The sequence below is a fragment of the Rhea pennata genome, chromosome 1, assembly GCF_028389875.1.
Source record: "Rhea pennata isolate bPtePen1 chromosome 1, bPtePen1.pri, whole genome shotgun sequence".
NCBI lineage: Eukaryota > Metazoa > Chordata > Aves > Rheiformes > Rheidae > Rhea > Rhea pennata.
Window position 1 is genome coordinate 147,739,219 of NC_084663.1, and position 248,397 is coordinate 147,987,615.

A 248,397-nucleotide genomic window follows, 5' to 3' on the forward strand; every position below is an offset into this window, starting at 1 on the left:
GAGAAGAAAGCAAGAAGGACTAAGGTTGGAATTAGCTCTGATAAACTGTAGAGAGCTAAGGCTTTCCAGAATTCAAGAGCAGAGGCGGATGGCAGAGTGAGAAGGATTACATTAAAAAGAAACAAGCAACGAAACCCTCTTTCGATCACATTTCAATTACTGAAATTATTTAGTATTGGACCTTAATTTATTTAATCTTCTTACACTGACAAGAAGTTACTGCACACCAAAAGCTTTACCTCATCTAGTGTTCCTCAGGCAATGACTGTGTGTTCATTGGAATATAACACAAGTAGCTTTCCATGCTCCCTTATCACCGGGAAATCCACTGGAAAAAAAAAAAAAATCAGGCCTAACCCTCCACAGCAGAAGTGAGATCACACTCTATATACACATTTTGAGGCTGTAGTTAATGAGCAGAATTAATTGCATTAGTCTTGTAAAGGCCTCATCTTTCCCAACCTTGAATTCACACTTTAATGATGTTTTATGATGTGAAGCCTTCTGATCTTGAATAGCACCGCCATTAAAAAATATCCTCCTATTATCACTCTAGCTGTCAAAGAATAACTAGATGCTCAAGACTGTTTCACTGGGGAGAAATTGGGGAAGTGATGTTAGAAATAAATTGTCTGCATGGGTGTCACTTTGTCTTCTCGATTAGGTCCTTCTAATAAAGATGTTGTGGATTCTGTGCTCATACAAATTCAGACAACCTGATGCCTCCTTAGGAAGCAGAGCCGAATATCAAGGGTCGGGATAAACTGTATGGGCTTAACACACAAGCCAGGTGAGGAGCATGTGAAACTGTGGCACAGTCCCCTGCAGGGAGGATTTTCCCTGTGGCAGCAGGCTGGGGCAGAGGCTGCCTTCGGACTTGGGAATCGCCCCTTCGTGTGAGCCTCTGCTTGGCCTCTTCCCTTGTCCTGCTTGCAAGCAGGCAACAAAAACACCATACTAGGCAAAAACAACTGGCAAGGCAGATCTGTAATGATTGCTTCCATATTTCTGCCTAAAAGAAAGATGTTTTCTATTATTTTACAAAAATCCAGTCTTTTCAAGTTCTAGTTCTTGGGGGGTGAAGTGCTCCCAGCTCAGACCCTTGTTTTGCAGCCACTTTTGCAGTTTACCCATCTAAGCAGCCCTATTGGACTGGGCTGGGTATTATGGAAGCTCAGTGCAGCATTTTTAAAGTTCTGCACATGTGAATGGTTTTATGTGCTTAACCAGGCACGGATGGGCTTTGCTAAATCCAAGTACCTTTGCACAGTTCTTGCATTCAAGGTGAGTCAAGTGCCGCAGCCCTAAAGGAAGCTCCAGAAGGCGAAAGCATTAGTGACGAGGATGCAAGTGCTTCCCGGGGCTTCCTACTTTCACTGGCAACCTTGCAGGGCTGATGCATCCTCTTTTTCCAAGATGTGTAGCCTTTTCCCTCAGCTGGCAGTTTATCTTCTAAATTCCCAGAGGAAGGCTGCATGTGGCAGCCCTTTGCCCTGTAACACAAGGAGGAGAAGAAGGTTCAGGGTACTCTGCTCCCGCACAGCCAGGAGACGGAAGAAGGTGGCTGCTGGGAGTGGGCTGCTACCACTGCCCCAATGTTATGCCATGTTGCCTGCAAGCCACCCAGGGCATGCCATGGGACAGGAGGCCCATGCAGGGTCCCAACCTCATTGCTATCTAGCACTGTGCACTGCTTAGCTGGTCTCATCCCTCTGCTTATAACCATTTCCTCTTGCTTATTAGCTTGTTATGTTATATATTAGCTATACTCAACCCATTTTGCTTATTAGCTGCTAATTTGCTCCTGTATAAGTATATTTTGGGTCTGGACTGTAGTCAAGACATAACTCAAATTGCTGGATGCTATGGTTTAAGATCAAGTCTAACCCTGAGCACAGATGAATATGTGACTCTCGGGAATGAAGTGAAAGGGGAGTGCTATCAGGGAGCAAAGAGGAAAGTCTTTGGGCACAAACTGAAACACAAGAAGTTCCACCTGAATATGAGGAAAAACTTCGTCAATGTGTGAGAGAGAGAGCACTGGAGCAGGTTGCCCAGAGAGGTCGTAGAGTCTCCTTCTCTGGAGATATTCAAGGCCCTGTGACCCTGCTGAGCAGGGAGGTTGGACTAGATGATCTCCAGAGGTCCCTTCCAACCTCAACCATTCTGTGATTCTGTGAAAGTCCAACCACAGCTTGGGCAGAAATGGAGAGGAAAAGCCCAGCAGGCTGCTGCTGCCTGCCAGCTCCCTTAATACTGCTGACCACCAGCACCAGGAGGGACATGTGGCCTCTGCAATGGAGGGGACTGTCCTGTCATAGAGGGGAACTCAGCATTGGACACCCTATTCAGGATGTGAGCAATAGGTCTCACTAACTGTGCGCCAAACTAGAAGTCGTTCCAGTTTGGAAGTGCTGGTGCACCTCCTGGCCACCATGCAAACGTTGCTTTCAGAGATATTTCTCAACCTCTCACAATATGAAAATACTTTTTTGTTGCTTTTGTTGCTTTTTATGGAAGACTGGAGCAGTTAAGAGCTTCCACTGAGCCGAAACTCTCTGGAAACAGAGGAAACAGCTAAAGAAAGTTCAAACTACATTTTCTTCTGTCTCTGCAAGCAAATGGTTCCAAGGAGAAAGAAGATGTGTGGAAAGATCATCTTACTATTGACAGTGGAAGCCTCTGAAGCATTTGATGTGTTGTATAGTTTTCAGATAAGTCAGGCAGGGGAAGTTAACAATAAAACTGTGGCACGAAAATGTTAAGAGTGCCAAACTGCACATAAAAATGAAAATGAGAGAAGTTAACACAGCAGGGCGTACACGTAGCTCACATAAGCTTGCTGTTACTGCTGTTATGCTTATTCTAACCAGACAAAGCAGGGACACAAATTTTCCTTGAAACTGTGACCTAGAAAAGGGAAGTTCATCCATAATTTAACTGCTTAAATAGTAACTTTTGCAACAATATCCAATGAGTGTGAAGCATATGTTATTAAAATAATTTAAGATACTGAATTTAAGGTGCTGATGACCGGTCTCCCCAGTTGCCAGCAGCCAGGCACATAAGCCCTCTCACCCACCATGCCCTCAGGTTGCTGGCACCCATCATGTGGACCCTTTCACCCATGGTCTAAAGCTGATTGCTGGCCGTCAGACCTCCACACACACATGCACACAGAATTGAGAGTCTCACACCCATGAAAACAGTTAGGAAGGAGTTTAATAAGAGAGGCAGACTGTGCTGATGAGGCGCAGAGTGCAGCCAAGCAAATGTACTGATTAGCCCTGTTTGTATACAGCCTGCCCCTTTTTATCCCCATGTCCCTTTATTTTTCCATGCTTCTTCCTCCCCAAATCACCTAGATCTCTCTCTGCCTTTGATTCCTCCCCTAAACACCCCATAAGTCTTACACAGTCACACACTTACAATGCATCCCACACTGCCAGGCAGTGACGCCCTCAGTCCCAGAGGTGGTGGGAATTGCAGCTCTCATCAGCTCACCGTGAAGGGTTTCCCACCCAGACCATGGGGCTGATGCTCTCCTGGGAAGGTAATTTGGATTCCCCACCTACCTTTGTGTCTCTGGTTGATGGGCTGATGGCTCTGCTGTGATGGGCCTGGGAGTAGAGTCCTTCTCCTGGGAGTAGAAGGGCTGGGTATTTCTCAGGTCCCCCCCACCTGCAATTGACCCTCTGTGCTCCTTTGTGCTTGTGGAGACAAGCTTTTTATCACATAATATAACAATTTCAGCTCAGCCTGTAAAATTTCTCATAAAATGGCAGTGGAGGCAGCGAATGATGAATCCCCAGGTTCCTAGGAAAAGGAAATCTTTGGTCTTCACAAACATCTACCTGTGTCTATTGACCTGATAGAGTACATGGGTATTTTGGAAGGATGAGTTGAATTCTACCCTAAAAGACAGCACCTGCAGATTAGGAAGGAGCAAGACACAAGGTGTCAATGGCATTCCTCTCCCTCCAGGTGAAAGCTCTTGCTTCTCGATGGAACTCCACTGAGAGACACCAGGATGCTAATCTCTGAGGTACCACAGGAAATTACATTTTAAAAAAAATGCTAGGAGCTAATTTAGAGTATTAAAAAATCTAAGAAAAGGACCTTGTGAATAGTAACACTTATGAAAGCAACTATTCCTTGGAAAAAAGGAAGGCATAGATTATTATTTCTTAACTGTCTGGGAAACTTGCATACTTATTCTAAGCGACTTTATTCACTCCCTTGAGATAATTTAACTTGTGGATATCACAGTCCAAAATTCATCTGTACATGTCAAGTTCACTTTCAGTCGACAGGGCTGATATATTGTTGTTTAACTATGGGTTACAATTTAATGGCATGAGTTCAAGTGGTTTGCAGTGAAGTAGAGGTTTGGACATGAAACCTACAGTCTATATCATATCAGCCCAGGGGGCTAGTGGAAATGGAGTGAAAACAAAGCACCTATTAAAGAAGGCAGAGTCAAGCACTACTCCATATTTTGTACGCTAGAATTATAGGATGTCACCAGAGAAACACATACTGCCACAAGTTGATGATTTATTTAAGAGAAAACTGAGAAACAGAATGCCTATAATGTTAGAAAATGATGTCAGAGATACTTGCAAGCATATAGGAAACAGCTAAGGCCAATTAAAAAAAATCATGATTTGAGGTCGAAGGAATGGGGACAGTAGTCCAGGTGCAACTGAAAATGGAAACCAGTGCTTGCAGAGGGAGATGTCAGATGTGTCTGTTGGAGGCTCTAAGAAATTATCCAGTGTGCTGGAGCATACAACAGAAAAAAGGATTTCTCCTGGAAGGGATGTCTTCAGCAGGCATTGAATCTGCCCTACTGCCTGATGGCTCAAACAGCAGCAGTTGTAGCAGGTTAAGGGCAAAGAAACCTTGTTGGGAAAACACTGCCAATATAAATGGATTTACTGACTTCTGGCCGTCACACCTGAAGAGAGACCTGACAGTTCAAACGACTATGTAAAGCCCCTTAAAGGTTAATCCAGCACTGCTAGAAAGTTTGGCAAGTAGCTTGTTTCTGAGTACTTGGCAGTAGATATGATATATCTATGTTATTATTATTTTTCTGGGAAAGGCAGATGTGGTATTGGAAAGCGCAACTTTAAGAAACACAAATTTGGAAACAAGATGATGAAGGGCATGGGACGTCTGGCGTGTGCAGACGTAGCCAGGTGGAGAGACTGACAAGCACCCTGGGCCTGGAGCAAACCAGACCATAGCACACTCCCGCACAAACCATGAGCCCCAAACGGGCTCTTACATGGATCGCATTATGTGATTTCATTTCTTGTTTCCACAAAACATGTTGCGATACATTGAGAGGATACAGTCTAGCCTTGTTGAAGCCAAGTTTATATTTACTCTTCATTTTTGGATAGTAACGGAAGGGTTGAAAAAGTCTGGAGAGGAATCCAAGGTCTCTGATCGCTCTTCTCCCTTGGACTGATATTATTAAAACTGTTGCAGTAGCACAAGTTAGAAGCCTGTGAATACCTTTAACTCTTAAAATTTTTTCAAGCTTATCCATTTCTTGCGGGTTTCCGCATAAGATAAAGCACCAAGGACAAACCAAACAGAAAAGTATGAGCTATTCTGTTTCCCCCTACTTTCTATTACTAAAAGAGCATGAGAAACACTCGAGGGCAGTTTGCTGAGTGCATCTACCATCAAATATGACAAGTAGGTTAATTGGAATGAAGGAAAATGTGACCCTTGACTACAACTGCCCCTTAAGGGTATTGAGTTTAGTAGTGTTGTTATTGTGTTCTGTAACACTGTGAGGAAAAACACAGTGATGGGCTCTTCCTAGCACAGGAGTTGCTCTTAACAAATGGAGCTGCAAGAAGTGCGCTGGATTAAATTTGACTAAATCTTGCCCCAAGAAATCTTTCCCGAGAAAATCCTGTAGCACTCACAGATACTCTAGGAGTGACAATGCCAGGTGTCCAGCTCAGTGGAAAAGCACAAGTGCTGTAAGGGAGCAATACAATATGCATCTTCTAGGCATGGGAATGTGCAGATCACCTGCCGTGTCTATCACTGGCTGTGCATGCAGAGGAATCAGTTCTGTGACTTTGCATGAATGCTGAGGGGGAAACAGAGGGATTTTTTTCAGAGAAAGAAGGCATTGAGAGAAAATGTGTGCAAATTAATGTTAAAGAACAGAGATTTTTAGTCTAATGTACTTGAAAATTTTGCTCTATTGAATGTAGACAGTCTCTATGGAAATTCAGATAGTAAGAGCTGGGGTTATGTGCATTCAAATTTGATCTGACCTCATTACAGCCCTGTGTTAAAAGCCATCGCTATCACGCCGAGAGCTTATTCCTGTAAATTGGCCCTTCGGTTTCCATGGGACTACTCTGTGCCATCAGATTTTGAAGACTGAAACATGTTGCACTCACAGGACTGTGGGTTTCCAGCATGTCTGCCTGGGAAGTACATGGAAATGTCAGTAAATGCAAGGCAAATTTTTGCAGGAAGAGGTAGGAATCCCACAGGTGCCCCCAGACCCCAGCAAGCCCCATGCAGAGGCATCACTCAGCCTGCTCTGGGTTGCACACTGGAGAGGACAGTTGAGAGCCCACCTCAGTTCTGGTGGAGGCTCTATCCTACTTACCAAGTGAAACTGGAAAGAAAAGCCTGCCCATCTCTGCCTAAAAGATAACAGGAGAAAAGGTGGAAGGGAATTCCCTTTGAAATGGACGTACTTGTGAGGACTTGAAAGCTGGGCTTCAAGAAGGAAACGTCCTTGTTCCTTCTCCTAGTCACAAAAAAAAAAAAGAGTTGACCCAAATCACCTGTTTTTATACATTCATACATGCATATTGGAAAGACGAGGTGGCCGAGTGGTTAAGGCGATGGACTGCTAATCCATTGTGCTCTGCACACGTGGGTTCGAATCCCACCCTCGTCGCAGCCTTTGGGGGTGATGGAGCAGGTTGCCCAGGGTGGTTGTGGAGTCTCCACCCCTGAAGATGTTTCAAACCCACCTGGATGTGATCCTATGCAATATGCTTTAAGTAACTCTGCTTGAGAAGGGGGGGTTGGACAAGATGATCTCCAGAGGTCCCTTACAACCTCAATCACTGGGGTTAGGTTTAGTTCAATTGGTTAGGGCATGGTGCTAAAAATACCAAGGTCACAGGTTTGATCGCTGTATGGGCCACTTGTTTGAGGGTTGGACTAGATGATCTCCAGAGGTCCCTTCCAACCTTACCAATTCTATAACTGGCTTCATTCACTCACTTTATATAGTATTGATTCCATAGGTTCAGTCATATAGCTGTCACGAGCCTCACCAGGCACAGAATGAGTTCCCTGCCTCAGACTGTCTGAACAAGGAGCAATAAAACCGTAAGCGGTGCTTAGTCCCAAATCTGTCCTCTAGCAGTAGAGAAAGGTTTCAGAACCTTTCAAGAGGCCAATTATTAAACGAGATGAAAGTATTTGTCAAACCGTGATAGAGGTTGACCTGTGCCCTGGTGCAAGGCGATTTGAATATTTTGAATTATCTGAACAGCTTTTATATCTTTCTTGGGTTTCTTTGGGATTCATAATCCATTTTGCTGAACAGTGGAATTGCAGGGGAATATTTAAAAAGCACTAAGGGTACTTAGGCGCTCACCAGCTGTCGAAATCTTAGCAGAGCTACATGCCTTACATCAGCATAGACCTTAAGAGAACAGACCAGTGACGGTTATTTTTGACACCGCTGTCAAGGATACTGAGCTTAAAGGTGCAATGTGACAAGCTGTTCCCATTGCTGGCACGGGCTGCCTCCCCTGTCCTGCTGTGACTGCCTGCTACCCTTTAGTGTCCCTGATGCTGGTCACCCTGCCCGCAGCTGTGCTGCCTGAGCTCTTTCCCAGCCCATCACGTAGAGCGATCTCTTTTGCCTCTGTCAGAAGCAAAGCAAAAAACCCCCTTTAACAGGAGGGGCTATTAAACCTGGGAGTTCATTAACTATGCTGCCAGAGGAACAGTAAAATCAGTAGAGCTAAATGAGCAGTAATGTTGGTGCTGACTAGAATAAAATGACTGAAGTCTGGTCACCAGTAGTCCAACCGGTTTGGCTGCCTGGGATCCTAGATATTGTGGTGGCTACTGCTGAACTAGTTCTTGAACCAGTTTCTGCATGTGTCTTAGCATCAGTTTGAGAATACGTTTCTGCAACCTTTTGTGCCTAACTGTTCCAAGAGGCAACTATTCGGTTTAGTATTTGCAGCATTGACTGGCAAAACAGAGCAAAATAAACTCACTTTTTGGTGGTACATGAAGAAAGCAGAAAGGAAAGAAATGTTATTGTTCTTAGATGGACCTGAAAGTAATAACATTGTACAGATATAGAAATCCTTGGAAAACACATTAGCAGTGTGATATTCCAGCTGGGACATGGAAATAACTTGTCGTGTTGGTGCTCATTTCAGACAACAGAAATGAAACCATGTCTCCAGGATGGAAAGGTCAGCCAACAAGATTTTGCTAAATTCATCAAGCTCCCCACTGAGCACATATCATTGGTGTGCACTGAAGTAATAGAGAGGCTGGTGGTCTGTTCACCCAAACAGCACAATGTGGCCAGAATAGAAGCTGAAAAAAAAATGCACTGATATTTTCATTTCCTGTGTACTAAGAAGCAGGATTCCCTAGATGAAACTCAGTATATATCTTTCTTTCCTCCCCCATCTTTTATCTGGCAAACAACACTTAATGACTTCAGAAGGAAACCACTGTTTCAGTCAGCATCACCTGGCAGCAACAAGATGCAAGAAAGTTCTCCAAGATTTCAGTTCAACATTTTTATTGAGCAATAAAATGCAAGTCCAACCTGTTCCTTCTTCTGAAATAGAGAGGAAAAAGATCATTCAGTAGGAAATCGTGTGAGGCTGTCTTTACACACTTTGAAACTGGTTCAAAGCTACTACTGTAATAGCCACAGCCTCCACAGATTAGATGACATTTACAACAGTTTTTAATTAAATTTACTTAATTTAGATATTTATCAGCCAGAATCTATTGGCACACTTTCTTCCAGCCTTTTTAAAAGGTTAAATGAGCAATATGTGTAATGAGGTCTTTAATGGAATACAAATTGTGTCAGTCTCAATCTAGCCCCCAAGCCAGCGGTGCGCGGTGCCGGAGGATGCGTGCCGCCCTGGCGGAGGGGACTCCTCCTCCTCCTCCTCCTCCTGCTAATCCTGCTAACGCTGCTGACACCAGAGTGCAGTGTCCGACTGGCTGCAGCCCTGGCTGCTCCTGCCCGGGTTGCAGCATGTGATGTGATCACAGCGCAGGGTTATTTGCCTCCAAGATAACAGCACGATCCTGGCTCCAGCCTCGCAGGAAGGCCACTCATACCGCTGCTCCCAGGGGCTTGAAGATACCACAAGGTGGTGGCTGGGGACACTTTCATTAAAGATCCCTTAGGAAGCACCAAGCTGGGACAGGGAGCTTGGAAGTGTGCAGCAGTGGCAGAGGAGTGTAAGCCCAGCTGGCTGAGGAGAGCTGCCACAGCTCAGGAGCAGCCGTAACGCTTTGCTGAAGCAGGGTTAGGGGGCAGGTGAGCAAGGAAAGGAGTGTGCTTTCTTCACCCCTAAGCTGAATACCAAGCCTCTTTTCCCTTTACATCATGAGTGTGCTCTGTGTATGTGCCTACTGGACTAGCTTGGCACTAATGCATCTTTTAAAAGAGTATGTGGTGAAGCGTGTCTAGAAAGGACATTATCACAAGCAAGCATAAAGCAAAACGAAGTGCACTACCCCAAAAAGGGCAATTGCAGTGAAACTACATATGAAAGTTGCAGATGGACACAATATGTAGTTGAATGACTAACAAGGAACTGCAGTAAATGGTCTCCAAACAGCTCATGGACCATATGGTACAGTAAAGTTGGGGGATTATTCTCATCAACATGGCAGCTTTAAAAGCACCAAGGTAAAAAACACGAAAGCTCTTCTGAAAATCCCACTGAACGTCTCATCACAAGCTGACAGAGTTCTTCAAAGCTAGACTTAGCAGTTCAGACATTACCGTGTTCAACGAGGTAAGAATAGAATAGAATAGAATAGAATAGAATAGAATAGAATAGAATAGAATAGAATAGACTTCTGTGAATGTCTATACTAGACTGGAGAATTCTGCTAAATTCAGCACCACTGAATTCACTGAATTCAGCATAAGCACTGATTAGAATTTAGCCAAATTATTTGCACATTAATTTTTTACTTCTTCACAAAATTTGCTGATAATAACTTGCATCTAATAACCAGGAATACTTAATTATCCTAAATGCAAGAAATAATCAACCTCGATTCTTTCTCTCCAACAATGCACTATAATTCGACATGAATGGCCTCCACTACAGATACGTTACGCCTGTCTAAATGTACTAGTCATTGAAAATAAATACTCAGATAATCTGTGTGATCAGATACTGGAGAAGATGGAACTGACCATGCGAGAACTAGTGGCAAAAAATGACTCGATAAAGCAGCCTCAGAAATAAACTTCCTTTTGCATTACCCATAAATGGAAAAATCAACATTAGAGTTGAATTATAGGGTTTGGGGGCTTTTAAAAAACCTGTAGGTATTATGGACAAAATACAGGTAACATACCTCTCTTTGGTCCCAACTGCAACCCGTTAAGTGGTGTTACTTCCAGTCTGTCTGCAGAAATTGCCTGGAACTAGAGAAAAATGCTCATTTATTTCTTACAATCGGTGTTGGTAGGGTATGATTAACAAACAACACGTGTGGAAAAACTGGTGGTTGACCTGGGTCCTCCAACACATGACACCTAAAAGGAGGCCTGGTTTCCAGTCTGATTTACATGCCTCAGCTCGGGCACGTAGGCTAATTACTTTTGCTCCTGAGCATATGTCTGCCACAGTCTTTGAGCATTACTGCCTGAGAGGAGAGTTCTCAGGTTGCATTGGTAGCTCCTTGTCAAGAGTTGTGGCTAGAAGATATAAAACGGATCCTTGTCGTGGGTTCAGCGGTGGTACCAGGCGTTCACGTCTTTGTGCAGTTTGTCACTCGCCTTTGACGGTGACAACACCACTGCTCCGAAGTCTGAGGTCCTGAGCTCACCCTGCCTGTCTTATCTGATCTCCATTATCTTAAACAGTCTGACAAGACACAAGGAAATGGAAACATGACATTTATTATTCTGCAGAATGAAGGATTTTATGTTCTAGCATATTTTTGGCAAAATGCAGTAAAAGAGTCACATTTAGGGAGGTAGCAGACAGTTTTTAAGCAATATGCTAACTTATTTCTTTCTGTCCAAACAGTAAGTTATATGACAGCTGCCTTTCTAATGAGAAAAAAAGCAGTAATCATTATTTCTGTGTAGTGGTTGGTGACAGTTGTTTGAATTTCTGGTGAGCATAACTCTCTGATCTGTTTTTCCTGTGGTAGTTTACATACAGTTTCTAAAGTTTGCATTGTTAGTCATACCTATATTTAGAACCTTCAGTAGTGGTGACTCAATACGAGCAGAAAAAACAATAATAAAAAAGATATGAATGCAAAACTCAGTAGTGGTGTTGAGCAAAAAATTGGCATCCTAAATTTCACTCTGAGGCAGTATGCATCGTGAATTCAATTTGAAATTAATTTAAGCAGTCAAAAATGTTTTTAGAATAATTGACAGTGCAGGGAAAGTCATTTATAAGCTGATTTTTATACACTGATTTTTGCTTTAATTACTGTAAGTGCTTTCTTTCTCTGATTAAAAAGAAGCTGGGTTAGCTTCAGGCAAATGTATTCAGATGTTTACTTTAAGAGTGCTGATTTCGTCTGCCAGGTGGAAGGGGGAAGTGGGAGATTGGTTCCACTTTACAGCAGAGAAGGGATGGGAAGCAGGGTCCGGTTTTGCCCCCCCCCCCTTTTTTTTTTTTTTTTTTTGAGAAAACACAGCACGGGTATAGCAAACCTTATCCTTCTCCACTTTTCCTCTGGGTGCTCCCGAGAGCGGCCTGTTGCTGTTGGCGCAGGAAGGCCAGGAGCCGGCCGGGGCTGCGCTGCTCGTGGTCCCGCAGCACGGCCGCGCGCGGTTTGCGTGAGCCAAGGCGCCCGGAGCTGCACGCGGGTGGCAGAGACGCTGCAGACGGCGCGGCCTGGCTGTTCCGCTTGGCCTGGGCCCCAGCTCCGGCGCTGAAATGGGTCTCCCCTTGCGAGAAAAGTGCCAGGGCTCCTTTTTGCCTTCCCTTGCTTTCCTAGAATGGCACCTTGGTCCTTCCTGAAGGTCTCCTGCAGTCAACGGGGTGTCCGGTTAAGAGCTATGACCCTGCCCAAATAAATAGAACGTGCATTATTTAAGAAATGGTTGCAAAGATCTATCCTACAGTCTCACGATAACAGCCTTTATCTAGCCACCCGGATCTTTGATCTTTGCAGTAGTTCGTAATAATCAATAAAGTGCACAGAGGTTTGGGGTTTTCTTCATAGAAACAAAGCAACCTTGAAAAGAAGAAATAAATTACTGTGAAAGAGGCAAGGAGAGGAAACGAAAGTACTGTGAAAAATACTGTGTTTTTTTCAGCTATATCTTAAGAGCACCGTGCATAAATTGTGGTTAGTATGTGTATTACTTAAGACGTTGGCCTAATTCTGCCCTCATCTTTATTCTAGTACAGCCCTATGACTTATTCCCTGAAGGAGGAAGTGTAAAGTTTCATCTAGTTTCCTAAAAAAGGAGTTCCCCAATCTCTGCACTGTTCTGAGGGTAAGAAACTGTCCAGAATTCAGTCAGTTGGATACAGCAAGGTCAGTCCTAGGCGTATTTTACAAGAAAAGATGAATTTATAGTTGGTCTAAATTAGTGCAGCTTCAGTGAAGTCAATTGAATTACTCTTGCTCAGTTCGGCTCTTGTAGCCAGATTGCCCGTGGAATGTGAGGTGTATCTCGCCTACTATCAGTAGAGAAGCTAATGTGATCTTTCTAGGTGATGAAGAGGAGCCAATCCTTAGTCAAGCTTTCTTTCAAAAGGTAAGAAAAAAAATGAACGTGGAGTTTGGAGACGCACTGTGGCATATTCAAATGCCAAGATTTGGCAGGAAATGTCATGTCATTGATATGAAGAAAAAGCGCATCTACTCAGGAAGCAGTGGATGCCCCAGGAGCAGATAGTGGGGCTGGAGGTGGCGACTAGCTAGAGGGCAGCAATCCCTGGGCCACTTTTGATGGTGAAGAGAGGCAACAGGAGCCACTGACTACCTCCTTCGGGACAGAGCGCTCCCGCCGAGCAGGAGGAGGGAGCTCAAGCAATCACGTAAACTTGTGCTAGTGCAGAAGAGCACAAGCACCTGGATGCCCTTTTTTGACCCAGGAAAGTATTTCTGAAGGACAGGTTCTCAGGCTTATCACTGATATGTTCATGCAGTTAGTTCTGTTTTCAGCCACTCATGTCATAGCTGAGGACACTGAGTAGGCTTGCAAAAACTCTGTTTTTTTCTTGTTACGGTTAAAAACAAATTCATTCTGGGGCACATAAATATCATCGCCTGGTCATATCACTGATCAGCTCCTTTTTCCTGAGCATTAAGCTTTAACAGTAACATAGAAGGAAAACATTTTTCTTTGCATTAAAAATAACAGTGTTGCCTTAAGTTTTTGAAATTATGACTTTTGAAATTCTTTTATGTTCATTTCCCTGAGATAGATGACCAAAAAATGAAATAGTGTCTCATTACAGTTTAGTATATAGCTCCAGAAAATTAAAAAAAAAAAAAAAAAAAAAAAAAGTTTGCCTGTATTTTCAAAAAGCTTTAAGAATGATCTACCATACTGTTATGTGATGATCTGACTAGCACAGTAAGCTACATTTACCAGGAAAGGGTACACAAAACAAAAAAGCAAATGAAAGAAGATGTTAGAAATTCTTCCAAAGTATCTAACCCATCTGCAGGAAAGACAGAATGGTTTGAGGTGATGCTCTGTAGTGGTGTGAGAAAAAATCATCCTACTTTGAATTAGATCCAAATGCCAGTGTTTTCACAAGATACTTTGCCTTTTAACAAAGGGATGAGTTTGGTGACATATTGCTCGAAAAAGAAATGATTCAGAACAGGAATTTAATGCAAATATCAAAGCCACTTCAGAGTGTTTAAGGTCAGAAAAGCATTTTTTTGTGGAGCCACTGTGGGCTGCTGCCAACGTTGAAGGCTCTCATATTTTGATTTCAACATCCAAGCACTGACTAATAAAACAGATAACAGTTGTACACATAAGTATGCAGACTACCATTAGCATTCATTTGTGTCTTCAAGGTGGAAGTATCTTCCCAATAAGTTTCAAAAGTCTCTTTCTAATATAGTTCTACAGAGGAGGAAAAAAAAATACTTTTAATGTGACATTCTAGGATTTCCGTCATCACAATGGCACCGAGCTCAAATTTTTTAGCTCTCTTTGCTGGTAAAAGAGCAAGGTTTCTAGCTGCCAGTCTGGACGAGGAGGAAGCTGGTGGCGATGTGAGATTACCTGGGTCATTCTGTGGGTAAGCTGCACATGTGACTGTTATAAAAGGTACTTTTGCCCCAGTGTGAAGGAGATAAAATTCTTTGTTCATTTTTTTTATCAGCTTCCCTGATTCCTGCTCTTGTATTTCTGGTTTATGCTGTTTCCATGCAACATAGAATTTAACAAGCCAGAATGATGTTGCTATCAAAATGCCTGCCCCTTTTTCAGCAAAGCCACTGGGTCAAGGTCTTTTGCTCAGCTGGTGGTTGTGTTTTTTCCCAGACATTAAGAGAGAGATCTTTCAAAAAAATAACACTGCTCCTTATTTAGTGATTTTAAAAGAACAAGTTTCTTCATCTTTATCTCTATTTCCAATTCACATTATCTGGTTTAAATACACTCCGTGTGCCAAAATGTCACTTTGCACTACTCTGATAAAGAAGACGGTGAAAAACTAAACCTGTCCTCTCTAGCCATGGAAAGAGTCCAAATGTATCCTTTTCAGTAACAGGGAGAAGACCCCCATCAGAGCAAATCTCATTAAAAACTCCTCCTGCTTGACTTACAGACTCAAGATAAACCCCAGCCATAGCCACAGTGAATTGAACAGATCACCTCTGAGTGGATAGCAATACATGCCAGGATACCAAAAATAGACTTAAAAGCCAGACAACTAACACATCCCTCAGAAAAAAAAAATGTGGCACAAAAATAGCCTAAATCTCCCAAGAGACAGAAAAACATATCACACCTCAGGAAATAATATATATCTCCGCAAGTTTAAAGAGGCTGTGCCAACCTGAGTGGGCTCCTGAGTGCACCCAGTGCTGCCTGCTCCTCTGGAGGAAAGGTCTAGCAGGGGAGCTGCTTTTTCTTGGGGGGGGAGGGGGAAGCAACTAAAATTTGACTTGGTGACAAATTTGGATGTGTGGGTGTAACCACAAACACATGTGCAATTGCATGGACCTTGGGGCCCAGAAAAGCAACAGTGGGCAAATATCCCCATCCGTGATACCCAGCTCCTGGTGGGGCACCCTCCCGGCGTGGGCTCCCCATGCACGGTGCTGCACCCCGCGGTGTAAGCCCGCGTGAGCCCTCACTCCCGTCCTCCCTTGAGGTTTCACACCTCAACCGGGGCGTGGGGAAGAGAGAGGGCTTCACTTTGTGGCGATGAAAGCATACACCAGTCTCAACCTCCTTTTCCCCAGCCGGATTCATCGCCCGTGAACGGGGAAGCTGCGGGCTGGGACACCCAAAAATAGCACTGCTGGGCACTATTAGAGCGGGGCAGCAGCTTCTTTCCATTGGCTGCCTCTGATACAAATTGGCAAGCAGGGTGCTGAGAAATTGGGACTTCATATTTCAGCCAGCTCCCACATGCAGTTGCCCTGTGTTGCAATTAGCCCTTTTTTTTTTCTCTCTTTAAAATCCTTCCAGGCGGTGTTGGGGCAGAAGGCGAGCCGCTGTGCTGCAGCCTGCAGCTGCTGGGGGGGCTGGCATACACCGTGGCCCACAGATGAGGTTTGTGAGAAACTCCCTTCAAATCACGTATTTCCTAACACAGCGGAGCCGCGATTCCTGGCTGCCCCGGTTCGAGCACGAAGGGGAGGCTCTGCTGTCATTGCTCACACTACTGTAACCCAGCTCGACACAGCCAGGACCGCGCTCTTCGCGTGCACGCCCGGACGCGGTGCCAGGCTTTCAGCACGTCACCTTTGCTCGGTGCCTGGTACGGTGCCGAATCAAACTGCAATCACATCTTACCACTGCGTCGCCACAGGTTGGTAGCTGCAGACCTTGATTTCTAATGCAATGGGGCATTACTAATTAGCCATTCCTTCTCTTTAGCTTAATAAAAATATGCAATTTCAGTTCCAAATGGAACTGAAAGAAGTACAATTCAGGATGAGAGGGGGTAATCCCCAAACCAGATTTTTGTACCACTTTCATTTTTGGGGAAAAAAACCCAGAAAAACAAAAGAAAACAAACCCCAGGTTATTAAAAATTGCAAATTAAAATATTTTGGTAGGTCTTTACCTCTTACAGACTTGGTTCAGTAAGCCAAGAAGATAATATCTTCCCTTTCTCCAAACTTCTACACATTTGGTGTATGTCACTGCATATCCAGGAGTGGGCTAATTAAAATTGTTTTGTTGCTAATGATAGCGCATCTTCTTTCACTGAGCAGTTCAAACTGCAGCCTTGCTCTTGATCTACTGTGAGATTTTTCAATCTCCAAATTAGACGAAAAGCACACACCCTTTTAATGCCTATAAGAATTTGGGCTTGCTAATACCAAAAAAAAAGTAGGATTTCTATTATAACTGTTCTTTAATTAAGGAACAGCATGTGCTAGAAGACTCATAACTGTGTCCTTAATTCTATTAGACATTTTAGTGGAGAATGCATGTAATAGAAAAGCAGCAATAGACTGTGGAAATTGTCCAGAGCCCTGCTCTCCTAGGGAAAAGATGCCAATGGTATTTTTGTACTGCTACTCCTCAGCAGCCTCTTTGCACTTTCCTCCAGGTTACATGCACAGCATGACTCACTGCCTGATGGTTTCATTGAAACAGAAAAATATAGACACAGTAATGATTGCATTCAATCATAAACTACAATCAATACAGCAGAGCTTAAATGTTTCTGTGCCCTAGCAAGCCACTACGTTTTTTTTTTCCACCCTGTCTTATTCCCTGAAGAAATGGTTTTCCATTTCTAAAGGATAACAGTTGTTCCAAGTGATCTAGCAGATGTAGTTGAGTCTCTCAGAATGAAATATGTAGGTCAGAGCAGGAGGCACTCATTGTTTTCTTTGATGTACCTTCATGTCAGTCCTTCTTTGGGTGGAAAAGCCACTTCACAATACTCCCTGCCAGCCGCCGGGGAGTCTCGCTGGAGTGATCTTACAGCAACCCCCCCAACAAGGTTCATCTGGGAGCACTGGGTGGGCAGGGATATTTGCCTTCAAACCAGAAGCTCTAAGGCCTTTTATTTACGGACACCAGGATATAAATCTCAACCTCGTTCTCAAGCAAACACAATTATCTCAACAAAATCTTTCTTTGTGTACATCACAACATTGTTGCAGAGACTGGCAAACACACGGTCTCTGATGATAAACTACTCTCAGGGGACCCTGGCGAGACTGGAAGTAGGATGGGGCGAGGGGAGGGAAGGGAGGAACACCACCAGGTCAGGATGCAGGGAACCTGTCCAGGAAAAGCAGTAAACACAACTTTTGGCCTTTAGAGACACCATGTGTCCCTGTGCCAATCATGATTCCCTGAGAGAAATAATCCTCTTTTCAATCTCAGTTAAAAAATGTGGTTTAGCATTAGGTATTACTTGTTCTCTCACATCAGCTTCAAAGGAGGAAAAGAGTCTAGAGGAATCATTTCTTCCCCACCACACTGCCACTCTGACACAACCCAGCCCTGCAGCATCCCCTTCCCATCGCAGGTCAGCAGATGCTCCCCCCAGCACCCTCATTCCCCCCTCCCAGCAAACCCCGATTTCAGCTTTCTTAATAACCATCCTGCTCTAGCAGCTAACAAAGAAAGGTTTTCCCTTTTCCTGTTAGCAGTGGCAACTGCCTGAAGATGAAAAACAACTCCCAGAAGCCCAGTTTAAAATGAAATCATGCCAACAAACCCTAAATAAAGGTTGCAGTTCCAACAAGTCTTCTATTACGCTTGCGATGTGCAGGAAGCGACAGCTGAATAAATCAAATCCCTGGAGTTCCAACAAAACGATCAGGTTAAAAGTGCTATTATCGCATTTTAGCTAAAAGTTCTGATTCATACTCTTTTTTTCCCCTCAAATCTGGGAGATCTTGGTTTCTATGCCATTATATTAGAGTGAGAAAAGGACTAGTATAACTTTTTAGAAAACTCCCTCCTCTTTCTTTTTCTTTTTTTCTTTTTCTTTTTTTTTTTTTTTTTTTTTTTTTTTTTGGTCGTAAATCAAGGTTTCATTCGGCTGCTCGTCTCCCTTTCTTCCTCTCCCCCTGTTTCCTCCTCCCACTCGTTAGTCTGTTCAGCACCTTCGGTGAGTCACACAGAGCAAGCTGACGAGTGAAGTCAAGTTCGACTTCGTACGAAGCTGCTGCCGAGCCCTCGTGCCGTGTGCTTTGCCGAGCGCCTCCGCCGCTCCAGCGCAGCCCGCTGGACCCGCGCTGAGGTGGGTCTGCGCTGCTGAGGATGCGCTTTTGGGACCACAAGTTCCCGGCCACATCTGCAAATCTGAGCTGTAGGCAGCTGAGCAAATCAAATAGCTCACAGGGAAGGCTGTAGGTGAAAAACTGTCTGTAACTTACACTCCCCCCCAAAAAAGACTGAGACCCTGAGCCTTGAATTATGGCACGTTTTAAGCCTGAGGGAACAAAGGAATCATCCTAGTACCGACTAACACTACCGCCTCTCCCCCCACCCCCCCGGATATATCACGCTTAAAACTTCTGAACAGGATTCTGCCTTATCACATGGAGTGTCAGTGCAAGCCACAATATTTAGGTCATGATAGCTTACTCTACGACAATTCCTGAAGTAAAGACTGAAAATGATATTCCTTGACACTATTTTGGCAAGGTCTATAAGCCTATGCCTAACCTTAGACGCACAGTGATCCTCGAGAAAACCCAAAAGGCTACACCAACCCATGTGCTAATAGCTATGAGGCTTATAGCTGTTTTGTTAGTTAAATAATACTTTCTTATACCAGCTTTTTAGTGCGTGATGCAGACTGTGTACTTTAAGAGTCTCACTTTTAAATTTTGCATCACATCAGCCATAGATGTCTGGCCCCAGGAGAGGCACCCAGGTGGTAAGCAGGCACCCTCTTCTGCCATTGAGGGGCAACCAGTGCAGAAGGGCACCCCAGAAATCCTGCCTGCTGAGGAGGGAGTTGCCTAAACATAGGCAATGGTCTAGAGATGTCTCCTCCGTTGCACAGGTGCCTAGTTCTGGGCTGCTTATCAGACCCCATGGTTCTTGCATGAGCCAGACCATGTGCTTGCCTCTTACGTGAAAGGCACCAAAGTGTCACATGCCTCTGAGCTTTGTAGTTATGAGTTTGTGCCTCATGAGAAATTTGAGGCTTTAAACCCTTTCCAGCCTGAGAAGCTGATGAGGTGAGTTGAACACATATATGAGGGCTAGTCTTTGTAGGTGCACCGACTTTCCTTCATGGTGCATTTTCTAGGAGCTGGGAAGGTCCTATCCTTTCACAGGGCTTAGGGTTCTCATCTGGAAGGCTCCTGCTTCTTGTACCTGTGAAGCTTTTGACATGAGACAGTTACTGGGTAAAATCAGAAACAATTTGGGAAGAAAGTTTGGGACCTGCCTTCTACCTCCTTTTAAGGCAGAAGCTCCTGCACTAGAATTAACCACTGCAGCAATTTCCTCTTATGTTTGCTCTGTTCCTTCTTCAGCTTGGGGGTTAGCCCATGCAGCTTGAGCTGGCACATTGAAATCTTTATTCTGGGGAAGGTTTAAGACCTAGGATTTTCCCTGTGCATTTGTGCTGGTGGTGTTCCCACTGCTGCAGCTCTTTGTGTTGAACTTAGTTCTGCTATGGGCTCGGGTGCTGGTGCCTGTCAGTTTAAGACCCTTAAGGATTTAAACCCCCCAGGATTCACCTCGCCACAACTCCCTGGGGCACCAGAGCTGTGACAAAGCTATAGGCATTAGGTGCTCCGGGAGCACCTAGGCCAACTAACGGGTGCCTGACGCAATTTTGGGGGCAGCAGACTGTGGGGTTTCAGATCAAGTGCCTGAATTGTACCTCAGTCCCAATCCAGATGGTATTTAAGTGTTCTGGATCTTACCATTAGGGCTCAAGCGTTAAACAAGTCTAACTACTATAGTAGAAATAGCTGTAGAACCTTGTTTAACAAGAAAGTAATTTTAGAGCTCCTATAGGGGCAGCTATTAACAAGACTTAGAAACTCTTAAATGCACTCCTTTCTCTAAAGCCTGGGAAAAGCCTGGTTTGTTACAGGGAAAAAAATCATTTAGGTCTGGAATTGATTACTGCTTGCTCGTTTACGTACGTTTAAGTATTAGGTCAGTTCTGAAAGATGCATAAATTACTGAAACCAAACTGTTGAGTTAATAAGAATGATATTTTCAAACTCTTATGGTTCCATTTTAAGTTCCCATGTTATTAATGCCAGCTGAATAAGTTACTGCAACTGAAATGCACCACATTCAGGGCTAAATTATGCTAAAATAGGTCAAGCAGCAGTGAACACAGTCATTTTGACTGAACCAGGGTTAACAAGATGCATGTAACAAATGCCTCAGGAGAACAATCACATGCGCTTACTGCACATGATACCGCAGCAGGATACCCATAGCTTCAGGTTCCAGCTAAATGGCAGCATGGTGTGCTCTTTCGGGCAAGAAAATAGTTTTACAATTGTTTGAATATGATCCCCTCAGTTTATGTGATGTAACCTGACAGATTAAAGGGTCCCATAAGTACGTTTTCATGGAAGCCTATGCGACTTCTACGTACTCAACTAGGCTGCTTTTAGTATAAAGCAGAGGGAGAGCAAAAAAGTAATTAATGAAAGAGCTGATATCTTCTGAGACTCCTGGCATGACAGCATGCCCAGCTGGCTTTCCACTTATTTCTGAATAAAGAAAGCAAAAGTCAGGATACAAAAATTAGCCTGAGGAATCAAAGTTGGACTCAAGTTGAATTACTGCATCTGAACATCCTTGGACTTTATAGTAGAAGAGAAGAAATATAAATCTAACCTGAATCATCTTGGTAATAAAAAAACATAGGGAGTTTTCCCTCAGTTTCTTGGATTTTTAGCAATCACTTCCAAAGATCATATATGTGACAAAATAACTTTATAAATATATGGCACATAGACATTTCACTTTGCCTTGCCTTGCCTTTCCTCATCTCTTCCCTCTTCCCTTCCCTTTCTCCCTCCATAATGAATAGCTGCACTTGTCTTTTGAATGTTTTCACTATATCTCCATGTTAGGGAACAAATACCTTAGAGTGGAAAAATGAAGGAGAGGAAAACACGTAGACATATTGATTGAGTCTGCTCTCATCAGGCACCTGGGCCCAACTACTTAAATGTATGCACTTTGTGCATAAACAAATTCTGCATCTAATATGCCAGATGCACATCCTTTTTCAGAAAGTTGACATGTATACGGAATATTAAGTTTAGGAACATTTGTGAATATGTATTGGATTTTGCTTATCCAAAAACATTGGTTATTTTTATGTAAAGCTATTTGATGATGCTAAATGCCAAAACGTTATAAACTTCCCAGTCCTTACAGCTGTGCACACTTTTATGAGGGATTTTGAATTTATTATTTATCCAATCAGAGAGACAAAGGAGACAGAGATGGAACAAACGCATATTCTAGTCATTTAAAGAAACTGATTATACAGAAATAAGCTTTCTACAGTAACTAAAACAACTGTTTCATCTGTTTTCTTCGCTGAAAATTTATGTAGCTTTTACACATTTGACTGGGCCTCTTTTAATACAAAGCATGGAGAGCGCAAGTCAGTCGTTGATGAACAATCACCCCACCTCCAGCTTCAGGTGGTAAAACACAACCTCTAAAATCTGGTGGAGATGCTGAGTCAACAAACTCAGAAATGTTCTTTAGTACTGTTTTCCTTTGTCAATCCTGTTTTGGGATGATAGTTAATTTTTTTTTAATAGTGTAAGAAGGTTTAATTTCCGTAGTGCCATTCTGACTTTTATTTTAGAATAGAATATGTTGAAAGCCTTGAATATTATTTGTAATATATCACGCTATGAGTCAAAATGACTCATTGTCAATTTTTTAATCTTGTCCTAACAAAAGATTTCGTCCAAGTGAATAGACTGCAAAATTTGTAAGAAAATATCCTGTATTACTGTCTACACAAAACCAGTAACAGATTCCAATTGTTCCTCCTAGCTCAGATGCAATTTTCAGCATTGCAAACTTCCCACAAAAGGGGAATTCCAGGTTTTGGACACTGCTAAGTTCAAGGGGGTTACTACCTGTCACAACTTTGTTTAATCTAATTGTTGAAATCGATTTGAATTGAAGGCTTTAATGTTGTTTTCTCATTTCGGTGATAGGGCTTAGCAAAAGATCTCTTTCTTTCTCTATAGAAGCTATTTTAGCTTGCCTTGGATAAACTAAACTGGATTTGCCTACCTTGAGACAAAATTTCCTTTGCCATAAATGAGACGTGCAAATTATCTGTAATAATTAGACTTGACCCAGTTACTGCATTTGGGAACATCCTTCCACCTTGCCTGGAGCTGAATATACCTACAAATTTCACTGCTAAGACAGTGTTAATCAGGGTTAAAAACCCTTCATCAGGGACACAAAAAAAGATGTAACTGAACAAGCACTGTTTCATTGCCTGACATTATCTGTTACTTTTTCTGCACAGTGAGTTAGTTGTTATTAATAATTTAGACTTAGCTAGCTTATCTACGCGATGACAACTCCTCTCCTTCCTGCCACATATACCCAGCACCACCACAAGAACATTTATGACAAATAGTGGTGTCACATCCCTGAAGTTATTTAATAAGTATCAGCTACTAATCAAATGGCTTAACTAATCCTTTCTCATCTATCTTACAACTTCAGTAACTTGTAGGGCATAAACGGCCAAGTATCACTGCCTTTGCTTACGGCTAAGCCCTATGTACACAGCACTGATGGGAAACACACGTCCACAGAAATCCCCGCAGCAAGATTGCATTGTACTAAGAAATTCCATTTGTTGGCTGGCTGCAGAAATGTTATTTATCCCTTCTGAGCTTCCAAGTTAAAATGTAGGGGTTTATCTGCTAGGTGTATAATCTTGTACCAAACCAGCAAGACATCTGGATTCTGTTGAACTCTTGGGGAGTTGCCACCACGTTCTTAGTACAGACTTTGGGATCAGCTGACATCTGCTCACTGAACTTGTATTTTTTTAGGTTTCTGGTCAATAGGAGAAGGAAGTAAAAATATTTCTGTGCACCAAAAATGGGTTTCTTGCTGAGAAAACACTGAATAAGGAATAAAATGCAGTTTCTTTCTCAGTACTGTATTCCCTATGAATTGCAAAATATACTGGGATTCTGTCCAAAGCTACAACAGTAATGGTCACTGGTATAAAGTGCCAGTTAAGGACATCTCTGTTATGAAACATAAGCATCAGTAAAAATCATAGTCAATTTACAGCTCCTACAGGTAAAAAGATGTTTTCACCAATAGAGTTAGAGCCAAATTCATGAGCAAAATAATCTGGATCCACAGAAGTACTTCTTCCAGGGAAAGCTAAGGCTACGGTGTGAGACGGTGTCAGGACACTGACACAACCACAGCAGCACCCCCTCTCTGGCATGGATGAGACCTGGCCCAAGAATAGACTAAAGCAAGTAGGTTTTTACACTCTCATGCACCTTTCTGATCAGAAAGAGAAAGGGAAATAAATAACTCATTCTAATTGGAAATGCAATGGTTAGCCTGAAGGAGGAGAAGCAGCAACATGTAGTAAAGAAGCTCTTGCAGGCTGGGGAGGAAGGAATGGGTACTGGGAAGCTGAGAGAGCCCATTTTGTTTAGCCATCTTTTACACCAGATGCTGGCGTTAATACACTCTCAAAAATACCATTTCAGGCTAAGATTTCATTCTGAGGCAGCTGAAGTAAGTAAGCCTTTCAAAATCTTCGCACTTATGATTTATGAGAACAGTTTAGTCCTAAAAAATTATAGGCTGAATAAGAGAATTTGGAAAGAGGATGGACCAATGAACTAAATTTATGATTAGGTGCCTAAAAGCTCCTAAGGCTTAATTCCATCTCTGTATTAACTTGTAACTTGATCTTGGGCAAGCTTTTTTACCTTATTAAAGTTTCTTAAAATTTGTAAGTCTAAATACACTAGAGAGTGAGGATACATTCATTTCTGAGTGTAAACGATTTTGAAAATCAAGAGCATGTCATATGTATCTCATAAATACTTCTATCCAGTTCTTTATATGCTATTTACAGAATCATGTATTTGTAGTGGCTAAATCAGTCACAGTACCATACTAAAATAAATTAAACCAAGACAGGAGCTTGGAACTCGTTTTCAGTTACCTGACGTCTTCACAATCAAATGAAAATGCCACAAACTGATTCATTTACCAGTTGAAAAAATTAATGTAGGAACAGTGATGTCTTTATGCATTACATCAGATTGGAGTTTGCCTGTAGGGTCTGAAAAATCTGTGGTCATTGCTTCCATTCCTGGTCTTAGGAAGCTGGAAAAGTCAAGATTACTCAACCACACTTTTCCTTCAAAAACATACCTCTGGACTGGTTCCTTTGAGGAGACATTCTTGGAAACTAACTAAATGGAGAAAGATTGCTGGAGATACGTGTTTTTTCCATGAGCAGCTAGACTGCAGGCTACTCCTGAGGCTGATTCTCCAACTAGCCCAGGCTCTTCTTTGGGACTCCTGTTGTTTCCTGATCTTCCAGAGCAGAAACCACCGTATAATGGAGACAACCTAAGCCACCTAGCCTATGATGAATGGTGCTAGGCTCAGCATTAGCTTGCTTCTAGCCAGATGCTTGAAACATTCGGGCTATTCCACTGAGCTGCCACTCGTAACCCAGAGGAATAAGCAATGGCCCAAGAGCCCTGGTCACTGCATGCTCTTCTGTTATGAATGCAGTCGCTTGGACTTTTCAGCTTCCAAGGTTTCCCTTTATTGAAATGGGGATAATAATCAGAGCACCTCAGTACTTTTAGTTCAGGTATTGCTTTGTATTTATTCACCCAGTGGTTTTGAATACCTTTAAGGAGGTATTTTCCTGGGACAGAGTGGGCACTTGGCTCCCATTAAGGAATACTCAGCAGAAACATTGCTTTGTGTCTCACTCTTGCTGCATCCATCCTCCAAGGCTTGGCTCACACCGTCACCCTCCCACTATCTCCCTCTCCCATTCACCCCAGCAATGGGCCCGTAGCACCTTACTCCTCCATCTCTGAGACGCTTTTAGTGAAGTCTCACCCCACCAACCCCCCAGGATGATAGACAAATGGGACATATTCAAAGTCAAAAGAACAGAAGTATTAAACAAAAAATCATTTGCGATTGTCATTCAACATGTGATTTTTTAAAAGCCTTGCAGAAAACACCCAACAATCAAACGCATCAAAATAGATGACCTTGAATCCTTTAAAAAACCCACAACCAACAAAATCCTCTTTGTCGTTAGACTCCTCTTAGGGGTAGGAGGAAGATGATAGGTTATATAATCTATAATTTACTATTTAACAGATATTAAACATAAGGGAGTTACTCCAAACAATACAAAACCTAATAATATGAGAAACAGTGATGAAGAGAAGAATTCTACCATTCTAGATAGATGCATTTTTAGCATCATGTTCTTCAGGAAGAGCATCAAATATTTCTCTGAGTGACCTAATTTTCTTTGTCTGATCAAATGTGCCAGATGCTTCCTTATTCAGAGTCGCCACTCTAAGTGAAAAACTGTTTTCTGGCAGCCACTTGAAATCTTTTCTTCATTTTTCTGTTACGGATTATTATACAATCACTGCCTGGGCAGACTGAAAGCATATGGCAGCTAGGCTGACATTATTTCTGCTGTTTCAAAGCTCCCTAAGGATGTGTGGGCATAGTTACAGTCTCAGGTATAAGCCAATCTCCCCAATGTGTCAAAATGCTGCCTAAACTTAGGGCCACCTAGAGCAAACTGCAAATGGAGAGCCGGGCACTCTGCTTCCCAACTCCCTCTCAGAGGTGTGAAGTTTTTTGCTTTTTGTAGGTATTTCCATCCCTTGACCAGGAAACATATTAAGGATGGCTCAGCGACTCTTAGTGTGCCATTCCTAGGTACCACTATACCCTTTGTAACCTAGCTGAAGCTTGAAAGACTGTATTTTGGTTATATCCAGTCATATCTCACAGATGGTATTTAATTCCTGCTGCACTGACTAATTTTCCTTGTCTTCAGGTTTGGTGGGAGACTGTGAAGATCATAATGATTGGTTTAGCGTTTCCTGGTATTCCTGTTACTGGTGACAAGGAACCAGTATTTGTAAAAATAAACGGCCAAAAAGGCTGTCAGTGAGCCACATGCATCTCACACCTTGCTTGCCCTTTCCCCACACCCAAGGTGTTGTACCCAGAGCATGGTGACCTCCAGTATCCCTCTCGTCTTCTGACACTTTTGGGACTCAGAGGAGGTGTCTGTACCCCTAAAGAAGAAAGGTAAGGATAGAGTTCAGGCACCGAACCACTCCCTGAGGGTCTCTACATTGATCTGTCTTGTATCATGCCAACCCACCGAGGCACCATGCAGTCAAGGAGCAGGCTCGGAGCGGGGTAGGGCAGAGCCAGACTGCATCACTTAGCTTAGAGGCCAGCCTCCAGGACTCTTATATTCTAGCATGCACACAGCCAAAAAGACGAGTGGTTTTTTCTTTATTTGTTAAAAATATAGAAGAAAAGGTCCTATTATAAAGAAATGCTTTTCCTACTAGGCAGTAAGCAATGAATATTGGATGGCTATTGACCAAAATGGGGGAATTAACTTCTCAGCCTAATTTTTAGGTGATCAGCAAATATCATCAGATAGTTGCTGACCGACTGGAAGTGTACATTAATACACAGAGCTAAATGAAATATTACATGCCTATGTACCATGAGGCTGCTGGAAATTTTAATTTTATTGTTACTGTCATCATTCATTTTGTGTTACCTTGTCCCAAGAGCCATGAAGGCCATGTCTCTACTTCTGAATATAAGAGGGCATACGGCACTGGTGGTAGAGCAGTAGCATGCAGGAGCCCCCAGAAGGGCTATGAGGGGTAGGGGAGAGAAAATCTGGTGCTTTTGTACTCAAAGCGATTTTGAGGAGCCATCCTTGGACTGGCATGTCCCACAGCCACAACAGGTTGGCAACAGGACCTGACAGCAAACTAAAAGTGAAGCAATGTGCATGCCTGGTGTCCCAGTGCCCATGCACTGGTCCTAACTCGTTTGTATTCATGCATGGGCACCAACCTGGACCCACCTCCCTGGACTCACAGGCAGTTGCTCAGCCAGCTCTGCAAATGTGCCAAATCCAAGCTCCATCAAAAGGCACTTAGCTACACACATCTTTGCACTGGTTTGGCTAAAGATGTAAATTTAAACCAGTTCAGGCAAATGAGTAGAAATGTGCACATTCAATAAAAACTTAAACATTTCAGCCTAGTTTATTTCTGTTTGGCTAAGATTATTAGAAATTGATTTAAGATAAAACAAAATAAGTCACTTTTAAATTGTAGCAAGAGTGTCTACATAGCCGATATATTCTGTAACAAAATCGGTAAAAGGCTGTGCATTGACAAAACAGTCATCGAAATGGAATTAGGTTTCCAAGCCACTTCAGTTTTAGTTTATTTAATTTATTCTAAAGTATCAACTATTAGTAGTATATACTTTCTTAAGAAAACTGACTACATGGATCAAAACCTGATCTCATTTTGCAAATTCTATGCACAAATATAACTCAACCTACATATTTTTTTTCCTTTCTGACTTAAATTAGCACCAATATACAGCTCTAGGAGCTTTACAGAATTTTAAACAGGCAATATTAAAATAAATAAGTCTGTGAGATAATGCATTCTCCAATATTCACAGCTGAGATTGTTAAGTTTCTTCTAGACACTCCATAATTTTATCATAACTTAGTCATGACCTAGACCGTAGTATAATTTCTTAACACATTGCTATAGGCGAATTGTCTTCTTTGCACCACAAACAAAAAGAAAAATCATACTAAAATACAAACAACCTGAAACAGATATGCTAGCTCAGTCAAAATAGCAATAGCTGGGGTCTGACAGGGCAAACAGAGAACTGAACAGGAAAAAATTGAAAAACCAAGGAGCACTGGTAGCACTGGCTTTAACAAACTTTATCCCAGGGCAGAAACCCTGTCAGTACAATAATTTTAATGCCCTAGAAATATGCTAAGAGACTCTTCCCAGCCTGTCAGTTATAGTAGGAAACCCTAAGAAATGCTTCCCAGCTGTGAATTCGCCATTCTGCTATCTCAGCTTCCTTACTGGTGGAGACAAATGGTTACCACTTTTCCCCTCAAAGCTGTTGTTTACCCTTGTCCTCCTGTGCCTGAGTCACCCTTCTTCAGAAACAAGCAAGCAAACAAAAAGAATTAAGCTATTCCCAAGTGTTCCAGTAAAAAAAAAAGAAAAAAAAATAGTTCCAGAACTTCACAAAGTTATTTTCTTCCAAATTATCAATCACTAAAACATGTCTGTCAAGGGTCATCCTGATTAGCCAGCTGTGCTATAGAAGAGCTGTGCTGCTCCAGTCCACTTTCAGCTGCCTGTTATCCAAGATAACATTATCTACATGGAAGTCTTAGCCAGATTTTCTGTAATTATTAGTGATTTGCTACTCTCCATCCAACATCTCGTCTATCAGAACAGAGGATGGCAGGGAGGTCTTAGAAGTTGTTTTTCCCCAGTAAGTCTTATCTGATCATTTATTTGTCCAATTTCAAAGCCCTAAGCAATAGCTTGGTGTGATTTTTCTTTTTTTAATCTTGGCCTGTGCAATATAATTTTAGAGAGAAAGCCAGGATTTAATCTTTATCGTTCAACCCACAAAGTTTCTTTCACATTTGTTAGACCCTCCTTATAAAACCAAATTTCTTCTATCCTCTTTTGCTATACGCCTTGCCCTGTATTTCATCCCCGCTACTTGCTCTTTCCCGCTCCCCTATCAGCTGCGAATCCTCTGTCATCAATAATCCACTACTTCAACTGGCTTAGAGTTTCCTTCTCTCTCTGTCTTGGTCAGATGCCAGATTAGAACCAGCAGAAGCCCAGTACTATCCTTGGTGTATGCGTTAATCTTCTTATGTGTATGGTTTGTTTTGTATTTAACCTCTCCTCTCTGCATACCAGGTGATACCGAGAGCTCTAGCAACGTTATTTTCCTGTGCGCATTAGTGAATCAAGCACCTGTTAGTAACACACAACTATAATTTTATATAATAGGTTTAACTGAAATTGCTCCAGCCACTAATTCCAGGCACACAGTTAAGGCTCCTGCTCAGTTTCTTCTTCTCCCAGGAGGCACTGGTGTTGTAGACATTTGAATTATTTGGTTGGTGTTGTGCACAATGAGTCAAAACCATGCGGTGAGTGCTCCTTTGAAATCAATGGGCATTGCTGCCTAAGCAAGGCAGTAAGATTTGACTCCCTGACTGTGCTACAGAGCTGTATACAGATATATTGAGAAGTGAGATAAATCTTCGATTTTGCATTTTGCTCCCCATGTGGATTACACTGCTTCTGGGGACAGATCCAGTGGTAAGAGAACAAGACCAGGAGCTGTGAGTCCTATGCTCTATTCCTGGCTCATCCCCAATTCACTGTGTGACTGTGGGCAGATCACTTAAGCTATCTCTGGGATAATAATCAACACAGCAATTCCAGTACGCTTATTTTTTAAAGTGTCAACTCGTATTTTCTCTGATGGGTCTCTGGAGAAGTCCCTTTCCCTCCACCGGGAGCAAGAGCAGGGCCTTAGTATTGACAGCAAGATTTGCAACCCCTGACCTCCTCTCCCCCAGTCTACTGTAACTATTCCATACAAAATGTTTTATAATAATGCCAGAAATGCTGTCCCGGGGCTCTGAAAGCCTCTTATCATCCCCAGTTCCTAAAGTACAGTGTACAGAATCCTGTGTAATGGTTTTCTTTTCACTACTTTCAGTATTAATTCTTCTTTCTTGTTATGCCAACAGATGCATAAATCTGCTGCTGATGCTTTTTGGCTATGGTTTCACTGATTACATGACTTAATTGTGGCCCCCAAAAATTGGATTTTATGTTTCCAGTGTGTTTTTGTGTGCTTGAAATCCTAAACTTTCACAGGTGACTAGTGATGGGCTATAGCTCTGTTGGGGGCAGGAGAAAAAATTTACACATTCTTGATGTTTTGGGAAGAGCCATATACTGCATGTCCATCTTTTGAAAAATGGTTCGCTGGCTCAGAGCAGAAGCACGGAAATGACTGAGGAATATTCAGCATGTGGAAGAGTCTTCTCTAATCTTTTCACAGGGTGTGTCAAATTCAGCCACAAGATATGTGGCAGACCATCTTCCCTCACATGGACCGTACCTTCTCCTGTTCAAAAAGACATTAGATTCCCATGGCAACCACTGTGCAGCAATTGTTTCCCCAGGTAAATAGCATTAGGAAAATATTTGGTGTGTTTCTTTTACTGCATTAGCAGTTGGAGGGAACGAAAGCATGTGCCAGCAGCTCTCTGGAGTTCAGCAGCAGCGACCCCGTGGAGTGCTGTTAGAAAGCTGCTCTTTTGAGCACCTAAAGCAGGACGGCCATCAGTGAAGTCACGGGAGAAGCAGTAGTTCAGACTCCATCAGGGTTTGAATCAGTTCCCTTGCTTCAACAAGGAGGACTTGTATTTGCTACGTCACAGTATGTTCCCTCAAAATATCTCCTACCACTTGCTTTCAAAGTGCCCTTTCCTGTGTGTATTGTCTTGTCACAGCTGACACCTTTTTTTTTGATTTTTCTGCACTAGAGTACTCTGTTGCTTATAGATCAAGCTGTTCTCAAGACTGGTCTGCTTCTGAATGTTTTGGAGGAAGAAAGTAAAGGAAAAAGCAAACTATTTTTCAGTGACGTTCCTGTCCTCACCCCTATCTTTTGACCAATTTTCTATCAGAGACCTTTTTTAGTAGTCATTATGAGGTCTTATAAAGTAAAAACTTCACAGCTAAAAACCCTGACTCAGAAAAGCATCCTTATTTAAGATAACATTTAGCACTTGCCAGGTCTATCAGGTCCCACCCAAAGTGAAGGACAGCTATAATAATTTATTGTCCAGTGAGCTAGCATGAATAGGAGGTCACTTAGCCCATTACCCTGCCCCAAGGCAGCCTTAATGCCATCTCTGTCACTCCTGCCAGAAACGTGTCCCTCCCTTTCTTAAAGACTCTAGGGTGCTCATCTGCCAGAGATATGCTTTCCCCTTTTGCTAATAGAGATATCCAAGGCGCTATCTGCAAAGACACTGATTTTCACTATAGGAAGAATTACAGTTGCAAGGATTGCAGAAAGGGAAGCAGGAAATACTGCAGGTTATCGGTGTGCTGAATAATTTAGGAACGTGTTCTTCTCTTGTTGCACAGAACTACTATTAGTCACAGTCAACACAACATGTGCACACTACAGAAGGAGAAGAGGCATACTAGGCCAAATCCTGCCCTTGGAGATATATGCACAACTTCCAGTGACATCAGTGGGAATTGTGCGTGTGGATTGAGGGCACAATCTGGCCCTTTATTTTCAGCTGCTGTATTATGATCATGACAAGCTAACTTCTAATTCCTTTAGCAAAAATAATGCAGGAAGGCTTAAATATTAATGTTGCCAAATGTCAGAAACACCTCTGCAACACAATCTTCATGAAAACAGATTTCAGGAACCATGGCCATGCTCATTACTGGAACCTGACATCCTCAATCAGTTAAAACTCTCCTTATCTTCACTGGGATTTTGCCAAGCTAAGAATGAATAAGGGCAATTGGATTTAGCTCAGTGGTAGCTGCTTTGGACTTTGGACCTCAGGACAGCAATGGTTACAACTTCCCAATTAGAGGGATGGATGCAAAAATGTAGATGTCTTCTTGGGTTTGCTGGATGATAAATGTTGAAGTAGAGCACCTATCTGCTTGAAAACCATAAACAAAAGTCAACCAACTGCAAACTGACAGCTAAGACAAAAAACACAGGTGGGGAGAGGAAAGAAAAAAGAGGGAGATCAGCCCTTCATTATCACCTGCATCCCTTTCCTTCCTTCTGTTCACTTTCCTAATGAGATAGAGGAGATACTAGAGTTAACTAAAAGGCAAGGTTAAAGCTTCTGCAGTTACAAACCTGCCAGGTGGTCCTGCTTTTGGCAAGTAACCTGACATGGGTCAGGGCTCCAACATCTGCATCCCATCCCCACCAGTGCAGGGAGGTCAAATCCTTCCAGAAAAGACATTCAGCCTTGTGCAGCTGCCTGAGCCGCTAGCAGCAGGGTTCATCACGCTAAATGAACTGCTTTTTCATGCCAGTTCCAGGTGGACACTCAGATCCAGGGGAGGGAAGGGGAGAGCAGTGATATGTCTGAACCTGACACATTTCTGCAAGGAATTATTCAGCTGGTACAAGCTCCCCATCAGATTACAGGACCTGAAGAAATACTGCTGAGAAGAAGCAGCTCTTGCTTCCTCGGGGAGCTGAGCCAGTACCAGCACACGCCAATGCCGTTTGCACGTCCCGCCCCCAGCGTTCCAGACTGGGCTGTGAATTATTGCCCGTTTAACCTTTCTCTAATGGGAAGGGGTCTCCACGGTTGTAGGCCCCCTTTGCTGCTCCAGGTTTGGTATCGCTACTTGAACACGTTGTCCTCCTGACTTCTACAGGCCCTCCGGTCAGGCTTTCAGGATCCAGAACTGCCTGGTAAGATGAAGTAGAATGACAACGAATAAATAATATAATGATGCTGACTGAATGTGCTGCTGTTAAAGCGCAAAACTGTGGAGTACGATGCAGCAAACTGGCTTAAAAACAGTATAAAGGGGCAATAAAACAAAAATGTAAGGGGAAACTGGCAAGGGATGAAAAACAGATAGCTGGAAAAAAATGGGGCAGCATATTCCTGCTTTTAGACTCAGCTTTGCCTCGCAAATCCTGCCTGTGACCTGGCCTTAACCGAGGGAACCGCCAAGGCGCAGGAGACACAGCCTGACCGGCTGTCAGCTGCGCGATATCCACGTCGCCGAGCACCAGCACGGGCTCAAGTTTGTCCTCGTTTTGTTCTTACTGTTTCGTTGCATAACGGCAGCGAGCTGCTCGCGGCGGTGAGTGTCTGGAGGCCCCGCTCCAGCGCTCGGGCGGCAGAAGGCCCTTCGCCTTCAGCGCTGTGCCCCCGAACGCACCCAGTGCCTGCCGGCGTCCTCCGGAAACGCGCAGCCTGTCACAACTCGTTGCTTAATGCTAAACCACTCGTTATAAATAAACATGGTCCTAATAATAGTTTCCCTGACCTGACTCACTGTAGGAGACAGCCGCAGAAATAAAGAGGATGACTTTCAAAGGCGAGAGTTATGATTTTACATAAATAAAAAATGAAAAGGGCAACGCAGGATAGGCAGGGGGAAACCGTATCACATGGCGTTGAAGGTGCAGTCTGAGGGTGTTAACGGGCTTGCTCAGTGGGTAAATCTGATGCTGTCTCCCCCTGTAAGTTCACTGGGCTTTGATGGATGGATGCGGAGAAGTATTACTTGAATTGTCAGATAACTGTTAGTCACCCAGATTAAAAACAAATTCCATTGACATTGTGTCATACCTTGGGAGCCCAAAACAGATATTGATGTTTTCATCTTGTTGCAGGGAGGAGGGAGATAGGAGTGGGTAAAGTAAGAAATCAAAATCACCCAGATAGAGCAGGTCCTTCCGCTTTGTTTGAAAAATGACACCACAGCACAGCGCACCAAGCTGAGGATGAGAGATAACGCAATCCGGCCTCTCTCGCTCCCTCTCAAATGAAGGGGAGACAAAGACGGCATTATCATAAAAAAACAAAAGTTTTAATGCCTGCGCAAGATTGTAAGCACAAGTGCAGAAACCAAATTCACTGGGTGGATCCTGCAAGTTCCAGCCCTCCATGCCTCCTGATGCGAACGGACCTGCCGGGGCTCAGCCCTCCGCTCCTGGGAGGGACAGGTTGCCTTCGCTAATCTTTGGGGGATGGCGCAGAGGGAGATGCCACATTTGTGCACCAGCATGTGGAGCAGCAAGGGGCAGGAGACAGCTGAGCTCGTTCAGCCTGGAGCAGAGGTGGCTTCAGGGGCACCTCACAGCAGCTTTCCAGTGCCTATGAGAGGTCATTGAGGAGATGGAGCCGGTCTTCTCACAGCAGCGCATGGTGGAAGGCTGAGAAAGGAGGCATAAGCTGAAAAAAGAGAGGCTTAGGCTGGATATAAAGAAAACCTGCTCCTCCATGAGGACAGTCAGATAGTGGAGCAGGTTTCCCCAACAGGTTGAGCCATCTCCATCCTTGGAGATTTTCGTGACCTGACTGAGCAACCCAGTCTGACCTCAGAGCTGACCTTGCATTCAGACCTCCCGAGGTGCCTTCCAGCCTGAATTATCTTATTATTCCTGCAATAAATTCACAAGCCATTCTTGCTTTGTGGACCTCAGTGACAGCTATGCTGGTCCTGAGTTTGTACATGTCACAGAAGCAGCAATGAAATGAGGGGGGGTTGTATGAATTAGTAGAAGGTATGAAAAGGTCCTGAAAGGCCTGCTTGTGGTATATTTCTACCAGTGACAAATCCATGAAATATACTGTATGCATCTTGAGGTGACAGAAATATTTCTGTTTGAAAGCATCTGATCTTCAGTCAGTATTAAATCTACCTACAGGGCTGGCTAAGTCTTACGCAAGCTATAAAGTTCAGGAAGAGCTTTCTTGATATGGAATTTGGCACCCCAAGTATATGTACATGTATGAGTGTGTGAATACACGATATATACTTACGTGTGTGTGTAAATACATTGTAGATGTAGACATAGATACACACACATGTAAATGCATACATACACAATTTATAAACTATATTATCATTACTGGGGTTGCAAAATCAAGTAGTCAAGAATTAATAATACATGGTCAAGCTCGGTATGTCTCCCTTAAAAGTGATGTGACACGGCTGTTTACTAAAAAGTCCTTTTAGACTACAGCAATTATGATAGTTATAAATGTTTGTATATCTTTTCTTTTTTTCCCCATAGATCATAAGGTTTCTCAGTAGACAGCATTTGCTGAATTAACAAGCTCTTATGAATTCTTTTTGTTTTCTTGTTCAGTAGGAAGCTCCCTTTCTTATTTAATGAAAAATTTTCAAACTCCACTTTGCAGTTTGGAACACTAATTTGTTCATGATATTCTGTGATGGTCATCATATATACATATGTATACATGTAAGTATACGTAGTGTTAATAAGTTAGTATTCCCACTGTCATATGGAAGTGATCTCAGGCATATCAGCAAACACACAGACAGGTTACAGTGGAAAGCAATTAATTTTATGGATCCCGGTTTCTTTAGCACAACCTCAAGACTTCAGTGGCATCTGAAGCTGTCAGCATTTCTGCAGAAAAGTCTCAAGTTAGAGACTCAGCGACCGGCCAGAGTTTGACTGCTTTAGCTTTCATCAGGCTTTCATCAGGAGGCAGGGACAGAATCCATTTCCCAGGCAGTATGTAGCTGTCTCAGTCATGACAGCCTTCCTCATCGTACACCTTCCAGTAAACGAGGTTGAGGTCGTTTCCTGCACAGCCCTGACTCATCACTGGAGTGGGTTAAACATATGTACTGAGCCAAGTAGGATTCTGAGAAAGCAAGCATAATTAAAAACTTTATTGCCACGCATGCTTATAAAGGATCTAAATTAAGTTTGCACAAGATACCCTAATTCTGGTACTAATTTTTGGTTTGACTCAGAACCTTACTAATACCCTTTTTGTACAGTGGTTGTAGTGTTGTTTAATTTCCTAAGTTTATAAAAAAGTCAAAAGCAGAAGACTGAAATTCCATCCTGGGACATCATATTGATTACAACATGAGTCATCGCCACAGTTTGAACCGACATACAGATAGACAGTCATCATTTGAGAAGGTAGGGTAAAAGATAGGAGTGATCCGTCACCCAGACCAGAGCCTGGTTCACAGATTCATGATGACCTTGAGTAAAGAATGACTTCTTGTTATCCGGTTACTTTAAATCACATTTAAGTCAGGTGAAGGTAAATTGCAAATACAGACATTTATTCATAACATCCAAAATAAGCAACACAGTTACAGATGTATAGAGAAGACGTAGTGGAAGAAATGAAAGAAGGTGGTACATACCTGTATTGCGAAGACCTCCCTACTGGGAGGTCTAAGCGAGCTCCAACCAGGCCTCTAGGCATTGCTCCTGACACCATCGAGGTACATCTGCTGGGAGGCCACTGAGGGAGCTCCCTCAGGGGACAGGGTTTCTCTGGGAGCCCCATCAGAGAGCAACTTCAGGAGCCACCCTTCACCTTCTTCACCTCAAACCACCTTCCCTCATGATCAAGTCACCTCTCTGTCATGATCACATTAGCTTGGGTATCCAGACATTGCTTTGAGATCTTCTAGGGGTCCAAGTAGGTTTAATCTTTTATTTTGTAGCTCATTATTTTACCAGAAGGCAGCCTGACCACTCTCTTAAGTAACAGTTTTATCATTCTTAGATACAGAAATGTCTCTCTGCTAGTCGAGAATCACCTCCTGCACTTAAGTGGCTAGACACAGCTCTGCTTCAGCAGTTCCTTTCTCCTGGATGGCTACGTGGAGTTTTTCTGGCCCTTTCATTCTACAGCAAGCTGCGTGTGATGCAAATGTCTGAACAGGCTGCCTGTATGCAGCTTGCTATGGGCTCCTGACTGAGACCAGACACAAACGGTAGTTAATTTTGTTGGGATACCAGCAAGCTTCTTGTTAGACTAGGATGGCTACTGACCAGTACAGAGTCTGATTCACTTGCAAGGCTCAGCCAGCACTGGGGAAGGGTGACAAGGGTGTATAAAGCCTCTTATACCAGGAGAGAGCACGACAGAGATTCTTCCCAAGGTATAATTCAGGTGGCTATCTCATACTACCAAACAGTCAAGAGCCACCTGAAAACAAAAAAGCTAGCAGACAATCTCAAAGCAGAAAAGTGCAGTAGGATTGAATAATGCTATTAAGTTAGCAGGAAATAATGTTGTAAGCATTTTTCTTTCCTGTTACTGGAGGCAATGATTTGGAATTCTGACAGGGCATAAGGCAAGTTATCAGTGAAAGCATCATAACATGCCACATACAACGTAAGATACCATGTGAATCCTGAAAAAATTAAAAAATGTTATGTGACTTAAAAGTATGTACTTGAAATGACTGCACACACCATGAAAATTGCTTTTTCAGGTTAACTCTCTGTCCCTTTTTGTCTTGATCTTTCACTGTAACTGAATTGCATAAAAAAAGGTAGGCAGTCTACCTTGCCGGATAGGCTTAACTAATTAACAAAGTGAACAGAGTAATTTTGCCTTGGTTTCTTCTCAAAACAGGTCTGCTGCATCACCATAATGGCTTTGCACTGCTGAAACTAATCAAACCTCAAGAAGTTTGGCATTCCTCAGTTTGTTTGAAGTCCCACAGAGACCCAAGCAAATATCAAACCGTAGATTTGGCAAGAGAAGTCACTTGTATACATCCGGTGCATGTCACACGTCTCATCCTTTCAATGCAAATCAATCTGAAATTCGTCATTTCACAAATGAACGTAAGCGTTCTGCCATCAACAGTATTATGGAGATACTTCTACGCAAGCACAGATTCATCACACTTACCTTCAGATGTCTGAAAGATCTAAGGCTGAGCTAGTCACTCTGGGTTTTTTGTTAGCTGTGGAAAGACACAGACACTCCCCCAGGGCAATCCATCTGACCTTATGATAGACACCAATCTGAGGATAAGATGAACTGCCCTCTGCAGGTGCCTGTTTCTATCCTTTGACTATAAAAGGAGTTTGGGGTGACGAAGTCAAACTTAGATGTTTAACTTTCAGATGCCGGAGTTACAACAGATGTATCCTGCCTAGACAGGGTATGATTGGAGTGAAACATATAAAATATGTTGGCAACTTAATAAAGTTTAATGCATTTCCAAATTTGGAACTTAAAATTCTGCAGTGGTATGTGTCTCCCTCCCCCACTAACAATTCGTCTTGAGGTAAGGCAACTCTTTCTTTTCCAAGTTTACGTATCTTTTCATTCTATATACAGAGCAGAATGTGTTGGGTTTCTTCCATAGTTAGAAGGATTTATGAAAAATAAGCATATTTTTCCTTGCAGCTGCAGTAAAATGGGGAAAAAATGCCTGGCTGCAGGCAAATTCAACTCCTGCTAAGGAATTTCTAGGATCCTGCTCTGTTTTAGATAAAGATTTCTGGTCAAAGAAGGAATAAAATGGTATATTTTTTTCTGTGCCACCAATATAAATATTAACTGTCATATCCTACATTCTAAATGCTGACTGCAATAATAAGTAAATATTGCCTGGGGGACATATAAAAGGCCTTGGGATATGATGAAATGTTCAAAGTAAAAAATTGAGGACAAATATTTCATAATCTCCAAATTACTATTATTTTTATACCTCCGGCAATATGTTATCCGGCTGTAGCTGAAGAAAACAGTCACTTCTTTTTATTAAACTGCACGATTTTTAAATATGAGTGTTGTAACTCTTATCTGAAGAGTTCTCCAGAAGAAGAATTTTGAGCTCCTCTGGGGCATTTTCAAACTATGTCATTTTTAAGCCAGACAATAACATGGTTTTATAACAGGTCACATGAGTGTGGCTCAGCCACTGGAGAAATGCAAGTGTGCAGCTGATGTGCAGTTGCTGACCAAGGGTAGCTTTGGGCAGGAGCGGGACTCAGTGTGTGCTGGTGTGGCAGGGTAAGGAGCGAGCCAGTGCCTGGGTGGAAGGAGTTGAAATTGTGCCGCTCACCTCCCTACGCCAGTGTCCTCTCTGCTGCAAAAGATGGCACCTTCTGGGGCTGGCTACACCTTCTGGCCTGCGAGGTCCTATTTGCCAATAGGTTATAACAGGTGCTTGTCTCTCTTCCATGCATTCTTGGGTTCATTAATAGACATCCCAGCAGCATTAACAAAGCGTACTCTTGTCACTCCCTAGAAGTAACAGTGAAGCTACAGGAAAGAAGAATTATGAGCATTTTCAGAGCTTTAAATCCAGGTTTACAGTCACTGCTTGATGGAACAAAAGTACTTTAACCATCAGCCAGAGAGGTAAGTGTTCCCTACCACTTGAAAATCATTAATTCAACCATGAGTAAAGATAGTCTAATCTTCCTTCATTATCCCTTGAATTAATTGTCACAGGTTAAAGCTTGGCATAAATCTAGGCACAGATTCCTGTTGTCAGACTTCAAACAGAACTCCTGAAATCTTCTGCCAGAATCAATAACCATCTCTATCTCCTTTTCTCGCACAGCATCTGTATCTTCCTTAACATTAATGAACATTACTTTTGCATGCTTCTGAGCAGACTAAAAAATACACTCTTGAATCGTATTTCCCATGTGAGGGGAAAAATGAACCCTTCTACATTTGTTATTCTCCTCTAACAAGGATTAAACCACAGTGTGGATACTAATGAGGGCTTGCAGTTGCCCACCTCTCACTTTAGTTCAGTCCTCAGGAATACTGAAGGTGAAATTTCTCAGCTGAAATCATAACACGCTCTACAGATTAAATGTTTCAGACCTGTTCTTATAACAAGTAATTAAGCTGTCAAGACTGCTTGCTATACAGAGTTGCAGACCTCTTGGGTCACTGTTGCCAAGGAGTAATTTTCTTTAAAGTACACTCGCTTGTCCATTTTATGAAAAAAGAAAACAGAAATAGTAGGTTTCAAGGAACTTGGTATGAATGATATATATTAATTTCATGTCAATTTGCCTCCTCTATGCTTTTTTCAATATGCACCTTAATTACTAATTGCAGAGAGAATTAGGCTCCAGAGCTGAATTAAGGTAGAAAACACCTAGCAGAACTTCTTGATGGAGCTACAGCTGATGATAACCTTGCTTCTCGAAGCACTTTTGTGCTCATGACTAAACAACAGTGAAAAGTCAATTACTACCATATTATCATTGTCAGACAGAGGACACAGAGATGATTTTCCTATGTTTATATTTGTATGCATACCAGTGTCAAGGAAGTACAACATAAATTAATATCTTGACCTTTTATTACCCTGTTGATATTCCCCTCAGTACTACAGCAAAACTCATGCACCTTTAGTTCTGTTTCATCCACTATAACCTTATTTATAGGATGAAACACTTAGTACAGTGGAAAATGCTCAAGGCTGGATGTAGGCAGAGGCTTCACTGTAAGAGATGTGGTTATTGGGACTGGACATTGTATACTACTTTTCAGATAAACATTTTACAAACCTATACCTGGCTAGTTAAACAACCTACTCATTCAATACAAATTAGCTAAGAGAACCATTCGTTACTGTTCACTCATTGCTAACAATTCTGCCCGCTAAATAGGAGGAGAAAATTATAAAATAGCATGGTTCCTGTGGTGCCAAGTTGTTTCAGGTTGGCTTCAAATACCTGACCCTCACTTCTTCAGCAACCAACATTAGGAAGAGTCTCCAGAACCTTTCTAAATTTTGCAGTAGGACAACTAGAGAAGCTACAGTGAAACTTGAGCAAATTAGCCATCATGCTCCCAGCACAACAGAGATTATTGGAATTCTTTAAGTTTGTACTTTCTGGGGAAAAAAATGATTCCATAGGAAGAAATCTGGAAACCATATGGTGGGCAGATCTGCTCTACGGAGCTCTGCAAGAGTACACTTGCGTGCAGGGTGTGAGTTTGGATGTGGTGGGGTAGGCACACCTGTCAGCTATCCAGGAATGTCAGTCCTGGGGTACTGGCATGCCATTTCCCCTCAGAGCTTGCTGAAACCTGGAAAGACCTCTGATACAAGACAAAGTTTCAGGAGCTGCTTTTTTTCTTGTTTTAAACCCTTTGATTCATCCCTGAATAAAGGACTTAGGATCAAACTATAATTTGGGTTTTGTTTGCTTTCTGCATATGAGTTATCTTCCTGTTGGTTTACAACTTCCTAAGAACTCTTTTGCAAGCAACAAAACACTGTCAAAGTTCAGCTGATGCAAGACTGTGTCATAAAGTTATAGAAGTGCTGCCAGGGAGACGAGGTCTGCTGGGGCAGAAGTATTTGGGTAGAGCTTTCCCTGTCAGAAGGGAGGCATCCTGGTCACGCAATTCACAGCTAGCTCATGGAGCCCAGTACCATGGACTATGGCAGGTGCTAGGAGCCTGGCAGGATATAAAAAAAGCAGAAAATACAAGCATGCCTATTTAAAAAGAAATTTAAAGCACATATAGACAATGTGAATGCCTGCAATAAAATAAGATGTGGTAAACTATTCAAGGAACAGAAACCCTCAAATTTTTCCATGCAAGATAAACATCCATGCCCTGGAGTTAAAGAAATGATTCCCCTTTGGCAGGTCATTCCATAGTTGTCCATTTTTTGGTGGCTTGTGCTTCCGCTTTGGGTTCAGTTTACCACTAGCCTGATCCTCTGTCATTTTTACATACGAGCTGACAATAATGTACAGATTCCACACACTTTCAACAGAAGCAGTCATAAAACATAGGGTCCATCTTCAGTTTCATTCTTCCTCAGGTGTTTGTGGTGCTGCAAGATAATTACCTATAGCAATAAATACATGAAAATAAATGTCAAACTCAATTATAGTACAAAGTAAATTAAAAATACTTACAGTCAGACAAAATATTTGCAGCTGTTTAAAAAGCTAGATAATGATCAGAAAAGAAACCAACAGATCTTGCCTGCGTCTCAGTTTCGGATGGCCACCTAACAAAATTTGACCTTGCCCTAAAATTTCTACAAGCAAATATAATCACTTCAATTTTAGCACCAAAACAGACATACACAGAGATGACAGGAAGTTTGAGTATTATTCAGTTAGATAAGGCAATCAGTCAAGGCCATGAGAAACTAGATATCAATAATTTACTAGAATTACTCATAGAACTCCTTTATAAAGAGTGGGAAGCACAAATAACTTACCCATAAGCAGCTGAACAGGATCTCTGCCCTCAGCCTTTAGCTCATAAAGTTTTCCTGTCTGATTTTGAATGCCTTAGCTCAAAATTATCATAATTAAGATCCTTGCTGGCAAGAAAAGCTGTATTTTTAAAATGACGAGAATAAAGAGAGAAGATTCTTTCAGCAAATATTAAATGGAAAACTCAGGGAAAGTTTTAGATGCTTTTATTTTTTCCCCAGAGCTTTGCATCTTCCACATTGCAGTCAGCTGAGGTCATGTGAGGCCAAGCAGTTGATTACCTTCAATTCGGTATTCAGCCCGACAGAAGAGTACATTGTAAGAGCTGCTTCATTCCTCGCTTGAGCACAGATTATTAGCTAAGACAATTTTCAAATATAAGTATGAGCATTATTTTTAGGACTAAGTTATGCTACAATTGCCAAAACAAAAGGCTGGCACAGGACTGAACCATTGCAAGGAGCATCTCAGGAAAGGAACTGTGGGAGCTGTTCTCTCTCCTCGGCTCCCTGGCTTTCCTTCCCAGCAGGCTACTGTGTAGTTTACCAGCCCATCTACAACTCAGACTGGCAGATGCATCTGTGGGATCATTCCCCACTCACTGTTATTGGGGTGCTGCTGCTTGATAACGCTAAAAATCTGTTACATTATGCAAGAGTGATAGGGAGGAAAGGGGGGGGGGATTTTAACCTAACCTGGTGCAATCACAGGGAATGATGAAGCCTTAAATATTAGCTGAAACAGTAAGAAAATGATGTGCTCCAATGCTGCTTAGTTATGAGCTTATTGGAAAGAGCAGAGGGCTTAGACCTTCATGATGCTGAAGGTCTCTGAGCAGCTGAGAGCCCTTGACTTCCCCGCTTGAGCACTCCCAGCCTGTCAACGGAGTAATCAGCATAGCACCTGGCAGAGCTCTGAGCGGTGTGTTGTGGGAGCTGCTCCCAGGAAAAGGTTTCTGCAGCTGCAGCCATCATGAGGCTGGAAGTATATTGCCAAGAGACAGAGCAGCTTTATCTCTGGGCGATCGGAAGTATTAGCATTGGACAGTAGACTTCACTGCCTGGGATCTCTACATGCAGTGGGTGCTATTCAGGGACAAGAGGTTGTGCTAACACCCAGAGTAAAGAGTCCACAGAATGGGCTAGTCCGGGATTTCCACTTCTCGTCTTGCAAATGCTCCCGAGGAAGAGGCTGGCACTTCCAGGGCCGGTGACTTAATGGACAGTTCCAGCAAACCTCAGTGAGGATGGAGCAGAGGGGAAGAGGTGTCTTTGGCTTGCTGTGCTGCGTGTTAACGTGACCTGACGGCAGGTAGCAGTTCTGCTAATTCTGCAGTGGCTGGCTGGAGCGCAAAACGCATAGTGCAGCATTTAACTGAAGTACCTGATTGCTGCTGGCGCTTCATCTTGTCAACGAGAGCATTTGCAGTTAGGATTCTAGTGACATGATTTCAGTTTCAGGATCTGATCCGACTTGCCCTTCACTAAATAATAAAATGTCCATTGACTTCAGTGGCTGCAATATCATACCTCAGATGATAGAATTATTACAGAAAAATGTTAGATCAGAGAGTAGGCAACTTCTCTTTCTGGAAAATTACTGAAGTTGGTAAAATGAAAAGCATTTCAATAAACTTTTCTCTTTGTGTTAGTTGTCGTCGTCTTTTCCTTTTCCTTTTCCTTTTCCTTTTCCTTTTCCTTTTCCTTTTCCTTTTCCTTTTCCTTTTCCTTTTCCTTTTCCTTTTCCTTTTCCTTTTCCTTTTCCTTTTCCTTTTCCTTTTCCTTTTCCTTTCATTTATTTTTTTTTTTTGCAAGCACAGATGGAATTCCCAGGTCATAATAATCACTGAGGAAATAACTTCCCTGAAAAGAGACGGTGCAGATTTACAGAATGAGTGTGGTTTGGCTTGTGGCATAGAGCGGTGCTTGCCAGACCTGCAACGAATGAGGCTGCAAACCCACCTTCAATGCATTTTCCAGTCCTTTAGGCAAACTTTGCAAACAGTTTTAGCTGTTAGCTCGATCTGAGCCTGAGCAAACCGGGGCTTCACAGCCCTCGGTGCTAGAATGAGTGATTCCTTCATTCTAAGGGCTGACTATTTCCTCTCTCCTGCCTGGTGCTGCCTACAGATTCGGGAACGATTGGAAGGCTGTGATGTGAGGGGACGCCTTTGCTGCTCAAACGTGATGCAGGGACAAGGAATTCATGTTGATCTTCTTTCCCACGTCATATCCTTGGAGAGGTTTGGGTTAGGAAATTCAGCACACTGGTTCTGAGTATTGTGCAGAGAGAGTAGCCACCAGCATCAGAGAGCCAGAGCGGCCTGCTTTGTCAGAAGAGGTGTTCCCAACCCAGGCAGAGGAGCAATTTCTGTTGCTGCCTGTCCCAGTGAGTTCACAGTGCTTCCTCAAATTTACTTTTCTGAGTAGAGTCCTGTGGGAAGAATTGTCAACTTCTACCGCCTCAGTCCAGCAGTTTTATTACAGCTAAGCCAAAATGCTGTAGTGCCAGTTCTCTTCCATTTTTGCTAATTGTTAAAGGAAATGTCTTAACTGTGTAGAAGAATGTACAAGTGTACCATATGACTTATTATCAGAACCCATTTTTTCTATGCACTGTAAAACTCCATCTGTCCTGTCATCTGGAGTTGGCTACTTCCCCTGTAACACACAAACACAGATCAAGAATAATAAGTTTGAAACATCCAGTATATTAACTAAAGCAGGGTCTGATCTTATTTAACTGAAAATATTAGAAAATCAGAGTTGCTGCTGTGCTGTGGGCATCAAACAGGATTTTGTGTAGGAGTTTCCATCACCGGCATCAAGTAATTTGATCCTCAGATTCCTTAAACTCTGTGGCCGATTCCCGCTGCTTGAGCAAGACGCGGTGTCCACAGAACCTTCGGAAAGGAAGAAACTTGTTTGCTCCCCGTGGCTGGTAATTAAGAGGTGTTAGCGCGTAAGGCGGCACCAGCACACGTCAGCGGGGGCCGCGTTTGGCGGCTCGGGGGCTCGGCGCTGACGAGCGCAGTGCCCGCGCGCCGCGCTGGAAGCGTGCTTTGCCAAGCGCCCGCCCGCCCGCTGCTCCCCGGAGGGGCACCTCAGCTTCGCACGGGCCCCGAGTCAGCGCTCCTTGCCTCGGGCAGCCGGCGCGTGGCTCTGCCCTGCTCGCAGCAAGAGCGTGCTGGCTGGATTGCTATTGGTAACTCCTGATGTTATATTTTTAGCGGTGTAAACCCATTTATTACCCGCAGATTTCGATCAGTCATTAAGGGCTAGCACGACTTAGATAAGCGAAGGCACAAAGTGTGTAATGGATAACCGAGGCCCCGACTCAGCAAAACCACGTGACTTTGTTCATCTCCGTCCGACATTAAGCCCTAAAGATGAGCATGTGCTTAAATGCTGCATTGTACAGCTATATCCCTAGTCACGCGCAGACGTGCTCTGCATGAGGCCTTTCTTAAGGAAAGGAAAGCAAATCTCATCGCTGAAAACTTGACCGCTCCTTTCTAGCAAACCTGTATTGCAGTGCTGAGTGTGAGATGCGGCCAGTAGCGTTTGCAGGAGACAAAAGGGCAGGATGACAACGGGCTTTTCACTTACTTAATGTCGTAATAAGTTCCACATCTCTAGATTAAGGCGTTTACGTTAAAAAGGAAAAAATACGTAATGTTCATTTCATGCTTAGACTTGACTGTTCCTCATAGCATTCGGTGATTTTTTTAAATAATATGATCAACTTTTTAAAATAATATAATCAGGTCATCGGTGTTACTTAAGTGAAAGACAGATAACTCTCCTAGCTAAAAAAAAGGGGGGGGAGGGGAGAAAAACGAAAAGAAGCATACACAAAAGATACCAGTATATCAAAGGAAAAGTTAGGTCCCTTAGAAGCCGATGAGAGTTTGGCCACTGACTTGCCCTTAATTTCCTGTTCCCCCATGGAGGATGCAGGTGACTGTGTGCAGCCGGCGAGGTCCAAGCAATGCCAAAACCTAGTGAGAGGAGCACAGGACACCCCTGAGGGACACTGCTCCTCCGAAGGGTAGGGGACTTCTGTGGGAGGAAGAGCAAAGCCCAGCTTCTGCGCAAAATCCTGGTGGCTAACAGTGTTCAATTCCCTTCTCCAGTTCCCTCCTCAGCATTAAGAGCTCAGACTGGAGTCTTCTACCAGAGGCAGCCCCAGACTTTCCAGCAGCCCGGGAAAAACCACAAATGATGGAACCTGAAGCCGTGGCCCAAGGAGGCAAGTGGGATCAGGAAGGAGGGCGAGCTAGTGAGGGAGGGCCTGGCAGCTGGGCTCAGATGCTCGCCTGGGGTGTGTGGCCCTGAGCCGGTATCTCCAAAAACAGCTTAATCGGTCCTGGAAGCCGGGATCAGCTTTCCAGACACCTTTCTAATGATGTGAGTGGAGACTTGGCTATTGTGGGAGAAGTGATGTAGATGGCATAAATATTTTTTCCTTGAAGATCAAATATAGAAAATATACATTCCAAAAATGGTAAAAAAAAAAATAGATTTGTTATTCCCCAAGAGAAGAAAAGATGTGTTGCGAACAAAGAATATAAATTCCCAGGTAGACCAAAGAGAAAAAATTGTGAGGGCCCAACTACCACGAGGAAATTCACTTCAGTGCACTTGTGCTGCTATTTGAGACACTCTCTCCATCAGCAGAAATCACTGATGTCTGGACAGGCTGGCTGTGCCAGGGACACCCCGACTCTCCTTCTATACCAGTTTGTAGCAAGAGGTGAAGCAAGAACTTTTGAAGGAAGGAGAAGAGGCAAGAACCATTGATTCCCAAACACAACAGCATTTGGCAGCCCAACAACTCCCTGCCCTCCTGAGCTGTAGGATTCCCCAGGACAGTCCTCACCAGCTTGTCAAATTTAAAAAGATATCAACTGAATGGTCAAATAGTCTCAAGTTTAACAGCAATGGTATTATTGCCATGCAACAACATGGCAAGGATTTGTAAGGCTAACAGAAAGGCAAGGGGAACTTGAGACGACCGTATAAATAACGCCTCGTGTCCAATGAAACCGTGAAAGCAGGCGTTTCCCAGAGCACTATTGGCTCTGCAGTCATGGCCACCTTGAGATTAAGAGCAGCTGGGATTTGTAATCCAGTATAACTCTCACAGTCTCTCCCTGTCGGGGTCAGATAAGGACTGCAGCTGCCGGGGAATCACAGGAGGGATCACTAGGGTAATTCCTCCTTCCTCCTCCGCTTGTTTGCTCTGGCTGGCAGCGAGCAGCGTGCAGGCATGTCTGCGTTCCCGCACAACTCCAGCTGAATTCTGGGCTCCCCGGCTGGGGAAATTAACCCAGGAATTGGAAGCACAAGCTGAATGCAACTGAGATTCAGGCTCCTGCAGAAGTTCCTGCCTATGTATGAAAACGGTGACCTGCCGCAACCCCTTCCTTCTCCCGCTGTGAGCTTACTAAGCGCAGACTGTTCCCTCAGCTGAACTGACACAGTTCTGTCAGATTTGGGGCTATCTGATCTGCAGACTAGTGTCCTTAGGAGGTGCCTACAGATTGTTTTCTTACTCGAGACTCAAAGGCTTTCAAGAGGAAAAAGTGCACTTTAGGCACTGTAATGCCTAACCTGTGGTATTAAGACTGGGGTATTTCTGATGGGGTTAAAAATTTGCTATGAACTTTTGCAGAAGCTGGGTTTGGCCAGTTGGTCCATGCTGCACACACAAATCGGTGGAGATGCCCAAATGCAATAGCATCACTGCAAACAGTAATACAAGCAACAAGGAATGACGCATAGCAAGGGTTAGCAATCACAGAAGAGAAACAAAATGCAGCTTCCTTACTTCAGGGCATGCTCTGTGCTAGCTCTGGCATAAGCTGCCTATAGCCTTTTGCTCTTACTGAAAATAACTGGAGCACTGTAGTGCCAAATCCCATCTTTCCACCTAGAGGAGCCGAGCAGCTCTTATATGACTACCACAATGGAGAGGGTAAATCTGCAGCTCAAAGTGTGGCTCTGCTAATTTGATTTGCTTTTACAGTTAGCTGTTTCTGCCAGTAACACTGTGCTGTGCTGTGCAGAATGAAAGAGCTAATTTAAAATGGCATTAAGCTGTGTACTGTTTGTGATGCCTGTAGGAATGCTTGCATAGGGGTGTTTTTGTGGAGGTAAGCCAAAACTAAGGCAAATTTTTTGTTGTAAAATTCTACATGGAATTATGCCTTTAGCTGCTACTTGCATGGCAAATCTTCTGGAATTGCACAGGTGAGGAAGACTGAGCTGCTTCTGATAACCTGGAATCAATTTTCAAGCATTATTTTCCCAATTTGCCTTTCTCCCTCCCAAAAGGAATCAACAAACAAAGTGCTGTAGCTTACCACAACCATACTCATCTGTCAGGACTGGTCTTCCTACAGGCTTGGGCCTGTGGGCAGTGCTTTCATTTTGAGAAAAACAGAAGTGTTTAGATTTTAGTGAGGCCTTGGCATTGGCAGTCCAGCTCCTCCCTTTGGGTGGGATGTCAAAGATGACCCTATTCTCCTTGGAAGGAGGAAGAGCACAGAAGCCTCATCAGTTTTGGGCCTGCCATGTGCATTCCAGTTTTGGCCCCCACAGCTGTCCCAGGTCTCATCTTGGGTAGGTTTTTTTTGCAAAAAGAAAAAAACATCAAGAATGACTGTCAAAACAAGGCAGAGTTTTGCCTGCAGGAAGATGAGTGATGTTGTTATGGTGTACCATCTGAATGCTCTGTGAAATATCAGTTGAAATAGAATTGTCTGCATAAAATAAAGCACAAAGTTTTGCTAATGCCTGATATTGTTTACAAATAAATATTCCCTAAACAATAAACTTGGAAACACATGATTTGTAAAATGACAAAAAAGTCAAATGATCGTACAAGCTTTTTTTTTTTTTTTTTTTACAGGGGATTTGGGCTTCTTTGCTGTCCTGAGTATTAAACAGCACCTCTGCATTTCCAAATGTTATCAACAACTACTGTTTCCTTGACAAAACCATAACAGAGAAATAAATCTCATAAAGAGATTGCTAGGCAGCTGTTCGCCAGTGGCTGGATGCTTGCAAGAGTTACACAGTATTAGCTGTGTTCTTGCAGCTCAGCACTTGACTAGGAACCAGGGGATCTGAGCTCAGCTTCTGCAGACCACCTGGCCATCTAGCAAATTTTGGTGTGTTTACCAGCCTTAGATCCCTTTCTAGATCAGTTATGTCCCCCCTAGCAGCACACAAAACCCAAACTCAAACCATTCTGTATCTATGCAGGAAAAAAAACAGGACCTTTAACTATTGATATACAAGTACCTTTCTGTCTAATAAATGAATAAATATTATTTGATAGGAGACTCTATGTGACTATCATGGGAAGCTGCTACAGTTTCTGCTGTCACTTAGCTGATCTCATTTCCTCCTGCCATCCAGCAAATACATCAAAATAAATCTAACAGGCAGAAGTTATCCTTTTTTTTTTTTTTTCTGGAAGCAGTTAGAAGAAATATCTGCAGAGCTTTGGTGGTGTCTGTGATCTATTGGACAGTTGAGCTATATGAATATTGCACCAGTGCAAACATAAATGCACCGATGGTGACTAGTTGCAGTACCATACAAATGCATGGACAGAGCAGGGTCCTCAGCTCACTTCTCATGGCTGTAAGCTAAGGTAGCGCTGCTAACGTCAGTGCTGCTACCAGGAGATCAGTCTCACTCCGTGATGTGGAGCATAACTGTGCCTGAAGGGGATGGCTAATCTTTGGGTAAGCTGGGCAGCCCAGCCAGCTGCAGCTGCAGTCCCAGCATCGCTTCATTCAGCATCTCTGCCAGCTCGCGTGGGTTGAAAGTGTTTGTCAAACTGCAGCTGGAGATACTCCATGACAGGTGACCACCTGAGACTCTGCTTCACCATCACTTTGAGCTGACCAAAGCCTGCTCTGCTGCTGCTGGCAGGGCCGGGCATGCCTGCCCCTTCCCCTGCACTGCCGGCTCAGGTGGCCAGCATGGAGCCCTGCTCAGAAGCACGTCCGACTCGCTGGGCAGCTGCGTGTCGCTGGTGAGGAGGTCCAAGGAGAGCGCGCGGCTGGTGAAAGCAGGATGGCTGCGTTCAGCAGCAGCAGCATGTCTGTGCGTGGTCATGAAATTGCTCCTGCAAAACAAGGGTAGCAGCCCTTGTCGTAAATCCAGTGATGTTTGCAAGGAGCCTGGATCTTACCATGGCAGAGAGGGATGGGGCTGATGTGAATCTCCATCTCCAGCAGTTTTTAATAACGGTCCATACAAACTGCCATTAAGAAGGACTAAGGTGGAGCTGACCATCTGCTGGAACAGGAAATGATACTGGATTTCCCTTCCAGCCATTTCTTCTGTGCTGGTGTCTGTCAGAATGCCTGTATGAACAGATAGGCCATAAAATCACTGTACAAATAGCTGGCATTACTGTTCCCTTAAAAGCATTGCTGTAAGAGCAGACTTAAGCAGAGCACATTTGGGTTAATCAAGTGAGGCTATGCCAGTCTCATGCTTGACATATGCATGCACTCAGGCGTGACTCACCCTTCAAACAATGATTCATCGTTAGTTTTTCTTGTGGGTTGGTAAGTCTTTTGTCCATCCTTGTTTCAATCTCTTGCCATCATCTCACCAGTGCAATGATGGTTAAAACGACATTAAAATTAGACCTTTAATTGGGGCCTTCTGGGTGGCACTTGTGGTGAAGGGCAGAAAGGTCGTGTGCCTGTTGTACTGATGAGAAATGGGGAAACTGGAAGCAGATGATTATTTTAAATGGAGGAACAGGAGCAGGAAAGAGGCTGGAGTGACTATAAAAGTGTTAATTCTAGAAGGACAATGTTGCCAAGCAATGCGATCGTACATTTGGTTATTGCATAAGGAGCTACAGCAGTTCGGGAGCTTGAGAGGAATAACACTGATTAAAAAACACATGACCTGCATAAAGGCATGCTACATTTTGCCCTACATTTTCTTTGCGCTAACATGAGTTTGAAGAGCTCAATTGTGCAGCTGACTGCCAGCCCCGTGGCAGTCATGGAGTTCGGTAGCAGTGACACAGGCTGTTTTCCCAGGACGTTGTTTCCACGTGGACCAGGCAGCTTGGACTGTGGCCTCGACTTCTCCTTTTGGGGTGGGCGACTTTCTCCTTCGCAGAAGCAAAGGCTCTGCAGTCCCTTCTCACCAGGATTATCACTGTCACCTGCACTTGCCCATTGCGTGGAAATGTTTATGTGTGTGTGTGTGTGTGTGTAAGTCATACCCTCTGCACCCACGGGTCCCAGGTATATGCCTGGTAAGTTAGCACTGAGTGGTTTGAAGAGCTTGGCTCATTCCTATCTCTGTACAGCACTGTGCAGCCTCCTGCACTGAGCAGGTAAGTAGAAATAAGGAGCCTTCCAGGAAGCTGGCTGGAGGCTGTGTTGACAGAGAAAAAATCTTTCAGTCCACCTTATCTCTCAAAAAAAAAGAAATTACCCTCTGCCAAACTGTTCAGTAATCCTCCCTGTGCCGTTCAGTGGTAGTTAACAGAACAGACTACCACACCTCCTAATACTGGAGAATGAATGAAACTATTTTCTTTCTAGATAAAACCTGCAACCCAGAGTTTCAGCCATTTGTCCTTTGGGAACCAAAATTTGGCCAGAAGAATGAGCATCTCCACTGGAAAAGAAAGCAAATAAAAGTCTCTTCTTATTTCAAGCACCCAGGTCTGTTTGTGTAAGCAGAGGGTAAGAGTTTACAGTGGATTACAGGTCATCATTTGTAATGGTATTTGCTCTTAAACGGTTACCAGCTTTATTATCTGCACCCATTAAAAGCGGATTTGAAGGAAGGGATATTAACAGCAATGCCAGACTGTACATATGTTTTGTTTCATACTGCGGAGTTCTGAAGAGAGGAATGAGCTCAGTTATTTCAGAGACCTTTTTTTCTAAAATCTAACTTCGACATTTAATAATATTTTAGAACTGTGTTACATGCCCTGTTTCCTTTTGTTCCGCCTGCTTCCTTTTCTATTTCGTTTTCTTTTGCTCTCTATTACAGTTTATGTCTATTCTTTTGTATGTCAAGCTTGTAGTGTATTTAACGTAGTTCTTCAGATTCCAGTATCTTTTTTTCCCTTCAGAATCAGCCTGCTCTCACCTCTCTTTCTCTGCGAGGAAGTCTCCCCTCTCTCGTCGCACCTTTCTTTAGCTCCTTGGTCCCCATTTCGTGCCTATTTAGTACATCGCTAAGCCGCCCCTTCTCTCCGCTTTGTTAAATGCCTCCCTGAAGGTACTGTTCCTCTTCCCTCCCACTGCTGCTCTCTCCCTCCTTCACCTGCTCTTTCAAATGCATCTTCTTCCCTTTGTTCTCCGCTTTCAGTCCCGTCCACTCCTCGCCTCTCCCTATTTGCTCCTCGGCAGACTCTCTCCGTTCCTCTTTTCGTTTTCCTCTCATCTCCTCGGCAATGCATACACTCTTCAGCCATTTCTCTACTTTTTTTCCCCCGCTCAAGGACGTGGTCAAAGCCTGAAAACTCCTTTTCTGACTCTCGAGGGATTGTTGGGGAATTTATCTCTCTTTCCAAAAGACCTAGAAATACCAGGAGAGCTGATGAGATCTTCATTGTGTTCCCTGCGATGCCAACCGGGGATGGAGGGAGATAAAAGCTTTTGTGACTTCCTGAGAAAGTTTCTTCTCTAGGTCTGCGATCTGCGAGCTTGAGCAAGGGAAAAGGCTTCTTTAGGAGCAACCCTGTTGCAGGAGCAAGTGTTTCTATTCCCACAGCCAGACCAGACTCTTGTGGCCCCTTCCTCTAGCCAGCTCCTTACATCTCCCAGCTGGCGGGGCCGGGCAACCAGGTGCTAGGGGCAGAGCCCGTTCTGCCACCTGCCCTCATGCAGCATTGGCATCGCCTCAGGTTTCCCTCGCATTTAGCGTACTTCAAATACTGAGAAAATGAAGCAAGAACCTGCACATACAGCTGCACCTGCTGTTTCCACCGCCCCTCTCTTCCCAAGCACGCTCCCACTGGTGAACTGGATGAAGCTGCCCAGGGGCCTTCATCTCTGCCACTCCAAACAGTTTTTCCAGGCCTTTGACAGGGCAGCACAGTGTCCCACCCCAGCCCTCACCCTCTGCACCACTTCCCCACAGGCCACAAACGTCCCCAGGCAGGGGTTTGGCTGGCTTTCGTCTTGCCTCTGTTTCCTTGCAGTGGGACAGCATTTGGCCATTGGCCATCCTCTTGGAGATGCTGGCTCCAAGAAACCCTTTCTAAGAATTGAGGAAATCCAAGCCTGGTGGCATGCCTGTCTCATTCCTGGAGGACAGAGGTATGGAAGAGGAGACCTTAGACAGTGCTAAGTTTCTGTAACCATTAAAAAAAAAAAAAAAAAAAAAAAAAAAAAGGCAAGTGTCAGAATTGTAAGGTCCCAGGACCTGCAGGTACTGGTTCTTCCTATTTGTATTGCAAAGTAGAATACACATCCTGGACGTAAACCTGCTCTGGAAATGCTTCTGTAGCAAGAATAGATGATAATAATAGTAATTTTAAAAGTAATTATTTACTGCTGCTGCACTGTTAATGAAATTAATCTTTAACGGGTTACATTGAAGATGTCAGAAGACACTGAAAAGTAGGCTGGGCTAGGAAAACATTTAAAGAGACACCTAAAATAAGGTAAGATACACAGGGCCACCAGCAGAAAGGTATTACATCCTGCATTCACCTCTAACTTCTTTCTTAGAAGAGCATTTCAGTTCAGCCAGCACATGTAAGTAAAGAGTGAACAATTACCGCAGGGCTGAGCCAAGTGTGCCGTGAAATTTAATTAAGGTTCAAGAGGCTCAGGTGTCTGGTGGAACCCGAAAAGGGTCCTTTTCGCTGTCTGTGCAAACTGGCCTTTCACTCTCGACGTCCCATCCAGAGTCACTGGAAATGCTCCTGTCCCCTCAGTGGTTTTCTGCCAGGCCTAGTGTGAATATTACAAATTAAGCAGAAACGTGCAACGAGATTCCCGGCAGATTCTTAATTAGCCTTCGCCTGGTGGCATTTCTTATCCGAGAAATCTGCTAATTGTGACAAAAGGGCAGGCGAGTGGGTACGCCTGGGCGCCCACCGTTCCTGCCTGCACGCGGCAGCTCTCACACCAGCTCTCTTGGGCATTTCAAAGGAGCAGGGTACGATCCGGCTCCACAAACATTACCGCAGAGAAGAACAAACAGCAAGATAATTCGGAAAGCTGAAGGAGAAAAGCCAGGTTCTCCTGAGCCTTTACCTTATAGGATCAATACTTATAAAATATTCATGTGGTCGGACTAAATATTTGTTATAAGATTAAATATTTTTGTGCTGCTCTAGTGACTTTACTGCTCTAGTGGCTTTACTAGCCCCCGGTGCCTGGGGCTGCTGGTAATGAGTCGGAGTCACATACCCTACTGAATTATTATTACTAACACGTTTAGATGCAGCCTCATACCTGATGAATGACACCTGCTGGGAAAAATGAGTGATGCTATTTTGGGAAGGTATTTATCTGGTATTTGGAGGGTAGCTTTAGAGGTATGCAATTCAAATACATTTCTTTAGGTAGGATAACGATCCTCACATTAGCATATTCAATGAAAGCATGTCTACAAGTACGTGTTCTGTATGTGCCGTATACGTGCGATATGTGTATCCTAGATACCTAATGGCAATGGCTGATCCTGGCTGTAAATAAACTGATAAGTCAAGTGTGTATTACTGGGCCTGGAACACTAAAATCAGCAGGAGCTTAGTCTGGAAAGGAGTGCAAGATTGGATCAACACTAGTAAAGAAAAACATTATTTCCTTTCCGGAGCTTTAAGCAATATTACAAATTTAAAATTGGATGACATTTCGCTCACCATTTGGAAAATCATATTACAGATTTGCCAAGACACTTACAGCTTAAAACTGCCTTATGAAGAAGTTCTTGATATTTCTTTTGAAAACTGCAGGTACTTTCCCCTTCTCCCTTCCCCCCTTCCTTCTGCTGTGCTTGCTCTTTCCAGTCATGCTCCACAAGAAAAATAAAATAAACTGAGAAATATTTAGGAACAATATTTACGTTGGCATTTTTTATTTATACTTTTTTGCATTTCCTGACTTGCAGGTGAAAACAAGAATTTATAGGGGGCACACAAGTGTGTTTGCACAGTTGTCTGCTTGATCTCTATTGATACAGACATTACCTGGACACCGTTTACAGCAGGTTTGAAGCGGATGATAAATGTGCCCTTTGTGATTTCCTTTTTCCAGTCTTGTTTCCCAGTAGTATCACTTGCACATTCAAAACAACAACAACAACACAAAACCCTTCCTCTCTTTCTTCCAAAGAAAACAACTGAAACTTCCCAACAGCTAAGTTTGGGCTGTCCCAAGGTTTTGTAATACACGCATGTATTGCTGTCATTGTGAAAAATGAATGTCACTGTGGTCAGCAGCGCTCAGCTCATGGATTATGTTTAGACCCAGGAATCAAATCAGCACTGCAGCATTCAATAGGTGCTATCAGGACCGCACGCTGGCAGGCCTGGGAATTAAGGCTAGAGCAGAAAACAGTGCTAGCCTGCTCTCCGAACTTCCCTTGCTGGGTTGTATTTACTGGTTTTTTGTTTGTTTGTTTGTTTTTCCCCTGTGCTGCTGTGGCTAGTAAGGAGCCTGTTTTCCCAGCCGGCCCCTGTGCCCAGGCTGTCTCCTGGCAGCAGTGGGGCCAGGGGCTCTGCTGTTCCCCTGCCACCCGGTGCACCGGGGCCACCCCGTGCCCCACCTGGGCTCCCAGGTGCCGGAGGAGAGCAGCTCCTGGCTTTTCAACCCGCCCCCCTCCAGAACCGGTACTTAACATATCCACGCTACTGTGGTGTCGTTCCCAGCACTTCACTTGGTACCATACTTCCGTCAGCTACGGTTGCTTAGAGCGCTGAGATTCATCAACATGCTCCTGAGATGCATGTAGCATTTAATTAAATTGATTTCATTTTTTTCCCCAATAAAGACAGCTAGACATTTATTATCATGTTTTTTTCCCCCATCTTTTTTATTTGGCATAGCTCAAGATAAAAACTGCCCTATTCTTAATTAGTGAATTACTTATCAGTAAAGTAAAAAATGCTTTTACCCAATTTCATTTCACAATTTCTTCTATGTAACTTCCAAACTACCTTGCTTTGCAAAACTCTTCTTCTACAACATTCTAATATGTGTTACTAAATCTCAGATTTCTCTAAACAGCCTGAAGTGTTTAATACATATCTTCTTTCATTAGTCTAATTTTATCCCTCACAGTGGGAAGGCAGGCATCATTCATAAAGTTTCTGTTTCCTCAAAAGAGCAGCACTGACTAATGCTCTGCAAAATTAAACATTTTAATTGGATATATGAAATGCTGGAGAACCAGGAGCTTTTTCCAGACCAGGTTGCATTTTGAAAAACTGTAAGAAAAGCAGGTGCTTCAGCAAGTTAATTTGTTTATAATGGTTCATTTCCCCATCGCACACAAAATTTGTTGGATTATACAGAGTATCTCAAAAGAAAAGATTAAGTGAAAAGCTGTGATTCACTGTTAAACTGAACATATGCACAGTGCTGGGAGTGGTAAGGAAAAATCAGGGCTTTCACATTAGCACCCAAAATTTGAGAGGCTAAGTTTCTCTTCAAGCATGATAAAAAATCTGTGTCTTAAAGGAAATTGAGTTCTCTGCAATTCATGCTATATTTACTGGCACTAATTTTTTATGCTCTTTTATCATTTTATCATTTATTGCATCCAATCTTTGTCTCTGTAATCTCGATCTAATTTTTCTGTCAGTATTTCTGTTGACTGTTGAAATTACCTCTGATAAGTACTGCTCAGCAAATTTATTAAATACTTTAGAAGTATTAAATGTAAAATTCATCTGAAACTTTTAGTTAATTTCCCCAGATTGTATTAAGCAGTATATGAATAATAAAACCGTAGAAATAGAGTAGCTTTCTCTTACTTTATCACTGAAAAGCACATTTATCTGCCAAAACAACATAAACTAGGTAGACCTTTCTCAATCTATTAAGAAAGAAATATATACCCTCTTTTTAGAATTGCAAGTTAATGGCCACTAGAGTTTTATATATTACTGCAGATGTATTAAAACTGTATTAAGCATGACATCCTGTGTTGACTGAATTACTTTAAGTTAATGTGAACTATATAGACACAAGCTTTATCTAAATTAGCGGTTTGCAATATCCATTTACAAATATTTCCAATTTCTTCATTCCTGATAAATGAAAGCTGAAGATACCATTAGTAATGCACTTGGCTTGAGGGGCTTTTGTGAATGGGTAATGACTTCACATGTTGGAAAACATGTGAGAATTAAAATAAATGGACAAAGAGACTTCGGTCATCCTGTGCCTTTTTGTTGTTTCATCAGAACCTACAACTCATGTATTAAGAATGTCTGAGCAAACAGAAGGGCTTTGTTGGGGAAAAATCCACTTTTAGATCTCTGAAGATAATTTCATTCCCAGATATTTTATACTCATTAGGGATGTCTTCCTACTGTGAGCTCTTGCTCAGATTCCTGGAGCTGATTCTCATTTACACTAATGTCTCTTCAAACATTTGCAATTCATTATAAACCACATTTTTTCCTGGCAGAGACAGAACATGATAGACAAAATCACAAAAGGCATGGAGAAGGTCACTGGGGAATGACTGTTTACTATTTTTTTTAACACTAGAACTATGAGGCACCTCCGAAGCATCCAAAGGAATGTCTGTTTCCCACAAAACATATAAATTGTGAAGCTTGCTGCCACAGCAGTAGGTACAAAATTTCTCTTCCTGAAGAAATGCATGTTGTAGGGGGTCAAAAGTGTGAACAGCTTCCAAAAGGGCTTGAACAACTTCAGGGAGGAGAGATGCAGTAAGGCCATGAAACAAAGTCATCCAAACACATTCTCCAGTTCATGAAGTGCCCAAGCTGCTGATTGCTGGAAGCTCAGAAGGGGAAGGATCACTCTCTCCTATTCAGACTATCTCCTAACTGTCCTTTTTGAAAAAAAAGACTGCGTGTTCCGATGGGCTTTGACCCACTTCAGACTTCTTAAGCCTCTATATAAATGTTGGTGGGAATCAGCCCCACTATTTAAAGAAGACAATTTCAGGATAACATTCTTTGGATGGTGCATTAAGGTATTCTTTAATACAGATTTAATTTGTTTTCTCAGGAGTTTTAAAGTTCAAATATATTTCATCTATATAAAGCATATTCTGGACCAATTTCTTCTCTCTTGAGGTCTGCCACTTCAATGTTCAGTCTTGAAGATATGAGAAGTTCTGCACTGAAGTGATGCATGCAGAACAGAAGGCCAGACACCTGTCCAGATGAGTTTGACCTAATAAGCCCTATAGAGGGAGGTATAGCTGTTGATACAGAAACCTAAATTTAGGTGACTGCAATACAGATATCTGTACGTGAGCTAGGCTAAGCTTCCATTAGAGTCAAGGGAAATTTAGTCAATACTTCATAACATTATAGAGTAAATGTCAACATTTGCTTAGCTGAACTACTGTGGTCTCCACTGACAGTATTAATTAGATCTCCAGTGACCGCAGTGGAAGCTTAGACCTCTAGCTGACACATAGACCCCTAAATTTGGATCAGATGACTCAGGAGCTGCACTCATCCGTAATTTCAGTTCACCTCTATAGCGTTACAAAGAATTAACCTATGCTGAGTGGATTTGGTATGTTCAATAGCCAGAGTTCTCCCCCCACACCAATCAATGGCTCTTGCTTCCCTGAAAGGAATGATTACTTCAGGAGACATTGCTGCATTAAGATGTATACAACTTATTGGATTTCTTTTGTAACATCAGCTATAAGCCTAGGTTAAATTAGCCCTTCTTACAATAGAAAGAGACTGTACCTTGGCATCTGGATGTCTGGACAGTAGTTGACAACCAAGTGAGTTCTTGAGGTTACATGGAAGTCTTTTTACTGTCTCTTAGATAATTTTTATAGTGGATACTTTCTTTCTGAAAGGAAATACACTACTACTATGTCTACGTGACAGCTTGTAATTTCCAAATGAATTGGGGTCCTTTCTGAAAATCACTAAAATTGCTTAAAACTTGAGTTTTAGCATTGACCTCTGGCTTCCAGGGGACATGGGTCCAGTGTGAAGGACTGGAGTGCTGATACTCTCTGTAGGGCCGTTTGAATGCAGAAAGTGGTCAGGACTCGAGGCTCACACTGGAGCGCTTCTTCACTGGGCTTCATTCACATGGCATTCAGCATTCAAAGCCAACCTTATGTAAACGTAGTCCACTGTTTTGGGATAAGGTGCATCAGCACATACATAAGAATTGAAAATAAACTCAAGTACCTCCATGAGGACACAGCCTACCTGATTTTGATTATTAAAACAAAAAAGATGCACTAAGCAGTATTGGTGGGGGTTGCTCCCTGAGCAGTAATTAAAGACGCATTCTTGTTTGGTGTGCTCTACTCCATCACACAGCGCAGGGGTTTCCCAACTTCCAGTCTGTCTTTAACAGCCAAAGACCAAATATTTGTCTACCTGCCCCAAGGACACACACAGAGCTGGGCTTGATGTAATTCAGTTGTCCTACATTTATCTCTACCTGACAACAATTTTGTTCTGCTAGCTAAATGCTACACATTATGTTCCTTGTCCTCACCAGCATTTTCTTCATATTTAGAAATGAAAATATAAAGACGTTAGGTCTTTTTGCTTAACATCCAGCTGAAGGGAGCTAAATTTCCTTAGAACTGCACACAATCATGTCGCCTTGTGTCTTAGACTCAGGCTCTGGGTCCTCATCTTTAAATCCCAGCACATTTCTTTCCTTTCCCATCTCTTGACAATTCATTGTTGATGATGATTTGACAGGCCATATTTGAAAGAGATGGAGTGAAAATCTGAGACATGGGTAGGTGAAGTGGCTTGCCAGAGGCAATAAAGCAGCTCACTGAAGTTCAGACTTCCACTCAAGTCTCCAGGGTCTCAGCAAAGTGCTCGCGTCTTGCACTGAATCCCTGCAAGCCTTAGTCCATACCTCCCACCAGACCTCTGCACATCTCTTCTCTGACTTTTTATCCTTTCTCTTTTTCCATGCCCCATTACACACACTCTTCCTTTCATCATCCAGTGGCACTTTCACTCTCAACTGCATGTCTTGCCAATATAGAGGCAATACCTATCTCTTTACCTGCCCTTCCCAAAGCTTCCTTCTCTACCAGACAGGAGGAAATAGCACCATGCCATCCTTCTGTGTCCATCTTGCATTGCTGCAACTGCACAACATGCTCAGATTTCTGTTTGAATAGAAAACTGCTACTCAGATTCCACGGTGAATAGTGGCTGCCTAGGGCAGCCGTGCTCACTGAAAAGATCTTTGCTTTCTATCTTTCTAAAAATAATCAAAGAAAAGAAAAAGCCGGCAGCTCATAGTGCCCCAAAGAAATGTCTTCATTGCCACAAAAATCTTTCAAATACCGAAACCAAGGCAGAGTGGCGGGAGTAGGAAATTTGCAGATCAAAGGTTTTGAAAACATGAAGTTCTATTTCTGTGATGTAAAAATGAAGGTGTTTACTCTTCTTGGAAGTAGTCAACAGGCCCTCACACTGTTGCCAATGCAGTGTTACCATCAACTTTTAAAGGGGGAATGCCGCTGCTGGCTGTTGCGAGTAGAGCTGGAGCAGAGATTACTTTAATGGAATTGAAGCTTTCAAGCTGTTTCACTCACTTCCATAAAGCAGCTGGGGGTAATTAGACATAACTTTAGAGAGACATTTTAAGATACAAGGTCAATATTTGACCCTGATACAGCAGCACGGGTCCCTTTGGATCAAATCCTCTTCAGTGTATATCCACAAATATTTTGCCAGCCATGGCTTCACCCACAGAAACTCTGAGCAATGCTCCTTCTCATATTATCAGATCTGCTCTGCTTGTATGGTATGCCACGCGTGGTGTCCACTTTTCCAGGAGAGCCAGACCTGATGGCAAATCATAGAATCATAGAATAGAATCAGTAAGGTTGGAAGGGACCTCTGGAGATCATCTACTCCAACCTCCCTGCTCAGCAGGTCACCTAGAGCATGGTAGACAGGGTTGCACCCAGGCGGGCCTTGAATATCTCCAGAGAAGGAGACTCCACAACCTCTCTGGGCAACCTGCGCCAGGGCTCCATCACTCTCACAGGGAAGAAATTCCCCCTCATGTTCAGGCGGAACTTCCTGTGCTTCAATTTCTGCCCATTGCCTCTTGTCCTGTCACACGGGACAGCTGAAAAGAGTTTGTCCCCGTCCCCTTGACACCCTCCCTTCAGGTACTTATACACATTGATAAGATCCCCCCATCAGGCTTCTCTTCCCCAGGCTGAAGAGGCCCAGCTCTTGCAGCCGTTCCTCATAGGGCAGGTGCTCCAGCCCTCTTATCATCTTCGTAGCCCTACGCTGGACTCTCTCTTGGACTGGGCAGCCCACAACTGGACACAGAACTCCAGATGAGGCCTCAGCAGGGCTGAGGAGAGGGGCAGGATCACCTCCCTCCACCTCCTGGCAACACTCTTCCCAATGCACCCCGGGAGACCATTGGCTTTCTTGGCCACAAGGCCACATTGCTGGCTCATGGTCAATCTACCATCCACCAGCACTCCCAGGTCCTTCTCCGCAGAGCTGCTCTCCACAAGGTCAGCCCCCACCTTGGACTGGTGCCTAGGGTTATTTCTCCCTAGGTGCAGGACTCTGCACTTGCCCTTGTTGAACCTCACGAGGTTCCTTTCCACCCAACCCTCCAGCCTGTCCAGGTCTCTCTGAGTGGCAGCACAGCCCTCTGGTGTATCTGCCACTCCTCCCAGCTTGGTATCATCAGCAAACTTGCAGAGGAGGCACTCTGTCCCCTCATCCAGGTCACTGATGAAGCAGTTGCACAGGATGGGACCCAGTACTGAGCCCTGGGGGACACCAGTAGCCACAGGCCTCCAACTAGACTCCACGCCACTGATGACGACCCTCTGAGCTCTGCCTTTCAGCCAGTTCTCAATCCACCTCACTCTCCACTCGTCTAACCCACACTTCCTGAGCTTCTCTAGGAGGATGTTATGGGAGACAGTGTCAAAAGCCTTGCTGAAGGTAACGTACACAACGTCCACTGCTCTCCCCTCATCTATCCAGCCAGTCACTCCATCACAGGCGACTATCAGATTGCTTAAGCAGGATTTCCCCTTGGTGAAGCCATGCTGGCTACTCCTGATCACCTTGTTTTCCTCCACATGTCTGCAGATGACATCCAGAATGAGATGTTCCATCACCTTTCCAGGGATGGAGGTGAGGCTGACTGGCCTAGGGTTGCCTGGGTCCTCCTTCTTGCCCTTTTTGAAGACTGCAGTGACATTGGCTTTCTTCTAGTCCTCAGGCACCTCTCCAGTTTTCCAGGACTTTTCAAAGATGATGGAGAGTGGCCTGGCAACAACATCTGCCAGCTCCCTCAGTACCCGTGGGTGCATCCCATCTGGGCCCATGGATTTGTGGATGTCTAGCCTGCCCAGAAGGTCTCTAATCCTATCCTCCTCAACCAAAGGAAAGTCTTCCCTTCTCCAGACTTTCTCCCTCACATCCAGGCTGCAGGATTCCTGGAGGCTGCCCTTAGCAGTGAAGACTGAAGCAAAGAAGGTATTCAGTAATTCTGCCTTCTCTGTACCCCTTGTCACCAGGGCCCCCGCCCCATTCAGTAGCTGGCCCACATTCTCCCTAGTCCTCCTCTTGCTGCTGATGTATTTGAAGAAGCCCTTCCTGTTGTCCTTAACACTGCTTGCAATGTACCAAGCGAACCATGCACAGGCCTGCTAGTGCATTTCTGGCACCGATGAGGCTTCTATTGGCACAGAGACAGGTCAGGCACCGCCTGAAGCATGACCACACTCCCAGCAGGGCATTGGCCTGATGGGTGCCCAATGACACATGTGTTGAAGGAGCTTTGAGGTGGCTGGGTAACCTTTGGGGTGCCAGTGGTGCACACAGATCTGCCACGGAAGCAGGACCAGTGGAAAAACAGAAGGCAGAACCTTGCTGGGAGTTTCGGTGGTTTTTCTGATGTTAGTAGACCCAAGCGAGACATACATATCACTTGCCTTGAGAGGAGGAGCTGTCAGACTAAGACAGCTTAGATCATAACTGCTGGTTTTCCATAGCTTTATATCAGTTTTCTTTAATAGCACCAGCACAGATTAGAAAAAAATCATAAGACATAATATAATATACCTAGCAATGACTGTGAATAACATAATGGGTAATTATGTTATTTACAACACCTTTCATGTAATACAAATATCTGACTACATCTTTAAGGGCAAGGAGGATATTTTTAAATAAACATACTTCCCTTCTGCAAGTAATAGATTGCAATAGCAACTGGCATTAGAATTCATCTGGTGTAATTTTAGTTGTTTTCATGGTTTTTAGCTCTAACAAAAATATTTAAAAGAAGGTAGTACATTCTTTATAGAACCTATTGCAGGGAAATTGTCAAACGATTTTTTTTCTAGCATACAATTATTTTATAAAGAACATTTTGAAACATTCTTTTTGCTTTTCAGATTTTCTATGATTGATTCTCCCTCCCTCCCCCTTTATTTTTTGGTATGCATAACTTAAATATAGTCCCTCCAGAAGGGACTAACATCTTGGAAGTTACAGTGAATAAGAATACACTTTCTCCTCAGCTATATTCCATCCATTCTTTTCCTTCTGTAAGACTAAATTTGTGGATAAGTTGAGACAAATTCCTATTATTTTGGCTTGTACTCAACAGATCGATTGAAAAAAAGTAAATGGAAAAAATCACTCCTGAGCTCATGTAACTGAAATATACTATGAATCTGTGAACATCTTATAGACACAAGAGCAGCTGCACCAAGTTAGCAATGATTAGGGAAGGAACAGAGGGAGTAGAACACAGAACACCACTGTGTTCCTACGAAAATCCAGCGTGTGCCCACTTGGGTTGCTCATTGAAGGTTAAGTGCATTCCTGGCCCTGGTCTCAAAGGACATATACCTTGAGCCTGGATAACATTCAGAGAAGAGCAGCAAAGACGATCAAAAACACGGCATAGTTTTCATGCAAGGAACAAAGAAGCAGCCTAGAGCTCTTCAGCTTGGAAAAGGGATGATTGGGAGGGAATAAGATACAGCTCTGTAAAAACTTAAGTTATACTAAGAGGGTGAAAAGGGATTGATGGTTCACTTTCTCTTTCAACACATGAATGAAAAGATGTCAAATAAAGCTAGGAGGTTCAAAATAAACAAAGCCAGAGGCATTTTCATTAAGGATATAGTTAAGCCGTGGAGTTCCCTGCTGGAAGATGTTGACCATAGTGGTTACATGGGCATATGGGGAGCTCCCCAAGCATAAACTGCTGAAGGCTGAGAAAGCGCTCCAGGGAAGAGCGCATGTATAAGCATATACAGTTCCTCAGATACCTCTTTTTGGCCACTGTTAGAGGCAGAGTACTTTACTCTGACCCTGCATAGCTGCTCTCATTTTCCTAATTCCTTCCTAATAACACTACAGTCCCTATTTTTGCCCTCACCCACATGCACAAATTCAGGCAGGTATAGGGCTGTTATTACAGATATGTCTGTTTGTGAAGAGGTGTTAATGCCAATGATTTACTGAAACATTGAAAACCTAATCAGCAAACTGCTTTGGCATTAAAAGCAGAAAAAGATTATGAGAGTACCAGAACAAGGGGAAAAAATCAATTATTTTAAGGTCTTGCAACAACTGGCATTGCAATAATGCAGTCTTCGAAACTCTTGCTTTTGAAAGAGAAGTCTTTTTCCACATGAAGTTGGAGTCATTGCAATCCAGATGATGGACTGCTGTCCTCTTTAATTCATCCTGGCAGAAATATGTTCTTGACCAATATTAGCATTAAGAAGAGTGAGACTCGCACCTCATCCAAATCACAAAGATACAGACTTCCCCTCAGACACATGCTTTCTATGCAGAGCCTATAAATAGCTCTTTGGAAAATATTTTGCTGTATTTAGCATTTTATTAGGAGCATTGTGTAAAATGAATTCTCCATTACTCTGTGCATTTCATCTGCATGTAATACCAATGGTAATTGATTTTCGGATAGTGCATGAACTGCTAATGTAAAACCTCTGCTGAAGACTTAAAGGTGAAATCTATTTTCCCTGCAGAAAGCCTATGTAATCTGTTTTTCTACAGGGGAAGGGAATTAAGAAATTGGAGGCGACTGAAGTTCCCACACTCCAATTACTGCTCCAACCAGTCAGGGAGAGTTAAATACCAGTCTGGTCTTCCCATGGTCTTTACAAACGATAAAGTAACAACTTTACCAAACTCTGGCAAAAAAACCCACCTGCGGCCTCATCCCTTTGCTGAGCAGAAGAGGTGCACAACTGGCTGCTCTGCCAATGCTGGGCAATGCCTTACCCTGGGGCATCGCCCTGTATCCACGTTTAGGGCTTACCCCTGGCAGCACCCTGGAGCACAGAGGAGCCACAGGACTATTTTTGCTGTAAGTGAGCAACCGCTTTGAAGCGAACCTCTTTCAAACGTTTACATTTTCTCAGGATTAAATTACTAACACAGTTTCTCACAAGCAGCTCCATTAAATGCATATTCTCCCACTTAGGCAAGGGAAACAAAAGGCACTGTATGTTTGTGTCCATACACACAGCTGTGTTTTTGTCTCTGTGCCTACCGCTTCCACTCACTGGAAACATCCAGGCCTGACTCTGATCCCGCTTTCAGTTGCACAAATAAGAAGAGCATCGTTTGGGACTGTGGACTCACATCTGCGCACAAGTAGCGTAAAAAACATCAGAATCAAGCCCTGCATGCTGAAACTACTTGTCTTTCCCTCTATAAATGCAGCTGAGGGCAAATATTGCCTACAGTATCTGCTGATGCTGGAACACTGCAATTACTTCTGAAATCTAACCTAATTACAGTTGCTGAAGAATTTTCTCCATCCTCTCTGGCTCATTTAAAGTTCTCCCCCATTCTCCTTTTTGTCTCCTTTCTTTAAGTCAATATTTACCTTTTTAACACTTTCTTTTCCTCAGCTTTCTTCCTTCTTGTAATGCTCTATGCAAGCAAAACAGCACAGCCTATTCTACCAGCTCCGTCTGCACATAGCCTGCATTAACTGCTAAGATGAGGTAGACATTCCCAATTTTACAGTCAAAGCTTTCATTTTGCAAAAAACAGCAGAATATCTCACCAGATTTCATATTAATGAAATTTTTTTCGAGGGTTCTGTTTGTATTTCAATGCTATCCCAGAGCGCTTACAATGAAATCATGAATATCAGCGACAGAAAGGGCATTTCATGAAGCAGCCCATTCTAATTGGCCATATGAAAAGTAAATAATCTAGCTTAAGAAAAGAAAGGAGATATGTAGATGTCTTTTTTTTTTATTATTCATTACTATGCCCAGACTAATAGTTTAATGGTAAGGTAATTTGTTTTTAAAAGCGTGATTTAATTCAAAGGGGGAGGGAGGGTTATTGTTACCAGGAATTTAGTGTCAGTTTGGACAGAGGTGAATATATTGTCATAGAACATTTCTGATGCCTCATTAATATCTAGTGCTTACTACTTTCTGCAGTTCAAGCAACACCAGTCAAAAAAATGAAAGAGATTATGAAGAAATTATCCTGATTTGTATTTTTTAAGTCAAGATCAATGCCTTTTTAAAGCACGCTTTAGTTCGACTGTAAGTCACTTGACAAGATACACTGAGGGAATGCTTTGTTCTGGATTTGTTCAGGATCTCAAAATTAGTGGTCATAATAGTCCTTTCTCACATGCAGGGGATGTATCAGACAAAACAAGAAGAAAGAACTAAGCCTGTATGCTACGAGCATCCTGGAACAAAATTTTCGGCGATGATATTTGAAAGTTAAGCACATACATTCAGGCTTACATGTTCTCTTGCTAGTGATAATTGCTTGGTGCTTTGAGAAATCATAGGATGCTTAGATGGCAGAGTTGTATGTGTGATGGCAGAACCATATGCCCGAAGTTTGAAGATTTTTATTATTAGGTCTGTTACTTATTTAACTTTCATATTTAAATTTTCCATATTTTTTTACTAACATGTGACTTAAATATTTTGAGTTTAAAATAGTCATGAGAGCTGCATCAGAGTCAAAGAAAATTAAGAAGAATTCGAAAAACAGTACAGAGTCCTGAAAGCAAGGATGAGTGACAGGCCTAATCTATCTCCTACTGAAGTCAGTGGTGAGGGGGATCAGGCTGCCGGCTGTAAGGAGAGAGGCAATGGTTTGCTGCACCTTCCCACTGCTAATCCAGAGCTTCTGAGATGGGCAAGAGGTTGCTGTCAAACCTACCAGCAATTGAAATATTTGCATGGGTCCACAGGGATTGTGGCATGCCAAAAAATACTGCCTGAGCGCAACATTAATGCAGTTGTTTTTCTTAGTCAAGGTGAGGCTGTAGATGTTACGTCTGTGTTTGGATTTCTCCCAGCCCGTCTTAATTCAAAGACTGTGGCATTATAACGCTGTATTACCTTCTGTTTCATTGTGATTTCCAGAGAAAAATAGCAGATCCTTTTCTCTAGGGTTTGAATCTGAGCTTCATTTTCTTGAACAGCTGTCAAAGCTAAACAAGCTCAATCAGCCTGATTTTGGATCCGACTGTTTCTCATAGGTACTGCCAGGCCGTTATTCCTTATTAACTGGTGCGGTCCCGCTGAAACGGGACTTCAACGCGAGACGCATTCCTGTCCCATGGATGTGAGGGAAACGTCTCGTACGGGCCAAGAAGTCCACAGGAGCAAAGGGCATTGGCAACCCGAGACTGCGAGGATCATCTCATCTTTCACACACGAGGAACAAATAATTTCCGCCGCCTTGAGCTTTGGCTCTCCGGGCTGCCACACACATGTGGTACGCTCCGTGGCAATTGAACGCATACGCACAGCTCAGGCTCTCAAAGAGCTTCGCTTCACAGGGAGGCTGTAAATGCTCAGCCACCAGACCGCAGGGCAAAGGTAGGCTTTAAGGCTTTCTTCACCCCCAGCAACAATTTCAGACGTTCCAGACGTGAAGTGTATTCAACATTTAGTCATTGATTTTTTCAGCCCACACCTTCTTCTTTTTCCCCCTTCTTGCATTAATCACTTAAAGAAAACCTACAAATCCTTAGTTTTCTAAGATGGAGAAATCAAACCTTCAGGTAGCTTGTATATGAGACTATATTCTTCTGTGAAAACCTTGGAAACGGATACAGTTTTGCTTCAAAAAGGGGTCAGACTAAAGAAAGGTCAAATCAACAAACAGTCTCTGTGCAGAAACTGTGCAGAAAAGCAAGCAGTTTGGCTTTCTAGCTGAACAGAGCCTGAAGACCCATCAGAAAGCCTACTCTAACTCTTGAGGCAGCACCTCTAAGATGCAGTTGAAGTCCATTCCTCTCCAGCATCTCTGCCTTTCCCTGATTCAGAGGCTGTGCTGCTGGTTGGTATGTACTATCTCTCCCCCCCTCAGGAAGTTGTAAACCGCAGATTGAAAAATAGTGCTGGTCCTCAAAAAAGTGTTCCTCTCTGCAGAAATTTCTGCCAAAATTGGTTACAGAAAGAAGCAGCTCCTCACATCTGTCCACCCACTCCCATGCTCACCTCCCCCCAGCCAGCCAGGCTAGAAAGCAGCACATTTCCTAGTAGGAACTGCTAGTGTGCCTACTTCAACTAAAAGAAACCCCTAGATTTATTTGACATATATTTACCCTTGTTGCTGCCTTTTTGGACATGGAAGGTAAGGAAGCAAGCAGCTTGAAGTCTGTCCTATCTTTTAATTAATACAGGGGTAATATTAAACCAGTTAATCCTTGTCAATCTCCTTCCTTAAGTGAAAACTTAATAGAATATCTTTGTATTCAGTGTAAGCTAGTCTTCTTTTTGAGGATCTTTTATTTTTTTTGATAATCCCCTTCTCTTCCACAATGCCATGACTTTTGTACCATTTTACCGCTTATGTTACAGGACTATTATTTTGAGAGCCCCTTTTACATATGTGCAAATGCAAATCCAAATATAGCCTTTATTGATTGCAAATTGCATTTTTACTTCTCAGTAACACATACCTGGGTCCATTAAATGTGAATAGTGTTCATATTGCATAGGTAATATCTTTGCCTGACTTGCAGGTTGTCAGCCAGGAGAGGTTCACAGTAGTTCCAGGGTTACCAGAGGGTTACAGCATGTGGCAGCAGTGGCACTGCACAGTTCACATCCCTGGCAGCAAGGGAAAGCAAGCTAGCAGACTTAAAGACAGTATGTCCAGGCTGAAATCTCACCCTATTTCAATCCTTCATACGCGTTCTCCACAATGGAGCAGCAAGGTCCCCAGGGGGCTGCTGTCATCTCCTGCTCTTCCCCTTGGCCTCCACCCTGGGTGGCACCTATCTTGCGGTTCCCGGCCCGTTGCAACCACTGGTGTGTCTTTGCTGGCCAGGAAAGTTGGCCAGCCTCTTCTAGTCAAAACAAAAGGGATTGCTACTTTGGATCACAGACTCCTGATGTCGGAAGAGTAATTTACTAATGTTTTGTGATTGGAAAAAGTTTTAAAGTTCTAAAATTAAACGCTGGGCTCTTTCCCTTAATTTCTTATATGTGGCATCTAGACCTTTGGGTAATTTCCAAACTAAACACAGCACTGATGGCATTTTGTTTTTTCCCATGGGTAACTGGTCTAACAGAGAGTGTGTGCATTCTGAATGGAGAGTGTTTCACAACGAAACGCAGGTACGTGCTGGGAAAACCCTGCCGCTCTCCCAGCCAAAGGGCCGACCGCTGCCCTCATCAAAGTTTACACAGGTAACCTAGGGAATGAATTAACAAACAGACCTTAACCAATTTCACTTTTTCACTTGTGCAATGAAGTCATTATGAATTTACAGGGAAAATGTTAAAGTAAGGTGTGGGTATAATTTTGTATCTATGCTCCTATGTCTTGCAGATTGCTTTTCTCAGTATGCTACTTTCTTTATGGTACGTTTTTTTTACAGTTTTTGAAAGTGGATGTCTGTTTTGGGGCAAGGTTTTGTTTTCAGAAGGACTGAAATATCATATCAGGTGGTATATAATCATGGAAAGTTCCTCTTCTCTAACCTTACAAGGCTTGAAGATTTTATGCTATACTTCATTGTGTAACACAAGAAAAATACCTCAGAAAGAGAAATGTCTTTTATTCCACTCCCCATGTATCTGATGGTTTATTCCCTCAGGCACTACTTGTTTGCCAAAGGATTGTTTAACCACTGTTTGACAATTTCCAAATGGGAAAAAATGCTGGGTTTCATCCAAAGGAAGGGAGGAGCTTTTCAAAGTTTTGTATTTAATCTTGGTTAAAAGTAAACAACGTTACCCTTTCAACATTAGTCATGCCTGTTGTATAAAGTAGGATGGTGTAAGAGCACTCAGCTAGAAGAATGCAATATTTTCCCATACTTTACAATTATTAACATTTGCATTCAGGAATAAATCAAATCATATAACTAGTGAGATATGCCATCAGAGAGGGAGGAAGCCGGGCATCACCGCAGGATAACTGGGGTAGCTGCATAGGCCATATAGCCGTGGGAAGCAGTAAGGCTCCTTTCTGGAGCCAGGTGGCTGGAGCAACCTTCAACCCACACACTGCACCCACACATGCAGGCTTAATTAGGGCAGAGAGGTCTCTGCTGGCTATTATTTTACAAGGTTTAGTGCATCTTTAATAAGGAGGCAGAACAGATTGGAGAATACGGGGAAACAGCCCCTACTGCACCAACTTTGCTGGCACAGGTATGGCAGGACCTTCTGGTGAAGATGCAGCTGGCACCAGCTAAAGGGGCTTTTCTGCAGCAAATCACTGCTCTCAACAACAGATACAACCAGCCTAGAAAGCATATATACCCCATGCTAGCAGGAGAACCCTTCTGCAGGTGCAAGCTGTGCCTGCTCCAGGCGTTTTTCCGGCAGAGCAATGGGCTCTTTTTGGCCAAGTGGACACACAGCACAGCTGGGAGCCCCGTTGTATGAGGGAGCTCAGGGCCGAGCAGAGGGGCAAAGCTGGTGAAGCTGGCATTCGGTGGGCGCCAGGGAAATGAGTGGGCCCGCAGCCAAGCCATGGCCCAGCACCACTGTCCTCGTGCCGGGGTGCAGCCCCCGGCCTCGCTCGCTGCCCCAGGCAGAAGGCAGCAGGACTGACTGCCCAGCGCGGCAAAAGCAAGCCCCAGAATAACCGGCCCCTCCCAGGCTCCAGCGCATTTCCTTATCTCTCACTGGCTACTTTTCAGGAGGAGTATTAGGCAAAAAAATAATGCAAAGTGGGGAATAAAAAGAATGACCTACTTTACAAAAAGAAAAAGAAAAAAAAAAAAAAAAGAGAGAGAGAAAAGGAAAACTCTCTGTCAAGGTTTTGCTCTAATTGCCGGTGTGGCGTTGCATAACCAAACCGGGAGTCACTGCCCGTGCCCGGCGAGGCCGAGAGCCTGCCCCGGGGCAGCGCGGTGCTGCCGCCCGGCCCGGCTGCCGGCTGCGGGGCAGCGCGCACGGGCCGCCCTCGGGTCACCCCCTCTCGCGGCGGCCGGGGCTGCCCGCGCCTGCCACTGCCCCTGCCCCTGCCCCTGCCGGGGGCGAGCGCGGCGGCGACGCCCGCAGTGCGCAGGCGAAGGCGTGCCGGGCCGTGCCGTGCCGGGCCGCCCCGCCGCCGGGCTCCTGGGCGCAGCCCTGCCCGGCGGGGCCGGCGGCACCGCGGCTCGCGTCGCGGCGGCTCCCGGGGTCGGGCTATAGGGGCGGCCGGTGGGGAGCGCGGAGGTATGGCTATAGGCGTACGGAAACGCGGGCACGCCGGGGTTTGCTCGAGGCGTTGCGAAACCATCCTTGATTTCGGGCTGGGTTTTTTGATTGAGTTTTTTTTTTTTTTTTCCCTGCTTCCCCTTTCCAGCTTCTCCTTTTCTTGGATCCTCGCCTGTCTCCTCCCACAGAATGAGAGAGAGAGAGAGAGAGAGAGAGAAAAAAAAAAGGTCACGTATGTTTGGAAAAATATGTAGGTCAGTGGAACATTCCCTGCACTTGTGCAAACGGAGACGGGGAGGGAGAGCTCCTCTGCAGCCCTTTCGCTACCCACCTCCCCGGTCCGGCCCTCCCCAAAGCCCGCCGATCTCCAAAGAGGGGAGGGGGAACGCAGGCAGCGGGTTCCCTTTTCCCCCCTCCCTGACCCATTTTGCACACAAGCTTCGGGTTTGGGCTCCCGGGGGGGGAGCCCTTTCCTTCCCTGGGAGAGGAAGCCGGCGCGGGCGAGCACGGTCCTTGCGCGCCGCCGCCGCCAGCCCCGGGGGCCGCGTCTCCCCACGGGCGCGGGGCGCCCCACCCCCCCCCCCCCCCCCCCCCCCCGCGCCTCCGGCGAGGAGGAGAAGGAGGACGGCGATGAAGGACCCGCGGAGAGGATGCCCCCGCCTCGCCCGCGGGGCTCCAACTTTGCGGAGAACTATCGGCCCCGCAGCCCCCGCGCCCGCCCTGCCCCTCCCGGCCGCGCATTTAACTTAATGCACCAGCGGGAGCCCGAGCCAGCAGCCCCCCCAGCCCCCGGCCTCCTCCCCGCCCCGCAGCAGCCCGGGCTCCCGGCGGCCTCCCGCTGCCGCCGGAGCCCCTGGCCCCGGCGCGCGTGGGTCCCGCGGCGCCCGGGGAGGCGGCAGCGCGGCATGCGGCGGCCCCGCGCACCATGAGACACGGCAGCGTCCCCGGCACCGGCACCAGCACCGGCACCGGCGGGCAGGCGGCGGCGGGCAGCGTCCGCGGCTCGGCGGCTGCGGGGAAGAGTTTGCCGGCTCCCGAGGCCGCACTCCTGCGCGGCTGGAGCAGCGGCGGCCGCTGCCGCAGCGGCACCGGCAGGCACCGGAAAAGCGGCGGCATCCGGCCCGGCGCCGGCCCCGGCCCCGGCCCCGGCGGCTCCCGCGCCCAGGTGGCCACCGCGGACAGCAGCAGCAGCGGCGGCGGCGGCGGCGGCTGGGGCTTCCCCGCCGCGCTCCCGCAGCACCGGCAGCCCAGGTAACGCGCGGCCCTGCCGCCGGCCCCCCGCCCGCGGCGCCCCCTCGCCGCGTCCACCCGCGGCGCCCACGCGGGACGCCCACGCGCCGCGCTCGTCCCCTTCCCACCCCGGGCTCCTCGCGTGGGGGGCGGCCCCGCGGCGCCCCGCTCCGCGGCGGGGCTGGGTTGGGGTGAGGGGGGCGGCGTGTCCGGCGGCGTCGCCTCCACCGCGGGAAAGTTTCTGCGTGGCCCACGCTGCGGGAAGCGCGGCTCGCGGAGACGGGCCCACGCGTCCCGGCCTGGCCTCCAGGGAGACCTCGTTCAATGCGGCTGGCCCATCAGTCGGGAAAAAAACAAAATGCAGGCCCCCCCCACCCCGCACCCCCCGCCTCATTTTGGCGTAGTCTGCAATTTGCTGCCGCTGTGGGCTCGTTTCGGCTAGACCGGCACAGGGGCTGTGAGGCGACCTGGCCGGCTTCAGTCGAGGAAAACTTCCAGTAAGAGCGATGGGATTTTTGAATGGGTGAAGGTTCCTGGCGGGGACCAGAGGCTGTGTCGTTTGCTGCAGGAGCTCTGCTGCTGAAACCATGTGTCAGGCTCCTGCTTGTTTTCCAGTTCGTGTGCAGACCCGGGGCGGCCGTGGCGGGGGGGGGTATGATAAATACACTGCTGAGCGGCGACCCGGCACGTCTTGCGTGAGGAGCTGTGTGGTGGGGTTTCCCTGTATGGTCACCAGTGCGATCTGGCAATTAGCAAGCATGCTCACCCGTAAACTTCGCTGGGTACTCCTTAACTGTCTCCAGGATAGCAGTTTACTTTCACTCAAATGACTCAGAAATAATTAGCAGTTATAAGCATTACAGCCAGCAGAGGAACTTTAATCTTTGCATGGTGCTAAATCTCCAGAAGGACTGCGGGAATCCCCTGGACGGGCATGGCTAACGTGAGCTCTCTGTGCGCGCTCAACAAGTGGCTGGATGCTGAAGTGGAAAATTCTCTCTTACCCCTGCGCGAAACGTTAATTTGTATCCCACCGCGGTTGGAGTTTGTCTGGTGATACTAAATAATTAGTGTTCACAGTTTCTAGACGGAGCTAGCTCATCCGCTGATCCGTGTCTGATTCTGAAAGCTGTCGGCTGGCTAAGGGCCCAATCCTGCATACATTTCTGTAAATGAATATTGACACAGAGTTGCTCTGCAGGGATGGCCTGGAAACAGGAACCTTCAGAGAATGTAATTGCCAAGCTATACACTGTCTCCATTCAGCATGTGTAAATTAAATTTTTTCAAAACCAGGTATCTGACACCAGGGTGATTCCCCAAGCCAGCAGCATTTCTATGCCCTACTCCAAACCATGCAGACACTAGACTTGCCTATAAGTACTTTCCCTTGTGAATAAAGGTGCTGCTCCGCATGTGTGTGGGGTTGAACCCACACACCCTACTTGACAGATTTATAACTAGTGCCCCATTTTCTAGCCCAGGCCATGCAAGAACACTTGACTTCATTTCACTTTGAGTAAAAAATTGTTGTTTTATCATAGGCAGAAATATTGTCTACAGTTAATCTTATCCAGCACTTCTTCAATATAATGCTCTGCTTTCAGGTGCTTCTACGTCTGCTAAGCTTAAAACGAGGCTGACATTTTCTAGTTTGAGTATTTGCTGAAGACAGAGTCTCTTTGGGAAGTTTCAGATAAAATGGTTCAGCTATTTCTGAGACTGTGGTTAGAGGAAAATGCGTTCTTTGGCCACATAACTGTTAAAGATGGCTTAAGTGTACATCATCCTACATTAGGAGACCTTGATCTTTATTTTTCTGTTAATTTGCATTTTTGGGCGATGTTGAAAAACACTTTCATTGAGGCTGTTGAATTCTTGTGGCTTTGTATCACGGAGCAGGAAAAAGATACTTGGCTTGGGATCAGCCATATGACAGCAGTGTGCCTCCTGTTGAGCCTATGAAAATTGGTCATGGTTTTTGTCTTATTACAAAGCTCAGGTTGCACGTTCTTGCTGCAGGGATGTTAATGGCTTGGCCACTACGGTCACTGAGGACACTGTCAGTGCGGAGTGCGCTGAACACCCCAGTGGTGTTATGTGCCGAGTGACTTTTCATCCTCCTGGAAAGAATGAGATGCTCCAGTCTGTGGCTGAAGGGCTGAGTGGACTTTCTCCACCACTTATTCTTCCCAGATGCTCTTGGTGTGGTGAGCACCACAAGAAGGGAGTGTGAAGGCTTTATTGGTAGGGTATGCCTGCTGTCACTTAGGCAGGGTGAAGAAGGAGGAGGGAACAGCTTGATTCAAATGCACTGGGGCAAGAACCGGAAGGGAGGAGGAATGGCTTTGGTGATGGGGACGGTGAAGAGCAGGGACCTTAGATTAAGTCAGAAGACTTGATGGGGCCAGAAGATGATGAAGTTTGAGAACAAAGTGCATGGGAAGGGTTGGAACTGGAAACAGAGGTGAAAACCCAGATCAAGAAAAGAAATGGTGATGCAGGTAGAAAAAGGCAATGAAAGACTTGTGGTGGACAATGAGAGACTTGTAGTGGACAGGGACAGATCTGAGCCCACAAGAGCAGTGGTTTCTACTCTTTCTGTAATCAGGTCTTAGTGCTACTGCTTTTTCATCTTTCCCGTCCTCCTCCTCACACTGTCTGCCATGTTCTCCAGCCCCTGCTTTCACTTCTTCCTCCGTCCCTGCTCCCCCTCACTGAAAGTGTTGCCATCTCCTTGCCGCGAGGAGCAGCTCCAGTCATGGCGCAGGACATTGGCCCTGGAAAGGACCAAGGCACAACTCAGGCTGCTGTTCTTCCTGTGCCTGGAGCCCTTGCTGCTGCTGCAGTACGACAGTGATGCCCGGATTCAGGAGTCGCACTGAGCCCGTTAGTTTGTTCTCCTCCTTATTCTGTACCCCACCTCCAAGACCATCGGGCAGTGCCCTAGGGCTCAGGCCTTCATCGTGGTGTGTGCCCACCTTTTTCTAGTGCTACGTTTGTCACAAAGAGGATAATAAAACAACTTAGTATTAAGTTTCGTAGTAGGTTTTTATGCTGAGGATCTAAAGGGCTCAACCCAGTCAATGATTCCTACAGTAGACTACTGTGGGGTTTTCCCACTTTTTAAACTAGAAAAGGAATTTTACATCACACTATATAAAAATAAATCAAAACAGTAAAGTTCTTTGGAAAAAAAAAGTAGTGTATAACCTGGTAACTGATATTGCATCATGACGCATTTATTTAAGGTAGGTGAATTAAGATTGCATTTCCCAATAGCTAATTGTTTCAATGTGTAGTTTTAGTATTCTCTAAGGGTAGGACATTTTGCATAACAAACATAATGATTTATATAGGTATTGCCTGTTTTCAATCCTAAGTTTTGGGCAATCAGATTACTCATATTACTGTACAATTGATGAATTAATATACTATGAATTGATAAATACCCAAAAAAATAAAATGACAGTGAAAAGTGCATTTTACTGCATGCATTGTTGCTTTTTCACTCTTTCAGAGCTGTACAATATAGAGTCTAAGCAACTTTGTTTCATTTGTGTTTAGAGTTTTGCTTTCCTGCAACTTGAGTTGCAGATTTTGTAGGGGAATCATCATCTGTATAAAAAAATCAGTGATTTTCATAGATTTGGCTTAGCTTTCTGTTGATCCTTGATCTTATTAAAACTTGTGTGTGAAAAACGAGGCTGAGACCATGCAAATATTTATTATATCTTAGCTAACTTTATTCAGGCTGGAAGATTAGAAGAGGAGAGCATTGGCTGACTTTTGAAAGATTCCTTGTAAGGCAGATTATTGAAGTTTGGAAAGGAAACACTGTGTAATACAATTCAAGAAGAATGTAGAGATGGTGGATTTGTTCCTGTAATGGTACTTTTGGTATTTCATAGCTTTATTTGTAGGGACTAAGGTCAATACCAGTTGTTGTGATCTGCTCTGAGCTATATAGGATAAAAGGTGTTTTGCCAGTTGAAGCCGGAAATGCCAGAGTTGCAGGGTAGGGGGAAAAAGCAGGTGAGAAGATGAGAAGCTAGTGCTCTGAGTAGCCTGCTAAGAAATTTCAGATGTGGCTCACTCTCTGCTGCTTGCATTTATCTTGTGGTAGCTTGGGCATCTCTGCAAATTAGGCAGAGGGGTTTGGGGGACCATAGCTTTCTTGCGCTTGTACGCATAATTTCTGTTTACATTTGAGGGAGGGAGAAGTGCCACTTTTATGTTTCTTTTCTTGTGTCTCTTTCCCCTTCATGAAGCACAACTCAACCCAACCAAAATGTTGGGATTAATATTGCTTTGGTAAAGACCCTTCTGTTCCTTCTTTCAAGGACCACGGCAGAGAGCAATGCTTCTCACATGCTGCCTGCCACATCTGGGAGGAATATCCTTATGTATCTCCAGAGCTAGTCCTAGTCTTGCATCAATCTGAAAATCCACCCGTGGCTTCAGAAAAATAAAACCCTCATAACAAGTTAGGCCAGCCTTGAACTTGGACTTCTGTCACTAGTAACTAGTATACTAGTCTTGCCATGTGCTTTTCCCTGTACCCTGTCAGTACCTGCCTGTTGTTTCTTGTCCTGTGTTTAGATTGCAAGCTCTCTGAGGTAGTGCCATCTTCTTTTCCCCTCACCCCACTGCACCTTAATGGCAGGTAGGATGCCCAGCTCCATGCTGGGAGCTCCAAGATGCCAAACTGAGAATGATCAAGTAAATGGTGGGGACAAGGAGGTTATCTCATCTTCCTCTGCTTGGGCATAAGTCCACATAAAGCAGGTGGTATTTTGCTCACCTGATTATAACAGAACATATTTTTGATCAATTTTACCACTATTTTTAGGGGCATCTCTGTGCATAAAATAGAAATTTTATAATCAAGTGATATGGAAAAATGTCTAAAGGTGTGTTTGATTGGAATGGAAGTTTGGAAGTCCAAGCATGAAACCTGAACCTGTTTTAAAAAACACATAACAGAGCATCATCTACTGGCATGTTTCAACCACTCTTTCCCTTTGAGTGTCTTCATGTCAGAGGAATGTAATATGAATGTCAAGCTGAAAGTTAATAGAAGAAAATATATGTTACCTGAAGCAAAATCATGGAGATTCGTTGTCACAAGTCACTGAAGCTGCGGAAAGTTAGATGTAATCTTCCACAGACAACTCTGTGAAAAAATCAGTGCAATGCTCAGATGTGACTGGGGGGGGGGGGAACAGGTAGAACATTAGGGGTTTTAGGGAAAGAATGGAATGGAAAATAAAAAAAGAATCTCCTGATTTCATTGTATAAACTAGAGTATGCCTACTTCTTGAATATTGTATGTAGTTAATCGCCCCAGCTCAGAAAAGGTATAATGGCGAGGGAAGAGATTCAGAGAGAGGCAACATCGGTGATTAGAGGAGCAGAACAGCTTCTGCACGAGTAGTGATAAAGCTGATAAAGAGATGACTAAGGGCGATACAGCAGAAATCTGTGCAGTCATGCACAGCGTGGAGAAGGCAAACCGGGAATGACTGTTCACTGCTTCTTCCAGTGCCAGCAGTGGAGGGCATCACATGAAGCTGGCAGCTGTCTAGGTTAAAACCAAAGGAAGTGGCACTTCACGTAGCAAAGTCAGGCTGTTGAGCTCCTCACCACAGGATGTGGATGCTAAAAGGTTACATCAGCTGATGAGCTGTCTGGGTGAGTTCATAGAAGAGAAATCCATCAAGGGCTATTAAATAAAAAACCACTGCCTCTGGCTTAGGAAGTTTTGGGCTGCAAATTCTTGGAAGCTCAGTGAATATCCTGAGATAGGAGTCTCTTCTTCTTACCCTTGTTCCTAGGCATCCGTGTCCAGCCCTAGCTGAGGTGGGATGCCAAGCTAGGTGGACGTAGCTCCAGAAACTGCTAACTGAAATATTTCTTCTAAAGGAAGTGAACCAGGGTCTGGATCTCTTTTGGCTCCCAAAGCCAGGTGGCTATAAATGGCTTGAACCTTCCCTAAATCAGGCCAGCCCCCTTTATGGCACATTTGTCGCAGAAAGAGTTAGTTTGAGGGAACTAGCTGAAACGCTCTTGAGGAGAGCCAGGGTGTGAGCTCTCACTTATACAGCGCTGGAAAAAGCAGGGTGCAGTGCTCAAGCTCGCTGCCTGGTGTCCCATTATTCAGCCGTGCAGACGTGCCAAGGGTAGACACTCTTATCCTCTTGGGTTCAAGCAGGTTACGTTCACAGCAGCAATTCCACCAAAGGAGGCTGAATACCAAGATACAGCGCCTGGCTGAAGAAGTCTCCACTGGGAGTCTGCTACCAGCCTGCCCTGTTTGCAGGGTCTTCCCAAGCATTTCCTACTGCCCGGTGTTGGAGAGGATTGGGGGCAAGATGATCATTTTGCCTGACCTGGTGTCACTGTTGTTGCAGCTTTATCTATCTATATGAAGCGAGGCTTTCGACACTCTGAACAGAGTATGTGAGGCTGTGTTGGAAATTAATTTTCTTCACCTCTCCACTTGACTGCTCATTAGAACAATAATATTGCTGCTCAATAATTTGAAAGGCAGATTTTAAAGCCCTACATCATGATTGCTTTGGCTTTTCTAAACCAAAGACTGTGCATACTATTCACTTAAGCAATGGTCCAAGTGTGATATATTCAACTGTAATTCATGCTGATAATACTTGCTAGCTTCTAGATGAGGTCTATTTATATTAAAACAACAACAATCCAAACCCCAGCAATGCGTAAGTACTTATGACCATTTGCTAACATTGCGATATGCTTCCTGGTAAAAGCTCAGATATGCCACCTAATTGAACTAACAAGTGCCTACATATATTTTAGGAGTACCTTATGTAATAAAATGGCAGGCCCTTACTCCGTGTGTTAGAGCGATGTTGCATAAGCAGCCTGGGGAAAAACAGGAGCTCCAAGAGCTTTCCTGAGTTTGTCGTTCTTGTTTGATCTCATTTAGCATTATTTAATAAACAGTATTAACCTCTCTCCTCAAGAGTTGTCGGGGAGCAGTGATACTGATTTCAATTCACAAACAAATCTCACTCTTTTAAAAACATCATTGGTGCTTCCAGGCAGTAGGGCGGTCTAATGTCCTGATAGCCTTGAATGTTTTGTAATCAGCACTCAATCAAGTTAAAAATATAAACACTTTAAAAACAAATCCTTGAGCTAGAAAATACTTATTTTACTTATTTTTCATTCTGGGTTCTAATTTGGTAACCATTCTTAAAGTTCCATCACTACAATTTGTTCTGTCTTGGGAAAACACAATTTGTTATTCAAGCAGTTTATTTCTTTTTCTTTTAAAATTAACAAGAAATTTCAATCGTTGGGAAGAGAACCAGAACAAGAAAATCACAATTAACTTCAACAGGTTTACAAATTGCAATGAATTTATTTTCCATAAGAATTTCAGTTCTTTAAAAAATAATAGTTAGGTTTGAATATTTTTTGTCATTTTGTCATTGATGAGTTGACCAGATTATTTTTTTCTCGATTCACTCTCTCAGGCTACTGTGACATTTTTTAGCTAAGGAACTCTTTAAGAAGGAAGCTCCCACCTGTGCTCTCTAAATCAACAGGTGGATGCCACTGTGAGAAACCTGAAACTGATTATCTGATTCAGTCAACAGCCGAATGAATCCAGCTTTGATTGTGCCCTGGGCTTATTGGTTTGGGTAGAAATACTCTCATTAATATGTCATGGAGAATTGACACAATATTTCATATATTATGCATAAGAATGATGTTCTTGCAAAATCTCATAGATAATATTTATTATTACTTTATGCAATGTGATCACCTGGAGACAGGATATTTTTCTGCTATTCATGCTTCTCATACCAAATATCTGCCTGGGTTTCTTTAGTGATAATTCTACAGATTTTACTTGCGATATTTTGTCTGTTTCTGGTTTTGACAGCTAAAGCAGTAAAAGGTTTTAAACTGAAGCCTTTGCATTTGACATACCTGCCTTCCAATTATACTTCCAGTGACAGTTCCTTTAATTTGTGATTTAAAAAGGGGAAAAGTGTTATATGGTTTTCTATGTGGACCATTAAGGGCACTATTTAGCTAGGCAGAGTCCTCATCCTATTCATCCGATGAGCATTTTAATTTTGCTTTATCTTTGGTTACCAAGGTGAGAAGAGCATGCTTTTCTCCGATCTAGTTATCTTATGTTTCATTTTCAATACATTAATACCATCTTTGTAAGAGATGTCTTCTCAGTGTTCGTGCCTTCTGTGAACCATATAGGCGCATTTCCAACAATTTTAGCAAGAGCAATACGGATACAGATAAATAGGTCACTCAAATTCATTGTTGTATTTGTAATTTTTTTTTTAGAAGATGGACTGTAAAATCTTGTTTGCTTTCTGGGATGTCACTGGAGTCAATGGAAACTTTGCTTGAATAGTCCTGGACCTTTAATTTGATTATTTGCAGAGTGTCAGGAGTCAGTTTTTTCATCTCTTCTCTTTCTTTCCAGCACAAAGGGCCTTATTGCCAGCTAATGCATAGTGGTGTAACTCAGCCATTGTAGCTATTACATTTATGCTGCCTGGCCACTAATATCCATATCTCTTCAAAAATGCACAGTCTTTTTCAACAACAGAGTATCTTGCTATAGCTTGCTGTTATTCAAGTATGGGAAATAAAGCTGTATTTGGTGCCTGTCCTGCAGTCCTCTTTAAGGCAAAACTCCCACTGAAAACAAGCAGAGTTTGGCCTGACAAAGGGTTACTGGCTTGGGCTTTTGAAGGGTCTAAACTTTCCCTGGCACTTTGGGGAGTTTTTTGTTTTTGTTTTTCTTTTTATTTCATCTTCCACTTTAACTGTTCCTTCTCCTTCTTTATATATATATTTTTATATATATACATATATTTATTTATATATATTTTATTTTTACTTCAGTACTTATGACCTTTGACTTATCCCCTTTCCCTCTGCTCCTTTCTTTTCTCCTCTTATTCTCTCTCTCTCTTTCAGTTTTCCTTCTGTTATCCCCACTTTCTCTGACTGCAGTAGTGTAAAAAGTTGAAATACATAATGCATGCATCAAGGAATTCCATTTAGCTTGTTTAGGCCACTTCTGTGTATAGCTGCCTATATTCAGGTTCCTGCCTTAGGGTGAAGCAATGGTGTATAACATCAATGAGTTAGACAGAGATTTATTTGTACAATATTCCTCTCTGCAATCTTTACTCTTGTACCGGAGTGGATCTTAAAAGTTCCTCTGAGATATCTGCTCAGAGTTTTGGTAGTAAATTGAGTTTTGAAATGATAAAATAAATATTTGGCAAAGTATTGCATTCAGAAAAAAATATTTCAGGATTTTAAAGTGTGTTTAAAAGGGGTTTTGTTGGTGGAGACAAAGCCTGATGCAGAAAATCTGAAAAAATAGGTGTTTTATTCAAAATTTTTCCACAGGGTAATGGTACGAGCTGAGATGACATATATAGCCCCTCTGTACATCACTTTTCTGGTCTATAAACTGGGGGCACTTTACAGAGTGCTGTAGGCGGTGATCAATTCCAAGTGGCATTCGTACCCAGATATTTGAGAGGAGCACCAGCAAAAAGTAGTTTGAAAGTGCAAGGTAGTGTTATTTTCTTGCAAGTTTGATTGAAATTCAAATTCTTTTCCAGAAGACCTAATTTGTGCCTGTGAAATAAATAGTAAGTGTATGCCTTCTTAATATACAGCATAGAATTTCAAAATAATGTCACCGGCTTACTGTTTCTTAGCATCTGGTTCCCTGCAGACACATGTCTTGAAGTAAGGGGCATGCCATTAAACTTGCATATTCTTCCTTAAACAAGCAACCACATTTTCTGTTATTGTAATAGTTACAAACAATATGGTGTCTAATTTCCTGTTACTCTGGCAAAACTAAAATATATCAACATGAAAATGTAATAGAGGTTCCTTACTCTGATTAATGAAAAATGGGTGATTATGCTTTATAAGGAGCGAGGAAAAGTCCTTGTGTGTAAATGTTACCTTTTGATGCAAAAGTTACGAGAGATGTCTTAAAGAATTTCTGTAAAAGTGCTGAAAAATGTGGGTTAAATTCATTTGAAATCTAGATATCCAGGGAAATGATGATACATTTAAAATTTGTTTCTGTATAATCGGGAGGGGATTCCGTATATGAGAGGTAAGCCTAAAAAGTGGGTATGGATTTTCACGGTGCTGCACTTTTGCAGCTAAATTCCTTAGCACTGCTCTTAGAGCGTATAATCAGTTATGCTTGTGCTGATTTAACCAATTACTCTTGTGCACAAACAAACAAACAAACAAAAATCTGCTGATTTCAGACTCTCTTTGAAACATCACGACTGGAGATTTAATTTGCAGTGTAAGAAATATTATTTTCAGGCCTCTAAATTGATTTTAAAAATGGCAAAGATATATTCAGTAAGTACCGTATGTTTTAGTACTGGCAGCTGTATATCCTTACGCAAAAGCGGATTTGGCTGAAAGACCAATTCATAAATATTGTATCCGCCGATGGCGGCAAGCTTTTGTATTTGCAAGAGATAATGTAAAACGTGCAACATTTTTTTTTTCTTCGCCCTAGGAAGTTTCAGCTTAAATGGCTTGGGCTCCCAAATATAATGAGTAATATCCACCCCACAAAAGTGTCCGTGGCCTCTGGGCTCCCGGGGCTGCAGGCGATCGTGCCTGGTTCCCCCGGGAGCCAGCGCGTGTAGGAGGAAAGGTCAGGCGGTTGCGGTTAGTCCAAAATCCCTCTTTCACGCGGCGAAGCTGTGAAGCGGCGCGGAGGGAGGAAGCGTCAATAAAATAACTTGACTCCTGCGCGCCGCGACTTCCCAGCGCTCGGGCTAGGAGCTCCCAGGCGGGCAGCGCAGGCTGGTCCTAGCTGCGTTACGGGCTGCATCGAGCCGGGGGGCCCCTCGTTCCTCCGGGTCTCTTTTTTTCCTCTTTTCTAGACCTCCTCCCCTTTGATGTGCTGCTTGGGGAAGTGAAGGGCCGTAGCGGGGGAGATAAGAATTAATCTTTGCTCTGATGGCTCCTTTCGTGCTGGGCTGCTCTCCAGGAAAAAAGTTTTACCCCTTGGGTATGCAGCGTTTTTCCTGGCATAGCTTCGCCTGACGGGAGCGCTGCGGAAGATACGGAGCTCGCCTGACGTACCTTGACGTTTGAGCACGCCTAAATAAAGCAGCTTTATTCAGGTAAACACTCCAGCACGTGCTTTTTCATTACGCGTTTACTCAGAATTTCATCTAAGTTCTCTCCTGAGTGTGGAAAGACTTAAGCACGTTCTCAAGGGCCGACTTCTCCTCCCGCATCTCTTCCTTCCGAATTTCTCGGCATAGGGCTTGGATGATCTGAAGTAGGTTTATAATTAAAGCTTATTTGTTCGTTCTGCTACCTCATGGTTGTTAGTTTTAAGATTTACCCAGTTGGGAACCACCAAACTGGGTTCTTTTGCAGTATACTGGGGTGATCCTTCTGCAATGCTTCTCAGGAGATGCTGATAGTATATATAAAGTCCTTTGAGGTTTACTCATACCACATCAACCATGGAATGTTTTTGAAAATTATTAAGTATATGTCAGCAGTGGGCACATACCAAAAACTTTGGGCTCTTTCTGGCTGTTTTATTCATGAAAAAATAGGGGTTCACAGTTTTGTCTGCAAAGACTAAGTTGATTCAGACACTGATTCAATTTTTTTGCCTCTTTTGAGAGCTGAACTATGTATCTAGATCAACGTTTTGCAACGCAGAGAGGCAAAGAGAAAGGCACTGCAGAGCTAGTTCAGAAATGTTTCTGCAGGAGGGTCATTTCTGAATGGCTAGAGCTTGTCTGCAGTTAAAAGTCTTTTCTGACTATAATTTTTATAAGGCTACAGTGGTGACTTTCTCTAGCAGAGATGTGCTGTGTGCAGTTACTTCACTGGCAAAACTTAACTATTTCCCCATGCAGAGTAAATTATCCCAGCAAAAGGATGTTTGTGGGGAATATAATAATATCTGTATAAAGGTGTTTTCAGCATAAGGCTCTTTAATTAGTTTTTTTCATATTCCTAACTGAAAACGCCCCCTGAAATTTTAAAATATAGAAAGCACGTAAATAGAAAATGGACAATGAGTTCCAAAACCAGTCTAACGAATAGTTGTATTTGTTACTTGTGTTCTTGTATTTAAATGAGGAGCACAACTACAGTGGCAGTGCTTTCCAAAGATTACAATGAATCCAAGGTTGGAAGGGGCTCACTTAAGGCCAACCTTTTCTCTATATTTTAATCTACAGTTAATAACTGTTTGAATGTTTCTCCCTAGTCTTGTTTCCCAGAAAATCCATAGGTTTCTCATGAAAGTCCATAGGTTTCACATGAAACAAACATGAGTTTGTTTCATGTGAAACTCCTCGTACTCTGCCGGAAGGTAACACCTCTTGCAAGACCATTGTCTTAAAGAACAAAGCAGTAACTGGGGAATTGTGAGACATTTCTGGAATGAGTTCAGGCAAAACTGTCAGCATAGCATATTCTTCCATTTAAGACCAATTTTCCATTGTTTTATCAAATTCTACCTACTTTTACTGAAGCAAGGGTTGCAAGATTGCCTTAATCCACCCAAGTCTCTGTTGCTACTGCAAAAGGTGATCCTGCCATACTCTCCATCCTGGGACTCATTTCTATGATTTCCCTTGTCCTGGTGGAGTGGGCCAGTTCAGGAAGCTGATCTTGCTGAAATTTAACCTTTTCTCTATGTGGGTAGGTTAATTTACAGCTGTTGTGTTTTCCTAAGCTGGTTCACTGTGCAGGCATACAAATGTTGGTGGCGGAGGTCGAAGGAGGGAAGGACTGGCATCAGGGCGGGTTTGTGCCACTTTACAGTGTTCATTGAGCATCTCCCATGCGAGCGTCCTGGAGAAGAAGGGAAATGGCGCTTGAGGTCTGTCCCAAAGGGAGCTAATGAGTGGAGAAAGGGAACTGTAAGTGAATAGAGGGAGGCAAAGCTGAGTCTGGATGGGGGAATTTGCACAGGAAGTTGTGAGCTGAGAAGAAAGCTGTGGAAAGTGAGTTTCAGGAGGAGAGGAAAAACAGAGACCGGATGAGGAGCAAAGGAGATGAGGAAATTTGAGCTGGGGACCACAGCAGTGGGGAGAAAGGAGGGAGGAAGAAGAACCCCGTTACGAGCTGGGGTAAGGAGGAGGCTGCAGCTGACTGCAAGAGGAGACTGGCAAGAAGAGCATCAAGCAGCCTGGGAGAGGGGTTAGGGCGGCCACATGGGTGCAGCACAACTGGGAGAAAGATCCAGGAGGAGACCGTGAGCAGCAAATGCCCCGGAAGCATGCCTGGCGAGGAGGTCATCCCTGCCTCTCCCTGGCTCCCGCTGCCCCAGGTCCCTAGGACTACTAGAGCTGCCACAGCTTGTGACTTCATTAGCCAAAGTGACTGGAAGTCTATCGATATTCTGGAAATGCCACAACAATGCCAAGTAATGGAAATCTCCATTTTCCACTTTTTGAAAGACCTAGGGCAGTCATACGCTCCCAGAAACCACGTTAAATGGTAACTCCTATAGATGCAGAATTGAGCACTCAAAAATTAGGGAATTGTGTGATTACATCTGCCTGCATTTAGTTTATTCACTTCCTGCATATTCATTATGATTCAGTATTTAATGATATAATGATCACACCATGATCAAATAATTTTTTTTGTTTTGTTTTATTTTGTTGTTATCAGGTCAATTTGAAGTCAAATTAGTTTGCTGGCAGTCCCCAATCAGTTCACTGAGTCACTGAAGAAACGCTGGCACAAGTTGCAGGCAGAGGAAGGATGCGACCACTTCTCTGTCAGCAGTATTAGTTTTTCCTGGCTTAAAACCATTCTGAAACGACAGCATTAATCTCCATATGGTAGAGCAACAACTTCAGTTTTAATAAACATTGGCAAATCTGAGCAGATTTTTAAATGGAGATAGATACCCTTGTCGCAAAGACCACCCACACCTGCAAAGCAGGTGTACTAACTCCCCGTGAGCAAATGCCCTCACTCTTTCTTAATGGCTTTGGCTAAAATCGGAAAAATAATAATTTTAAGACAGACTCCAGTCTGCAAAATTTCAACACAAATAGTTTGATTATGGAAACATTTTGTGCAGCTAAGAAAGATTCTTACAATTTGAAGACTTCAGTGAGCTTCTTGTTCCCCAGATCATCCCCAAGAAAAAAGGAGACATGAGAGACGAGGTTAGCTTTGAATAAAATTATTATTTCCTGCAGCCAAATACATGAGCTTCTGTATAAAACCCTCAAGAACTGAGACTTTCTCCTTGATCATTCTGTGGTGCGGTAGATGAATTTACTGAGCAATGTTTTTCTTAGATAAGCTTCCTTTTCTTTTAAAATCATTGTTTTTTAACTTTGGGTCAGAGGAAAAATTGAAAAATGAAACTCATACTTAGCTCAGTTGTAAAATCTACTGGTTACAAGTGTTTACGTGCAGAAGCAGGGCAAAGTAGTAGAATTTTCTGCATAACACAGCCAGGTCATGAAGGGCAGTGTTGGAGTACCTAATGCAGCTAGGGAGTAGAAACTCTCAAAAGCCGACACCGTTAACAGCACTGTCCAATTAAATTATTTTGGCACCTAACAGGCCCCAAAAGATATTTTGCAAGAACAGGATTATTGCAGTGCAAATCTCTGGGTCATACCTAGTTCCTTTATATCCTGTCTGCTGCAGTAGGAAGGGAGGTGGAACATGACGTGGCCATCTGCACTTTGGACGCCAAAGCCATTTCAGATGACTAGCTACTGGGCTCAGGTCTACTTTGCACCAAGCAAGCAGTGAAAGGCACATTTAGGATGAAATTCACTCTTTTGAACTTCAGTGTGACCAAAATTTGGACTTTATAACCCGGGGTTTTGAGGGGCTGCACTGAGGCCATAAGATGTTGTTGCTTTGTGTCTTCTGTTTTGGTCACAGCTTTCTGTAACTTTCACTCATCACGTGTAGTACCTTTGGCCTTCAAATATATTTTAGAAGGGGCACTTTGTGGTTCAGTGAGCCTTAGGTAGGTCAGAGAAAAAATGTATTTTTGTTCGACTGCAAGGCATTTCCCTTCAAACCTTATTTTTAAGAAGCTATGCAACCAAAAGACGTAGTGTAAAAGACTAAATTTGACAAATAATTTGTAACTGATTGATTCTGAAGTGTATGTGATTGAGAAGTAATAAAATTGAGTTCCACAGCGCTCCTTTCCTGTTCATTTTCAGGTGGTTTTGATGCTACAATATCTGTTTTGGTATGATTAAATCAGCCTTTCAAGATTTCAATTAAAAATTCTAGTTTGTTTAAATGGACCAATCAAGAAACTCTCTTAGTAATAGCTAAAGTCATTTTTATGACTATCATTAATGATATAATTTTTGTTCTGAAGACCTATGTGCTATTTCTATATCTGAGAAAATACTAGATATTCATGTTTAGAACTATTTAAAGCTTCAACTATTCTACTTTTTTATGTGAATTATTTCAAGGTTGTCGATATGTAACCAAACTCTTGAGATCAAACAGGCTTTCTAATTAGTTTTCTGATCTTCTAATTACATCTTTTAGAAGCAGACTGACAGGCATTAATGAAATTTTTAAAGTACATTTATAATTTACTCTCTACAAAATCTCATGCAAAAGAAAGTTTTTGTCTCTTTATACACTCCTTAAGTTGAGAAAACATTAACTTGCTGTAACAAAACTGCTGTTTGCTTGCTGAGCCAGAGATGCATGTTGTGTTTTGTATTATATCTGTAATTCCTTCAATCTGTAAAACCTTCACTGTATCCATACGTCACCTCCTGTCAGATTGATGCATTAGCTTGTTGGATTACAGATTTCAGTCAGCAAAAATCAAAGCAAGCTGATAAATAAAAGTGTGGCCTGTTTTTCTATATAATTTAAAATAGTCAATAGGTTTAAAACTGCTTTGAAGGCATTGGGCTTTGCTAAAAGAGCAGGCACAATTTGAAAGTGAATCTAAGTGAATCTAAGAGATTCATTCTTTCATTTATTGTGGTGTATGAAGACCCAAAGCTCCTCCATGGACTTTCAAGGGACCCAGTTAACATCTGAAGTTCAGCTATTATAGCTACAATAGATACAATGTTATCATGGCAATGCTGTGATCAAAGTCTGAAGAAAAAACTGAGGCCTTTTTATGGTTTGTAATGTGAGGTGAAAGAAAGACTTGACAAAAAAAAATAGAATTAGTAAGAATTTATTGTAAGTTGACTTTGCAACCTCCAAGAATTTTGAATTTTAATTCAAAATTAAACAGTTTCATTTTAATTATGTGATTTTGTATAGCTGTTCCGGTATTTTTAGTACTCAGAATAATGCTATCACAGTTGCCAAGGAAAGGTGGTGGTGTTCTTCCCAAATCAACTTCTAGATAATTTGGGGCAAAACTGATAGTTGCCTTTCTGTGTAGGGAAGTAACGGTGAGCAAATGGGAAGATTTGGAAGCAGATCTACTAAGGGATGAACGGCAAAGTTTCACAACAGATTGAAGCTCATTTACCCTTCCACTGATTGCACGTAAATGGTTGTGGGACAGTCTCATTTCCACCCTAAGTATGATCATGCCAATTCTCCATCCTGTGCTGCTGTCTATGTACTTCTGCCAGTTACCTTGTGCTAGCTGATCTAGTGAGACTTCTCCATAAGTGTCTTCAGCTCCTTAAACCGAGGGGGTGGAGGAAGGGGAAAAAAAGATGACTATTTTTTTGCTGAGTTACTGAATTAAGTCAGTTCACAGTGGGATCAAGGACTGTCAATAAGGATGAGCAGGACAGGAAGAGCGGGAGGGGAGGAAGACCTCCTCTGTTTGGTGGTGATGAGCCATTTGACTGTCTCACTGTGCATGGCCTTGAGCACCCGCATGCCTAAATTGCTCACTCTTGGAGCAGGAGAAATGCAGGTTGCAAGGAAGTGCAGAGGAGAAGGGTGGCATGAAACCCAGCCTTTCTCTTGGACTTTGGTGTCTTACCAAGGACTGCACTGAGGACCTTATGTGAAACAGGAATACCAACCCCCGAAACCTTTTGTGTTTAGACCAAACCCTTCCCTCTGGGTTGTGAGTTCTACCCCAAGATGGCCGGTTTCCCCACTATATTGCATAAGAAATTGGGACACATGATTCAGGCTGGGGATTTTCACTCACGAAAGAGCTATCTAAATATTAAGCCCTGTTGCACAGAACATTTACCCTGCTCAGGTCCCTTTTTGGAAGAATCGGCGCCTTTGCCAGCATATTCATAATGTGTTGCTAGCCCAAGTTTAATATTACTTGCTCAAAGTGATCTCATTACTCCAAAGCTGTGAAGCTTTGTCCAGCACTTCAGTGGTGCAGCTAAATGGAGTACACGCATGCATGCCCATAAATGTGGATGGATCGTGCTGTGCAAGCTTTAGTCCCTGGGGAAGGGGGATGACTCACCTGCTGAAGTGCTCCCTCACCAGCACAAAAGCTGCACAAAGAAAGCCTGAAGTGTTAAAACAGTCTTTTGTCAACAGGGGCAGACTCTGACCTCCTTAATCACAGCACCTGCTTCTGACAAGTGGTCCCAATGAATGAACAGAAACTACTAGTAGCGTAATAAAGCAGCCCGCCTGGGAGAAAGGGTACCGAGTTCCAGCTACAGGTCATCAACCTTGCGTTCAAATCTCAATCCATTTAGCTGATGTCTTATGGTTAATGTTCCATGACAGCCCTTTAATACACAAGAAAACAACTTAATCTGAGAGAGCCCTCTTGACATGTTATAAATTTCATCAGTATAGAAGGGAAAATTGAAACTGCAATTACAGAAAAGATGTGAAATGCCACATGACATGGTGATGATAAAATGCTGTGCTCTCTCATAACTTATTTCCTGGGCACTGGAACAGGCCACTGTCCACTGCCTAACAACCTGAGATAAAGGCATAAATGTGGAGAGAAAGGCAAACACAAGAGCAAATTCAAAGGAAGAAGTACAAAAGCGAAAAGGACAGTAAGAAAGGAGAATTTGTCTTCCAAAGTGCTGGACTGTCTGAATAGAACTGACGACAGCGTCAAAACCACAAGGCTGGTGTCCATGCAGGATCAAGACTGCTTTCACAGTATTTTTTAAGTAAAAGCAGTACAAAAATTGAGTGCATGTAAGCCACCAGAGATCAGCCGTAATACCTGTATAAACACTGTGACTGTTAATCTGAAGCCCTCTCTGGCTTTAAATGAAAATCCCTGACAGAAAAGGTTGGTGAACTCAATATTATTTTATTCAGTAATTATTGTATCAAAAAAAATGATTTGAACTTTGCAGACCTAAAAGATAAGAGAGTCCTTGTATTTAGGATGTTACTGTCCTAGGCAGTTTTCAACCTAAACAAAGAAAATAGAAAAGGAGTTTTGCCTAAGTAAGGAATTTCTGATATGCCCTAGAGGAATAAAAACTCCAAGAAAGGAAATGCAAAACTGATAAAATGAAGAAAACCAAGTACTCTAATAGTATGTTTAAAGCAGGTACTTATTTTAGAACATGTGCTCAACATCTTCCCTTGCTGGGTTTTCAGTATGTACAGGTAAGTACAAGCTGATGTGTATTACTAAATCATAATACATGGGCTCATAAATGCATCAGCAAAACTTGCATTTTGCCTGGACTACAGCCTGGATATGCAAAAAATAATTAAAAGGAAACAAAGAAATGAAAGTATTAAATATGCTTTCTACCTCCAAATAGACTGTAAATCAAGTGTACTAAAGAAGCTTTCGTCAGTCTTAAGGCAGCGCTTAACTTTATAGAATACCAAGTATCCAAAGGAAAAGGCCATAACTTCAGAAATGCACTCAGTGTTCTCATTTGTAATTTATTCTGTAAAAATACAGTAGGATGCTAATGTTCTTTTGTTAAATATTCAAAAGTTGAGAAAAACTGGACTCAGAGGGATGTAGTCAATCTGATGGCCTGATATTTTTTTAAGAGTGAACTGGAAGTGATTTCAGAGACTCCTCTTGCTCCTGAATCTCCATGTTGTAGTTTTACGGTTCTGAGTATTTAATAAATTGCTTTTCTCTCTGTGTAATAGGCATATCCAAGCAGAGGGCAAGCTAAATGACAGGCCAAACGTATGGAGGAACAATAAAATAAAGGGTCATCATATACACAAAGTAAATTCTAAAAAAGAGAAAGACTTCTTTTTCCCCTTCAGGTGATTGTCCTTGAACATTCTTGGAGATGAAGAGAAGACCTGCTATCTTCATGGGGAGAACAGGGAGTCTGTTTTAAAAGAGGAATTGAGGAGTTTGATTTGTTTAAAAAGACGAGGAAGCATACACATGAAAAGGCTGAGCAAAACGAAGGCTGAGAGCGAATGTGATTGCTCTCTACATTAGATAGTAAACATGAAGGAGAAGAGCTATTTCAGCTAAAGCACCATGTTATCAGAGGAGCAAAAAGGTTTAAACTTTCAATGCATAAATGCAGAAAGTTTAGGCTACCACGCAGGGGAGGTGCTCTAGCCACTTGAGAAAATTCAGGAGCAGACTCTCCATAGGATTTTGAGATGGAGAAACCTAGCTAGCTTTCGGGTGGCTCTTCTGAAATTTCTGATACAAATTCAACCATGGGTTTTCCTGAGATACTGGGAGACTAGAGAGGGCAAAGAGTTTAGCTGGACCCTGGTCCTTTACCATGAAATAGCACTTCCAGAGCATGAATTATTTGACTGACTTTTGATAACTGTCTTAAAATTGGGTTAATCAAACTTTAAGAATTCTTGTTTTTCTTCATTGACTACTTCTTGGTTTTCTTCATTGACTACAAAGGGAGTTTTGACAGTCATCTCTGCTGTCCGCGTCTGTGCTGTAAGTTCAGTCCCCCTGAGTCAGACACAGCTTTTAGCCTCCACCTACGGCCATTCTTGAACTGGATGCCATCCTGTGTAGGATCACCACATTTTCATGCCTTTAGTTGTAGAAGAAAAACATTCTAAAAAGAAAAAGTCAGCAACGAGGACAGAAAATAAATAGGGACAATTGGAAAAGCTGAGTGGGCTTAGGGCCAGGGTTCTTAAATTCACAGTGGTTGCAGTTTTGGCAAATGAAGTATTATAGTAGTGGTTATTCTGGAGAGCTTTCTGAGTGGTGACTGCACGCTATGTCCCCACTGACAACAGCAAAGAAATCACAAGTGGGGATTACTAATGGGTAATGCAGTATTATTTTCATAGGTCTAATAGATTATGTGGAATAAGCAAGCTGTCAGGGAAAACCAAAATCGTTAGGAACAGCACAGCATTTGGACATGCTCTTGGCTAATTGCTATGCTATGGACATACAAAGAAAAGCTAGAAACTCGGGGTTGTTGATTACATCAGTAGGACCCACTGATACGGGGTGGACGTGCAGCCAGCTGGCTGCTTTTTGAGCTTGCTGAGGCCCAATTGTATCAATAGCGTGAGCTAGGTGCAAAAGCAGAGAAAGGAAATCACCATGGAAAGTGAGGAGATAAAGAGAAACTGCCCGTTGACTGCCGAGCCTGCTGCTGACAGAGCTACTGATAAAGATCAGAGTTTTTATCTGAAAGGACTGAGGTTCTTCTCCCTCAGGAATTGGCAATTTTTCTCCTCCTCCATTGCTTAACATTTCAGTTCCCCTCAGAGTAAGCCAGAGCTGGCTATTTCGATTGCCCTGCATGAGTCACACCTATAGATAAGCCTGAGTGACTTTAAAACTACACTTACTCTGCCCTGAGTATAAAATGTTGAGACAGAAAAAAGCAGATTGTGAAAGGGGAAAAACTCTTGCCAAATTTCAGTCCCTGTCACACAAAGGCATACTATTTCATGTGTTAGGTGAAGTGCTGTTTTGAACCGACTTCAGCTGATCATAAAACAAAAATGATGTTGTAATTGTCACATAAAGGCTCCTGACATAGCAAGGGAGAAGACTTCAATCTGTTGCAACCTGTTCTCTTTGAGGAAGAAAAGGTGACTGAGAAAGTGTTATCTGGCACAAAACGGTGGAATCAGAAGCAGAAATATAGGCCTCTCATTTTTTGGAAGCATTTACACTTGCTGATATACCACTTGGTGCTCTTAAAAACTCAACTCTTCTTTCCTACCTGGCAGCAAACTGAAAATCTACTTTCCTAGAAAAGTGCCAGAAAAATGCAACTTCTTCAGAACTAAAAATTTCAGTCAAATACGCAGTACCGAGGTTAACACCATGATTCATTGTACCCCAGGGCAGGCTAGTCTCTGCACGGGATGTTTCAGGCTGGGAATTCCTGTACAGCTCGAAAGAAAAAAAATTACCTTTGCCTTTTCCTATCTCTACACTTCTAAAGGTATCCTGTGTGCCGTTGGGAAGTAGTTAATGTGGTAAATGGGGCTCAGGCAAGACGTAAAGATGTCTACCCAGACCTTCAGGCTTTGGCTATATCGCCTGCTGTATCTTTGGAGAGGGCTGGGGGAAGCAGGGAAAGGTCAGTATAGACTGACAGTGAAGCCCCTGTTCTTCCACCGGAGCCTCCTGTAGCAAAGCAATCCTGCTTTATTGTCACAGTAGTCAGATTTCACCAAGCAGCTGACTGGCCATGCGGGATATGAGGCTGGGGCGTTTTCAAAGGACTGTTCCACCAGGTTAAAAACTGAGTGACATTTATTTGATTTTTTTTCTTTCAGATTTGTAATATTATTTCCAGTAGTGTTTAGCTTGCATGAGGTATGAAAATATGTTTTATTTTGCTCATGCCTATAGCTAAACTGAGGCAGTTACAAGGTGTATGTCTGAAAGTAGCTCAGGCTGACCACTAAATTCTTCTGCTGAGAGTTTCCTTTGTTTTCTTTTAAAACAACTTGAGATGCCCTCAAATTGAGCGTGGTGCAGGCTATCTGAGGTGTGTGGATTTCCAAGAAGATCTATCCAGTTTTCTCATCTCCCTTTTCTCCACCTCACGCACTCTCCTTCTCCCAAGAGAATTTTCTTTTTTCTGCCTCGGGCACATGAGGAGTACAGAGTTAATTTAGAATTCATAGCAGCTTTATCAATATCAATTCTTCTTGCAAAAACCCGGGGCAGTTGGCAAGGGACAGGTAATTATGGGGAGTTGCAAGAAGCTCGGTTGTGGGCGAGAGAGGGCATAGTGGTGAGTGTAGGAGGGAGGAGGCGCTGGCGGCCAGTGGAGTGCAGTGTGGTTGACGAGCTGTGCAAAGGGGGACAGGCTAGGTGGTATGGGGTTGTGAGGACTTGGATTTACAGACAAGGAAGAGAAATAGGCAGCATAAAAACACTGAGAATCTCCTTTATATTCTAAGGCATACCCATAACCGGGCAACAGTAGTTCATCTTGGATCAGAAGAACTTGCAGGATACTCTAGTAAATTTAGCTCTTCAGTCTCTGATCTTCCTAATTCTGACTACAGGCCTATGCACAGCTCTGCAGCCCCCAGTCAGACCCTCACTGTGCACGTCTTAGAGCACCTATCTATGAGCACAGACCTCTGGACCCAAATGCTAATGGTGAGATTGGCTCAAGTCAGTAAGGCATACCCATGTTAGAAGCTATTCCTGGCCTTTTACTCCACGTGGCACAACTCATCCTGCTTGGCCTTGCGGCAGAGAAAATTAAAACCAGGAAAACCAGCCTAATATTAGCAGTCACAGAAGCAGGAGAATTCAGTTTATTGTTGGATCAATGAACATAATACATAGAAAAAATTGCTCTGGGTCAGATCAAGGGTCTGTCTAATTCAAGATCCTGGTTCCAACGGTAAATGCCTAGGAAAAAATATACAAACAGAACAAGCAATGTTTCTTTTTTCAGCATAATCTCTGGTCATCCAGCATCTTGTGGCTGAGAAACCTCCTGAGCCAGAGGTAGGGTTTCTCCATTAAATAGCTCTTCATGGGCTTTTCTTCCATGAGTTCTTCCACTGCACGCTGCTCTCTGAAAAAAAATAAGTTATTTGCATTTTTTCTGGAAAAAAGTCCCATACTTTCAATACAAGTTGTTTTGAATCTCCCACTTGATGTCCCTAATTGTTCATATACAGGAAGAGACAATAAACAGTCATTCCCTGGTCACCTTTGCTATACCACTCATGATTTCAAAGAAAGACCTGCATTTCCTGTCAGTCTTATCTTTTCTATGCTGAAGAGATTCAGCAGGAGGACTGGTCCCAGTCTGTGGAACAGAGGGTTGGACTGAATGATTTTAGCATAGCACTAGTTTGGTTCAGGTTGCTGAACTTTGGGCTGGGACTAAAATGAGGGTTTGTGTCATAGGGTAGACAGGGATCAAAATCATTCCCTGTTGTTGAATCTTACAAAGTCTGCAGGGGTAGGTAGGTAGTAAGTGGTGGTAATCATTTAAAGAGGGTTTGGTTTTGGTGTCAGTCTCTGGTTTAGATGTATAGGGATAGAGTTAAATATTATGAGAAGCACTCACAGATTTCAATCACAGATCTTAGCTGATTTAGCTGAATACGATAAAGCTGGTGTTTTGCGTGAAAAGGATTTACGGATAGCTGCGTGGCAGTTAAGGGTAAGGGCTAACATTAATGTCACGATTTAGAATGCGAATTCGCAGAGGAGCTTACTAGTGGGTGTTGCAATGCTCAGAGGGCTAGATTGGTGCGGTCAGGGCAGAGGAGCTGCAAGAGATCATCAATCTATACTTTAATATTAGATGAGGAGAGGAAGGTTTCTTGCTGATTCTAGTCCAGCTCTGGAGTTATAGGAGCAGAGGCTGACAGCTAGCAGTGGGGGCAAAGGAGGAAATACTGAGCAACATTTACCTAATTTTAACCTTATCTCTAGAAATAACCCTTATTTTCTCTATACTCTAATGATCCACACCTCTCTTAAGGTTATGCACAAACATTTGCTCCACTGACATTTGCATTCAAGCCAACTCAGTGGTCCTACAAGAATTCTAACTTTGCTCCCAGTTTCCACCCCAGCCTGTGCAGGACCCAAACCAGTAAATGAATTGTCCCTCCCAACACCAGCCACCGTTCTAGAGCCTATGATGTTCCAACAAGAGCAGTTATTTTATGGTATCAAGACAACTGCAGAAGACAGAGGCAAGAACACTAAAAATCTTTGCTAATGAGCATACATCACATACAAATTTAACAAAACATAGAAAGCTGTAAGCTACTTGATCCCTCAAATCCATGATTAGTGCACCCACTTGCTTGTTCACTCAGACTGAGCAAGTCACTGGCCAGAGGTTGTTCTCTTCTGTGGGTGAGACAGGGTCTTGGGGGATGGTTCCTCTCTCTGTTCTCTTAAAGTATGATAACTGCCTTTAATAGCATTATCCTTATGCTATGTATGTGTGAATCTTCATTAGCTTCTATGTGCACGTGGTCAGTGCATGATAGACCTTACCACAGTATGTGTATTTGGCAAGCCCTGCAGGTCCAGAGGAGCCAGCCAGAAATCTTCAGCTCCAGCTTTTCTGAACTCAAATACCAGCCACTATTATTCATAAACTTGCATTAGCAGCAACACGAAGCCTGCGCAGCCTCATGCCCTGAGCCCCTGGCACAGAATGGTGCCTTTGGGGGTATCTCAGCCACAAATCTGAGCTTTTTTTACAGCACTGATTGTATCCAGTTAGTCCATAGAAAATGCAAACAGTGCAGTGTAGTTTGCCCTTCAAATGCAGCCCAAGAATCTGGCCCTGTACTTTGTACCATCTTATTTTCTTCTTCTCTTTATGCAGAAGCACAGCATTAGCTGTATATATGAAATCAATAAATGTTTGTGGAAAATTATTTTTTTTCTCAATACCCAATTGTAAAATAGGCACTTCAGAAAATCCGTATAATCTTCACAATACTGTTGGTGTTTTTGCACTGGTCTTGAGAAAGTATGTTGCAGTTAGTTTAGTCAAGGTCATTAGAACAGTTCCATTAAGATGATGCACTTTTTCCTGGGCAAATAGTTGTAATGCTATTTACCTCCAAGCTATTTTTTTACAATAGAGCTGAGTCAATGTATCTGATTCCAGTTTGCATACATTCATTTTCCTTACCTTTATCAGCGGAAACTGATATTACAAGCCTTTGATAAGGACTTAAATTAATTCCTTCCAGACATTCCATTTAATGCCTTTCAGCCTGATGGAGTCAAATTAGCTAGGACTAACTACTTAAGAATACCAAAAAAGAAAGTAAAACATTTCTAGGATTAGATATTTGAGACAGGTTTACACATTAGCATGTTAAATCCATGCAATATAGGTGTTAAACTGGGCTTTAGTAACTGCCTTATTTGAAGCAATCCTTTGATAGGAGCAGAATCTCTGTATCTTAACACAGAGGCTCCCCAGGTGGGTGGGAGAGATGCATCGCTATGCGGCCACACACCGTACTGCCAATATTTATTTTAAACGCCATCATGCTGTCATTTTTTTCTGGACCAACGGGTGCAATCTTAATGTAAACGAAAATGTGAAAGTACTTTTTTTCTGGGGTTTCTTTAACAGAGGCTCTTCTGCACAGGGACAAGATAACGCTCCACAGCAGGAACTCACCGCGGCACAAGGCAGCGGCCTCCAGCTTTTGCTGCTCCCCCTCGGCAGGACCCTTTCCCTGCTTGAGGCTGAGGCCCAGACACCAGCTGCAATGTTTATTCTGTAATATTTATGCCTCTTACCAAGAGTTATGTTTTACTGAAAAACACCAGAAATACTGTATTATTTCAGTAAAGAGAAAATGTGCATTGGTTTCCCATAAAACCAGAGGCTTCTTTAAAAGCTATACAAACTGTCCCTGATTTTCTTGTCAATAATCAAAACATATCTTTTTTTTTAGCTTGAAAAAAAGCTATCACATATTTGGCTGTCCTCTTCTTAAATAATATTTCATATGTAACATTTCATGCTAACCTTTGTATAAATGTACAAGGTCTGAAAATGTGAGGATCTGGAAAAAGGCACTAAATCTTTCCAGAAGAAATCCCATCCATCTGCAGTCTCCATTCTCTTCCCCCTTTTTTTCAATGCAAAGTAGGAAATACAAAACAGGAAAATTTAGGAAAAATTTGTACTGAATGTTTTTGAGAAATGTCTTCTGTCGGGATGACAGTAAAAAATATGTAATGTTTAAAATAACTGCTAAAATTCAGTCCTTCAAAATATTTTCCATAACAGTAATATATCTCCAGCTAGATTATTATGAAGTTGTTATGCTATGTTAACTGTTTTATGTGTAGGAATGTTTATTTACCAAAGATTTCGTCTAGAAATATGGGTTTGTGCTGAATTTGCATTGTGACCTTAAATCTATTTACACAGTAGCTCTAAATCTTATGCAACCATTTTGTTAATGGGTCAGTAATGGTGGTACTTCTGATTTCCATCATTCTAGCTGTTTATTTATTTTTGCTGCTTTACAGACATGACAAGAAGCAAAAATTTGCAAGAAATGGTGTTTGTGCAGTACAACTCTGTCTTTAATAGTGTGTATTTTTGGTGGTGTTGAAAAGCCAGGATTTTTTTCCCCTTTTCTCAGAAGTATATCTAGCAGCATTTTCTATGTGCTAACTAAATGCTTTTTATTCATAAAGAAGTAAATAAAATTTGGGTTTAATGAGCAATCAATAGTTATTGCAGTTTTACCTTAAAGGGGGGAAAAAAGGCCCAGAAAAGTCTATTGCTTTTTACACATAGATACATTTGCAGAGATTTTAAATCACTGGCTAGACTTTTGTGAGAAACGTCAGGGAGTCAGATATCGTTGACTCTGGGCCTGCAGGTGTAAAAGACCGGTGGAGCTGGGAGCAGAGAGGTCCCAGTCACCCCCGTTCCCTGCTCAGCCCCCAAGGGTGTCATAGGCGCCTGGTCCATCTCTGTGGTGGGGTTACTGTCACCTGGCAGCAATGCCCAAAAGTTTCAAAATCGGAGCCAGGGCAAACCTGCCCGTGTGCCGGTGAGCAGCTGCGTGCGTGCGTGTGCAAGGCCAGAAGGCACTGGGGTGGGATTGCACGGGAGGTGCGGGCGGCAGCAGCAGCTCGGTGGTGGAGCAGAAAGAAAGGAAGCACCTTCAGAAACCTCCGATATTGGGAGCTTCTTGCCTGATCGTCCAAAATAAAACACCTAAAGAGAAAGACATTTGCATTTGTGCGACTGGATTTAAGTCTTAGTTCTATACAGAAATAGGATGTACATATTTGAGCTCTTTATTATGTTCTCTCTTTCCTTACATATCTTTTCAGAATCATTCAGCCTAATCTTCTAAAATGTGATGAATGTACATTACCATTGCATTGCAGGCTCAAGAAGATTTGGGACAAAAGAAATAAGGAGAATTGCTTCTGTGGCATTTTTGTCCTCCAGGAACCCTACATTTTGAAAAATATATATATACATAAAAAAAAATATTTATAAAACTCTAGGGGGAAATGATACAATGTCAGAGCACTTACTTTCTTTATCCCTTCTTAGCTTTAAGTTTTTCTGCCCTTCCTGTTAAGAAACAGCTCATCACTCAGAATTATTTACTCCTGAAAAGGACTGAGAAACCAGTCTGTGTTTGCAGCTAAGGAGGATCCAGCATGGCTTAGTCTAAGGATCTTAGAGCAATTCAGATGTCCATTGGTCTCTGGTGCATGGTACAACTATCTCAAGCAGGCTTTGATTTACACCAGGGACTGACAGCTAAATAGTGCTGAGGACACGCTGCTTTTGCCCTGACTTCGCTCTCTGCCCTAGTCCTCGGTGGGTCGGCTGTGAGCCGCAGGCTGCCCTGAAATCGGAGGATTTCCCTGCTTGCTCTGCAGTGGCACAGCTTTGTGCGGGCATGCAGGTCCAACACCTCCTGCGCAGCTCCGGGGTGGCACTCTCCCGCTCCCCATCCCAGAATCTCAAACCTCAGGAAGCAGGATGGGAGGAAGGGGCTCCCTCACCCGCTCTCTCTGTGCTACCCCTATTGCTTTCTTTAACACTTAGCATTTTTCCAAAAAGTGGGACAAAATCCTTTATTATTTCCCAGCTCTTCTGAGATTGCATGTTCTAGTACTGACATTCACCACCCACTTGGCAGTAGATAAGATAAGGGCAAGGGAAGCAGTGCTTGGATCAGCTGTTGCATCGACCAAGGTGTTAAAGTTGCTTGTGCATGCTTAAGTAATGACAATGCCGAGGATAGTGGAGAAGAGTCCCCCAGGTACAGAACATGAACATTAATTATAGGGGGGAAAGTACATTATTAACATCAGACTGCACACTACAGGAGATCCCAGTGTGACTATTAAAGGAAATTAATTACTACCTCTCTTTACCTTTCAGATCAACTCTTCTTTATAATGAGAATAATTCCTTCATTGTTACCGCTAGTATTATCAGCTGTGAGAGAAGAGTTTTTTCCTGGTATTTCCTGGTATATCCATTTACTGGCTTTGTGTATCTGTGCATTTTATGTATCATTACTTATATTAGATGCATTGATCCCTTCTGCAGGGAAGTCCCATATCCTAGGCTCAGGTTCTGTAAAACAGGGAGGTGTGCTAACATACTGTTCCTCTGCTCTGATAAGTGTGAAATAGCATAAAATTCATTCAGTGTGGCAGAACCAGGAACAGAATTTAGGAAGTAGTCTAGCTCTCTCCCATAACTACTCTTCTCTGTATCAGCTGCACTTGGTCCTCATAATGAGTTTGTAAATTTTGAGACCAAGTATCACTAGAAATAACAACCCCCCTTTCAAAAATAGTCAGACTTTGATTCTTCTGGATCCTTCCCAATATAAATTATTTTTGATGTATCTTGCTCCTCAAAATTAGAACTCTTGAAAGCAATGAGACACAATTTTTTAAACTACTCCTGCTTCACAAACCTCTTTTCCAGATCCAGTGTATTTTCCAAATACATCTTGCGTGAACTCACATGAGAAATTTTTGCTGGTAAAGTCAGAATTGAGGTCAGAACTGGACAAAAAGAAAGCTCATTACAACTTTAACATCTGTAATCCACCCTAAGGAGAAAGACAAATGCAGTGAGTTGGCTATGGATACGTTGTTCCTATTGTATTCCTGATTAACTTTTAATTCGCAAGTTAGGCAGTGTGAAGGAAACTGGTGAGTGTTGGAAGGTCACCAATTCCAAGAGGAAATAAATGATATATGAGAATCCCATTTATCATTTTATTTGCATGACAGTATTTTCAGCTCTGTCTCTCTGGGGTAAAGCCATTTAAAATCTTCTAATGTTTTGCAAATCATAGAATCATAAAGGCTGGAGAGCTTGCATAATCTAAGTAACAAAAGAACCATATACAAATTCCACATCCTCATCTTAGGGTGGCCAGCGACCCTTCTCCTGAAGAGGGCGCCGATCCTCGAAATTCTTATGATTAGTCTTGGACGGAGGCCAGTAGTGATCATGATTCCTTCAACCCCACGTGGAGATCTGCCATCATTCTGTTATTTCCTAAGTAATAACAATCTTATGCCTTGCTGCAAGGTTCATCTTTGCATCCACTCGTGGGAAAAATCTGATTGCAACTATGGCTCTAATCAACAGCATGTTCCCAAATTCTGGTACTAACAGCTATTTAAATTTGCACATGATGCCCTCTCCTCATCCATAATGGCACCCTCCATTTTTACAGGAATAAAACTGTTGAAGAGCAAAAGCTGTTCATGGATACAGTGAAGAAAATCCAAGAAATTGCATCAGTTGCTCCCACTCCTTGTGGAAGAGCAGATACCTTTCAAATATTGCAACAAGACACTGAACTAGTATCTCACCTTATCATATCAAAAAGAAAGAAGTGTAACAGTGGCTAGTCTGAGCATGAAAGTAGTAGCAAGAATTCAACATACTCCACTGGTAAAGGCTGCAGAGGGTTTGGCTAAAATAAGAATCTGAAAAACAGAAGTAGCTGGTAAAATAGATACCACTGCTGAACAGAGAAAAGAGCTCTTCATAGATCTTTATATTTACTACTATTATTAAAGTAATACCATGGCAATAGGGCAGCCAGACAGGAACAAAATGCTTTCACACTTTATTTTCCTCCATGGTTTATTGTAGAAATAATAAAGACACTATACTGCTCAGAGTCAAATTAACTCATGTGATCCTCTGCGTTTTTGGTGACTAATGTGATGGCTCTGGAGCAGGTCAGTGCACATTCTCACTTCCAGTTACTTTGGACAAATGCAAACTAAGTGTACCATAAAAAATTGCATCACATAACATGGCGTCTGAAAGATGATGCGTGTCACTACAGTGATATTTTTATTATGCCTCAGAGAAAACCCATTTTAATGCACAGCTGCAAAAAGAATTGCAGGTCTTACAGCAAAAAAGACACAAAGTAACCAATATATGTAATCTATGTAGACCAGCATTTTCTTTCACTAAGTTGGCAGTAGTGCAAAAATGCATGAGACAGGGCATCAGCCACAGCTTTCTGAATATAATATTTTTTTTCCTGTGTGAGAGAGGTAAATTGGAATTGAATTACGACCTAATGTTGGATTTTTTAATAATGTCTGTCTGGAACATAGTGAATTGCTTGGTAGAGAAACAGGAGAAAATTATGGCATGCATACAGAATCTTGAAGCATGGAAGAACTAAAATACAATAATAAAAAATACCATAAACTCAGCAGAGTGTCCCTCTGGTCAACCTACTATGCAACAAATAGAGCATGCAGTGTGACACAAAGTCTCTAGCCAAATTCTGACTCTCTCAGATCTTTAGCATGTAACATGGCTGGAGCTGCGTGGAGCGGCCAGGCTCCTCATCCAAAACGTGGCTCCTCATTAGCAGTAAACCTGTTTATGGAAGGGAAGCAGCTGCTGCGCCTGTTCATTCCAGTTTTTCTTTAGTGGCTCAGCATGTAGCACTAGATTGTAATTTTGGGTTGGTTTTACATGGCTTTAAATCCATTCATTTCAAAGCCCTCATTGTTTTTTTACACTGCTGTGAGATGAGAAACGGGCCTCATTTCTGTGTCCCAGCTGAAGTGCTGGAGGACACTGGTGGAGGACCACATCTGCATGAGGCACTGTGGAGGGAGAAGAAGGTAGATGCTGGGGAAGGGGAACAGGTTCCTGCACCCCTGAGTGGGACATGAGCCTGACTGAGTTTGGTAGTTTAAGAATATGGCAACTGCAGATGTCTTTGAATGCATGAGAAGAGTAACAGGTCAGAGACTTGGCTCACGGTGATGAGGTTTTGAGAGAGAAGAAGCCTATCTTCTGAAACGTGGCACAAAGCTTCAAATTTTTTTGAACATCTCTGGGATAGCAACCTATGATCCTTCTTTTTCTTCTTCTTCTTTTTTTCTTTTTTTAATATAGTTTCTGCATAAGAGTGACTGCTTCAGTGTGCAGTAAGTTCCTCAGGAGTAGACTAGAGAAGGAAAAGTACTTGCATCTATGAAAAGGATAATATGGGGAAAAGGGTCAGAAAGTCTCTGCTTTCCTAGGGAGCTCCATGCCTTCTTAATGCACCTTGCCATTGACTCAAAGAGAGATTGCTATCTGTGGCATAATCAGTGCAATTTCTAGCAGCTCCTGGATTTTCTTTCAAGGTTTCTCATCCAAGCTTTGCCTAGCCTGTCATTGCTTATCCTGTATGATCAAAAATCATCCTAGCAGTCAGGGAATTGGAACACAACACAAAATAGCTGAAAGCTAGCTATGAATTTAGGAGCTGTGCTTGCTGTTCAGAGATTTATTGTCTTTTTTCTGGGTAATGGGCGAGTTAGAACTTTTCAATATTTCAAAAAGAGAGCAGTAGGAAATACCCCTGAGGACAGGCTGTGTGAGCTCTGATTCTGTATCACAAGTCCAGTACCAATGTTTTTTCTAATAAAAAAAGTAATTCATTCAGCTAAAAGAGAGTGAGGTTAACTGTGAAAATTAAAATCAATGTTTTAATTCAATATACGTACCATTACCAGCTGTTGAATGGCATGTAATACAGTTTTACTGAAGAAAAAAAAAAAACCTCAAAGGAGGCTTTGACAAAAGATCTCATCATCAAAATTTTTAATGTTTTTGAAAGTAACACTACATTATTAAGCCCTTCAGATGATGAGGCACAGTGTAGAGGGCATAAAAGAACCGACGGTGTTTTTTCGAACACAGATCACTGCTTCCTATAATGTTCTGTTGTCACAAATATATGCTGATTAGCTATTTATCTTCTATTTATGTGTGGAAGCGCATCGTAAAACATTCTACGTGTGATTGAGTTCCTAATAATCTGTGTCGTTGTAAAGATTAATACATTTAGTCCATCCATATAACTTCATGAAACACATTCCTTCTCCAAGATTTCTGTAGGTTTTGCAAACAGAAGATGAAACACTGATGGAAAAGGAACGTATACTTTGGTTGACTGGTCTATGAAATAACACACTTGTTTTTTCACTCTGGGTTAGCACCGTTTTCAGGTGGCAATAAGATGCCCCCAACAGAGTTGTTAGTGTCTACATTTCTCACTTGCCTATTTTACTACTACTACAGTAGCAGCAAACACTTTAGGCTGTGTTTTGTGACATGACTTATGTGTATTGGCCACCTGCAGATTTTTTTCCCATGCTAAAGCACAGTGACGACCAGCACTGCATATCAAGGTCAATATTTTCAATTTTGGGCACTGAGAGTTCAGCACTTAAATCCATATTTAGTCATCTGAATAACTGCCCTTCCAAGTACCCACATGTCTTTCAGTTCCAGTGATTCATCACTACTAGCACTTCTGCTGATATTTCCTCAGAGCTTCACAGTGTCACAATACATCAGAAGTTGCATTTTATCCAAAAGATAATTAGTGTAATTTTTGATTCTGAAAAACAAACAAAAAAACAAGGCAACCTTAACATTGCAAAAGGGTAATTGTTTCAAATCACAGAACATGTCTGAAAATCCGTCCACATATCCAGGCAGCTAAATATACTTCTGCCACTGGCCTAGAAGACCCATGTTTGAAAAGGGTGTCCCAAATCCAGTCAAAACCACATGATTTGAAATGACATTAGTGATGAATCCCAGGGAAATGCAACCTTCTCAGGTTAGAGCATAGCATGTGACTGATGACTGACATCCCCAGTTCATGGGAGAAGGTAGGAGGAGTTCGTTTAGATTGATTTATTAATGTTTTCCACAGAGTCACTAAAATGCTTGATGATTACTGGCAAAGAAATGTGAATTCAGCTAAAATCCTCCATAAATTAAATATTTAATCTAATACTAATTTAGAGGATTTTGCAAAGTGTCAGAACAAGATAACTGCATTTGCAAAAAAAAAAAAAAAAAAAAAAAAAAAAAAGAAAAGAAAAGAAAAAGAAAGAAAGAAAAACAAGATTGAGAGAACTGCCTGGTAGATTGATACAAGTAATGTATCTTTATAGCCACACAGGTCAGATTTCTGCAGCAGTATTACTATCCCTGACATCAATATTTCTATGAAGAGATAGAAAAAACATATCAGGAAAAGCAGTCTCTAGCATTTCATTCCTCTCGTTTTAGCTGACTAAAGATTTACTGCAAGCTTCGCAGTACAGTTTAAGACTCGTCATTATTTCTCAGAACAATGTTAGTTTTAAAATAGCCCAGAATTAGTTAGTGGACCAATCGAAGCTGCTGTCATAGTTCATTTCACTAAAATACTTCTGAGTTACAAAGGCATAAGAGCAAACCTAAGGAACGCCGGCATTTTACTGATTTTTCTGCTCTGTCTTCCCTCTGAAGACATCAGCTTAAACTCTTTTGCCGACAAAAGCAGGGACTTCCAAACTCCAGCTCCTTAAAGTCCAATGTGTAAATGAGGCTTTCACTGACATGCGTGCTCCCCCAGGGCTCAGTACTGGGTCCCATCCTGTGCAACTGCTTCATCAATGGGAGAATCCCCTCTGGTTGAGGGGACAGAGTGCCTCCTCAGCAAGTTTGCTGATGATACCAAGCTGGGAGGAGTGGCTGACACACCTGAGGGCTGTGCTGCTATTGAGAGAGACCTGGACAGGCTGGAGAGCTGGGCAGACAGGAACCTCCTGAGGTTCAACAAGGGCAAGTGCAGAGTCCTGCACCTAGGGAGAAATAACCCTAGGCACCAGTCCAAGGTGGGGGCTGACCTTGTGGAGAGCAGCTCTGCAGAGAAGGACCTGGGAGTGCTGGTGGATGGTAGATTGACCATGAGCCAGCAATGTGGCCTTGTGGCCAAGAAAGCCAATGGTGTCCTGGGGTGCATTAGGAAGAGTGTTGCCAGGAGGTGGAGGGAGGTGATCCTGCTGCTCTCCTCAGCCCTGGTGAGGCCTCATCTGGAGTACTGTGTGCAGTTGTGGGCTCCCCAGTCCAAGAGAGACATGGAGCTACTGGAGAGAGTCCAGTGTAGGGCTACGAAGGTGATGAGAGGGCTGGAGCACCTGGCCTGTGAGGACCAGCTGCGAGAGCTGGGCCTCTTCAGCCTGGAGAAGAGAAGACTGAGGGGGGATCTTATCAATGTGTATAAGTACCTGAAGGGAGGGTGTCAAGAGGATGGGGACAAACTCTTTTCAGTTGTCCTGTGTGACAGGACAAGAGGCAATGGGCAGAAATTGAAGCACAGGAAGTTCCACCTGATCATGAGGGGGAATTTCTTCCCTGTGAGAGTGACAGAGCACTGGAGCAGGTTGCCAGAGAGGTTGTGGAGTCTCCTTCTCTGGAGATGTTCAAGGCCCGCCTGGGTGCAACCCTGTCTACCATGCTCTAGGTGACCTGCTGAGCAGGGAGGTTGGAGTAGATGATCTCCAGAGGTCCCTTCCAACCTCACTGATTCTACGATTCTATGATCTAGCACTAGCCCTAGCTATTGGCGGAGGGAGCTGGCGTGCTCACTGCGTGGCCAGACCTGGATGGTCCGCGTGCCCACATGCAGCTGCTGGCCTGGCCTGCAAATCTGGGGGGGCGAGGCACTCGTCCACCAGTTCCCACTTGCCTTCCCCCCGGCCTGGTGGGAGAGCAGGCAGAGCATTCCCAACCCGCCGTCCCCCGGCCTGGAGGAGATTGGGATGACGGCAGCTTGCTCTAAGGTACAATTTATAATGCTAATAGACTCTAATAGGCATCTGCGCCCTTTTGGCTGCCAAAAACAGGTGTCTGACCTGTTTTTTTCCCCCGGGAAACAGGCCAGCCATGGGTTAATGCAGCACCACCAACACTGGGCAATGCATAGACAGACCCAATGTGCACTGTGCAAGTGCTTGTTAAATTTTCCATGCAATCTTCCCAGGAATCCAGTGGGATATGGAGCATTACACTTAGCAAAGAGAGGCTGTATTTTTTCAATGCCCTGTGTCCTCAAGAGTGAGGCGATTAAACGCAAAAGGTGAAAATTTTCAGAGGAGAGGGGTAAAGGGCTGGCATGAAGGTTTGTAGGAGGCTCTCCCTCTTTCTCTCATGCCCATTTGAAGAAGCCCTGCTCTGCTCTGGAGGGTCTGAGAGACTCCCTGCCGCATATTTGAGTAGTACTGGAACATGTTCGGTCATGGGCAGGGAAGATAGCGCGTACCTAATTCTCTGCACTTTCGCCAGTTTTCATTGGCACCGTCTGAAAGGTTTAAAGCTCTGAAGTTCACAAATTCACAAAGTCTTGGTGTTCGCATTATGTACTTTTATACTTGAAGTAGGAAACAATAGGAACCAGCATAAAAGTTTTCTCGGGAGCTTGCCTTTTGAATTAGCCAAAGGAAGGCGGATGAAGGGGAAAAACACCAAAAGAGTCAAAAACTGCCCTGTTTAAAAACAAAATTCCCCAGACCCACATACCTCCATAATGATGTGGCAGTAGGACGAAGTATAAGTAGTTTAAAGTGAAATGCTGGGATATCAAATTTTATACTACCTTTGGCGTGGTTTCTGTAAACTGATGTCTTTTCTGCAGACACTAAAGTTGCTGCAGTTTGTATAGGCACCCTTGAGCCTGCTTTAAACCCCTGGACAAGGAGCAGCAAAAGCATCTCTGTGACCAAACACCCTGATCCAGTCTGCGACAGGCTTTTTCCCTTGGGGCCTCAAAATTGCCTTGAGGATGGCTTTTTTTTTTTTTTTTTTTTTTCCCCCGGATTTTAGGAGCAGGACCAGAGGACTTTCCCAGACACCGACCTCTGCAGAGTAGCCAGTCGCGGCTCCCCAGCCACTTTTCTCTCTCTTTCTCACTTTTCCTTTTTCCCTAAATCTAGCTCCCCTATGTTTTTTTTTTTTTTTTTTTTTTTTTTTTTTCCCTTGTGAAACCGGGTAAATAAGAAAGCTCCTAGACCTCCACTGAGCTGCATTCTTCCTTCACAATTTGTTTAAGGTCAATTCAGAAAAAGTCTACAAGAACTGAAATCACAGTAGTGGCTGCAGGAATAGTTATGCTGTAAAGTACTTTGCTTTCTACGGAATAGTTAACCCTGATTTGTTAGAATACCTTCTAAATTGATGATGTGTTGAGGATTCAGGTCCTATTTTCCCATATGCAGTGTTCTGGTAATGGTCATGGCACTATATTTGTAATAAACTGCCATTCAGCATGAGTAAGGATCCAAAAATATGTCATTTTTTCCCTCTTAGTTTTTATCTTTGGTAATTATGAAGGATAGGTAGCAGTGTGCAACAGCTCAGGCTTTTAGGGACCTAGACACACACTTAGTGTGTCTGTATGAATATCTGACACAGATGGCAAATAAAATAGCAAGTCAGTTTGACACTCTGACAGCAAATTTTCTTGCTAGTGGAAAGGGTAAATGCACATTTTGAATTGCAGGAAGCACCTATCGTAGCCAAAGGATGCTTTCCTACCAATATCATTTGGCACAAGAAAGACACATTATTTTGCAATTCTAACTTGCGCAGTACATGAGCATGAGGTGAATCAGCATATCACTATTTCACTATGGTTTTCAGGCTGCCTTTATTCTTTCTTTTCACAGAAAGAATATCTAGCAGAGGCATAATCTGATATTTTGCGATGGGGCTTTTAATGACTTCTGTTTCTGAAACACAGCAGTTGAGTGAATATGCTAAAATTTAAGTGCACTTTACGCTCTCTGGACTATATCCTGCATTTAGCTCATGTTCAAGAGGACATTAGGCTGAGACTTTTTGAAATCTCTATTTCATTTTAGTCAATAGAGAGAGTTTAATGCACAATGTGAATGAAGGGGATGCTTGAATATGAATAAAAAATGCAAACAAAAGCAGCTATAGTTCTCTCTCCTTCCCTCATTTCGTCGATTTAAAGCTTTTTTTTATGGTAATAAGAATCAAGCCACTGCAATGCACTATGGATAGAAAAACTAAGTCTTTCAAGTCATTTCCTTGCCTGTAATTCATAGGAGGAGGACTGAATCCTGGAGTCAGATCAGTTTTAATTATTCCTAAATAATCTGATTCCGGACCCATTCTATACTTAAATTCATTACTTCAGGCTCTGCATTTAAATTGAATGGACAGCTTAAGCTGTAAAATCTGTTGTCTTGAACGTTCTTCAGGATTCCCCTTTTCTAAGATCCGTGTATTTAAGTTGCAGTCCTTAACAAAGATGCCTGGAATAGGGGTTATTCCCTGGCACCAAGGAACAGCACCGCTGGCTGCTGTGATTCCCGGAGCTCTCCATACAGCACTGCAGTGCCTCGTCACGCAAGACACAGTTGTAGTACCACAAAAATAGAACATCTATCAATTACGGTTGAGGAGACAAAACCTCTGTATATAATTCAGACAAAATCTCCTCCACGTATAGAATCCAGTAGTAGGAAAAGGGACATGAGGTGCAGGGAGAGGTGATGGATTGAGAACTTACTTACCACGCAGGAAGACGATAGATATTACCATTAAAGCCAGACTAACACTGCAGAATGATTATGCAGAGATTTTTCTTGGTTCTATACAGGCTTCAGTTTTGTTTTTTCTTCTTCAGGTCTTGAGTTGGTTTTTTTTGTTGTTGTTTTTGTCATGCTGACCCGTAAGAGTTATCATTACCTGAAATAAATAAAAAGGAACAGGAAATGCAGTATGCTTGGTGCACTAAAGGTTCGAGTTTTTCATCTCTCAACATTTTGTTTTTCAAATTACTGTATTCCCAGTAGCACAGCAAAAATCATTTGCCTTAATGCAATTGCTAACAATCACGATATCAACACAAACCTCTGTTTGTTCATATGTTGAGCTCATTGAATAAAGCAGCTTATCATTTATCTGTGTAGAAGCTTTTAATTAGTTTTCTGAATTTACTCCAGAGATTAATGGGTAGATAATATTAAATACATGCTTTATTGTTTTCGTTTCTTTATTGAGATGTCTGAATTTGTATGCCAATCCAACTTTGATCTTTTACTCTCTCTCCGCACTAATAACTGTAAGATATTTGACTGCAAACAAACTCCTGTGTAAAAATTCCAGCAGTCCGTTGCAATAGTTTTCAAAGGCGGTGGAGGAGGGGGAGGCTGTAATTTAGGGCTCCACTCTCTCGACGATTATAAACCGTGCTCAGAAAAGACCCTTTTGCACCGGTGGCTCATGCTGGTGCTTTTCAAGGCTTCCAGTGGGCAGGCGGGTGCTCCGGCAGCACCAGCCCCGGCGTGCTGCCCCCCGCCTGGCCTGTCCGCCCCTCTGCCTGGTGCTGAGCCCTTTTCCCAGGCCAGGTTTCCCCACCACCACCACCCCGACCTGCTTCACCGCATCTGCGTTCGCCTTGCCCAAGGGACATTGTTGCGGCAAGCTCACAGCCGCCCCTACACAAGATGACCGGGTTTGCAAGTACCCCAGAAGAAGAGCTGCCGTTGTGGTGCAGGGAACGTGTCCCCTTCTTGCCAGGCAAAGACAGCAAGCCCAGGCTCCTGAAATCCTCTTTGCTCTTCTCCTTTTTTTCTTTCTTTTCATTCTCCCCTGCCTTGGGGGAATGTGCACCTTCACAGTGTGGATAAAAGGGAATGGAAATCCTATGTAAACAGCACATCACTTTTATTAAAAAGAGTGCCCTGTGTAAATATAAAGTTCAACGTTACAGTTTTGTTGGCCCAGTAGGAGGAGGACTAAAAATGCTTATTAGCGGGTTTAAAAGCAGGAGTTCAGTTATATTAGCTACAAAAATATAATTATCATAATTAAGATTGCAAAGCACTAATGAAGATCTTTAATAATTATCCTTTCTCCTCAGAGATTCACTTTGCAAAACCTGATTTGAATTTACATCACACTGAAGAATCTTTATCGCTGTAAAATGGGAACCACCGGTAGCATGCTGAAGCGGAGAGCAGCGGCACCCAGCACCACGGCTGGAGTGACCCTCAGCCCGCGATAGGAGGGACCCGCGGCCGTAAATTCGCGAGACATGGTGCAAAACACGGGTGCGACCTTGGCTTGGTGCTGCGTCCGAATGCTCGGCCAGGGTACGGACACGGGCTTGGACTCGGACGTAAAACTGGGGGACCAAGGCCGGGCAGCACCCAGCCACACAGTGCCATGCAAGCAGCCGGGCTGTGTATCTCTAGGCTTTGCGGTGCCCAAAAGGGCTCTGAGCTCACTGCACCCTCCTGCCTCGGTCTTGTCAGAAATAACCTTAAAACCCCATAGAAGACAGGGTTCACCAGCAAGGGAGACAGCAAGCCGTGCCGAGAAATAGTTCATGTGGACACAGGCTTACAGAGTCCCTCCTGAGAGAGGAAAGAGGCAGCAAGTCGTCAAAATCAGATGACAACAAATTGTCCATTTAAAAATATCTCCCCAAAACAGCTTTTCATGATTCATCTCCCCAGATGATTAAATATTTAGTTCTGCTGACAGGAATATGATAGTTACTATAGAGCAGAAAATTTAGTGCAGTGTGTGAGTTATAAGCAGATATGTTATCAAGCTGTTAACACAAAAGTGATAGGATTATTGACGCTGATATCTGTATTTATTTTTGTATATTGTATGCGGATTTTTTCCCCCGTATCACAGCAGATTTAGGCCACAGCTTTGCCTTTTGCACAGGAAAGGAAGCTCTTGCCTTCTTGCAGGCTCTGTACAAAGGCTATAGCACTTCCCTCTGCGCCTCCTACCTCCCGCTCCCATCCGTGGGAATTGCTGGGGCTGCCATGGGCATCACCACACTGGGACACCCAGGCTGGAGGAGTTGGGCATGGAGTATAAGGACACGGGTGGCCAAGGTGAGCACTTGCCACTGGGCTTGAGTCCCAGTCTGCTGCTGAGGCCAGGGCCCACCAGCACCTAGGGTCTTGCTGGGTCATGCAATGTAGGGGGAGAGGATGACACAGGAAGGACAACACAGCTCCCATGGGGCAGAGAGAAGGCCAGGCCACTGAGAGAAGATGATCCTTCACCCCCAGGTTCTGCTCAGTCTAGAGAGAGTTACCACATGAGGCTAGACATCAAAACACCTATGCCCTCAGAGAAATAGGGCATCTCACTGGGTTTCTGGTGTGCTTTCTCCTTTCTTTGCGAAAACATGTGGTCTCATATTTCAGCATCTTATGTATGGAGTGAACACCATTGCAGCTGGTGGAAACTCTGATTGTACAGTCAAATATTCAAAATTCCCATAGATATTTAACAAATAAATAAAAATGTAAGGGGAAATGAACTTGTTTCAGCTCCTGAATATCTTGCTTTGTACTTTAGTGCAACTGTAGCCTGTTTAATTGGATGGAAAGGATTAAACGGATCTTGTCAAGGCTATTGCTGACAGAAAGAAAAGAGCAACTTTGACAACAGTCCCACCTAGAAAGACTGATTTTCTGCTTGTGTTTTCCAGGTAGTTCATGCCAAACAAAACAAAAATTTGTTGAGTTTTTGTCAAATAGATGTTTAAAGCATTTTACTCACATATTCTGCCAAAGTGCATGTGCTGGCTGAGCATTTGACCGTCATAAAATTGTGTCAGATGTTGTATTATTCTACTTATTTAAATATTTGCAGAAGCAAATAAACTTTAATATGTTTTTACAACTAAGGATACTTTATAACTGAGACCCAAGATTTCAGAGCTAATAATTACAAAATCATCTGTGCAGCTCTACCTCAATGTTTAGACCTCGAGTTTGCAAATATATATATATATATATACATGAGGGACTTCTTATAGCAGTGTAGAGTTAAGCATATTTACAGTCTTTGTGCATTCAGGACTTCTGATACTATGAGGATTAAAGTTTTATAAATACCTAAAACAGATTAAGAAGATGGAAGGAGAGAGAGAAAAATATAAATTTTGCAGTCGAGGGCCGTTCTCAGGAGACGTATTTTTCGTCTTCTTTTTTGGTAATTCTATTACAAAGTGAATATGCTTTCAAATCAGTGTCTAAAACTGACATGACAGACACATGACACATAGACATACAATGTTAAGATGCATGTCTCACGTTCCTTTCTCCTAGACAGCAGGTTTATAGAGCAGGAGGGATGTCAGCATAGGGGAGACAGTGCTATTCACAGCACAGAAGAGCAAAACATAGTAAAGTAGGTTCCAGGCGCATATATAATGTAGGAACTCATTCAAGGGGACTGATATGCTCAGGATGTTCCTGATGGTAGCTAGCTCACAATATCCAGAAGTGACACCAGGCATTAGCACAGTGTAACAGGACACACTGCTGGCAGGAACCCAGTGGTACTGGGGTTCCTACAAAGCCCTGGAATCACAGGATAATTCAAGTTAGAAGGGACTTTGGGATATCTCACATCCATCCTTCAAGGCTAGGCCATCTCTTAGGTCAGGCCAGGTTGCCCAGGACCTCATCCAGTTAGGTCTTGAAACCTCCAAGGACAGAGACTGCTCAGACTCCTTGGCGACCTGCTCCCCTGCCTGACCATCCTCATCAGCAAAAAAGACTTTCCCATGCATCTCTATGAGGAGCCCATCTCCACCTCCTCAGTGAGCCCTTGTAGATGCTGGGGGGTTATTCAGTGCCCCCAAAGCCTTCCTTTCCCCACACTGAGTAAGCCCAAGCTCCACCAGCCTCTCTTCACAGGGTAAGTGCTCCAGCCCCAAACATCTTGGTGGACCTCTGTTGGACTTGTTCTAGTTTATCGATGTCTTTCCTGTTTGGAGAGGAGGGGGACTAAAACTGGATGTGGTATTCTAGATATGGTGTAATGAGTGCTAAGTAGAGGGGGATAATCCCTTCCTTCAGTCTGCTGGCTGCAGTCCTGTTGAGACAGCCCAAGATACTGCTGGCAATCTTCCTCACAAGGACACACTGCTGGCTCACATTCAGCTTGCTGTTTGCCAGGACCCCTAGAGTCTTTTCCATAGAGCTATTCCTCAGACCATCAGTCCCCAGCCTCTGTCATTGCTGGGGGTCTTACTTCCATGGTGCAGGACTTGGCATTCATCTTCACTGAATTTCATGAGATTTCTGTTAGTCCAGTCCTTCAGCCCACCTGGGTCCTTCCAATGACAGCCCTGCCTTTGAGCATGAAGGCAATGTAAGTGACATCCACCACTCCCCCTCCATCCACAGATCTAATCAGGCAATCAGGTTGGTCAGGCATGATTTACTATTCATAAATCTATTCTGACTGTTCCCTGTCACCTTCCCCTTCATGTGCCCAGAGATGTACTCCAAGAGGACTCTCCATGATTTCCCAGAGACTGAAGTGAGGCTGACTGATCTATTGATCCCTGAATCATCCCTTTGGCCTTTTTTGAAGGCAACATTTGCCTTTATGCAGTCATCAGAGACCTTCCCTAATCTTCACCTTCAAAGACCCTTCAAAGATGAGAGAGCAGCCAGCTCTCACAGCGCTCGAGGATACAGCCCATTGGGTCCCCTGGACTTATCTGGGTCAAGCCCCCTCCAGTCTCCTGACTCAACTGTCATCCAATGCTGGTCAGTCCTCTCCTCCTTGACCCTCATCTCTAAGCACAGAGGCCTGCAAGGCCTTGCTGGTAATGACTGAGGCAAAGAAAGCATTGAGTACCTCAGCCCTCTTTGGGTTTGCTGTGACTAACACACCCTGCTGCAGCAATGGTCCCACATTTTCCTTGTTCAGCCTTTTACTGCCGAGGTAGCAGCAAAAACTCTTCTTGTTGCCCTTGACATCTCTTGCAAGTGATAGTTGTAGCTGAGCCTTGACTTTGCTGACACCATCCCTTCCCATCCTATAGAATTATGAATGTTTGGCTGTGCACCCTAGTTTTGTAATGGTCCAAATTCTCCTGCCCTCATGGGAGTAGCACATTGCCTGGCTTTGCGTCGTTTTGTAAGGAGTGAGAAATAAATATGCCAAACTAGTAATAATTCAGCCTTTAATTGCCCCATATCACAGTTCCTGTGCTAAAATACACCCATTAATTCCAGTGTACTAGACATGTTTGGTAAAAGTCCTGCTTCTTGCAGGCACCATCCTTCCTCCCAGAGGAACACGCTTTCCCTCGCAAAGGCAGCAGTGGTCTGAGCTGCCATTAGGTGCCCTATGACAAGCCTAGGTGCTTCATCACCGCAGCTCGTTCAGAAAGAGAGATGGCTGCAAGCAGCCCATTGCAATCACATCATCCGTTCATCACGCAGAACAATGTTCCTGACCTGACCTACTTTTCCCGTACACCCACGGACCGCTAATCCTGTTTAGCATTGCTGGAAGGGGACGGGCACACCAAGAAGTGCTCCGAGTTACACAGATGGCAGTCTTTGCTGATTAATGTTAGTTTAATTTGTTTGCCTTTCTGTTTCCAGTAGTGAGAGAGGAGCGCAGAGCAGGGCTTGAACCTGGGAATTTGTTTAGTCTAGTCATTGAAGTTTGAATGGCTCTAGTCACTGAGTGATGATAATAAGGAAAGATAATGAGCGTGTATATACTGATCTTCATCAGAGATACCAAGCTGTGTACAAACTTTACACATTGCTCACGAGCTCACGTGACTCTTCTCACTTACTCTGGCTGTACTCCAGCACAGCTTTGCTGACATCAGCTCTGTTACTCCTGCCTTAAACTGAAGCAAATAGCTCCTTACCTGTAGAGGGTTCACACACAACACATCTAAAAATATAGCCATCACTGAGGTAGCGATGGGGTAGCTGTCCAATAGCATACAGCAATAGGCACAGTGTTTCTGACCTATGGGAAAGAATAACTTTCCACTACATGGGAATAATGTAAAGAATAGTACCAGGAGATATTATGAGAGTTTACATCTCTTCATTGTAATCCCATAACACTCAAGTGCTTTATCAGTGAACGTTTCATTGCCATCCTCAGTTCAGAAGAGTGGACCATTAACATATGTCAAATTCCACCATTTTCATTGTCTCCATTTGGATTTTTTTAGGAGTTGGTTGCTTTAAGCCACTTACAAACTACAGATTCATTGTAAATAAAAAACATGAAGGTTAGAATAATAACTGTTCAATTGAAACGATCAATAAGATGCATTTAATAAAACATTAGTCTTTTTGTATATTCAATTATTGTCTACTAATTGTTTGGTAATCACCAGATTCTAGGTGATTTTTACTGTAATGCTTTTTCTGTAAGAAACATTCTGTGTTTTCCAAAGTCCGTATCTAAAGCAGTGCAACAAGTTATCTGCTAAGATAATAACTTCACAAAGTCCAAAAATTTTCTCCAAAAGTTTTCTTCTTCTTCTTCTCTTCCCATGCTTTTTTTTTCTTTTTCTTTATCTTTTTTTTCTTTTTTTTTTTTTTTTTTTTTTTTTTGGAACACACCAAACATCCTCTTACCTAGTATAAATAAAATGTAGCAAATTATTGAGAACAGGAAGACTAAGTTACACACTGCCAGGCAAAAATAATCCTAACGCTAATGCTAGACACTTACCATGCAACTAGATTTTTTACTTTGCTTGTAAAAATAGTAATTCCCATAACAATTTAAGTATTACATGACCTGCGGTAACTGCAGACTGCCATTCTCCTTTTGAAAAATCACAGTCCCTTCTCAAATAGCAGTGTAGATCATAAAGAAAGTGATTTTTCACTTTTAGTTTCCATTTTCCCAAGGTTACTGTGTTTACATTTAAATCAATTTTAATTTGTATGGGTGAGATTATGCTGTATTTAGCTATGGGCTCTGTTATGTTACTGTAACAATTCATAGGTTTATATCTGAAAAATAAGCATGGAGGGATGCATTTCTGATTTAAGTTTGACTTGCCTATGAATCTGTTGACTTATTCTGATCATATTTATACAGACCCGTCCTGCATCTCTACATACGAAACACCTCATGAGTGCTACACACACCAGAGAGCTTCATCCATGCCAGAGGGATGTGGGATGAGGAGTCCAAAGCAGTCCCTTTTTGCCTCTCGCATTGCAGCCTTTCCTCTCATGTCCTGCATGCTAATCTTTCTCTTTGCCCAACAGCAAGCATTTGAAGGGAAATGCTCTGTGTTAGTGCATTTTACCCCTCTTTGGAGCAAAGGGGATGCAGCTGCGGGTACCAGCCACAGCCATGGTCCCCAGTGCTGCTAAGTGCCTGCTCAACCTTGAATCATACTTGATACACATGAGGTCCTGTTGTTTGTTTTCCATCTCTACACTCGTGGGTGGATCCAGCCTTCAAATCCCGATCGACTGAAACAACCGTGTGCCTCCTTTGGGCTGCTGCACTCATCAGCAGCAGCCTTTTCCTCCCTTTCCATGGGGAGAAGAAGGGTAACTCCTCCCACCAAGGCAGTGCTCAGCCCCTGGCAGAGATCAGACGTGGCAGGGATGGGCTCTGAGCGCTGCGTCTGGGGCATGTGGGGATGTATCCACTTGCTGCTTTTTCTTTGTCCCCCATCTCAGATGCAGCAGCTGCTGGGGAGGCTCTGCCCAGGAAGCAGATGTTAGCGCAAGACATTTCTTCCTAGAGCCCGAATTTTCCTTACAACCCTTGCCAGCGCTCTGTCTGTGGCAGGACTGCTCTCCAGGTGCAATACCATCATCTTTACTTAGCATGGTGGTATTGTACCAGCATGCTCAGTGGTCTCACCCAAGGAGGTGTGAGACCTCCACCTGAGGGAGGGCTCAGGCATATGCATATCAGGGTGGGCAGTGACGTCAGGGCATGGCCGAGGGAGGCACTTCTGTCCCCAGGACTGCATGATGTGCCCTGGACGGGATGAGTAGCTCAACACCCCAAAAGGCCTGCAGGACAGGGGCAGCAGCTATCCCAGCACTTGTGAGAGGCAAAGGGAGGCAGAGCCTGGCTTTCGTGGCCAGGAGCACAAATATCATGATTTCTCACCAGGCTTCCCCAAGCGTAACCTGGGATCTCTAGGAGAGATTTATGTCTTGGTCTTTGTCATGATGGGCAGGGATTTAATTAGGCTGAGTTAACTGAGAATGATTGAAAGTTCATGTTAAATGCCAGGCTGATTTGTAGGAATTGAGATTAGCTGGCCATAGAGCATCTTTGTGGGAAATCAACAGCTGATAATTTACATTTGAATGTCACTCATTTGGTAATGTAGCCTTATAACCACTAAAACAGTAAGGAGGGAAACCAGCCTAGCAGACACAGATGAGCTCACTGAAAAATGTGTTTAAAGTGCAGCATAAGGTGATCAGGGCCAGATGAATTTTACAGCACAAGTTCTGTGTCCACTGGGAATAGCCTATCAAAATAAACATGTGCAACTTTTCTTCTGGAGAGTCCCTGGAGTGACCTGGCATTGTGCCTGAATTACTTCTTTCCCAAGCAACTATTCATTCTATGAATGAACATGGGGGGCGGTCATGCTGTAATTCTCCATCTGATACCTAAGCCGGGGATATGTGGTTACCTTTTTACCTATTCATTTCCAGAAAAGCTCATATTAAAAAATAATGGGAAAAAAGTACTTAAAAATGAACAAAATAAAAAATAAAACATTTTCATGAAAGTGCTAATAATCAATTTCCCATGTACTGTCAGGGTAAAAAATTTTTTTTTTTTGCTTTGCTTATCACACTTAAGGCATACTTGCTGGTCAGAGGACCTATAGCCTGATGGCAGATTTATGGCTTGTCCAAATTCCCCTCCCATAAGGGAAGTACTCTGCGGGATACAACTGGCTAACAGGCCCGGGCCCTGGGACAGAGAGGGGCGATGCTTTGCCAGCAAAAGGAGCCTAGCTAACAACCAGGCTGGCAAGGAGCTGGCCCTCCGTGAGGGGGAGCAATCAGCTGGGGCGCTGCAGCCTGCCCGTGGCTGATGAGGCTCCCTCGGACCGGGCGTGGTGTTCGGCGTGTCCAGAGGCCCCAGACTTTTGGGTGCAAAGATAGCCCTTTTTGCTTACCTTACTTCTCATGCTGTGCCATCCTACTTCTTAAACTCTTTTGAAGACAGGAGCTTGTCTCGGGGTGGGGGGGACTGGAGCCAACCTTTGAAAAACTTGCCATTGGTTTGTTCTGCCCCACTCAGGTGTATCTGTCTTTCTGTGTGTCTGTCTGTCCCAGTACCTTGATGGCAGGAGTACATGGGCTTCCTCTGCCTTATTCCAGGTGGTTCCCATCTTTTTGACTGACCATTTCTTCACTTGTTGTTGATAATGAAGATACTAATGAAGTTCCAAACATGGCTGTTGCTCTTAAACACTCCCCCACTGCGAGTTACGCCATGTGGTGCTGTTACCCTCAGGTTTTCAAATGCCCTTTGTTAGCCTGAAAGGATTGTTCGGATTTGGAGAAACCTTCGTGCTTCTTGTCTTAATGTCATTTTCTTTGCAGGGGAATGGTGGCACAGAGCCAAGGAATTTGCTGTCTGCCTCTGTCATTGTAACGAGCCAGAATTGCATCCTAACCCCCTTGCTGATGGGGGATAAAAGAGTAGATTGCCTTTCTCGTTATTCTGGGCCCTCCCAGCTCAAGGCCAGGGAGGATAATGTGGAGCAAGCAGGTTGCACTAAGCACATACCTAAACTCCATGTCATTGGGCTCTCCTCCAGCACTTAGCCAACATCTGGTGTGGCTTAGGGGAAGGATGACCATACTAGCTAGCAGAAGCTGTATATTCTGATGTATCTATTTTGTCAAGAACAGTTTTAATTGCATATGGTACATATGTACTGGCAAACACTGTTAGCAATGCTCATGGTGCTCTGGAGATTTTGCTGTGTGAGGAGATGGAAGCAAAATGACAATTAGATATTGTCTAACACTAGCAACAGCACAGCGGGTCCTGAATTCGATGTCAGTCAGTGAGAAACCTTGTTTACTGGAAGCTGGCCATGAATCACTGTAAAGATCTAGCCAAATCCTTGGCAGAACAGACCAGTTAGACCTGTTGCTCTCTTGTCAGGGTAGAGGCTTCCCAACAGTGTAATTCCTTGACAGTTTATAGGGGACCTTTGGAAGCCTCTTTCTGTTAGGTACTGTCTGCCTCACAAAACCAGATGGGGCTAAAAACTACATAGCATTATCTGCTATTTTGTTATGTATAATAGGATTCAGCAATTTAAATCTGCCAGTCACAGCTAAAAAAGCCAACGTCTCTTTATATTTCCTACTTATGTTCCTCCATTAACAAGTTGAACCCCATTAAGTAGGAGCTTTGCCCTCCAATCAGTAACTTGTAGCTTTTAATCTCTCATTGTGCTTATATTTGATTACAAGTTACAAGTAGTTTCATGTTCTTAATTAACTACTGACTAACGAGCCAGTGTAGTAATACTGTATAGGAACAACTAACAGAAGGACAGAGTATATCCACTGTTCTCACTATTGATTTTTAATAAAATATTCTTTAGACAGGCAAATTTCTATGTGACTCATATCTGGAAAATACAATGGGCTGAAATAAAGCATAACAATTAACTTCCCTGCTTCCCCCCTCCAATCTTTTTCATATGTCTTACCTTTTGAGGAATCATTACATGAACATTTTATTGATTTTTGAAACTATTATCATTGCATGTCATTATATTGACACTTTGAAAATGATCTTTGGAAATATCTAGAGTTAGTAACAGCATTGAGCTCCTGGTCTGGAAAATATTTGTGTGGCATGCAGCAAATTGCAGCTTTTGTGTTCTGATGTGAGTGTGAGCTGCCACGAGAGAAGGCAGGTAGCGTACAGCCTTGTCCGCAGGCTGAACAGGGCTGTGTCTCAAGCATCTCTTTCTCATGAGACCATGGAGCAAAAGAGGGGTGGGCAGTGCGCTGGAGGCAAGTGTTTCTGAGGATCTCAGCTTTCAGTTGTGTTGGTCTTGTATTTTTCCCTCTGCTTCACCTACACGATTTACTGCTTTAGTTGTTTACTCCATTTTGCTCCGTGGCTCTATGAACACATCTCATGCTCAGAATACTTTATCTTTACAGAATGAACTGCTTGAGCGACTAGACCATAAACCTGATTGCAGGTCAAAACATTTTGGTCAATGTTAGCAAAAGGAGTGAAACTGATGGCCACGGTTCACGGGCAGGGTTAGAGCCAGGGGCTACATCTTCACCTATGCAGCAAATCAAGGCCTGGCAGCTGCTCAGCCACTGAGCACTGGCCATTTTAAGCCTGGGCAGAGATGGAGAAGAGCTGTGTAGGCAGCAGCTTCATTTGTCCTCTCCAAGCTCAGTGCTGGGAGCACCAGGAGGATGGTCTGTCAGCTGTTGTTAGTTATGGAGTGTTTGTTCCTCCATGAGGATATCTGTCCTTTAGGAGCCAGACTTAGGCAGCAGAATTTATGAGGACACTTTGAATTTGGGCTGTAATGCAATGAGGTTGCAACTGTCTCTTTGGTACTCAGATGAGGGCCCTTGAAGGAGGATGAAATGTCTCCCAGCAGGAGGCTTCACATGAGGAGTCCAAGGCATGACCAAGGCTGGCTCCAGTCAATGCACCAGAGACAATAGGTTTGAAATCCGGGAGTGCTGAAAATGTCTTTTCAACCTGGGCAGAGAACCTAGCGCCCATCTAGACTGCAGATTTGCAGAGAATAATCCCAGCACTGAAAATCCCCCAAGAGGTGTTTGACATTTTTCTACTGTGTTGGTGTGCTGCATTGTGTCTGGGGCCTTGATTGCTGGCTGGAGCCCCTGCAAGTTAGTGTGATACTAAGAAATAATATTATCTACAACGGATGTTTCTTAAAATCAAAGACTGTGGCATAAAGCACTGCTGACACATTTATCTGACCTGGATATCATCACTCTGTTATTAAAATGAAATAGAAGCTACTCTGAGAATAACCCGAAAGTAGAGCTAACACGACAATTTATAATGACTCTTGCATTCTTTTAACAGAAAAAACTGCTTAGACAATCTAATGGATGAAGATGAGAAAGACAGGGCAAAGAGGTGAGCATTTTTTATTTTATAACTCTCTGTTTACCTTGTGGTGAGCCTGATACTGTTTGTTGCTGCAGAAGCAGTTTATTCGTAATTAATTAAACAAAAAGAAAGAGTAGAATAGAGCCAAGCACAACCTGAAAAACTGCCATATCACAGATCACTATTCTCAGCTACCCTGTAAGAACAAAATAACTTCATTAATGTTTCCTGTGGAAAATGTCAAAGAAGCAAAGGCATTGATTGCTTTTTTTCCTATTACTGCAGAGCACTAGAACTGAAGAACAAGCAGAGTACTCCTGGTTCTATAATACATCACCTAGCCTCCAGAGTGTATAAAGCGTGTGGGTTTTTTTATTTACAAAAGACATCCTGCAAAAAAAAGAAACTTTAAAAAATGATTTTTTAAAAAATTATGATGGTCATTTGTTCAGCTGTGTCTATCTCACAGTAATGAAAACACACAGAAGTTACCTTCCTAACAGAAAAAGACCACTGAAGTGCTGTGTCAACCCGGAACTGGCACAAACATCTATTCACATATATTATTCTCTCCCTGATAAAGTCCCAGTGGATAAGTAGGCAGGAAATTATTGTGGGGTGGAGGGAGAACATGTTTTGAGGCGTGTTTTGATTTGTGGCAATAAGCTGTAATAACTGTCAAATCTGACTGGCATCTGCAGTGTCACAAAAGCTGCTGGCAAGCTTTTTTTTTCTTTTTTTCTTTCCTTTTTTTTTTTTTTTCCAGAAGCTTTATCAATATTGCAACCTGCAGCTTAATTGCTTTAGAGGGAGCCGTAGGTTGCACGCACTTTTTTCCCTTGGTTCTCTCTAATGAGAGTATTTCCAGTCCAGGCACAACTAGTTGATCCAGTTTCATCTCTTTGGATTCCTTCTCCTCTTCTTTCCTCCCTGCAGCCTTTTCTCACTAATATAGGTCAGCACACGCTGCAACCAAGCTCAACCGTTCTCTTTTGCTCCCTTTTCTGATTTGTGCATGCTCAAGGCCTGCGTTTGATACCGGCAGCAAAGTGCTGACCTCCACTTAGGGCTGCGAGGGATATCTGCTGAGGCAAAGGGTCCGTCAGCCCCTGAAGCCCTGCTGCTACCGTCTCCAGGGAAGGCTTCATGCGCCTGAGACTTCCCAAACAGAGAGCTATGGGCGCGCAGTACAGCGAGCACGGCTGTGCCAAACCGGCTGTAAATAACATAGACATCTGTGGACAGGGGAGGAGGTGGATTCAGGGAAGGGATGCCTCACGCCACATTGCATCGCAAAAGGATGCATCTTCGGAGACGGGATATCGCAGCTGAAGGTGCCACAGTGAGCGAGGAGCGCTGTGAAATGTGAATTTCTGGTGCACGAAACACAAAATCAGAGACATGGAAAGTAGAAGAAGGAAGCCCACGAATAGTTTCCTTCATTCTTCACACAGCTAAGACCTGATTATTTTCAAAATATTTCTGAGCTAATTGTCAGAAAAATGGATTAAATGCATACATATAGGACAAGGATAAGATAATACATATCTTCCCTATCAATGGTTGTCATCACCATCTGGTATGATTTTTATTCTGTTTGCTCAGCGAGGGATTTTTTTGTGATACCCTGGGGCAGGCCTATATCAAGGTGGACAGAGAAACAGTAACTTTTAAAATGAAAAAAAGAAAACAGCTTCTTTATATTTTAATTTAGTTACATTTTGCTTTTTATAGATGAACCTAAATTTGAAATTCATTTTGAAATCATGAGAGGCTATATGAAGGTCTAAAATTGCTATAATATATTAAACCCATTTCAATTCCACTAAAAATAATCAAAAGCTACGTGTTTTCTCCCCAAGCTTTGAAGAAAGTCAAACCTGGGAGAAGCCATTGGCTAAGCATTTTGCTGTTGTTTGTTGAAAACTGATGGCTCCCATCTGTCATGTGTTGCAGGGGAAGCACTTGGTTTTATTTTATTCAGTCTAAGGAACAGGTCCCTCACAGCTAAGAAACCAAAGAAGGGGTAAGAAAACCCGGGGAAAAAGTTTTCTGCTCTCATTTTATGAGTAAAAGTTGATGAGACTGGAATCTAACTCTTTGGGGAGGGACCCAAGCCTGGAGCTGGATTTCTCAAGCCACAAGTGTGACCAGCCACCCTCATATTTATTACGTGCTTCAATTTATTGCGCACGTTCGGTTTGTATTATACAGACGTGCTGCCTCAAGAGCGAGGCGCCTGGGCTCAGATTCCCCCGGTTCGCCTTTAGGCGCCTGATTGCGAGTGCCAAAGGAAGTCAAGGCTGAGAAGAACCAGCGTCTTAAGCGCACCAGCATCGTTAAGGCCTTCGAGGATGGCGATTAAAGCACCCGCCGCAGAGCCCAAGTCACGGGCTGCCCGTGGCGGGGGCAGAGCCGTGTTTCCTTCTCCCCGGAGGGCCCGAGCCGCGGGCAAGGGCAGCCTCAGGGCATCACCGCCCCATCTGCTGACCCCAAGCCGTTGTACTGCAAAGCACCCGTTGGGGAGGAGACCAGAGGGAGGCCCCGAGATAGGCAAATTTTTGTAGTTTATTGACTACAAGCGGATGGTTAGGTGTGAGAGGAGCTGCTCCTTGCAGAAGAAGGAAGTTTTTAAAGCAAAATAGCCTTTGATATATTACCTGTGGTGGGAACAGGGGCCACACTCTCCCAAGGGGAGGCATCTGAACTCTGAACCTTCGCCAAGGGATTATTATTTAGCGAAGCTGTGTTGCTCTTCCTTCAGGGAACTGCTGTTTTAGAGCCCTGGTCTGCTGCAATTCATTCCCATAACGCTCTACCTAACTTCACTCCAAAGCCACAAGGCTTAAAATCTAGGTACGGTGGCACCAAGCCTGAAAGCGTCTAATACTTCTTTGAGATCTCCATCTTCTGGAGACAGAAATAATATGAATTCTTTGGCTCTGCACAAGGCTTACTTTGTTTCATAAATGTATTAATTTAAAACAAAAAGCATACTCTGTGAACTCTTTTCTCTCACCTTCTTTTCTTTTTGTTTGCTTTTACTAACAGAAAATTATTTGGAAATATATTTTTTGCAGTTTAATTGAATTCCAAATTCCAACCAAAACCAGCCTGAAGTGACACAGGAGAAAGCATTTAATAAATTAGAACTAACATGTGCCATTTTTCACTCCAGTAAAATATAATCTTCAGACTCTGAATTAAGGTATGTTACGCAGTTAGTTGCTTTAATGTGTATACAATGTATCCTGCTGGACAGCAAAAAGAAATTCCAAATTTAATGCAAAATCACAAATCTTTGTAAATCAGTCTAGTGAAATGGCTGTTAATCAACACATAACAGTCTTTCTAGAAAACAATAAACAGCAAATATATAACAGATTAAAAATGACTATTTAATGACATTTTAAGAAGGCAATTTTGATCATTCTGAGTTCAAGCTGTCCTGTATGTTCAGCTGTATTCTCTAAAAATCCAAATTCTATTCATACTGTCTCTCTTCCCCTTGAGCAGGTCATAACTTTTTCTGAGTAGTAAGGAGAGAGGAGATCTGGGACGAATAATATGGAATTAAGATACAAACTGTTTTGGCTTACCATAAATGATATGTCCTAGCAGTGAAGTAAATAAGGCTGGGGAATATTCTTCTGAGGAAAGTGAGGAAAGCTGCATTATTTAAGACATTAATAACTGGACTGAACAAAACATTTACAATCATACAATGGTAGTTTCGATGACATAATTGTTTTTTTTTCTCTCTTTTTTTCCTTTTGAAGATTTTACTACGATCATTGGTTGAGATCTTGGTAGAGTTATTTCCACTAGAGGAGTTTTTGTATTTCCTTTGTGAATAAAATGTCAAGTGTTAAAAATAGATACCTTGTATTTCTGTTGAGACATCTTTATTTTTGCCAAAGCAACACTCCCCCTATGGATGGTTGGTGTTTTATTTTTAGGAGGCTCAAGACTCTTTGAGCTTGAAGTGGAGTGAGGATTGAATTATGAGAAAGTAAAATGTTGATGCTCTTCAGGTTCCCTTGAACTGTACAGAAATAGGATAAGGAGAGAGCTTTTCACATCTTGTTCTGACAGCCTTTTGCATTGTAGTAAGAACAGGCTGGAATCAGTCAGGCAGTGTCCACCCAATCTCTTGTGTTCAAAGCTGTAAAATAATCAAGCATTGGCTTCTATCCAGTGTATCTCCAAGTGTGTTCAGGGTTGAGAGCAAGACAAACAAAAAATTACCCCTCTGTCAGTAGTAACCTCCAGAAGCCTCTGCTGCAATTTCTCTGTTGAAAGTGCTTATTGCCATATTGGTCCTTGGGGGAGCGTAAATGCTGGGCTAAATTCTGCTCTGATTTTCACCAGTGTGCCTCCAGAGCCGTTATGAAGTACTGCGGAGTTTGCATGGATTTAAAAACTCACAAGGAGGATTGGCCTACTGGTTTTTTTCTCCTGTCTACATGTAACTAGGTTTTTAGATCTTTATGTATTTAACAAAGCAAATCTTGTTTGCTTGAGGACCTTTCAGAAGAACAAACAAGTCTTATAGGTTATATTCCTTTTTACTTTCACGTGGCTACGGATGTCTGGGCAATACCCTCCAAGCAGAACAATTGCAGCATTGAAGGGAACAATTCAGAAAACACTTCCTTGTGGTTAGGTTGATATATAAAGAAAAATGTTAAAGGGCACTCACTTAAGAGATTATCAGCAGTCTTAATGATAGTATTATGATGGTGCCAAAACACCCTGAATGAAACCAGGTCCTTTCTTCCTTGGAGCTTTTCAAACACAGCAGCAGAAACAGACTCTCTCCGAGGAGTCTGTAATCTCAACACACTTTCTAAAGACTTTTTAGTTCTAAAACTTCAGAATTTTCTTTGGTCTGCTCATCTTTTATTTTTTTTCCCACCCTGTTTACAGGGCTTCGCGTAACAAGTCTGAGAAGAAGAGACGCGATCAGTTTAATGTTCTCATTAAAGAGCTCAGCTCCATGCTTCCAGGCAACACCCGCAAAATGGACAAAACTACAGTGCTGGAAAAAGTCATTGGCTTCCTGCAGAAACACAATGGTAAATTTACCACAGTTCTTCATGCAATAAGCCAGTGTTAGTACAATATCCTGTTCCTTCAGTGACCATCAGAATGGCTCAAGGGGTCTAAAAGTACTGCTGCAAGGTATTCATTTCTGTCTCATAACTTCTAATGAGAAAATAAGCAGGCACTGAGCTGCCCAAATCCATCTCCTCAGCAGCTCTTTAGCTGAGAACAACCCTCAACCTGCCAGAGAAGGGGGCGAATGTTGGGAGTGAAGGGAAGGTAGGGCAGCACTGCCCTGCAGTGTGCCTGGTGAAGAGGGATGCTTTGAACAGGGATTTGGGGTTCTGGACCAGAGAGGAGACTTCTTTCCCTGGAATTCTGCAATATTCCCATTGTGCGGGCACTTAATGTGTTCTACCCAGTTTGCACAAGCAAAAGCTCTGTCACATCTGCACAGCATGCAGGTGCAGTTGTAAAGTTTGAGCTTGGAAGGCCAGGAGCTTATTTTTAAAACACACATAGTAGTGACTGCTAAATATTTTTAAAATATGCACTCACCATAGTAGTGATTTCTGACCCGACCGTTGTAGTCTGGTTGGTCTAGTATCCAGCAGGTGAGAGAAAGGTGAGCAGCAGGCTCCTTGACACATGGACTTCAGCCAACAGCTTGAAAAAAAATACAATTTAAGTGCTTCTCCCTTATAAATCATCTGGGGCTGGTTTAAAATGGGGCCTTCTTGTTCTGCTCCTGTGCGAAAAAGGCCAAGGGCTTCAGGGAGAGCCCGTGGGGAGCATCCCTGTTTCCATAAGGCAGAATGGGTGCTGGCGAGCTAAAGCACCCTGTCTCCTGGCTCACCTTCATTCGTTTCGCAGTCTCCCACCCACACTCCCTGGGGAGCTCTGGGCGAAGTGGAAAAGAACGTAAAAACTCTTCCATCATGACACCCAACGTAATGGAGTCGCAAGCGTCAAACTTACAGAGGAAATAATTATAGTGATTCTGTTGTTAGAGTGAAGTTTCTCTTGAAATGAATTTTTACCAGAGACAAGATGATTTCATATGGGAAGGAATGACTAGGACATCTGAAAGTTTTGATAATTGTATATACCTATTAAAAAGTGACAGTAATAATATATCTATTTTTTTAGCTGCCCAAGGCAGAGTAAAGGAGAATGTGACTATGCTCAGTTATAAATCCAAGCAAGGAGCGCTCACATGGGATTTGAGTAAGTGTAGACAAGAGTAGCTGATAGCCCAAATAATTTACTCAAAAAGGCACTTCATTTCTAGAAGAATAATTAAGTAAAAGACACCACAAATTGTTATAAAGCAATTGGGTCAAACTGTGACCATTTTTGTGCACTTGCTAAAAAAAAAGCAAATGACATCTATTTTTAAACTAGATTAGTAGCCACACAGTATAATACATAGAAGCACAGTTTAAAATGTTGATTATTTTCAGAGTAGTTTGGATCAGGTTCATCTTTCTCTTGCAATTACTGGGCTAAATCAAGTTTTTAGTTATAACAGAGGAGCAGATCAATTTTCAGATTCTCTGTTTCATACACAGTCTCTTTCTTTGTAATCCATGGAATCTGCCACATCTCAAGTAATTCTTCTAGCAGTTACGTTTTGCATATAGCATCTTTTCCATGCAATCGATCTGCTGAAAGTATCCTATATTCTGAGACTACATAATAGAAATCTGGTCTCTCTTTTTCCTTAGTTTGCTTTTGAAAGCTCCATATCAAACCGTCCTGGCTTTGGAGAGCCCCTGTGCCATCAGCGACAACCCCCAGCAGTGCAGAAAGCAAGCTGCGTAAGCTGTTAGAAGCAAACAGCAGCATCTCCACTAATAAAGCTTGAATAGAGGCTTTGATTTATTTCTAGGAGACAGTATGCACAGGCACTGTTATAAATTTACTGCCTTTAATATCATTTAGCCATTTTCATTTCTCTGGCCAGTTTTCCGATGTGCTCGGCGTGGGGAGCACTGGGTATTACATGCTCTATACGTGTTAATCAATCAGATTAATTAGCAGGTGGTGCTGAAAGGAAAGGACATGCTGCACTCAGCATCCCACTCAGTGCAGCGCTGGAATTCAAGAGCGCTTTTAGAGGAGCAGAGCAAACAGCAAGCCGAACCCGCACAAGTCTCTCCACATCATAAAATTTGTTCCCCGTAACACTGACTGACAAGTTTAGTAATGCATTACTTGGGTAAAGCTAACATGAGTCACTGTTATTTGGAGCAAACAGCTTACCCAAGTGCACCCGGCTAGCCTTCGTTTGGCTCCGGGTTTCGCCGCGGTTTTTTAGCCCGGCGCACCTGCACGCCTCCAGGGAAAGCTGGCAGGGAGCTTGTGCCCGCAGGCTGCTGCAGGCCCTCCTGGGCCAAGCAGCGGGGCAAAACGCCGCGAGCATGTCTCACAGCGGGGTGGTCATCGCAGGCTCGGAGCGTAGGAGACCGCCCTGCAGGCAGGATTTGGGGATGGGACACTGGTGCTCTGCTCCCTCTCCCCCTCTGCCCCGCTCTCTGGAGCTGGCAGCAGGCACGGGAGAGGGAGGAGGCAGCTCCAACGTCAGGCTGCTGAAGCACTCATGTTTTGCTTGCGTGCTGGGGGACAGACAAAAGCCCGCGCCGCTGGGGACCACAGCCCTGCGGGGTTCCTCCAAAGGGGTTCTCCTGCTGCTCCCCTGCTCTCCTGGCACGGAGGCGTGGGCTGAAGTCAACTCTTTGGCATCCTAATTTTGAAAATTCAGTAAATTGTAACCACCTCTTTGACGTGTGCTTATCCTTGCCTTGATTTTCATTTCATGCACTTATCTTTTGATCAATACTCATTTCAATAAGGCTGATTGAAGTCAGTGGCTATGTGAATGCAAGCTCCCACTGTAGCCAGTTCCAGTCGAGCTGAGTAAAGCTCAAGGAGAACATTTCAGGATCGGGCCCCATTTAAATATTTGTTGTATTTTCACTCTGTATGCAAATCTCCTGCTTGAAAATCACATTTTATGAATATAGAGATGATTTCTATCCTTTCACAGCAATTCATGTATAGTCTTGCAAGATACAAGTTTCTCTGAATTTAAAACATGCACTGTTCTGTTTGTCTAGAAGTCTCGGCACAGACAGAGATTTCTGAAATTCAGCAGGATTGGAAGCCTTCATTCCTCAGCAATGAAGAATTCACCCAGCTGATGTTGGAGGTGAACATGCCTATATGTTTTTTGCTAATTATGTCAAACGTATGCGGAAATGCCCATACTTCTAGAATAAAACGTTGTCTGCCATCCCAAAATAGGAGGTTTCAGCTATTCCCATATTTGACCATTGAGCAGAGCTGCCTCTGGAGCCAGGGACTACAGTCCCACATATTCATTTTCGTTCTTGGAGGGGCAGTACCAATGCATGGTGCTGCCACAGCCAGGGACAGTGCACGAAGACTTCCAAAAAATGCAAGCCACAAGAGGTATTCACAGTTTACATTTTATTAGTATAAACAGAGGTGAGCAAAAGGGAAAGCAGCGTTTTTTCCTCCTGTTCTTGGGGATGCATTATTATTACCTAATATCTATGCAAAAGTAGTACCTAAAAAACTACAGTGTCAGGTCCCCTTAGTGCTAGGTGCTGTATAAGCAGATAAAAACTGACAGCTCCTGTTGGTTTGATACAGTTAATACTTCTACTATAACAACTTTCAAGGCTCTCATCAAACATATTTTTATTGTAACAGGGAGTATAGTTATTTTGCAATGATAGTTTTTAAATTATCTTTAAATTATACCATGGGCACTTTTAACGCTAGCTGGGATTTGAAGGGAGGTGACTCAATGGCGTTTATGCAGGGTTGAGATGAAATGCAAACGAGCTGCTGAAATGCATTTTTCTCTTAGCTTAGTAACAGCTAGAGCCCTCTTTAGCCATGATCTCCCCCAGCACCGAGCACGCAGAGGCTACATGGCTCTGCCGCGTCCCTTAAGAGCAGCCTTTCCCTCTTTTGGGGCGCGGGAGCGCCGTCTCCGTCATGGTTGCCGCACGTAGCACGAGGTGGCGCGGGATTCAGGCTCTGGCTGTGGGCAGGGGACGCTGCCGGCAGGAGCAGCCACCCCGGAGCAGCGCTCAGCACCACGAGGGTGGCGCGGAGTGGCAGCGCCTTCCCGGCGCTCCGGCACTCTCTGATCTCTAATCCCTCTGCCGTTTCCATTCGTTGCGATTAGTTTTCTCCTGGTTTGGGGTAAAAAGGCTTCATGTTCACAGTGAACTGACAACTGCAGATTCTCATTTCAGCGTGCAGGAATTTAACATACATAACTCCTTCAGCTTGCATTAAAATATTTCCCTCAGATTGCAACAAATTGGCAGATGTCTTGACTGGCTGTTGATTTTGCTTGTTTGCCATACAACTTTAGATGAAAACAATTGCTTTTAGTTTCCTAGTTTATAAATAAACTGCTTGCTACTTTGATTTTCCATGCCCTTCCAGCTAACCCTGGGTGTTGGGATGTCTTGTTGAGCCAGCTGTTTGTTGTTCTTTTTTGCCTTTCCTCTAATCATATTTCATTAACATTCAGACAAGTCTGCTTAAAATGTTCCCGGTTCTGCTATGGAAAAATGGTAAGGGATTTCTTTTAAGCACTGGTTCAAAAGAATCAAAGTATATTTGACTGCAGTAATGCATTGGCTTTCCTGAAAATGGCCTTTTCTCATACCATGAAAAGACTGTCAGCAAATTGCATAAGAGCTGGTATTAGGATCTCTGTGTCCACTTACAATTGTTGCAATAGTGAAATCTCTGATGGGGGATATGCCATCTTAATATTAGAAGAGCTAGTTGTGAGTAAATAAAAATAGAATTATGTATGCATACATTAACTTGATTTTACCACAAAATTCTGATGTGAGTCACTTTATTTCATATCCAATGCAAATTATACAAAGACTTGATTTTAAAAAAAAAAAAAACCCTCACCATAGTAACGTGTACAATCCAGCTGCCTTGTAAAACCACTGCTCTCTTCTATGAATTAACAGCTATCATGTTTTTTAGAAAACAGCTTGAATGTACTGTACTAAAGAAAAACATATTCTCCGCACTTAGCTTAACAAAATCAAACTAGCTATTGCAGCTGGAGGGTTTTCAGAGATGCTAAACACACACTCTTCTACCAGTGTATAAGTTATTGACCTGCTTTTCAAAGGATTGTAGCACCAGCAGATTCCCATTGACTTAAATAATTGTGGGTGCTCAGCATTCTCTGGAAGGAGGAACATATGTTTGTGTCGTTATTCAAGGCTTTGTGTTTTCCTTTTTTTTTAAAAAAAAAAGAAAAAACAATTAGCATTTTCCAGTACTCTCTGAATCCTTCTCTTTATTGAAGGCAGCAAGGGGGAAGGATGTTTTGCAGCTCACAGGAGCAACTGCTATCCTGGCTTGGAGGGATGCCGGGATCTGCAGTGAGCTGTTGTACCTCCGTGTCACCCTAATCAGGCTGTTTGCAATTCACCTGTCTTTTGCACAAGTATTTCCTCCAGCATATCCTCCAACTTGGTTCTGACTCATTCGTGTCTGCAGTCTTTGCACTGCTCAAATACTGCAGTCAACATCAACTCCGTATCACCAATAAACTGACAAAAAGGACGCAAGCCTGCTGCACTCAAAAGGCATTGGAAGTTCACCAGTGACGTCTTAATTTCAGTGGGAAGGATTTAATGTAGTCCCTGAGCACCTGGTGTAGACTCTTAATTATTTGGGGGGTTCTACTCAGAGTAGATGAAATCTAGCTTTAAAGCTGGAAATCTAGCTAGATTTAACTTTGAGCAAGATTTAACTCAAAACTTTGCAGCTCAGGATGAGGAGGAAACTAATTTTGAAGGCAACATTGCTGCTCTGCAGAGGACAGCACTGACAGCTGGTACTGCCCTTCAGTCCCAGGAGTAAAAGGGCTTACTGCAAGGTGGGACAGAAGTGAGGCAGAAACTCTGCAGAAGGGTGAATTTCTCCTTGAATGAGTAATCTAAAACCATGACCTTTAAAATAAATCACTCAATTAAAACTCAGACTAAGGATTATTTGTTCATTTGCATTGCTTTTACTTACATGAAAGCCCAGCTATATACAATGTTACATTAATACAAGCTGAGATTTATGGGTTTTGCAGAGAACTACCATTTTGAGATAGGACTGCATCCTTTCATCGTCTTTTGATATTTACACAGAGCTCAAATGTTCATTTTAATAACTTCCAAGGGATCCAGTCTTAGTCATTTTGCATTATTAAAATGTGTGATTAATTTAAAAACTGAGACATGAAATGTTCCTGTGAGCCCTTTGTTGCTTCAGTAGTAGGTTTTACTAGACTACAAAGAGTGTTGTAAAAGTTAAATCAGAGAATTACTGTTCTGCGACTTGAGATAACATTCCTACAACCTGATGACAATATAGTGCTGAGGTAGAATGGTTTTGATCAACATACAGTGAGATGTGCTGTTTACACCCTTCATCCCTATTAAAGCACTCCCCACTTGTATATTTTCCCTAGGCACTAGATGGCTTCATTATAGCAGTAACCACAGGCGGAAGCATCATCTACGTGTCTGACAGCATTACGCCTCTTCTAGGGCATTTACCGGTGAGTAATTCTGGCATAAGCTTTTCTGCTACAACGGCATCTGGTCACTGTCTAAATCGTGGCGGTCATAGGATCAGGCCCCGTATTTTTAGAGCCAACGAGAAGAGGGTGGAGGGGATGTTTTCCTGAAAACATGGGGATTTATGCTGGTCGTTGCTGTTGATCAGCTCTGTTCTCTGTGAGCGTGATTCATACACTTCAGGATTTTGTTGCTATGAGGCATTTCGGCAAAGCTCTGCGGGAATATTCTGACCGGGGAGGGACGAGGTGACCTGGCTACTCTTTTCCATCTCTGATTTCTAAGCTGGTGGGGAACAGCCCCAGAGCTCCTGGCAGCCTGTCAAGGAGCTCACTAAGGGCCTTATCCTGCTCCTGCTGCTATAAAGGAGAAAATCCCAGTTGAAGCCAGAGGAGTGGGATTGCACCCTGAATTAACTGGTGGTAGCTGCTGAGCTTGTTAGGGCTGCTCCTTGCAGCTATACTCATTTCCCAAGGCAAATGCACTCCACTCCCGGGTGGCAGTGCTGGAGCTGGTGCTTCATGCTCTAGTTTCAGACAGCTTATTTACTCATGGGCTGCTGCAGCTTGCTCTTGGAGATGCTCCTGTGTGCCGCTGGTTGGGCTGCGGGAGCAGTGGAGCTTTGAACCCTACTCCTGATGCTAAGGCTGCTCTAGGAGAAATGTTACAATAATTAAAGATTAATTCTCACTTTCATTTTTAGTAGCTTGGTCTCAAATAAATACATACCCAGGAGAAAAAAATAGCTGCCAAATCATTAGTGTACCTCCCCTCTGCACTCCATGTACTTAGGAAAATTACAATTATTTTTCCCTTGCTTATGTTTTCATTAAATATGTGTTATGTTTTCCACTAAGCCAAATATATTTCACGCACACTACGTTGCTGTAGTATGAACAAAAAATATTTTCTTCTGAGGTTTAAAGGACTTGATGAAAGGCAGCAGCTCCCGGTAAAAGCAAGAATATTGCTATGCAACAGTAGATTGAACTAAATCTATCCATTTCAGTTTTCTTTAATCCTTAACAGCTGAAAACTCAATAGTTGACTGTCTCCTGACATTTACATTTATTGCAAAGGCAGAGAGAGCCCTGTCCTGCAATCTGTGGGGCCTTCATACATTTACTGATTTCCATGGAGTCTCTTTGGCTTTCACAGTTTGGGGGAGTTTATTGCTATCTTTTCCAAACACTTAGTGGAAACTATAGATCTGCTACTGGAAAGAGTCACTTTTCAGAATAGTCACATAAACACATATTTCAATCCCCACCCCTAAAATCTCAAGCCCTGACTGAACATAGATGGATTCAGGCTCCTAAGTCCTGAGTTGGCCCATTGGAGATTAAATTTATTTTACTCTCCCGAAGTCATGCTTTATATTATAATCTTGCATGGTACCCAGTCCAAAATGAGGACAAGGATGATCGTTATTCTTCATTTGCATTGAAGTAACACTGCAAATAGCAGCCCAAGTCAGGGACTATCTTGCCAAGGCCCAGATGCAGCAGAGGAAGTTCCCACAGATGTTTCTCAGGATTGATGAAGTGACTGTGGTTAAAAGTTGCCCCGTCCACCCACCCTTGCAGAGAGATTGCGTGCATCCTGCAACTGAGTGAGCAATAAAGGCTGCTCTCTCCCTGAGATGTGCAAATCGGTACAGTCATGCTGTAGGTCCAACTGAGCGTGCAGTGAGGCAGCATACCGGGCATTTTAGTCCCATGCTGTTCTTTCTGTATGTCTTTTTAATTTTTAAATTTGATTGGAGTGCTATCTGAAAAATCTATGTGGCTTACTTTCTTTACTTCCAGGGCTATTTGTAATTTAATTTTAGTCACTGCTTGAGGGACAAAATGCCAATTCTTTCTCTTTTGTGGCTGCAGGAAAAAAAATGCTCAGCAAATCTGCTGCTTTGAGCATTGAGTAGGAACCATAACCGGGCAGAATGCGAAGCCAGGGCTCTGAGGGCCCCTATCGAGAAATCTAACGTCCTTTCTTTCATTAAAATCATGAAAGACCTTGGTGCTGGGGCCAAATGTTTCTAATTCTTTTAAAAACAGCTTTGCTTGCAGTAAGTTCCATGAAACTTTCCAAAATCTCCATTGTAATTCTAAATAATCTGTTATTACAAGATTCAGAGGCCACTCCTAGGACTGGTTGATGTAAAGAGAGCTTGATCCCATGCTGTAAGACTAAACATTAGTCAAGTTCCTCCCGTAAATCTCGTCACAACTTGTAGGGTTGTCCAATCAAATGTCACATTATATCTCCAAAACTATGCAGGTCTCTGGAGGAGGACCCTCCATGTCCCTTCTTACCTGCTCCATGCAGGGAAACAGGGAAACACAAGATAACAGAGTGACTATTTCCCATCTGCAGGAGAAGACAGATTTCTTGTGGATGTTGCTCCCACAGGCTCAAGCAGGAGCAACTTACCAGCTGGTGGGCAAGAGGCACAAAATCATGCTCCTCTCACTGTTCCTGGAGATATTTCCCTCTCACCCAGCTTTAGTCCTGTAGCCGTGGTGTCCCGGCTCAGAGCCAGCCCTCATGAGGTCCTCAGCGGCCAGTGGCAGGGAGGTCCTGGGCGTGTGGAGCTTCCCGTGGGAGGGCTCCTTCTCCTTCTGGGCTCCTGACGGATTTCAGACAGCTGCACTGCTGCATTAGATGCTTTAGCAAAATGTTAAGCTGGGCAAATCCAGGACCTAGCACAAGTTTTGTATGCCATATTATAGGGAAGCAATAGACATGGCTGCAGCATGTACAGATTCATACTGCAATATCCAGGGCCGAATCCCAGAACACAACAGCAGAGCTGTCTTGGTTTTTGGATGTGTGAAAGAAGCCTGTCTCATCTACGTCCCTCTGCCTTCCCACTCTTGTAGTGACTCTGTTAATTGGTTGCCCTGCTTCTCTTCCCTGCGATAAGGAATTATTCATCATCTTTCCTCCTCCTTCCTCCTCCCAAAAGAGCAGTGAAAAGGTGAGGAAAGAGCTCCACATTGGAGTGCAGCTGTTTTGTTCAAGCTGCACAGATATTTGAGCTATGCACCAAACCATCAGAGAACTAGGGGCAGATTTGCTGTGCGCTGTTTTTAGGACTGACCATCATTCATTTAGGCAAAGGTGTTTCTTTTCCTGTCACAGCTATCAGGGATAAATACTCAGAAGTTTCTGTTAACGGGCAAGATCCACAGTGTTAAAGGTGCAGAGTAGATTCAAAGCTTAGCAGCATAAATATGCATTAATGTAGTTCATCTAACCACTCTGCTCACAGGCACTGTAATTTATCTCTTACCCGCTTTGCCTGCCTTGTTCAGCAATGCTTTTTGTGGCTGTGCCTGCCAGTGGGGCAGAACCAGCCCCTGCTGAGCAATTAGGATAATTAGACAAAGTTGCAAACCATTCCCCTGCAACTGGTGCATCTTTGTCTCTGGTGACCAGATGTTGTCCCTCTCCACTTGCCACCCTTTTGTCATGGCCCTGGTTGTCTGTTTTTTGGATCGGGTGCAGAGTTAGCTCTGAGGAGCTTGCTTGACTTTTCCTGCAACTCCAGTGAGACTGTGGAGTATTTGCTGCCTCTTCTATATTTGGACTGTTGATGTATTCATGACTGATATATTGATTCAAGAATATTGATTTATTCTTGATCTGTGCAAGATCAAGAAATTCTGTTTTGTGTGCTGTTCTACAGGTGGGGCTAACTCCTGCAGGAGGCAAGAGTATAAATCTACTGTTCTGTTCACATTCATAAATCTAATTGTTTTGTTCATACCTGTTAAAAACAAAAGTGGTATTCCCCAACAGAAAAGATTAAATAGATTAAATTCTAGATATGGTACATGACAGAATTAAAAAAAATATAAATGCCAGGACCTCTACGTTGATGAAATCAGTCAATAGATAGTGTTCATGCAAGCAGGGTGGGGCAGGTTACTCTGAGGAAGGTGCATAGAAAAAGAGTCTCTTGCAATTCCTACCATAAACATAGTTGTTCGCCTCAATAATTAAATAATCTTAATTAGAAAAGATGCTGCAGACTTAATAATATGTTTTGAATCTGAACTTGGCCAATATGGAAAGCAAAAGGTGACACATCCCCAGGCTGCTGGCTAAGCAGCACTGAGTTTCAGGAGCTGTGATAGCTCACATACGTGAAGGTAAGGATGCAGCCTACCACAAGTAGGTCCTTCCAGTCCTTCTACAACTGTTGCCGAGTGTATTGGAGATTAATTAACCCTCATGATACTTATGCAAAACTGGTGGATATACTTTTCGTTATCTAGTGTTTCCAGGTAGAAAAGGGATGAGAAGGAAAAATTACTTTCCCAAGGTCTCACCATTAGCCTCAAACAGGACTTGTCACCACAGCTTCCCATCAGGTGCTCACTCCTGGAGATTTTTCTATCTCTGTATTTCTTCATATACCTAAAATTACATGAACAATGTAATGCATTTTGTATGAATATAAACATTATACATATATACATGTATCTGTATAACTGAATCCTATGCAGTATCAATAGGATGAATACTAATAAGGTACATACTAAATGAGTCACCAAAATAGTTTTCAAATATTCTCAGCAAAAGGATTATTCAAGTAATGAGCTCAAACTGTAAATAAAAACAGTTTAACAATCTAAAGCAATAATTTAAGAAAAGTATATAAACTGTAGCACTATCATTTTCAAAGTCGATTTGATGCACTGCAATACCTGAAGTATAAATTCCACACAGAACAGCAGGCGTGTGTGGAAAGCAGAGCAAAATCTTCAGTAAATACATAAATAAATGATGATGATTAATAACTTGCCAGTCTCATACAGGGCTAACACATTTTCAACATGAAATACAGCCTGATAGCAGCTGCTCTGACAACACATGAAGCTGTGTCAGTGTGCTGGTTCAGCCTGAGGTAGTCTCAAGTGAGACGAACGCAAGTTAAAGCTGTGAGAGGGTTACTTTACCTTAGGACTTCCTTTCAGATGCTTTTCTAGCTTCAGGTTTGTCACCACGGCTGAATGCAGTGAGAGCTGCCCCTTGGCGACCTGGTGACGCGCTCTTGCCTTCTCCATCGCGGGCCAGTAACCCCTTTGGCACAAACTGATACCCTCTTTCCACACCCAGATCTCGGGATCGGTCGCGCAGATCCTGCGCAGGTCTCAGCACCTCCCTGCCAGCTGCCGGGGAGGCTGCAGATGCTCTGAGGCCTTCAGCGTTGAGTCCAGGGCTGGCCAAGGGGCTGGCAGTGGTGGCACAGTGAAGTCCTGGTCCCAGGAGACAGTCACTGCTGCGAAGCAATGGCCAGACCACCTTGGCTCCCACCTCCCTGGCGCGACCCGCCGGTGGCCGTAGAGGGAGGGCAACGGCTGCCGCCGCCGGGGCCAATGGCCAGGGACGTGTCCCGTTCTCCAGCTCTCCCGCAGGTCCTCTGCTCCAGCTGCGCAGCCATGCCCAGCGCGCCCGGCGGTCCGAGGCACGGCGTAGGAGCACTGTTCGAGCTCCCCGAGCTCATGCTGAGAACGGGGCTGCCGAGAAGGGCCCGAGCAGCTCACCCGCGAGCTGGCCCTTCTTCTGGGGGGCTTTGCCGGGAGCGCCCCCAGGCTTCGCAGCTGCCCTGCCACGTGTCCCTGCCCGGTCCCCCGCTGAAGCGGTGGCAGCCGTGGGCTCCGCGGGCTGACGGGGAAGGCGCACGCCGCGCGGCGGGGCATGTGTGCCGCTGCGCTTCCGTTTTTCTCCGGACTTCTTTTCTTTTGCAGTGCGATGTCTTGGATCAGAACTTGTTAAATTTCCTCCCGGAACAAGAACATTCAGAGATTTATAAGATGTTGTCTTCTTGTGTGCTTATGACAGATCCTGCCTCATCGGATTACCTAAAAAGTGAGTTGTATTTTATCATTCCCAATAAATGAAAAAGCATGGGCAGGATAGGAATTTTCTCTCCGAAAGAGTTTTTATGTAATGTTCAACGTAAACTTTAAGTTCGTAGCGTTTTAAAAAGATCTTGCCACCTGGAATGACCTTTGGTACTACTTGAAAATGAAACTCCTCGCGTTTATTTTACCAGGCTATGACTGCTTGCAGTTATGTTAATTATTAAACATTGTATCTTTTGAGACAGCTAAGGAAAATAGGTTAGCCAATGGAAACTGGGAGTTCGCCTGAGACAAATCACATCTTAATTGATATTTCACCTTATTGAAGTAAGATACTGTTTGGAGATATGCTAATGTTACGTACCTTTGTTTTGCATCATAGTTGAAAAATATCTGTAAAATTATCACAATTCTTTTTCTAATTGAATTTTGTTTTTCTTAAAAATCCTTTGCTTTGCCTCATCCAGAAAACACATGATAATGTAAGATGTACAGCTGCTTAATCTACTGTAGATACCAAACCTGCAGCTGACAGCTAATGTGCCAAAGTTAATTTAATAGATATTTTTGAGGTAATTAGGCACACTTTTCCAACATGAGATATAGAACAGCTATGAATCATGAAAAGCCTAAACAGAAAAAAGCTATAAATCCATTTCTCTACTTCAATACAACAATGTTATGCCAGTGTAACTCCTAATGAAGAAGATGGTGTAAGAGAATGGTGAGTTAATCGCAAAATATGTTAAGTTAGCTATATCCAGACCTGTGCATAGTGCTGAACATCCTGGATCTCTGCAAGGCATTTTCTTATAGATGCGCTGATCCTGCAATTTATAGTACATTGATGTATAGGAATCTGAGTAGTAACAAGATGCTCTCGTGCTGCCGATTGCAAGATTGGGGTTGAAAGGCACCATTCATTGTGTTTAGTTTAAATAGTATATTTATTTCTTCTTCTTCTTCTTTTAACAATCCAGCTGACAATGAACTAGAGTTTTATTGTCATCTTCTGAGAGGAAGTTTGAACCCAAAGGAATTTCCAACATATGAATACATAAAATTTGTAGGAAATTTTCGGTCTTACAGCAATGGTAAGCTTTAATTGTTGTATAAATGTTACTTTAGCTATGCAAAATAAAATATAAGTATGGTTCCATAGAACAAGACAGGCTGTTAACTGAAAGGACTATATCTAACATTATGGGATGAATCTCATTTCACACAGATCTAGCTACGGATTTCCAAAAGCTCCATAATTACCTATGAAGTCTGAAATTGTGTTAGTTCACTTATAAATTGTAATCCTGGATTCTGGGTAACTTTGTGTATAAAGAAGTGTTTGGAGGAGGGTTTGTTTGTGCTCACCAATACCTGGTGCTAAGACCGTGCCTATCAGCTAGATAATAAGATTGCTGACTTATCGACTGACTTTGTAAAATATGAGCTCAGGCCTGCTCCAGAACTGGTGATCTGAAGCACCTGCCTTTTCACCTTTCTCCAGGGAGCTCTGGGGAAATGCTGTAGTGCCACGTAACTGAGTGCCTGCATCCAACACACCACGCTGCTGTGACGTGTCACCTTCCACTGGCATCGAAGTAGCTGAGGACACTTAGACCCTCCTCAGGCTCAAACTCTGCCATTTTACATTCCCCACCAGATATTCACATAAAAAGCAGAGAGATATAATCAGTGTAGTCATGAACAATGCAGAGTCATTCTAAGGAAACCATCTTTCAAGGGGTGAAGAGCAGATTTTTACCTTAAGTGTTCCCTAATAAACAGATTGTTGCATGGCTGTTAGTGTCAGAAATTAAATATTCTTTTATCCCTTTCCCTTCTCCTGCCCGTCCAAGTTTGCCTCGGTTACTTGCCTGATTGAACTCCAGAGTGGCATTTCAAAAGTGGCTGGTATTGTTCCAAATAGGTCATCCTCAGCAAAAATTCCCCATCGTGCTTTCCAAAAACCGCACACAACACTGCGAAAAAATGTCCCTGTCCCCATTTAACTTTCTGGTCTTGATCCACATGACTAGAATAGAAACATATGTGCAGTATGGAGATACGCATTTCTTGTTTGGTGCCATACGATTTGAGGCTCTATTTGTATAAAAATGTAACTGCCTTTATGCTTTCTAGTTTGAATGAAGTGAGATGTGGCTGCGTAGCAGACGTACACAGCAAGCTGTGCTGTTTTCTAAAGCAGAAACCAAATTTCAGGTGCTGACTCATAAGGATACATTTCTATCAGGGGATTTTTTGATCCATTTCCTTCAAGGACTTTCAATCATTTTTTTTTAATGTGACCTTACAATTGCCCTCTTACCTCTTAGGATTTCATAACCTAGCATTTTTATCAGTTATTTCTCTGAAGAAATGTAAAACTTACATTTTCACCCTGTTACCTAGAAATCTTCCCTAGCTTAATGCTTATAAACTTAGATGGGAATGTATGGATTTCAGGAGACACCAAATCAGCTTCTAAAGGCTCCAGTTTGTAACTTTCAAAATAAGACATGCGCTTTCTGCTTTATCTTTTTTTTCCTTTTTTTGTACCACTTTTTTCCTAAATCTTTCACTTTATTTTGTCTCCTTCTGTTTCTTCTCACCTGCGCCATAGCCTCCCCCGGCGCCCAGCGGGGAGGGTTGCCCTTGCCTTTCTGAGCGAAGCTGGTGAAGGACAGAGCTGGGCGGCGGGTGGCAGGGGAGATGCGTGCCAAAGCCTCCCAGGGCAGCGCTTTTCCGACGTGCCCAGGATCCACTGGCCCCAAACCGTGCGCTTCGGAGGTGCTGGTGGAGGGAAAAGACTGAGCTAAAGATAAGAAAAGAGTTTGTAGAGCACGCTGTGGAGGGAGAAAGAGAGAAATTGCAAATTAAGCTTAATTAGCAGGAGCTGTTCCTTATGAATGTATTCAGGAATGCTTTTCCCTGTAGCTTTTTGCAGCAGTGGAAGTGAGAGCGTGTTTTTACACATGGGAGACGGATACAGGATGTTCTTCTCTAAACACAAATCTCCAGCATCCTTTCAGCTGCCGGATGCCAAGTTCTACCTTTGTTTTTAATGATTCGTTTCGCGTTTTCCGGGTCCGCTCCGACTGCATCCTCCTACCACGTTAACACGAGGCGCTCCGTGGCTGCAGAGGCCGTTTTACCCTTGCACAGGCTGCATCCCGTCAGAATACTTAACTACTCCGTTCTCATTAATGTAGCATCGCCGCAGCGACAGCCCTAGCAGTCTTTCCCCTTTCCTTCTCCCTCAGCCTCTGCTAATGTTTTGAAAATTTGCCAGCTCCGCTTTGGCCCTCTTTGACAGAAATGCCGCTAGTTTTACTCTGCTTCCGCGCACCCTTTTTCTGCGAGGGAAGGGGCTCATGCTCGCTGGGGTCCAAGCGGCCTTGCCTCTCTCCCTGCCTCGCGCCTTCCCCCTTCGTCGCACTGTGGCTTTACAGCGGCGAAGTTCGTGCGCGGATGGGTTTGAACGGATTAAGCTGAAGGACTTAGAAAGCCAGTTAGTTAGGGGCTTAGCCGCTCTCCCTAATTTTACTGGGAGCTGCAGGGCTAATCCCCCCGCTCGCTCCCAGCCCCGTCGAGGCAGCGCAACCCCGAGAGCCGCCTGGGAGCCGGCCGGGCGGCGAGCCCCGGCCGAGGGGGCGCATGGCCCCAACCGCTGCCGGGGGCCGGCCTGCGCGGGACCCACGCAGAGCCCCGCGGGCGCTCTGCCCCCGAGGAGGAGGAGGAGGAGGAGGTGGAGGGGCGCGAGGGCACCGTCCCCCGCCCCATGAGGGAGGGAGACGGTGCAGGCAGGGAGAGGCGGGCGTGAGCCCCCTCGCCGCTGAAATCGCCCTAATGTGCGTTCAGCCAGGCCACGCACACCAGAGAGGTGATCTTCCATCAGGGAGGGTTGTATAACCGTCATTAACGGGGCTCCAGAGAGGAAAGCAGGGCAGTAACGGGAGGCGAAGGCTCGGCAGTCCCTTGAGAGGAGGGGACGTGGCCAGCGGGTCGCTCGGAAGAGGATGGTCGCGTTCCCTCTCTGCTCCCAGATGCGAAATGCCCACTTGCTCCCCAAGGCAGGATTTTATTTTTATTTCACTTTTTGCAAACAGGAAGATCTTCCAACGTATTTCTGCATTTCTGGGTCTCAGTGCTTTAGTCTCCGCTCGGTTAATTAAAGCCTTTCCCGTCATCCGGATTTTCGCACGAGCGCTGCGTGTACTCAAGCGGCCGACGGAGCAGCGTGCCGTCGCGGCAGCTGCTGACCAGCAGGGACGGAGCCCTGTCAGCGTCACCAGAGAGCCGCGCAGTGGCCCCCGTCCGGTCTTGCCTGAGGGCTGAGGGGGAAGGCGAGTGAGCAAAGACAACCCCCTCGGAAAAATTCAAGGAAATATTTAGCTCCCAATAAAATATGCGAGATGAAGAGAGAGAATAAATTATTTTACGAAGCAGCTTAATAAGCTAGCTCTGATAAGAAAAGGTAAGGCAAGCTGGATTTATCCCTCCTCTAAAAATTGTTTGTGGGTTTGTACGCAGAAAAATCCCTCACAATTATATAAACAAATATTGGCTTGGGTACCATATTTTGAAGGTGACGTATTTGCTTAAAAAAAATCCCAAAAGGGGCAAAGTTAGGGTGCTGCCTTTCAAAGTGTTCATCGAAAGAAGAAAGGAACACCAGCATCTCTAAAGTGGCAGCTCTGTCCTTCCATCCAAAACACCTGAAGGGCTCCTCTTAAAACAGGAGATATTTGTTACGTGAAAAGAGGGCCTGATCAAATAATATAATTAAGTAGTATAGCGGAATTTAAAATTGTGTATCTTACGTTCCCAATTTTATGGAAACTTGAGAAGTATCTAGTTACTGGATGCTAATAATAGCAGATGCTCTACTGTTAGCCAATATATGTCTCAGAGATAAGAATAACCATCAAGGAAATTATTACGCTAGGGAGAAAAAAATTCTCTTTGCTCCTAGAACAATTAATTCAATCTGAATTCCCTTTTAAAGGAAATAAACAGATTTATATGGAAGATATATTGATCTTGAGTATGTAGATGCATATGCATACATAAGCATATGTATAAACATCTGCTAACAAGAATAACCCAAACAGAAATAAATGTTTTGCTCAAAACCAGCGGTCGCCTGCTACTATTTGCTATTAACGATATAGTAGAAGCTGCAGCTTGCAATTTGCATCTTTTCTGCTGGGCTCTCTACAGGCATTTATGCAAAAAATCACCATTCTTACCCTAAATAATTTACATAGGACTTATATCAACACAGGGTGAGGGGAGAAGCAGGAGGAGGAAAGAGGAGGGAGTAGATCAAAATAAACAAATAAGACACCAATAGAGACCAGTTTTTTGTCCAAGGCTATTGAGCATAGCCTTGCCTGCCATTAGCATTTTAGATTCCTTCATTTTAGATGCATTAATTACTGAATATTCTGTTGATCTATGTTCTGAATTTATTTATAAGAAAAAATCCTGTCTTTATTCTTGGCTGTTTGGCTGATGTTTTTTTGAAATTGCTATTCTGTTTGTTTAAGAGTTGCTAAAATTAGTGCTTTAAACTTTAACATCTACTGACAAAACAGGAAGGAGAGATTTCATCTTTCAAGTGACATAAATGAGAGATTTGCTGTTACAAAAAGAATACATTTTAAGCATCCTAAGTTAAAATGACTGAGCAATTGACTGTTGTACTATTATTAAACGAATAATGCGGCATCTGGGGTTTTTTAAACATGTTTTCATTCATTTCATGTGGCATGATTTGCGTCCCCAAAGATAAAAATCTCTGTTGCTCTGGTAGTTAAAGGCTTTGGTTCATTATAGTTTACTTATTCTTAACATCTTAGCCAAAATGTTCCTGGTCTTCCTTTTTCTTAAACCCTGTATTTATGCAAATTGATTTCTTTCTATCTTCTTGTATTATGCTTGCAGGTAATTTAATATTTCTACTGCAAAAGAATTATGTTGTACCTCTAGAAGCAGACGTGATAAGCAGCTACAAAAGCTGTTAAAACTCGTGCCGAGGAGCATCAGCTAACTAATATATATGAAACAACTGTTTCACCTTTTTGATCATGTCTTTAGCTTTATCACATAACCTCGTAATTTCCTATTAAGGATTTTTTTGCCTAGATCTTTTAAGTGTGAAATGCGCATTACCTCATTTACCTGACCCACCTGTTTGTAGTCAGCTTAACATTTTCCTCAGAGGCCTTCTAAGCGCTCCCAGACCTGGACTGGACTTATGAAAGTTAATATCATCATAGGTCTAGACCATGCTATATTTTACATCAGAGTATTTTTCTGTGATGCTCTCAGAAAGTTTGGTACTGAATTTTGCTACTTTAAGCTGCTGTGTGTTTTTTCTTTCCACGGGATTTTTAGAATTAAAGAATACGATTCTTCAGAAGGCTTGTTCAAAAGATTATGCTAGGAATATTCTTTTAATACACACAATTATCTCTTTCTTTGATAATGGCTTAAAAAGTCTTGGTAAAAAATGTTGAAGTTTACTGAACTGAGAAGAGTAAAACAGACCTTGTAGAAAGAACCATCAAAAGCTCAAAATACTGATAAAATAATTCAGAAAACAAAATAGTTCAGAATCAAATGTAGAGGTTTTGTTCCTTTCAGCTATAGTATCTGTTATTTCCAGGCTGAGAGGTATGTTTCCAGTCGGTAGTTAACTGCCTGCACTCTCAAGGCTGTTTTTTGGCTTTTAATGCCTTGGACCTTGCCAAAAGCATTTGAGCGTGGTGACGGCAGAGTACCTGTTTGCAGGCTGGGGGACTGTCGGCCAGGCTGCCTCTGTCTCACCTCCCCAGGCTTCTTCACTCACTGCCTCTAAGTTTGACATTCCTAGTGACGAAATGCCAAATCTGCTAAATAGCTGTGTTACATGACAATTACTGCTCTGTCAGTATTGCATTTACCACTTGGAAATAAGATCCTATTTTGTAAAAGCAACATTAAGGGATGTATTCTGCTCTTTTCTGCAAATACAACTCTTTTCAGACTCAAGGTTGTTTACATCAACCAGCTTAAGTAAAAAGGCCATCCACTCTCTTCAGTGCATCTCACTTCCCGTTCTGTATTTCTTCTGCAACTGATGTCATTCGCAAGCTCATGCTTTCGGTAACTAGGTTAAATTATCATACCTGTACTTCAGAGGCTGAATGTGCTTATCTCACTTTTATTTCTTAGAGCTCAGCCTGCAAACGTTTGCTTCTGAACTTGGCTATTACAGAGAGCAACTGTTCCATTGACTTAAAAACGTGACTACAGTATTAGGTAGTAGGTATGGAAGTAACTTTTTACAGTGACCTTAATTTGAGTGTATAGCCTTACCATTAATTTTTAAACAGGACTGACTACCAAAATCAATTGACTTATGCTAAATAGTATCAGAACAGAGCAAATAATTCTTTACTCAGGATTCTCCTCTTTCCTGTAGCTTCTACCTCTTTCCCCTCTTTTTCCACGTCTTGTGTTAATAATCCCATAGAAGCCGTCTCATAGGCACATAACCCCAGGAGCAGAATATCAAATACATATTCTTAGGAGGCCTCCAGAGCAAGTGTGCTTTGTTTGTGAAAGGAGGAGAATTTTGCCCATATTTTTTATCTTAGTATCCTGTAAGCCATGCCCTCAAGACTCAACTACAGGAGAGGGCTGTAATCTCTGCAGATGTTCACATCTGCCTTGCTTTCTTAGACGTGGAATCTTTCTTCCCCTTTTTGGTGCTATATTCTTGCATACATAGTGGTCTAAACCCATTCTCCTCAGAGTACTTACTTTTCTGTCTTGTACCACCTTATCCTTATTATTAGCTTTATATTGTTATGCTAAGGCTTTGTAACAGGTTGAACTGGGCTCCAAAAGCGCATGTGATAACTAGTTGAAACTTCCATCTGTGCAATTGAGACTGGGGAGCTAAAGCCTAGTGCAGAAGCATCCCAGGATAAAACTGTTAGTGATCTCCTCCCCAGACATATACAAAACTCTTGATTTTCATGGGAATGGACAGGCTTATTCCTGTTGTGTTCTGTGGAGAAGAAACAAGTTGTAGAAAGCTTGATAAAGTTGGGTTATAGGGGACTAACAGTAAGGAAAGACTGTTTCATATTAGGGTTATTCCACATTAGCATCACATTAACACTGGCAACCTCCAGCTGCTAGATGTGACTCTCTCTGCCCTCACAGGGATAGTGACTTGGGCAGGACAAGAGTCCAGTGGGGCAAGCCCAGCACCCACTGCAGCTTCATGCACAGTTTCCTTCACTCCCGTGGGAGAGGCACTGTGATCTCTAAGCAGACCAAATTTGGATGAAGAATTTGCATTATGTCGCCATAACATGGGATGGTGGGCTAAGCTAAGGCAACATGATCGTTTGGTGATACATCACTAAGTTAGGAGGCCCTCGAGGCCCCTCAGAGCAACACAAAAGCCATGCAGTCAAGAAAAATACATGTAACAAACATGTACAAATTCCGTAGCCATGTCACATCTGGCTTTTCTTTTAGTCCAGGGTTTTAAGAGACAGAAGGTCATCTGACCTGCATCAGCATACAAAAAATGTCCAGCTCTGGATGCTAGTGCTGTACCTGGGACCCTCATCTTTTCTTTAAAATAAATAGAGCACATTGGGGTCTAATCTCCTTAAATATAGAATGAGAACATACATTTCGGCAGCTGAGAATCACAAGCAATTTCTGCTAGCTCGATGAAGCCTTGTTGGCTTTGGTCCTCAGTGTTTTGCCATTGATGACTTGAAGAGCGCTCTTCAGCTACCTCCCTTGCCAACACTTTTTTTCACTGTCTCATGGAAGTAACGCACTAGGCATGCTGCAGCATATATAATTATTGTGAGTGGTGAAAAGGAGCAATTGGATGTGGGGGGTTTCTTTCAAGAAAACTGGTTTATGCTCTGTAATAAGGTTTGGCCTTATTTTTATCAGGATTAACCTATAAGATTCATACTTGAAGTTAAGCTCTGATGTCTTTCTGCCTAACATGACTGACTTGGATTTAAATATATGCATATCAGCTTTAAAAGCTCTTAAATCACTTTTCTGAATAAAATTAGTATTAGTACTCTTCAAGTGCACAAAATATTCAGGGAGAGTAAATCTTGTATGATTCGGATTCTTGTTTTTTTCCTACCTAGTGCCTAACTCCACTTGCAATGGCTTTGATGATGCTGTTCCAAGGGCTTACAGGACATCACCAGGAAAGCAGATCTGCTTTGTTGCTACTGTTCGTTTGGCAACGCCTCAGTTTTTAAAGGTAAGTGCATATCCTGGATCCCATTCATTTTAGAAGTTCTCAAAATATTTCCAGACTAGGTACATGCAAAATTCTTAATTTTGCTAATTGAATGGATTACAGATATCACATTTCATGCATAAAAAATCCAGTGAAGAGGATTATCGGTGTGAGCGGGATCTCTAGAAACAATGTCATTTCTGCCCCACCTTGTGCAGGAAATGTAAAGCCTACTTGCATTAGGAATTGCAATATCACTTTAAAATTAGGTTGTTCATTGCAGCTTTCTGTTCTGTCTGCAGTGGGACAGGGTGAAGGTGGTTATCTACACTTTCATTTGGGTTCCTTGATGTCTTTGTGTTGGTAGCCTTCCTCCTCCCAAATCTTAATACTAAAGTAAAGTTGCTTTTTGGAAATGCAGATGGACTGTTCAAACTTCTGCCTGACACTGCAGTTCCCTAATTAACAAATGTGAGTTACTGCATCAAATGTCCCGTCCTCAGAGGTTAAGAGATTAAAAAGCCTAATTGAGACAAAGCCTGTATGAAATCACTGCTCCCTTGGCCTGACTCTATTACAGCACAGGGACCTCTCAGGGCAATCTTGACTGATTCATAGCCCTGACAGTCAAGCAGATTTTTTTTCTGGGTAAGTGAGAACACTTCCCATAAATCTTAATCATAGTAAACGTATTAGTAGTCGAGGCCAGGGTTAAGGTTGCTCTGGGATCCTTCTAAATAAATGACCTTATCTTTGGGCAACTAACATCTCAAAAAACCATAGTGCTAGGGAGAAAGCAGCTTCTGAACAGCCCAGAGGAGGTTTTAGCTGTCAGGAAATCCTAAACAAATTCACCTGGGTGAGTCATTTAACCCATGGTCTTGACTTCCTCCTCTAAAATGAAGTCAAAAACATTTATCTGACTGGCTAGCTAAGGCAGAATTGGCATTTTGGTGTCACACAGCAATGCTTGCACCTGAACAGCTCCTGAACATTAGGGTATATTCTTGGTCAACACTGATTTTGCTGTGCACTAGGGGGAAGGAGAGAGGAAATAAAGAGATATGTGAAACCTTTTGCAGTGGCTTCAGTACAGCCAGCAACTTTAATCACCTTTGTGAGTATTAATATATATATCAAAGAAACACTTGATGGCAGTGTCACCTCAGCTTTTTCTGTGGTCCTGAGCGGGTTGAAAATACTGGTGGCCTGAAAGACTTCTCTCCCAAAGAGTAAGAACAGAAATAGAGGTAGCAGAGGGATGATGGAAGGGTGTCGTGGAGCCCACAGCCCAGGGGAGATGTCACCAAGGTGAAGGGGGCAGCCTGCTATTGGGGGGCAGTAAGCAGGCCAAAGTCCTCTTACCAGTGAAGATTGGGTCCTCCTGCAGGAGGAACAAGGTGGGAAATGGTCACCCTGGACAAGGTGCTGGAAACCACAAAATCCTGAGTATTGACACTGGCTTCTCAAATGACTGGCAAGTCCCAGGCCAGGGTCTCCAAACTCACATGGCCTCATCCACCAAATGTCAGAGGGAGGAGGACAAGGCTTGCTGAGCACTCACTGGAGAGAGAGAGGTGTCAGGGAATCCTGTGAACCTGAGAAATGGATGGGAGGGGAGTGATCGGCAGCCAGGAGCTTGGAGGAGATGCACACCGTGCTGAGAGCAGACCATGGGGCATGCTGGCATGTGCGATGCCATCCTTCCTCCCCTTGCTACCTCCCACCCCAATAATTAATTATTATCAATAGTGGTGCAATTCCCATCCCTCTGCACCAAGCAGCTTCTGTCTCACAAAGAGCCCTGTGTCCTACCTCCTGTAATACATTTACTAACTATCATTCTCATGAGCTCAGAGGGCTGTTGTGAGTCTTAAGGGCCAGACTATGCTTGGCTGCCGTTGCTGTACCGAGGGTGCGGCAGCAGGAGTGAAGCGAAAGGCAAAGCCACTGCCTTTGTTCGATGGGGCCAACATGTGGTCTCTGTACCTGGGTGCTCAGGGACAGAGCCGGGGCACCCTGGCTGTCCCAGGCTCAGTGCCCTGCTTTCCCTCATAGGCTGCAGGGCTGAAAACCTCTTTCAGTGCATAGTTCCCCCATTCATTGAGTAGGAAAGCCACCAAACCCTTGGCACCCTGAGGAACAGTCATGTTTCTGAACTCCTATTTCCAGCCCTGGCAGAAATGTGGGCATTGCTTAATACAATAAATTACTCTTTGGAATTAGCAGAGGATGTATGAATTTTCTGGTTTATCTTCTTACGTACCGTGTATTTATAGCTAACAAAAGCTGCATGAAGCAGGGAGGTGAAGCTGCAACTCTGACTAAGTAGGTTTTCTTCACCATGCAGGAGATGTGCATAGTTGAAGAACCTTTAGAGGAATTCACTTCAAGGCACAGTCTGGAATGGAAATTTTTATTCCTGGATCACAGGTTGGTGACAAGAAAAGCACTCTTGATAGTATTTTGTGCTTGTTTACTGCTATTTTCGTAAGTGCAATTCACTCAAATAGTGTTATTCTTCACATCTAAGTCACATGAAGAGGAGGGCTACCACTAAAATTCCTACAAACGCTGATGTTTACTATTTTAGCTTGAATTATTTTTTAGACTCTAAAAATAAAGCCACTCTGTTTCTCAGACAGAATTTTCAATTAGCCTCTTCTTATTTATTTTAAAAATATCGACGGACCAAAGCCTGTAATGCACCAGACAATGTCTAGCTGTTACACAGTGGTGGAAGTTGTTCTTTCAAAGCCCAGCCACAGACAATGTGCACAGTTCTCACTGAGTTTTGGAGGGAAAGTCTGTGCTGGCCTTAGGCAACCATGCGGGCAAAGGTACCAGGCAACTGTGTAGGCCCTGCACGGTCCAACTCTGCAGAGACCCAGGGAGATATGGCTCTTAGCGGGACCCAGGATTAGGTCTCCTGGTGGAGTAGCTGGATCTGGGCTTCGGGATATGCGTGGCAACATGTGGAAGTGCTGTTTGATTCCTGGCCATACCCGTTCCCTCTGTTGTGCCCACCCGCAGAGCACCGCCGATTATAGGATACTTGCCTTTCGAAGTGCTGGGTACTTCTGGCTATGACTATTATCATATAGACGACCTAGAGCTGCTAGCAAGGTGCCACGAACACCGTAAGTATTGCACAGCCCAGGTGGCTGTGAGTTAACCGGGACACCTCTTTTCAATAAAATGCCCTTTCAACTAAAATAGGTTTGAACTCCGAAGGTGAGGTTCTCCCCTTTGCTACACGGCTGTATGTCTCGGACTTCCACCAAGACAGTGCGTGCACTGGAGCTGAGCAGTCTGAGACAGACTTCTTTAGCTGTGAAAAGACCAATTTTACCTTCTAAAGTAGTCAGTGAGACTCACTGAACGGATAAGATATGTCAGATTTGACCTCCGCTCAATTAGTAAAAAATATGTGAAATAACTCAAGCAATCCCAGAGGAGATCATGTTTTTGAAATTCTTTCAGATTATTTATCCCAATATTGTTCACTGGGTATTTAGGATTACCTATGATTATTTAAATATAAACTATTAAGATTTAATTGAAAAAAACCTTCATTAAGTAAAGAAAATGAGACAATCCTTTCAAATATTTGCTTACAGAACTGATTGGTACATCTCCATCTTTCTGCCTCTGTGTGGCCTGAAAATATACAGAGAAAACTAGTTTTTATGTGTTGACTTTAAAATATAAAAAGGCTAAATATGGGTATGTGTGAGAATCCCTTGAAATCACTGCAAAAAAATCAGGGACGAATCTGGTCCATGAATCTTGAAAACCTTTAGATACATCGCAGCTTACTGAATTCCTGTCAGACTGGGGATTTTCTTTACATTTCATATGATTTTTGTCTTAGCACCATGTTATCCCTATATACTCACTTCTTTCTTCACAGCCATTGAAATCCATCTGCACAAAATATTCGTCTTTTCAAGCATTTTTATCCTATATTATTCTGATATAGAACTTAAGATGATCACTCTTAGAAATTAACCCTAGCTGTTTAATTAGGTAGTAGTGATCAGCCCATAAACCAGGGAAAAAAATATGTTTAAACCATCAAAGATACCAAGGTGTTAATGTCCAAAGTTAAGGGTAACTGTATTTGTACTATTTAAGAATTTACTGTTTAAAGTGTCAGAAAAAGATACCTACTGATCTTTTAATTTGCTTTATCATTAGAGTCGCAGGCCTACACACTCAAAAGGTGTTTAGGCTCCTACCTGCCTTGGAAATCAATAGCGATTAGTACTTGGGCCATAGATATTTTTGTCCCACTTTTTGCATTTCATGTCATTTTTACATTGCGCTACAAGCTGTGTATCTTTTCTGATGACAGTGATGCAGTTTGGCAAGGGCAAGTCTTGTTGCTATCGGTTTTTGACCAAAGGACAACAGTGGATCTGGCTGCAGACCCATTACTACATCACGTACCACCAGTGGAACTCCAAGCCGGAGTTCATTGTGTGCACACACATGGTAGTAAGGTACGGAAAGCGGCCGAATGTGTCACCATCGTAGTTGTAGCAAACGGCAGGGACACAAAGGACATTCTAATGGACAAGGGCATTCTAATTATTGCAAGAGTTTCTCTTAGAAACATGAAGCTGTCTTTTATGTAACAAAAATTAAGTCTGAATTCTGTGGAAAGAAAGAAAGTTTACTGTAGAAAAATGAGCAGACTAAGCCTTATTCCATGCTAAGTTTCACTTATTAACTATTAGTTTAGCAACAGATTAACTGCAGCATTTTTCCATTTTATGTAAAAATGGGGAATAAACACATGCCTTGACTATTCAGTTCCTGAAATTCGTATGTTTTTTAAAAGAGATGTATGGGAGGTTTCTAATGATGTTCTGAAATGATACTGGGATGTGAATTTGACCTCAGCTCTTTAGTATATCTCTTAATTCCACAAATATAGGAACTGAGCAGAAACTGAAAATTAATAGACGGAATCTCGAATGTTGTGCAGTAGCGTATGACTTCAGTGATTTTTCAGTTGTTCATTTAACCTGTAAAGTGTTGCAGTAATTTATGCCTTTATATGCTTAAAGCATATTTTATGAAATATAGTAATATAATGTTGAAACATAGAATTATATTTTACAATCAGTTATGCAGATGTTCGGGTGGAGAGGAGACAAGAGATGGGCTTGGAAGAAGTGTCCTCAGAGGTGGTGTCCTCAGCACTGAAGGTACAACAAGATAAGTTTTTTTGTGAATATATGCTGCAGTCACCTGTTCCTATGTTACCATCATCAAAGACTTCAGCATTATCTTTCTGGGTGGATTCCCTCAACTTTGGAATTCATTGCCCGCTTGAATAATTTTCAAGTAAATCGGATAAGTTCGTGAAAGGATAAACTTGGAGAACAGTAACAGCCATGAAATGTGGGACATGGGCAGGGGCAATGTGAGATATCTCCATGTTCCCCCAGCAAAGTATTATAGTTCTAAGATTCATGTGGACATGTTCTGGCAATCCTTTCTTGGCAATGTTAGGTGGTCTGCTGAGGGAAGGGAATGCAAGCTCCTCCTCAGTGCATCGCCGAGTGTCTCTCACAGGTTGCAGTGACTGTCATCTCCAGCTGAATGCAAAAGAAAGATTCAACAGAATGTTTCAAAGCACAGAGCAACTATGGAAGTAGCTTGCTACTTCTTTCCACCTCAATAAAAGCTCCTTGGAAAATGAATCAGTAAAATGCTATTTGTAAAGGACATTGACATTTGGGCCTAGGTCTTCTGCTGGCCTACTGGGGAATAGTTCTGCTCAAGTCATTTTAGGCTAGCCAAAAAAGTTGGTCTGCAAGAATTACCAGATGCATAACAAAATGTTTTCACTTTGACAGATGTTTTAGTTTTTCCTGTCTTTTCTTTTTTTCTTTTTTTTTTTTTTTTTCCTATTTTTTTTCTGTTTTAGGACAGTGGCTCCAGTTTGGATCCTGAACAGCACTTTAATGCACTTGATATTAGTGCCTCAATCCTCAGTGCTAGTCGAACACCCTCGGTATCATCCAGGAGCTCACCAAAATCCTCCCACACACCGAAGTCAGACCCTGCATGTGAGTGGCACTTCTGGGTTACTGCATTATTCTAAATTTAGCCAAGTTAAAGAATGTGTGTCTATATACCAGAGCTACTAATTTAACAGTTGTTTATGAGATATCAATGATAGGTGTTTGTCATCCACAATGAAGTGCATAATCTGAAATTATAGCATACATGAGGGAAGGTTCTAGTGCAACCACTAGAACCAGTAGTGCATACACTGGAAAACAGGTAGCGGGACTAGCCATGACACCTGCTGATCTGCTGATCAGATTTATTACAAAAGTGAAGACTTTTGTCTTCAGGTTTGAGGGTCTCAGTATGAGCTGTGTGAGGCCCATCCTTACTTACGCTATCGGTAACAGCCTATGGGTGATATTCTTTTGGCCTCGACCCAGGATGCTGCAGCCATGACTTGGGCACACCTTACGCACTCTTTTTGCTCTCTCATCTGGAAGAAAAGCAGATGAGCTAACTGCATATAAAGAGAGTTCCAGCTGTTTTACAACCAATGTTGAGTCCTTTTGCTCTATTCCTTGAAGCACAGACTCGTAATCTGTCTCATTGACTTTCATCTTTGCCTAGATCCTCCTTCTCAGTTTGATTTCACTGCTGTTGAAGTCAACAGGAAGAGCCTTGACTGGACAGCTGGAAGTTAGCCAGGCCACATATCACTTTTAGACATGTCTCATTCTAACTCTGACTTAAAATGGTCATGACTTTTCGGTTTGTGAGAACTCACTGATACTTTCCTTACAGCTACACCGACAAAGCTGATTGCAGAGCCCAACACTCCCTTGCAAAGAACTCCTAGCACGCAACAGGATTTGTCTGTGCATAGACTCAGTCAACCTACTGCTCTTCAGGTAACTTTACATACGGTCATAGAAATAGGCAGAAGGTCTGAAGCATGTGCCACACATGCAGCTTAGCAATTAAAAAAGACTTATGAAAAGGCCATGGCATTAGAAGAAATCCAAAATTTAAAGGAACCAAACTTTTAAATTAAGTTTTGCTTTGTTTTGTTTTGTTTTTAACCTAGGCTTCTTTGCCTTCTCAGCCTTCATGTGAGCTTCTCCCACAGCAGTTGCTACCCCAAGCAACTTTGCCAAATCAGCCTGCACCTCTGGCACAGGTTAGTTGGGAACTTGAAAATGAAATCTATCTCCTGATATTTCCTCCCTTCATTTACTGAATAAATTGACAGCCTCTGGGGCTTTTAGGATATTTCTATAGTAGTTAAAAACCAAAAATCTACCAGCTCTCAAGCTCTCAAAATATTGTGGGAGTGACATCTGAACTGTATACTTATGTGTTTCTGAACTGTATACTTGTGTGTTTAAACTTATATTTACATACAGACACTCACAGCAGAAGCACGGGTGCATATATGTCTGAGTACACACCGACATCCATGTTACAGGAGGACAAAAAAACGAGATGGAAGAACAGTTTTCAACCCTGCCTTTACAGAATCAGGTCCCTTCAAAATCAAGGTCCTGATGAGAATTAAAAAACAAAAACAAAGACAGACAATTAATCCTCCTAAAAGCCTCTTTGGCTATGCCAATGTAGAAATAACCCGCAGTATAGGACACATGAGTTCAACAAGACCCATTTTGAGAGATTGCCAGGAACAACGAAGAAACTGCCAGAGGCAAAGTCCTTCACTGGGGTCTATTAGCTCACATCTCAAAAGCAAATGATGGCCCAAAAAGCCATCTCCATGTTTCACTGGTAGCCGATTTAGATGGAGCAAACTTGACTAGTGTGTTTCTGTCACACTGTTTCTGTCCTGTGACCATGCTGTGATAATTTGGGAAGTGACTAGAAGCCTTGGTGGCTTTTAGCATTTGTACCCTGTACTCCCTCACAGGATCCCAGAGTTTCTTCCTGTAGCATATAAAACACATAAAGTCTGGAAGATCCCAGCTTTAAAATAACACATTCTCATTTATCTTTTATGTTTAACATTCTTGTCTCGACTCCACACCAGCCTACAATGAAGAAACAGAGTATCAATTATCTGCTCTGAGCATTCATTTTCTTTTGCAGATATTTTTCTCTGCTATTCATTAATGCATTTCAAAACATCAATTAGTTTGTTTATATAAACCTGTGCATGTTTTCCTCGACTTTTTTTCTACTCCTCTTTCTTCTGTGTTCAAACTCATTCTAGAGAGATGCTTTTTGGTTGTTTCCTGAAAGCCCTATTTAACAGTCTTGCTGGCATTTCTGTCCCATTACTTCTCAGCCAAATTAGAGTATTTTTCAGTGGCACAGCCAGCTGTTCAGTCTCTTAGGACTGACTAAATTTTGGGGAAATGAACAGGGATGAACTGAGTCTGTCTAAATAAGCAGTCCTCTGGTGATCACCTTCTTGAGTGGCAGCAAGCTCAGTCAATCACAGCAGTGCCCCTGGAGAAGCTCAGGCAGATGCTCCCCTTATTGCGAAGTGGGAAAATAGCACCACAGGATCTGTTCAGGTTACCGAGGCTCACACTTCATACCAGACATTCCTGGAAAAGGTAGTAATTCTCCACAGATTTGGGTGATTGTTCATAAACTATTAATTTCTTTCTGTACTTGCCACCTTAAAATAATAAACATGCCAACCTACAGCAATGTAATCCATTGTTCAGCAAGACAAGAGAAAGACTCATCCTATGTGCCTACAGCACTAAGTGAATGAGTGATGAAATCAAGGTATAGTATAGCAATCCAGGCACACTTTCCACTGTTACCATTTCCTCAATTTTCTAGTTGGTTATTTCTCAGCAGTTCAGCAGTAGAACAATAGCTCATTATTTTTAGAACTACAGCATCTACTCCTCCACCACAAATATGCCAGAATCACTACTGAATTATTCCCATAACATTTTACCATGTGTCTGTTTCAAAGAAAGTTTCACCTCTGCTTCAGAGGGTAACAAAACTTATGAATACTCAATCAACTTTTCCCCTAAATACAAGTGCAGTTTAGATCAAAGATCTTTTCGTGCTGACAAAATCATGCCATGGACCCCAATAGGAACAGTGCTTGGGCTGAGGTCAGTCACTTTGCTGTAGACTGAGAAGCAGCAGTTTCAGAAGTTGCTATCTGCTGGCTTTTTGCTGCTCACCTTGTGCTGAAGTTTAGTGGTGTAAGCTGTTAAAACAAATTTTTTGAGCATGTACCTGCAGGACCAAGGCATTTTTCTGGAAGTCCTTGCAAGGGCTCATCTGTGGGAGCCCAAACATCCAGCCAAGGGGCAGCAGCAAGAGAAGGATGTTTCAAGCAGCCACAAGTGCATCTGCAGCCAACAGCTAGCTCTCGCCTCAGGCGCCATCTGCTTGAACTTTTTATTTCAGGGGAATGCTGTCTTGGTTTAGTCACCACCTAAATACAGTTTGAGATTCCAACTTGCCAATTTTCATGAATGAGCCCTAAAGCATGGTGCTAGGTGCTGCTTGAATGTGGATGGCTTTAAACTTTAAACCAAGTGCTCCCCATTAAAGTATTTGTTTGTCTTGTTCATTGCAATAAATTAAAAATCTCCTACAACACAGCGGATGTTGGTGACTGAACAAAAATCAGTACCAATAACTCTGCTTGGGAATGTGCAAGTGCTATTCAGAAAGCAGAAGGAAGGAACAAGTTGGGTGAATAGCAAAACTAATGAAACCTGGTTTCCTAGGGACTGCATCTTGCGACTGAACTTCAGTGCCTTGCTAGGCTGGTGCCTGGGTCCAGCCTTTCCATCCGGAGGGGAGCCAGTGGGTCCCTCAGCTACAGTTGGGCTACTAGTGGCTTTGCTCAGCTACAGCTTTCATGAAAATTACAGCAGCTTGATGCTTTTGAGACTCTCACGACTCAGTTGCATGTCTCCAGTGCTGGCCAACAGGGTTGGAAGATGGGAGGAAATAAAAGCCTCATTTCGTTAGAAAACCATGCTAAAAAATAAATAGGGTCTCTGTCTTTTACCTAGCTATCTATTTTCATGGCACTTACAGGAGCATAATGTCACTGAGGCTTCTGTCTTTTTGTTCAACACATTTGCAACTGTCTAGTGAGCTCAAAGCTAGCCGGGGCGTGTCGTGGCAGCCCCACGGGCCACAGCTCCCCTGCCCTCGCTTCCACCACCCTGTGCCCCAAGCTGGCCACCCAGGGCTGCCTGCAGAGCCGGCGAGGGGAGCGTGCCCACGGGGCCCCCTTTCCCTGCACGCCCTGAGGTGCCTGTGCCAGCGGGGGTGACTCATGCACCAGAAGATCGAACTGGGGATGCTCTGCGGTGACAGATCTGCCATTGGTTTTGTCTTGCCTGCTTGGCTGTGTCCGGAAAGCTGGTACACCTGTAGCATTCCCTTTTCTGAGGACCACAGCAAGATTGTAGATACTTAAGCAGGACAAACAGTAACTTTATCCGACACTAATAACAGACTTAAAGCTGTGCAGTGTTTTCCATGGAACAATTTGAGTTAAGCTTTTTAATTTATTGCACAATTACAGATTTCTTCCCTAATTAGTTGAGCAGTTAATGATCTTGAGATAAATACTCTCTCGTGCAGGTCAATTGCTGTTACTGTCTCACCGTACGGGAAAGCAATGGAAGCTTTTTATCAGACAGGTCATTGCAAGAGTTACTATCTAATTTTGGTTTTATAGAATGGGAAAGGGAAAAAGAGAAGAAAGCGTCTTGTCTTCTTTCTGAACGGCTCTCCTTCTAGTAGGCCACTAGTTGTTGTTGTTGTTAAGTTGTTAATACAAAAAGCATATGAAGAACAAATTAGAAAGAAAATACTATAAATGTATGTCAAATATGAGAATGTGCTGAAAAGAATCATATGGAATAATAATTTAAAATCAAAAGCAATACTTTTTGTGTGCAACCATTCAAAGTAAATTCAAATCCAAAACTAACGTTTGGACATAAAGACTGTTTCTTATTGAAGTATGAAATGAGTATAAAACTATTTCTTCTAAGATTCTTTATATTTCTTATTCGAAGAAAATCGAGTTCCTTTCCCAATGCTTCTTAAAGGAGCTCACACACCTGAACTGTCTCAGTGATAAACTTACCACTGGCAGGCCAGGTAGTTAAAATGAAACTTTTGCCTAAAACTTATTTTTCTTCCTTTCTGATAAAGACCCTTTTAAAGAGCTAAGAGAAGTCCTTAGTAAGAGAATTGATCTAGAGAGAATTAGGTTCCAAGACTGAGATTTTTTTTTAAAAAAAATCTTCCATATAGACCCATGTTAAAGCAGGAATTAGCTCTGTTGACACTAATCAAGCAATTGCTTCACGGCACAGTTCCACCCTAAAATCAGGGTGCCCAGGAGCCTTCCGAAACTCAGAGCCAGACTGGAACAAGGAGACTTGATGTCACTGAAAAGCTGCCCTCCACCTGCATAAATATATACAGAAGAAAAACCCTCTAAAGTTCTCTTCCTTTCTCACCTGAAGGACATTTACACAGAGATTTCGGATGCTTGTTGGAGGGAAGGTGACAGTACTTTCACCCACATAGCTGTTTCACAGCAGAGCTGTTAGCTGAGACGAATCTGACCCGTCACATTTAGATTTCTCCAAGTGCCCAGAAAATCATTAGACTGTACGATGTTGTTACAGAGGATTGCACTGTAGGATTTTTCCAAAGTGTGTTTTTTACTGTTAGAATGGAAACTCATGCAAAGCAGCTACTCCAAAGCCAATTAAAGTAATAATTAACTTCAGAGAACTTCAAATCATAACCTAAAACACCAAATGAAATTAGGAATTTATTACCATGTTAGTCTCCTCGGTGCTTATTGGACTACTAGGCATGCGTGTTTCACTTTCTTCTTGACTCCCATTAGTGATCTCTATTTTATATAATTGTTTAGAGTAGCCTTTCGCCTACTGAGCTTCACCATTCATTTCATGTCATGTAGAAAAATAACTTAATATTTCTTGCAGCTTGACTATTACTTGGCTGCAGAAATCTAGAAAATATTTACTACGCCTAACCGTTACATGATGATACAATAAATAATCGGCAGAATAAGTCATTGTGGGACTGCTATTTCTGGGTGGGAAAAGGGAATTGTTAATAAAACTCTTTGGAATATAGGGTTATGTCATGCTAAGGGCTAAAAACTACAGGCTAGTAATAATAATGCACTCTGACATCTAATTAATATGTGCCTGATAATATTTTAAAGTAACATCCCTTCAAAAACAGTCATTATGATGATATACTAATAGAACAGGAACAGTTGTGAGCAGATCACTATAACTGAGGCAATTTAATATATGTAAAATTGAAAATATAACAGATTTAGTATAGAAGTATTACAAACACATACCTTATTTTTTGACTGTGTTTTACAATCAAGAGACCAATAAATTCTTATATATTAATATAGTATTGAGGTCTATCCATATCATAATGATGGATTCCCCCCCTTTTTTTAAAGTTCTCAGCACAGTTTAGCATGTTCCAGACCATCAAGGACCAGCTCGAACAAAGAACACGGATCCTGCAGGCCAACATTCGGTGGCAGCAGGAGGAACTTCAGAAAATACAGGAGCAGCTCTGCTTGGTCCAGGACTCCAGTGTACAGGTGAGATGGTGTTGGAAGGGGCAGAGTTAAGCATCTTCTCACCTGGCATTTAATAGAGTTGGCAGCTTCAGTTTAGTTCCAGAGTCCAGGAAATCTGGATATGAGAAAACTAACTAATCTGAAAGAGGATTTTGCCCTCTGATAGCCTCTTGAGAAACCTACGTTGAAAAAGATTGAGGGGCCTCTGGAAGAAAAAGTGGAAGAAATATCTCAACCATGGTGGGAAGAAATTAAGTTGTTCACAGTAGTACTTAATATATCATCTACTGAGTCTTCAGATTGAGTAATGATAATAACAAAGTGCTCAATTGCAAGACTCAGCAATGATCATGTCTCTCTAGTTCATTAGCTTCAGTGCTTGCTTCAAACATGAATTACCAGTCCTCACTGTCACATCTGTCCAGCTGTTCCTTGGCCAGCAGCCCTGTGCTTCTCCTGCCCACCCTTCTTCAGGCTCTCCCCAAGGGCTCATCTCTCCCTGCTTCCTGACCCAGCCCCAGCTTGGATACAGAGCACAGGAGATGACTTTCCTTGTCATAGTACCAAAAAAAAAAAAAAAAAAAAAAAAAAAAAAAATCTCACACACTTTACTAGTGTTGATTTGTGTACACCTGGAAGGCCAACACTACTGCCTGAGACTGTCCTTCCCTGGACCAGCTTAAGCTGCTGGGGTTAAGCTGACTGTACCTGCTATTCCTGTGTGTTTGATATGCCTCCTCCACCAAGCTAGGATTTACCAGGTACAATATCTGCTTTGTACTACCCTTTATGCCTGCTGCACCTCATAAATAATAGCAAATGCAATTTGGTACATCTCAAGTTCCATTTAATGACAAATGGAGAAATCATCCAGTTTTATGGAAGTTTTCTGAAAGTGGAATGATTATTGCTATGTTCCTGTAATTTAACTAGGAATATCAAGTTAAATGACCCTTGCTAGAAATGCTGCATTGGGGACCCACTGTGAATATTATACTAGCAAGATTTTTTAGAAGGCAAGCTCCATCACAGAAATGAATGTCCCAAAGAACATTTTAAGCACAGTATAAAAACCTGGGACTCACTGAAGTTAGTGGGGATTTTGATCCTGACCTCCACAGAAATAGGATCTTGCCTATAATCAACATCTGTGAAATGCAGCTCACGTATTAAAACAATTTGGGATTGTAGGCTTAGGCAATTAAGGTATCCGTGAAGACAAATTAGAAACTTGGCCACCTAAGTTGCTGCATATGCACTCCTAATAATATAACCCAGCGGTAGTGGGTCCCAAAACCAGGACTCTCTGCTCCTGGTGTCATATAAACATATAAGTAGACCAGGTTTAATATCAATGTGTTTCTTCCATTGGTTCTGCATTGACTTTGATTAACAAGAAAGGAAATTCTCTTTGCAATTAACTGGCCTTTCAGTTCAGAATCATGTCATATATCTGCAAGCTATTACTGTTATTACCAATATCAAGAGACACGACATTCTCACTTGCCCTCTTTTTAATTGGGCAAAAACATTACTCTCTCCTGGTGAAGTCTTAGTATTCATACTCACTGATCCAGGGATTTTTTTACATAATTCAGACAAAAGTGGAAGATCAGAGAATGTTCTTACATGCAGGGAATGGATTTTATTTTTACTTAGATGTCTTCCATATGCACTACGGTGCATTTAATAACCCAAAGATTGTGGGACAGGTTCTCCTCTATGCTCCTGCAAGTTCAAGCAGACAGAAGGAGAGGCCCAGAGCGGGTGGTTCTGCACCACCCAGCCCTTTGGGTTTGTAGCTCTGACTTACAGCATTTGTGTGATCCCCTTTCCCCCGTGATGAATGTGCCAGGTTGGACCCAGGGGAATATTTTTTTCAAAACCCTACAAGTTGCCTGATGTTAGCATTGACCGTATCACAGCTCATTGTGGATGCAGACGGAGAGGAACTGGAGGGTGGCTTGGAAACACAGGGGCTGCTGTATCTGCCTGGAGGGGCACGGCTGGACTGGGAGAGCCAGTGTTGGTAGTCCGGGTGCCTTTTGGTCTCTCCCAAACAATTAGACAAACCAATAAGATGTGAGTGGTCACACTGTCTTACGACCAGGACCTTCTTCTCCAGTTTTCTGTAGATTAAAAAAAAAAAAAAGAAATTACTGTGCCGTTAAGGGGATAAAGTGAGATGAGGAATTAGGTTTGTCTTATTCAAACCATCAGAGGCAATTTAAAATAACACCTCATATTTTTGCATGCAGCACTCTTGTTACTCACAAGCAGTCAGGGGTAAACTGCTAAATCAGAAATCAAACCACACACGTTGCCACACAGCTTTCATCATTCACGGAGCCGGATGTCTGAAGGCTTTGGCCTGTGTCTCTTATCAAACCCACAAAGCCTAGTGCCAAAGAGAGGAGCATTACCATGAAGTATATTTCTGATCTCTTTAATATTCCACGTGGAGAACAAATCTGTGAGAGCAGGAAGCGGGGGGGGGGGGTGCCATAGGCTCCCTGAAAAGAGGGGGGCTTTTCTCCAGTTTTCCCTCATTAGCTGTTCTATTAGTGTCCCTTCCATGCTGACTCACTCCCTTCCACACAGAAGGGTGCGGGTAGCTCTGTGGAGAACGGAGCCTGATTTCCATTCCCTTCAAACTGTAGTACAAGAGTCCACCAAGAAATGCTTTTCCAACTGGACCAACGTTGAGCACAGTAGTCGGCATTAGTAACCATTTCCACAAGCCTTGGGCGATACAAGATGAAACTAGCAGGAGGATTGCAGGGCTTGAACAAAAGTGTTCAAAAAACTCATTAAATCCCTGTTACTGCTTTTCCTGAGAAATGAAAGTATTAGGGACAGGAGCAGCAAGTGTAACCTCAGAAGTCTGAAGGCTGCTGTGTCTGTTCCAGTATTGAGCAGTCCAACTAATGAATCACGGATGGAGAGGAAGGCAGAAAGGCTAAGCCTGACCAGCTTGCAAGAACTACAAATGAGACCATCCGTAGCCACCCACAATTTGCAAATCAGCCTCTCTTGGAAGCCAGTGAAGCTCAGGTTGCCAGTACTGTACTTTTCATCTTTACATATTTTACACAAAGGAAGAGACTTGATATCTGTATGATGAGCCTGAGGGTTATAAGCTCCTGATTATCCAAAGAATGGGGAGAGTCAAACAGCCACTTTTCTCACAACATCTTGCCAACACGATCCATCCATTAGCTGCAGAGATGACTACCTTGGAACGAAGGGGCAGCAGTGTCTCTTCTCTCTCGCTCGCTGCTTTGCTGAGTATGTTAACAAGCTGGCCAATTAAAAAATATTTTTAAGATGCTTCACTGATCTTGCAGTACGCAAAATCAGCCATGAGACATGTCATTATCTGCAGTGCAGTTACAGGGCTGCTAATTTGTCTCCTTGATTTGCTCAGGCTGGGAAAGGTTTGTTTCTTATGGGGTTTCTGTTGTTGTTTAAAGCTGTAGCATTTCAGTGTTGCAGATGAATTCAGGCAGGACTACCACAGAAGTTATTTTATGAAGAAACACTCATAAGTGTTGTACAAATGAAGTATCTTCTTGCTTTTTATGCTTAACTGTTAGGTGGAAACTCCACTCTTCTGATTCTCTCTCAGGTTGAGCCCTGTTTTGATGAGGCAGCCCGAGTCTTCCTGTTCTGCGGGGACACAGACTAAATGGCACCATTGCTTCTTGTCCTGGGCTTGTTTTTCCAGGGCATTTATGTTCTGATGGTAGTAGTGTTGCTTTGACAATTAGTAGGCAACAGAGAGTGTCTCTAGGTATGCCTCTCAGGCTATGAAAACATTTTAAAAAAAAGGTTTACTGTGATGAACTTAGTTGTAAATTTACAGTTTGTTAGTTGCCAAGTGCTAATTGCGCACATTCCTATCCAGTGGCACTCTGATAATTGCAAAGCAGGCTTCTCTGCTTTCTCGCCTTCATCTCAAAGTAAAGCATGCACACAGGCAATTCCCTGCAGAGTAAGTAATTTGCTATAAATTCACACCCTGCCTAACACTGGCATTGAGAGGTGTTGCATTTGCCTTGGATGAACTTAGTATTTCTCAGCACTGTGCACCAGGTACAGGGAGGATGCTTAAAATACAGCCTTTAAAGGTCTTAATTTGTGGTGATCTTGCCAGTAACAGTGGTTTCGCATCACGTTTTTGAAACATACCACTCGCTTTACCTGTTCTGAATTTTACGTCAAACAAATGATCACCAGTTCCATTGCTGGAGCTAACCAAAAAAGTTCATTTACCAAGCATGTCCAAAGCTCAGCTTCTAAGTAGAGAAAATAAACAGGAAAATGAATTTTCATAATTTCTATCTTTGATTTATTCATAATAAGACCTATTTACTTGGCAGGAATTGCGAGACCATCTGTCTTTCTGATATATAATGGCTCCAAACTCAGTGAGCAATGTTTTTAAAAGAAAACACTCAGAGCTAGTTTTAGACCTGCTGTGAGCAGCCACAACTCTGTTACTTGACCCATTTATTTACATCAGATGTCTTTGAGATGCTGTTAGCCTACAACACCTGAAACAAGCCATTGCTTTAGGACCATTAAAATTTTCATTAATTGCCCCTCTCTCTCAACTGACTAACGTAAGTTTTGTCTGTACCTTTTTTCAGAGTAAAACTTGGCATAGGGAAATGCATTGAAAATTTAACATATTTAAATATAAACAACATTTTAAAAGCTAGATAAATAAGTACAAATATGATGGATCAACCCATACTTAAGCAAATGAGGAGCAATTGTGCCAGGTCTTTGGAGAAAGGTATGTTTTTTCCCTGAAAGAAATTGCAGGGGACATGATAGTTCAGGGATTTGTTAATATAGCAATAAGCTGCAGAAAGGTGTACTAATTACTGGGCGTACCTCAGATGTACTGCTGGGTATGAGACTGAGGGATGCATAATGAAGAGAGTAATTGTGATTCTGATTTCATTTAAATCATAAGTTGTTCCACTTAAATTAACTGTGTTGCACAAGGGTAGTAGTGGTGGGGAATCAGAATAAAACCCAGGAATGCCTTCAGCTACCAGGGAAGTGTAAATTCCTTGGTGGCAAGAGGATATCCGACTAGGTTTAATGCATTGCAAGAGCTTGTAGCATAAATAATCTATAAAAATATGCCTTTATATGGCTATAAAAAAATGAATAGCCTATAGAAAAAGAAAAAAAAATCCAAAGTCCTGTAACTTACATAAAGAAGAAACTTATAAAGAAGGAAGTCTCATTTTGCAATGCAAAACAGTGTGTTGCTTGCACAAATAGTAGCAGAGGGGCTGTTAGTTCTTCTGCATAAGCCAAACACATGGAAGACCACCAGGTGACAGTTACCTGACTGGAAATCACACAAATGACAGTGACCGCCTGTTTACAGATCTCCTCAGTGATAAGGATACAGCCACGCAGCATGGGCAACTCAGGCCTGCCTGCAACCTCATTAAAAAGATTCAACAGCCCGACTGCATGTAGGGCGTTGAATTTCCAGAGACAAATTCAAAAGCGGCCTTGGCTGAAAGGCAGGCTGATTTTGCTGAAGGGATAAATGAAAGGATTGAAAAGACAGGGAATGACTCTGTTCTCTCCGGAGACGATGCCCCAGAACACCGTGACTGTGCAGTGAATCGCTGTCACAAGGACTGTGCCTGCTCCGCGGAGAGAGGACTTCTACCTTCAGGATGCATTTCATAAGTAATTAATACACTGTCAGAAGAAGAAAGAAAGAAAATAGAGACAGCAAAACTGTTAGTGTAGGAATGATATGTGATTTCCAATCAACAGTAAACAGAACAGTGATAACTTTATTTTAGAACATATCTTTGGATTTAACTCTGTCACCATCATTATCCAGTTAGCTAGGAGATGTGAATAAAACCTTCCCTTTTCTTTTCCAGATGTTTTTACAACAGCCAACAGTGTCCCTGAGCTTTAGCAATATTCAACAGCCAGAGCCACAACAGCTACAGCAGAGGCCAGAGGTCATTTCTCAGCAGCAGCTTGTTCCTAGTTCTCAACTTCAAGGGCAAATTGCATCTTCACAAACGGTGAACCAGCAAGTACTGAGAGAAACCAGTGTGATATCAAACCAGGTAATCATTTCTTTTGAGCAGAGAAGCATTTGTATGGAAAGAAGACACTGAGCTGTTATTAAACAAGCAAGTAAAATCATGTCAGTCCCATAAGTAAGGGTATCTTTGCCTTTCCTTTCCCATTCTCTGTAAAAAGAGAACCGATATAAAGGGTCTGTCTGCAGCATTTACTTTACCTTAAATCCCAGCCAGGAGTGTTACTGGAGCAGCTGTTTCAGCTTTAAAACTGAGCAAGGGGGAGCATGCAAAACGTGTGGGTGACCTATTTTTCTTCCGTTGGTCATGCAAGAAATCTGACTGACCACACTGTAACCTCTCATAGCTTTTCTTCCGTTGGTCATGCAAGAAATCTGACTGACCACACTGTAACCTCTCAAAGAATAAGCTTTACCCCTGCTCTTAAAGGTAGCTCACTCTCTGAAGCCAAATTAGTTCTTGACCAGAGGCCACCAACACAGCTAAACCTGCTTCAATGCAGTGGCACGCTGGTGGACTGCATGGAAATTGGTCTGAGACTCCCAAGTTGTGAGTGTAATAGACTCTGGCACAGAGAAATAAGTTCCACCTCCAGTTATTAGTAAGTGAGGCCTGTGAAAGCTCAGAGCAGTTTGCCGCAGATTTCCTTCTCTTATTGCAGATCTCGCAGCATTTCCAGTGTTCATTCTTCCACCTGGCTGCTGTAGCTCCCTTCCCAGAACACTTAGCTCCTGTTTCTGTTATCAGAGCATGCAGCGAACACAGCCGCACCATTATTTGCAGACCCCTCGGCTGTAGCTTTTAACCTCCTACATACCTGCATGATAATGGCTCTATAACAAAATGTGGCTCTGCTTTATAAATAGCAAAAAAAAAAAAAAAAAAAAAAAAAAAACACGCGCCCCTTTTTTCCTTTAATAAGGTTTATTCCCACCGCTGGGTCTTTTGCAGGGCCCCAAGGCGGCGAGGAGCGCGGAGCCGGCGCCGGGCGCCGGGCGCCCCCCGCGCAGCGCGCCGCCGTTCGCCACCGCGGCGCCCCCTGGCGCCCTGCCGCGGGGCAGCGCCGCCGCCGCCTGCGGCCACGACCAGCAGCTCAGGTAGGGCCCGGGCTTGGGCGGGGGGGGAGGTCTGCGGGGCCCCTGCGCGGGGCGACGAAGCCGCGCCGGGCCTTGGCCAAACTCCCGCACCTCGCCACGGGGCCGCGGAGCCGAGGGAACGGGCGCCTGACGGGCAGCGAGCTCGGATATGCAGCCGGCCGCTTCCAGCGGCGAGAGCGGAAACATCGCCCTCCCAAAATCCCGGTGCCCGGCGGCAGGGAAAGGCTCCCAGCTGAGCCCCAAAGGAGGGCACGGCCCCAACCGTGCACGGTCGGGCAGTGCGCAGGGTGTCGGGAACCGAGGTCCAGTTTCTCACTCCGAGGCTGCGCGAAAGCATCCCTTGGCAGCTTGGGAAACGCGTCCTTCGCGTGGTCCTTCTGTTACGGCAGTATCGCTTCTTCTTTTTTCCATGTGCCAGACTGCTGCTCAGCCAGCCCATTCAGCCAATGATGCCTGGCTCCTGCAATGCAAGACACCCCTCAGACCTCAGCATGGCTGGATCCCAGGCTAAGTACGTGGCTTGTCAAAGATAGAACACCAAAGTCGCTGTTGAGGGGAAACAGCCTTCTTTAATGAAAGACGAGAGAGCAGTTAGCTATAAATATCGGGAATGTGTTACTGTGCTAAGCCTGGCATTCAGTGCCAGGGTGAGCCTTACCCTGTCTGGTCACATCCGTAGCGATTACAGAGAGGAACGCAGTGTATGCCAAGGGCATTTCAGCAAGACGAGGCTGCGGGTGATTTTCCTCCCTCGCATAGCGATTACTTCAGCGCTGCAATTTCTGACCCACCAAGGCAAACGTGAGTGAGAAATTCAGTACCGACCCAACAGGAACGACCAAGGCCGCTTCCCCTCTGGCCAGTGCAACACCAGTATGCCTTCAGGGCAGCTAGGCCTACTCTACACCAGTAAAACCGAAAGAACCAACTGTCCCCCGCCTCTGAGCACTCTGAAAAGCTGCTAAATGAACCCCAGCAGTTGTTTCTCTCCTCAAAACTTGGGAGAAGGATGCAGGAAACATCAGTCAGAAAATGCTTTTTTTTTTTTTCTTTTTTTTTTTTGGCTGTTTTTTCTCATTGTACTTGATGGCAAACTGTCAATGTAATACAGCAACTGGTTGAATACCACTGCTTAAAACTGATACCTCAGGATTGTAGGTATTCAGTATTTTTTAAGCAACACTACTGTTATTTTAAATTTATTTTTAGCTAAAATAAATACTTCAAATATAAACACAAATTTTAGATCTGCTTTTAAGCATCTAAATAAAAGGCCTGATTTTCAAATATACATAACTCATGTATTTTGCCTGACTCATAAGACCCTTTTAGGAGCTCATGTCCTAGTATAAGTACCCAAATTTTAGCATTTTTGTCTGACCCCTAATTTTGAACAGCTGTATAGCAAAAACATGCCACACTATGATCTCATCAACCATTACAGGATAAACAGAATTAAGCTGGGTTGGCAGGAGCTCCATTGTGGTTTTGCCCAAAGCCTTCCACAAAACAACAAGTATTTAAGTTTTGCTGTGCGAAAGCAGACTGGCAAGAGGAACTGAGTATTTTGATTCTGGCCCATCCTTTATTCTAGAGGGCAGAATCTGTGTTTCTTCTGTTCTTATAATGTTGCTCATAGCTAGGAGAACTGCTGACTATGCTTGGCAATTTGTACATGAGCAGCTTAAAAAGTAATCAGCCCTACCCATCTTTCTGAAAGAGATTACCACCCCCACAGGCAGCAGAAAAGGAGGTGTATTTACTTCTCAGCTGTTGCTGAGAATATGCTGTCCCAAGCTCAGCATATTAATATAAAATCAAGGGCCATTTGCTTTAATGAGCCTGGGATGTGAATGCAGTGGCTGGAGAGAAGGTAGGCCTAAACCAGAATCTTTAGTAATCCTAAAAAGTGGTCGGAACCTTGAGGTGAGACATATTATGTCCTCCAAGTCCAGTATCGCCAACGTTCATGCATAGTGTTAAGCAGAAAAGTACCACCAATGATGCCATCTTTCATGTAAACATGCTTATGTCTTGGAATCCTTTATTAAGAATGATTTATTAATTTATTAAGAGTAGGGCTGTCCACCCCTGTATCCTCAGAAAATACCTTTTTTCCTAACCATTTATTCTTGATTGCTTTACCTCTTTCTTTCTTTCTTAGATATTCTCAAAACCAACAAATGTTTCAAAGTCTGGAAGTGCAGACTTCCAGCAGCAGCTCTTCAATCGTTCTGATGGGACAAACAGTGTTAAACCAAGGATTCTCCAGTACCCCTCCTTCCCAGCCATCCTCTCTGCCACCTATGCAACTCCAGCACCAACAGCATCAGCAACAACACTACCTGCAGGTAGGGTAGCACAAGGAGGACAGCGCACAAAGCCCACGCGCAGAGTAACAGGGCAAAGGGGCTGCGCAAATGGGGCCTGCTTTTGCCCTCGCAAGCCGGTGGAAGCTTTGCCACGAGTTTCAGTGGGAGGCTGATCACGCCAGAGATGGTGGGTTTTAAGACATAAAATGTGCAAGACACTGATATAGTGTCATGTAGCAACATAGCAAGGGAGCAGTGAGAACAGTCAGAATATTTCAAAGGAAATTACTAATCCTGTACATTGGAAACATAATCAGATTATCCTGGATGTATTTAAAGTGTATTTCCAGACTCAGAAAATTGCTGCCTTAGGATTTATTCTGTACTCTTTATTCAGTATAAAATTTGCTTAGTTTACAAGTGAAAAGATGATTTTTAATTACCAGTATCAACCAACATAAAATGAGATCTGGATAAGATATCTGGATCCCTTCAATAAATTAACATATTTCCTCATCTCCATAAGGCAAAGAAGATTAATTGGAGCAGATCGCCTGGAAGAACCAGGTGAACTGAAGATGAAAAAATACAAAATATACTTTTTTTTTGGCTAATTCAACATATGCTTATGGGGGAGGGGAGGAAAGAGGTGTCTCTGTATTACCTCAGAAGGAGCTGAATTGAGCCTGTAACACCTGATCACAAACCCACTGGAATCACTGAAAGAGTATCATCAACCTCAAATGATTAAACTCCTATTATTGAACTGGAATCCTTTTTAGAGCTGAGAATTAATTCAATACCTATGGCAGACTCCATTCCCAATAAAAGCATCTGCAAAATTCACATTAATTTCAATGCTAAAAGTTTACTATTGTAAACTCACAAAAAGAAAGAACTAGAAGGGACCTCATGAGCTACACTAGGCTCCCATGCAATTTCTGTGTGTTTTCTATCATCTCTGTCATTTCTGACATGTTTGTTCAGCATGTTCTTAAACAGGCTTTTCAGCAACAGATAACCTGAAAATTCTAGGCAGCCCATTCCTATTAGAAAACCTTTCTCAATGCCTAATTGTAATCTTCTTTGCTGCAAATTAAGTCCATTCCCTTTAGTACTAGGTAAGCTAGCCCCATGCCAAACACACAGCCTCAGAAATAACAGCAAGCGAGCTGGCAATATTTTTAAGTGTCCTGTACACTGAGGACGAAGAGCTTTGATCTGTGACAGAATCAAACCACACAATGAATTTTATTTTGTCTGTAGGTGCAAACAGCAAGTTCTTTGCACAGTGAGCAACCCGATTCTTTGCTCCTGCCACCCTACTCGCCACAGCAAGGAAATATGGGGGGGTATCACCAGACACAGCAGCAGCAGCAGCAGCAGCAACTAACATCAAGAAGAAGCAATAGCTTATCAGAATCATCAAATTTACCACAGCCACTGCGATAAGAGTCCCACCAGCACATTCAATGCACGATTAGCTTTAACCAACGGGCACACGGGGCAGAAGAGAATGACTCTGTACTTACTGTTCTGGCTTTTGCACAAGCATTTGTTTCAAAGCTCCATGACAGAAGTAGGGCACAGAGTGCAGACTGCCACAGACAGCACTCATTCAAGGCACGCTGCATTCAGTTTGCACTGTCTCGTGAGTACGGTATATACTGTCAGAGCAGAACAAAAAGGAACACTATCCTGTGCAAACTCCGTCATCGAGGGGTGCACAGGAGAAGGAGATCAATCTTCGCATGTCACTCTAAAAGTGACCTGGCATTTCCAAAAGACTGTGCATAGACACATGAGGTACTTGGCCTTCACTGTTTCAGTTCTTCATTTGTGTATTAAAAGCACTGCATCAAAGGTCTATTGAGGAGAGAACAAAAGATTATTTTTATTATGATTATTGTTATTATTTTGCACAACTGCACAGAGGACAAAACCTAGGCACTTTCTGTAAAGAGAAGTTTCCTTATTCTTGTGGCCAAATTAGCACATCCAGTGGAGAGTAAATCCCCGTCACTGGTGAAGATACTCTACAGTTTATAACCCTTGATTTAGAAACTGAACAGTATTATGCAGCTTACCCTACATGTTCATCATGACTAAAAACAAACAAAAAAACCACTGAACTGTTTTCTATGTGAATTGCAATGGCAAAGGAGAACTCAAATTATAAGCACAATCACGCAAATCTCCAATAATACGACATGGATCCTTCTTCAAACTGAGTGAGTCACCCACACAGCAAGTCTCTGAGGAATATGCACTGTGTTTTGGCCCATTGACTCGGGATGCTGCAGACTATTACATATCTCTTTCATTATAACATTTAGGATTGAATTTTCCTTTGGGGGGAAAAAAAGAAATGCACTTTTCGCTTTTTTTGTATGTTTTCTGTTGATATGTTTCTAAGAAAGATTTTATGTAATTATTAAATAAAAAGTAGTGTATTGTACAGCTGTTGTAATAATGACCTATTTCTATATAAAATAAAATTATATGGAATTATGTGGAAATTATTTTGTATATGAAATATCAACTCATTTCACAAGTATAAAGATGGTGCTTGTGCTTTTTTGTGAGTGGATATTTTGTAATAAACTAATGAACTAGAAATGTTTTTGTGGAGGGAACTACTGTTTCATGCTATATACAATTCAAATTATTATTTTTTTCCATTTAATGATGGACAGTTGTCTTTATTTGTAGAATAAAATAAAATAGCCACAAGGCTTTACTGCAGGACTTGCATACATTTTCCTTTGGCTGTTCAACTATGTCATTCACTTTATATCTTTAATATTAGCTGTAGCCTTGCAAGATGTTTGTCACCAAGTTAACAAAAACATGTATTATTCTATGGGATCTTTGTTATAACATAGAGAACAACAATGATAGTTTAAGAAGCTACCTTAGCTGTTAGCCAAGATAGTTTATTCCTTGCTAGTTCACCTAAGGTTTTTAAAGACCACAAACCAGACCTGTACTTCCAACCAACCAGTTTTAGATTAGAACAAAACATTGGGCTCCACAGGCACCTTGAAGAATTGTTTGACCTAGCATATACCAGGGCTCTGATCCATGTCCACTAAGCAACAGCTTCGATGTTTAAGACACCGCTGGCCTGAGTTGCTTTGTGATACGTTTCTGCTGGAGTTGCTAACATGGCCATGCTACAGTCTCGTTCCCACTTTGGCATCATTGTGCAGGCTCTTTTTCACATCAAATTTAAATTGACTACTAGATGGAGCTGCCAAGGTAGAGGTCCGCTTTCACTCTGCTGACTCTTGCAGGAAGGCGCAGCAACCTCCAGCAGAGAAGCAGGGTGGATACAACCCAATCCACCACAGCAAGGTCCAAAGGGGATGTCCCTCAGAGCCCCCTAGGGCATCTCGCAGCTACACCGGAGCACAAAGCCGGCCGGTGAGGGGCCTTCCCGCACTGCTGTAACAAGGGTCATGGCACAGGGGTCCATGGGTTCAGTTCTGGTTTCTGTGCGACAGAGGAACAATGGAGAGAATTGGGATGGAGGATGGAAATGGTAAAACTTTCAGAAAAAACAGCAAAAAGATTCACTTGTCATGAGTTCTGTGAAAGCATCTGAAAAAGCTAACAACCTTCTGGAGAAAACCTGCTAGCGAAGTGACCCCGCTGCTTCTGCAGCAAGGCAGGCTGGGTGCACTCGTTGCTCCACAGGTATTTCAGTCCGCACAATCCCTTCATTTTATTGTATTGAAGGAGGATGAGGGAAAGAAGTATTAGGTCTCTAAGAATCTTACCTCCAACTTTAGGCATCAGTATTAGCTATCTGAGTCAGCCTGCTTATCTCCAAGTTCTTACGTTCAATGAAGCAAGAGTGACCCCACCAGCTGAAACTTAAGAGAGCTAAACCCTAACTCAGGCACTTTCACTTGATGTCTGAAGGAGGCTCTTTTCGTTAACTATAGACAAAGCCTAATGCAGGCTGGTTAGCTAAGTTGGAAGCCTAACTTCATGAGTATCATCTGCTCCTGTAAGGACTTATTCTGCAAAAGCGGACGGGAATGCATTATCTGTTTGTAGGCTAAAAAGTTCAAGAGGTAATGAAGGAATGTGAGCATCTCAGAGGAAACACCTGTGGGAGTAACACTTGATGGGTCTCAATTACTATGATGGAAGTCATCGGAAGAGAAAATTGCTGAAAATTTGTTTTACTGTCAGGGACAATTACAATGCACCCACATCGGTCCTAATTTCCAGTGAGTATGCCCAAACCAAGCTCAACCCTAGAGCAAACACTTATCTTTCTAAAAGCAGCACTACTCCAAGTAGTTAACTGCAAGAAGCTGTAGAGTGCAGGGGGTTGTCTCCCAGTAAGGCGGTTTATATTGTTTGAAAAGGCACAAAACACTTGCGAGACAAGATTTAGGTCACTATCTATTTTTTCACGCTCTGTCTCATTTCTCCTCTGTGCACTCATTCCTGTTTCGGATTGCTGCACTTGTTCCCTGCTGCACGCGTGGATCCCTGCGTGGATGCCAGCACTCTTTCACAGAGCCGTGCAGTTTACTGTAGCTGAGATCTGGCTGGCTGTTTCCCAGCACCGCTTATTTTTCTAGGGAGTCAGCCAGACAGGGCGGCTGTTGCAGACTACTGCCCGACGTTGGAATACTTAAATTTTTCCCTCCCTTCAGCTTTGCTGCTGCTGTTCCTGAGACAGTCTGCCTGCTGGATGCACAACCCGCCGGGCAGCGCAAGGCGCAGCCCAGAGGACCCCCTACGGGACAGCAAGCGGCTCCCGGGCGCTGCGGCCAAGCTGGGAGCGGGCGCCTTCCCTCGAGACCGCAGTGCTGTGAATCCGCTCCCCAGCGAGTCCCACGAGAACGGCAACACGGGGAGGAGGCGGCCCGGCTCCCGCCTCGCCCGGCCCGGCCCGCCGCCGCCGCCATCGCCGCCGCCTCCTCGGCTCCCGTAGCTCCGCCCGCGCCCAGCGAGAGCCCTGCGCATGCGCGTCATCGCGAGGCGACCCCGCCGCGCATCCACGGAGCGGGAGGAGGAGACGGGAGCGTTTGCGCAGGCGCAGTGACCCCTCCCGCGGCAACCCGGAAGGGCTCCCCTCGCCCACAAGCCCTTGCGCGCTCCTTTCCGGCCGGCGCCCGGCAGGGTGAGTGGCGGCGGCGGCGGCAGCGACTGCCCCAATCCGCCTCCATCGGCCTCCATCGGCCGCGCGGACCCCGCCGCGGGCGGGCCTGCGCGCCGGGCACCGCCTGTCTGCTCCCGGGGTCGGCGGGGCCGCGCTCGGTGGGGCTCAGACCCACCTCTCCCCCCCCCCGCGCCCCGGCCTGCGCTGAGGGCTGGGGGCGCCGCCCGCGCCTCGGCGGCGGAAGGGACCGCAGGCGCCTCGGGCCCAGGAAGGCGTCTCGCCGCTGCAGCACCCTCATTCGCGCTCCAGGGGGGGCCCAGCAGACCCCCCGGGTGGCCCCTGGGAGAGGGAGATGTCGGCGCAGGAGAGGGGGTGTTGGGGCGCTTGGGGCTGGCCGGGAGCCTGGGGACGTGGTTGGGGAGTGTCACATGCGCTTCCCGCTGCTGGGAGGAGGTGGGAGTGCAGCGTTCGTAATGCTGAGGAGTAGCTGCTTAAAATCTGCAGGCGGTGTGACCCAGGTGATGATTTAATCTCGGAATAGTTTGCGTGTGGGGGGTTTGTGTGACTTTTGTGAGCAAAGGAAGGTGGGAGGAGGGGTGGCTTGGGAAAAGCCGCAGGAAGTTGGATTTACATTTGACATGTGCACGCACTGCTTTTTCAGCGTTGCTCAAATGGCTCCTGCAAAGAAAGGTGGTGAGAAGAAGAAGGGACGGTCTGCCATCAACGAGGTGGTAACTAGGGAATATACGATTAACATCCACAAACGGATCCATGGAGTGTAAGTTCTGGTCTTACTTCAGTGAAATTAGCATTATGTAAAGTGGCATCTTGAAATGGGTTCAGTAGGTTTTGGACTGTAGTGAATGACAGTCCCCGCTGGTGCTGATTCTGATGTGCAGTGTTTTAGTCCTCTGTCCTGCAGCTGTGTCCCCAAGGGCCAGCCCTGCACCTGCGCAGAGCTGTACAAGCAAATGGCTTTCAGGAACAAGCTTGTTTCCTTCATGAGTTTCTTTGGATTGAGTTTGACATTAGAGCTATTTACCTCTCTGCCTAAGTCCTAATTTTTTCCCATCTGAAGCTAAAATTTAGTCTACTGTATTTAATTTTTAGAAACTAAATATTGTAATCAAGTACTTGGTTCTGTGCGTATTGCTGAATCATGGGGTGTAAATTGGGATATGATTTGACTAAAGCACTATTTATTGGTCAGTGCTGTGTAGATAACAGTAACTTTGTATCTGACAAAGTGTTGAACCTCAGAGAAGCCTGTAGCAGTGAAGTATTGGAGAGGGCTTGTGAAACTGTTGTGTGTCTTCGATGCTCGTTAAATGTGTATGGCTACAGTCACATGGAGGAAAGCTATGTCCAAAGCAAAACAATTAACCTGAATTGCTGAAATTAACTTACAAGAGAGCAAAAAAGATGAAACAGGCTACTTTAAAACCATGGGTAAAGATAGGAAAGACTTGAATAGAAAGGAGATGTTCTGGCTTTGTCTGTTGATTGACTGTGGCAGTTCATTTTAATCTTAATGCTGATATTCCTGTTTTAGGGTTCTCTCCTGTATTTGGGCATAAGGGATGAAATAATTTTTGTTTAATGCTTCTGTCACTTGTGATCACTTCCCTCCTCCCCTACCCCCCATTGATTTCTAGCACTAAATATCAAAAATAGCATACAGACTAAATATAATCTGCTGTGGGACCTCAGACCTGAAACTAATAGCATGCTGCAGTGTGAGTATAATACGTACAGCAAGGCACTCAGGGCAGCTGTGGCTTTTAGTCTAAACGCGTGGTCATGCAAAATCTATCAGTAACACAAACCTAGCGGTACTCAAAAAAGAACAGCTTCCGTGGTGGTATTAACACAATCCTGATAATGCACACAAAGTACCTATCAAATATTATGCAGCCGAAACTGTTACTTCTAACAGGACCAGTTTTTTTCTTTCGCCGTATACTGTAATACTGACGTAGTTCCTTCAGGTTTGCATTGCCATTGTTGCACTGTTTCTCGTAGGCGCTTGCCTACTCAGAGTATCTGCGAAAGCTCACGTCTCTTCAGTGGTACTGGCAAGAAGCCTTTGATGTCAGGATTCTAGAAGAACAGTCCTAAGCCCGGAGAGATCCTGGAGTTACAAATTTTTGCTGAAATTACTCCACATAATTGTATGTGGTTCCTGTTAGGGACAGACTTTAAGGCCGATGGGTATTTACTAGAGTAGAAGTCTGGTCACACTATGATGCAGCTAAGGCTGTTGGACAATGATTGAAATTTCTTGGACTGTATCTTTAGAGAGTGACATTAGTTGAACGCTGCAACAAGTGTCCAGTGCTGGGGGTTTCTTGAAGTTAAAGAATTGCTCTTTGTGTTTGTTCTAGGGGCTTCAAGAAACGAGCACCACGTGCTCTCAAAGAGATACGAAAGTTTGCTATGAAGGAGATGGGTACTCCTGATGTTCGCATCGACACCAGATTGAACAAAGCAGTCTGGGCTAAAGGAATAAGGTACATTGCTGCGACTTTCCTTACTGGAATGGAAAGGATCCTGCACCTCTGAATACACAGGTGCACGATCTGGAGGGGTAGAAAACTGCATCCCTATTGTATTTGCGTTTTCTTTGCATGTGTTTCCTCTCTTACAGCACGCATGAGTGGGTAGAATCAGGGCAGGGGCTATTGAAATCCATTCAGGTAGCAAAGCTAACTTTTCCTTTGTGTTCTGTGGAGCTGCCTGAACTTGTAGTAAAGCTCCAGTAGACTCTGGAATCAGGTGATCTCTCCACTTCCTCTGATAAGAAGAAACAAAAGGAAGGAGGGGATGAGGGTCTGGCCACAAAACTGCTGGGGTAGTGTAGTGTTCACTGTTGGAGCAGCCAGTCCTTAGGAGCCTGGCTTTTTAGTGACACCTAACGTCCCAGGCTAGGTACTTGGGATTTGTGTAATGTGTGTGAGAGTTACCTATCTAAGCATGCTAACTGACAAATGCTACTCAAGATGTCGAAGTATGTTTTAAGCTTGTACTGAAAGTAATGACCATTGACCATTAAGCTTGTGTTGAAAGTACAAATGATAAGCAGTTTGGGGGCAGAGAGAAAACTTAAATGCCAAATCACGCGTCTGAAGATGCCCTGAAGGGTGTTGACTGTGAAGAGTGGGACCTCTTAAACTGTAATAAAAAGTAAATTGGTAGAAATATTGTAAATGGTTGCCCATGAACAGACCTCACTTTAAGCGCATGTCTTCTAAGGATTAGATGCCCAAGTCTAGCCATACTGACCTGTAGCTGTGTGCTTTGGCCAGTCACTTCTTAATGGAGTGGGAAGACACGACTAGTTATTAGGTGTACTGGATGGGGGTTCTCTGTTATTCCTGTTAAGCTGTTTCATTTCAAATACAATGAATGGGGTAACTGAGCCGGATACACTGTTATCTGTAGAGTTTACTAGTGAGGCTGCTAGCAAGGAGTTTCACCCTGACATTAATGTATAGAAGTATGTTCTGTGGAGCGGGGAATCGCCGCACCTGTGTTTCCAGTGTAAGTGAGTTTACCTGCACCATCTTCCCCCCGAATGGCAGGGGGAGGCAAAGATCAGAATGTTAACTAGTGTGGTGGTGATGATCAGTGCTGTAAGCAAGGTAGTAAAAATGCCTTCAACTCTCCCAAGGAAGGGGGAGAATTGAAACAAGTTTCCATGTCTTAATTACTGTGATCAGAGAAATGCTTTGTGCTGGGTCTAATTTAATAGGCATGCTCTGAGAGTGTTGAGAAAGAAGTTCCTCCTTGCTCTTACTTTACAGAACAGAGTACTTGAAGCAGGAGTTCCCCTAAGTCCTAAGCTTATTTGAGGTGGGAAGATTCCTTAAAATTCGTGTAGACAGATTGTTTTGTACCTTCCCTCAGTCGGCTCATTTTGGGCACTCTAAGGGGAGGAAACTATGCTATGACTTGCTTGTAAGAACAAAACTTTTTATGTAATTTAGTTGTTCCACTGGCTTCATAAGGAAGAAATGTTGATAGACTGTACGACCATAAATTAGTAGTTCTACTGCTCTAATGCTGACTTGAATTCCAGTGACTTCTGGCATACAGCTTGGGCATTACAGCTCTGACAGGGGCATCAGGCTTGCACATGAGTTTTTTTGTTGTTTGCTCAGTATTTTTCACTCAAGCAGAAAATGCGCATTACTAACAGCTGCTTGCTGATCATCTTCATTCTTTTCATAGCATTTTCCTAGGATCGGTGGTGGGCTACTTGTGCACTTCCACCTTTGACACTCCGGCTGGATTATGAGCCCTCATTTTATTTAGGGCTTAGTTTACTCTTACCTGCTCACTTTCTAGCAGAAGAGGTGCTAGATGCTTATCTAAGGCAAACAGTACAACTCTCTCTCATTACGATGCTCAGACAAGTAAGGACTAGACTCATCATGTCTTTGTGCAAGTATATCATGAAGCTTAAGAATTTGTGGCGTTAGTAACCATGGAGCAAAGAGCATTTACTTTCTTTCCTGCGGTGGACTGAAGTGTTTCCATACCTATTTTGTTGAAAATTAAGCTATATAAATATCTTCATTGTAGGAATGTCCCTTACCGTATCCGTGTGCGTTTGTCCAGAAAACGCAATGAGGATGAAGATTCACCAAACAAGCTGTATACTCTGGTTACCTATGTACCAGTCACAACCTTCAAAGGTAAGTTTGTGTTCAGTCTTTCTTCTTCCATGCTCCACGCTTTTCTGAAAAAATAGTGCAGTCATACTGCTCCTCCTGCAGTACAAAATTCAGGTGAAAAGCATGTTGAGGGGGTCTTACTGCTGGCTTATCTAGCTCTGCTATAAAGAAAGAGGGTTGCTAGCTTGCTTCAACAGCATTAAAAGCTAAATGCAGAATTTAGTGAAGCTTTACACATAAATTTTGAAAGAGTGAGAAACACTGATTATAATCGTTAGCGGATTTAAGGTTCATGTTTTCCTGTATAAAGTACATCCTCTGATGCCACAAGCTCAAGCAGGTTAAGGCTTTCTGCTTGTCAGCTGAAAAATACTTGCAAAACTGATTTAACATGAAGTTTTGTGTGTTAATATTTGGTGAAACACTTGCCTGACTACTATGTTCTCTCAGAAGTAACGCCACAAACTAGCTTTCAAATTGAAGGTGCACTTCACTGTGAAGCTTTGCACACGTATATATAAAAATGGATTTGTCCTAGTAATAGATAATATCTTTTTTTTTTTTTTTTTTTGTAGGTCTACAGACAGTCAATGTGGATGAAAATTAAACTTGATTTTCATTACAATAAAACTGTAAAAACAATGTTTATTTTGACTAAGGTTTCTTGCTGACCAGAGTCTCCAAGCTCTTGTTCCATGAAGTATTGAGCTGAACAGGTGGTGAGCTCTTAAACTGTCTTGCTTTTTGGGGGGCTTGCACATAGTGGAATATTTTTTTCAGTTACAGATCCTTTAGACTACTGTTACCGGTGAGTGGGATGAGGAGGAGGTGCAAGTGCTTTTCATGTAGGTGGCAAAGTCCCACCTTTTGTTCCTGTGGGAATTAAGAGCCATTACACTGGGATTTTAAGTTAAAGCCAGGTTTGCAGAAGATGGTCTAGTGCTGATAAATTAGATCAGTACTTCATAGCTGTCCTCTTCTGCAGCTAAAGTAAACTTCTCTAGATCTGGCCTTCTAGATAGAATCAGTACAGGTAAGTGTGTGTACTACATGAAAAGATTTGGACTGGTGAATTAAACGGGGAATGCACTAGCTCAGAGAATTGTTTTAGTGAAGTAGAGACAAGGGCAGTTACCTTTTGTCAATCAACAGATACTGTCAATGCAAGTCTAGTACAAAAAGGGTTTATTGAAAAGTGCATGTTTTCACAGACCAACATCAGAAGCACAGTCCATGTACACTTAACATTTCAGCAAGACATACAAATTGGGATACGGTCAAATATATTAAAATAGTTTCAATTACCAGCATTGAAACAAGTTTTCAGTATTAGTGCAAAAAAGGCAACCCAAACAAACTGCAGACGGTAGCTGAGAAGTGTTTTCCCCTGCTAAAAAAAAAAAAAAAAAAAAAAAAAAAAGAAAAGGAAAAAAAAAAAAAAAAAAAGAAATGGAGCCAGCCTCTGCTCTCCCAGTACGGAAGAGGGCTGCAGCATCTTCACGCTGCAGCCGGATGTTTCCTTTTACATTCAAAACAAGAACATAATCAATGGCACAAAACAATTTACATACCCTTTAGCTTTTAAAGCTCTTAACTGAAAAACCACAGACCAACAAATCATCAAAAGTACACTGCTAACTGAAAGCCTTTTACGATATGTGCTTTGGCATAATTTCAGTGCATTTTGTTTTCTGACAGGTTTGCTACTACTGAGTGTTTAGTTTTGTATGTTCACCTCGTGACTGGCAGCTCATTCCATTTGTTTTGAGACTATATTGATTTAGTTTTGCGTTCTCAAGTTTTGGCTTCAGTTCTAAGGGTTTTTCAAAGAAATTAACTAACGACTGTTCAGTCAAGAGGGATGCCAAAATATGTTCAAAAGAGACAGTCCAGTCCCCTTCAGTCACAGGTGAAGACTGAGAGTCTTTCTGAGGGGTCTTCACAGTGTCAGTAAAAACAGCATCCTGGTCTGAAGCAGAGGCCTCAGGTTGCAAGTCCTCAGTAAATTCATCTGATCCGCTCCCCAGGCTGATGCTCCTTTGTCCTACTTCTCCGATCTGAAGTAATAGTGTGGTCACAGTGGCAATGGCTTGATACAAATCATTCTCCTCTGGATCTTCATGGAACATGCTGTACAAGGTTTTGCAGAATTGAATGAATTCCCTCTGGAAAGCATGAAAAACTGTAAAATCAAGCTACTGAACAGCCACAAAAAAACAGTAATACTGAGTCAGGAGAGGGCACAGTGCTGCAAAGGAATGCAGAGTGCTATGTACAGTAATGCTCATTTATAACTTACCTGCTTTAAAGCAAAAACCAAAACAGCTAGAAAAAGTATTTTGACCACTGATTGCAGCAAACCTTGTTACTGCAAATCTAAAGAGGAACAGTAAAGAAAGTATTGCTGCCTTAACTAGAACAAGAAATTAGGACCACACAAATGAACAAAGGGCAAGTGAGAGGATACAATCCATTACTGGTAGAAGACTAGGATGGCTGTTACTCAGAATAAATTATGACAGAAATGGCCACCTAAAGGCCTGCAAGCTTTTTCTCCATCTCCTCCCAACTCCTTTTAATAACATTCAGACCTCTTCCCAGCCCAGTCCCTTCTCACCTTCCCTTACTCGTTCATCCATCACACGTCTACCAGGCTCCAAGACAATGTTTATACATCCTGTTAGGAAATCTGTGAGCCTTAGATTTTCATACAAATAATAGTAATTTGGTTTGGAAGGGATCTCGAGGTTCAGCTGAATGATGGTTTTATGAGACTGCTGCGTTGAAAGATTAGGCAGGTGTCACCCCTTTAAAAACTTACTTAGCAGCAGGAGGACAAAAAGGATTCTGGGTATATTCTCACTGTCCTTTGCATATCCATATATACATATATATATACTACAAAGACAGGAAATACACCATGGGGCTCTACTGGCTTTAGGAAGGAGACGGTAAAACAGCCTTCAGCTGTCTAACCTGCACAGTTCTAGTCAGCCTTTGGCTAAGCTGGGACAAGTCCCAGGTCCCATGCTGGGCTGGGAAGGAAGTTACTGATTGAGTGGAAAACAGGTCCTGAAAGGTGTAACAGCAACATGCATTTTCTAAGGTTACAGGAATGTTCTGTGCTTAGGAGGAGGGCTTTTTTCCATCCTGAACAATCTGTTATGCCATGAAATTCTTTCTATTCACTAGCCAGTCTGAGCAGGGGGCATCTCTAAAAAAACAGCAGAAAGCTTGTGAACATACCTTCATAACAGCCCAATCCTAGATATTTAAAAGACTGAATCTTAGTTTAGGCTTAAGTTACACATCCAAAACAAAAAAGAAAAGCTAAACAGTTGCATTTAGTCACATCATTTTTGATGTGATATTTTGATCTTTCCACTTCTTTAGAAATTGACTTCAGCCCCTGGTATACATACCTGGCTCATTTTTGGCAACTCCTTTTCAGTTTTAGCATCTTTTTCTTTGGCTAGATCTCTAAGCATCTGCTTCAATTGCTTTTGGTAATCTACTGCGTCCCCTTGTGTGGAACAGACAAAACATTAGTTTTATTATTGATAATTACTACTAATTGTATTATTATTTATTGATACAGTATTTATTATTTTTAAGCCTACTGCAATAAATCTATTTCAAAATAAAACCCAGGAAGTGGAAATAAACGAATAGAGATAACAAATGGAAAGTTGGATAGCTCGTATGCACATGCATTAGAGAACCTTTTCAGACATACCATTTGATTTTCCAATAACTAATGGTCTTGAAGTTGACAGCAAAGGATTCTTTAATGGTGATTGGCTGTCTCTTTCATTTTCTGTGAGAGCTATAAAAAAAGTGAGAAAGGTAGTGCTTGATCCTTCCAATGTGGTTACTTATACTTTTAAAATTTACATATTTGCAGAAGGCAAAACAAGAGGGTATGAGTGGGTGTTCTTTAAACAGTACTTCATTAAATCATAGTGTAAAAGTATGTTAAAATAAGATTGGTGCTGCAGTGAAAGAGTAGAATGTTTACCAAGAATGTACATTAATGGAGAAGTTTGCACATTAGAGAAGCTGCCACAAAATCGTGTCACATATAAGCAAAACAAGAGCAAACTGTAATAAGAAGATTTATAATGTAAATGGAGTACTAGCCATTCAGAAACGTTTTTTCCAATTCATGTTTTGTCTGGAAGTAGCCACACAATTGACTGCAAAACATCTCAGACTGCAGCAGATGTAAATCTTAACATTGTATATCTAAAAATTTCACCTCCCAAAAGTTATGATCGGAGTGATTCTTAAATTGCAGTGAACATAATTACACATGTGCTTCCAGCTGAAGGAAGCAAGATAAGGTTCTTCATTAAGCAGCCTTTCCCAAAACTTTTAAGCCAGAAGTTGTGAGGAAAAATTTCATTTTCTTTCAAATTTCTTACCAGGTGGGATATGCAGCTTGTATAATAGCTTTATCTTTTCATTCATTTCTCCATTATACATAACATCTGCAAAAATAAAAAAAAAGGGGGAGGAGGAAGTGGGCTAGAACATCTGCTTCCATAGTTTAAAATCGGTCATCTCTGTGCACGAAAGATAATTGTTCGCATGGACAATACATGCAAACACATGGCCAGTATATTACATGGAGATACTTAAGTTGTACTCAATCAGTGAGGAACAGCAGGTGACAACCATCTGTTTTGTTCTTTGTTCTTGTAAAAAAGACTGTGAGTACCTAACCCTGTGGAACTTAATCATCTTTTAAAAATACCAGAGAGGATGGCAGGCACTCTAGCAAAGGCTATTTGTTGTCACAGATTAACAAGAATGTGAGAGGGGAGAGACATAAAACTCCTTTCCTTTGGGGCCATATTCTTAATATTTCTTCCTTTCAGCCTTTCTACTGTTCTCTAGAATAAGCCCAAAGCAGCTAAGAATTTCACATTTGATGTAACTATTCTTTTAATGACCAGCAGAAATGAGATTCTATATTTTTAAATGCATTAAAATACTATGAAGTGCCTTTTAATTTAAAGACGCACCCCCCTAAGAATCAGAATCACATTCTAGTATAATATAGGTCGGCTTCATTCACATCAAAGAATTCTTGAAAGCTTAAGTGGCAAGAATATAGTTTTACTGATTATACTGAACCTTTGAATACTGATTCATTTCTTTTCACTTAGGGTCAAGGCAACAGTTGTGTGTCATTTTTATCTTCAGCAGGGTTTTGGAATGAGTAGTCTCATCTCACTGGAACAGCTGAAGGCCTGGAGAAAACTCTATCATAGCTCTCAGTCCCTACTGGTCATGTTTTTGTTGTGCTAAAGGTTGACATACGGGTCAAGCAACAGTCTGCTTCATGAGATTACAATTAAAGTCTTCAAGAAGCAGTTAAACCCAGGTACGCCGAGATTACAAGCACTGAATACAACAAGCAGGTAGAAGAGAGGATTCCCTAGTCCTCCACAGAGACCCAAATATAAGTAAGTTAATTAAGCTAAAATATTTTCTGCAAAATTACTACCATGACAAAATATTTTAATAAATCTTCAATCATGTCATTAGGTTGCCTTTTAATTCTAATCTACTTCAGATGATTGAAACAGTGAAAGTCAGTAAATATCACTAGTTACGTTAATTATATGTCCAAGAAAAACATCTATTTATATTCTCTCAGTCATATCACATTTTAAAATACATGTCTCACCCAAATGCCACCCCCCATTGTCCACCTTCCACCTGATGTCCCAGAGAGGCTCATACCTAAGCAGCTAGCGAGCCCCTTGAATTCAATCAGATGGTCCATGTTTTCATCCAGGAGTCGGAACATCCTTTCAGCAAGAACGTCAGTGTGTTCCCCACAAGTCCATGGCGAGACAAGTTTGTAAAGGTTAGTGAACTGCTGGGAATCTATTCTGTACTGCTCAGCGTAAGGTCTGCTAGGGTCATGTCGCTCAACGACTGGACCCATCATTTCCCAGTAACATCTTATTAAATGCTCTCTCTAGGAGAAATCAAAGACAGTAGGGAAGAATTACAATGTGCACTATCAAAGTGTGTGACTGGCAGAAAAAAAGCATTCACATCAAGGAAATGATCAAAATTCTGTACATGTGTGTGGTGTTATGCTGATACCAAGACCATTCCTATGAGGAAAAAGGAAAGTATGAGTCTTTTATTACAGCAGCCAAGCTCCCTCGTGATTTCCAAATTCACTGCAGGCTACTGGCCCAGGTTGCCTCTAACCATCAAACAGTACAAAAGATTGGAGAAAATTCAGAATGTGATACACACTTCACTTGTTCATTTATTCTCTCTGACCTCTCTATTTGGATACTGTTCCTATTTGTCTTCCTTTAGGGACTGGTTGATGTAAAAAAGAGTCCTAACAAAATGAATTGTCCCAGGGAAGGAAAGGGCTAAAGAAAAAAGAACCACGAAGAAACCAAATGAGAAAAGGGAAGGAGAGCAAGTGAGTCAAAGATCAAAACACAGCAACACAGAACAGGAGGGAAGCAGTGAAGAGCATGCCATCAGCAGCACCCTCTTATGACAACTGATGGAGGGAGGATAAAGCTGCTCTTGTTACACAACATTAAGAACATATTACAATAACTTTCTCAGTTGGCCAGTATATATGAAAAAAAAATCTGTTACATAATTACAGTATTTGTTCTTTACTATGTAATAATTACATGACTTGGGCCCTAAATCAAGTATATTTGCACAAGCTCAGATGTGTCTGTCTACAGGTGATTGTTTTATAAGAGTCTGTGAAAAATTTCTCCAGTTATCCCACTCTGTTCTGTCAAACAGCATCCTGATGTAAAGGGACTGTAATCAGAACACTTTTAGTTGTAAAATGAAGTTTTTAGAAAATGAAAAAATACCAAGGGCACAAGCTCTGCCACCTCCACTTTGAGAACTGCCAATCTGTCTTTAAAAAGTGTTAAGAAAGCAGGACTAAGTACTGCAGAGCTCCCAGTGAGCAGAGCACCATATCACTAAGTTTTGTGAAAATTACCAGAACCCAAATTCTCATGGAACATTTCCAAGCAGCAAGTTATCAAGGAAACACTGAAGTAATTCTCATTTAAATCATCAGTACATGAATACTGCTCTTTAATAACTGGACAACCACATAAAGGACAAAATGATAAGGTCCAGTTTAAGAGCTCATCTAAATAATACTACACAGGCAGACGCACCCTCCCAGCAATTCCACACACAACATCCGATTCGGCTCTGCTAAGCAAAGGCTGGAAATTACACCCAAGAGTCTTAAATAGCTTCACCCTCAACTTTTCAAGTTAGACAGACCTTAAACAAGTCATACAACTCCTCTAAATCTTCAGGAAGAATTGAAACGTCTGGGATGACAACTCGGAGCTTAAAAAGAAAGAAAAAAAACACGTCAGTGACAATCCCTTCTACTGTCATCATTGACACAGGCAGGTCCATTGAGCTCTCCCAGTGACAGTACTGATGTTGTACAGCTAAGAACTGAAGTACTGAAGGTCCTTGTAACTTCTCCCCCTCCCTTAGATTCCCTAGTTGGACAAACCTAGTTGGAAGAGAAATCCCTCAAGGGCGCTTAAAAACAAAGACAGGAAGTCCCTAAGCTACAGGTCACAGGAGGCTGGGGAAGCCTCTCATCATGCTTGCTCTCTTATGCTCTGCCCTAAGCATCTGCCTAGCGCCACTAGGTTAGACTGTTCTTCAGGTTGACCCAGCAGGCTGTTCTTAATTTTTTGACAGCCCTGGAAAATAATGCACTTAGCTGCCAGAGGAAAAAAAAAAAAATATCACCATCCGAGAAAAGGACTTTTTCCAAAGTCAGTAACAAGTCTTCCTTTTCTCATGATATGGTGCCTTAACAAAAGAAAACAAAACAATGACTACAAAAGGCAAGCTAACTTGCAGTGATAGGAATATTAAACTATTACAATCTACATGATATTCCACTCACCACATTTTGCTTGGTTGTATCTTCATGACTTTGCAGAACACGGATTCTATGTTTGTAGCGCATGTGCTCTATCTGTTCCACAGAGTGGTCTCCAAATTTCTAGAATGGAGGAACAGAACTTTATTAGACTCAAAATGCAACTTTGAAAATATTGCAAGTCCTTAAAGAACCCATGGGTTAAAGTTCAGTCTTTTATTCCTCTACCAATGTAGGTATTTATTTATTTATTTTTTACTACACCTAGCTTTGTGCATATTCAAGGACTCCTTAGAGATGTGCATCAACTATCAAAATATCCATGATGAATTTAACCTTTTTCAATTACAATTTATCTGACCAATAGGCACCAAACTGTATTTTACCTCATAGGAATCATGAATTAGGTTAGCTATTTCAGTCACTGGAGAGGCTTCCTGATCATCACTGAAAAATGCATGGTGATTACCAATAGGTGGCAGAGGGCTTTCTTCGTTCTTAACATGCTCTAAAAACCTAAAGGGAGCAAATACAAGCAGTATAGAATACTTTGCAGTATGCTCTTCTCAAGGCATAATCTAAATAAGCAAATAAGCCTTATGGCTAAGACTTAGCAGAAATAAATTGTTTTTTTAGGCTGCTAGGCTTTTTAAAAAAGTCTTTATTATTAGTCATCCTAGGAACTGCAAGCCAGCCAAATGACTAAATTTTGCCCAAGCAAGAAAACTTCTGTCTCCTTGAAGTCTGGAGCAGGAAGCTTGTCACTCTAGGGAAGACACTAAGAGTAGCAGTAAATATTGCACATTGACGCAGTCAACGCATGTCTCGGCATTGCCAGGAAATTTCACAAGACAACTATTCGTCAAATTTACAAAGCCTATTGTTTAAGGCAGACACGGAGAAAGCCGCAGCAGCAAGTTAACACAAGGCTACTGCCTGTTCCTACAGAACACTGTTGTTACGATGACGGCATCCAAATGCCTTTGTTTTAAAGCAGAAGGCTTTGTAATGGAAGTAACACTGGAAATCAGATGCATGACAATACCTGCTCAGGATCATCAGGGCCTGTCCGTCATCCTTGCTGTTACACAGATCCACTGCATTGGCTTCAAGGATAGCCAAGCCTAACTGAAAAATGGCTTTGATCCCATCATAGAAAAAGCAGTCCACCACATTCACAGCACTTTCTAAAGGCATAATGCTAAGGAAAAGGGTAAGGAACCATGAAAGAGAAATGGAAGCTAAGGTAGTCAGATCCTTCATATGCTCCGCCAGCTCTGGAAGTTGCTCTTTTATAAGTTCTTCAAATACTGACTGGTCTACCTGAGCACCTGCAAGTCAAAGAAATAGCATTAGCCAAGACTGAAGCTGATGATCACTGTCAGTTATCAACAGCAAGACTTTTGTGACATTTAAACTGACAAGATATGTACACACCTACAATGAAAAATCCCTCATTATCTTCTTGCTGTCATCTTAGCACCAGCCCTAATATCTGCACTCCTTACTATACATCTTCCTGCACAAAGACCAGGTTGATTTCTGCGAAGTGGCTTTAGGGTGCTATAAAAATAGTAAGAGCAGCAGCAGTTGGTTTTGGCTAAAAGAGCCTGTAATAATTAAGTGCTAGCAAAAACAACTTTGAAGCATTTTACTGTTCAACTTGGGACCTATGCAATGAAAATAAAAGAGTATACATTCCTCTCCTCCAGCATATGTACCCAAGGAAGTGGGCAGTACAGCTTTCATTCTCTCAGTAAGAAGATATGAGACTATATCAAAGAGGGGTACATACACTAAGCAGGAGGAAAAATATATACATACATATGTATGTATGTGTTTTGTTTTTGTTTTTAAGAACAGAAGTTTTCTGCTATTCCCAGATGTAAGCTTTCCTAACTGTCCCAGTCAGTCTTTTTAAAAGGAGGACATCTGAGCCTGGCTCTTTCTGTTTTAGCTACTAGATCCTGCTTTGTGAGAAGCTATTGTAGAATCAATATCATTTCACACAGGTAAAGTGGTTTGTGTCTACAAATCACATCTGCCTCATCAGGAGTTTTAACTGAGATGTTACAGGCTAAAAATGTTTCCTGAACACAAAAGCAGTTAGCTTTTCAATTATACTCTGTCCTTTATCTGAAATTATCTCAGGTAGATGTTCTTTCTCATTGTCAATATTCTGCTAATATTAGGAGACAACTCTGATTGCTATAAAATGGCTGATACATATATCCCTATCACTCAGAACTGCTATTGCCTAAAGGCTGGATACAACTTGGACACTTTCTGGCAGAGAGACAACATCTTTTGGTTCTGCATCTAGATCATTAAAAAAAAAAATCACATACATTTCTCCATCTTAAAACTTCTCACATTAAGCAACAAAAAGCTTCCACTAGTGGCTGAACAAGCATTACAACATCAAAAGTCAAAAATAAGTGCCCAGAGACATGCAAAGAGGTTGGAGAAATACATCAGGCATGGTGCTTGCTCTGAAGAAAAACCTAGATGATTATATATAAGAAGGGTAAAGAATATAAAGAAAGAGCAATAGTTTTACTCAACACAATGTATTTTGGGGAAGGGTATTTTGTTTTTGTTTTTTGTTTTAAAGCAAGCTTAATCCAAACAATTTAATATAGGTGAAAAAAAAGAAAAGAAAAAAATGGAGAAGGTTTTTAGAGGTATTTGAAGGATACCAGAGACAGATGATTGGCAGAGATATAGGAAAATCATTCCAGATGAAGAGGCAGCATGAGAAAGAGTGGCAAAAGCAGAAGGTTAGAAGAAATGTGAAATGCTGCCCAGATCTTTTGCAGAAGATTATGTTATAGTTAAATGTTAACACTGTAGACAAAAGTCAATCTGGTCTATTCAAAGTTACTTTTACACTCTCCCTCTCATTAGTTGTTCAGTAACCATGATACCTGTGCCATTCAGTCTCTAAGATCAAGAAACCATAGTGAGGTAAGAAAATGCCAGGGAATCCATTTAATAAACAAGAACCCAAGACACAAACTAAATGACTTCTTCAAGACTGAAAAGGCCAATCAGAGCACTGAAGTGAGGTCTTCACTACTTTAAGAATTACAATAGCAAGACAATGACAATCTAGCAGATAAAATGGGGTAAGACGGCCTGAAGATTTGTGAACAGGATGGAAAAATCACAGTAACATGAGAACAGGCTATGCATGACTCTCACTAGTAAAGAACTGAAAAGTACAACTTGTTTCTATCTGGCAGCTATCTGGTTATAATTTCCTCTACGCACTGCAAAAGAGGCAAGGCCTGAGGGAATTCCTGAAGTAAGAGATAAACGGTCAGCTCACCACCCCTGCTTACAGGCTGTTCCCACTTTTAGGCAGGCTTGTTAAAAGGCTTGTTAAAAGACAGAATGGTCATAAATGGCATGACTGGAAGAGCTAATCTTGGGATAAAAATAAAAGGGTTGGGTCGGTAGAATAGGGCTGGATTACTGAAGTACTGAAAGCAAAAATACAAAAACTGATACTGAATGTCATAGAAAAAAAAAGAATGAAAAACAAGAGAAGATGGAGCTAAGAAGGCCTGCAATAACCAGTCATTAATTCAATAACCACTTTGACAGTACAGATTACTGACTCACACCAAAGAGGAAAAAGCATAATGACAAGTACCAAGGAAGGGATTACTGGAGCTATGCAGAAATCAAAATTTGGATGACAGTTTTGGCAGTACAGATATAAAGAGGAAAAGTTGGGTCTTTGAAGTATAATAAGTATAAGCAGGAATAAACAATACCAAGCTTAGACAGAGTAGGTTACAACAAAAAAGAAGGCCAAGTCAAATATGAAGCCAAGATCATGAACTCAAGCAACAGGAACCAGAGGAGGCAGAGAAGATCAGTAACACTGATATGGCCATATTAAATCTTAGGGTATATCAAAGTTCTAGAAATAACTGTTCAATCAAGCAACCATGCTGCAACAGTACTCACCTTTTCTTTGGGATAGAGAGGATAAGAAAACAGACGGGCAGTATAACTAAGACTACTGGCACTCAAACAATGCAGGCTGTAGCCATGGTGAGTAATAAGCCTGATACATCCCAAACATAAGTAGAACTCAGGGCAGCTATAACAGCAAGCCACATGAGACCACTAAGGTTTATGTCAGTGCAAACAATGCTTCTTACGGGCAATAAGAAAGCTACTGATGGGCAATATCCCAGCAAGCAGCTAAATTATCAGTAAGTCAAAACAAGCCCTATGGTGATGATCTCTAGAAATACACAAGGACAGATAAAGGCTGGGACTTTTAAAATCAAGGAAAGAAACAGGCAAATGTGAGGGTAAATCATCAAGATGGTAGTTTAAAGTCATGTCAGAACTTTGGTTCTTGTCTCCAAAAAAGTCAGGTATTTACAATGCCTAATCCACTAGTTGAAAATAACTAATATTGATGACATTCAAAACATGACAAAACTTCTGAAGCATCCAGCTGTCTCTGGAACAAATCTGCTTTAATTTGCACTGCCTCCCAGTTCAGTGGCAAGACAATGTCTGTGCAGCAGCACAGTGTTAATAGGTATTACAATACCATCCTCCAACTAAAATATTGGAAATCTTCCCAGCTTTCTCTCCCCTGCTCCCAGGCAGTCCAGGACAGATTCACATCATTTCTAGCTCCATGAACCTCTGCTGCCAGGGGCTTCTTCCTACCCCCATCTCCTCACAAGTCACCCTGATCGCTCCCCTTGCTACAGTGATGACGTCGTGGCGGACACTGTAACTAAAGATTAAGGTAATTAGTAAAGCAAGAAAAGCTATCAAACATTTCTGTAACAGAAGTAGTAAAGTCACTGCAAAGAACAACTACTTTTTCTTGTATGCATACTGACAGCTATTGTGTCAAAGAGTTAAGCTCCTCTCTTTCTGTGCATTAGGCACATAGTTCCTGCATGTACAGTTTCCAAGCATATTTTCAGACAATCTTAAAAATAGCTGCATTGTGAAGAACTGAAGACATGACAGATGAATGCAAAGCATGAACTGCAGAGGGACTAGGATTATTTCTTAATGCTGCATCTCACATTCAGAGATCTAACACAGTTTTGTATCAACTCTTTTTACAAAGTGTCATTTTAGATGCAGGCCTGTATTGCATCAGCATCCAGACAATGAAGATGAATCAGAAACAGATACCCTAGCGTAGCTTTCTTAACTCTGTCTTAACAGTTGGAGTCTCTAATACTGAACGCTTCTAGCCAATGAAGACAGGCAAGCTCTCGTGCTATTTTTATCTAAGATTAAGGTTTAATGCGACAGGCAAAAGCACTGCCTCCTCCTGACCAACAGGAAATAAAATGACAAATTATAAAAGTTGGGCATATACACATATAGTTCTTGCACTTCAAGTAATTCAGATGAAAAATAACACTACCTGGAACCTGAGCAAACACCACAGCTATCTCTACACACTAATACATGGACCACTTCATCCTTGGATTATGGACTTCCGAAGAACCCCAAGTGCCAATGCCATTCAGTTGCTCCTTTCCAGTGGAGTACTTAGCAAGGAGAGTGGAAGAGACATGAACTCACCTATCACTCGGTGGTTGAAGTAATCTGGCAGCATTCGCTCGCACACAGCAACCAGCAGCCAAAAGGCTTCTTCCTCTTTGGCATACAACAGTAACACAGAGGTCAAAATATTCATAGACTTACAAGGACAAAGAAGAAAATGGGATTAGTGACAGAAAATCCTACTTAAAAAAGCTAAATTTTGGCTTATTTTAAAGAAAGAAAAGTAGCCTAACATGATGTAAACAACTAAAAAAAAAAAACAGCAAAAAACAGGTAATAGTGAATATATATTTGTAATCCAAGTGAGACATAAAGGCATAACAAGTTTTTCAAGCTTACATATACTACTTTTCGTAAGAGCAATAGGAAAAAACTGAGAACAGCACAGTACTGGATGTGCTCAGATGCAAAGTAGGTAACAGATAGTACAAAATGTTTTGAAGCTGGTTTTGCTCTCGCTCCCTATGTTTGTATTTCAAAAGATAAAGGAACTGGAACTGTTCTGTGTTGTAATTGGAATTTGATAGAATCAGAGTCTGACAGAAGATTTTAGCTGACAAGTTACATACAGTACTTCATAGTTTGCCATCAATTTTGAAGGAAAAGAGCAGAACTCCAGTCATTAAACCTCTGCCCTAGCACTTCATGTGAATCTTGTCTGTGCAGGCCAGTTTACTTTTCCAGTCTCCAAGTACCATGCAAGAAACATGCTTTCAAACAAACAAAGTGTTAGAAACTTCCCCCAATTTAACACGTAAAAGCATTTCCAAAATGCTGAGGGAATACATTTGGTAAGTCCAAGAGTACTATGCCACATACTTGTTTTCCAGAGTAAATCACATTTACTACTTAAAATTATATGGTTTTGTAGCTAAAAAGACACTTACCAAAACCACCATTAAAAATACTTCAAATCAGAAAGTAGAAAACAAAACAAAAACAAAACAACAGTGTTATCCCACTAAGAACTCTGCACCTGGCAGTATCCAATTTTGGGGTTCCTGTGTGCATATGCTGTGAGAACCCTTCGGAGCGCCGCTATCCCCGTCTCGTTCTGGAAGGCAGGGTGCTCGGGCAATGAGCGATGTAGGTCACGCTCGATCTCCTCTGTTGCCATGCAACACTTGCCCATGGAGGCCTCCACTAGATGTATGTAATAACCAGGGTGTGAAGCAAGATCAGTCACAGCATCTGAAGGCAGCAGTAAGAGAGAAAGAGGAGATATAAGTGGATTAGGATAGTTTTAAACTTAGCATTATGGGAATTACTGGTCAAAAGAATGTAAGTTATGAGATTCTTTTCCCCCAAATCTATGAATTTAGTAAACCCCCCAAATGAAATAAAATACTAGCAGAATACTTACTTTGAAAATGAAACATATTTATTATCAAGGCCTACACAACACAACAGGATGTAAAACACCTTAATATTGACACTGACCAGAAAGCTTACCCAGGAGAAAGTATTACTGGGAGAAATGTACTCAGTGCTGTTTATATCATCCAAGGAGGAAAAAACTCCACATGAAGGAACACATTTTGCAAGTGTTTGAACATGTCAGATAGCGGATTAAGAACTGAACTTGAGATCATATTGTAGGCATGTTCCAGCTCTGCCAGATCTATGGATGAAATTAGTTGTTTTTTCCATCTCACTTTCTATTATTCCTGCCAACACGCAACAAGAAGCAGGAGCAGGACTGCCGACTTTAAGATGTCGTTATTTTGCAATAATTTGATTTGATGAGGATTAAGCCAATAATTACACTCAATCTAATTTTTCCTTGAAGAAGAACATTATTTTATGAAAACAGAAGGATGATCTTAAATCAATTACACAGATGCAGCAGACATTACTTAAGTTTTCTGCCTAGCATGTAATAACATCCCGAAATAAAATTCTTACAGCTCTACTTAGGTATTTACTTGCACTTAGTATTTCAGTAGCTGAGCATCTGCAAGCACAGAATCAGATTACTAGCATAAGCTCCATCCGAAAGATGTTTTAATTCCTGTGGGGAGATTTCTTGCCCAAATGTTTTGCTGTGTTCAGAATCAGAGGACGGCTGAGGCCATCATCTCTAGGAGGTCTCACCTGAGAAGAGCAGCCAGAGTTTGCCTCTTAAGGATTCTGGGATTCCCATAGCAACAAGCTTTCTGATCTTCTCTGTACGAAACATACACACAGTTCTGCCGTATTCTACAAAGTGGTCATCCCACAGACTCTCTTTTATTTGCTCCCTAGACTGGAAACAAGAAGATACCTTTTAGAAGAACTATGTGCATGCGAGACCTTGTAAAATGAAACACTTTACACACTAGAAATTCTGCAAGATTTTTCCAGGATCAACGGATATGGGAAGTCTGTTTCAAGGAATAAAACTTTCCCCATTTTGCATGTGCAGTTCACTGCACAGGGGAGAGAAGAACTAATCAAAGACAGAAATTATAAATATTTACCAGAAAGAAATGGGGGAGGAGAAAGAAGGAAAAATAAAAAACAATCAAATAGAGAAGCAATTACTCCATATTCAGCATGCATACAACATCTCCAGCCAATACAGAGTTCATTCTACTAAAAAACAATGTATGTCTGAATGTTACCACAGCTATTTTTAAATCTTCTATAACATCCCCCAAATCTTACATACCTTTCCAAAGTCAAGGCCTGCCACTCCTGGCTGATGAAAGTCCGATCTTAGCGCTTCTGTGTTGAGCAAGTAACTGTTCTCCTTTTCACATTCACTTTTGTTCTGACTTTGTGAAGCCTCTCTTCCTAGATCCCCAGACTCACAGTCCCTGAACACACATGTTGATCCAAATACAGGAGTGTTCTGCAGTACATAAGCAAAAGAGGTAAAAACTGAGAAGAGGTGAGAAAGTATGCCTCGACCAGCGTTCAGGACAAAGAGCAACATAACGTTCTGGTTTTGCTGTTACCAAGGCTGTTCAGACTTCATACTACAGCTAGGTGCTTCATTAAGGATTAGCAGTACTTCTCTTGGTCACCTGCAATCACTGCCCAAATCCAGTGAGCCCTGCAGATTGTCAGGACCCTCCCACCACTTTCTCTCACTTTCTTCTTTTTAAAGGAAAGAAGTACAGAATGAGACTCGTCTCCTGGATAATTCTGACTGGAGTTCTTCAGACTGCCAAGTCTGGGGTCTTTCTAAGTTGTCTATACTGTAACATTGCTTGAACAGTCCTTGCTAAGCTTTTGGCTCTTGCCAATTAGTGTTCTCCAAGATGGATCATGAATAAGCAAGGCCCTGTACACAGCCACCCGGTTTGGGATGGCAGGAGTGTTAAATAAAACAGGCATAGGCCATTCCATGCCAGCTATCCTCAGAACTAAAGAACCGTCTCAGGAGTATTTAATTTACTAGAATAGACCAAACTGGCCCATTACAGCATCAACTAACTGGTATTTTCAGTGAGAAGAGGAAAAAGCTATGTAATTTAAACTACTCTCTGAAGAGAGAAAGATGAAGAGTGGAATTAACTTGAGACAGTGGATGATTTTTCAAAGGTCACTTTATTGGACACAGAAGACCACAGTTACTTGAGGAAAAGCTGAACTCAGGCATAAGAAAAAAAGAACATGTAACATTTTCTACATCCTTTACACATCAATGTCACAAAAAAAATGTCTTTAGCAAATGTCTTTAAAAGTGTAAAGGAAAAGGACAGCAATGTTAATTCCCTGAAATGCTTGAATCTAATCCTGAGAATGGCCATTCATACTCAGGTATCAAGGATGCCAAGGCACATACTCTTTCTGCTCGCTACAGATGGTTGACTGTCCTAGGGAAATCTCTGAAATACAAGCAGCTACAGTTTTTTCAATTGAGTGAGTACCTGCTCATGTGTTACTGTTCTGTATACTGCAAGATTGCATATATATGTATATACACCTAGCTTCATATTAAACCTTTAGTGTGGATCTGCATGAGGAAGGCAAACCGGTTTACACCTTTCAGGAAGAAAGGTCCAGACTTTATCAAAATTATCTTTCCATTCATTTGTACATCAGCAAAAGAGTTGCTACTTTAAAATAGAAGTTACTGGTAAATTTTAAGTGCCCTTAACATCAAGCTAACAACCAATCCTCTATTTCAGTTGAGAGTTGGGGGAGGGAGGAAGCACATAGGATCTCAGATTAATTTAGGTCACAGAAGACCCTCTTTTTCAATTCCTCACTTAAAGGAGGGCAACTTGGATCAAGTGGCTGGGGGCTGTGTTCAGCCACAGATGTATCCAAGGATGGGGATGCCAGTCTCTTGGGGCATCCTGTTCCAGCAATTCCTTCCATCTCTTTGAAAATCTTCTTCCTTTCATCTAATCAGAATTTCCTTTGTAACTGTTGCCATTCATCTTTCAGCTTGCAACTTCAAGAAGAGTCTGGCTCTATCTTCTCTTTAATTGTTAGAAGACAGCACCTAGGCACCCTCTTACCTTCCTCTTCCAGGCTGAACAAGCCCCACTCCCTCAGCCTCTTGTCATAAAGCACATGCTTTGGCCCCTGACCACCTTTTGGCACTCCAGTGGACTTACTCCAGTTTGTCAATGACTCCCTTGTACAGAGTGGGCAGGGACAAAATTGGACACAGTATTACAGATCTGCCTCACAGGTGCAGAATAGAATGGTGTAACAACATCCCTTAACCTGCTAGTTACAGTACTGCTATACAACCCAATATGCTGTTGGCCTTCTTCGCTGTAAGCGCATGCCACTGACTCACATGCTCGACTTGTCCACTGTGATGCTCACCCTCTAGGCCTTTCCTGCAGAGCTGCTTTCCAGCCAGCCATCCACAAGCCTTCCTGCTGCAAGAGGTTGCTTTGCCCCAGGTGCCAGACTTCACATTTGCTTTTGTTGAACTTCATGAGATTTCTAACAGTCACTTCCTCCAGATTGGTGAGGTCTGTGTGAAGGGCAACCCTGTCCTCCAGCATATTTACTGCTCACCCTAGTGTGGTGTCAGCCATAAACTTGCTGGGTGCACTCCATTCCACCATGCAGGTCATTAATGAAGGCATCAAAAAGCACTGCCCCCAAAATTCCCCAAGGAATGCAGGGCAACAGTGCAATGGATAAAAACAACAAATTTATAATTAAAAAAAAAGAAGAAAGAAAACCCAAATGTTCAGTACCTGATTCTTATTTTGCAAGTTGTTACAGTGCACTGGGTTGTTGAAGTTCACTTCTTTTAGTCTCTGGAGCAAGTTCTCCACTAAAGTATCCCGGTCCTTCAGCTCAATGAACTGGAAGGCAGTCTTGCTCCTTATACTAACAATGATGGGATTAGGAAGAAGGCTTGTGTCCTCCATCTTTTCTATAGTGATTACCTTTTCCAGAAACATTACAGAAAACACACTATTTACCACATATATAGAAACATCTTCAAATATTCTACATATACCAAAATATACAACAATGACATTTATTTGCCCACATGCTTTAAACATGACTATGCATATTGGCTTTCCTTGGTCAGGCACATCCTCCCACGTGAAGGTTTAGAGTCTCTTTAAAAGCTCAAAGCAGGTACAAAGAAGTATCCCAGTTACATTTTTCTAAAGATGACTTCTTCATCCACTTTGAGAGTAGAATAAGGGGAGAAAAAGATAACAAAATAGAGTAATGATTAACATGTGATTCAGAAGAGGATCAACTTGATCAAATTTGAGAGTGGAAGAGAAAAATTACTTTCATATTTTTAAAGATAAGGGGAAAGGATGTTTTGCTGTTTCTGATACATAACATTCTTCTTGTTTTCTATTTCTGTATCAGTGGAAGATAAGTTGCTACAGTTAACATATCATTTGAATGCCACTCTGTTATTAGTTGAGGATGAAAGGAAAGCTTTAATTAAGAGATCATAACAGCCCTGTATCCACCGCAGATCAGGCAGGTGTTTACAGACAGCCTTCTTCTCCTCCTCTACTCCCACCACCTTCCCATGCATTCTCCCTCCATTTAAGCTGCTGTCTGATTTCATGGAAATTTGGCAGCTCTTCAATGCCTAAAGAATATCTCCTTTTCAGATAGCCCCACAGGTCTGTAGAGTTTTCACAGGTTTGCTGGAGTTTGTCTATGGAGGAAGAGCATCAACACTTCTAAGTTACACCCAGATCCCCATAACAGAGAAGGATGCAACACTGTTATATCGCTAGAAGGATCCAAGTGTCTCCATCAATGTCAAGTTGAACGTGTGTTTTTATGGAGCTGGGATAAGAGTGTTATTTGAGTCTTGGAGCAGTTAGAATCTTTGCAGTGCTCTATCATGCTGCATTATCAGTCAGTGCTTCATTTTGAGAATCATGTTGACTCATCCATACTCATTTTAAGAATTTCATGTCCTAGTAAGACCCAGAACAAGCTTTACAGCAATCCTGTAGGCACAGTGCACACAAACTCCTACTCTTTTCCATCAAATGATAGTTCGCAGATAAGTCAAGTGACAGTGAGTGTTTATGACAGAAAAAACAGATATGAACTTGAAATGAAACAAACAACTCTACCTCTCTAAGTGGGATGATAACATTGCAGCAGCCATTTTCTTTGCTGGCAAAACAGATATAACTGTCTGAAGTATACATCCTTCCCGCTGTGTGACAGCGACTAAATGGTGTCCACAGAGAACAGTCTACAACTTCATGTAGCTTCTCCTTCCTGGGCAATCTGAAGAAAGCCCGAAAGAATTCATTCTGCGCTCTGGCTTCAAGATCCCTTAAGAGAAAGCATTAAGAACGAATCACAAGATCTTGAAAGCCATAATATCAAGTGCAAAGACTTTTTTACTTTTTTGATCTCACCAAGAGCAGGAAAAACAGAATAAAAGCACTGTATAAAATCTTCATTACTGTACTACCATCTGTATGAACGGATTGATACAAAGTTAACTTTCAAATACAAAAAATAAACCATCAACACTTTCTTGTTTAACAATTAGATCAAAAGCAATTACTTTACAAACTAGGAGAGGGAAGAACAAATTAATTTAGATTAGTCTTTATTTTTTCATGTAGTCACACATTTTCTACGACTGCTGTACCGCCTTTCAGCCTCAAAAGGAGTTACAAGTTTCAGTGCCTAGGAGATAACTTTTATCTGAAGAATGTACTTTTTTTCCTCTTTCTGAGAATTGAGCAACAGAGCTCTTTGAGCTTCTTGTTTTTGTTCCCAATAATATCACTAGAATTCTGCAACCTGCACCCCACGGATTTGCTTCTGCATCCCAAAATAATACATTTCCTTGATGAGTAATTCCAAAGTGATCAGTAACAGAACAGCTAATGATGGCGACATTTACATCATCGCATCATTGACTCTCAGAGATTTCAGTCTCTGAGATCCATCAAACAGTTACAAAATGCAAAATAATTTCAGGCCCCTTACAGGAACAGCATCAGATATATTCAGCTTGGATTTGGCTTGCTTCCATTCACCCATCCATACAAATGAGAGAAAAGCTTTATATAAACAAATATTTTATTTCTGAACCATGGTTATAATAACCAGGGTTGTTAAGGGTCTTTTTCCCCTCCTCTCTCCTTTAAATGAGGAATTCTGCAACAATTTATAGAGTTGTACAGTTATACTACACATAGGCCATGGTTATTATCCCACCAAAAGCAGTTCCAGAAACTTTAGGACTTAAATTCTGTCATTTTCTTTACTACAAGTAAATTTTTCCAAACATGATTGACCTTAGAGGGGAGGAAAATATTAAAAAAAAAAAAAAAAAAAAAAAAGGCTTGACTTTGTTTTGCTGAAAGAATTTAAAGCGTGGGCTGAAGTAGAGAGGGAGTGGTACCTTGTTGCTGTAAATTCCCTCTCCACTCCTTCCTCCACCCTCCCCTTCTTACACCCTCTCCCTGTCCCAGCCCAGTTGTTTAAAAATAAGAAAGTTGTATAAATGAAGGCTCAACTTCAGAAAGCACGTCAAGGGTTTTTTTGCTTTGCCTTTTGCCTTTTTTTTTCTTAAGTTTCACTTCAATCTGTAAAAAAACTAAGGCCAGGTGAAACAGGGAGAAAGAGAATCAAGCACAAACTGAGAAACGAGAAGGGAGGCTCTAGTGTGAATAACAGAAAACACTTGACCAGAGTTCTGCTGTTGCTTCCTTCCACAGTAATTATCCTCCTGAATAAGATTACCAAAGGAAAACAGACAAATAGGCTCCTGTTTTTTCAAAGAACAGAGAGAAACGCTCTTTGTGAAGGAAGACAAAGAGTTTGGTGCAAAGTTAAATTTCCACAGCAAAAGAAACTCTGATCAAGTGCCTGCAGAGATCCGCTATTGTGACAAAGCTAGATCAGGATATGCCTCCTAGTTAACTCAGCACAAAAATATTTTCCATTTCTGCACAGCACAGATGAATGCTACTGATAGCATCTACAGTCAGTCCTATGGAGAGCTGTTTTCTCCTGTTACTCTGCTGAGAAGGTAAGTTCCTGCCAGAATCTATTAATTCTTACAATTTCTATGCCTTCATGTTAAAAGAAGTGTTATACAGAAGAACGGAATCTCTGTTAAGATAGAGATCGTCAGTAATTTAAGAGATAACTGCTTCAAATGTTCCAAATCTGCATGCCAATTCTGAATGCTCTGGATTTTGCTGCATCTCTTGGGGCTGCAAGCTTCAAATGCCGGGTCTTTCAAACAAGGAGTTCCCTAGCTACAGTTTTTTTTAGCTGAAGAAAAACGTTGTTATATTTGAAACTCAGTAAATTCACCAAGCAGTTTTCTTTGTGGCAAAGCAACAAGCACCACTCACCCAATATCACCTAATGGGGAAGAATGCCAACCTTAACATCCCCAGAATCACTTATCTGCAATGACTCATTAAAAGGATCTTGCAGGGCCACCACAGAGACCACACCTTTTTCACTGCTGCCCTCAAGAAAAGTGCTGAAACAGGGGTCAACTTTCTGGAAGGCTGGATCCAGGAAAGAGAAACGGTAGCTCAAGAATAAAATACTGTCAGCACTTGTTGTTGTGGGCTCAAGCAAAAGTTTTACTAGAAAGTGGCACACATTCATAGTATTTCCTGTTAGATAGGCAATTCTAGGGCTTCTAGCAATCGATTCCCTTCATACATATAAACAAACATTATTAGAGCTTGTAAAAAAAAAACACACTAAAAAAACAAGACAGGCAACTGTTTAAATACGATAAAGCAAAGATACAGCAACTGATCTAGGTCACCAGATCCCCCAACTTCCATTTGAGTCTCAGAATACCTCTGAGTTGCACAATACCTCTGAGAATAACACTGAACAGAACTGTAACTTTTCTACCTACTGCCCAACCTGCTTAAAATTTTCCCCTTCGTTTTTCCTGATGGTTTGCTTTCTAACCAAACATAACGTACTAAACTGGTACCTAAGAAAACAAGGAAAGCTAACATATAAATATATGCTAACGGATAAATAATGTTCTTCACGTGTATACACATACAGCAGAAGAATAAAAATCTAAAGGGCATTATTTGGTTCCCTACTTTTCAGAAGAATCAAAAGGCTCTCTAATCCAGTCTTTTTTTTAATATAGTTCCTGATATGCCTGTTACTGGATTTTTGGACTATCTCCGATTCTAGCACTTAAGAACAAATTGTAAGACTGAACTGTGGTAACTTTTTGTGTTTGACCCGTAAGTTACCTTATAAGAGTTTTAAATTAAAGGAAGTAAGACACAAGACTAAACATGCATAACAGGATCAGGAAACTTAATGTTATGTCCTCGCTGTCAAATATTTTTTCTCCACTTTAAATCCCACAGAAGTCAGCTTGGCAAGAGTTTTAATTTTGCAAAGTCACTCACTGGTATTCTCAGGCAAAGAATTAGACCACATAATGTGGAGCTACAGAAATGGGAGGAAAAAAGAAAAACCCTGAACAAATTAGTACCTAGCTGACCTGTCACTTTTGGAGAACAATTACTACAGGATGCTGCTCTTGCTCTCCAGATTCCAGAAAGTTACAGATTTTGAAAATAATACATCCAGTGACATTCCCCTTGTTTTTTATGAAGAACTGCTAAATCCCTGTGGTATGAAAAGCTCTTTGTAACCAGACTTGGAAAAGTTACTGGATAACTGCCAATGTGAACTTGTCAGGGACAAACATAAAACCAACATAATTCTTTTATATAACAGGGGTACTGAAGTTGTAATTGGAGGAGAAAGATATTTCAGCCTGCCTTTATGCAAATCTTGATATTTTCTCACATGAAATAGTGTTGCACCAAGCTAGTTGAAATACAGTACCCCAAAAAGGCTCACTGTCAAATGGAAGGCTATATTGAAAGGACCTCCACAGGGGTCTGTCCTGGATTCAATATTTTCATTAGCAAGCTGAAAGATGGAACAGAGACTGTAGTTATTAAATTTGCATGTGGCATGAAGCTGGTAGAGGCTAATGAGCAAAAGAACAGGATCAGTTCTCAGCCTGATATTTGTAAACTGAAAGCATGACATGGAAAAAAAGCAGTAGAAACATTTTTAGATGTAATAGTAAACTGTACAAATACAACACACAAACCTACTCCAGAGATTCTCCAAAAGAGACCTAGGGGTTACAACAGATCACAGATTGCAGGTGGCTTAACAACAATACGCTATTACAAGAAAGAGGATCACGGTACTGGGATGCATGAGGAAGCACCCAGCTTCCAAGACATAACAACGCAGCCCTGCAGTTAACGCACATGCAGCCAAGCTGCTTCGGTTCTGGCCAGCGCTGGTGAGCCTGCAGCTCAAGCTCTGCATCCAGCTACCACCTTTCTGCAAAGGTCCAGAATAAATGAAGCACGTTCTGAGAAGAGCAGCCAGAAGGATCAGAGGGGTAAAAACAGGGGCAGTAAGAAAAACCTGGACAAACTAGGGCAGTGCAGTCTGAAGAAAAAGAGATAAAGGCAATATGCGACTTTATGGCACACAACTGTGCCTGCAAGGAACAGCATTTGTAACTATCAAACACCTCGGTCTCACTTTGTTTTCAGGGCAATTAAATTCCTTTGTAATCCATTGTTCTGAGCCCTATCCTCCATTCTGGAGGATGGAAACTTGCATTTTATCGTGTTTGACTCTGGCCACAACATAACTCATGAGTCTCCTATCTCCACTCTTCAACTGGATGACCCCCAAGAACCTCAGAAACAGCAGCAAATATTTCTGTTTTCCAGAGTGCAGCATATATGGATCATAATGATATTAAAAATGCCTTTGTTTTAAAAAAGATATTGAGATGAGCCTCTTGCAAAAGAAACACCAACAAACAAAAGCAGTCTACACAGAACCTTCCTTAATTTGACTCAGTTAGAATAATTTTAGCAATGTGTAGCTTACTGCCTTCATTTTGATAGATGACATTGCAGTATTTGCTTCCAAACCTTGCAAAAGAACTAATAAAGATAATGTATTGGGGGGGGGGAATGACAAGTGAAAAGATAGCTGTTCTTACATTACTACAATGCCTTTAGAAAAAAGGCAACCACTTTATGCAACAAAAAAGTTCAACCCCCCAAAATACATTAGCACTAGAAACCAGTTTATCCACTATTCAAACTACAGTCTTGCTTAATCACATTACATCAAAATGGTTACTGAAGTGTTACAAAGGGCACTAGAAATTGCAACTTATCCAGCCACTACCTAAATTACACAGAGGAAATGCAATTTTGGCATCTTCCAAGTTTTCCCTTCTGCCATCTCAAGTTACAGCACAGCAGCTTTGTTAGACAACATCTTGTCCAGGAATCCTCCAGCAAACAGGGTTTTATGCCCTCTTCCTCCTTGTTCCCTCCTGCCTTGTCCCTCCATTTTTTAAGTTGGAAGGAAGGGGAGGAAGAAAAAAAAAACATTTGAATCTGTTGGGTGATTTCTATTGCTTGTTTACAAACATACATACTACTTCTCAAAATAAGTTTTGTTTTGTTTTTTAAATCTGTTATGAAACTTTGCAGAACTGTTTATCCACTACTAATGCCAAAATTCACCCCTGAAACAATAAAATGGGTATTGGACATCTGACTATTGTTTGGGAAATGATGCCCTGGAAGTAACACCTGGCTAATTCTCTTTGTACCTCTGGCAGAAGAGGAGGAAGGAAAAACAGGAAACAATATGATTCAGAAGTGGATAAGCACTCCACTAACATTTATTTGAAAAAAAAAAAATCAACTAACACTGATGCCCTAGGCAAATTCCAATTTTGGCTATTATATTCTGCCCACCTAAAATTCCTCTCTACATTTTCACTTTCCCTTTCACATAACAGCAAATAAAACAAAGTTCTGTGTTGTGTTACCGTCAGCAAATAGTTAACAATTTCTCCCTAAGAATCAAATGCATTTCTGAAGTGGGAGAGGAACGCATAGATGCAGTTCAGAGAGGCATTGGGTAGAACTGAAACAGCATATAACTCTGTTACCAAAGTCTGTGTGGGTTTTTTGGTTTTGTTTGTTTTGATATCTATACCTGCTTGTTAAGTGGCTACTAGTGGCGAATTTCATGTGTCAGATATGATCAAAAGCAATGGTTCTCCAGGACTGACAGCACTAGAAAAACCTATGCGAATGGTACTTTTCAGCAAAAATGAAGTGTGTGTGTGTGCTTATATAGTATCTTGTAGGCAAGATACTTTGTTCCATATATATATAATGGGTATATATACACATTATGTATTATATGGAGAGATTTTTATACGTGTGTGTGTGTGTGTGTGTATATATATATATATATATTTACATATATATATATGGAACAAAGTATCTTGCCTACAAACTGAAATGCACCTATTTTACACACTTTGGTACATTATAAAGTCTGTTCCCCCACCCTGAGTTGAGTGGACCTTTGAAATTTTACCCCACTAATGAAACAAACCAAAAATCCTATTATTTTACCCCAGTGCACACAAGCAAGAACAATTTAGCTTTTTACCTCTTCGTAATCTGAGTAGGATCCTGTAAGCCTGGATCCAGTTCAAAGATCTCGTTATCTAGTAGTCTTCGGAGCGTTACATCTGCCAGTTGCTCCATTATCCTGAATGCCTCAGCAATATTAAGGAAAGTGGAGAAATCACGTTCTTTGTTTGGAGTGGTGACACGGACAGTATCAGTCATGAAGACATTGGAGGTTCTTTCCAATTTCTGGACCTCAACCCAAGGAATGGTAAGTTTTACTGCCATTGGAGAAAAAGGAAATGTGTGTTAGGAATTATGTTTAAAATTTTCAGATTTGGGAATATGCAAATACAGAATGAAATGTAAACAATGAAAGAAATGAAATGCTCATTTTTACAGACAACAGGCAAGAAAAAAGAGTGAAACACCTACCCGTGTCCCATAAAATTTTTTTGCCTTCAAAATTTTTCCTATTTTCACAACAAATGTTAGATTGGAGAGTTCTATCTCTGCAGAACACCTCCAAAAGCTTTGTTCATAATTTCTTTCCAAGATATTTCTGCAGCTGCCTTAATTACTACCAGAAAAAATGTCTTTTCAAGAGCAGGAAGAAAATAGGGGAAGGGAATTTACAGGCAGGTGCAAAACATATTCCAATTACATGCACAGCATTTTAACTTTTAAAATAAAGGTTACTCCCATACAAAAAGAAGCTTTTGTACATGGGCATTTTTTAAAGTTCAAGTAATACTGTGACTGGAACATCAGAGAAAACTACTTAAACATGGAGATCTTCCTATTTTGGTTACCTTTTACTTAAAAGGTACAATGGCAAATCTTGATATAAACATTAGTATAAAAAACAAGACTGAATACATTTAGAGAAAAAGTATAGGACAGTCAACTCTATAGTAAAACACTCTGCTGAATCACATAAATAGAAACAGAAGAAAGAATCAGTTTATTTTAGATAATCATTGAAGGATGTACTTGCCTCTTTTAAGAATTTTTGGCTAGAAGTTAAGCCAGGAAAGACTTTAAAATTGAATAGATTTCTACTTAACAGCCGCTGGAACCTGCCCAGGAATGTCTGTGCCAACAACCAAAGTCTATGCTTCATAACATCCCTGGCTTGTCTCATGATGTCAATATGTAATAAAAAGGTAGTAATAACAAACATTGTCATACACTTATCCATGATCATTAGTTATATGAGTAGCACCCCTCAGCAAGTTTTCTGTATTAGGTGAACCACAACTGTCAAGATTATTTACAGATTAAATTTTTTTCTTAAATAAAGTACAGCTGCATCAACATACAAACTGTGGTGAACAGCCATAAAATGGTCTGTATCGGCACAGGCAAAGGAACAAAGATTAAAAAAAGTGCTATAGCAATAACATTACTGTTCAAACAGATCAGAATCATACAGGTTCTACAGTGTTTGCTCTGGAGACAGCACAGCAGACTGTAATAGGCCAAAACTTTTAATGAAAGGTTCAAAGTCTGCAACATTTTAGAAAAAGAAAAATTGTATTTAAGAAGGTAAAGAAGAGCTAGCACATGATTTTTGCTTTGTGTGCTTTGGCAGACGGCTTATCTGAGATTAATGAGTGAAAGTCTGCAATGACAGCCAGAAGAAATAATTCACAAAGGACATTATTTAATACTACACAGAAAACAAGGAAATTAAATAAGGACTCAGATATCTAGTATGCATCAAAAACTCCATTATATTCTTTCAAAATAAATTCAACTTTTGTTATTTATAACAAGTAACAAACATACTGGTATTTTAAATCTAACTCTGTCCATTCCTTGTAGATATGACAAAATAATTGGCCTGAAAAGAAATAAGAAGAAAAGGAACTCCAGCTCTAGGTATGTCCTTGTATGTTTTAAATCTTAGCAATTAACAGTTACTATCTTACTTATTTTTAGAGTAATGTACTTCAGCTTTAAATCTACAATTTAATTTGACTAGCCATCCCAATTCTAAACATGGCGAGTAACTGGAAAAGTTTTCCTAATTGGTATAACTGACCATTCTTGCTAAGTTTATTTTACTATCCTTGCTGAAGATACAGCAGAATATGTAGGACTTACAAAGATATCAATTCAAGCACACTCTTACGAAACAGGAATGCTAAACACTTTAAACAGCTACAACTGTTTTTACCTCCCAGTACCCATTCTGGCACGCTTTTCACAATCATACTACTCTTCCTCTGCAGTATAAAATCATGACCAAAGTCAAAATCAATTATCTTCCTAAAGTAAAAATTTAGGTTATGATTTAGTGTAAATCAAACAAATTTGCCACTTCGTTAAGATCTTAAAATCACAGGACATACTTATTTTTAATTTTCCTGTGCTGTTGTTGTGAAGTGTGTAGAAAAGAGAGTTATCTTTTTTCACCTGAAAATACTGAATTTTCACACTGCTGTTCAGAGAGTAAGATATAGCTTTGTTTCCTGTTCTATTTTCAAATACATAGTTGAGTTCACTCATTTCTGGTAGCACACTTTCTTAGTCAGCTAGCACTTCCTTTACTATCTTGCTGCCTATCTGTCTGCAGGCACTACCAACAGCTGTGTTAAAAGTTATTATTGTGCTTCCATGTATGTGGAAGGGTTTGTTCCTTAGTGACCATTTTCAGCACTAAAACTATCTAGTTAAGAACCTGTAGGTGGTCTCTTATATTTTAAATCCACTTAACATTAAAATAAAAAGACCTAAATAGCAACTGTATCTACATACTCTTATATACTCATTTTTATTAAGTTCAAATTTCATTTTTAATCCAATAAAGGATGAAGGGAAAACAAATTAAACAAGATATTTCATCTAAATAGAAAAAACTCAGAAGATAAACTCCAGAGTAGAATTACATTTTTCATAAAAAAGAATAACTGCTTTTGCGTTTAGTTTTATTTACATCTCCACATAGTATTAGACTTCTTCCATATTTACACTTACATTCTTTGCCCAGGAAGAAAGAATAAAAACAGAGATGATTGATACTCAAATAAAGCCAGCCCTGCCGAGGAACTTTTCCTTTCCAACAACAGCAAGAATAATAGGTGATCAACTTCTCTGCTTCAGGAAAATTAAATCTGGATTCAAATTTCACTAGGGCTTCTCGGAACTTTTCAGGATCTTCCTCCTGCTCAGCTAGTTTACTGCTGGTTTCCTCTGCAATCAGTGCCTGATTCAAAAACAGGATAACATGTTATGATAAACCTGCAGTATTTGCTTTTAGACAAATTACTACAAGCTACTCATTCAATTTTTTTTAAAAACACAATCTTAAAAAGAAATTCAAGTTGATTTGCAAGTTTCACAAATGAATAAATTTCTACAGTGTTTGCATCTTTCACATATTACCCATACTTTCACACCAAGACTCCCTATCTATCTCTCCCTCCCCCCTTATGTTCCTGTAAGCTTTCCAAAACAAAGTGGGTAGAAAAGAGCATCTTACTAATACTTTTACCAAGGAAAAAGTTGCAGTAGGACCTGATTTACAGCCACCAGCAGACCTGCACAGGTGGCAGCCATTATCAAACTTCTGTGAGAGTGTGTATTTTATGAGAAGCAATGTGCCAGATGCCAGGCTTTATAAGTTCAAGTGTAAGTCCAAGTCTACAGGAGGACTAGGGGCTTTTCTTCTTCTATGAGAAAAAAATAGTTTCCAGCCTTCTTCAACTGTGCTGTGATGTACTATTTCGCTCTGCAAAGAGCCTTCCAGCAACTCCCCTGCTGCAGGGGATTGGGACTCCCAGAGTACGGTCTCTGAGAACACCCTGTCTATCTCCTGCTCACTTTCTCGGACGCTTCACAGTCTACTGACTTCATCCCGTAACTCCTTGACTTGACAACACAAATCGTGAACAGCAGCACACCTCCTGCAGGAGGGCTGACTATCAGTCCAGGCCTTCTGGAGAGGCTCCAAGCACTCCCGGCAGCCTGAGACCTGTAGGGCTGCATCTGCTGTAAGAGGCTCTGTCTGAAGCTTCCAACACAGCTGATGCAGCAATTCCAACAGCTACAGGCAAATGTGCTTTGCAGCGAGCTATAACCATGTTTGTGAAAGTTGGCACTACTAGGACTGGAAAAAAAGAAAGATGTCCTCTTGGACCTAATTGCGCTTCTCCTGCACAAAGTGCTGTGCAAACTGCTGCGTCTGTTTGCTGCCTCTGGGAGCTGTGCTCTCTTAGCCTTCTCTGATGGAATGACTGGCTGGATAGATGAGGGGAGAGCAGTGGACGTTGTGTACCTTGACTTCAGCAAGGCTTTTGACACTGTCTCCCATAACATCCTCACAGGCAACCTCAGGAAGTGTGGGTTAGACGAGTGGAGAGTGAGGTGGATTGAGAACTGGCTGAAAGGCAGAGCTCAGAGGGTCATCATCAGAGGTGTGGAGTCTAGTTGGAGGCCTGTGGCTAGTGGCGTCCCCCAGGGCTCAGTCCTGGGTCCCATCCTGTTCAACCTATTCACTAGTGACCTAGATGAAGGCACAGAGTGTCTCCTCAGCAAGTTTGCTGATGCTACCAAGCTGGGAGGAGTGGCTGACACACCTGAGGGCTGTGCTGCCATTCAGAGAGACCTGGACAGGCTGGAGAGCTGATTGGAGAGGAACCTCGTGAGGTTCAACAAGAGCAAGTGCAGAGTCCTGCACCTAGGGAAAAATAACCCTAGGCACCAGTACAGGCTGGGGGCTGACCTTCTGGAGAGCAGCTCTGCAGAGAAGGACCTGGGAGTGCTGGTGGATGACAAGTTGACCATCAGCCAGCAATGTGCACTTGTGGCCAAGAAAGCCAATGGTCTGCTGGGGTGCATTAGGAAGACTGTTGCCAGCAGGTGGAGGGAGGTGATCCTGCTGCTCTCCTCAGCCCTGGTGAGGCCTCATCTGGAGTACTGTGTCCAGTTCTGGGCTCCGCAGGACAAGAGAGACATGGAGCTACTGGAGAGAGTCCAGCGTAGGGCTATGAAGATGATCAGAGGACTGGAGCACCTGCCCTGTGAGGAACGGCTGCGAGAGCTGGGCCTCTTCAGCCTGGGGAAGAGAAGACTGAGGGGGGATCTTATCAATGTGTACAAGTACCTGAAGGGAGGGTGTCAAGGGAATGGGGACAAACTCTTTTCAGTTGTCCCGTGTGACAGGACAAGAAGCAATGGGCAGAAATTGAAGCACAGGAAGTTCTGCCTGAGCCTGAGAAGGAATTTCTTTCCTGTGAGAGTGACGGAGCACTGGCACAGGTTGCCCAGAGAGGTTGTGGAGTCTTCTTCTCTGGAGATATTCAAAACCCATCTGGGTGCAATCCTTTCTTAACATGCTCTTGGTGACCCTGCTGGAGCAGGGAAGTTGGACTAGATGATCTCCAGAGGTCCCTTCCAACCTTACCCATTCTGTGATTCTGTGCCAAGTTCAACAGGACGTGACATTATTCCTTTAAATCTGGTCTTCAGTCAGCACTAACTTTAGAATTCCACCTTCAGCCTGTTAAAGATGTGCTTATCTGTACAGCATTGCAGATACCGGGCAGCTTCACTGTAGTCCAGTGACCAAGATTCATATGCCCTCCAAAGCCAACAGCAATTCTCATGCTGAATCCTCACAAGTGGAGCCTGAGAAGACCAGCAGCACCCTTGCTGCACGGTCCAAGCACCCTGGGTACCACCGAGCCTGCCAGGCCAAGGCTGACTTCATGCAAAGGGCCTGCTCTCCCTCCGCAGTGGCAATTACATCATCATCATCAACAGGGATGTTTTGCTAATAGATTCAGGCTATTACCTACTGAAATCTCCAAGCCTGATCAAGTGGGATAACAGTATTGAAATGGATGCTGGTCAGGAGAAACTTGATGGGATAAAGCTATGAAAAAACGTGGGAGAGGAGAGGAGAAACGTAGTAAGGAGGAAAAGCTGAGATAAACGAAGAGAAGATATATAACAATGTTTTGGAGAGTAGAAGGAATTAAAAGTAGGTGTTTAAGGAAACTCAGCTACACACCACAACCTCTTACAGGAAAAAGAAGAACAGGAAGTGATGAAGATGAAATTAGATTTGAGATCAGGTAGCTTCCATAGAGACAGAAGTGGAGATACAAGAATGCAGGCCACAGCAGATTCAACAGCACAGAGAAAACCTATCAACTATAACCCATTCTAACCATAGTACAGAAGTGGGCATAGAGCTGGTATTCTTTCGAGTGAATATGCATGATAGAACAGTTTGGGTTTTTTTTTTTTTTTATCCTACAGAAGGTACTGCTGCTCAGCATGGAGCAGGCAGCCAGCACTGTCATGTCAATGGCACTATTTGGCCAAAAGAAGATTTAGGAATCCTTGCTCTACAAGAACCTTGCTATACAAGCCAGCTGTGTAGTCTTGTATGAAAACAAAGGAGCACAAATATCTCTCAGCTTCTTACAAGAATGGATGACAAAAAATTAGCGAGCATGGATATGCAGAAGTGTGGAAATCAAGAAATGAACAAGAAAAGTAGGCACATTTTGTGATAAATATAATTGCATTCAGGATGAACACAGTAGCTAGGTCAGTGCATTTTAACCCCCCCCCAAAAAAAAAAAAAAAAAAAAAGTTTACATGGGCAAAAACAAATCTGAATAACTTCATGAAATTATTTCTAACTAATTCCATGCGAGTGGGCCAGGAAGGGTGAAAGCAAGACAAAAGTTTCCTTACCTTTACTTTCCCTTTGACAAAACTAACAATATCTTCTTTATTGTCAAAAACGGACAAAGTATGGAGTAAGTTTTGTTCCAGCCATTCCCAATGCTGATTTATCTCCTCTACAGTGGCACCTAGAAAAGCAAGATTAATATATTGAAATACATGGTATAAAATAAAATTGAAAGGAAGAAGAAAAAGCAATAAAATACATTTTATAAATTCATTATGAGAAACCAAAACTTTCAACCTCAAAATTCTCAGTAGTAAAATGGTCAAAAAAGTCTAATATGTAACAGTATAGTTAGAGGAAAAAACAAAAACCTTATTGTTGGAGAGAATTAGCTTTAGTGCTTTTCATTTTTAGTATCTTCACAAAAGTTCTCACCCAGCAAATGCTACATTAGAAGTCAAAGCAGAAAAAAACAGCAAAACTTCTTACTGATCTGTTAAAATACAGCTCATTTTGACATGACATTCCTTAAGCAGCCAGCATAAACCTTGGTATTATTCCCGAAACTCCCTGATGTTTCTTTCTCCCTGCCTTTGTATGTACATGCGTATGTATACACACATGCCATGCACAAGCTTTGAGAGGAAGTTAGGTATTCATAGTCTGTATCTTATTTGAAAAGTTTTCTGTAGTAATTTACTTCTAAAAATAAAGGAGCTCAGTTCAACAACATTTAAAAGATCCACAAGAGCGTGTCTGTACAGTTTTGAGGGACAAATACAGTGAATAGAAAAATCTTAGAAAAATAGTGGGATTTAAGGGTTTTTTCTCCCCTCCCCCCTCCCCTTTTTTTAAGGTAACATGTTCACACTAACTCCAGAAATAACATTTCAGTCACTTGCTTGTGTTGGCTGTTTCTGCTTAAAACTGACCTATAGCTGTGTCTCATTATGACACAAGGACAGAAAAATCAGTGTAAAAGAGGCAAAATGCAGGAATGTTAGGAGAAAATCTGGCTGCTCTAGCTTACTAGTCAGTGATTAAACATTAAAAGTAAAAACATAAAGGCAGCAAAAGGTGCTTTTTCTAATGCAGCTAGTGGAAAAGAGGAGAGTAGCAGTGTGGCATGAAACATAAAAAGCATAAAGTAGTATAATAATAAGACAAATCTCAAACAGAAGACCCATTATCTCAAATTTTGATTTGTGTGTACCTTAGAGAGATATCATGTTGCCTCACAATGAAAGATGATAAATTTAGCTTAGGACTTTCCACTTTCCTCTGCTCTGTTTCCCATGAAGAATGCCAACTGGCAGGGAAACTTCCCCAGCTTTAACTTCCTTGAGAGGAAGGTCTCATGATAGAACTTCGTAAGTATCATCAATTAAATTGAAAAAAAAATCAAGAAAGAAGAGACACTTAACAACAGCCTTTACAAAAAGAAGACAAAGTATGTTAATTGTTAAGAACACCAGAAACACTGTCATTTTATGTTGAAATGGCTGTGCAAAGCAAATGTTGAGTTGAATTTTTACATTTGAGCAGCCTAAAAGATATCAGCTGTGTGGGAGAGCTGGTGGGCTGTCTCTTGTGAAATAAGGCATGTGCAAGCAGTCTTTCACAGCAGCATCCACATTGTTCTTACTGCTCTAAGCCTTGACTCAAGCAGTAGTTATCTTTTACAGAGACTACTGCAGTCTTTCCTGTCTGCCTTAGGTATCCCCACAGATTCTGCTTAAATACTGAAAAATCTCTCTCTTTTTTTATTTGACAGGTCAACCCAACAATTTTTTGATCCCTTCTTTATTTCTAATTCACGTTTCATACCACACATGCCTTGTCAGTCTCTTTCTTACTTCTCTTCCTGTGCCCATACTCTTCACAGCATTTTGTTTTGTTTTACCTGTTGTCTATTTTCTGTGTCTGTGCCAAATTTATATTCAGTCTGACCATTATCTCACTCATCTTATTCTCTTCTTTAAACCTACTTATTCAATAATCACCATTGCTCTCCCTCTCTCAAATGGTCATCACTTCACTTGACTGTTACTTATGTTTCTATTTTGGCTACAATCCTTCTAAAAGGAAAATCATAAGTGAATCTATCCTATGGCTCAGGTTAGGGATTTTCTTCCCCTTACTGGTGTAACACGGTAAACCATCTGGATGAAAACAGCTCTGCCAGGACAGCTGTGCTGGGTATGGATCAGATTTCCTAGCAGCCCTCAGAGATTTGCAAAAGACTGTAACACATATATTGACCTTTACGCATAAATTATCATTTAAGCCTACAGCTCCTAGAACACAGAACTGTCAATATGCAATTGAAAAAATGTCATTTTAATTAACTGTCTAACAACACGATGGCCATCCCTAATGAAGTTACATCAGGAGACTGCTAGGAGCTCCTGGAACTGCTCTTCTCTTTACTATGTAGCAGGAATCGTCCTTAATTTATTCGACAAGACTGCTACTTAAAAATCCAGTAACAAAACTCTATCATCATATTCGCATGAGCTTCTTCAGCACCTCACTAAGAGGCGGCAAGTTTGAGAAGTGCAGAACGGGGCTCCCGCACAGCAGGCACTCCTGCACGGCAACAGCACATCCTTGCCCTGTGCGGGGAGCACCTCAGCATAGATCAGCCTTCACCAGCCCATCCCAAACACATGCAACCAGCAACATGTGGGAAAGAGGATGTAGGGACAGCTGTAGCATGGTGGGGAAAAAAGTAATTTGCAAGCCTTCAGCTTCCTAAGAAAAAGGTCAAGTCACGTTGTTCTATCTGCCAAAGCATTTTATTCCATTTCTTCTTCCAAAGCCATTTCTTCCCTGGATGCTCAAGTTGTGGTTTCACAACAAAAGTACTATCCAAACAAACAAACAAACAAAACTTCTGCTACTGCGGCTCTTAATTTCTCCAAAGTTCCTGCAACCACAAATATGTTTTACCTGTACAGTATATAAAACAGAACCCTCTACTTCCCGTTCTGTTACCATAAATCTCGTTTTCTTAGGGTTCTGTATTCATTTAGAAGGGGAAAGAGAGTATTTCAGAAAACAAACACAATTTTATCTCAGCAAAATTCTGAACCACTGCAACAGGCAAGTTTTTGATTTGTATTTCCTTTAATAAGAACTCTGCTGTCATTGTGCAAAAAGAGCATGGATAGGGCATGGAGCAGTCCCAGAAAGGAATATTACATGCACTTAAATACCAAAAAAATCATGACAGCAACACGAAACTCACATTTCCAGTGAAAGCTAACTGTCTTCAAAGGAGTGTAATAGCATGAAGCTCTTGAACTCTTAAATTTCTCAATGAGGTGGCATTTAAAAAAAATGCAGGAGGGAAGGAGAATGGGAAGGGGACATAAAGCACAGGGCAATTGCGAAAACAAGAAAATCCACCCACAACAAAAAAATAACAAGTGTACTCGACACACATCATCTTCACATGTATCTGTCGATGTATAACAGTTTTGATTTGCATTCCTTCACTTCAGTATGCTCCCTTCAAAACACAGCTATTTTTCAGATATACAGGAACTTCCTCTAGGCAGCCCTTTCTCAGTGTAGAACATTTCCTTAAGGGACACAGTGAAGAATTACAGTATTAATGGGGTAAATGCAAGCAGATCTCAGCTGGGACCACTGCAGAGATGTTGAATGAGTTTGTAAGAACCTAAAGGAAGGGAATGCTTTCATTTAAAGGACTACTATGTCAGACACTGTCACCAATACATCAACACTTGTATTAGATAACTATCTCACTGCCTGGTCCATATAAGAAACGAAAGGAAAATCTACCATAAATTTCAATAGTAACATTTTTTACAGACTGGAAAAAAAAGAGAACACTGAAGACTAGCCAAACAAGAATAAGATGAATGTAAAACCAAGTACATTCAGATGACCTTCAGCATGCCATGGTAATGTGGCTGAAACTCACGTCAGCATCACTTTCCTGAGTAACGGTTCAATCTTTGAAAGTTGCAAAAACATTGTAAAAGAGATTAGTGTGCAGTGGGCCAGGCAAATATCCACTTCCCCATGACAAATTTATTATCATTTAAATATTGTAGCATCTTTTAAATGTTCCAGTTATATTTTGTTATAATCAAGAGCTGTGAGGCATTTTCTAGTAAGCAAGTGAAAAGAACTACAGATACTGATGAAAGACTAGACTTAATAGCTTCTTGCTGTAAGAAACTATTATTCCCACCTGAAAAGATACGCATATGAACAGAATCACATTTGCAAGAGACAGAAAATTAAAGCAAAATAGCATCAGCTAAACAACCTTTTTATAGAAGCTTAATTTTCCTAGTTAACACATTCTCATGATTAACATCTGGAATTTTAACCAAAGGTTAATTTGATTGTTAAACCAAGCTATAGCCAATAGCTTTACACACTCACGCTACTAGTTTGTGTTACCTTGAGCTTCTTGGACATGCAGATACTGAGCATGCTCAGAATCATGCTCAGAATTGGTTTTTTCGTATGTGACTCACCAATAGCTATGGCCCAGTAAACTTCGGATCCATTCAATAACTCACCACATGCTATGGCAGAGTAAACTTGTGATCCGGGAACTTGAAGTAAAATTCGAAATGGAGCAACACGTGCATTAGAATCTAACACAGCGTCCAGGGCACCAACCAAGCGACCTGCAGCCATACACAGCAAACAAGGAAAGAAAGGAAGTTAGCATCAGCTTTCACTGTAGCTAGTTCTACAGCTTTTCACATTTAAAACCCTAAAATTAAAATACAGAATAGAATGATACCAATACTTTCCTTCTTTTACGTTCCAATTTACAGATGTTCAAAACAAAAGACAAACCAGATTAGAAGCATATCAAGCTTTTTGTGTTTCCAGTTTTGCCATATACACACATTCACACAGAACTGAAATAGAAGACCTGAGGGAACTATTCAAGCTCTTACTCTGAAGCTGGATAAATATATCCATACCATAAATGGTATTTGTCTAACCTGTTCTTCAAAACCTCCCACAATCACGATTCAACAACTTCCCTTACAAGCCCGTTCCATTATTTTCATTCTTACAGTAAAGACAAACAAACAAGTCACTCAAACCTTCCTGCTGAAAATTTGTCCCGCTCCCATGAACATGGAGAGTAACTGGCCACAAACACTTTTTATGTTAATACTTAACATCCTGAAAAAGTATCATCATGGTTCCCCAACCTTTAATGATTTCTTCTTTTCTAAATAAACCCTGATCACCTCATCTTTTCCCTTATGGGACATATTTTTCAAATGGCTCATCCTTCTTCTCTGGAATCTCTCCTGTTTATGAGTGATGCTCAAAACTAGACACAATATTCACTCCTGATAGGGACTCAGCTGCAGTAGGAGTGGAAAATCACCTTCTGTATCTTGCATATTCATCTCTGTTACACGATCCAGGAATATTTGCAGTAGTATCTTGCTCCAACTCAGCACTTGGCTTAAATACAGGCAAACTAATTTCAGAGAGCAGGAACATTTGCTGCCTCCCCCAAAGATCTTCCAGTCTGACTGCTAGAAATTGCTGGCCTTTGCCTTTACATCCCCCATAGCAGGAAGAAACAAATTGTGCAAAGAAAAGTTTTTCCAACAGCATGATTTGCAAGCTGGCATCTGAACGTACCTCCAAATTGGTTTACACCACCTACAAATAGCAATTCAGAAGCTTTATATCCAATTCATCTGTACTTGTTGCAAACCAGTGACCTCTTACAGAGAGAGAGAGAGAGAGAGAGCGCACCTAGGAGTTACTTTAGCCACATTAGTTTAGGCTACTAAAATATCTAGAAAGTTTTCTGCAATACTACATTTTGCATTTGCATATTTGACTTTTCCAACCTAAATTCTGCATTTATCTAACATAAAAAGAACTACTCCTAGCCTGCAAAGGTTTTGCTAGTTGTTGGTGTCATGTATAGATTTTATAATTGCATTTTCTAATTCATCACCTAAATGAGTAACAAAACAAATAAAATGAGATCTACAAGACCTCATCTGAAAGGTCTTCTCACTTGGACAACAAGCCACAGGCAGATAATTTGAGCAGAGCAAAGTAAGTTAATTTGAGTAGAGTGGCAGTGGTGTACCGTTTTCTAGTTTAGGAGGTACAAGAATCTCACAAGGAACAGGGTCAGAAGCCTTTCCAGAATGAAGATAATTTTATCAACCACTTCCTCTTTGGAACACACTTTTGATAGGGCTTTCAAAGCCAAATAAATATGTTTTAAAACTATATTGTGAGATATTCAGTAACAGTTCACTTGTGAATTAAATGGATCTCAACACATCATATCCATCTGTTTAAAATGGAGACATGAATTTGGAGAACATGCTATGTATAATGTCAGAAAATGCCAAATGCTCTCCTGTAATTGCATGAAAAAGACACCAAAATTCCTACAAGTACAAAAACCAGCAAATTATCCATACTTGCAGAAAACAGAGCAAATTCATGGTATAGTCTTCAGAATAGTTTGATTAGAGCCAGTAAGATAGCATCAAAAGATGTAGAGAACAAAAACATGGTCTAACTTTCAAATTTCAGATGACATGAGACATTACAACAAAGAAAGAGAAGAAACTTATGAAGTACTGCATATGTTTTCCTCTGATGATAGCTCTAGGAGAAAGATCCCTTTTTAATTCACTGAAGTCACAGAGAAAAGCCAATTAAAAGCAAGTACTTCTAAAATTCCAAAAGAACACCTAAACATCTGATCTGTGAAATAGAGAAATTACAGAAAAAGGACAAAATATGCATAAATATAGGACTGCAAAATTTTGTTTTTATTTGTCTGTTCAAAATTAATTCCTTTTTCTGTTCCTGAGTAACTGACCCGAGCAACCAATTCCTCTTCTCACTTTCTACTTCTGCTTACAATTTCCATGTCACTTACTAATTATTAAAAACAAAGTTTCTTCCTTCAACACGAAAGCTGTGCAAATAGAAAAAAAAATTCCCTAGTCTAAATTATCCACAGCTAAAATATTAACTAGCAATCAAACAGAAGGGGATGGAGGGGAAGAGCGTGGACATCACGACAGCAGTTTCAACCAAAATCCAAGTGCACTTTCACTTGGCTTTACTGCTCTTACATACAGCATAAAGCCTAAGGTGGCTGGCTGGGCTCCAGGGAGTTTCTGCAAGGGCAGAAAGGAGAGTCCAGTCCACCTGCCTCTCTTCCCTCTGCTAGCAGGGCTTGTGGTGGGGTCAGATGGTAGGCGGGGAGTGTACAGCAACAACATTAGGACAGTTAAAAAAAAATAAATGAATGAGTACGCCAGAAGCAGAGCAAGCAACACACATCAGTCTCATACCTGTATTTGGCTTTCATTCAACTCCCTCAAGCCAAAACACTCAGTATAGCTGTAGGCTATGCAACAGTCTCAGTTTGACATTTTCATTTTCTTCTACCATACACAGCAGTTGCCTTGTTCAGTACAACTTTATCACTGTGCTTTAGCACCTGTACTTTTGCAGTGGTACAGCCACCCATGAAGTTGATATTTAAATAAATGACTGTTGTTCCCCTCCCCCCTGCTGGAAAAAAAAGAAAAAAAAGATGAAAAAAGGAACTTGTAATAACTAATCTGCATTTGCAAGAGTATGAAAGAACACAAAACTAACAAATAAATAAAAGCCTTATATGGTAATTCAGTTGAAACCAAAGTAGAATGAAAATTATTAAAACTAGAGGCAAAATTTTCCAAATGTTACTTAGATCACAATCATTTTGATTAACATTTGAAGCAGAATGCTTGCATTTTGTGCTTCTCACCAAAGCAGAAGAAAATAAAAAACCTAAAAATGCCCTAAATAAGGAAGAAAATTTACAAAGTACACAGACTTTGAAACATACTTCGAAAAATTATGTTATGTCCCAATAGCTTGTTCCATGAAAGTGTATTTCCAAAGGGTCTCTGGCTCACACATTGATGCGTTAGGATGTCTTCAGCTAGGGTGAAGCAGACTTCTTTTTCTATCACAGGCAACAGTGAAACCATTTATGTCTATAGCACAGTCAAAAATTAAAAGGAGACAGAAGTAGAGTGGGGAAAAGAGAGGAACTGCTACAGTGGTTTCTTTGTCAAAATTCTCACAGATATTTTTTCTTACTCTATGTGGGACAAGATTTTTGGAAGGAACTTATAATTGAAAGTACCTCGTTCCCTTTAATCAGCTATTCTACCAAATTCTCATCAGCTTTTTGGGCCCCCAAAATTTTAGGAAAGTAGTTAGCAATACACTAACTTCACTAAGAAAAATCGCATGGGTTTTATAAGACTTCTGTTAACATCCACTAACAGAATATCTCAGGTTCTTCAAAAGGTACTTGCTTCTTCACATATAAGCTGAATTTCAGATGGAGAGAACATCTACTTATATTCTTTTAGAAGTAAGTCTTGTAAAACAAAACTGGAAAACTCACTACAAATCCCACATCTTACCCAGACCTTTTACTTCATTGCTAAAAGAGCTACTTTTTTTGCATATTTCATCACTTCAGTATTGAAAAGTAGAATATCTCAAATCAACTTTATCAAAATCACACAGGTATTATGCATACAACACCATCGAAAACCTGAAGCATAAAAATTTTCAAGGGCCAAAGGGATTTACCTTCAAATCCTGCAACAAATAGGTAGTCTCTCTTTGACAGAATATTTAATATAAACGGTATGAAACTGCACATTACATACTGCACTACTAGATTTTATTATCCAACTGAAAGTACAACTTGCTCAGCATGTCTTCAAATAAGAAAAAAGCCAATGACATTTTATATGGATCTGGTTCTCATACATGCTATTAAAGGTAGTACCTTTCTTTTCATCTTTAAAGATGTGGTTCTTTACACCTCATGCGCCCGCAAAAAGATAGAGGATCCCATTACAAGTTATCCTGTAAGCATCATATTCATAGCTAATCTAGAAAAAGGCACACTTACAGTGAGTTAATCTAACAGCAATTTCTACTAAACATAGCATGTCTTTCAAACCCAAAAATGCAGGTTCCTTGCCTGAATCAGTGTCAACTATCCATGCAGTATTTTAAAAATTCTTCTAAATTTCAGAGACACTGAACAGTGGATGATTAAAGCTGAATTCACACTAAAAAAATGGAATTGGTTTATAAAAAAATCTATTATTTCCATCTTTCAATTCAATACCTAGAGAAACAGTCCAAGAAACTAACCATCGTGCCTAGCTGAACATGAATTAAGGCAACCTCTTCATAAAACAAAAAGGCCATTTCTGCTTACCCTCATCATCTTTAACAGGCTATAAACGAAAATTTTTCAGAACTATCCAAATGTTTTTCTATAAATAGGGTGGTCACCTTGGCAGGTAAGCCATTCTGCAGGACAGAGGGACTTGAACTGATAATAAAAAAAAACAAATAAATAAAAATAAAAAAAAATCTAAGCTGCTATTACTCATTTCCAAAAGAACAGAGTTAACTCTCACGAGGAAGACTGCAGTACCACAATACTGAGCACTACTACTCTTACAGTTTGATTTTTTTAAAAAGGTATCTAGTCTCCAAAACAAGAATCTGTCACTTAACACAGCCTCTGGAATTCAGTACAGAGCGATGACTGAAGGACAGCATAATTCAAAGATACAGTAACATGCAATATCTACAATGAATTGATAAGGAATTCTGATGCCATTTTAAAGCCTAGGAAGCTGTAGACACCAGCACACTACCAGGGAGCACCTCTTTCCACCCCAGTTTCACAGCACCAGACTTCCCAGAAGAGGCACTTTTACCCTCTCTCTCAAAACTAGAGCAGTCACACCCATGACAGGATTCAATCTGTCTCTCCAGCATCCTGGCTAACAGCTTTAGCCACTGTACAAACAAACAGTCTATTGCAGAAATTCAAAGCAGAGAAATTTCCCCACCACCTCTCCCTGATCTACCTGAAAATAAACACGAGGCTCGTATTGCTTTTGAAACCCACACAGCTGGATAGGTGTGCCGAAGTATCCACCAAACAGAGCCCTGCAGAGAAACCCGGCAGAGGAGCTCCACAGCATCTAGACCCATACCAATTTGCAAAGCTGCTCAACTCTTCCAAAGTTGAAGGTCCTCCTAACTGGCCCAGAAATTAACAGTGCACACCAAAGACTTCATAGATCAAAAAGAAACAATGTCACAAGGACTCTAGAACTGCAAACACTGGTGGTTTATTCTGCAGGACCATTCACAAGAGCATTTTGTGGCTCAGGAGCTTACCTACATCCCAATAAGGCTCTGCATTAGATATTTGTCCCCTCCTTTTTTTTTCTTTTGAATCAGACTAGGTTGATTTTGTAAGACCAGATAACTGAATCTAGAATGAAGGATTTATAATTACAGTGACTAACATATTGTCAGGTTCTTGCTCCATTCATCCTCATTTCATTGCTTCCTACTTCTTTTCTGCTAACAAAAATCTGTAAGCAAAATTTGGTTAGGTATTTGTCCCCTCCTTTTTTTTTCTTTTGAATCAGACTAGGTTGATTTTGTAAGACCAGATAACTGAATCTAGAATGAAGGATTTATAATTACAGTGACTAACATATTGTCAGGTTCTTGCTCCATTCATCCTCATTTCATTGCTTCCTACTTCTTTTCTGCTAACAAAAATCTGTAAGCAAAAACAAAAAAAAAAAAAAAGGGAAGCAAAAGCGACAGTCAAAAAAAAATGAATGCTTGAATACTTTACACCAAAGTACAAGGATCTTAACGGAACAGGAAAGGAGCTAGCAATACAGGTTGCCTCCCAGAAGATGCAGTTTCGCAATGAGAGTAGCTACAAGAGGCACTCTGAGCTGTTCCCATATGAGAATTTTGCAAAAAGAGCAAATTGAACAATTCACATGGTCATAAAAATGAAGGGGTTTTTCTCCCCTGTTTTGAAGACAGTAAAACTGAACTAATGGCTTCAATAAATCAGAATTAATCTTTAATTAATACCACTTTGAGGCAAAGAAATGCTAAGTATCCTGAATCCTAATTACACTTCTCTGTGTAAGTTCCCCCCTCTGAACTTCCCACAACAGCAGCCATGGAGGCTAGCAATTTGCTGTATTACGCAGGTGAGTAAGCAGACTACACAACCAGCCCACTATCGGACAAGAATTCAGAATAACCAGGAAAGAAACACCAAAGTCATGATCCCTCCTCAGCTCCCGTTTTTTTCCATATGCTCCAGCTATAGCAGAAAGGCAGTTTTCTGACTAACAGGGACAACCTCCAGCCTCACCTTGCAGAAGGGCAATCACAGGGCAGCACAGCCTAGCGCAGCGCTACCCACCTGGCTCTGCAAAACCTTTCTGCAGCTCTCCGTACAAGTGCTATGCCTACTGAGAGAGGGACACGGGCACTGCACAGCCAGCTCCTCACCAGCCTCACCAGCCCTGCAACTCAGGAGGCATGACTGGTTAAAGCCACCAAGGCAAGGTCGGGAGCCGAGTTACACCAACGACCACCCTGCCGTTGTCTTGAGCCTTGCCTATGTCCTAGGGGCTTACACCTTAACTCCGAAGAGCACGACTGATCTCAGACACTTGGCACCATAAGCTTTGGCAGAGGTCGTCAAGTCACATCAAGGCAGGACTGGGACCAAGCCAAAGAGTTAAAGCTACTGTTTGCCAGCGGTGGCTCCCAGTATAAAAATTTTGGGGCCTCTTCTGTTCTTTCATAGTGTCTTATTTCTTCTAAAAGTTCAAAACACAGGTGTTTAACAGATTCTTACTTTCACTCAGGCCTCACTAAAATCCACACTTTTGCTAGGTAAGAGCACTGTCAGTTATGCAGGCCATTAACTTCTTTTTAGTTTAGCAGTTTGACTTCTTGGCTTTACACTGGATACCGTCTGTGTTGAATCCTGCAGAATTATATAAAAAGGTTTTAATGCAACACAGCACACATGAAGGTGTATTTTTATCAAGTTTCCCCCCCCCCCCCCCAAAATACACACACACAAAAAAGTTACAGAACTTATTTGGATAAGTATGTAAGGAAAAGCATGCAGGAATGCTACTCAATTTCTGCCGTAGACAGACTGTGTTTCTTTTGTAATGATAAGGGCACACCACATTTGAAGATAAGCACAGACAATGTTAGATTTCAGCAAGAAGGCCTAATGCTTCAAACATTTATTATACTGTGGAAATATAAACATTCAAGCCCTTAAAATACTTCTAACATATGCTTTGCCAGATCAAACGTTGGCACCAGGTAAACTTTTTTGTTTTGTTTTGTTTTTTTAAAATCTGACACGTAAAAATGAATTGAAACAAACTGTTTAAATGTTATTCCTTAGTCTCAGTGCTCCACAGGATGCAGGACTCAAAAATATCCCAGAAAATTAAGGGTGTTTTGATATTTTACTTTGGAGTTTGGTGACCTATTTGTTCTGTGATTTTCATATTCTTGGGAATTAATTTGTTGATATGCCTCTCGTATCGAATGACAGTATGGGGAGGGAAAGTCAACAATGTAAAAAAAAAAATCAGAAGAATCATGCACCTACCATCTTCAGGTCATGGAAACCACACTGTACCCCTAAAATACTAGTTCATACTGTTATAAAATAGTATTTCTTCTCATTCTCTGTTCTTTTGAAACCATTTTTTTAAGAATGCTATTGCCACAGAATTCTTGCAGCTGTTTATCTCAGTCTACTGTCACGTCATTAAAAGTCACGTTTAGATTAGGCCAAGCCTATTTTTATAGCCCTGAAGGCCACAGAGCCAAATGCTTTGATTCTCATGTTACAAATCCATAAATACAGAATTGTTTTCTACCTGAAAATTAACAAGAAGGTGGGATACACAAGCTGCTGCTTGTAGTCCCCTAAATTACTAGGATATAATACATTATTCTGGGTACTATCACAAAAACCATCTCTCTCCTCTTTGGTAGGTGCTGTAAATAACAGAGAGAGAACAACCTAGCATTACTTAAATTCTGTCACCACAGATATGCTCAGTTATTTTCCTGTCTTTTTATGCTTAGTTTAGCCTCCAAAATATTTTTAAAAAGGTTATTTTAACTGTTTACTGGTTTACAACGCTGAACAGGCTACTGACCGCTCTGTAAGCAGATAGTTCAGACACCTCTCTCAGTACACAGGTATATCATTGCCTTAAATATCAATGCTTAACACAATGGTCTCTTCTTGGTGCATGCCTCTGCACTGCTTTTCTTTTCAGCTTGCCCATCTCAGCACTGCTGTGGCTTATAAGCATAAAATACAGAAGTCAAGTTAAGAGAGCCAAAGTGGCACACAAAGAAAGCACAGGGTTCAGGTGTCAGGACCTGGTGTTTGGTTTCCTAGTTCACAGTCAGAGTCAGGGCCTTCCTCCTTCAATCTCTACTTCCAACTCAGGCCTCCAGGCCAAACTCCTTCATGGAGAAGTCATCTATTTAACAGATGGTTTCTAAGCATGTTTCTTTTCTTTTCTTTTTTTTTTTTTTTTCTTTTCTTTTTTTCTTTTTTTTTTTTTTTAAAGAAAGCTACATTAAAATAAGAAAAAAAAAAAAAAAGGTTGAAGTGAAAAACCTGCTGATCTGAATTCCACTCGCAGGCAAGGCTAGATAACATTTTGACAAGAGTCCAAGTTTTCACTAAACTATTTGGATTTTCCCCCTCCTTGTGAAAGGTTTCAGGGAGAGTTCTTCCTTAAGAAAACAAAGACATAAATTCAGATGCTGAGCACTAACAAGTATCTTTTATTAACATTACTATTGTGACATTTTCCTCCCCTGAAACTACTACATTTATTTTTAATAAATGTTTCTTTAATTATAGATCAAATGTAACCTTTACCAGTCAGCAACTTGTTTTGGTATCTCGGACATTTTAATACCAAAAGGTAACTTCCCCTGATGCTGATAGGCAGGCTTTACTGAGGTCCTTATCAGGACAGCTCTTTTAATAAGCTGCCCATCCTGCCCTTCACCAAAGTTATAAAGACCCTTCCAGAAGATAAAAAAACTTTATGGGAATATTCATTTGCATTCTCTACTAAAAAAACAAGACTTGACCATAAGTCTAACTTACAAACTATTTGTCTTCTTACGCTACAGTGTAATAAATGGGAGCAATCGATATGGAAACTCAGCTTATTCATGGAGAACTCTCAATTTATGCAGTCTGCTGGGTTTTTACTGCCATAACGGAAGACCTCCTTAGGTATATCTCCAACAAAACAAAGATATAGGATGTAACCATGTAACAGGTCAATTGCTGCTTTTCTCCAAAACACATTGTATTATGAAACTATTTATCTTTGGGAGAGTGGCAGGACTAACAAAAGCTGCTGTATGTAACATGATCATTATGCTGTTTGGACTGGAGAGAACAAAAGAGCAGCAAAAGATCTTTTACTTTGTGTTTAATTTCTAGAAAAGGACATAGAGCTTATTAATAAGTATTTTTCTGTATACATCAGAAAAATAAAATCCAGACAAGGGGAAATAAGTTCTGTTACTAATCAGCTCTCCACAACCAGAAGGAGGTGCTCTAAAGATCAGTATGAAAACTATCACCTTAAAAGAATTTTTTTAAGAGAAAATAAAACCCTAAGATGAGGAGTTTACTTCAGCTAATGGTATATGGCTCAAGTACGTGTATTTATCACATCTGTTTTTATTGAAGGAATAATAAAGATCAAATTCATATACTACAGATGCCTCTTTTTGCCCATGTGTTATTTGATATTTAAAGTTATGAATAGTAAAGGCTTATATGAGCCCAAGGAGAAATGGCTCTCTCTTCATTATGTTCATCCACCAAGAATTAAAAAGACCGCATCCATCTTGGAATGTGCCCTCAGCTGAAAGCTTTTGGAGGCTGGGAAAATACTAGGAGAAAGTATCATAATTAAATTAAAAACACAGGTAAAACAGGAGCAATTCATAACCTTTTATCAATCTTTAACTTCTTGGTTGAAATAAAATTACTGCACCTCAAAAGGTAAAGACAAAATCTGCTTGAAACAAAGTCTACAGACTTCAGAGGTCTTAAACCTTATTTCTAAGAGGGAAAATTCACAAGTATTTAAGAGAATCTTAAGTGGTTTTGTTATATATACACCAAGAGTGTGTAATTTGAAATACTATGTAAACAGAAACTACTTGGGAAGAGTGAAAAGTTGCTCTTAATCCAGTGCCCATGACAAAAACATTCCCAATAGGTCACAGAACAAGCAGTCTTGCTGTCAAAACTCAAAAAGCTAATCTAATCAAACAGGAAGCTAAAAGGAGCTTTCAACATCCCCTAATAAAAATGAAAGTAGCAACACTGATTCACTTACAAGCTAAACTATCTTGCATTATTCTACCATAAAGGATTTGACAGTATTTTTGGCTACTGATGACATCTCAAATTCATCATTAATACATAAATTCAGAAGTGACTGTCATCAACTATACAGATCCAACTAACTTAGACCTATGGCATGGTTATATCATAAGTCTTTCTTTTGTTGGGAGATATCTAAGGAGGTCTTCCATTACAGGAATAAAAACCCAGAACTAACAAAAATTGCTGAGTTAAATCATTCTAAGAATTCTATAATTTAAAATTAGTTCAAAATTAGCAATTAATTAAAAATTATAATTCCATTTCTACAGATGAAGTGTTCTAAAACATTACCAATTTCCTTCCTAAGTCTCTGATCCAACAAAGCTCTCAAGTAGAGACACAGATTAGCTGATAGTGTTAAACATTTACTTGAAAAGTCTAACCCTGGGGAAGACAGAAAACAGAATTATACTGGTCAGATAATGAATAGATAAATACAACCTCCATTATTATTGTACCTACTGTTTGCAAGCCCAGTGTACATTCAGTAAATGCCCTAGAACACAAATTAAATAACAGTAGTATATACAGTCTCTCTCTTACAAGCACCTGCTTGTAAGATTGTTTGATTGATTCGAACACACTATCCAAAGAAACACAGACATGGGAGAAAAATGCTTTCATGTGACGCACCTTCACTAGTCCATCCTTCCAGAAATGAATCTGCACAAAATGTACCCTCCAGCTGTGCTAATTCACTTTTATATAATGGACAAAATGCCCTGGTAAGGAGAAAGAGGAGAGTATAGTCCTGGAAGAAAAAACATGCAAATACAAGAATAGGGCCATAAAACAGATGTCCCCACATAGGCTCAGTGAAAATATTATGTAATAATATGCACAAGGACAGCTCAACTGTCACCTGATTCTGCCACTACTCTTCCACTTTGTTTAAAAGATAAGGAGGTCATGGGTGGACAACTGCATCGTCTGCACACGCAATCTATGAAATCTAGTTTTCTTGGTAGTAGTAGGCTTTTTTTCCCCTACTTTGTTCCCACATGGAATCTCAGACTAACAAAGCCTGAGTATATACTTCAACCTACTCCTTAATGGTGAAGCTAACTCCTTACTGAGTCATCTGTTTTCATGAAATGTACAGGATCTTCAAATCTCCAAAACTTTGTCAAATTTAACTGAAACTGGCCAGAGCTCAAGTTACTAGAGGGGAAGGGAAAGGAAAACAGATACAGATAATATTCTCACTTAAGCTTTGTTTTCCCAGTAAAGCAAACAAAATGTCCTAACCTAGGGCTCTACAGCTTGCTAGACCATATTGTGAAATACAGTAATATTTTATTAACCTTTTCATCTGGAAATTTCAAAAAGATAAGTGTCTCTATACCCTTGTATGGTAAAAATCATGAGGTAACTTTTGCACTGAAAGGGAACAGATTTACCAGTAAAGTCAAATTGGTTTGCAGCTCCAGTCTCCACTGTGATTGTTCCAAGCATAAATAACAAAAACAAAAAAGGTTACCTGTCTAACTCCAGCTACGCTTAATGCTCCCCCACACTTATTCTGCTAGAGGATGCTAATTTCTAAGTCCTTTTAAATATCCGCATTTAAAATGATTTAAGAGTATCAGAATTTAAGGTTCTCTCAGAAAACTTCTTCTGATGGTAGAAAAAGAATAGGAAGAAGGGAGACAGGAGTGGTTCTTTTCAGTTAACCAAAAGAGATTTATGTAAGCTTGTGCACTGTAGATTCAGCAAAATGATTCACCTGAAACTTAACCAGACAGAAAAGCGGTTGATTTTGTTTCAAGCTTGCAAACATCTGCCACAGAAACCTTAGGCATGAAGAGTTAACGTTTGTTAACTCGTCTCATCCTCATGACCTGGACCTAAATCAAACAGCTGTAAAAGCAGACTATTTTAAATCTGACAATTAATCCACGTCCTCCCAACAACCACTGAAGAGTGGCCCGTCGGGTTCACACAAGGCGCAGGGGAAAACAGGAGGCTAGACAGCAAGGCTTCCACTGACTTTCTCAGGGCTGGGATTTCATCAGTGATACACTGACAACCAAGCGCAAATTAAGTTTCATGCTCCTTTATGACTCCACAACCAGTACAAACTGCAATTAAAAAACAGAAAGCGAGAGGGAGAAAAGAGAGAAAGCAAGCACAGAAAACAATATTACCTTCTGGCATGGGTTAATAGCAATAGCAAAAGTTTTTACTAAAATAAAAAATAAACCAGATAATGCAGCTTTATTTTAATAAAATGTCTTTGAAAATCCCTGATCATTCTTTTAAATACATAAACCATTAGCAAAAATTCTGTTTTTTTTTTTTTTTTTAAGGGCGCAGAAAAACATTCTAATCTGCTTTTAAGCAAGAATTAAACCGGCAGAAGCATGTTATTTCTCCAAGGCACTGTTTTCTGTTTTGGTTCACATCAGGTTGCTAAGGTCTCCGCGCCAGAGGTCTGCCCAAATTCCGGACCCAGCCACGGCACCAGCGCAGCGGCACACGGCTCCCGCCGGGGCCAAGCGCGGCTTTACGCCGCTGTGAGGGGGCTCGAGCCGACCCTCTCCCCTCCGCCTGTACCCCCGGCCCCACGGATCTCGGGGATCTCCGCAAACAGCAGAGCTGCGTGTAAGTAACCCCGGGAAAAGAAGAAAAAGAGAGAGAGAAGGAGGAGGAGGAGAAGAAGAAAGCCAGCATCCGTTTTTCCGCCGGGGCGGGCTAACAGCCCCCCCACCCCCACCCCCCGGCGCGCGCGCGTCCGTTGGCCGAGGCGGGACGCGCGGCCCGCGCGCAGGTAACGGCCGCCCCGGCCCCGCACAAAGGGGCGCAGCCGGCGGCCGCTTACCGCCGCGCCGCCCCCCGCGGGGCAAGGCAGGGGCGCAGGCCCAGGCCGCTCCGCGCCCGCTCTGCCCTGCGCCGCCGAGCCCCGGAGGCGCCCTCGCGCCGCGGCGCCCCTCGCCCGGAGCCGACCAAGCGGCTGCTCCCACCGGCCGCCCCGGGGCCGCCAAGTTACTTGGCGGCGCGGCGGGTGCGCGGGGCGAAGGCGGCGGCGGCGCGGGCGGCTGCCCCCGGCCCTCCCGCCCGCTCCCCCGCCGCCGAGGTACCCGTGAAGCGGCCGCCGGCGTCGCCGTGGCCCCGACGCCGCTGCAGGATGAAGTAGCCGCTGCTCTTCTGCGTGACCCAGAGCTTGAGGGCGTTTTTCAGCAGCACCTCCTCGGGCTTCAGCCACATCTTCCCCCTCGCCGGCGCTGCCCCGCGGCCGTCCGCCCGCCCGCCCGACACTCGGGCCGGCCGCGCCGCGCCGCGCCGCTGGCCCCCGCACCCGCTGCCGGGCCTCCCGGGTCACATCGCCCCCCGCGGGCGGCGCGGCGCGGCGCCGGCTCCCTCCGCGCGGGGCCCGGCCGCCGGGAGGGGCCGGAGGAGGGGCCTGCCCGCCGCGGCCCTCCCCCGCGCTCCGGCCGCTTTGTGCCGCCGCCGCCGCCGCCGGCTCTTCGTCCCCCCACCCCCGCCCGCGGTCGAGGCCGAAACCGCCGCCGCGGCCCGGGCCCCGGTCCCGGCTCCGTCGCGCAGTCATCGGCCGTTCTGCCGGGCAGGGCGGCGAGGGGGCCTGCGAGCCGGCCAGGCCCCACGGCACTCTTGGCCCCACAGCGCCCGGGGGCCAGGGCACCCCAGGCCCCACGGCCCCAGGGGCTGGCAGCACAGCAGGCCTCGGGGCCCACGGGGGCCAGTGTGTCTGCTGCCGTGCAGGCACCGCCGAGGGGCTCGCGCAGAAGGGCAACCCTCACAACTTGCCTGCAGCTCCTTGCTTGGATGTTAATGTTCACGAGTGAATAACAGTGTCTGAAACTTAGTATCACCACTGAAAAGTCAGAATCCTATTACTTTTTTTTTTTCCTTCTTGTTTAAAAAGCAATCGGGTGCTGCTTGTGGCTGAGCTGTCTGTAGGACCATTTGTGAACCTACATGCATAGTTACCATCCATCATCTACTGGAAATACTGAATTAAGGCTTTTGGGTTCAGGACTGAACAAAGAGAGAACAAAATGACAATCCCTGAATCATGGAACAAGCAATCTTGTCCTCTTTAGCCTAATGTGAAATCTTTCTGGCACCAAAATGGTCATGACAAAAGCTTGCTGGAGCCCCTTCTGCAGGTTGGACCTGGCTTTGGAAACTACAGAGATAAGCGGAAGAGTGTGCAGCAGATCTGCACTTAACCTCAGAAACTCACTGTGGTATTATAATTCATACTATATTCTAGGAAATGCTTTTTAAAACCAAACCAGTGTATTTTAGAATATTATATTTAAAATGAAATGTGTCTATTTTAAAATCTGATATTATATTACACATTTTCAGTAACCCAAAATGCCACTAAAACATGACCAGGCTATTTTCTGTCAGATCATGCTTTCAATTAATAGCAATTTTTAAATAAGTTCTTTATAACCGCTAGTTTAGCTGACAGCTAAACCTCACAAACTCTTTCTTAATTTGAATTAAAGACTCCAGTCATTGTGGGTTAAATTGTGTGCTCACAATTTGGGCCAAGATCTCTTTTAGCAGAGCATCTTGATTAAAGAGAAAGATCTGAGCTTCAGTTTACGAAGCTCAGGCTATTGTTACATGAATTCTAAATTTCCAAACTCCTCGAAAGTGAGTTTAGTGTAGCCAACAGTAATTATTAACTGGGATTTGGAAGGTGACTATGTGGACTGGTTTCCAGCTGCTAGTGGAGCAGAAAAAAATTTGTACTCAGCTGCAAGCTAGTAAACACTGTGGATTCTGTTCTTTATAATTTCAGTGTAAAGCAATCTTTTCATACAACAGAACAGCAAGCAAGTTTTGTGAGCATACTCCTCATCTGATATAAAAATAAAAGCTATTAAAAGGAAGGGATGATGGTTGTCCACATAATAATGTATTTTAAAAATTTATGACAGTGTAAGAAGGGGGTTATTTTAAAATGCTTATTCAGTATAACCCAGAAGCTTTCCCACCCCCAGAACAATCCTAAAGACATGTCTTGAAATTTTAAATAAATGCCCAGTGAATTGAGATGGGGAATATTTTTTCCTTTTCTGATATTTGAAATTAATATCCATTATTGGATTTCAGGGTTTCTTTTTACATTCAGCTTTAGGGTTTGAGTGTGGTGATTTGAGACAGAGTTGAAAAGAGGACCAAATGGATTACTGATCTTTGAGGTGCTTCAGAGTCTTGTGAGTTAAAGAAAGAGTAAACCAGTTTCTTTAATTTCAGTATAATGTGTCATGCACATTTGCCTTTGGTAATTGTGTCTAGAGACATGCTTCTGGCTGAACCTAACCAACAATACTCCTTCAAAGTCTCAGTCTTTGTAACCACATCAAAGTTGGCCCAACAATCATTCAATCAAAATGTTGCAATTTATGTTTTCTAAATAAGCAATTTTCCTAAGGTGGAATCTGTAGAAGGAAATTAACAAAGAACCTTTTTGTAAATGGCTTGAGAGGAAAAAAAGGGGGGGTGGATGAGAAGAAAGAAAATGAATCCAGGATGACTGAGTAAAACAAAGTACTTTTTAATATATATTGTAATAAATACTTCACTTACTTACATTGCAAATAGGAGCCTACTTCCTCCTCAACGTGGAGTTGCATGTGGATTTCCCTGACATTACAAGGAGATTGTAATGAGAAGCTCGTTGCCAAAATGCCTGTGAGTTTTCAGGCATCATCACCCTCGCTTGTTACCATGCGTCAGCCAGAGGTGCCCTTTCCCACCAAAGTCAGCAGAACATGTGAACGCTCTGGAGGCACTTCGGCACAAAGCCGTCCAGCGTTTACCGTGTACCTTAGGCTGCCAGTTAAGGTATTTCGAAGAGCTTCTGGCCTTTGTTCTGCCACGGCTGAGGGTTGCTCCCAGATGCCAATCCACTGGTCCTGGACAGGAGGGCAACAACACACACGAGGAAGAAGTAACATAGCTGCCTTGGCATTGAACAGGTGCCAGTAAACTGAAAGTCATAAAGGGTTGCAGAAAAAAAAATACTCTTACTATGTTATTTAGCCAGAGACCTGCAAGGAAAAAACCCTCCACACACACACACTTCTTATCACCAAATGCAGTAACTTCTAACTGCTAACTAGATAGTCTTTGGCAGCAACTTACGAAAGGTTTATATTCATGGAGAAAGTCCTGCAGCTAAGTACCAGCTATTTCCACAGCCAGTATTTGAACAGGATTTGGATGTTCTAAGGATACTTTTCCGAAATCTCATGTGAAGCAATAGTTTTACAATGCTGATCTGTCAGATTACTAGACAAAAAACAGGATGCTGTGAAAAGTTATATTCCTTTTTAGGTCTTCTCTTGCATACTCTGGAAAGGAACAGGAATTGTATTACTCAGTAGCCTGAAGGTATTTAAGGTTAGGAGGCAGGAGAAAAGTAACTTAAAGAAAAAAGGAAGATACATTTGAAAGTAAAAAAATGAAAGAAAATGAGGTTTCTGGCCTTATTCCATGCTTAACATGCATTCTGAAATGACTGTGTTCACATTGTTTATGATCCTACGTATCATGCTTAGATTTAAGTAACAAACAGCACAAGAAACCGAGAACTGTAGTTCAGGCTATATTACAGCACATAATCTCAGTTACACCTGGAATAAATAGCAATTCAATGGAGACTGTCATAAACTGCATAGATCCTGATTATCTCTGAGACAGAGTACATAGTACAAAGGCAGTAGAGGGAAGTCACAGGGCAAACTCTCCTATCTCTTCTTGCTTTTGTCAGTGACATCCTTCATGACCCAAGGCATATCCTTTAACTTTACATTATTTCACTTTTCTCAGCCAGAAAGCACATATCTTTTTTTTTTTCTACAGATATCACAGAGATGTTTGGGCAAAGTGGATTCCTCATGCACATAAGGTTTATCAGGCATTTCTCAGCCTGGAAACAAGCAGCTGCGGTGGTTCAGGACATCACTGCTCGGCCTCCTGGTTGTGCGGGCCCTGGGGAAGGTTGCTTGGGCCTGCGAGATGACCTGAGGGGCTGTGACCTGGAGGCTGTGAATACCTGAACTTCCCTGCAAGAGCCTGCAGCATTGTAGGGTAGGCTCCAATGCTTGCAGTTTCACCATTTAAGCTCATACAAATACAGGCTGTCACCAAAACAGGTTGTCCAGCACATCACCACCACCACCAGTCCCGCCAAATACAACTCATATAGTGGGTTGGATTAAGGGACTTATCCTGTTGAAAGCTAGCTTTTATTTAAGTGTTTTGGATAGGTTAGGTTTTAGCCATGTTGTGACCGTAGGAACACTAGGGTGAAAACATATGCCCGGGGAGGGAGGAAAAAAGCAGACTGCTCTTTTTGGCAGGAGCCTGTGGTGAGATTAATTTCCATTTATCATGAAATGACAGGTGGAGTTTGATATATTTATTGCTCATAGCAATAAATTCCTTGAAATTGGCCAGCGTCCTGCAGGTGAATAGTTCTATCATATCCATGTTTGCAGTTTTGAGTCTTTATCTTGTGTCTTTATTGATATCTGAAACAGCCATAATTAGTAAACTAATTAAATTCCCAAGAACTAGTTAGTGAAACTCCCAGATGATCCTGAGTTTGGACATATTAGAAGCAACAGTGAGTGCAGTGGAAAAATGTGTAGGGTTTTGGAGAAATAATACATACTACTGAATTTAACATTGAAAACTCAAACGGCCAGCTAATACATCTAAGGAAAATAGTTAGAATATACTTATTCCTGTGGACCAAAATAAGCCTCACAGAGATTAACCAACAGCTGCTGATTTCAACTCTTTCTGATTTGCAACCCCCAACATTTTCCATTGCAGCTCCAGACTCCTGCACACCAGTTGTCAGAAAGCATCAATACACTTTTCTTAGTCACGTGTCCCCTTGAAGTCATCCACCAATTTGGAAGTCCATGGACCTCCAGCTGAAAACCATTGAGCGCTCTAACTGACAGCACGGAAGAGATTTCCCGAAGAACTGAGCTACAAGTTTTCAGATACTTGGTGGGTTTTCGAAAACACCTTATCTCCCACCAACACTGAAATAAGGAGCAGATGTACAAACTTGGTCAGCATCTAGAGCATGCTTAAGTGCTCAGCACACTGTTCCCAGGCACCAGGTCACCTTTGAGAGGACCCTCAAAATCCACCACCTGCTGCTAAGACTGCTAGGCAGCCCACAGAACACAGGATCGTATTTCCCCTATTGTAAAACCAAATCCCACATCACAGGCCAGGTAAATACAAGCCCTCCACTACAGAAGTCCAAAGAGACCATCCTTGATATATTGTATTAATTTCAGAGCACTTCAGTGCTTGAGCAATGTAGATCTAGTGGAGATGGTTTAAGAAAAGGATGACAAACGATTAAGGGTTTAAAACACAGACTTGTGAGCTCAGTTTGGATGTGTTTGAAATATGTGTACCTTGGCTGAAAGTGACAAATGAAGTAGAACACAAAATAGCTGCCTACAAGTATTGCTGTGTTGAACGCAAGGAAATGAGATGATGTATTTTTTGTTTTTAAAAAGCAAATCACTAAAAGCAGTAGGAAAGATTTTTTTAAAAAAAGGAAAGGTTAGATTAAATACTAAGAAAATCTTGCTGACTGTGCAGTCTGTTACTGTACTGCATAGTCTATCAAGGGACTAGAGATATTTAAAATAGTGTAAGATGGATCATTGTCTCTAATGTAACTCTGGAGCCAGAAGGACTGGACAGCTAAGATGCCCCCTGCCTCCTATGCCCGGTAAATGACTTTCTTCACTACAAGAAATCCCCTACAAGAGGGGATTTTTTTAAGATGCTTCACAAGGCTCCTCTGCAAGCTTTTTCACACCAAATCTTCTCCCAGATATTGTCCTGTTGGAAAGGAGCCACATTTCCCTCTCATTTGCAGAAAGTCCACTTCAAATTTGGCAGACACGAGAGGGCCCAAAGGGAAATCAGGGTAGGAGCTCCCAACTCCTGGCAGCATGCCTTCATTGAAACCTCTCTGCAAAGACCCTTCCTTCTGGACATATCAGATCCTGGGAATCTGCAGAAATAATTATTACGCTTAGATCTATTAAATGGATTTAAATGCAAGATGCATTTGGTTTGAAAGGACTCAGCAGATGGCAAGGTTCTTGTTTTTCTATGCTAAGGACTGCTGTGGATGTGCCTACGTTTCCAACATCCTGTAACAACTGGCTTGCAAGAACCAGTTAATGGTCCAGGTTTTTGTCTTCCTGCTTGTTCTGGTAAAGTAACAAACTGTCATGACCTGCAATTAATTCTAGAGGTTTTGTTTATTATCTCTGACAAAATTAATGCCTGTGCAATATAAAAAGATGTAATGCACTATCAAGAGCAAGTGCAACTAAGCTCGGGGCAACACTGTAAAAACAGATTAGAGTTCGTCAGTGTTGTGCCATAAGGTTGCATGGCTTTTTTACAGTGCACACTTTTACAATTCAGCTGGCAGAACTCATTCATGTACTAGGTCTTTTGATGAACTACTTATGATAGAAATGTCCAAAAATGTTTTTGCTGATGATTACATGTCTCGTTTTACTATCAGCATCACTCCCTTGTTTCCAGTGGCAAATCCTATTTCTGTAATTGAGGACTGCAGCATCTCTTCTGGGAGCCACAGAGTTAATGTGACACCAGAAGGGCTATAAAATTTCAAGGTGTTTTGCAGTCATCTCCTAAGAAGACAGCCCCTCTCAGGGGAGTCGTGTCTCTCAGGACTTGTATTTACAATCATCAATTTACACTCATACAAATCACATTTTCTTGTCTCCCCCAATTCCAATTCCCCCAAACAGTCCTTTAGCCCTGCATACTCACACATAGCAAATACTTAAATGGCACACAGGCGGTTGAGGGGAACCCCAGGCAGATGTCCATAGCCACTGTTTCTACAGAGGACAGCACGGAGGTGTGGCATGACATGCCCTGCCATTCACCGACCCTCCTACCCCTTGATAACACCTCTCCGCTCTCTCAGAGCTGAGTCTCACCTGAGTTCCTCTGCACCTTCAGTAGGCCACCCCTCTTCATCCTAGCCTGTCAAACCCCATTCGTAATGGGCTCAGGAAGCCCAAAGGAGATGGTATCACACAAAGAAGGTATTTCTCATATTCCCACGCAGGACACCATCCCTGCCTATCCTCCAGGGGCCTGACCCCTGGTCCCAAAGGCATTTTTGTTCTCAAAGGCATAGCTTTTAATGGATCCATTTCTCTCAGGGCTTTTATATATTACCCAGGTTGCACTGAAATAAGACACTGAAATTACACTAGTGCAAAAGGAGAAAAAAGCCCAGCCCAGGTAGGAAACTGCATTCCAAGAATACCATTTATTTTTGGCGTGGGATAGTCGCTGTATATAGTAGGAACAGAAGAGCTGGCCTCCTAAAATACATTTGTGCTCTTCAAGGAAAATCAGATAAGCAGCCAATGATTTTGATACCTTCTGGAATTTCATTAATTAAACTCAGTGATCTGGGACAACAGTACAAATAGTGCTAAGCATAAAGGTGGCACAATCAGAGCTAAAGGTGTAAAGATTCTGTTATCTCTGACAAGCTGAAAAGTCCGCAGCAGAGAGGACAAAACTTCATAAACCAAGATTCAGGCCTGCCATTTTTCTAATTGTAATTTTCTGTATATCAATGATGTTTTAGGAGGGAAAGCATATGACCTTGATATGGAGAAGTACTGCAGCACTAACATGCTATTTAAACTGTAGCTTCTGGCATTCATGCATGCTATGCAGTCTCAAAGGAAGCCTGTAGTGGAGTGGTCAGTGTTAGTAGCAACTTCCTTTAAGGCTGTTTCCTGATCCAAAATCCCCATACTAATTCCACTTTCAAGATCAAAGTCTTCAAGAGTTCAGCAATAATCAGGAGATACTGGGAAAAAAAATCTCCAAAAGTATGCCAGCACTGTTTATAATGCCTTATCTGATTTCTGTATAAAGATTAGTAGTAGCATTTCTACACTAGCTGTCTTTTGCTGGGTCTGGGTACAATCCATCTTGACTAATAATATGGCCTAAAAAGCTGGCAGAATTTACGTTTTGCTTTCCTGCATTTAGAGCCAGAGGTTCTTATTGTTTCAAAGATTTCCTTTAGGTGCTTATCACGCTTTTCCTTTGAACATCCACACACCAGAATATCGCCCACACAGACAGTAAAACCTTTCTGAAGCCTTGAAATAATCATGCCTTTTTCTCAGTCCAAGATGACTCAAGGCATACAACAATTACAGAACAGAAACTCATGAAAGTGTCTTATCTCACTGAGGTTATTATGGTCCCAGTCCTGCCTATACACAGCAGGGTCTAATGTGTGCTGTTGTCGCACTGGGTTTCTCACAGCCCTTCAACCACAGGCACCAGACACCAGTCCTAAGCCTTTAAGCCTGGTTTTCCATTTTTTTCTAAACCCGCCTGCCCTTTCGGCAGCTGTGGAAGAGATGGCCTCCCTGCCGCAGAGCTCAGCACCACATTATGAGCCGACTAGCACTGAGGGGCTGACGGTGCCGTCGAGGCTGGGCACAGCTGTACAGCAGAAGATGCTTGGTCCAGTTTGTTCAGCGAACGACCGTGTATGCTCTTGTCCCAAGGATTTCAAACCACCTTGGGGCAACAGCAGCTGCAGAAATGTCAAAACCATATTGTAACCCAAACCTGACATCACGGAAGTGTCAGTGCTTTGAGCCAAGTTTAAAATGTATATGAGATGCCATTTACGACAGAATTTCAGGCAATTTTTTATTCATTTTCATGCTCTGGGGTTCCCCAGAGGAGCCCTTCTGTCATGATTCTTACGCTTTTTACTGACTTGCTACAACATCCAAGATTGCACTGAGACTGTACTCTCAGCACATCACTGATACTGCTGGATAGGAACTGTGCTGCACGTGCCTGTGATTGAGTTTGAACTTGTTCTTTGATTACTATGGTACTTCTGTGTCTGCCTGACAATTATTATGTTCTGAGGCTTTCCTCTGTGTGAAAGCTGTAATTTCCTCCTGTTCTGCTGTTGGCTAAATTAAATGTGACAGTCTCCATTTATACAGAATTTGGATGCTTTTCACCACCACTGTTTTTGAGGGTAGGCAAACAAGACTCTTTGAAATAAACATGGCCACAAAACAATTAAAATCAGGAATGCATAATTCCAAAGCAAATAACTATAACTCTCTTCTCTTCTTCCTATTACATTGTTATATATTTATTTTATTTTATTTCTCTGGACTGTAGTGTTTGTGGTAAGACTACCAATTCACATGGTTTCTAATAATGCCCTGCATTTTCTCCTCCTCTCTTTGGCAAAGCTGGTAACAACATACACTTCCATGTTTTACATTCCTTTCAGGAATAAAATATTCATCATGCACTTACAGAAATGCACCCAAACCATCTGCTTAGTCTTTATGGGAGCTGTAGAATGATTTCAAAGCATGTTCTGCTTCCCTTCCTATTTGCATAGATGGATGAGTCTACTTGGAAGTCTTTTATTTCAATCTTTGTTTATCTTTATCCTTTTGTAACTGTCTTAAGCCTGGGAAGTTTTGTTTTCATTCTTGCCACAGTGCAATAGTGACAAATTAATAAGTGCTAGATGTTTATATCTTTCTCTCTCATAAACTGATCTCTTTTCATACACATTGAGAAAACCCAGTAAGCCAACACAGCCTGAATTTTCAAAAGGTATTGCTGCTTTTGAGTGTGTGGGTTTAGACCTAGCTTTACAGAACTAATCCGCATTCAGTTGACAATGATCATAACTGTGAAATCAGTGCTGAGTGCCAAGTGGGGCTTTTAAAAGTAGTTTTTGCTTTTGAAAACTTTGGACTTCAGCCAGAGCTTTCATCTCCTTATCTTCAAAAACCGAATATGGCTTAAATACCTCTCCAACAACTTGTGAAGGTTCCTTAGTGCTCCTAAAACTCTTGGAATGGAGAAGCACTGAGTATTACTGTTTGTTTATTCATTCCTGATGTCTTGCACCTTCACATTCCTTTCACATGCCAAAGAAGTGTTTTTGTGAGCAACAGAGCCACTGCAGCTTGCAACAGCCTCCTCTCTCCTTCAAGCCCTCCCTCATCACCTGTCCCAACCTTCCTCTCCCTCACTCCGATATCCCCACATGCCCTTATGTCTTTGACCTCTCCTTACTGCAATGCCTCCTCTCTAATCTCCTTCTGAAGCGCCTTGGGACTCCCAAGTTCTCCACGCAGGTGGCAGCATGTGTTGAGGCCAGGTGGTTCAACACATCTGCAGACTAGCCAAGAAGCGGATGTCAACTCAAGACGCTGAAGACCACGAGCCACTGCAGACTCTGCAATATCGCCCTTCTCCTCTGCCAGGCTTCCCCTTTAAGAAACTTGTAAAACCTCATCTCTTTCAGGCCTCTCTCTCTGTCTTTCATTTCATTGGAATTACTCAACAGGCTTAAGAGTTACTGGGAATGGGGAGATGGAGGTTGGTACACAATTGCATGAAAATAGACAAATGGAGTTGTTTCTTCCTTTGTTGATATAACAGACATTTGCAATACTCCAAAGTAATACTCCGATCATAAACAAATGGCACCGAACAAACTCACTTTTTACTGTTGAAACTCTTTGTCCTAGTATTGACATTTCCCTATGGCCCTTTTTACCTGGTTGCAGTTACAGTGGAACATATATGTGAGTTAATTCGTCCACGGCACACATGAAATCCTGCAAAGGTGGTGGATTGTCACAGAAGTGTCTATATTCGCTAATGGCAAGAATCAGGATATTAACAAGAAAGTGATATGCAGATCCCAAACATTTTCAGAAGCATTTTGTGCTATCAAATTATGCTACGGTAACATTTAGTTGATCTACCTTGTGTGAATGGGACTTAATGCTTATTCTGTCTTGGCATCGCCTCTGCAAGCAGAAGTAACACTTCTGGCCAGAGAAGGGATGCTGTAAACTGAGGAGCACCCTGGAACATGCTATCTCTGAAGTCAAAGAACATACCCTAAAAAATACAGATACAGACACATCCATATGGGTGCTTTGTATATCTAGATGGACAAAGCAGTGAGCTGGTTGGGGAACTGAAGTGAAGCTAGTCATGTTAGTGCTATGCCCTTCTTTGGCTGAGAAGGCAGTCCTAGGATGCAGGAAATCTGACGCTTTCATTTACTGTCAGCTCTGGCAACTTACTTCTCTGCCTACATCTTGCCTGTAGAATTACCCTGCTTACGTATGTAGGTGTGGGCACCATGGCAAACAAAACTTGCCTGAAAACAAATATTCAGTTTACACCTTTATATTCAAGTTACAGAATCACAGAATGATTGAGGTTGGAAGGTACCTTTATAGATTACCTAGTCCAATCCCTTGCTCAAGAAGACTCATGTAGAGCAGGCTGCCTGCTTCACACAAGGAGTTTTGGGATGGTGGCTGGGACCTCAAAGCTTCACAAATGAATACCTTAGGAACTGTTTCACCACGCATTGCAGAAAGCCCTGTTTGTCTTTCCTCAGCTCCTGTTCAGAGATGTTCTTAGTCCATTATTAACCTACCAAAAATAAAATACTTCTGATTCAACATTTTCTCCCTTGTATCCTCTCCAATTGCTGCCAAGGCATGGGTCCTGCCCCAGTGAGCAAACTGTTCCTGTTTTAGACTGTGATGTTATTTCAGTAGGATGCACACAGAAGCCTCTGGCCATGAAGAGCATTTCAGCAATGGGTTTTTTTAACCCTTACTTGACTGTGATGGTTCTCAGCAAAGATATCACGCTTATGTAGCAGAATATAGACAGCTATTGCTTGCCTCAGCCTGAGACTTCCAGTATTACAGGGCAGTGAAATTACATTATTTAGGGGTGATAAGCACCCACTATAGAGTTATTGTATAGGGAAAGTTGCCTTCATGGAGCCCTGAAAAGACCTTGCTCTGATCCACAAGTCCCACAACCTGAGATGGAGACCAGTGCATAAATGAGTCATCACTGCTATCTGGGAGATGGCTGTGTCATACTTACGCTGTGATAGCAATATGTTTGTACTGCTAATGTCAAACCACAGGCTCCAGTGGCTAATATATGTGAAACAGTAGCTGGTTGGGGGACAATGCAATTCTCCAGCTCCACTGCAGGTGTAGGTTCTTGGTGTGATATCTGCAAGGAACGCAGGAATGACTGGCAGTTAAGGACTTTCCTGGATAGAGCTGCAGATGGTGGCTGATCATAAGGGAAGATTCATGAATGCAAGCATGGGATGCATAGAGCATGATGCATAGAGCATGAAACATGGATGCTGAGAAGAGCTAACGTTTCCTCATTTGGATAAGGGAGTCAGGTTTATTTTCAATAATACAAGCAGAATGTCTGTGCCCAGTATTACATTATTAGGTCCAGCTAACCATATTCTGTCCTAGCACCCTGGTTTTATGCTGAGGTCAGAGTACCTGATGGCAAAAGGTTTAATTATATATTAAATATTTGCAGAATGTTTTCAGTTGCTGAAGGCAAAATGGCACAGCCTCCGAACTCAAAGCCTTCGTACATCTCAGACGCCAGGGTGTTCAATGCCATTTACATTAACACATTATTCTGCACCTTCACAGCATCTGTGAGGGTGTCAATTCTTGTAAACAACTCTTTTAAATTTATATATGAAGTATCTCCAAATGTCTGGAAATATCTTAGCTTGCAGAGGATTCTGAACAGGCTAATGGGCAGAGATGAGACAAAAGAAAGGCATGTCACCAACACAGGTTTACATACCTTTTCAGGTACTGACTTGTTGCTATTTCCTAATGGGAGAAGAAGCTGCTTTCCTACAGAGATATTTTAACTTTAGCTGGTTGACCAGCACATTGGTGAACAGGGAGGAACTAAAGGAAGCTTGATCTTTTTAATAACTTACCAACATTTCTATTTAAAGAAATTCTCAGATATCACTATGAGGAGCCTAGTAAGGCATTAGCAGATGCTGGACTAGAGTGCAAAAGCTTTTTAAAACCCAGATCTGTTTTTCCTTTTTCTTATTTCCATTTTCTCTCTTTTTTTTCCTTCCCTCTCTCATTTGCTCCCTTTTCCGATGTGCCCTTCATATGTGGCCTATTCCCATAACCTGAGTATCATGCTACATATCTCCAAGGGGTTTGAATACTTTTGTTGCCAATGAGACTTAAAACATAAGCTGCTGGGGACAATGTTCTGATATTGAAATATAAGAACATACTGATGTTACAACAGAAATATGAACTCGTGTTCACTAAGCCTACAATCTTAACCTATAATCTTATCTTAAAGCTACTTTCCAGACATCCGGACTATTTTCTAGACATTATTGCAAACATAGGTAGAGTAAGTGAATAACTACGTAACATATATGTATGTTAAACACAAATGTACATGTTACATACTCCCTTCCAACACACATACATGCACTGTTTAAGATTATATCTCTCCCTTGAGCCACCACTGAGAAGCTCACCAGAACATGACCTTAAAATTCAGTAATTTTGTGATATAAAGAAAAACTCCAATTGTTCTCTAACTTCTACCTCCTCCATGTCTGCAATAACAATGTAGGCTCCTTCACTTCTGTGCTACCTTCCTCTCACCATCCCTCAAATACCATGACACACTCGAGAGAACCCCCACAGAAATACCTCTACACTGCAACTCCAATCCCTCCTGTTTTCCCACCTTCTGGAGACAGCATCTATCATGGCATTTCATGACTACACATACATTGACTAGCTAGCCTGTTGCTGCCCAGCTGCAGAATTCAACCAGTGTTTACTTCTCCAGTGAGCAAACTAATAAGGTCTTTCTTCTGGCCCAGCCACTGATTTTCATAAAACTTGTGTACATTTGACACTTTTGAAACAATTTTGCCCTTTCCTCAGATCTAGCTGAAAAAGATTAATGGTCCAGCAGTTGAAGGGGGAGGGAAAGAGGGAAGGAGGCTGACTTGATAGACAGACAAATAGACAATGTGATTGCATCAGTCTCATTTCCTTAGGAAACTAGGCTAAAAATAAAAGGCTTTACTTGCTCCTGGGAATAAACCAGAATGTCTCTCACATCTTTACAAAACATTTGTTTCTATGTATACTTATAAATAGTAAGGATGGGAGAGGAAGTTTGCATGGGTTTTGAGCAAGAAATTAAAAGGAAGAGAAGTAGGTGTGTGGATTTCAAAACCTGTGATCCTTCCAAGCATACAACAGCACAGCAACAAACAGGGAGTATTGTACACTAACACCGCATTCATTACCCATGTCTATTTGACCAGCCTGTAAACCAGCTGCCTGTCTACCATTGTCTTTTTTTGAGACAATTTTTCTCACTTCCATGGAACAAATATACTTCTATAAAGAAAATGAATGATGAGCTTTACACCAAATTCCTCATGCACTTTGAAGCCAGCAGACTCTTACAAGTGTAAGTGGGCAATACAGAAATTG

General features: G+C 42.3%; 3 protein-coding genes and 1 non-coding gene across 7 annotated transcripts; 3 read left to right on the forward strand and 1 right to left on the reverse strand.

Moving 5' to 3' along the window:
- Positions 1–6,867: 6,867 nt before the first annotated feature.
- Positions 6,868–6,949, forward strand: TRNAS-GCU (transfer RNA serine (anticodon GCU)). The gene has a single exon. It is a non-coding gene; the product is annotated as a tRNA-Ser (tRNA).
- Positions 6,950–73,378: 66,429 nt separating this feature from the next.
- NPAS2 (neuronal PAS domain protein 2) lies at positions 73,379–175,325 on the forward strand. Its single transcript, XM_062575123.1, has 21 exons — positions 73,379–73,476; positions 123,648–123,701; positions 128,604–128,752; positions 131,840–131,931; positions 135,265–135,354; positions 141,133–141,253; positions 142,230–142,343; positions 150,432–150,550; positions 152,880–152,962; positions 153,563–153,669; positions 154,887–155,034; positions 155,664–155,745; positions 156,471–156,612; positions 157,358–157,464; positions 157,641–157,733; positions 163,035–163,181; positions 169,088–169,282; positions 170,210–170,355; positions 170,774–170,866; positions 172,520–172,706; positions 173,934–175,325. The coding sequence occupies exons 2-21, from the start codon at positions 123,670–123,672 to the stop codon at positions 174,117–174,119; spliced, it is 2,433 nt and encodes an 810-aa protein (XP_062431107.1). The 5' UTR covers positions 73,379–73,476; positions 123,648–123,669; the 3' UTR covers positions 174,120–175,325.
- Positions 175,326–177,725: 2,400 nt separating this feature from the next.
- On the forward strand, positions 177,726–183,110 carry RPL31 (ribosomal protein L31). Of its 2 annotated transcripts, XM_062601608.1 has the most exons (5): positions 177,726–177,813; positions 178,454–178,570; positions 180,177–180,302; positions 182,377–182,489; positions 183,044–183,110. In XM_062601608.1, the coding sequence occupies exons 2-5, from the start codon at positions 178,464–178,466 to the stop codon at positions 183,073–183,075; spliced, it is 378 nt and encodes a 125-aa protein (XP_062457592.1). In that variant the 5' UTR covers positions 177,726–177,813; positions 178,454–178,463; the 3' UTR covers positions 183,076–183,110. The 2 variants fall into 2 exon arrangements, with proteins under 2 accessions (XP_062457592.1, XP_062457591.1); XM_062601607.1 differs by lacking the exon at positions 177,726–177,813 and having other exon boundaries at positions 178,431–178,570.
- Positions 183,111–183,636: 526 nt separating this feature from the next.
- On the reverse strand, positions 183,637–234,186 carry TBC1D8 (TBC1 domain family member 8). 3 transcript variants are annotated; one of them, XM_062601605.1, is made up of 20 exons: positions 234,010–234,186; positions 220,089–220,199; positions 215,589–215,707; positions 211,857–212,085; positions 208,915–209,155; positions 202,491–202,698; positions 201,120–201,314; positions 198,617–198,799; positions 198,061–198,211; positions 196,943–197,157; positions 195,985–196,102; positions 191,447–191,732; positions 190,788–190,917; positions 190,426–190,524; positions 189,777–189,845; positions 188,220–188,460; positions 186,893–186,958; positions 186,205–186,294; positions 185,891–185,991; positions 183,637–184,633 (listed from the first exon to the last, which is right to left on the reverse strand). In XM_062601605.1, exons 1-20 carry the CDS (start codon positions 234,134–234,136, stop codon positions 184,175–184,177), a joined length of 3,438 nt encoding a protein of 1,145 aa, XP_062457589.1. In that variant the 5' UTR covers positions 234,137–234,186; the 3' UTR covers positions 183,637–184,174. The 3 variants fall into 3 exon arrangements, with proteins under 3 accessions (XP_062457589.1, XP_062457590.1, XP_062457588.1); XM_062601606.1 differs by having other exon boundaries at positions 202,491–202,650; positions 220,044–220,199; XM_062601604.1 differs by having other exon boundaries at positions 220,044–220,199.
- Between the last annotated feature and the right edge of the window lie 14,211 nt (positions 234,187–248,397).

Bases quoted from the DNA above. Each gene is read 5' to 3' on its own strand.
- NPAS2 (XM_062575123.1), top strand. From the start codon at position 123,670: ATGGATGAAGATGAGAAAGACAGGGCAAAGAG. The intron at 128,753-131,839 runs GTAAATTTACCA...CTGTTTGTCTAG, and splicing joins CTTCCTGCAGAAACACAATG to AAGTCTCGGCACAGACAGAG. The intron at 131,932-135,264 runs GTGAACATGCCT...TATTTTCCCTAG, and splicing joins TCACCCAGCTGATGTTGGAG to GCACTAGATGGCTTCATTAT.
- RPL31 (XM_062601607.1), top strand. From the start codon at position 178,431: ATGTGCACGCACTGCTTTTTCAGCGTTGCTCAAATGGCTCCTGCAAAG. The intron at 180,303-182,376 runs GTACATTGCTGC...TCTTCATTGTAG, and splicing joins GTCTGGGCTAAAGGAATAAG to GAATGTCCCTTACCGTATCC. The intron at 182,490-183,043 runs GTAAGTTTGTGT...TTTTTTTTGTAG, and splicing joins ACCAGTCACAACCTTCAAAG to GTCTACAGACAGTCAATGTG.
- TBC1D8 (XM_062601604.1), bottom strand. From the start codon at position 234,136: ATGTGGCTGAAGCCCGAGGAGGTGCTGCTGAAAAACGCCCTCAAGCTC. The intron at 189,846-190,425 runs GTGAGTGGAATA...TTTCTTTTTAAG, and splicing joins ATACAACCAAGCAAAATGTG to CTCCGAGTTGTCATCCCAGA. The intron at 188,461-189,776 runs GTCTGTCTAACT...GATTTCTCCTAG, and splicing joins AGTTGTATGACTTGTTTAAG to AGAGAGCATTTAATAAGATG.